At 33.3% G+C, this 288,358-nt stretch overlaps 1 protein-coding gene across 4 annotated transcripts; it reads right to left on the bottom strand.

Moving 5' to 3' along the window:
* Positions 1 to 55,478: 55,478 nt before the first annotated feature.
* Positions 55,479 to 245,761, bottom strand: CDH19 (cadherin 19). 4 transcript variants are annotated; one of them, XM_074383278.1, is made up of 12 exons: positions 245,679 to 245,761; positions 122,741 to 123,042; positions 119,195 to 119,489; positions 106,513 to 106,632; positions 103,199 to 103,363; positions 98,898 to 99,082; positions 97,244 to 97,497; positions 88,710 to 88,831; positions 85,026 to 85,147; positions 68,226 to 68,343; positions 65,639 to 65,890; positions 55,479 to 61,983 (listed from the first exon to the last, which is right to left on the bottom strand). In XM_074383278.1, exons 2-12 carry the CDS (start codon positions 122,933 to 122,935, stop codon positions 61,493 to 61,495), a joined length of 2,319 nt encoding a protein of 772 aa, XP_074239379.1. In that variant the 5' UTR covers positions 122,936 to 123,042; positions 245,679 to 245,761; the 3' UTR covers positions 55,479 to 61,492. The 4 variants fall into 4 exon arrangements, with proteins under 4 accessions (XP_074239379.1, XP_010335036.3, XP_074239380.1 ...); XM_010336734.3 differs by lacking the exon at positions 245,679 to 245,761 and adding an exon at positions 151,422 to 151,655; XM_074383279.1 differs by lacking the exon at positions 245,679 to 245,761 and adding an exon at positions 151,422 to 151,655 and having other exon boundaries at positions 65,639 to 65,842.
* Positions 245,762 to 288,358: the final 42,597 nt, after the last annotated feature.

Raw genomic sequence — 288,358 nt, 5'->3', positions numbered from 1 at the left:
TGAGTTTGCATAAAGAAATATAGGCTCTGTGCTCGATAAACTTGACTTGATGCGTCCTTATGATGCATCAGTGCTCTCATTCAATGCTCACTTCAACCATGGGTCCCAGATTCAATCTATGAAACTACTGTTTGACATATTTGTGGTATGATTTGCTGTTTTGCTGTTGAATTAGTGAATGTGCACTCAAGCCACTAGTTTTTCATTGAGCATTTCGTGCACATTCACTAATTCCACACCAATTGCTTGATTTGAAAGTCTGATTCTGCCTTTTAATAACCGTGAATTTGACTAAGTTACTTAAACTTTCTACTACATTTATGACAGGGATACTTGAATAACAAGTATCCTGTCATACATACATTGAGTAACAATTGCTCTTGATTTAGTGAATGTACACAAAATGCTCAATGAAAAGTTAGTGGCTTGAATGGAGTTTATTCGTCTCTACAGGCAGGGCAGATATTTTCGGTGTGTGTGCAACTCTTCTCTCTGTGTTGATTGAGAGACTCAGGACTGTGTGCTCCCACAGCTCGTGCTGACGTTGGCAGAGAGCCAGTTGTCATGTCCAGGGGAGGAGCATCCCAAAAGGAACGGGATATGTGAATGTAATACACTGCTGACTAAAAAGACCTCCTTCAGAAATGAGGCACTTCTGCTCACCTTCCATTGCTGCTCGAATGATCATATCTGAGTGCAAGGCCATTTGAAGAAAGCGGTCTAACCGTGTGCCCATGATGAAGGGCTGTGTGAAAAATTTCTGCTGGACAGCTAATAGTCACTGCCATCTCTATTCATTTTCTTCATTTGTACTATGATAAATGTCCTTATTTGGTATTGAAGGTATTATTAGGAGTTCTTAGGGAAATATACCATTCCAACAAACATTTTTATTCCATTAATTATTTGATAAAATGTAGGATAAAAAGAATGAATGCAGATATTATGCACTTGTGTATTTATTCTGTTCTTCTCACCAAATGACAATTCAGGGAGGACAGAGATTTTGCCTTGTAAGCTCAGCAAGGACTCCTGTGGCTGAAATGGTCTATGAATGTGTCGACACTTTGGTTACGGCATGAAGGAATGTGGCTAGGTAAAATTATCAGTAAGATTTTGCTGCCTAAAAAGAAGAAAACCATATTAATTAACTGCGCTGTGATGATGCCACCAATGATTTGGCACTTATTTCTGACACTAAACTTAAATAAAAATACATGCAAACAGCAGTATCTGCAAATTAAAAGCAGCTTAATAAAGACTGGTTCAGATGAAGTGATAATTCACTACCGTGTCATATGAGGACTTGTAGCTCATTAGCTTATGGGATAAAAGAGACTCATGAGAATATGATAGCTGTTCCAGCTGTTTGGAATATTTAAAAAGACATATGCTGCTCTTTCTGGCCCTCCAAAGAAAGTCTAGGTCACTTGGTTAAAAGTTTTTAGTTCAATTTAAATAAATAAATCCTGTAAGTGATGGCAGCAGTGGTCCATCTGGAGCAGCTGCTGCAAAGATGCCGGCAGTAGCAGGGGAGATGTGGCTGCAGGGGAGATGTGGCTACAGGGGAGATGTGGCTAAGGGTGAGAGCCCCACCCTCCCAGGTGCAGCTGCAGCCGCCCCAGCCCAGCTGTAGCTTTGGATCCAGGCATTCCTGTGCTCTCAGTAACCAGGAAGAACCTCTGCCCTTGCAGGCTCAGAAATGCCTCTTCCTTCTGCCTGGTCTCTCTCAACTCTCAGCTCCTACACCGATTTTGGAGCAAAGTTGAGGCTGAGTCCAGGTGCTGTTGCGACCTGACCAGGTGTGGTGTGGTTGGGGCAGTGCTGACACATCATCCCCCTGCCACCTTGGTCCCTTCCAGACTTTGGGTGCTGACGAGCATGGGAGAGAGGCTGAGGGGGTGTTTAGGGCAGCTTGGCACTGGTCCGCAGGCACCCCTCGGCATGAATAGCGGGTGTGTCATGGATGGCAGGTTCATAGCAGCAGGAGAGAGACAGGCTCCTGGGTAGAAAGGGGCCAGTACCCAGTGAAGCCACCTCATCTTCAGGCCTGGGATGGCCTGAAGCCTGGGGGCTGGGCTGCCAGTTTTGCAGACCAGAGCGAGAACTTATGGTGCATTTTCCAGCCCAGCCCATGGCCACCATGGACCTTTCAGCATGCACTTTCTCCCCACTGAAGCCCATAAAATCCCTGGATTCAGCCAGATTGGAGCATGCATCATGATGACCTTTCTGCAGAGAGGAGCTACCCATTGCAGGCCTCCTCCGAGCTGTTCTGTCCCTCAGCAAAGCACCTCTTCATCTTGCTCACCTTCCACTTGTCCATGTACCTCATTCTTCCGGGGCACAGTAAAGAACTTGAGACTCGCCTAATGTCAGGTCTGAAAGAGTTGTAACACAAACAGGGATCAAACATGCCCTTTGCAAATCACATTGCAGGTGCCAAGGACGAGAGAAGGAGGGAAGACTTGTGGCCCTTTGGGGAACCCAGACCTAGGAGCTCCTTGAGGCAGGCCTGTGGCACCTTCTTTGGGGCTCCGTGGTTCCTGGTGCCTCCAAGCTGCTGGGCACCATTGTATTCTGTAGCACCTGCAGTGGAAACCACTTACGGTACACCTGACCCAGCCACAGCCTCACAGGGAGTTGGAGCCTGTGCTGGTGCCTGGTGTTGCCCACCCTGGTGTAGCCAGCATACCTGGCTGTACATAGTGGCTGGACTCTGTACTTGTTTGCTCACACTCCCTCACTGCGCTGCACCTGGCTTGCCCTTGGCAGGCATGAGATCCAGGCCAGTAGAGTGAGCCGAGCACAAACTGCCAGGCTGAGTGGGTGGAATGAGCCCAGAGCGCCTGAGCAAAACTTGGGCAAAAGTGCAACTGGCCACAGAGGTTTCTGGCTAACAAAATGACACCCCAAATATCCTATGACATAAGTAGTTACAGTTCAAAATCTAGTAGGTTAATCAGAAAGATAGGAAATCCTCAGTCACTTGGAAGTTGTCAAAGAATAAACTCTGAGTATTTCGTATAGGCATAGTCCATGTATTCTATTTGTGATAGGATAATGATATTTATAGCTCATGTGGAAATCATAAAATTCTAGATCAAAGCCAACATAAGGATTTAAATAGCATTGTCCCTAAAGGAAACTTAAGGACTGTATCAAGCTAACGTTTAGCTTTCTACATAATGTTTTAAAGATAAATTTCATTTTAAACCAGGCGTCCCCAAACTTTTTACACAGGGGGCCAGTTCACTGTCCCTCAGACCGTTGGAGGGCCGCCACATACTGTGCTCCTCTCACTGACCACCAATGAAAGAGGTGCCCCTTCCTGAAGTGCAGTGGGGGGCCGGATAAATGGCCTCAGGGAGCTGCATGCGGCCCGTGGGCTGTAGTTTGGGGAAGCCTGTTTTAAACATTTTGAAAATATCTCTATTATTATTTTAATAAGAAGAGTACATTGCTATTCAAAAGAACAAAGGATATCTCTATATATGTGTAGGTGTAACTAGGTGCATACATATATGTATATACATGTATACCTATAAGTAGGTTCATATGTCTATACATACATATGTCTATGTGTTTATGTGTATATGCATATGTGTGTACGTACACATGCGCACATCTGTACATACATATATGTGTGTGTGTCTGTGTGCATGTGTACATACACGATTGTGTATACATACATATTATATATATATATATATATATATATATACACACCCACACATACATACATACATACATACACATATACATTTTATTTTCTGAAACAGGGCAACCCTGTTTCAGAAAAGGTCTAAGGTAAGAACAAATCTATCTATGAAATTATGAAGAAAGAAAAATAAATTAGTGTTAGTTTTGTTGTTGCACGTGAAACAGCAAAAGTTACAGCCACAGTGTGCAATAAGTGTTTAGTTAAGTTGGAAAAGGCATTAAATTTGTTGGTGAAAGACATGAACAGATATGTATTCTAATAGAAGGCAATTGGGCACTATCTGAAGCTTCAAGCATCCACTGGTGGTGGTCTTGGAATATAATCCCCAAAGATAAGAAGGACTGTACAATTGGCCCCTTTAGAACTTTTCTTTCTAAAAACACATTATTTTTCAAAGAAAAATATATAAATTTTGTGATTTTATCTAGTTTGCAGCTGCATAATTTATGTGATGTTCTTAAGTAGCTCACAGAGTTAATAATTGAATTTCTTAAAAATTACATTATAGAAAATATTTTTTTTAAAAAGTATTTCAACATTAGTTTGAATCCAAGGTGTTCTCACTTGAATTTGGTGACACTCAACAATGACTGGCTTGTTGAAGGTAAAAGTGAAACAAACAAACAAAAATTATATTGAAATTGCTCTACTATCCAGTCTTTATGGATACATTTAATATCACAGCTTAATTGGCAAGCCATCTTTATTTATTTTAACCTTGAATTGAAATTCATTCTCCTTGTAACATTGTAGACAATACTAAGACAATCAAAATCAGCAAAGATGTAGCACTATATTCCATCTATGATTGCCAGAGTTTCCAGTCTCCAATGACACTGGGAATAATGCCCTTTTCAGGTACAGCCTTCCCTCTGTATCCAAGGGACCCTGTGAATACTGAAATCCACACATGCTCAAGCCTTTTATATAAAATGATATGGTATTTGCATATAACTGATGCACATCCTCATGTATAATTTAAATCACCTCTAGATTACTTCTAAAACCAAATACAATGTAAGTGCTTTGTAAAAAGTTGTTTTACTATATTTTTTCTTGTACTATTTTTTTAATTGTTGCATTGTTAATTTTCTTTTATTTTTTAAAAAATTTAAAACTGTAGCTGGTTGAATCCATGAAGAGCCAGCGGATAAGAAAAGTCAACTTTGTATCAAATTATCTCTACATTTAAAGACAAGAATCTCTTAACAACATAAATAAAATTCAAATAAAAATAAAATATGTACATAATGGAGCAACTATGAAAAGTATTTCTCTTGATTTTTCAACAAATTGTCTATGACTCAGCTGTGGAGAGCAAGTCTACACAGACTTTTAGAGAAAATAAAAACAGTTATTTAAATATCTGCAAAGTATTTGGGAAAACAATAAACATACATAAAATAATCTCATTACTATTTTACCTGGTATAAAAATTAATTTTAGTTATAATTTGTGTGTTGATTGTTTAATTGATTGAGACATTGGTGAGCCAGCATTCATCTCTACCATCAGTATTTGTCTAGAATTCAACTACATAACTCATAATGCATTATGTCATTATGTTTTCCTTCCTCTTACTTCCCTGTATTTATGCAGCAACAATAAATACCGTGGTCTCTAAATAATTTAAAAAGTGAATTACAAAGACACTATGTGTTTGTAAAATAATTCTAACACCGTGGGTTGTCCAAGTTTCTGATCTGCCTCTTTTTGGAGGCTGGGTTAAGAGGACAATGCATTGCAACCAAAGCCTTCTGTGTCTATCTTTACAATCTTATTGCCTGTTTAGTTGATTTTGTGTGTGTGTGTGGTTGTATTTGGCAAAAAATTACTTCAAATTGTAGTTTGTGTAATTCTTCCCCAGCTTTTTTAGAAGTTTTCTTTAACATTCCATTAAATTTCAGTGTTCATAATAATATTTTAAATAGTTTTCTGGCTGTTTATCATAATATACTGGGAAGTTAGGAGAGCTGGTAACAGAAACATAGAATATTATAATATTGACCTTTGTCTTGGTTGAGATCTTCAGGAGAAGATCTAGAGATGGTCTCTTCAGGAAGTTTATTGAGATACACATTTGTGATGATGACCTGTGGAGAAATGAAAGAAAGAAATAGGACTGAGAAGATAAATCAGCACAAATGCAGAAGTTGCAACAAACATTTCAAATAATCCCACAAGAACCTGTAAAAGTGGCGTACCCTTTTAAAATTTTTCTATAAAGAAGCAAAGTATATCAGCCTTTATATTTTCTGTATTGACTAATATTGAATGCAAGCTATTCCAAGAAGGGACATGACCTTGGACAAGGCTGATAGAAATTTTTATAGAATGACTTGGCTAAGTGCCCTGAGATGTCGTTGCTTCTGGCACCTAAAGGAAAAATGCCTTAGTCTTGAAGGAGGAATTTGGACAGTACACCATGTCATCTACGCGGTCATAAAGCTAAAATTGCTACCCACTGAAGATATTTTTGGATGTAATAATATTTGTTCCTGTCATAACCACTTATATTGTCTCTTGAATGATGTGTCCAAATTCTTATTAAGTTTTGATATAGAAAGCTGCAAACTAGAGCTAAGCATATACATGTTGAGTTAGAAAACTATGTGAACAACATATAAATTCATGTCTTAATAATTTATATCTAGCCAATTACTATCTGAGATAATAACAGCTATGCCTGAATTATTGTAGCAAACATATATGTGTGCCTATGTGTATATGTGTGTGTGTATATATATATATATAATATAATATAATATAATATAATATATGCTATATTTAGATTGTGTAAGCTTGTATGCAAAAGTATGGTTCTATTTGTTTGGTAGCCTACCAAAAACACATTTATTATTGACACAATATAGATCTTTAAAAACTAATGTTTAAATAGGAACCAGGCTGGGTGCAGTGGCTCATGTCTATAGTCCCAGCACTTTGGGAAACCGAGGTGGGTGGATCACTTGAGGTCAGGAGACTGGCCAACATGATGAAATCCTGTTTCTACTAAAAATGCAAAAACAAACAAAAAAATAGCTGGGCATGGTGGCATGTGCCTGTAATCCCAGCCACTCAGTTGGCAGAGGCAGGAGAATCATGTAAACCCAGGAGATGGAGGTTTCAGTGAGCCAAGATCATGCCACTGCACTCCAACCTGGGCAACAGTGTGTGTGTGTGTATATATATATATATATATATATATACACACACTATATATATACATGTACTATATATGTATATACACATACTAGATATATATGTGTGTGTATATGTATGTATACACACTATGTATGTACATATATATGCATATATATACACACACACACACACACACACACACACACACACACACATATATACATATGTTGTTTAGGTCATTAGTAGCTGTCTTCTGTAAGCCACCGCTGAAGGATAGGGGATATTATTGTGAAACTAGGCTGTTTCTCCATGAGAAAATGCCTATTCCTAGATGATGTTAACTTTTCTTTTTTGATATCCTGTAACCTAAATACTGCAATATAAAGTTTTCTATTATTAATCCATTTTTTGCTAGATTATATGGGATAATAAAGAAAACAAAAATATTCAGTTAATATGTATACAAATATATTCATAGAGAATAAGAAAGAAATACTAAAACAGTCCTTGTTTTTTCAAATGTTCCATGGTCCTATCTGGTATGTATAACCATATTCTTTCACTTCTGATCCCATTTTCCCTTTGTCCTCAGTGGTACTTTCATTTGTGGTACTTCTTTGCTAGGCTTTTTGACTCAAAACTTTTTTCCCGAAGGGTCTGGCCCATTAGTAAGTCCAACCTCAAGTGGTTTGGGGATTTTCATTGACTGTAATCATGTAATCATGGTACCATTGCCATGATTCCCCATAATGTTAGCTATGGAGAGGATGCGTGGACTCAGCAACATGGACTTCCACTCCTGAAAACTAACCTGGCAAACTCATGCAAACTGCCTAATTTGCAGGCAAGAGAGAACAATGAGTTCTTAATATGATACAACTTTCCAGACTAATCAGCCAGCTACTTGGTGGCAAGTTGTTTACATTTGACCACCTCTAGTATGGAAGGGACAATGTTTAGTTTTGAAGAGAATAGACACTCAATCTGGATATATATCTGTCTTCCATGTATGCAATACTTCTGCCATCCATGACTTATTGTTTGCTGTTTGTGGACTTACAGAATTTCTTATCCACCTTTTTAGTCCTCCAAACAATATTCTCACTGATCAAGGAGCTCACTTCACAGTAAATGAGGTGCATCAATGGACCCATGGAAATAAAATCCATTGGTCCTACTGCCACACAAGGTAGCATGGTAGTACTAGGAGATACCCTAAGGGACCAGTTGTATTCCAGATATACTTTCTCCAATTCCATTATGGAGTAACAGCCACATTTTCTCTTGACAATCAGGATCGAACACCCATCAAGTACAATAACTCTTCTCTTTGTGTAGTGTAGATGAATTGAGGAGGCCAGAGTAGCTTGATTGCAGGCATTACTTTCAGTTCAATAAAATCATGATGTTTCTTGGTGGGTGCATTCCTCTCTTTGGAAGCCAGCCCTCTAGTTCAGAAGAGACTAAGGTCATAGGGATTGAAAGCAAATGTTTTCTAATGGATCAGGTGTAATATGAGTGTAGCCACTCCCGTTTCCACTTCTTTATTTGTGTACCTACAAATCCTGGCTGTGGGAGAAACAGGCCATATTGTTGCACTGCTTTAGATCATGTACAGTATTCTAGAGGATGTTGTCATAGCCCCACAAGGCACTACCTTGTATTCTGCCATTCTATCAAGGCAGTTGGACCAATTCATTTTATTTCCGTAGGCACACTGATACACCTTATTTCGTGTGAAGTGAGTTATTTGATCAGCAAGAATGTTGTTTGGAGGACTATAAAGGTGGATAAGAAATTCTGTAAGTCCACAAATAGTAAACAATAAGTCATGGATAGCAGAAGTAGTGCATATATGGAAGATAAATATACAGGCAGACTGAGTGTCTATTCCATTAAAAGCTAAGCATTACCCCTCCCATACCAGAGGTGGTCAGATGTAATCAACTTGCTATCAAGTACCTGGTTGATCAGTCTGGGGAGTTCTTTCAAATCAGGAACTCATCATTGTTCTCTACTGTCTGCAGATTGGGTAATTAGCATGAGTGGTAGCCTGGTTAGCCTTCAGGAGTGGAAGTCTATGTTGCTGAGCCCATGCATAATATGCACATCTAACACAATGGAAATTTTTTATGGGCTTAACAGAAAATGGCATAAATGTTTGAGGAGAGGCTAAGTAGAATTTATTCACTGATCATTCTATCCATTGAATTATTAAGTCTTCACCTGCTGAAGTCACCTTATATGGGCATATAAATGGAACACAGGTATCTTCAAAGTTTCTGAACATTCAGGTGGGCAATCCACATTCCTCTTACCTAGACCTCCTTATCATCAATTTTCCTCTCCTGCTGTGACCGTTCGGGTAACCTTTGGCCACAGTCCATGAATTAAAATAGACTCATACTTGTCTTTTCTTTCAGGCACAATGAGCAACGATGTTGTATTAGTAGAATTGCTAAGAGAGATAATTTTTCTTTACCATTATCCATGGATATCCAAGAAAAGGCTATAATTCTGCAACTGATCACTGTTTATGGTGCCTAAGTATCATCCAGAGATATCTGTAAACCAGACTCAAGTTTTCTTTTTCTTAATCAGCAACCATGAGACATGGGTGTAGGCTAGGAAATATAGGTAATGTACCTCATGAAGAAGCCATGGAAAATTAGAATACTTCTTATGCAAGTTATTTTTGCCTTCAGGGCATGTGTGAGCTCAATCTTATATATTACATTTGATGAGACAAAACTTCTGTCATCAAATTATGGCTTGATAAGTCCAACAATAATTTATGACAGGCTTGGTATTATTTTGGCTTGGTAAGTCCAACAATAGTTCATGACAGGCAACTCAGGTTGCAGGCAATTTAGTAACCCTTGGTTAAATGTCCAATCTTTTCCAAGGCTCAGGAGGAGGCAAAAAGCTGTTTTCAAAAGGAAATCATTATGCACAATGAATGGCAGAGTTTTGCTCCAAAATCCTGCAGTTCTGTGATTAATTCATAGGGATCTGCCATAGGCTCCAAACAGTATCTTTATTTGCACACACTGAGAAGAGGTCATACTAGGATACAGCAAGATGGTAGCTTGATGCCTGGAAGCCAGGAAGAGCACTCTCACCAGAAATCAACTCTGTTGGCTTCTTGATCTTAGATTTTGAGTCTTCAGAAATGGTAGAAGTAAATTTTGGTTTTTGAGCCACACAGTCTATGGTTTTATTATGATAGCCAAAGCTGACTAATGAGCTAGTATATGCAAATTAGGAACAAGTTGTCCCCAAATTCCAATTCAAAGAGACCCCTAGGCTTCATGCTTTCTGCATAAAATCATCCACGTATTGGGCCAGTGTTGATGCTGCTTGAAAGACAAAGGTGATCAAAAGCTTTATGGGTACAATTACGACTAGAGCTGAAGAGTTACAGTATTGCTGGCCAAACCAGCTGAGAGTAAACTGCGTCTGGTGGCCTTAGTAACTGTTATAGTGAAATATAAATCCCCTGACAGATTAGATAGCTGTGTACCAGGTACCAGGATATGTGTTCATTTCTCAAGCACTGTTACCCCATCTAGAATTAGTTGCAATTGTAGTCACTGGCTGATTAAGTTTGCAACAAATACTGTCATCCTGAACATCATCTGTTTCTGCACAGGCCACATAGGAAGTAGAATGGGGCTATAACGGAATCACCAATCCTGTTATGCTTTAGCCCTTAACGATGGCAATAACCTCTGCAATCCCTCTAGAAGTGCTGTACTGCATTTGTTTTAAGATTTCTGTAATTAGAAGAGACTCTAGTGGTTTGTTTCCATTTTGTCTTTTATATAAAAAATAGCTCCAACTCTGCAGGTTAGAGAACCAATGTGAGAATTCTTCTAGTTGCAAGAGTATTATTATTCCAATGATAAATTATGGAATTAGATGAATAACTACAGGATGAGCCTAGGAACACACTGATACCACTGTGAGATGGACTCAAGTTAAAACTCCATTGGTTAGACAGAGACCCTAATCTGGTTGGTGGATCACAGTGACATTTTAGGTCTCCAGAAATTAATTTCACTTCAAAACCAGTGTCAAAAAAAATCTCTAAGAAGTCTAATTATTTTCATAGCCACTGAAGTATAATATAGTCACAAGACCCTTTGAGGAAGGCTCAGAGAAAAATGTATTTAAAAAACTTTTGCAGTGTAGCACGGTTCTTCCTCAAGAGGATACAACCTCCCATTCATTCAAGATGTTTAGATATGTAAATTGGCTCAAGCCTGGGTGTTAATTGAGGGATTGTGGTTTTGTTTTGATGATTTAAGGCTTACTTATTTTTATTAGACCTAGAATTGTTCTGCTTATACAGTTCAATAAATAATTTAGTAGACCACCCATCTATTTTCCAAGAACATCATGACCAACTAGCCAATGCAAGTTATCTGAAAGACTATTCTGATTACTTCTCTGGCTGGATTTCATGACTGATAATCAGAAAACACCTGTGACTGGTGATTAAGTGCCATCACTTGACTTTGTCATTTCAGGATTCCATTATACCCATTGAATTTTGTGTTCTTAGCTTGCTAGTAGCAGTTCCTACTGTAATTTCTGACCTACAGAGGAGTGGGCACAGAGCTTTTCATTGATGCTGGAGTTCCTTCTTTAACTTTATTTCTCAGAATAATTGGTGCATCATTTGGACACTCTTGGCTTTGATGCACAATAAATCTGTCATCAAAAAGGCCACCAGAATGGCTAAATAGTAAGAAGGAGAGCTGTATTGATCATATCAGTTTGCCAACTGGGAAAAGGCAGCCTCTGGGTGTGGATCAAATGTGCTCTCTCTTTGAAAAAGGAAAGGATGGATTGAGTTTTTGCCTCAACAGGGTTTGTCTTACAAAATAGAGACATACATACATACATATTTAGCAAGTTTTGAGGGAAAACTATATATATTTATGAGGAAAGTCAAGTGCAGGTATGATGGGCGAACATCCCATTTCCCTTCGGGGTGAGGGTTTCAGCATTAAAATGAGATAGAATATGGCTCTGTACATTGAAAGGTGAACTACAGGACACAAAGACAGTTTGTGCACAGACTCTGTAATCTGCTGAAACTACCTTTATGTCTGTGGTGACTTAGCAGAAAAACAAATGTTTGTAAGGTCAGTCCTCTGTCCAAACAAGAGTTGTAGTGGTTTGGACTACAGATCAGTTAGGAGGGGTCTGATAATTTTCCTGGTAGACCCTCTTGTTAGTGTATTAAAAGTCTGGTTTTTCTTGTAGCCATAGGAATTTAGGAAGATGCCGTGACAGCCGAGCCCTGAACCCTTGACATGTAGGTAACATTTATTTCCTTCACCTTAGGGTCCATCTTAGTTAATAAAGAGGAATTATTTCAGTCTGTTAGATCACACCATACTCATTAGGACCTATTCCTGCACATGTCCCAGATTTCTGTCTTAACTGAAAAAGAAACATGTAATTATTCTGCTGTATGGTGTACTCCCTGGTGTACTGCACTTGATACTTCATCCTTTAGGACATATTGAGTCTAGTTCAAGTCTAGAAGCAAAGAGAAGGGATGAGGTTGAATCTCAAAAAGAATCTGCAGTTTTGTAAGTAAATTCCCCAGGTGAGGGCATTAGAGATAAAAGAAGGCTAACCTTTTCAGGCAGGGGTGGGAGGGGGGCATCAACTGGCAAGAAAGTGGCAGCCAAATTTCAGGGTTTGATGTCACCAGCTTCATGGGGGTCTGTCCCTATGCCCCATTCTGATTTTATAATTACATATCTTCCCAGTCAATGCCCTCAGTGTAAGAGAAGACACACTGAGGTTGGAAAATAAATTGCCTTGTAACTCAGCCAGGGGAAGGATGGTTTGGTTTTCAGAAATCTCAGCCCTGTGGCTAGAGGAGATTAGGGTTTCTTTCATGGCAAATATGAAAACATTCAGGTTATTAGTGTGGAACGTTAGCTGTGAATTTGAAGCCCTGAGCTCATCTTTTCTTTTCTCCACTTCTCCAGCAAGTTAGGCGCAACCAGTTGATTCCATTTTACTCCTTACTTTGACTAAAATGTTCTAAGGTGGCAAATATATACAAACCAGTAGCTCTCTTTCTGTAGGTGTTAATTAGAAGTGACCATTGACAATATTCTGCTTATTTTTATTACCAAATTATGTTACAGACAACCACTGCCCCCAATTTCACCAAAAATAAAGGCATAAGTGTCCTTACATACAGTCAGGTTGCAGAACCAATTCCAGAAAGTCAGAACTTTGTTATTCCCTGATAACATAGCAGTGCCTCCCCTGCAGACTTCTTAAGTGGGGGTTGTTTTCCTTTTCTTTCCCAGATGCTTTATACTTCAGTGCCTGGAGGTGAGCTACATTATGTTCTTTCTCATTATATGGTCTCTTTCAGACTATTCTCCTTTTTCCTTTAGAATGACGAGTCTGTCGACTACAGCACTCCCTACCACTCTCAGCTGCAGCCACCTCCACCTGTCCTCATCCCCTCTGGTCATCATTATTTCATCCCTGGTGATTGTAGCTTCTGGTATATTGTCTTTTTCACATTGCTCTGGTTGGAATCTTTCGTGATGTCAATATTCACATGAATTACCCTTTCAATAAATTGTTCTCTTTTGCTCCACTGAATTTGTTTTTGACCTTACCTCAACCGAGACCTTACTGGACTTTATTAATCTTAAATTCATATATCCTGCTCACTCACCATTGACTCCTGTTTTCTTTCTTTCTTTTTTAGATTTGCTAATTCCCTCTCATGCTACAAATCCAACCATCTTTATACTGCTGGTACCTGGTCCGATGACCCTATTATCTATTTATTACTCCTCATATCTCACTTTACTTTCTTCTTAACTAGTTTAAATTCCACAGTCAGTTATTATAATCACTTTCTTCATACAACCTAAATTCCTTTTCTTTTCTTTTACTTTTCTGTATGCCTCAAACCTGAATCTTACATTTCTGTACCCTGACATACATGCTGGTGGAAAGCACACTGTGATACAGAATGATACCACTTTAAGTCATAAGGAATTGTTTTGTTTATTTTGTTTATTTTTGTCAGTGACTGTTGGCTGTCTGGAATGCATACATCTCTGGTACCCAATCTGGGATTCTAGGATATATAGGAAATAGAAAATTTACAAAAGACAACACAGTTTCTGAAGAACCAAGATCCCTATTCACTCCACTTATTCTTTGATTTTTTAATGGTTATTTGTGATAGCATTTTTAATTATTTCTAGAATATTTATTTTCACTCAAAAAAGAGGAACAAAGAAATTTGTTTATGCCATTTAGAAGTGGAACGAAAAATAATGACAATTTTGTTAATTCTCTTAAACCATCATCATCTTCTGGATTTTAATTAGTAAAATCAAACAAGCAAAAAATCCGTCGGGGAAAAAAAAACAAACAATAAAAACAAACAAAAGACAATATACTTTTTTTTTATATATAAACAAAGTTGTATTAATGAAACCATATCCATAAATAGAAGAATAGCATATTTACATGAATGATCCTTAAATAATAATTGAAACATGCAAGAGAATAAAACTTTTTCTATACAATAGCTTTGACAATTTAAATATAAAAAGAAAAAATTTAAAATTATATGCAAATTATGCTTGTTATAACTGTAGATTTTGTTTTAATTAAATGGCTATTTTCACAAGCAATCTCATGAATCAAAACAAGCACAAATTTTAACCTTTTAAAATTAATGTGGCTACAGTTTTTATTTATTTATTTATTTGTTTGTTTTAAGATGGGCTTTCACCATATTGGTCAGGCTGGTCTTGAACTCCTGACCTCAGGTGATCTGCCCACCCTGGCCTCCAAAGTGCTTGGATTAGAGGCGTGAGCCACTGCACCCGGCCATATAGTTTTTATTTTTATGAAGAGTATATAAAATTTTTTAATTATTGATAAAACAGGAACTTTTAAGTAAGCCCATCCAAAGCAAAGAAACGATTTTACTTTATTGATAGAGGTGATGAAATAGAAGGAGGAAGAAAAAAGTTTATTCTGAAAAAAATGTTTTGCATCTGTGAAAATATGTTGAGAATGTTTCAAAGAGATGCTCCATAAAAACTCCAGTAATCTTCTTACAATAATGTAGTCGGAAGTGAAGGAAGTATGAATAAGAGGATGCATACTTTTGCAATGCCATATTAGATATAAATGTACAACATTGTGTGTTTGGCAAAATTTGCTTTAAAAATATAACTTCTCGATGAAAATCTAACCATAAATCATTTTTTTGTGTAAAAACAATGAGTTTGGCTGAATACTGAACAAAAATTGTGTGGCTCAGACAGTGTTGTAAAACTAATTTGCTTTATAAATTTGGTATCCTGACAAGCTTTTAAAAAACATGTAAAAATAATATGAAATAATGATTGATACTGGGTTACTTTAACCAATAAACATTTTGAATGGGTGACTATATGAATGAATGATAAATGAATGAGGAAATATCATATAAGTTATATAAATGTATACTCTTTCATAATGTGCTTCCTGACAAAATTACTCGTTTTCCATTATTCATTTTTTTATAGAACTCTCATAATTGCTTGGAAATATATTGACTACCCACTAAAATTCGTCTGGTTAGTCGATTTTTTTTTCCTTTTATTTGAGATGGAGATTTGCTCTTGTTACCTAGGCTGCAGTGCAATGGCGTGATCTCAACTCACCACAACCTCCACCTCTCAGGTTCAGGTGATTCTTCTGCCTCAGCCTCTTGAGTAGCTGGGATTACAGGCATGTGCCACCACACCTGGCTACTTTTGTATTTTTAGTAGAGATGGGGTTCCTCCGTGTTGCTTAGGCTGGTCTTGAACTCCAGGCCTCAGATGATTTGCCTGCCTCAGCCTCCCAAAGTGCCGAGATAACAGGCATGAACCACTGCACCTGGTCCATCAATTTTTATACTTTCTGTTGTTTTTTAGAATCTAGAAAGTTTGCAATTCTAGAAATAAGATATCTATTTCAAAATGTTAAAATATGAAATATTTACATGTATTATGAATTTATGAAAATGTAAAGTACTGTAAAAGTGAGTGAATAATTCTTAGTACTTAAAATATTTAAATAATATATTAATACATTTCTGATGAAAATAATTTTTTTGAAAATGATTATTTTAAAAATTAAACATTAAAAATCTTGACAAAATCTTAGCTAACTTAATATTCAACTAGTAAAGTAAAAGCACAACTACCAAAATAAGAAGAGGCAAAGGAAATTAACAGTCAGAACAAGAACATTTTAAAATAGAGAGACAGCTTAAAATACATCTCTCTCTGTTTGAAAAGCATGACAAAATACATGTTTTGTAGAAAAAAATATATTATAAACTGTAATCTTAAAGATAGAAAGTGTGAATAAACGTGTTTTTTTAAAAATTAGAAGACAATTTAAAAGACCATTCCAGTAAAAAGCCCAAAACACATTTTTTTTCAGAAGGGAATTTTATGAAAACTTTAAAGATGAAAAAACTCAATGCCACTTAAATTATTTTGTGGAATAAATTTAAAAAATTTCCAAATTATTTTTATGCAAACCTACTAAAGTATGATAAATACAGTGATTGATCAAATTTATAGGTCAATGTCAGTAAAGAATATCAGTGAAAATAAAACAATCCCATAGCATATTAAAAATAATGAAATATACTCAGTGGCAAGCTATTTTCTCAAATAAATTGTTATTAAAAATTATTTAATACATTTTATTACATTTATAGAACTGGAAAGAAACATCATAATTTCTAGATACAAAAATACTTTAATGTACTTCCATGATTGTGGAATCAATAAAAATATAATAGACTTTGTTTTACATATATAAACACACGCACTTGTAGAAAACAGTATGATGCTTCTTCAAATAATTGCTATCTAATTACCATGTGATTCAGCATTCAAAATTCTGGATGTATATTCAATGGAGACGAAATCAGTATTTTTGAAGGGATGTATCTGCACACCCATGTTCACTTCAACATTATTTATAAAAGCCAGGCTATGAAATCAGCCTAACTGTTCATCAATAGGTAGTAAGATAACGAAAATGTTGTATACATGAAAAATGGAGTACTATAAAGCCTTAAAAAGGAAATATAATTTGCAACAATGCAGATAAATCTATAAGATACTATGTTAAGTGAAATAAACTGGGCACAAAAAAAAAACAATATGGCATTTATATGTAGAATCTAAAAAAAAAAAGAAAGAAAGAATAAAAAAAAACTGTTAAACTTATGGAAGTAAAGAGTAGAATGGTGGTTACAAAAGAGGGTAGGTGGGATGTATAGTGGCATGTGGAATGGGACAGTTGATCAGAGTACAAAGTTTCAATTATAGAGGAAAAATAAATTTTTGAGATTTATTGAGCAGCACAATTACCACAATTAATAATAATATATTGTATATTTCCAAATTGCTGTAAGAAATTTCTATTTATGACCTTTGTCCATTTTTAATGGGATTTTTATTTGTTGATGTTGTTTTAATTGTTTAGTTGTTTGAGTTCCTTGTGTGTTCTGGATATTACTCTCCTGTTGGGTAAGTAGTTTGCAAATGTTTTCTCCAATTCAGCAGGTTGTTTCTTCACTCTGTTTCTTGCTTCTTTTGCTGTGCAGAAGCTTTTTAGTTAATGTAGTCTCATTTGTCTATTTTTGGGTTTGTTGCCTATACTTTTGAAGTTCTGACCATAAAATTCTTGCCTAGAATAATGTCCTGAAGAGTTTTTCCTGTATCTATCATCTTTCAGTGGTTTTACAATTATGTGTCTTATGTTTAGGTCAATTTGTGTATATGATGAGAAATAAGGGTCCAGTCACTGTTCTGCATAGGATTATTCAGTGTTCTCAGCAACATTTATTGAAGTGAGTTTCCTTTTCCCAATGTATGTTCTTAATGGCTTTGTCAAAAATTATTTGGCTGTAAATATTTGGATTTATTTCTTGGTTCTCTATCCTGTTCCATTGGTCTGTGTGTCTGCTTTTATACCAATATCATGTTATTTTGTTGCTATAGACTTACAATATATTTGGATGTTATATAATGTGATGCCTCCAGTTTTGTTCTTTTTGTTCAGGATACTTGTCCTATTCTGTCTCTTTTTCATTGCCATACAAATTTTAGGATTATTTTCTGCAAAAAAATACAATAATATTATGATAGAAACGGTGCTAAATTTGTGGATTGCTTTGAGCAGTATGGTCGTTTTAAGGATATTATTTTTTCCAGATCATAAACAGGAATGTCTTTTCATTTGCTGTGTCTTCAATTATTTTTCATCAGTGTTCGTTGTTTTCCTTGTAGAGATATTTCACCTCCTTAACCTTATTCCTAGGTAATTTTTCTTTTCTGGTAAATATTGTAAATGGTACTACTTTCTTGATTTCTTTTTTGGTTATTTAATTATTGATATATAGAAATGCTATTAGTTTTTTATGTTGAATTTGTTTTGTTTTTTTCTCTTGCCGGGATACTTTCGCTATCACTCTTAGTAGTATGTTGAAGAGAAGTGATAAAAGTGAACCACCTTCTCTTATTCTAGCTCTTAGAGGAGAAGCTTTCAACTTTTCTCCATTCAGTATGATGTTGGCTGTTGATGTGTCATATGGACTTTTAAATTTTGAGGTATGTTCCTTCTATGCTTAGTTTGTTAAGAGTTTTTATAAAAAAGCAATGTTGAATTTTATCATTCTTTTCTGTGTGTATTGAGATGATTTTATGTTTACCTCCTTCCTTCTGTTAATGTGATGTATCGTATTTAGAAAAGAAGACATACAAATTGCCAAACAAGTATAGAAAGTAATGCTCAACATCACTAATTATCAGAAAAATACAAATTAAGACTACAATGAGATACTGTCTTCTATCAGTTAGAATGGCTACTTTTAAAAAGACAAAAATAACAGGTGTTTTCAAGGATGTGGAGAAAACTGAACTTTTATGTACTGTTGGTGGGAATGTAAATCAGTACAGCCACTATAGAAAACAGTATGGAGATTTTTCAAAAATCTTAAACATAAAATTACCACATGATCAAGCAGTCTCATGACTGGTTATTCATTTAAAGAAAAATAGATCAACATATCAAAGAATATATGCACCCTCATGTTTATTGCAGCACTATTCATGATAATTGTGGCACTATTCATGATAACAAAGATATTAGATCAACCTAAGTATCCATCAACAGCTGAATGGATAAAGAAAATATGGTGTTAATACACAGCAGGATACTATTTGGCCATAAAGAATGAAATCAAGTCATTTGCCACAACATGGATGGAAGTGGAGGTCATTATGTTGAGTGTTATAAGTCAGTATCTAAAAGACAAATATTTCATGTTCTCATTCACTTGTGGAAGCTAAAAAATTTGATCATGTGATGGTAGAGAGTCTAATCGTACATACCAGAGACTGGGAGGATGTAGGGGTAGATTGTGGAGTAGGAGGTAAAGAAGTAGATCTAAGAGATAAGCTCTAATCTTTGATAGAAGAGTAGGTTGACTACAGTTAGAAATGATGTATTGCACTTTCGAAATAGGTAGAAAAAAGAACTTGAAATGTACTCAACACATAGAAGTGATAAATACTTGAGGGATAAATACTCTAAATGCCCTGACTAGATTGTTACACATTCTATGCATGCAACATAATTTCTATGTGCCCCACGAATATGAACAAATGTAAATTATCAAAAAATGCTAAAAGAGTGCAATTTAAATGTTCTCACTACGAAATAAATATGTGAGGTAGTGGATATACTGTTAGCTTGATGCAATCATTTCACAATTTGTGTATGTCTATATATATGTATATATATATATATTTGATATATATGCATATATCAAAACATCACATTATACTTCATAAATATATACGATTGTAATTTGTCAATTGAAATTAAATTTTTTAAAATAGAATTTTCTTTAAACATGGAAAAGGATCAATTAAATTTTGCTTCTCATAATAATAGAAATGCAAATATATATAAAATGAAATAACATCAGAAATATATCCATTGCTTTGGCAAAATTTCTAAAGTTTGAAGATTCGTTGATAGACTAGAAAGAAACCATCACTCTCATACATTATAGGTGAGAATGCAGGGTGATACAATGTCTACTGTGGTAAATTTGAAAGATCTGGAGAAATTAAGTATTTTCTATTGACATCAATTCATCTTCTGTTAAATGAAGAACTAATAACATATAGGCAAAAACACAGAAGAACAGTTGCATAAAATCACCTACCATAATAACAACTAATGACTGAAAAACCTAAATACCTTCCAATAAAGACTAATAACATACATTATGGAGAATTACTATTCTTGAATGCTTTACTGCTGTAAAAGCAATGAAGAGTATGTGTCTCAAAATGACAAGTGGTAACTGGTGTTCTCAAGGACTCAAGTGGTGTTATCAAGGATAGTTAAATTGTAAATAGTAAGATGAGGAGGTGCTCCTGACATGTTATATTTTGTGTAAGGAGATATATACACATACACCACAATGAAAAAAAAAAGAAAATATAAATTAAAAGTAAAAAATGTGACATAAATCTAATAAAAACCTTTGTGGAATAAAAATTTCCAAGGAAAGCAAATGCAAAGACAACATTATATATAATCCATAGTTTGGTTTTGAACTCCTTTAAACATTTTAACTGAAATTTTAAAAAATCATTAAATAACAACATTCTATCAAGTATGTATATAACTATACCAGGAAAACGATTATTTTAAAATACCTTAGTATTAAATATCTTAACAATACATTGAAATAAAATATTCTCAAAAAATAAAAAAAAGTATTGACATTTTTTAAAAGATGTAATTTCTTATTTTGTGAAAATAAGAAAAAATGGTCTTAAATATTCTTTAAAATATTCTAAGTACAAACTCATGCTTTTATTTATGTTTTAAAATGGCTTCTTTTCTACCTCAGTTCACTGAAAAAGATCTAGAAGTAATTGAAAAAGAAAAATAAAAAACAGACACCTGACCCCAGTGCAACTGTGATTAAGCACATCACATTCTGTGGTCAGGGAAAGAAAAAAAAAAAAAAAAGAAAAAGAAAAATAAGAAAAAGAAAAAGAAAAGTCTTGTGATAAACTTATAAAAAGCAAGACTAACCTGTCTAACACCAAGCCCAAAAATGAACAAAATTATGTGTGTGTTTTTTTTCTTTTTTTTTTTGGTTGTCATTGTTGTTAGTTGCAGGCTTCCTAAGAGTACATAACAGCATCCTGGACTTTGCAATATTGATATCTCCAAATATGCAATACCATTTACAGTTATAATAAACAAATGAGAAAAGTATTTTCTATCAATAATAAAACTTGGTAATTCTGTGTGTTTATTTTTTCATCCAGTACTTCTTACCTTTTTTTTTTTTTGTTTTCTTGAAAACCCAATTAGACACCCTTACAAAATATTTTAGGTGAACATTCTTTTGATCTTAATGCATTTGCCTAAGAGCCATCATTTCACAGATGGAAGTTTCAGCAAAGTGCCAAGAATAGAATTTCATAGGAAACTACTCCATGGGATAGAGTTTCTTTGCTGCCAGGGTGCCTCTAGCAGTGCTTTTCCTTTCAGTTACTCTGTTTCTTTATTTGATGTTTCTGTTTTTAATGAAGTTTGGTCCGTCATTTATACAGCTGTCATTGTCTTTTGTTAGGGGCATAACAGTAGGAGTCTGTGACACTGTGGAGTTACAAATAAGCAGTAATCTCATTTATGTGTTTCGATGTCTGATTATCTTGAAGACTCTTATATTTTCTGGGATTTAGACACCAATCAATTGTCACAAGGCCAGGAAATATTTGTTTGTTCTAATAAATGGCCATTATCAAAAGCACAGTGGAGTGTAGAATGTTACCTTCCTTTGACTTATTACTGTCTTTCTGTACTCAAACAATCTTCTGCTTTATTTTTACTGTATGTTTACGACTCTTAGAAGAGATCAATCATGAAAAATAGTGTGTCTAATGGAAACAGCAAAATAGAAAACAAGTCAGGAATCAATACAACACACTTTTGAGACCTTTGACCCAAATGAAATTAAATTTGAAATAAGTAAGCCATCTATACAAATTTAAAACATTTGGAATTTTAACATATTTGTGATTAATTTCTGGGTCAAAAGAGAAATTAGCAAATATTTTGAAATATGTAATAATTAATATTCAACATTTCAAAAATACCAGAATGATGCTAAAGCTGATTTTGGAGGAAAATATATAGGTTCAGATGCTTAATTACAATGCTAAAAATGTATCCTTCACTAGATAGACATATTTATTGAGACAATTTATCAGTTGTCTCTAATCTGGGTTTTAGATTTGATGCAATTCTAAACACAATCTCAGTAGTCTAATTTACTGAAATTGTGAAAGTGCTTCTAAAATTATAAGGGAATGCAATATCTAAGAAATTTATTACCAAGAGAAGCAAAATAATTCAAACTAGTAATTTTAAACTGACTAGATGAAAGAAACAATAGTAAAATGACAGAGATCTCAGAAATTGTTACACATTGATATGGCTATTTGAATCTTTTTTAAACAAAATGTTCATAGCACATTTAATTTTTAAAATTATTTGTTAATTTATATATTGACAAATTATAGTTGTATATTTTTATGAAATACATTTATGGTGTGATTTTTTTTTGTGTGATGAGTACATTAGAAGCTTACTGTCTTAGCAAATTGAAATGTTATTTGTATCTTGACAGTGACCAAACAATCCAGTACTAATAGGACTATCTTTTTAAACAAAGGAAGCTGAAACAACTGGGCATTAATTAATCTCAACTCTTATGTCACACTATAAAAATAATTCAAATTAGATCATAGATCCATGCATACAAGCTAAAATTGTGATATTTTTTAAAGAAAATATAGGGGAATATTTTTATGACATGTGGTAAATACAGGTTTCTTATGTTAGACATGAAGAGCAACACAATACAAGACCAAAACAGACAATCTAACAAACATAATATAGATCTCTTCAAAATTGAAAACTTTTATTCATCAGACAGTATAATTAAGAAAATAATTAGTGAAGCCATTTACTGGATGATCACAATTTTTAGAACATATATACATATAGAATGTATGTATGTGTGTGTGTGTTTTTGAGATGGAGTCTCACTCTTTTGTCCAGGCTGGAATGTAGTGGCACGATCTTGGCTCACTGCAACCTCCACCTCCTAGGTCCAAGCAATTCTCCTACCTCAGCCTCCCCAGTAGCTGAGACTACAGGCACCCACCACCATGCTCACATAAGTTCTGTATTTTTAGTGGAGACAAGGTTTCACCATGTTGGTAAGGCTGGTCTAACAATATAGTTTTTTAAACCTACAACTCGATAATTAAAACAAAAAAATAGATGGTATAGGACAAGACAGACATTTCATAAAGGTACAAATCACTAATATGCATATTCACATATTCAACCTCATTTGTCATCAGGGAAATTCAAATTAATTCCACAAAAATATATCACTACACAGAAACATACCCACTAGAATGGCTTACATAATTAGAGAACAACTAATGATGGAAAAGATAGAAGAAATCAAGTACCCATCTTTTGTTGAAGAGGAATATCAAATGCTAAAACCACCTTAGAAGGAAAATCTAAAATTTTTTAGGGATAAAGTAGGTATACATCTGCCTTATAACCTAGCAATTTCATAATTTTATTTCAAAGTATATGTCCCCTTGTATGTATGTGTGTATGTATTTCATATGTACTTATGTATATATATATATATATATATATATATATATATATATATAAGGATAACAGGTAAAAGATGGAAACAGTTCATTTTGCTCATCAAAAAGTATATTTAACTGTGATATTGTCAAGAAATTTAATACAATTAAAAGATAAATGGGAATAAAATACTAATGTACATTTCAATGGATGACTCAATATGCTGAGTGAATGAACCATTGTATGTCAAATGTGATTTTATGATTCCATATTTATGAAGTTCTAGATGTGGGAAAACTAATTTATGGTGGGAAATCCAGAGAAAAATATAGTTGCTTCTGGTGTTTGAAGGTTTTTAACAGAGAAGAGATCTGAGAAAACTTCCTCAAGCGATGATAGTGTTCTGTGTCTTGAAAGGAATTTCAGTTGCATGGATGTATTTATTGGTTTGAACTGATCTATTGGCACGCTTAGCTTAATGCTTTTCATTGTCTTCTATTTTGCTCTTTTAATTTAAACTTTTTAAAGTGGAATCTAAGGTCATTATCTTAGGCCTTTGCTTTGTTTCAATTAAGCACATAACCTAAATCATTTCCTCTAAGCACTATCAATTTATTTTTAAATGTTGTACTTTCTTTACCATACACTTGAAAATATTTTCTAAACTATTTATTAATACAGTTTATATCTGATTTATTTTTAAATGTTGTACTTTCTTTACCATATACTTGAAAATATTTTCTAAACTATTTATTAATACAGTTTGGATATGTGTTCCTGTTCAAATCTCATATTAAAATATAATCCCCAGTGTTGGAGGGTGAACCTGGTAGGAGTCATTGGGTCATGGGGGTGGGATTCCTGTGAATGGTTTCACATCATCCCCCAGGTACTGTCCTAATGACAGTGAATGAGTTCTCATGAGATCTGATTTAAAAGTGTATAGCACATCCCCACTCACTCTCTTGCTTCTCCTTTTACCATGTGATTTGCCTGCTCCGGCTTTGCCTTCTGCCATGATTGTAAGCTTCCTGAGGCCTTTCCAGAGATGATGACAGTATGACCCTGTATAGCCTGCAGAACCCTGAAGTAGTTAAAATTCTTTTCTCTATACACTACCCAGTCTCAGGTATTTATTAATAGCAATGTAAGAACAGACTAATCCAAGTGTTTTTTACTTATGGGCTATGTAAAATTATCTTGTAGAATTTCCATTTATTTTGCTTTTGTTGTTTTTTTCCTGTTATCTTATTCTTAATAATTTCTCATTTAATTTCATTGTGGCCCAAGGGCATAATCTGCATAATATCAAGTTTTAAAAAATTTGTAAGGAATTAAAGACAGGAATCATTGGCCAACGATGGAGTAGCATAAGAATAATATTGGAAAATGGAATACATGCACTTGTGAGGAACTTGCATGCTGCAGTTTTTTAGTGTTATATTTAAAAATATCAATTATGCCAAGTTGGTTAGTACTGTTGTTTATGGATTTTATGTTTCTATACATAATTGGTCTTGTTCTATCAAGGGAGGGATATTAAAATCATAACTAAGACTATAAAATCATCTCTTTTTTCCATTTTAACCTGTTACATTTTGCTTCATGTATTTTAAGTTTCTTTAATTAGGTATGTGTGCAATTAGATTTGTTTTCTATTTATAGATATTTTGGCACTTTTACCATTATGCAATACACCTTGTTACATATGGTATTAATCTTTATGGTGAAGTTTCTTTCCCTGGTATTTTAATGGGGACTCTAGTCTTTTTAAGCTTATAGTTTCATGATGTCCTAGTAATCCTCCAAGTCCTACTATAAGCTAGGTCCAAATAGCAACTTTTGTTTCCTGGGTCAGCTTTAGAATAATTGATTTTAGTCTAGTAGTTCTCTTATGCCAAATTTTATTTTCTGTAAAGAAAACTGTGGACAAAAATTTTCACATTTGAAATTAGAAAAACCCTTCAAAGAAATCATTGTGATCCACCTTGCCAAAAAGACCCAAATATTTCCTTCTATGAAAGATACAATATGTAATAATAAAAAATAATTTACTGATAATAAATATTAGTTTATTGCTTTCAAAAGACATTTTGTTAACTTTCAGGTAAAATAAGCTACATGAAGTTACCCAAAGTATGTTAGTCTTAATTTATAGATTTACTGTGGAGGAGATAATTATCTATTTTAAGGTGATTTGTTTACTACTTGACACATTTCTGAGGCACAGAGTTGGGACTGATGGAGAAAAACAATTAGCTACAATTTTATGAACAAATCTCACAAATGAAAAAGTACTCAGGTAGCAATTTTATTTAAAATATTACTTTATATTACTGGGCTGAAAAAAACATCTCAATGTATAACAGTCTACTTTTCAATTGTAATGATACAAAGTGCTGACAACAAACATGAAGTAGGACACCAACTATTTTCTTTTCCAAGGACCAAAATGCCTTATTCATTCCTCTATAACATATCTTTCTACATGCATTAGGCAAATATTTAACGGAAGCCAAATCATAGGCTGTAGTAAAGTTTTATGCCAACATACTATACTCCTCAAGCAGTATCTAAATCATTTTGCCTTAACAGAAACATTTGTGCAAACAAGTTTTTCCAAATCTGGTGTTTTGGAAATACAGGAAAAACTTCCTTATCCAATGTGAAAAGGTGGGTGGGGGGTATTAGAATTGGGATAATAAATGTTTTAATATGTTTTCTTATAATCTAAAATATTTTGCTCCTTTTGTTGAAATTGAGCAACGTCACTATTTTTAAAATAATATTATTAACACATCAGCCAAAATTTCTCTTTCTCTTTTTAAATAGAGCAATAAGTCTGTTACAAGAAAACTATTCACAAAATAATTCTAGATTTGTATCAATTCCTGTAAAATCACACCAACAAAACTTTTAACATTATCTCTTTTAGAACATTTGAGCTGCTGTAACAAAGTGTCATAAACTTGGTAGCTTATAAATAATATACATTTATTTCTTATATTTCTGGAGGCTGAAAAGTCCAGGATCAAGGTGCTAGCAGATTGGGTGTCTGGCGAGAACCTGTTTCCTTTGGGATATTCTAGCTGTGCCCTACTTGATAGAAGAGGATGAGGCAGCTCCCTGCGGCCTCTTTGTTTTTTTGTTTTTGTTTTTTTGTTTGTTTGTTTTACTTTTTTGAGTGAGGTCTGGCTCTGTCATCCAGGCTAGGATCCAATGGCCTGATCTCAGCTCAGGGCAACCTCTGCCTCACAGGCCCAAGCTATCCTCCCACTTCAACCTCCTGCGTAGCTGGGACGACAAGCCCATGCCACCACGCCCAGCTAATTTCTGTTTTTTTTTTTTGTTTGTTTTTTGTTTTTTTTTGTAAAGACAGAGTTTTGTCATGTTGCCTTGAATGGTCTGGAACTCCTCAGCTCAAATGATGTGCTCCTGGGCCTCCCAAAGTGCTGAGATTACAGGTGTAAGCCACCACACCGGCTGAAGCCTCTTTTATAAAAATGGGCATAAACTCACGAGTATTCTGCCTCTTAACATCCTCCTAATAGCATCACCTTGAGAGTTATGATTTTAACATATCAATTTGTGGGATGTACAAACATTCAGACCCTAGCACTCTCCCACATCTAGTTTTACACAAATGTTTTAAAATAACTTACATTTAATGAGTTATTACTAAGCATGCAGATAGTTCTGCACAGGAAAAAAGGAAACTCTTCTCATTTCCATTGATTCAATTCATATTTAATTTACTTATGCAGTGATTAAAACTACAGCTAGCTTAAAGTTTTGGACCAAAAATACAATGATTACTGCATATATACACTGCAAAGCAGGATACTTGAACACTGAGCCATGAATACCATCTACGAATATAATTTCTATGCAAAAAAATAGAGTCATTTATCTATTAAGTCAGAGAAGGAGCTTCTATTAAACACAAGTTTTCTTCCTTTATATACAAAATGTGAAGTTCAGGAAAGGCTTTGGAAATGAGAAGAAGGACAAGACTTGAAGCTCAATATGTAAACATAATTCAGGAAAAAGAAACATGTATACATGAGAATTATATTTGTCACTAACTATGTTTTCTCTCTCACATTTGTTATTTGGATAAGCAGTTTTCTCTTAGATTTATTTCTAATTATCACATAATTGGTGGATCTAATCATTTGTGAATATCTCAGACTTCATCACTATTGGATAATTCATTGGATACATTTGGGCAAATAAGCAACTACACATAACCTCACACAATTTGAATTTTACCCATTCTTAACAAGATATCTGTAAAATAAGGCAACATAGTAAAATTGTACACACACACACACACTTTCCATAAGACCTTTCTCTTTAGTCTTTGGGCTCCTGGCAAGAATAACTCTTATAGGAGCAGCAAATTCAATAAACTACATGAAATGAAGTTAATGCAGTACATAAACCAATAGCTGTGGTGTTTCACTTACTGAGGTTTACAAAAAGTGTGCAAATGAACAGGATAACTGTTGTAAGGTTGTGTCTAAATAATTGTTGATTACTCATTTCTCATTTTCTCTCAAATTATAGATGTACACATTTACACAGAAGCAACGCTTTTGTTAGTTTGTTTGGGGTTTTGTTGTAAAAGTGTTTAATAAAAATTTTGCCTCCAAAAGAATCTCTCATTCTTCTTCCTGGTTTTACAAATCTGGGTCTCAGCATTCATTCTGGTGGAAAGCGGAGAATAAGAATCTAAGGTCCTGATATTTAGTAGGTGTTTTTTACAGATATCACCTTATACTGCATAATGTTTGCATTAGAAACAGGTCACCACAAGGCCGGGCGCAGTGGCTCACGCCTGTAATCCCAGCACTTTGGGAGGCCGAGGCGGGTGGATCACGAGGTCAAGAGATCTAGACCATCCTGGTCAACATGGTGAAACCCCGTCTCTACTAAAAATACAAACATTAGCTGGGCATGGTGGCGCGTGCCTGTAATCCCAGCTACTCAGGAGGCTGAGGCAGGAGAATTGACTGAACCCAGGAGGCGGAGGTCGCGGTGAGCCGAGATCGCGCCATTGCACTCCAGCCTGGGTAACAAGAGCGAAACTCCGTCTCAAACAAACAAACAAACAAAAAAACAAAAAAGAAACAGGTCACCACTTTTGTGCAAACGTAGCCCTATAAGCAAAGGAATGTGTAATCTGCTGACTTCAGTGGTCCCTTTTTTGTTCTGCAGGTTACATTTTTGCAGGGCACAGACTGCACACGTGTGCACTGTGTCCTAGTATATTTCTACTTCGTCCCTTGTGTGCAGTGTGTCACCGTTTCTCTTCTCTGTCCCTGGCAGCCTTCACTCCAGAGGTTTTCCATTTTTCTCTGGTGGAGAAAAACCAGACGTCAGACATATCATAGGATTTTGAAAATAAATTTCATAGCAATATCTATTTATCACTTGTATCTTTGTGGTGTAAAAGACTAAAAGAGGAAGCTGTGAAAGAGTAATCAATGTGGATAGGAAAGCAGAATATGCTTAGTAAGAATATGGTGATATTATAAACACAACAAAGACAATATAACACTTTTTAAAGAGGATTTTCAAAACTATTTTCTCTACCAGTCATATTTTATTAGTCATTATGTATCAAGAAAATAATGTAAATTTTAGCTCAACGTGAACGTGATATCAAAGCACAACGAAAGGTAGAACAAAACAAAGCTCAAAATACTTATGCTGTAAAAAATCACCTGGAACTCTCAGTAGTATCAATTTTCTATTCCTTTTATGTGAGCGGTAAAAAGAAGCACTGGCCTGGGTGCTCTGGACTCATACTAACAAACCAAACTATAATTGCTTGAAAGTTTTCACGTTCACTTAAACTGACTCGCCTTGTTTTAAACTTACACTAAAATTTGTTTTCTAGACAATCTTTATTTTGGAGGAGGCATAGAAATTAGATCTTTAAGAAACAAAGTATGCTCTTTCAGTAATGTCACCATTTGAGGGAATGTAAATCAATGTAAATTTTATCATTTGGAAGCATTTGCCCTAATGAATAAGATTAAACTTTGCTTATAAATAATCAACTCCATGACTAAAAATGTTAGAAAATTTTACCAATACATAGACGTCTTTAGTTTTCCATTTGCTTACTGTGTGGGAAGCAATCAAGTAGGTGTATTGAGGAGCTATTATTAATCATTGCCTAGTCATTTTCTTGCAATTAGCACTGGAATTTTGTTGCTCTGGAGGAGGGAAGCTAATATAGTAAAAAACAGAAGAATGTAAATATTGAACTAAAATATCAGGGAAATCAGGACTAAAATTCTGGGTAAAAGGAATTAACCAAGCGTACCACAAAGCTCTATTTCACTTTCTTTTATCATGAGCTAATAAACTGAAATATCTGCTCTATGATCTGCAGAAATTGACCTTCAGTGTGATCCACATATACACAGTTTAATTTATTCTATTTAAAGAAGCAAAAGGGACTGACATATTGAACTAAAATGCAAACTATTTCATACAAAAATTATTTTATTAATTTAGAATGGGATTTTAAAAGTGTAATACTTTGCACCATCTCCTGGAAGAAAACTATCATGAATTCTAAATTATAGACCAGAAAGAACATTGCTTAATGAAGAAATAAATGTAACAAAAAGTGAGGTCATCAAGGAATATTTTCATGTCTTTCTACACTCAGCCTCAATTCTGTGCTTTAAAAAATCATGAAGAAACTTATCTCTCTTATCACTTCTCAATGATTTCTGTACTCTAAAAAAAAATCAAACAATTTTAAACTACCACTATTTCTAATAGGTTGTATCTGAAGGAAATATTGTGTTAGCTTAAATCCTGAGGTTTGTTATTTTTTCATCCCTAAGCATAAATTTGAATATTTCTGTTTCTCCAAATGATATCTTCTATAGATGGAAAAATCCGTTTTTCACATGATGATTTCTATTAGTAATATGTTAGAGAAATAAAAGAGTTCTAACTGAAAGATGTATCATGTTGTCACTATTGATATTCCTCAGTACTGGATAAGAAGATTTTTTTATAAAAAGGCTTAAACCACAAGCAAATGAACTACAAGTAAACGCAAAATATGCTCATCTTTTTGGGGAATAAATTATTATTATTTTTTTTTTTGCCTTTTTTCACTGAGCGCGAAGAAGTTATAGCATTTGATAAAGCAAGGATAGAAGAAAGAATGGAAAGAAAAATAAAGAGGAAATTTCATACATCAACTCAAAAGTATATTCTCTTCTTAGATTATAAAATGAAACAAGATTGAGCTTTTAAAGATTTAAAAAAATCTCTGAATACCTACAAATTCTTAATTCTTCTGTAGAAAAAATGAAACACCTGGAATAATACAGTCAAGCATGAATGGACCATGAAGGCCTGGAATAATGTTTGAAGAGATGAAAACATTATCAAAGCCCAGAATTTCAAATTATGCTCTTTAAAATTTTGAAAGTCATATACTTTTAACACGACTAACTTGTGTTAAAATTCAAAACTTTTTATTAATAAATAATGAAAATAAAACTTCATCCCTGAGTGTAAAATTAAATGAATAACATGTTACCAAATATATAATATTAATTATTTCATATTTAACACCTTGATGGTATCGATCTCTAACCCAAGAAGTAGGTATGTCTCTCCAAATAATTATGTTATTTTTTATTTTTTTCCTGCACTAGTATTTTTCAGTCTATGGCTGTTTCACATCTTTTGTGAGAATTTTCTCATACTGTTTTATATTTTTTATACTAACATAAATGTTATTGTTTTTAATTTCCATGTGTTCATTACTGTATATAGCATATATTAATTGTTTTGTAAATTAAACTCAAATTTTGTAGCTTTACCAAACTTACTTATTGTTTCCCTTTTAAAAATACATTTCACAGGACTTACTATATGAACTATTATATCATTTGCAAGTAAAGACAGTTATTATGACAGATATTCCATTTTATCTTTAATTTATAATGTTCTTGCAATAAGGAAACTTTGAAGATTTTCAGAGGACAAGTAGTCTAGAGTAATTGAAAATATATTGAGCCAATAGTATCAAATAAGATGTATGTTAAAACAAATTAACCAAATTAATATGAATGATTAACTTCCTCTAATCATGGCTCTAAAATGAACTGAAGCATGTGCCTTAGGCCAATAACAATGCATAATGCTTTCACTGGCTATAATGCTCAAGGGAAGTGACAATAAGATCTTACTCTAAAAAAATGCCTAAAATAATTTTTGTCTTCTTCTTTCAATTGGAATAAGGCTGTTAGCATTTTTTTTTTTGCCTTACACATGTAGAATTATACCTGTATTACATGTTTAATTTTTTGCAGAACATTATGGAAAGATTTAACTGCAGTTCTATCATAGAGGGCCAGAGTGGGGATCTAACATAGATGTCTTAGGAATTATTGGAAAAAGAGTACTGCATAATTTGCAAAGGTGAAAATTAGCCATAGATGAGAGAGGAATATGGGAATTTAGATAACAAGGGCTTCTAAATGTGCAAGGAGCCTTCACATGCAAAAGAATGCACCCCCATCCCACATGGTTGAATGTGTCCTTTAGAAAATTATGTGAGTATTTTAATTTTTATTCCTTCACTTTCAAAGTTTTAAAGTGATGGCACTCTGACAATTACTACTCTTCTACTGAAAATTAGTAAATCCAGACTTCACATGTTGGTCCGTGTGACAAGTATTTGGCTCTATTCTTCACCATTAAAAGAGAAAGAATCATTAATAGTATTGTCTCTTGCATTTATAAGTATTTGGCACAGTTAAAACTTTTCAAGCCTTTCAGCATCCTGGCAAATACATTTGAGACAAAGAACAATAATTGCAAGTTGGCAGTGTTTACACCTTGAATTATTTACTATTTTTTATTAGAAATACTTGAATAACATTGCCAAAACTTATCACATTCAGTAGAAGGGGATTTGTGCTTGCTTATACAATATTTTCAAAGCAAAATTTAGTTTTATGTAAAATAGATAGTAAACATATTTCTCTAAAAAGTTATTCTTCAGTTGTTTTATTAAAAACAAGTTTTTTTTTTTTGTTGTTTTTTTTTTTTTTTTTTTTTTTAACTTTTAAGTTCAAGAATACATGTGCAGGTCTGTTACATAGGTTAACTTGTGTCATGGGGTTTTGTTGTAAAGATTATTTCAGCATTCAGGTATTAAGCCGAATCTATCCTCCCACTCTCCACTCTTGAATAGGCCCCAGTATATGTTGTTTCCCTTTATGCATCTATGTGTTCTCATTTTGTAGCTCCCACTTATAAATGAGAACGTGTGGTATCTGGTTTTCTGTTCACATTAAAATTGCCAAAATGCCCAACGCAATTTGTAAGTCCAATAGTATTTTTATTAAACTACCATTGACATTCTGCACAGAACTAGAAAAAAATCTGTTTTAAAAATCATGTGGAACCAAAAAGAGTCAGAATAGCCAAGGCAATTCTAAGCAAAAAGAAAAGAACTGGGGGAATCATGCCGCCTGACTTTAAACTATGCTACAAGTCTACAGTAAACAAAACAGCAGTACTGGGTCAAACAAGTTCTTAAGAAAGTTTTATATTAAATAACTTTGTAGCTAAAAGAAATACTTTTAGGATATGAAAATAAAATATATGTTCCCCATATGTTTCTAATTTCTCCTTCCACTATTTATTTGCATGTCTCCCATTCTTAATATTATTTTCACTGGAAAAGTAATGATTGTTGGTTTAATGTTGGCTTACTTACTTTGTTAAGTGTTATAGGTGATTAAAAATGATTGCATCCCTTCAAGCTCTTGGTCCCCATTAATATTTAGTTTAAATTAACTAAGTCTAATCATGTTTATGAAACAAAATTTCTTGTTAAATAAATTTGAAATTTATAGTCTTTTATATGCAACAATCATATGATGGACACAAATACAGTAATGGTATAGGTGAATTTAAACATAATTTATTTTCCAAACTACATAAAACAACTAATACTCAGAAAAACACTACTGTGTTCCAGGATCTGTCTGAATTGCCTTATAAACATTAAGTCACTGAAAGATAGTAAGTTTTATTATTAGCATCATTCCACCTCTGAGAAAACAGAAACACAGAGAAGCTCAGAGTTACTCAAAATCACACAGATGGAAATCACTGAGTTGTTTTCACACTCAGATTCCACCATGTGCTTTCAATTTCCATTATAAAAAGATACATCTTACTGAAGGTTAAGAAACATATTTGTTAATTTTGTTTATGACTTACATTTTGTATAATCAAAATTGATATTCTCAAGCATACAGAATTTGAATTTCAGAAATTTGTAATGATTGATTTTATGTTTTAACGGGCATTTTCACATGTTACTGCTCATATAAACAACTATTAATTGGAGTAAATCATTTCAATATCTATACTTTCTTAAGGTATGAAGAATCCGCTAAACTGGTTAAATAATTTATAAAATGTTTATTGATTCTCATTACATGCCTGTGATTTGATACACTTGAACATCGAAGTGAAAATCCAATTTAAATATGAATGGCTAACAGATATTTAAAGGGTACCTCTTTCAGAGGGTTTCCAAAATCAATCCACTTTCAAATCTTTTCAGTCATTTGTACAATAATATTACTAAATTATAAAAGGAATATTTAAAAATCAGTGTGATAACTTCATGCAATTAATAGATTAAAATGGATAACCTTGTGGCAGTATGATTGCACTGATTTATCCAATATTTATCCAACAGTCATTTCAAAATTCACCCATGTGATCGGTAATGATGACACATGGTGTGGGATATTTAAGTCATCCATAAAGAGTCTGCTGTTTCTTTTTAACAACTGTCTCACATAAAAATCAACTCTAGAATCAAGCTGTTGAGAAAGGCTTCTTTCTTTGTTATGGAATATCACTGAAATCTAACTCATGGGTAAGGATAGCATTTCTGTTTCTCTGGTGGTACCATACTACATATACTTCTTACTATCTTTCACATTGCCGTTATACTAGATTCATTTGTGAATTGCGAATTTTATTTATTAACATTTGACTCCTCCTATTACTGCTGCCTAACAATTTTCTCTTAATTGTTTTTGGTCACATCTTTCTCTCTGAAAAAATCCAGTCTTCATTATGGATATGTAAATATTTCTACAGATAATTCATCTTCTCCACTGTAACCACTCACTATTTTGATCATACCTTAAAATACGACACTATGGGCTGGGTGTGATGGCTCGTACCTGTAATTCCAGCATTTTGGGAGGCCAAGGTAGGCAGATCACCTGAAGTCAAGAGTTCAAGACCAGCCTGGCCAACATGGCAAAATCCCGTCACTACTAAAAATACAAAAATTAGCTGAGTGTGTTGGTGCGTGCCTGTAATCCCAACTACTGGAGAGGCTGAGGTAGGAAAATCACTTGAACCTGGGAGGCTGAGGTTGCAGTGATCTGAGATTGTGCCATTGCACTCCAGCATGGGTGACAAAGTGAAACTCAGTCTAAAACAAAAACAAAAAAAGTCACTGTAAATATTTATTTTCCATGTAAGAAAAGGAAAGTTAGATATCATATTTTCTGAACACCACCATATAGTTTTCTTTTAATCAGCAACATCATCATGCTTCCCTTAGAGTTCTCAAAGTAACTGATCTTTAGATCTCCTCCCATAAAATATAGCATGTTTTATATATTTTAATTGAAATAATAGTTCTAAAACCTAAATATAATTATGAAAACTTTTTGTCATACCTCATGGCAACTCTGGATGAAACTATCCAAAATTCATGCCCCACCTCAAGAAACTAAGAAATATTTTTAAAATTATGGAGACTATAATGAATAGCATATTAGTTGGAATTCTCTCCCCCAAAAATAAAACCAGTATTAAGTGTGTGTGGGAGTGTGTGTGTGCATGCCTGCATGTTTTTCTGTATGTGAAGAGAGCAAGAGAGAAAAAGAGAGTCTTTTTACTTATTATTTTAGGAACTGGCTCACAAGATTGGGCATTAGCAAGTTCAAAATTTGTAGTACCAGCCAGCCAGCTGGAAATTCAGGTAAGATTTAATGTAGTTTTAAGGCCAAATTCCTACTTCTTTCAGGAAACTTCAATCTTTGCTCTTAAGGACTTCAATAGATGAAATGAGTCTCACTCATATTATGACAGGTAATCTGTTTTATTAAAAGTCTACTGATTTAAAAATTACATGTAGAAAATATTTTCATAAAAACATCATCTAAACAAGTGTTCGAATAAATAACTGGATGCCATAGACTAGCCAAATTGGTGCATACTATTAACATGAAAAAAATTGAAAATATGAGATAAGAGTTGAAAAAACAATTGTACCTTTATGCTGTGCAGATTTCAGTAAGTGTGCATTGCTTGTGATTAATATATGCAGTATTTTGATAAGAAAAAAATAATGGAGTTAACAGTGTGCTATCATCTCATATAAATAACACTGATGATACTGCAATATATAAAACTTGAGAATAACATCAACATACACACTTTATGTATGTTCATACCTTTTCATACAGGTATGTTTATTTTTATTTCAGATAAAATCCCTGAAATATGCTTCTGGGGCAAGATAATGAATATGTTATTTGTAATTTATTTTTAAAAAAAAGCTGCCTATAAAAATTAACAAGAAGTAGCAGGATAGTAATGGTAATACCTGGCTTAAAGCAAAGCGATACAAAGCAAAATGTTGTGGGTAGAGGAATGACTATAGGAAAACTAATTACATATTTTGATGTCAAAATGAAACACTCTTGAGATAAACCAGTCAAGTCACTTTTCCATTATCCAGTTGAACATACTGTTATATCCTCCATATGTGTGGAATGAGTATGATTCACGTCAACCTCAAGTGACTTCAGACTATCCAGAACTCAGTTGATAGGAGGTAAAGTGTTAAACTTTTGTGTGGAAGAAAAATGTCCTAAAGAAATAAACAAAACAAAACAAAATGAAACTAGGTTGTGGCAAGCAGGAGGTAGCTCTTGAAACCACATACAAATTCTTCACAGTTACAGATTTGGTTGAGTTGTGATCTGCTGGGGTCACTTGCTTAGGGTAATTAACTTCACCAAATGTTTCAATTTAGGAAAAATAAATGCAGGGAAAGAACTTAATAGAACTGACAACCTTTGGAATAAGGTGTTCCAGCACTGGCTAACAGAATTATATGACAATACACAAATTTCAGATATATATGCAAATTTTAATTTACTAGTAGCTATATTCTTTTTTTTTTTTTCTTTTGAGATGGTGTCTCACTCTGTCACCAGGCTGAAGTGCAGTGAAATAATCTCGGCTCACTACAACCACCATCTTCTGGTTTCAAGCAATTCTCCTGCCTCAGCCTCCTGAGTAGCTGGGACTACAGGTGTGCACCACCACACCCAGCTAATTTTTCTATTTTTAGCAGAGATGCGATTTCACCATGTTGGCCATGATGGTCTTGATCTCTTGACCTCATGATCCACCTGCCTTGGCCTCCCAAAGTGCTGGGATTACAGGTGTGAGCCATTGTGCCCAGTCACTATATTCTTTAAAATAGAAGTAAAATTAAATATAAGTACTGTATTTTACTTAATATGTGCCATATGTTATTTCAACATGCATCAATATAAAATTATTGGTATGATACCATATATTGTTTTATTTTCACATAAAATCTTTGAAATCCTGGGTGTATTTTACAGTTATATAACTTTTCAGTCTAGACTTGCCTTATTTCAAGTGTTCAATAGTCCCATCTTTCTAGCAGATATCACATTAGTCAGTCCAGAGATAGTCCTTCCCACCATGTTTGAGCTATTAAATTCAACTGGTTAGGACCAGGAAGAGTTCCGTAATCTACCATTAATGAATAGGTGAATAGAATCTTTTGTGGCTTAAATTTGAGTAACTGTTAGAAAATAGACAAACCTGTTTCATTTCTTTCTTTCTTTCCTTTTTTTTCTTTTTTTTTTTTTTTTTTGAGACGGAATTTCACTCCTGTTACCCAGGCTGAGTGCAATGGCACAATCTTGGCTCACCTCAATCTCCACCTCCTGAGATCAAGGGATTCTCCTGCCTCAGCCTCCTGAGTAGCTGGGATTACAGGCGTGCGCCAGCATGCCCAGCTAATTTTTGTATTTTTAGTAGAGACAGGGTTTCACCATGTTGACCAGGATGGTCTCGATCTCCTGCCCTCGTGATCCACCTGCCTCAGCCTCCCAAAGTGTTGGGATTACAGGCGTGAGCCACCGTGCCCGACCTTCATTTCTTGAGTAAAGCAGTTGTTGGAGAAATTGAGGCATCCAACGTAGAACATTAGTGTAATGCTATGAATAACTTTATGGTTGCTTTTGTAAATTGTGCATAATTTTCAAACTTAGGCAGCCGAGTTATCCTTTGTTCATTCACATTTACAGAGTGACCACATTGAACACAACATTGGTCAAAGTACAAAATTGCGAGTGTTATAGAAACAGACTCCACAACTTAGAGTGCATCCAGAGAAGGAAAAAATAAGTTAATGATAGAATATATAATTAAAATTTTGACATGTATGGAAATGTTTTTTAAAGATATACAGAATATAATGGTAAAAAATTATGCTCTGAATACAAGAGTTTTAAAAGTCTTCTCTTTGAAGATATTTAAATCAAGACTTGAAGAATATATTCTACAAATAATAATAGGAAACGATTTCACAGATTAGAAATATTTGCAACACAATATATCAAGATAGATGTCAGTACGTGCAAATAAATAAAAGTAACTATTGAGTCTGAAACACTGCGAGTGAGAGAAAAGAGAATGAATGAATTTGGAAGCATGATGACCAGTAGCTAGCTCAAGAATGCAGTACAAATCATCACAAGTTTTCATATTAACTTGTTCAGTGGCCATACGTTGTATATCACTTTTTGCTTTGATTTATTATTAATAAAATAGACATAATAAATACATCCACCTTCCATAGTATTTCTAATGTTTCAGTGAAATACCAAATAAACAGTGCTTGGTTTGTTTCTTTTACATAGTAACTACTTAATGAATGTTAACTTTTTTTTTTTTTTTTTAATTGCTGGCACTGTTCCCAGGAGTTTGATTTTATTTGAATGCAGAGTAAGACATAAAGTAATTTAAGTAGTGGCATGACATATTGCAATGAGCACTTTAGAACAATGACCGTGGCAGCTGAACAAATGTGAGGGAGACAAATCTAGTATTAGAAGTATTTAGAGACCAGTTAAGAGTCATTCCAATAGCCTATGTAAGAAAGAATATCGGCTTGTAACTGGATAATAATAGTAGACATCGAGACAGCTGAATAAATTTGAGGTCTGCTTAAGAAGTAGACTCGACAGAACTTGATAATGGATTGAATGTGGGTGACAACAAACAGAGAAAATGATATATTTCAACCAACAATCTTGCCCATCATCTCTTAGCACTTCCTGATATCTTGGGGACAGGAAGCATTGCCAACAAGTTTCTGGTTAAGTTTTGCCAGTGAAAAGTTTGAAAGACAGAGAAATAAAGCCAATTTGGAAGGCGGGAGAGAAGAAAAATGCATAAATTTTCCTGAATAGCCTCAGGTTTTGGCAGATATTAAGTTGTGCAGTTCTTTGGGATTTCCCTGAAAATTTTCCTGTTTGGTGACATGGGCAATTGAGATTAGTGTCAGAAGTTTTCTTGTATTTTTGCAAATTAATAATTTTTTAAAAAACAATGAATTTGAGAGCTAGCAATATATATTTTTTGAGCATGACATCTCCAGCATTCTAAAGGATTTTTTTTTTTGGTGTATTATTTCCTATATTAAATACCTACCTTCAGGAAAGAGTGGTTTCTATTTTATTTGCTGACTGCTCAATGTCAGAAATGGGCTGAACGTCCCCTCCATTCTCATTGTTTTCATTTTAACTCTACCAAAGGAGGAAGTTCTGTGAGTTCTGGAAGGTGAAAGACTGAAAACAAAGCTGATTATTCTAGTAATGGTAAGCTGACCATGGGCATTGAAGGAAGCAATATTCTGCACCTTTGAGGCTTTATTATTTCTTTCCACAACTTTCCTGTCAAGTGCTGTAGACAGCTGTGATCATAGACATTTTCCTGCAAATCTGATAAATTTCTGATCCCTGATAACCAAATGGAAACTATGTAGTAAACTCTTCTAGAATTTAAAAAGTTGAATCTTCTAATAATTTTTATATTCTTAACTTCCTAAATTAAATTTCATCTCATTTGACTTACCAAGAGTGATAAAAATCAAACTTCAATGTATATGTCACTGTAACCTGTCACTTATGTTTAGCAAATATTAGAAAATAGAGTAAGGAAATAATGCACCTGGATTTTAAGAACAATAAAAACCTTTTTAGTATTTCTTATAATATTTTTGTAGCTACAGCTAAGAAATACAGATTCAATGATAGTGTTCTTAGAAAGTGTATTACATGTTAATGGAAGTACCTAAATGGAAATTGCCAGTTGATAAGGTGTGATACTAATGATCTTTGATATAAGACTAATGTAAAATTTTATGTTTTCAAATTGTCCATGATTTCAATTAAACTGTGGAAAATATGTCATCGTATTATCAAATGTAATAAATCTGAGAAATTGAAAGAATACATTGTATGCAGTGAAAAATTCTCTTCATCTTGTGATTTTTTGGGTCAGTTTATTAGTTAATATTTTTTGACACTTGTTAAATCAAAATCTTTAGTTTATAAGAAGTCATAGAGAAACTTTCACCTGCTTGGCACATTCTCCTAAATTTGACATAGGCTCTTTACACCAATAATGTTGGTGTAAATTCATGCACCATGAATGCATGATAACATTCAGGCTGCTGCAGCTCATTTAATTCTTATTATCTTGAAATAGAAGGCGTCTATGACCCCAAAAGAGCAATGGTCTCTCTTAGTACAGTTTTAACCATTCCTCTTTTTGGATAAGTGAATTTAGTAAGGATAATTTATACCTATCTTAAGAGCCTAATTTATGATTTCATTGATCACTTATTAAGCACACAGCTCTGCATTATGCTCTTTGATTATTAAAGAGATAACTTTTTGGCATGATCAATTAGGATCAACTCAGAAGTAACAGATATTAATAAAAAATCTAAGACGACTAGTGATAAAAAAGATAAATAACCACTGTGTCTTCATATGTGCTGCAAAGTGTCACTGTGGGACTCTGCAAATGAAGTGACTTGCATTTAATCCTGTTTCTAAATGTTCCTCTTGATGCATCTACTAGTTTCAGAAAAAGTGCATGTGGATAAAGACAGTGCTTTAAAATTATTTCAGGGTATTATTTCTTAGTTTAATTTTAAAGTCAAATAGACTGACTCACACTGGACTATGTTTCAAAATAATATTGCCCATAAAGACACTATAGTTATATCCTGACAAATTCATGTTTTAGAAAATTTTCCATAATTCTTTACTAAAGCATTAAACCCACTACACTGTTAAATTATATAAGAAAAATGATCTATAGACTTTTGCTTTAAAGAAATGACAGGGATGGCCACTACTTAAAGAGGATCTATCTGTATCTTATGAGTAGTACTGTATATGATAATCACTCTGTTCCAAGTGTCCATTCATAGAAATGGCTGCACTGGGAGAAATTATGGATGAAATGTGGAGTTATGTGCTAAAAATCTAGGTTATTTCAAAGTCATGTAGTGTTCTTTTAACCAAGCCAAGTTAAAGCAGAGCAGATTGACAAACCAGTAGTAAAAAAGTGTCTTCTTTAAGAAGTGAAAATACCAGAGAACCAAGGATAAAAATGTCATTGTTGATCAATTGATCAGTTTATTGATTGTTCATTGAGCTATGAGAATATACTTAATCAGAGGGCCAAATAGGACTTAGGTAGATAAAAGGAACATAATATACTTACTAGTTATAATAAAAGTTTACATATTAAGCATCTTATCATTTGTAATATACTTTCAGGTATATTTTCTAATTTAATCTTCAAAAACATCTCAGGTATATTAAGGAGATGCTTTTAATGAATTCCTAAAAAGATATTAAAATATGAATAAGCAGATTATGAAAACCTAATTGGTTTTTCTCCATTCTAACCTCCTCTTTCAGATAGATCTTCCTGTAATTGATTTTGCACATGAAAAATCTGAAGTAGGGTATTTAAATTACCTGCCTGTAACTTATAGAGTCAGTACCAGAATCCATCCTCCAAAGCATAATCAAGGCAAATTCTATATCATATTAACTCTAAGGACATTTAAAATAAATCATTATTAAAAGGACTAGAACACCAAACTACATATGTAGGTATATTGTATTTCCAAACAATATCACGGGTTAGAGAACTATGGCTATGGGACAGCTGTCTGATTTTATGAATAAGGATTTACTGGACTGTAGCCATGCCTATTAATTTACATATCACCTATGGTTCTGTTATACTATAAAACAGAGTTTTGTAGTTTCCATAGAGACTGCATACAGAGCAAGCCTTAAATATGTACCACCTGACCCTTTTAAAAAGAGGCTTGCTGACCACTGTCCTAGAATTCACAAGGGCCACAGGCAACTTCAAATTACTACATGACAGTGATGGGAAGCCTATAAAAGTCAGGCCAAAAATGAGTACATTATTCTAAGAATTATACATGTTTTGTGGTGGTGTCTCTTCATTATTAATAGTGTAATTATTTTAAATTTATATATAACCATACTTATAATGGTCATGTGTCTCAGAGAAAACATATCACTTAGGATCATGGCCATAGTAATCTAAATTTTAGAGTGTATACTATGAAAAATTTGGGAGTCTTATCTGAGCCACTCATTAATTCTAAAAAAAAATAAGAAAAGAAAAAATTATAATGAAAAAATAACAAAAAGTTAAGAATTCTGTTGTTTTCTTAGTTAATTCCATAGAATCTAGGTTGTACTAGTACATTGATGTATAAATATAAATATATATGTGTGTATATGTGTGTATGTGTGTGTGTGTGTGTGTATGTGTGTGTGTATACATATATATATTAGTCTGTTTCACACTGTTGATAAAAACATACCCAAGACTGGGTAATTTACAAGAGAAAGAAGTTTAATGGACTCACAGTTCTACATGGCTGGGGAGGCCTCACAATCATGGTGGAAGGTGAAAGACACGTCTCACATGGTAGAAGGTGGCAGACAAAAGAATAGAGCATGCACAGAAAAACTCCCCTTCATAAAACCACCAGAGCTCATGAGACTTATTCACTGTCACAAGAACAGCATAGGAAAGACTCACTCCCATGAATCAATTATGATGTCGCACTGGGTCCTTCCCACAACAATTGGAAGTTACAATTCAAGTGAAGATTTGGGTAGGGACACAGTGAAACCATACTAATATAATGTTAAATGTTTTTGGTGCAAGTTAAAATATATCACATAGTTTAGCATTTTAAAAACTAATTGATCTTACAAAATTCTTTATTGCATTATTATTCTGTGATATTACTCTCTTGCTAGTCAACAAATTAGTCTGTCACAATTTTATAAACACTAGCAGAAGACACAAGAATCCAAGGTCAGAAACAACAGATTTTGTTACTCACAATGACACACAAAAACTCAAAATAAAGGGACGGAGGAAGATCTACCAGTTAAATGGAGAGCAAACAAACAAACAGGAGTTGTAACTTTTGTCTTCTACAAAATAGACTTTAATAGTAATAAAGACCAAAAGAAACAAAGAAGGACATATAATGGTAAAAGGATCATACAACAACAGAAGTTAATGATCATAAATATATACGTACCCAATATAGGAGCACCCAGATATGTAAGACAAGTTCTTATTGACTTACAGAAGAGATTTGGACTCCCGCACAATAATAGCAGGAGATCTTGACATCGCATTGTTAATATTTGACTGATCAATCAGATAGAAAATTAATAGGGACATCTATGATTTGAATTTAGACCTGGAATAAGTAAGATCAGGGAATATTTATAGATTTCTCCACCCCAGGTCTACAGAACATACATTTTTTTTCAGTATCATATTACACCTATTCTGAAAGTGACTACATAATTGGAAGTAAATTACTCTTCAGTATTTTCACAGCATCTCACAGGCTTAAATGAAATATCGGTTGGCTGTTTGTTTGTTATTTCCTTCCCTTATTCCTTCCTGTCTCCATTGTTAAGTACAATTATTGGCATAAAAGAGGTTTTTAATACCTTTTTAAGATTGCATTCCAGCCTGGGCAATAGAGCAAGAATCCTGTTCCCTCTCCCCCCTTTTCTTCCTCCTTCTTTCTTTCAAAAAAAAAAAAAAAAAAAAAAGGAAAAAAGAAAAAAAAAAGTAGGTGAATGGATTCACAAAGTGTGACAATTAGAGAAATGAGCATTAAATCCATGAAAGGATGGAGGCACCTTAAATGTGCATTGTTAAGTTAAAAAAGCTAGATTACTCTATTATTCTGCTCTCATGCTGCCCAAGACTGGGTAATCTATAAAGAAAAAGAGGTTTAGTGGACTCACAGTTCCACATAGCTGGGGAGGCCTCACAATCATGGCAGAAGGCAAAGGAGGAGAAAAGCCATGTCTTACATGGTAGCAGGCAAGAGAACTTGTGCAGGGGAACTCCCATTTATACAACTATCAGATCTCGTGACACATACTCACTACTATGAAAACATTATGGGGAAAACCACCCCATATTCAACTAGCTCCACCTGGCCCTGCCCTTGATACATGATTTGGGTGGGGACACAGTCAAACGTTATCAACTACAAAAGCTACGTATTGTCTGATTCAAATTATATGACATTCTAGAAAAGACAAAAGTATAGAGAAAGTAAAATGATCAATGCCTTTCAAGTTTGATGGAGGGGAAAGAAGGTTTAATAGGTAAAGTACAGGGAATGTTTCAGAAAAATAAAGCTACTGAATATGATACTGTAATAGAGAAAACCAGACACTAGACATTTGTCAAATATCTTTGACTTTTATATGACAATATGAAATTTAATATAGGTAAATTAAAATATTTATTTTTATAATAAAATATGACAAAACAATGCAACTTCTTAGAAATGAATGAAAAATATCACGAGGGGGAAATTTGCTGACCTAAGTAATTTTGCAAATGCATGGTTTCTATAAAAATAAAGATGAAAGAAAACCATAAGCCCTGCTGTCTAGGTGATAAGATTTCGTCTAACAAGGGTACTGGTTAATAATCCTGATATGATAGATGGTAGAATATTAGAAATCAGGTTTCTCATTGTTGTAGTGAAGCTTAAAGATAAGCAAGTGTAGAAAGCTAGAATCATCTGTGAGCTAGTGAACTGGAGTTAGAAACATCAATATTAATTCTGTATACTTAATGTAGATACACACCTCATACACAATCATGAGGGTATGCCATTGGGACACAGGAATTTCAATGGCCAAAGCTGGAACAATTTGAGCAAGGAATAAACTACTTTGGATTATAAACCCAAAATATAAAGTAAATATTAATGAGTTCATACTAATGTAAATAAATCATTGAATAAGTAAGCAAATAAGGAAAACAGGTGAACATACCTTGCAAAATAAATCTAAAAAATGTGTGAGTACTTTGCTCTCAATGAGAGGAAGCACAATTCCCCACAACTTTATTGGGGACTGTACATAGTTACTTCCTTCCAAAGACTATCATAGGGAAAAAAAAAGGGAGGGGGGAAAGAGTAATTTGACAGTGGAGCAATATAGCAACCACTGTCTTAGCCAGGTAATCAAGGTCGACATTAGCAGTGATAAACCATAATGAGAGTATGCGCTTTTCATGTCATATCATGAAAATGGCACTTTACCTCTGTGTTCTTCCTCTCAAAGATCTATTAAATCTTTAGAAAATCATTAGTCAAATCTCAATATTTCTACAAAATACCTAATCAGGACTATTCGAAACTGTCAAAGTCATCAGAAACGATAAAACCCCGAGAAACTGTCACAGCCAAGTGGATCTCAATAAGACTTAAACACTGAAAGTAACAGGCTATCCTAGAAGAATAAAGACATTAGATACAGATGAACTGAACCAAAAAAAGAACAAAAAACCAGGTAAGATCTAAAGAAGTCTGAATAAAGTATGGACTTTATTTAATATTAATTTATCAATAGTGGTTCATTAATTGTAATAAATACTATATTAATGTAAAATATTAAAATTAGGGAAACTAAGTGTACCATATGTGGGTATGGGAATTATGTATTATTAAAATGTTTTCTGAAATCTAAAATTGCTTTTAAAAACAAAGCATAATAAAATTTTCTTGGGAGGTAAACATTTGTGGTTGGTGTTGTTTCACGTGAAATACCATACAACCTTCACTGCAAAGTGAATGGTACCCCTAGAGTGGTATAGCATAGTGATCTCTCTGTATCATGTAACCAAGCTTCCGGCCATTCGTTTTTCCATTTGCTTGGCTGTCATCTTGTAGTTCCGTAAATGAGATTCACTACCTGTAGATTTGGCCTATATTTGAGGTAATTCTCATGTGCCTGCAAGCTGAACAAAGTTCTAACATCCATAGAAATTCCACCATAGATTAGGTAAATGTGCATGAGGCGCAGTACCGTATCTACAAAGATTAAGTCAGTGATCAACTCCTAAGCTCCTCATAATGCTTTTTCTCACCACACAGTTCTGTTGGTTCCCCCACTGGGAATGAGTCACCATTGAAAGGATCGTTCCTCCATTTTCCTAACCCACTTTACATTTACCTCTGAAAGCATTCCAATTGTGAAAAATATTTTGGTGCACACCCATCTTTTGAATATATTTTTTGGCAATGAAAAATTGGATGAATATATGCAACTTGAATATGAGGACTGGCCTAATGTGAATTAGAAAGAGGCTGGGATGAGAATCTGTCAGAGTGAAGTCTTCATTTTATGGTGTGATTTCTTCCCATATGGTATACACATACACACATACAGAAATTTCCTCTAATTACTTCATAGAGTTATGCTGAGAAAATGGGAAATATGGTTAAAATATCTGTCTGTGCATTTGTGCATTTATGTATTTGTGTGTTTATCTCACAACTTCCTGTATTAGAGCCAAATCGTCCTAAAATATGAAACCATATAGGAATTACATTGATATTACATTTTAAAGCTATTTCATGGTATTAAAAAGGAATTTTGAACCTTGAATAACAAAAGATTTTCTAAAATTTGCATTTTCATCATATTACTTTTGGTAGTTGAGGGACACTGTGGGGACATATTGTCTTACAAAGTGTTTTAATAGTCATTTAACTATATAGGACTTAACTTTTGAAAGTATTAACCTAACCAACTATACACGGTTGTATTCCAGAGATAACTACCTATTATTTGAGTAACCAATATCTCTTGACGCTTTTATTATTAATGCAAAACAGCACAGATATTTTATCTAAAATTTCATTATTATTCTGACCTTCTCCAGTCTGGAGCAATGTCTTAAGGCAAAGGCTAATTGTAAAAGCCACATAGCAGAACATTTCTCCTTGAATTAAGGAACTGCCTGGAAGAAAAGAAGCATATGGAATTGCTTTATAAAGGTGATGATAATGTTGTGATTCCTATGTCTCTCAGTGGGACTGTTGCCATGTTTAACATACTTAATATGTTTAAGCATTTCACCTTTCAGAAAAGCAATTGGAAGTCATAACGGAATATTCTGATTTACTTAATGCTATGTAGAGTATAAAAATAAGTAGAAGTGATTAAGGAAGGGAAAATTGGGACTGCAATCTGCCTCAGAGATGAGTGTACATGCCATAGAAAGCAGCATTTGGCTTTTAGAATATTGCAGCATGTGGCAAAACAAGAGCCAGCATGGAGTGAATAGCTCTGCCCCCGAAATGCTCTTTGAGTTCAAACCCCAAGTTTCCACAGGCTTCATGCAACCAATTTTGTCAGGAAAGAGAGCACATAATAAGTAGCACATGATTTACAAGGGCAGCCACTCTTCTGCAATATTCTGAAATATTCACTAAATAGGCTAACATGATTCACTCATAAAAGCCTATGACTCTCATGGCTAGTTATCACTATACATTTTAATGAAACTATCAATTCTTTTTTTACTAATATTGCAAACAACATGAAAAATGAAAGCCATAGAAAAACTAGCATTTAAATTAATGATATAAAATTCTGTGTGGAATGATGCGACTTCTCTATACCTATAGATTCACATTCTCCTCATCTGAGCTGGTAGTAGTAATGCTTGCCTCGGCACAAACTATGGGAGGGCCCCTATGCGTCACCTAAGCAAAAGTAGGTAGAATGCGCCCCCTGCTGGGGGAGATCATGGTGGTGGTTTTTCTTTTTTCTTTTTCTTTTCTTTCTTTCTTTTTTTTTTTTTTAGACGGGGTTTCACCATGCGGGTCAGGCTGGTCTTGAACTCCCGCCCGCCTTGGCCTCCAAAGTGCTTGGATTACAGGCATGAGCCACCACGATTTTTCTACTCTGCCTTTGCCAGACCAGGGTTAAGCTGCATTTCAGCAGTAGAAACAAGACGTTTTAATTACTTAGCATCACATTAATGATACAATGCTAATAACTGTCACCATGTTGCAATGTTTTCTCCAAAAATATTACCGAGAAAGTATTTTACATTACTTGCTTTCCACCAGAGACTAGAAAGCAGCCACTTAGCCATATGTGTCCTTTGAAGATGTCTCTAGCTATGCAACTTCTGATGTGTTTTTTTCTTGTTTTTGCCTTTTGCATGTTTATTATTTCAGAAATTTGCATTGGGCCCTAAATTGAATCAGAAGACATTTTAAAATATGGAATTTCAATTGAAAAACACCAGTTAAGTTGACTGGCATTGTTAAAAGTTAGTCACCTTAAAGTCAATGCCATATTTGAAAACGTATGTTTGAAGGTCCAAAATAAATTGTTTATAATTTAGATGTGCGAAAATAAACAAATAATTAGAGCCTCATTTTCTTCTCTTAGTTTAGCTATTTTTCTTAAATATCACCTCGGCAGTTTTCCAGTAACTCAATCTCTATTGTAGCGATAAGAGATCACATTTTATTTATACTTCCCCTTTTCTGTACTGTCTCCTGATTTCGGCCGGTATCTGAAGGTGAATCAGTTTCACTTCAGCTCCCACTGACATTGAGCGTGTTCTAATATTGCAGCAGGAGTCTACTTGGGCACTGGCCAGCACACTGCATACTCACTGAGGCCATTTGTGTTAGTGTTCTCCAGAGAAGTAGAACCAATTGTGTGTGAGTGTGTGTGTGTGTGTGTGTGTGTGTGTGTGTGTGTGATGGGAATTGAGTTATGTAATTTTGGAAGCCAAGGAGTTCCAAGATCTATCTACCATCTACAAATTGAAACACCAGGAAAGCCAGTGGTGTGATTCAGTCTGAGTTTGAAGGCTTGATCCTGGGGCCAGGAGAGAAAGCACTGGAGTAAGTCCTGGTGTCGAAAGGCCCAGAGCCAGAACCTCCCATGTCTGAGGGTGATCCTCCCATCTACACCTCTGAAAGTGGTGGGATTACAGGCATTAGCCACCACACCTGGCCGCTTACCCAGTTTTATACAAGAATCTTAAGTCCACCATCTTCCAAAGGGCTCAAGAATTCTATTTTGGTAAGCCAATTCTTTATTTGCATTTTTATTACTGTAGCCAAAATTTCTTTCAACTTTTATTTTGTATCAATTGACTACTTCTCTGATCAACTAAGGTGATTGTCATATATGGAGAATTATCCAAAAAATACATTTTTATATTCCAAAGAATAGAAATACACACACACACACACACACACACACACACACACACACACACATTCTTGTTTTATCCATTATTTTGAAAATGTTAGTGACTATGTATGTGTAAATATGCATGTGTGCTATGTGCTTTTATGTGTATATATACATGTTTATATATAAAGAACATTTCTGTTATATGTATGTATACATAAAAGCATTTACATGTCTACATATACATATATGTATATATCTTTTATGTGTGTATATAGATATACACACACATATAGATATACACATAAAACCCAGAACACGAATATATATGTATGTATATGTGTGTGTGTCTGTATTATATATACATAAATACACGCAAAAAAGTCTTTACAAAATTCATGGAAAAAGCATGTTATAGAACTACGGATGAATTTAAAGATTTTTGCACCAAAATGAACTCACAATAGCTTGTGGAAACAGGTCTAAGGATCTAGTTTGAGGCACTAGGAAGGATAGAAATCAGTTTGAGAAGAGCACCTATCAGAGCAACATGAATGCTGCTAAAATTAAAGCAAGAACAAACATCAGCATTATGGCGAAGCTTGGGTGGAAGAATGATGAAATCTCTGATGCTTTATGATATGGTTTGGCTGTGTTCTCACCCATATCTCCTCTTGAATTCCCATGTGTTGTGGGAGGGACTAGTTGGGAGGTAATTGAATTATGGGGGCCGGTCCTTTTCATGCTGTTCTTGTGATAGTAAGTCTCACAAGATGTGATGGTTATCTTAAGGGGAAGTTTTCATGCACAAACTCTCTTTTGTCTGTTGCCATGTGAGATATGCCTTTCAGTTTCCGTCATGATTGTGAGGCCTCCCCAGCCACGTGGAACTGTAAGTCTAATAAACGTCTTTCTTTTGTAAATTGCCCAGTCTCAGCTGTGCCTTTATCAGCAGCATGAAAATGAACTAATCCACTTTATAAAAAGTATATGGGGATAATGCCCCAAAGAAATCAGCAGTTTGTAAATGGATAAACCATTTCAAGAAGGGATCAGGTAATGTTGGAGATGAAGCCCGCACAGGAAGACCATCCACACTGATTTGGGAGGAAATCATTAATCTTGTTCATGCTCTAGTTGAAGAGGACAGACGACTAACATTAACAATTACCAACACCATAGACATCTCAATTAGTTCAACTTACACAACTTGACTAAAAAATTAAAAGTGAACATTAAAAATTAAGAGACTCTGTGGGTACCAAATGTTGCACCCAAATCAGCTGCAGACTGAAAGAGCAGAGCTTCAAAGGAAATTTAAAACAAGTGGCATCCAGATTCCGAAGCATTTCTTCAAAGAGTTGTAACAAGAGAATGAAACATGGCTTTACCAGTATGATCCTTAACACAAAGCACAATTAAAGCAGAAGCTATGAAGAGGTGGAAGTGGTCCAGTCAAAGCAAAAGCAGCCTGGTCAAAAGCAAAGGTCATGGCAATAGGTGTTTGGGGATGCTCAAGGCATTTTGCTGTTGACATTCCGCAGGTTCAAACAACAGTAACATCTCCTTGTTATGAGAGTGTTTTGAGAAATTTAGCCACAGATTTTGCATAAAACACTTGGGGAAGTTTCACCCTAATCCCTCCACTATGACAATGATCTTGCCAATTCCTCTCACTGAACAAGGGCAATTCTGCAAGTATTTTGATGGGAAATCCTTAAGCATCCACCATACGACCCCAGTTTACCTCCTTCTAGTTTATTTCCTTTCCGTATCTTTAAAAAAGATCCTTAAAAGGCACTGATTTTTCTCCAGTTAATAATATGAAAAATATTACATTGACATACATTGCCAGGACTCTCACTTCTTTAGGAAGGGACTAAATGATATTACTGCTTAAAAATGTCTTGAACTTGATGTAGATTATACTAAGAAATAAGGCTTATATTTTTATTTGTATATCTTAATTCCACTTTCCATAAATATTTTGAAGTCTCTTTGTTTATGTGTGTATATATTTATATATAAAATACATATATGTATTATATATAATGTATATTGTATATAATGTATATTATAGATATTAATCATATATGTTATATATAATAAACATTGTATATTTTATGTAATATACACTGTCTAATATATAATTTATATATATAGTATATATTATATAAACATACATAAATACATGCATTTGCATACACATAAATATATTTATATAAATATATTTTATGTAATATATGTTATACATACACTCATATGAGAGAGAGAGAGAGAGAAAGAGAGAGAGAGAGAGAGAGAGAATCTACTAGATTACAGGTGTTTCTGCAGAAATGTAAGTAAAAAATGAATTTAAAAATGTCCATGTAGTCAAATCTCTCATAGTCTAAAGGTGAGATACATAAGAAAACAGTAAATTTAGAATAAGAGAGTACATAATAAATCTGATAACTTGGATATGCACAAAGCCTACTGAACATGGGTGGATGTTCCATTCACTTTCAATGTGTGAATTGTAAATATCTGCCCAAAGTATTTAATATTTATTCCCATTATCAAGAACAAGTACAAGACGGTCAGGTTAAGGAATGAATAGTGTTCTTTCATAAGAGAACATCTTGAAACTATGTAATCATAATATATTTCTGCAATTGCAATATATTTGGTAGTATCAGTGTGCAAGGTGATTTGTGGAAATCTTGTTAGCAACAAGACTAAATAGCCAACCTAAAGCCATATCATGGAAGGCAAATGAATAAAGCACATTACCATGAGTATGCCACATTCGTTTTCATGCAATACAGTAACATTTAAAATTTTTACATTTAAGAAGATAAGAAAAAATTTTCAGACACCAAGATTTTTTGATCCTATTATCCTATACTTGGAATCATTAAGAGTAATAATATTTCCTAATCTATGCATTACTTTTGCAATTTTTACCATTATAAAAATATTTTCTTGGCCACCAGTTGAATAGTACTGAGCTAACGAATATTATTTTCATGTGGTCTTAACCAGACTACAGTGTGGTTTGCATTTTACTTTATGTTTACTTTTCTAGATATTTACTATTCAGACAAGTAACTGGGCAAACCGTTTCTTTGTAGTTTAGTTTTTTAATATCATAAGAACCATTCTTATATTTTCCAAGCATTAACAGCATGGTCATGTAAACAAACCAAAGCCTCGGAAAAATTAAAGAATGAAGGTTATATATAAAATAAATATTATTTTTAATACCACAGAGTAGCTTGAAACAACAGCAAGAACAAATCTTGCTTCCTTTGCCCAAAATAAATGCATACATTTTTTACTTACCTTAAAAAGGGGACATAAGTTCATTTATTATAGTGTGTAAATATTGAAATTACATTAAAAGTTCAAGTGTTGGCCTTATAGAGAACATTATATTACTCATAATAAAATAATGTAAATCTTATATTCATCCATCGAGTCTTTAAAATCCATTGACTCTGTCTAGGACTTTCAGCCAGTGTTATTGTAAATTTATAAATATTAAAAACAGAAATTTAATAGGTTTTAAATACTACACCAGACAAATTATTTGAATAATTATGTGTTTCAAACACTGAAAATGAAAATAACATGTAGGATGCTAACAAAACATCTTCATCTATTAGGAACCAGAAAATTGTCCAAGTGTGCATTATATTGGGAGCATATTATGTAAAATTGAAGACTGTATTAGGAATATTTTAAAATATGTATTTCCATCTTTGCTACTGATATATTTGCTTTCTTCTGTGGTTTGAATATTTGTGTCCTCACAAAATTCATCTGTTGAAACCTAACCACTAATGTGATGGTATTAAGAGGTGAGGGTCTTTCGGAAGTGATTAGATCAAAAAGGTGAAGTTCTCATCAATGGGATTAGTTCCCTTATAAAACAGGCCCAAGAGAGCTGCTTTGCTCCTTACACCATGTAAGAACACAGCTAGAAAGGATCATCCATGAGCCAGGAAGTGGAACCTCATCAAACATTGAATCTGCCAATGCCTTGATCTTGAAATCCCTAACCTCCAGACTGTGAGAAATAAATGTCTGTTGTTTAAAAGCTACCCAGTTTATGGAATTTTGTTATAGCAGCCTAACAGACTAACACCTTCCTCTACCCAGTTTAGAAATCTGTACTGCTTATACTTACAGAATATACATATTTATTTGTATTTATTTATATAAATATATATAACATACATAACAATATTTAGATATATAAATAAATATATACACAATGTTTTTCTGTACCTTTGGATGTTCTGAGTGTTTTATTTATATAGTTGATTGGCAATAATAATAATATATAATAATAATAAAATACAATATTTGGCATATAACCTAATAATAGAAACTCAGACTTAGTAGTAATGACATAAAAACGGACAGATGGATTTTTTTTAAAAGAATGCTATTCACCTCCTTAACCCATCTATGTGAATATATAATATTTATACAGTATTAACCTCTAAAATAATGGGAAAAAATGATCAGCAACCATATATATACCAAATCAAAGCAACCTTTTTTACTAACTGAATGAGGTGGTGTAAATGGACAGCCGTTATGCTATAATGGACAAAAGCCTGGAATCTAGAACTTGTTTGCCTGGATTTAAGCTTTATAAATAAAAAAATATATATATAAATAAGGTTTATTCAAATATATACATATATTTCTTATACAATTGCATATACAGTGTATTACAGTATTTCAAAAGTAATAAGACCAGCTTACTTTTGATGGAACTCTGGTTTATTTGGGCTTCAATAGGACTGCTTTAGCAAGACATACTGAAAAACATATTTTTTTCATTGATTCTGAGAACGAGTCATGATTTCTTGCTTGTCTATGTGCAAATATTTTCTAAAAACTACGAATTTAAGAAAGCCAGCATTTAAGTCTGTTAGGTTGCAACCATACTCACTCTTTTAAAAGTGAGTGATTGATATGCTTTTCAGCATGTTAATTTTGAGCCATGACAGTTGTTATGGTTTGGCTCTGTCCCCACTCAAAATCTCATCTTGAATTGTAATGCCCAGAATCTCCATGTGTCAAGGACAGGACAGCCAGTATGCTGTAAATGGACAGCCAGTATGTTGTAGTGGACAAAAGCCTGGAATCTAGCCCTTGTTTGCCTGGATTTAAGCTTCAACTCTGCCACTATTCAGTGTATGACCTCAGGCACAATGCAAAGACTCTCTGTGTGTTGGTTTCCTTATTAGTATCTTGGAGGTAATAACCATGCCTACCTCATTAAATGAAATAATACCTTAAAAACACTTAGAATAAGGCCAGGAGTTATAACTGCTTAAAGACACGAAGAGAAGGAGAGATTTAGAACAGACATGTTTGGCATATTCATTAAAAACTGAAAGAAATAAGTCCAGTGTTATAAACGTTTCATTCTTTTGATTTGTAGTGCAACTCCAAGAAGACCAGTTAGTAGCAGCTGTACCTTTGCAAGGTGTGACTGGGAACTGAGCTCAGCACCCGTCTCACCTCAGCACCGACCTCTTGCCTTGGCCCCATTGTCTGACTCCACCTCCAGGTGCTTCTCATCATTACTTTTTCAGTCAGGACACAGGTAATTAATTTAAGATTCTATTCCAGGTTTATTACATAGCATTCAAATTAGAGACTCAGTAGATGCTGCTAGTATAATAGATGCTCTTAGCATAAAAGGTTTGCTGCTTGCTATTTACGTAATATCTGAGGTGACAACACAAGTATGAGGAAAACTTAGAATTTTCCCGGTTCACACATTTTTCTGGTATGTCCTTTTGTACAAATTTCCTTTTCTGGTCTTTATGCAAAAAAGTAAATAAGTAACAAGCATGGGTATAGTTAATACGTTATAAAAAGAGGGAGATTTTTGCTGTTAAAAACTGCATTAATGGGACAAATTAACAGTGTTTGATAATGAATAAATATATTATGAATAAATATACTGTATGATATATCTAATTTTATTTTACAATTAGTAAAACTTAAAATATTTTAAAATTATTGGTGAAATTCTGTCTATATAAATTGAATATGTCAAGTGTCAATATATATGTTTTACATAGTGTTGAAAATAAATAATCAATTCTACAAAGAAAGCTTCCAGAGTAACATAGAGGTCATCTGGGATAAGAAAAATGTTTCTGAAAATTGAGGTGTCAGTTTTAGCTGGAAAATTGCCTAGAATTTTCCTGAGACCTAAGATCGGCTCAGATATGCGAAGGCTAGTTGATAAAATTGTACCCATCAGAGAACATATGGCAATGTGACCTTAGTTTTTATTTTCCAAAAGCACGAGAACAGGGGAAAGCAGATAGGCATGTCAAGGGTGAAGCTTTTCATCTTGTATTGTCAGAAGCGACAATCTGCTGGTAATTTAATTTTTATTTCTTAGTATAAAATCACAACTATTGACAACAGATCTTAGGTATTAACAATATGTTTGAAAAACTATCTGTTAGTGCTATTAGTATGTTTCTTTTTTTCTTCTATGTAATTCTAAAATAATATAGGATTTTTTTCACTTATAAAATGAACAAAACCAACTCCTTTTTTTAACAGGTTTTCTCTTGAAATATCTATATCTAGGGAACATTGCCACAAAATAAGTTGGTTACTTAACTTTCCAGCAATTTTCTCCCAAATAAATATCATAGAATGAATTTTCATCAGAGCACCTCATACATAATATATAAGTTGAACAATTAATTTCTTCCTTTGATAATAGAAAATTACCCTGGGAGGGTCAGGGTGAGGAGGCAGTTAAGTAAGACAAAGATAATTATTGCCCTCAATTAATTCACTTTCTTCTCCATATTAATTCTGGTACTTGAGTAAAAGAGGCCTCATGTGTGTTCTGCACATATACCCAGAACTTAAAGTACAATCATAATAATAAAAATGAGGCTCTGAAAAAAAGAGATAGGTCTATAAACCTTACTAAAGGAAAAATTAATAACATAATGATTCTTGTTTTTACAATAATGACAACTGGTAAAAATGTTAAGTGTTTGCTATATATTTGGTAAAATTCTACATTCCTTAATATTATTTAAGTTGCTTTCTACAAGAATCGTATGACTTATGTAGTGTTAATATTCCCATTGCACAGATGAAAATATCAAGGGAAAAGATTCTAAATAACTTATTCAGGGTTACATAGCAAATAATGTCGGCAACAAAAAATTAATTAAAATGAACTGCATAGGCTACTTGCTTACTTTCACTAGCATACCAACTAGGTAATATTACGGAAATGTTTAACTTTACCACATGTGAATACTATACATCAACTTTTCTCCGTTTTACAGACAAAACATTGTACTGATTTCTACCTCCATATAATCATAAAAATATTGTAGTTTTAATGCCCAGCCTTATTCGTAGCTGAGATAAATCACTTAGCACCGTGGAAATCAATAGGAAATAGATTTTAAATATTAAAATGAATAAATACAAAGGAACTGCATGAAATAAAGCTGTGTAAATTATTTTAATATGCTTTCAGCTGTTGTAAGGACACTATAAATTATATTTACTTTTTCTATTTTGCTTATGGTTTATATTTTCAAAAGTGAATTTCAAATTATTTAAACTACATGAAATGCCAAATTGATTTACTGTGTTTCCGGCCTATTAGTATGTAATTTGGTGGGAATCATCAGGAAAATGGATTATTTTATTCAGTTGGAGACATATTTGCATTGGTTTTACTGATGCCCACCTTGGCCAAATATCAGACAGTTTCCACAGCTTCTTGTCACTTTAAAATATCTTTTAAAATCTATTCTATTTATGAAAGACCTTTCTCACATCTAGTATATGATCTATCTGATACATCTCCTCACCTTTCCCAGAGGAGCAGACCTCTGCTGCTTCTGATCCTCTGAGGTCTGGGCAGAAAGGTAGATGAAAGAAGGGCAGAATAAATATTCTGGTGCTATCATAACCTCACAGTCGGTGACCACGGTGACCATGGGCATCTGAAAGCTGGTCCTCTATCATGGAGCACATGCATGAACGATTCAGAGACACAGCTCAAAGACGTGAGATCTCTGTTGTTCCCTCACCTGTGTGATGTATTATTTGGATGACGATCTTAAGCTCCCTTTCACCTCCATCTGTGCACAATTTCTACAGCTGTAGTCCCTTAAACTACTGAAAACTCGTTCAGCTTCACCCTGTCAAACAAAGACTGGGAAAGGCACTTCCCAGTTACTACCCTCTCCTCTTTCTGGTATTTCAGATGGATTGGCCAGCCAGTTTCAGAACTCTCTAGGAATAAAAGGGCAGCAAATGTTTCTAATAGGTCTCAAGGAACTACTTGCGATTGAGATGCTAGTCTTTCTTCTTTCAGGAAATCACAATTTCCATAGGTAGACAGATTTGAATATGTAAAAAGTCACATATTCCTTTCCTCCATTTATCTGTCTACTTAGTCTCCCTGTCTTTCTTTTGCTATCAAATATCAAAGAATATACAAAGTCTAAAAGCCACCTTGCAGGTTTTGAGTAGCCCTGAGAGCCCTATTATGCATCTGTTACCAAGTTCTACTTTAAAATATGAAGTAGGATTCTTATGCATGATGCATAATTTCATATTTCTTACATTTTGTGAAAATTTATTCATATGAGACTTTCTATGGCCATCATTAAATAAGCTGTTTTTGTTGAACAGTGCAACTTCATCAACTGTTTTTTCCTCCAGGTGTATCAATGAGTTCAAGCAAGATAAATGCCAAAGTTATGTAATTTTTAGAAAGATTTTGAAAAATCTTTACTGTATTTCAGTAACTACTCAGCACTAACCCATTTTGAAAAACACATTAATACCATATTAATCACCTATAAAAATAATCAATGGAAACCAAAAGAAATTCTACAAATGACTAAGTAAAATAGATTGGATTCATTACTACATTCATTCCAGAAATATTTATTGGTCACTTTCTATGTGGCATAAACATTTTGGAAAATGAGAAAGGAACAAAACTGAACAATTTCTTGCCCACTCAAGGTTATATTTGAATAATGAATAAAGACAACAATAATACTAGGTACCTGAGTAATTTAATACAAAGCAAGACGAAGCCAGAGTCACTGGAAGCAGCAGTGGTCTTTCTGAGGAAGTTGCAGCTGATCACAGACCTGAATGAAATGAGGTAATGGAAAATAGAAGTGTCTGAAGGAAGACTGCTTTAGTAACTGAGGTGGAGAGAGGAAAGGGGAGAAACTGCAGAAGTAAGCAGGGATGGGAAAGTTCATGACTTATGGGGAAGGTGAGGAACTTAATTTTTCTTGTTATTAAGCTGCAAAGCTGTGGAGATCACCCAGACTTGGGAAAGAAACAGACCATGCATTCTAACAGAATAACATCAGGTGTTGTTATAATAGTCCACTGTTGTTTATTGAGCAGTTACATTTTGTCAGGCACTGTTGGTGCTTCTGGTTCTACGTTATCTTATTATTAATTCTTCATAACAACTATGTGAAATAGGTTGATTGAACCTCATTTTACAGATTACAAAGTGAGGTCTGGAAAGATTAAGCAGTTTAGCAAATATTATATGTTCATTTAATTGAAAGCAACCAATTTAAACACAGTCTGTTAGGCTGAAGCACAAGCACTGGTCTTAATTTTCTTATTTTTATCTTTAACAATTTAAAGCTTACATACAAAGCTGTGAGTCAACTGAGGGGGATAATTAAGTACTGTGGGTATTAATGGGAAGCTGTGCTATTTTCATAAATATTTTGCATTAATTTAGACTTTATTAAAATTTACAAAAGTAAATTCTTAATGTAATGCTGTTAGCTTAAGAGCTGTGTTCTTGCAACACTCATGTGACTAGAAAAAATGTAAAATAGTTCTTGAAAATATTACAAGGTATAATTTCTAGAAAGTTGGAACTTCTCTACTAAAATCAGATAGCATCTTTTGATGTTGTGAAAAGGAACATATTTTAGACTTCCAAACAGATGTGCAATCGTGTCTGTGCTTTTCCTGTGTATCTTACCATTGACAATCTTAACACCACCTCAACCAGGATCTAGATTAATATATCTTTTTCCTGCCACTGGACACAAATGTTAAAACTACTTGTATGGGTATTCCATTAATATGCATTTTAATGAGTTATTCATCCAAATTTATTCCTTGTTTATAAGGCTTTTATTCATACAAAACTTCTGTGATCCGCAGAAAGTCTTATTTCCTTTTACTAGTCTATTTTCCATGGATTGCTCCATCTGTTGTGTATCATACTTTCTAGTTTTCTACCAGGATTACTTAACATTCTTTTTTACGTTTTCAATTTTCATGTCAATATGATAGAAACATAAATGTTCTTTGAATTTGTACATTTCTATTTGACTTGCAAATTTTTGCTCTTTTAAATTTTCTCTTGTTTGGTGTTTTTACTCTTTCCAAAGTAAATAATGATATCAATTCATAAGGGTTAACGACATCTTATGTCTTCTCATCTACTTTTAAAATCTTCCTAAATTATTTTACTTGAAATCTGATTTTCTCATGCTTTTGCAAAGTGATCATATTTGTGTCACCAACCTAATGATGCCTGTTTCAGATTGATGAAAAATTTTCTTTATCATGTGATATAGATGTTTAAATTTCAAAGTACCAAGAAAAAATATTACAACCATGTAACTACTCCATCCATGGTTCAAAATTACGCAAATTATTTGATTTAAACACATATGGCCAATTGGGTTCAGCTCAGTTTCACATGCTATTAATAAAATATGATCATATGAATCAATTTTAACTTTATATTCACTGTTCTCTTCTTGTTCAAACTATAAATTTTGAAGTCCACCTTGATTTGGATATAATAACAAAGATCATTCTTAAAAGGTCAATTAAAATTAAAGTGTTTTATTATCTCGTTATCTAATGTTACCATAAAGCTGTATGCCCAACAGCTTAGCATTGATTTCCTTCTTAAGGCTGCAATAAACACAACTATTGCACCTGATTTTGTATTCAGAAATATAAAAATGACACTGAAACATCAATCATTTTCTAAGCTCTTAACAGAAAAGGAAATACTGAGAATTGAGTGATGTTTTATTCTATTACTGGTAACAGTCAATTCAGTTGATCATAATAGAGTTAACAGTAATTGAAGTATGAATCCAGTATTCCTTTAACTTGTCTAAATCATTTTTAGTAGGTATAAAAAGTCACTTCAATTTTGCCACACTTTCCACCAATTTCATGAATTTTGCATTTAATTATGAGTAAATATTGACTTGTATTGTGCTATTGTATTTTGACATAAGAATGTGTTTTGAGTTGCATATGAAGATAATCTATGACAAATGTCTAAATATATTTTCCCTTTTTATACAAAGTTGTAACATAAAAAAATACAAATTTATACTATACAACTCTAATTAATTAATATATACCAAGTATCTGATCAAATCTGAAATCAGTTTGCAAGAGTGCTCTTGGCAAAGGTTTTAAAATATCAAACTAGAACGAACCATGGAATTTTAGCCAGAAACCTGCTTTTCATATAAGTTAAATGTTTTTAAACATGTAATCACCCACATTACCCTAGGTGTTGAAGTTTATCTCCATATAGTATCAGGAACTTAGCCACATAAACATTTTATTCTTATACTGTGAAGGAATAAAAATGGGTAAATAAAACAACACTAAGATAACTCAATTCAGTGCCTTTCTCACATTTACCATTTAAAAATTTCGAATATTTGCATTAGATTACATTGAAAAATAATAGAGGAATATTTTAGTTATATGCTAGAGCTGGCTTGTACTGATGCCTGTGAGTTGATTGTTTACATCTCTTTCCACATCTCTGTTCAACCACAGCATGTAGTTAGCTTAAAATAACCATTGGGTATTTATTCCAGGGAAATCACAAAACTCTGTAGACTAGGGCTTTCCTGGCCAACAAGCCGGGACACAAAACTCTTTACTAAGACTACCATTTGGTTCGAATACACATTAGCACTTTAAAAAATTTTGATGTTAAAAAGCCCTAATTATTTGACTGCACTGCAGAACCAAACATGCATGCTAATCTGTTAAAGCGAGGTCCCAACTCGTTAAGGTAATCGTAGCTTTCATCCTGATCAGAGACTGCTGATTCTAAGGAGCTCAGGGATCCAGCTAATGACCCTGTTCCCTCAAAAGCGTAGGTCTGGAGGGAATCAAAAGGAGGAGCACACGGATCCGTATTAGCTTCTTCGAGCTTTTCCAGAATGAACTGCCTGAATACGGCACTGTCGGGGCCCACTTGCAAAGACTGCCGGTATAGGCTCCTGATCTCGGCGCAGGTGCTTTTCCCCGGCTTGCGTTCCCGCATGACGGTACCACTCCTCAGCTCTGCTATATCGAAGGCCTCTGTATCTTCTTCTCCACCCCCTTCATCATCATATCGGAATATATTCTCTCTGAAATCTTCACTTTTCTCAGGAAATAGAATCTGTTTCCTTCGTGGTTTTAAGCCCAAAGTCAAAAAAATAAAACCTGAAGAAGAAAGCATATCAGAATATCAATAAGCAGTAAAGAATATTATAAACTTTCCAGTCTTTGCTCTCATTTCAAGCTCAAGATGAGTGCTTAAACTTTATGATTATAAGGCAAAAGGATACATTTGTTATTGAAAATTTGCCAGAGGGACTTGAAAAATGACGAAAGTATCACGATTTTTCTGGCTGATGACTTAGAGACAAAGAAAACCGTAAAACTATAGTGAACTATCTTAAATGATGAACAATTTGACATTCAAAATCTGTTTTTTCTCACATATTAAAATAGAATAAAGTAGAATGATAAAATTTTGCAACCTGAATGCATTTGTCAACTTTAGTGGCCAATACTTCATATTAATAGTAGCTCAGAGCAACATAGCAGTTTGATATTCCTTACTGAAGCAAAATTCCATGGCATAATTACTTTCTAAGTTAATATGTATTAACTATAAAGTATATATCAGGCATTGTTCTAAAAGTTTTATATTTATTGGTTGATTTTATTCTTCCGAAAGCCATTATGCTATTATTTCCGATTATAGATGAGAAAACTGAAGCACACAGATGTTAAATGACATCTCTAGAAAGCCACAGCTAGTTAAGAGATACAATGAGATACTGCTCAGCCACCAACAGTGAAGTCCTGTCATTGACAGAAACATGGATGAATCTGCCAGACATCGTATTAAGTAAAATAAGCTAGGCACAGAAAGACAAGCACTGTATGATCTCACTTATATGTGGAATCTAAAAAAGTTGATTTCATACAAGTAGAGGATACAGTGGTAGGTACCAAGGCTTGGAAAGGGGCCAGGCGAGTGGAGATGCAAAGAGGTTATTCAGTTGGTACAAAGTACAGTGGGAGAGGAGGAATAAGTTCTAGTGTTCTATTACACTGTAGGGTGACTATAGCTAATAATAATTTATTTCAAAATAGGTAGAAGAGATAAATTTGAATGTTATCACCACAAAGTAAAGCTAAATGTTTTAAGTAATTAATATGTGAATTATGCAGATGAGCATTATACAATATGTACAGATATTGAAACGACACACTGTACCCCGTGAATATGTCTAACTTGTATCAATTATAAAGACGATACAAAAATAGGCAGAATTAAAAAGTTGGCTTAGAGCCTGTGCTCTATGATATCACATAAATTTCAGAAATTCCAAACTATCATGTGTTTGAAATCATAACATGTGTGTCTAGAATTAATATTTATTACATAAGATAATTTTAACATCATGTAGAAACAGAAAAATCTCAGAACACTTTGTTTTAATTTTAAATAAAATCTGTGTGTGTGGGTGTGTGTGTGGGTGTGTATATGCGTGTGTGTCTTTGTATGTGGGTTTCAAAGATTAACCAAGACCCAATCTAGGATCTTATGTAGCTGTTCAGAGCTTTATATGTAGAATTTGAAACAAACATGAAGTCATGTTATGAATAGTATCACAATGAGAAATATGTTAGCCATAAAATATTTATAGAAAACTTGCATTTAAAATATCCAAAACAGTGTTCCTTAAGTAAATAAGGTCACCATGTTTACATTCAGGTATTGTGCTTCAGAATTTGCATGATATATATGGTTGAAATACAAAGGAGTCTAATACTTTTCTATCTGAATTGGAGATAAATATTTACAAAATTGCAAAAGAAATCGTTATTATAATAGTTGACCCATAACTCCTACCTGCTGAATTTTACCCACGTTTTTAACTGGGAAGCTGCCCCTTGTTTGTTTGTAGGTTTTCTGGGCTTGGTTTAAGTCTGTAACTATAGATAGGTCAGTATCTGTAATTCCCCCAAATTATGTTTTTACTACTGTCTTTGCTTCTGGTATCTAGCTATGAAGCTATGAATTCAGTTTTATAATCAAAGATCATTCAAAGTAATTTTAAAAACTGAAGCTAGGTCCAAAACAAACATAATGGTAGGTGATAGGTGAGGAATGGATGGGGTTTGAAGCCTTGAGAAAGACAAGTTGAGTGAAGTTAAGGCAGGTCCTGAAACATATCCCATGCTAGTTTGAGTGGTCAGTTTGGCATTTCAGAAACAGTGGCTGATAACATTTGCTCTCACTTATTCAATGTAATTTCATTGGATTTTGGTTTGAAGTTTTCAGGGAGGCAAGAGCAGAGTTTAGATTCTATATTTTGGTGTTAAAAAAAAGGAAAAGTTTATACTAGATAAATATTTATAGTCCTGAAAGCCCAATTAAGACCTTTTGGAGTTCAGCTGCCTCATCTTTGAAATAAACATAAATTATCTGCTTATAAAAACAATTATAGCAGTGGAATAAAACAAGCAAACAAAAATTAATAGAGCTCTTTTAATGGGATTTCTTTCTGTTTAGTTCTTTGACTTAAAAAGGCATTCTCTTTTACCTTCTTCATGTCTAACATTTACTGTTCTTTCTATTCACAAAAAGATTTTAGAATTATTTTTAGTTTCAATTGACAAATAAAAACATATACTTTGACATACAATGTGGTATTTGATATATGTAAACAATGTGGAATGATTAAATCAATTTAATATATTCATCACCTTACATACTGATAAATAAAATTGTTGAAGAGATATTCACACTTCCATGTCCTTTACAGCATTATTTACAATAGCCAAGATATGGAATGGATGGAACCTAAGTTTCCATCAGTGAATGAGTGGATAAGGGAAATGTAGTATATAGACACAATGAATACTATTTAGTCTTAAGCAAGAAAGAAGTTCTGTCATTTGCAACAACATAGATAAAACTAGATAACATCATACTAAGTGAAAGAAGCCAGGCACAGAAAGCAAACACTGCAAGACCTCACGTTGTGAAATCTAAAGCAACAACAACAACAACAACAACAAAACTGCGTATAAGTAGACAGTAGAATGGTACCAGCAGGATAGAGGGTAAGAGAATGAAGAGACGTTGGTCAAAGGACACAAAATTTCAGTTAGACACTAGAAATAAATTCAAGAGATCTATTTTACAGCATGGTAACTATAGTTAATAATAATGTATTTTATGTTTGAAAATTGCTAAGATAGTAAATTTTACTGTGTTTTATTATTATTATTTTTTTTAATGCACCTTGGGCCCTAGTGAGTTTCAGTACAATGTTGGATAACAGTGTGTTGCAGTCATGGAATCTTAGCACATAATTTGCTAGCTTCATGACCCTTCATAAAGCACATAGCTTCTTGAGATTCTATTTCTTAATCTATAAAATATAGGTGATCATAATTACTACTTTAAGGTTATTGTGAGGATCAAATCGCAGTGTATGTAAAACACTGAAGAGTGTCTCCTGGATTACAATAAGACTCCAGAGAAGCTCTCCATGATTTTTACTAATTTTTATTATTTTATATTGTTACATTGTATGTGTCAAGAACATGCATAAACAGATGTGTACACACACACACACTCACATCCTCATACAATTCAAAGGTCACTGATTTGCAGCTTACCTATATTTATCCGCTTATTCACTCCAGTTGGTTTAGGAATCGTACTACATTCAGAGAACCAATAAACATACACACAAACCCACATTCTAACGCTGTAATAGAATTTACTATTTTATATATTTATCAGGTTATTTTAAATAAATGAACATATGTTCAGTTCAGCACTACCTACCAAATATTATCATAATGCAAATGAGAACAGCAATTATGACTTCTGTCTTGAATCCCACGGAAAGCATAAGTTCCTGGTACTGGCAGGTCTGTGTGCTCCCAGTGTCATCACAGTCACAGACTTGGACAGTAAGGGTGTTTGTACTTGTGAGTGACGGGGTTCCGTTGTCGGCAATTAAGATGGAGATGTAGAAGACAGGCTCTCCTTGTAGGTTAAAACCAGTTCTATTAGTCAAAATGACAGCTGTGTTATCTAAAACAAAAATCCATGTGCGTAATTTTTTCAACTACATGAGGGAAATTTGTATGTAATTGTCACATATACTCAAGACAATAGTATAGAGATACAATCCAGTAAGTTCAAAGAAAAGGAAGGGAAATTTCTAATGAGAAGACAACTAAAATATCCACACTAAATCATTAGTGTTTTGACATTACCTAAACCCTAACGATGTAATCAGATGAATCATCTAAATTATGTAGTAAAATTACTATTTAATGTTATTAAATATTTAATTAATATTACTTAATTATTTAATTATTTAAAGTATTTATTTATTATTGAATTACTTAATTCAATTCTAAAGTGTCTTTGATTAATATATGAAACCTATGTATAACATAGAAAACAGCTTTGTAATCAGATATCGCAATTTATAGGGACTACCAATATTAAATGTGTGCTGATAGGGCTGACTTCATTTGTGTTAATTACACATGACACAGTTTATTTTCTAATACTTGGGATCCATTATTTTTACAAATGCAGTAAATATACAAGATTTTCAAAGTTATCTATCAAAGCACATGATCTGAAATAATGCATTTTCTAATTAAACACAATAATTTCACTTGGTAGACAATATCCTGTTAGAATATTTCATATCATTTTGATGTTATTAATCTATTTTGTATTTAAAATTCTGAAATCATTACACTTAGTCAGACTGATTCATTTACCTAGAGAGTCTATTCAAAAAATTCATGAAAACAAACAATAAACGCTTCAACACATGTACAATTACTCTTCTGTGAATCCCAAAATATCATAAATGACTTTTTTCATTGTAATTTTGTGTGCCTCAGAATTGTATTTTCTCTTTACTTTTTTTTTTTTTTTGCCGTGCCTCAAAATATTTTCTGTCATCATCAGACAAACTTTGGAAGACAATGGCAATAAAAGAAAAATAAATAAAAGCCTTTTGAAATGCATGCTTAAGCAGGAAATTTCCCAAATCATTTTTTTAAAGACATTTTACTATCAAGCTCTGAAAATCTATAAAGCCCATGTGATTTTATTTGCTAGGCAGATCTAGGAGGTGAGAGACAGTTGACGCTTTTTAAATATGTATTTTATTAAATTACTTGTGAGTACAAACATTAAACCAAATCAATTTTGTATGCTTCAATATATTTATTTTGCCTCAGTAATTTATTTTATATTAATATAAATGAATCTTAGCTGGAGTTTTAAAATATACTATATATGTTTTTCATATGTATGTATGTTTACATATATGTATGTATGTATATAAACATACATACATATATATTTTTTAAAACTCCAGTTTAGATTGTTAATATTAATGTATGTATTTAAAAATATAATTTATTTTTTTTTCAAAAAATGCATATATATATTTACAAAAATACACGTACCCCCTGAATCTAAGCATTCTTATATGGCTAAATTTTGTGGAAAGCAATTTGGAAATTTCTCAAAGAGCTTGAAACAGATATTTGTGACTTTTGTCTGAAATATTTTTGAGTTTCCTCCCCAGGGGAATTTGACAAGGGGAAAACAGACAGAAATGTGTTGCATTTACTGTCACATGAAAGATCTCTTCTGGAACAAAGCTTAACCTCAGTTGTAAGGAGAACTGCAGGTATTTGGTTACTGATACTTGAGTAATAAATCCAACTGTGTTTCATAACTTTGAGGTATAAATAAATTAAAATAGAAGTCCTTATTATGACAAAAATGTTTCTTACTGAAGCTAACGAAAAAAAAGCAGAGTGGCTTCATATAAAGTTAATCCATCTCTACAAAAAGAAAATAAATTCTACTCTTACACAATATTCTTTGGAACATTTTATCCTTAGATTGATAAAAATTATTTAGTTTTGAAGGAATAAGAACTGTCTTAATCCAATTTCATATATTCTTAGCTCCTAATTAATGACCCTAAATATTTTGAATCAATCACGCTAACATGACTGCAGCTAAGATAAATATCATTTTCTTTCTCAGTCATAGATTGAGGTCTCAGTTAGACGAGAACAGGAAAGGAGCCGTGGTGTCAGAACTGCAATTATATTTGCAGGGTCATTCTGACTTTACAAGAGCTTACAGCCATTGAAAATTTTAAAAGCTCCTTCTACTTTGAAGAAATGCAGTGAGAAATGGAGCCAATATTTTAGAACTTAATATTGGATTTCGTTTTCCATTTTCATTGTTACTCTTTTGCTTGATTTCCAAACATTATTATGTTGCAAGAACAGTATAAAAATCAATGTAGTGAATTCCTCTGAAGTCAAATATGAGTCAAAAAACTATATCAAAACTCATTATGAGCAAATGACATTACCTTGATTATCTATGATTGTAAAACTTGAATTGTTGGTGTCTTCTACAGATAGATGATAGTAAAAATGGTGCTCTTCTATGGATTCATCTCTATCCACTGCACTGATAGTCTGAATTACCTAAAAAAAAAGAAAAAAAAAAGAAAGAATAGATTTTTGTTGTTGTGTGGATTCAGGAAGAAGATAACCACCTTTATTATTACTAGCTTTTATTTACATTGCTTTATCTCAATCAATAGGGACACTGCAGAAAATGACTGTCAAATATTGGAGAACATTAAAATATTCTCTCAGGCTAAAAGTATGTTCACTTGCCTCTTAGGGTGTTATAATACTGCATAATAAACAAATTCCTGTTGATGGATCAGCTGATTTCCAAAAAGTACATTTGTTAGAAGTTGCCAAAGCACCGCTTCTGTATTATTCATACCCTCCCTGCCTACATTTCTCTCTTTCTTCCTCCTTTACTTTTTCTTTAACTGAATGTCAGACATTGTGATTTGCTAAAGTTGTGTATTTCCTGTTTTTACTGAGAGCAAAACTGTGGTAGAGTTATCAGCTTACTAAACTCTTTGCTAAAGTAATGAGATTTTTAATTGATTTGAGGAAATAACACATTTAAAATGTAGGGGCAGAATATATAATTTCCTTTGACCCATAAAGATTATAGGAAAGTGTTTCACATCAAATAAGTTCATCTCTATATCTCAGATAATAAAACAGTGAAGTAATGCAGATATGAACAAATCCATTCTCAATTAATTTTCTTCTTTCAAGACATGAATGTGTCAGTCAAATAGTTTATTATTGTTGAAAAAGATATGCTGTCAAGATCACATAGTGAGATTGTGATTAATTCTGGAAATTAAAGTAAATTGATTATAGAAGTTATTGTTTTGAATTTTCTAGAATTAAAATGCTTTTAACAATATGTCAAACAAAAATAGACTCAGATGCAAGATGACAAACCCAGATTTATGTTATACTTCAAAAAAATAGATTATGTCTTCAGGAGCATAAAGAACGTCAGGAAATTAATATGATATGTATATTACTGTTTTAGATTGATTTATTTTTAACTCATAACACATTACTAATATAATACTTATTTAGTGTTAAGTAATCTAACAAAACATATTTTATTCAATCCATGCTTATAATTATACATGTGGATATTGACTTGTATTAAGGTAAAGCCTTTATTTTAGAATATCATAGAATTTTGTAAAGGCTGGGTAAAGGGCAGGGGCTTGGAATCCTAATATTTCGAATCCTGGCTTCACCACTTAAACGCTTTTAACCTTGAAAAAAAAATATTAATACTTAACCTGCAGGGTTCATTTTCAGGATCATAGGCCTCTGGGGTTCTCAAAGAGTTTGTCACGTGACAAACTATTATGTGTTTCTATGTCTATTATGTATTCCTCATGAAAATATTCTCTTGTTGAATTTTTGCATACCATGGTGTCCTGAATATTGTTAGTAATATGTGTATGAATATCTTTATATGTGTATTTACTGAAGTAAGATTGATAGCAAAGTATAGAATTTCTGTTTATCTTGCTGGCATATGTGGTTACTGTTCAGATAAGAAATATTTTATTTTACCGTCTGATGTTCTATATCAAATATGAGCATCTGACTAAATGTTGCAAATGTCTCCTTTTGGGGAATGAAGGCTTAAGAAGACTAGAGATACACTGTATGTATTTCAAAAGACTTTTAATGAATCAAAATACCTTATACATAAGTACAGGAAACTGAATGAGCAGGACTTCAACAGTCTGCCCCTTTTTAATGAACATGTCTCCACTTATATACTCTGTAAGTTGAGCTTCCAATAAGATATATTTTACTGGCTTTCATAATTGTTTTATAAAAATAGGAAGCCACTGACATAGTATCAGTCATATATCAAATATTATGAATTTTATTGAGTTTATCTTAAACAGATACACTTAAAAATAAATGCATATCTCTAATAAAGGGACTACATTAATGTACTCATAAATCTTGATGGAGGATATTCATTTTTCCTTTAAATATAACAATGAAAAGGTTTTAGTATTAATTTTAAATTAAAAATCTAAGAAAAACATTTATTTGTTGCACTGGTTGCTGTTTACTTACATGTCTTTATCTGGGGCCTATCGCTGGCCTTACAAATTTATGAAAGGGATAAAGATAAATTAAAAGGTAAAAATATATACCAAAAACAGCCATGGCTTTAGAGATTGGGAAAAGAGGAAATAAAAATAATTCCAAATTACGACAAATTCTGAAAGCTCAGATTTGTAATTATCTTTTTTCTCTCTAGGTAGAATTTTGGCCAATTTATTTCTGACATGATACATTCAGTTCTCTCTATACAGTGCATTGAAAGGTATAATAGAAATATATTGTGTAAGTGCCAAGAATCGAAAACTAACTACAATTTAATAAAAACTTACCTATGGACCAGGTTCTGTTCTATGCATTACCTTAGATAATCTTCACAATGGTTCCTTAAAATAAATTCTATTATTGTTTCCATGTTATAAATGTTTATATTAAGTTTCATATATGCTAAATGTCTTAGGTAAGTAAATTGGCTGGGCCAGAATTAGAATGTAAGCTGTTGTCACAGGCAATGTGCAATACGAGTAGTAAGTGTAATCTTCTAGGACATATTGTTCATGCTCTAGACCCGTTCTTGTCCTAGCAGATTCACATACAAAACGGTATTGTAAAAAGTATGGAATTTCAAAAGCAAGTAAAAACGTATCTCATGAAAGATAATGACAGGGAAGTAAGTAATATAATTTTATAAAGACCAAAATAATGGTTAAAAATAGAAGAAAATAATATGTTTTAATATGGGAGAAAGGGAAGATTTTCTAGGGTAAGAGTACAGCCAATGAGCTAATACTTGAATAAAAATATGAATTGGTGAAAAAAGTGTGATCCTAAGCAAAGAATGCCATGAAAAATTCATTAAGGCAAAGAGAGCATACATTAGGTAGAAATATATGAAATTACTATTTTGTAAGTCAAAGATAGCCGACTACTGGAAGTTTCATAAATTTCAATTTAGTTGTTTTATGAGACTATAATCATGATTTGACTTGAAAGATAATCAGGAAAATAAAGATAATCATTTGCCTGCTATTAATCATTATGCACTATATCTTTTTAAGAAAAAGAAATTGAGCATGGGCCAGCTTACTAAAATATCATTCCAGATTAATTATCCTGAGTCAAAAATAAGCCCAACGCTCACATTGACAATCGTCAAACCAAAAATATGGTCCTTATCAAACATGCAATTGACGGACATGTAGTTTAAGATGCAACTCCTATACTCAATGATTTGCAGCAAGCAATACATTTGTGTCTGTTTTCTCACCTTCATGGCAGGTCACAATGAAACCCGCTTCCAGAATTAGTCAGTGAATAAATTGTTGAATAAGAATATAAACTATAAATTGCATCATGAACTTTAAATCAATATATAAATACCAAGTATTAATTTATATACATTATCAACTCCTTGAAATGCACTTAATAAATAATGCTTCTCAAAATAAAAATGTTAAACAAAAAGTTACAGTTGCAATAAATGAATACTTGGAAAGATTTTCCTAAATATCTTATCTGAGTTGCTTATTTAGTTATTCTAGGTAGGTATATGTGATATCATGTTAAAGATGCAAATTGTCTCCCATTGCCAGTAAATTATTATCCAAAAATATGTGTAAGATCATCACTTTTTATACTACTCTAGTGAATAAATGATTTTAAATTACATGTTTTGACAAAATAAATCCACAAAACTAAAAAATATTGTTGAACATCTGCTCAGAGACAAAATGCAAAATAATACACTAATATAATTAGAACAAACAAGAAAATCTAGAGTGTAGTATGCTTGTTTTCTTTCTTTGTTTAGCAAAATATTAGAAGAAAAATTTTGAAAAGCTTATTATAGCATAATATTTTAGACCTGAATAGAACTGGGATACTCTAAGTTTTCTAAAAGGACTTTTCACAAAGTTGCATTATATATATTAAAATGCCATAGATATCATAATTGTATTGCCATTAAATTGTAGAAATCTAGTCAGTAGAAAAATACACATTTCTAGATTTTTATCTCAATGCGTATTTTCTAAGTTTCCTTTTTTAAGATAATATTTCAAATATACTTTATAAAATTTACATAAAATCAGCATGTATGTGAAAAAATATTAAATATTAAATTATAATAATTTATAATAAATAAAAAATATTAAAATATCTCATTTGTATCTTAAATGTGTCCATTTAAGATGTATTTCATTAGTACTTACAGCACACCAAGCAATCCTATACCCTGGGGGTACAATGATGGATAAAGTCAGTCTCTGTCACCAGTGTTCACATTCTAGTGGTATAGAAGACCAAGCAGAATTGCAAACTTAAAAAGTACTAAGGGAGTACAGAATACCTAAATTACATAATAAAAGTTATAAACACCTAAAGTACTTAATATTTAAACACTGTGGAGGAAGGTTAGAGAACCTGGTATTTATGCTGAAATTAGAAGGTCATACTGCAAAAGTGAGCAGGGGATACACTGCGGGTATGTTAAAGAGTTTTCAACTTCATATTGAGGGACATTCCCAGGTTCTAGGTTGGGAATGACATGATCATTACTTTTATTGGGATCTCATGGTTCCAGGGAAAGAACGTGCATTTTAGAATGCTCCTTCTGAGGACATCCTGGATGTAGGCCTGAAAATAGAGAATCTAGTCCACAAGCTATTGTCATGATCCTAATGAGCTACTGCTCGGTCATCAAAATCTCTTTATGTGATACACAAAACAAAAAAAACAGAAAACAAAACTCTCACAAACTCCATTATGGAATGTACTGTTTTAATGAGAAACAATACATAAATTACTGAACAGTGTTTATAAATTGAGGATGGTGCAGTATGCTTCAAATAGAGATGCAGCTCCTGAGTCCCAAAATTTGCCTGAGGATATGCTGAGCTTCACATGATGTGACAAAAGTCAGGTTTTCTTCACCATTTTCAAGAGAGCGATATATGCCGCTCACTATTTTCCATTCAGTAAAATCTGACTCTCCTGAAAACTGCATGAATGCAGACTAACCTAATACATATAATTGATTTATTAAACTGATATATTGTGCATATGTGCTGTGAGATTGGATGAAGCAAAGTTTGATTTTACAGGAACATCCCTCTGCAGACCTGCTTAGGTGAGGTTCACTGTAGAAGAGAAGACAGGTCCCTATTAGGGTAGGAAGAACGATGGTAGAGAGAAATTGATACATTAAAGACATATGGAGGATATAGGAACAACAGAAACTAATAATTGATTGGATATGGAGAATAAAAACTAGAATTAATTTAAAGTGATGTCCACATGTTTGTTTTCTTGCAAAACTTGATATTATAATAATTTTCTTAGGGATATCGAAAAAAGGGAAGGCTTAGGAGCAACTTTGGCGTAACCATGGGACACCTGAGTTGTTTTCTCAGGTTAGTCGGACACATAGCTTAAAATAGAAAAATCAGGCAGAAATACAGTTATTTGGATATGAACTGTAGCTGAGAGGAGGAAGTGGATGAAAGAAGAAATAAAGGGGTTCAGGAAAACTTTTGAACAAAAAAGTTAAAGAAAGAGAACAGAACCATAAATCATAAAATGCAATCACTGAAATTTATGCAAAATAAAATTTTTACATGAAGACAAGGTAAATGTCTTTAATTAGACAAAATATTGGTATGAGCAAATCTGAAAATTATTGATATTATACTTTACCTCCAAAAAAGACATTTAATATCAATCATGATAATGGCACTCATTGATTTGAAAAATGATAACTATTTGCACCAAATAGCAAAGGCAAATTACCCTGATGTCAGCTCATTTATTATATTAATATTTTGCAAATTGATGAAAGTTCTCTCCTTCTTCTCTTCCCCACCTCAGCCACTTACACATTAAGAATAAAATCCAGAACTCTGTTTACCCACATAGGTCTTTGAGTTAACGTTTGATTTCCTCCAGAGTAGGGTGTGACTAATCTGGAATTTTTGTTTTCTATGATTAATTTATTATCTATCCAAAGAAGACAGATATAAAACATGTTTTTAGCTGTCATTTTCTCTAGCAGTTTGAGCCTGTGGAGAATCATCTTCATAGAAATAAAAATTTGTATAAAATATTAAATATTCTGTTAATGGATTTAATTATATGTGAAAATGATATTTTGAATACATTTTATCAAATAAACATTATTAAAATTAACTTTATCTGGGTGCTTTTTATGTTTTTAAAAGAGGCTACAGGAAAATTTAAAATTGTATCATTTATGTGGAAGCATTGCACTACATAATCTTATATTTTCAAATAATTGTTCTTCTTTTAAGTAACTTTATTTTATGTGTACTTTATATGTTGTATGAAATTCAGCTTCAGAACTCGAAGAAATAATAGTGTTTAAGAGAAGGCATTGATTTATAATTACTGTTTTCAATATATTAACCCATCAGTTTCAATATTACATAAAGTTTTGATTATTGATTGAGGACTGTAATATTTTATCATTATTATATGTATTATGTGTGCCTTTTGACTTGTTATATTTATTACCCAGAATTTAGGTTTAATTTTATCTAAGGGGTTCATGGTATCAAATAAAAAGTTTGTATATATAATTTTTATGTGTATCATTTGGTTTCTTTGACTTGATATGTAAAATATTTATGGATTTCAAAGCATTTTATTTTATTAACTTTCTAAAATATTATTTTTAGAAAAGTTTAAATAACATGAAAATTAATTTAACTTTGAAGCTCAATTTTACAAGACTCTTTACCTAAAATATTTCTTAGAAGCTTCTCTGACATATTCTCAGTAATATTAATTATAATTGTTTTAATCTTCTTTTCTATTTTTCTTACATTATTTTATTTTCTTTAATTCGTTTAATGACTTTAAAACACCCTTGTATTTTGAAATGATTATAGATCCAAAAGAAAATGTAAAACTTGTACAGAGTCTGTCAGATACTTCTTTCAGCTAAACCAACATTTACATTTTATGTATCTGTAGTACATTATTAATATCACATGCATATGATGACGAAGCAAAACAAAAAATCAACCTCTATAATACATTTAAATTGGAATTATTAATGTTTGTTTTTTACTTTGTTTATAATCTGACTCCCCTAAACATTTGGTGAATGACATTATTAACCTGCTCCACCCTCATTGACAATGTTGTTTCTCTGCAGTATCAAGTGTACATAGACACCTTATAGCTCATTCAAATCTCTTTAGAAGAGAATGAACCCCATGTTAAGAACTTATTTGACATGATCCTTAATTGTCATTGTTAATATCAACAAAACTACTTGTAACATAATCCTCTTTACCTACTTTCTTTTGTTTTTTATCTTTGCCTTAGCAGATAGAGATTGTAGAACAGAAGTTGTATTATTATTTTTGAAATGAGGAGATTGGTATTCAGCATGGTTAGGGTATTATCATCTAATTGCAGAAGTGTGGATGAGTTACAGAGATCTTTGCTGTTGCACTACATAATCTTTTTGTTATTTTTTGCTTATTGTGTTTGATGTTTCTTTCTCAATAAGGGGAAATATATTCGTATTAATCCTCATGATTCCTATACATGTGATTTTTTAGACAATAATCAAGAATACCAATCAGCCCATACAATGCCAGGAACTCAACACTAGAAAACAAATGTTTATTGCAATCCTCTCTAAAGAACAACTTTGCCTTTCAAAAACATGAGACAAAACAAAACCTAACAAAGAAATGAAAAACAAGGGACATGTACAGAATAGATAAGAGGAACAAAGATTATTTTGCTATCCTACTCATTTTTCTCAAAGGGTAAAAGAGACAAATTCACAACGATGCACTCAGCTATCATTGGAAAGCTGTGTGCTATGTACTGCCTAAGAGTAAATGAGAAATGTGGTGCATGATTCCAATCAAAAGAGAAATAGAGCAGCCTGAGTTATTGAACACTTGTCTTTTTTAAACTCCGGCCACACTGGGACCAAAAATGATAATTAGATGGAAAAAATAGCTTATTTTTTTAGTTTTCTGACACTGGAGCACAGCTAAGCAATCTTCAAAATATCCAAATAAATCCACCATGAACAAGTTTCCAATTATTCTTGGAGATAAGCAATTTGTTTTCAAAAGAGTAAAGAAAATATTGTATTTGGTACAACATAGTTTTAAGATCTACATGTCTTCATTGAACACATCTGGAAAATTTTATATTGTTTTAAAATTCTATATTTTGCCAACTCTACCTATTTATATATTTGCATTACAAAAAAAATGAACCAGCAAATTTCACGGACAACCTCATAATCACATCACAAACTTTAAGAAGCTTTATAATTCAAATAATCTGATAACCTTGAAATTAAAATAAAGGTAATATGAGAAAACATTGCTCTTGCAGATTATTTATTGATTGTCATGTAATCTTACTGCCTTAAATTGTGTTATTTCAAGATATTAATCTGGTTGTTTTATTAATCTAGGAGGTATTTTGAAAGACCGATTTTTTTTTTTAATTCGGTTTAGGGTGCTTTATTAGATAAATGATGTCTCAAAACACCCATTACTTTGGTTATTATTTTTAATAAAAATGATCTTTTACTCAAAATATATGCTTTCATTGTATATACATTTTTACATACTAGCTCGAATTGCTATACACATAAGTAATTCATCAAACCAGTCTATGAATCCATTTACTAAAACTGTTCACTCCCTATGAATGTTAGTAATAAATATAATGTGGTTTCTGAATTTGATAAAATTTTAAATGTTGATTTCTATGAATGCATATTATAGATAATAATTTGGGAAAGCTTCCATAGTACTCTTACCTTGGTGAAAATATTCAGATTGATAAATACATCACCTGTAATGGATACAGAGTGCTTGAAAATTTCTTCATTGGCAAAGTTACCCTTGGGGTTTGCATTAAATCATTTACTACATCAACATTGAGGAACTAACTTTTATAAAGATTATTTCTTATCAACCAGCAAATACTCTTGCATATTGAGGACAGAATGACTTGTTCAGGATTTTGCAAATAATTATCTTTTCACTTATCTCTTGTCTTCGTGTATGTTTGTTTGTTTTTGAGACATGTTCTTACTCTGCCACTCGGGCTAGAGTGCAATGATGCAATCATAGCTCATTGCAGCTTTGAACTCCTGGGCTCAAGTGATCTTTCTGCCTCAACCTCCTTGGTAGCTGTGACTACAGGCATCACTGCATTCAACTAATTAAAAAAAACAAAACAAAAAAACAAACAAACAAAAAAAAACAAACAAACAAAAAAAACTTTTGTGGAGATGGGATTTCACTGTGTGGCCCAGGCTGTTCTTGAACTCCTGGGCTTGAGCCATCCTCTTGCCTCGGCCTCCCAAATTGCTGGTATAACAGGTGTGAGCCATCATGCCCTGCTTGCCTTTATTTTTAATTAAAATGTATTAGTCTGCAAAAAAGTTGCAGGGTTCATGTAGTTATTTGTAATAGAAAAGATTGTTAATGTTTTCCACAGCTTTCAAAGATTTTTTAATATTATTTGTTTCTTTATCTTTTGTCTTTTAAGTATATGTTTTATTATATATATTTTTTCTCCTTTTTGGTATTGTTACTTTTTAATGTTTCATACTAATTCTAACACATGTAAGCTTAAAAAGTTCTGTACAGTTCCTAGAATTTACGTACTTATTAGACATACAAAATATTTTGGCCTTAAAAAATAAATTACCTAATAACTTTCCATAGGGATATCTGGAAACTAGTGCTGAATTATGTGTAAGATTGTTGTAATTTGAGAGAAAAAAAGTATTTACCTATAAATATTTGCGATAGTTACAATTAAAATAAACCCTCTGGAAAATCCTGTATGATACCTTTTCCTAACAAATTTACTTATAAATATTTATACTTATTAAAAATATTTGAAAAAAATGAAAAATCACAAAAAAGACAAAATGAAATTTTCTTTAGTGCAGCCTTTCTCATTATTAAAAACAGAAGAGAAAGTGTAGGATTTTCTTGGACAGGTTTTCCGACTTTATTTACTGACAATTCCATCTGTATTTTCTACAATTTCTCACTGACAAATCACAGAAAATGACTGATTCCAAACCTAGAACAGGAAATGTGAAAGCTCTGCCTCCGTATCAGCCTGGTTCCAACAGAGGCAAAATCACATGATCATTTGAAAGGAGGGATTCTGATAGAATTGTAAGCTACTAAATCAGAGCTACCGTAAAGATGTAAGGAGAACTCTAAAGGGTATCCTGAGGCTCTAAGAAAATATTGGAGGACAGATATTATTTCCTCTCACAAACGTGCGAGGAAAGCCTTCTCCCAGGGACCAGCTTCAGCCCTCCCTGGAGGAGGTGCAGCTGCAGCATTCCCTATGGCAAAGACGTTCACAGATTGCCTGGGTTCGCGTTCTAGCCCACACTGCGCAGGAAAGCAGAAACCACCCTCCAGGATACCAATGGGCTAGAGGATAAAATCGCAGGATGTGGCGCACACTGCGTTGCCAGGCCTGGAACACACTGCGTTTACACTGGGGGGTCTCAAGGCAGTTGTCGTGAGCCCAGGCTGGAGTGGTTGGATTGCCAAGTGCCTGTACATTTGGTACTTTAGGGTCTGTATGTGTGTCTGGCAAAAGCACTGCGCAAATCCCCAAACATCCCGACAGCTGACCGTGCAGCATGACAAAAGGAAAAGCAAAGATTCCGCACACTGGGACCGGGAAGAGACGTCTTCCTCCCGCAGTGTTTATCCACCGCCCTCTACTGACAAGACTCAACCTTGCACTCACTGGAAAGGAGAAAAGATAGAGGGGTGCGGGGGCGGGGAGGAATGGAGAGGGGGGCGAGCAGGTGGGCAATCCCTGTGCACAGCGCAGGACCTTGCTAAGCAGGTACCGAGGCATGAATGTGCACCAAGAAGCAATAAATTGATCAGTGGCACAGCCCAGAACATATCGCTGTACCAGAAACCATGTACGCAATCAAAGACTAATATGTTGTCTAAAGTATATGGAAACCGACATGAATGTGCCAGGATCTATTTTTCTAAGCATTCTATGTCCTTTTTGCAATTCATTTCGTGATGTAGATAGCTTGCTTTTTTCTTTTTCTTTTTTAAATTGTGCATGTGTGCATGTGTGTGTGTGTGCACTCATGCATGGGCACATGTAAATATTTTTCAAGACAATTATTGTGCTTCTGCTTTGGAACATTGAAGAAGCCTGGTCCTTTTTAAAGAGTAGGGTGGACAAAGAATACAAAGTTTCACTTAGACAAGAAAAGCAAGTTTGAAAGATCTATTGTATATACGGTAGTTAATACAGTTAACTGTGGTTAATAACAACATATTGTATTCTTCAAAATTGCTCCAAATGGATTTTAAGTGTTCTCTTTACAAAAAAAAAAAAAAAAAAAAAAAAAAAAACAAGTATGTGGGTAATGCATATGTTAATTTACTTGGTTTAGCCATTTCACAATGTATGTGTGTGTTTGTGCATATTTGTAAACATCATCATGCACCATAAATATGTACTATTTGTATTTGTTAATTTAAAAATATTGAAAAAATAAACAAAGAATACCCTAGGGAGGTGGAAAGAGTGAACTTCATTTTGGGCTTCTTACTAGAAACAAACCCACACCAAGTCTATCATCCTTATCATCCTAAGCACAAACTGTCCTTACAGTTTTTGGTATTAAGAAGCTTTTTATTTCTTACCACCATTCTCTTAATTGTGTGGCCTTCATGTTTTATTCTGCCCCAATTTTATTTTAAGCAATTCGTTTCCAGAAATTTCAGACTGAGATTGTACCAAAAGAAGGTGCCACGTTTCTCTTTACTATCATTTCCCCATTCCACGGTGGAGAGGTGTCAAAGTGGTTTTGTAGTTTGTTTGTACCACCAAGTTGCCTGCTTGATTTTCTCTTGGTTTAATCCAGAATTTACATTATTTAATTTATCCGACACATATATTTCACAATTTGTGTTCTAATGGTGTAGACATTTCCTCATTTTGGTGATTAACTATTCCTTATGTTTAAAAATTTCCTCTATTTACTTCTAAATAGAATGTTCTTAGGAGTTTCCTTATCTCACCACCATTTAATATTCTTGTTAAGATGATGAACCTAATAAAATAAATTTTGCTACCTTTTGTAATAATTTCTAAAAACTACTTATATAGATATATCAAATTTAAATAATTATGGTTCACATTTAACCATTTCAGTTACATGAGTTATGCTTTATTACCTTTGAAAGCAGACATTTTCTTAGAGATTGCTTCATTGATTTTAGTGTTCATATATTAATATTTCACTTTTAGGAATGAGTAAGAGATTGATAGCACTTTAAAAACTTTTTAGTGGCACTTTGGGAGGCATATATTACTGTTAGGTGTTTGGTTTTAATTGTCTTAACAGAAACCTACCCAATGAATTTCAAATCAGAAATCCCAACCCAAGTCAGTCTAACTCTGTGATCAACATTGTAGGAAACATGACATTCCTGTGCTTGTGATAGCTGTAATTCCTGAATTTTTAAAACAAGGCATTTCAATGTATAAGAAAGTATCTACCATAATGTTATATACATTGACAGCACCCAAACCATGTGTCCACTGATTTCAATTTGTAAACTGTAATGTATGTAGCAGGGTGAGAGGAAATTGTTGGCTTCTCCTTGGAACTTCAGTGGAGGAACTTTATCATTCTTAACTGGAGGAACTTTATCAAAGTTAAGTGGAGGAACTTTACCATTCTTTCAGATGCTTACAGGACTGAGACAGACTTCCAGATAGTGACATCTGCAACTCTCCGAAAGAATTATTTCACAATGTGTGACATTCTTCCTTAAGGGAAATTATAAAACAGGGCTCACCAATGTGCCTTATTATGAGTTTGAGCAGTGCATATCCCAGGAAGGGGTTTGGGACCAGTCAAATTGACCTTCCTTTTATTTTTGCCTTTAAAATCGTAAATAGCATTCTTTCTGAATAAACAGAAAAACCTGTTTTTCATATTTTTAATTGTGTGTATAATCTAAAGAGAGGTAGTTTTTATGATTAGCATGGAATATGTGGTTGAAATCACTATCATTCTCCAGGCGTCCCCAAACGTTTTACACAGGGGGCCAGTTCACTGTCCCTCAGACCGTTGGAGGGCTGCCACATACTGTGCTCCTCTCACTGACCACCAGTGAAAGAGGTGTCCCTTCCTGAAGTGCGGAGGGGGAGCTGGATAAATGGCCTCAGGGGGCCGCATGCGGCCCGCGGGCCATAGTTTGGGGACGCCTGTTGGAGACAAACATAAATTTTAATTCTGGCTGAGATATTTATACACTACATAATGCTGAGAAAGTTACCTAAGTTACCTAAAGTTTTGAAGCATAGTATACATATATGTATTTTATTCCACACATTTTTCCATAAAGCTTTACATTTATACTTTAAGCAGGGCACAAGAAAACACTATGCCATTACATCCAATAGACATTTCTCTTCCTCAGTAGAGTTTAAGACTGAGAATACTTTTACAGCACATTGCAGTACACATCAGCATTTGAGTTTCCTTTTGATCAGTTCTACCTATCTATAGACACTGATACTTCATTTTGCAGTTGTTATAGAAGTCCTTCAAAGAACAAACAACTATTAGCTTATTATTTATTTATTTATGAGACGGAATCTTGCACTGTCACCCAGGCTGGCATGCAGTGGCACTATCTCGGCTCACTGCAATGTCCGCCTCCTGGGTTCAAGAAATTCTCCTGCCTCAGCATCTGGATTAGCTGGGACTACAGGCATACGCCACCATGCCCAGCTAATTTTTTTTTGTATTTTTAGTAGAGATGAGGTTTCACCATGCTGACGAGGATGGTCTCCATCTCCTGACCTCGTGATCTAACCACCTTGGCCTCCCAAAGTGCTGGGTTACCGGCGTGAGCCACTGCGCCCAGCCAATTATTAACTTAGTTTACATTTAAAAAATTCTATCTTCAATGGTTATATGGGTCTGTAGACACTTCTATAAATCTAGGATACGTTATGATAACTTAGTGACATGGTGGTTTTGAATGCCTGGAATATTGTCAAGATATTTGTCTTAAACATTTTCATGATATTTCATCATCCAAGAAATTATTTTATCACTGCTCATAAGTTTTTTTGAAATATATATTTAAAAGACATGTAACTTAAAAGTTTGTGTGACGAAAGTTTGTGTGAAGAATGACAATAATGAAATAAATCTTCACTATTCATCTATTTTGGTATAAATAAAAAATGCTACTTACTCTTTTGAACTATATCCATACGAATAGTGTTGTCACATTTTTTACTTTTTTATATTTATAAAAAATGTAAAATTTATTTTCCAGGTTGCATGTGAAATATATTTTTTCTGAAAGTATACGAATTGAGTACTTTTTATATTATAATCACTATTATGTGCATACATATGTAACTATGGAATCAAGTCACTAAGAATCCCTGCTATCATAAATCTAGTAATTTATTGAGGAAAATGAAAAAATATTAAACAGAACTTTGTTTGGGTAAAACAGTTACCACATGGGACATTTACAGAAATAGGTGCATAGAAGATGAAATAAATTATGCCTATTTTTTAAAAAAGTTTTAAAATAGGCTATCTAATCAATGGATAATCTAACTACATTTATATTGTATTTATATGTACACTTCATATGTACATGAAATGAATGAAATAATTTAATTTACTATACTAGTTGTATTCAAAATATAATTATATGCTAATCATACTCAAAATATAAAATATAATAATAAATATAAACCATAATTTTACTTATAATTCTAGAAATGTTTCATCCAATATGTAAATTTAATATATATTCGTTAGAAAATTATAAGATACATCATTTCAAAAATTATTTGTATTTTAAGAAAGTTGATGTGCCACATTTAAAGTATCATTTATTAGATTTACATGTTATTGTTTAAATTTGCTTGTTATATTTGTCAATATGTCTAAGTAACCAGATGTGTTTGAAATGCTTGGGAACATCAGATATGTCCAATTTCTAAGTACATAATAGACTTATGGTATCAAATTTGAAGAAAAATATCTAAGCCTAATTTCTGCAGGAGCCATGGGGCCCAGTTTATGTGCATTCTGCTTTTGTGATCTCTTCTACCCTATACTCTATGTCCATACAATTCTAAAATAGTTCAATTTTGGTTCTAGGGAAAGTGCAACACAGTAGAGAAATTTTTATATCCACCTTTTACTTTCCCCAAATCCTTGGGTTCTAACCCTTTAGAAATGAGTGCTTTAATTTTTTAAAGTCATTTGTATGTTTATAACAATTCTATTACAGTTTTCAAAACATTTTAGGAAAAATTTATAGGCAAGATTTGATCATTATTTCCAGTGAAAACATTTATAAAAATACACATAGCTTAATGAAATTCACAATCATTTCAAGAACTATTGACGATTTTCACTATGCTGCAGTTTAATAATCAGCAACAGTTAAGATATACCTATTTCTTAAGATATGCCTATTTGCTAGCATAGCAGGAAATTGAAGATCAAATATAACTTTCGCTACTACCATTTATTTATAGAAAAATGTAATTTCTGCTTTTGTAAAATCCAAATGTTCCCTGAGTAGCTTTGTTGATAAATTCAAGGCTACTTAGAATAATTGAGTTGATAGTGTCTGTATACTTATTTAATACTATGAACACTAGACTGTAAAATTTTTTACATTAGTTGCCATTTTTTAAAGAAAACCAATGGTATTTAATAATCTTTTATGTACTCTAAGAAACCTGATAATTATGTTAGTTTATTAAGTACTGGAACTGAGAAGTACATAAATAACATTCTAATTTAAATATCAAATTTTACAAATAAAAAAGTGAGCAGCAGATAAGAAAGTGTGTGAAATAAATTGTGAAGTAATGATAATGTATTTCAAAATAAGTATGTTCTCATGAATTACATATGAATTCTCATGAAATACATATGTAATTCTCATAGAATTACATATCTAGTAATTCGTATAAAACTGAGTTTTATATGTGTTGCTATGTCTGATGTAGTGATTAAAGACTACATAAAAACATTGTAGCATATTTTCCCTCCATATATTTATCTTTCTATCTCATTTTACCTGTACCTAATGAGGAGTAAGAAAAAAAAAAGAAACTTAAATGTGATTATTTAAACTACACAATCAAAAGTTTTTTCTTTATTCTATTGGCAAAGTATAAATGAACTACTGAATAATAAATATACTATAAAGGCAAACTACTGAATCACTATTGTTAGCAGATTTTTTAAAACATTTGAAGAATTGTAAAGTAGACAACTTGAATTGCATGTTTTTAAAAATTAAAACAAAATATCATATGGAGCTCACAACATAAAAGCATGTAATTAATATAAATAGACTAAAGTTACTTTTGTTGATGTTTCAAAATAAGATGAATGCATGACAAAAATTATTATATATTATGAAGTTTAATATATATAATTCTTGCTTATTGAATATAATATAGAATTACAATAAGTATATAAATTATAAATATTAAATATGTTAATATATAATGTATGAAATATTGTAAAATATATGAAGTAATTACATATTTTGAAACAATGATATATTGTTTAGATTTTGTAATTTATAATGTGTTCTTACCTCACCAGAGCCTGCATTTTCACAAACATAAGTCTCATAGTATTGAGAGAACTCAGGAGCATGATCATTGATATTGAGAACTTGCACATACACAGGGATCGAAGAGATCTGTTCTATATTGTCTGCAATTTGAATATATACAATTTAACAATTTATTATATATTTTTATAACATAATATATTTTTATATATTATATATTTAAAATTATATACAATTTTTAAATTTAAAATATTTTAATACTGTTTTTAGAAGCTAAGTCATTAAAATTACACTAGAGGCTATGTGGTGTATTTTTATTTTACTTGAAAAAAGCTATCTGAGGACAGAATATCTATGATTCACATATTTATCAACAATACAGCCTAGAAAAAAAAATTCTGTGCTCAGTATATCCAAACCAAGCAATATTTATTGGGTGCATTTTACCTGCCATAGGCTGTAATAGGGGATGAGAAAAAGTAGTAAAAAGATATGTGTACAGACAGCTTGCAAGAGTCCAGGAACTAAAGTTTTGTATTAATTCATTCGATCTTGATCAACACATGGATTATTATCCTCCCCAATTTTACTGATGAAAACATTGATAAACCGAGTACAGTTAAATTACTTGCCTAAGATTATAGCTGCAGTGCTGTAACAAAAATAGCAATCAGTTCTGTGAACCACTGAAATTTAGAATGTAGCTTTTAAAAACAAAGAATTAAAAAGTCTATATTTTAAAGTTACATAGTTATAATAAGATATATGTGAAGTTTTTATATAAACATTGAGTTGTGAAGATTTTCTAAGTGAGCCAGGAAATCCAAAAAACCTAATGAAAGAATATTGTGGTTAAAACGTTTAAATCTTTCAAATTGATATAAAAAAGACATTTCAGAAAAAAATACGTAAACTAGAAATTCACAGGAGAGAAAATTCGATTTATATTAAAGCAGACTTTCTCACTGCCACTACTGTTAATATTTTAGACTGGATGATTCTTAGTTATGGAGGATTCTCCTGTGGATTGTAGGATGCTTAGTGGCATCCCTGACCTCTCTTCCCTAATTGTCTGCAGCATCCCTCCCACCCCAGTGTGTCAATCCAAACTGTGTTTAGACATTGTCAATGTGCCTGGTCGATGTTAGGAGCAGAAGTGTTGGGCCAAATGGCCTGCAGTTGACACATTGTGCTATCATGATGTTCACACAGCCTCTCACCACAGGTAAGAAGACTGGCGGGTTAGTCCATGCCATTTGTGTCATATGTGATAAAACAGTACCCAGTGATGGCAGAATGCTGAAAAATAACAGCATAAACCAACTCTAGTAATGGATGATGAAATATAAACTACTCATATCTGTGACCCAATCTGTTAAAATGAAGCTAAAGTCTAAGCTATAAGTATACGAGAAAATGATCCAATTAAATACATTCCAGAGTTATTTGCATGGCATCCAAATTATTATAAACAACTCAAATGTACAACAGAAAAGAGTTGGGGAAAATAAATTGCAACTGAACTATGACATTATGTGGATTTATTAAAAATGTGTGAATCTAGCCAGGCATGGTGACTTGCACCTCTAAATTCCAGCACTTTGGAAGGCCAAGGCAGGAGGATCACTTGAGCTGAGGAGTTCAAGAGCAGCCTGATCAACAGAGTGAGACCTCGTCTTTACTAAAAATCCAAAAAATTAGCTGTGTGTGGTAGTGTACATGGTAGTCTCAGTTACTTGGGAGGCTGAGGTGGGAGAATTGCTTGAGCAGGGGGCTGTGGCCATGGTAGCGGTCAACTCCTTAACCTCAGGTGATCCACCCACCTCGGCCTCCCAAAGGGGTATGGGGCATTGATTCTTTACTTTGTCTATGTGTTTTTATTTAAAATACATGTGCTCTTTGTAATGGTAATTTGAAAGAGCAATGCAAATTAAAAATTACAGAGCTGATTCTCCTTGTTGAAAACAAGGGAAATTTTTTTTTCCTTTCTTCCTTTTTTCAGAGCCTTTATAAACACACACACACACACACACATACACAGAAAAAACATTGTAGTTGTAAGTTCTTTGTCTCTTTGAAGTGTATGGTAATCTTTTAAAAGTTCAATAAGCTTGCTGCAAGCTTTGGCATCCAGGATTGCATTTCTCAAGTAATGGTGACCATCTCTTTGAAATGTAATCTTCAAGGTATACAGCACCCCTATATCCTAGATTTGTGAAAGGATAGGAAACTAATTCTAGCAACCAACTTGTTCTAAGTTGTAGAACTCCCTCTTGTCATCAAGACAGGAAAAGTCAAGTTGTCCTTTGGATAAAATCAATTAGCAAAAGAAGGTGGTCACTTGAACTATCCAGCGAATATAGAGTGAATTCTATGTGACAAATGGTGTTAGTCTTCATACTTGAACATCTAGACAACATTTAACTTGAGACATGTATATAATGGATTGTATCTATTTGACTACATAAAAAGGTGAAATTTCTTTTCATCTTGGGCATCTCTTCCATTTCCTATGATGAACATTACATTGTGTTTTATTGATTTCCAGTAATAAAATTTTTCTCTCTGTTCTACCTTTGCAGAGAGGTTTTCTGGGCTGGGATGAGATTTTCCTTGTAATTATATTTTCCCAACAATAATAGTTCCAATTAAGATAGAAATTGAAATTTTCAATTAATGAAAAATTGAATTTGTAAGATTTATTACACACACACACACAAACACACACACACACACACACACACACATCCACGCCTTTTGGGAAATACGGAAACCATTAGTATTTATCATTTTGAGACTCTTCTCTATTGTGTGACATTTAGATTGAAAATAGATTAATGAAAATAAAAAGATATTTCTATTGATTTCAAAAAGAAATTAATCAGAAAACTAAAGTTTGTATTGTTATGGTTTTTACACATACATCATCATAGAATATTTTTGCTTAAATAAGTTATATAATGTAATTCACTTGTAAATAAACTGAAGGAAAATTATTGAGAAATTCATTTAAAGTTTTTATCTTTGTGTTACTAAACTTTGCTTGAAATTAAATTCAAATTAAAAATTAAAACTTTGGTATTACCGTACTCTCTCTCTCTCTCTCTCTCTCTCTCTCTATATATATATATATATATATATATATATATATATAACCTCACAGCTGCACTTTAAAAGAGTTGGTAGTTTTATTCATTTATCTGGCATGCTGATAAATAGCATTGTGCTTAATTTAGGAAGCTTTCCAGAAAAGAGACTATGCACAATGAACTTCATTTGCTGGACAAAAAAATGTTAAAATGGAACATCTCTTTCCTATAATCGGTATAATTGTTATGGTGAAAGCTTTTCAAGGTAGTTAACAAATGGAGCTAGGTGCTTTTTAAAACAGTTTTATGTAATGTCCTGTTTTCCACTGGTCAGGTTGTTTATTTACGTTGCTATTGAAGCTTAAAAGGTCAAACCTAATTGTTTTTGGTTCAGTATTGATTGCATGGTAGTAAAAAAAATGACACTTACATGTTTTTCCCATATAGATATAAAATGGGATTAATGATGTAGAATTGTTTTAAATATTAGAAAAAGAAAAAAAATGAAAATTTGTTATCCAGTGTTACAAAAGCTAAGTATAATATGATTAAAAAAGAAATTGTGTAATTGTTTAAGAAGTATGGCAAACTGTATTGGATCCAAATGAGTACTTACATTTTTCTGTGGCTGTAATACTTAGGTTGTACCAGGCACTGATTTCCCGATCCAGTGGGCTAGTTGTAGTGATTGTGCCATTGTCATCAATACTGAACATTTTGCTTCTAGCAATAGAATACCTGAACCCAAAGAAAAGTATTCCTTAATGTTTTTATTATATCTATATAACAGTGTGACATAGTACTCTTTAAGCAGTAAGATGTCTTAATAAGACATACATGCTCTACACAGTCAATACATAATATTGACAATTTTTAAAATAGTATATTCCTGTATTTAAGATTCAACTCAGTAGGGAAAGAAAAAAATGTAAAATGACTTTAGGTTTAAATTGATGAATGCTAAATCTAAATAACATCACTCATTCTCATGTCAAAAAAGAATGTTAATAGATTAACGACTTGCTTTACAAATGGCAAAAGCCATTTGTGAAATGAAGAGAAATACAAATAAGTGGGGGTAAAAATTAATGATCGTGAATCTTTTTTTTTCTATGAAGCAAACTAAAATAGATCTTCAGCCTAGACTAGTACTGATCTCTTTCCTACGCCACAGGTGCTGCTTGCTAATCTGTTCATTTTACCAGAATTACTTGACTTGTTATATAACAACTGTTTTGGTTTAAAGAAAACAATTTGATAAAGAGTAAATGCTATATAATAGACTAACATATTTTATATTTTATAACATTATATATGTTCTATATAATATATATGTTTCATTATATATTATGTATTATACATATATTTATATTTAATATATGATACATATGTTTTATTATATATTATACACGTGTGTATATGTATGTGATGTATCACATCATGTGTATTTATTATATATTACCTTTATTTTTACATATAAAATATATATTTGTGATATATATACATGTAAAACAAAAGTAAAATATAAGAGTTCTAATGTGCTTGTAGATTGATTACGCATGGAAGAAAGCCAGGTTACAATGTACCTCCATAAAAAAAAATACTGAAAAATGATCTCCAACTCCACAATGAAAGAAGCGTTTGAAATACTCTGCATGTCTCATCTACATGGAAATAATTAATAATAAAAATCAAAGAGGAGTAATAACTAGGGTTCGGTAATGGTTTCTCATTGAATGTATGTTCCTGAAGATTTTGATGAGATATCGATGAAGTTTACCATAATGACGTGGCAAAGATGAAAATATTTTAATTTTGAATTCAAAAGTTTCCAAAAATAATGTACTACTTTGTAACTTGGTATTCAGTAAGGATTTAGTAGAAATTGCAAAGAACTAAGTTTTAGAGGAGTTCAGTTTTAACTGTACTCCATTTTAAATATTTATAAGTATTTTCTCCCAAATATCCACAGTGGTTGCATTTTGCACATAATATACTTGTTGGCAAAATTATACAGTGTTTTAACAGTTGCTATTTTGAATTAAACATCTAATCCTATTTCTGTAAAATGTTATTGTACATAAAGCCCATTTAAAATTTGATAGGAAGTTGTAGTCTTTAATAGTTTAATAAGCATCTGTTAGAATTTAGTAAGAAGAACCACAATAACAATAAATTGGTTCAGGTCCCATTAATAAATTAAAACATAAATAAACATATATGTGGTTCTCTAGAAAGAGTGACTAGAGTAGAAAGCTATATAAGCAGTAATATTTAATATATATTATATTTCTTAACCATTTTAAAACCACAAATTCTCATTATGTAAGTTTTTTCCCTACTCCACCTTCACTGGACAAAATTTCTTTGACTTTGAGGTAAGTTTTACTTAAATTTTACATCTATGTAAAATACATATGTATTTTGTCCTTGCACTCCATTTTTAAAACTTGGGAGACAAACATCAGAAAATTCATAAATAGGTAAACGCTAACTTACTTAGATATGTACCATCATCACTTCAGCAAAATTCAAAATTTGGAATTTTTCTACTAATCCAATTAAAAACATACTTTGAAATAATTTGGGACTTACATAAATGTTGCAAAAATAGCACACAGCATTTCTACGTGCTCTTCACTCAGCTTTTCCTAATGTTAAAATCTTATATAAAATCTTAATCTTCTTAATAAATTAATTGCTATAATGTAATTAACCAAACTGCAAGCTATAGTTAAATTTTACTGCTTTTTTTCATTCATATTCTTTTACTCTTAAAATCCAATCTAGAATCCAATATTGTCTTTCATTTTCCTGTGTCCTTAGTCTCCTCCACAATTCCTCAATGTTCTTGTCTCTCAAGACCTTGATGCTATTGAAGAATACTGGTCAATTATTTTATAGTGGGTCTCTCAATTTGGATATGTCTGATGCTTTCTCATGACTAGATGAAGGTTACATATTTTTGGCAGGAATATCACAGACGTGATATACTTTCTTAGGCTATCATATCAGGGATTCATGATGTTAATCATATCTCATTAATGGTGATATTAACCTTGAACACTTGATTAGGTGATGATGGCCCCATTTCTCTAGGTTAAAGTTGGGGTAGTAATGTTAACAATTGCTATGTCTTTGGTGGCTAAAGATGATTTATTATTCATTTACTTCTTCTATACTTAATCACAATAGCTATTTAAGAAAAAACATCCCTTTATTTATTTATATCAGTATTAATTCGCATTTTTTCTAATGTGTAAAGAAACCCCAAACTCATTCTATAAACCAAATATTGTTACATATTAGTTCCTTACATATTTACTACAACTTTGGACTTTTGGAGTAATTTCAGTATGTTTCCTGGGCTCTTATAATACACCTTCATCCTTCCATTCATTTTTGAATACTTTAGTTCTGGAAGCACAAGAGATTCCAGGATAATCTTGTGTTTTCCTTAAAACAGCTCTGGATTCCAGTTATCAGATGAATTGCAGTATTTTTGATTTAAGAATAATATCAGAAAGCAAGACCTAGGTGCTAAGCATTCCCATAACTTCTTCTTGTGTTTCATTGTTTATTAAGTCCTTTGAGCTGACATCAACAGGAAATACATGTATGTATGCTCATGCATACAAACACATCTATATTTATTTCCGTATCATTCCTTCTATCGATACGTATATTAAGAAGGCATTAGTGCATAAGATTTTAATCCAGTGCCACACCTCCATGTAACTTTTCTCATTTTCTTATTTGTAACCATTTCCTTTGACAATAATGAATTTTACTCTCATTATCTACAGTATATATACGTGTGTGTTCAATCCCAGAATGCATGTAGAGCAGGACTGCAATCACTAAACAGGACCTATGTAAAAAATGCATTCAGTATGTAGAGTCTATTTCTCCTGAATAGCCATTTTATTGTCTCTAGAAAAATGTAGAATTAAAAAACTCTTTTCCAAAATGACTTAGGTTATATTTTCCTAATTTCCCTCCTTTTGATTATGGTATTTGTTCATAATATAACAAAGTATATTTGCAACAGTTTGTCTTCCATTTTATAAATATTTCCAAAGTTTTGTTTAATTATTTTCCAGAGTTTACAGTAATTAATATTTTACTCTATGTCATAGAAAATCCTGTGAACTTGGACCAGTGAATAGTCATGTGTTTACCATCACGTAATGCCACAGAACGGTTTTATCACTCTGCTTTTCTTTTACAGATCTTTTTAGTTTAGGTACCACAGGCTTTACTTATTTCTGTTCATTAGATTTTGAAATCCATTCACCTATTGAAGGATATTTGAGTCAATTCCAGTTTTTGCAGATCATGTATAAAGCTGCCATAAAGGCCTACATACAGGTTGTCATGTCAAAGTAAGTGAATACGTTTTCTATGCCTGCTACAACAAAACACCACAAGCTGGGTGGCTGAAAACAACACATTAATATTTTTAGATTTATCAAAATGGAAATGTCAACAAGGCCATGCTTCCCTTGAAATCTGTAGGGGTTAATCCTTCCTTCCTGGTTCCAGCTTCCAGTGATTTCTGGCAGTCCTTGCTATTCCTCTGTTGGAGATGCATTGCTCTGATCTCTGCTTTGGTTTTCACCTGGTGGTCTTCTCCCAGAGTCTGCCTTCTTATTAGAACATCAGTCATTTTGGATTAAGGACATATCTGCTCAGGTGTGACCCTATCTTAACTATTTACCTCCACAATAACTCTGCTTTTCAGCAAGGCCACGTGCAGGGGTACCAGATGTTAGGACTCAACATGTCTCTTTGAGACACAATTCAACCCCAAACACAAAGTTTTCTTCTTTCCTGGGTAAATGCTTGGCAGTAGGATTGCTGGGTGTTATGGTTAGTTTATATTTAATTTATAATAATCTTGTATCTTTCTACCTTGATAAACTCACTTATTACTGGGCATTTTTGTGAATTTCATGGAGTTATCTTGGTAGATAATCAAGTCATCTGCAAATAAAGAAAACTACATTATTTCTCTTCAGCTTGTATATTTTTATTTCTTTTTCTTGCTTATTGTATGGCCAGAACTTCTAATATTACAGATTTGAACTGGTGAAAGAATACATTCCTACGTTGTTTCCAGTCTTAGGGAAAATGCACATAATATTCCATAATTAAGTATATATTAGCTGCACTTTTTTTGCAGATACTCTGTATCTGTTTAAGAATCTTCCCATCTATTCATATTGTGCTGATAGTTTTTATGATGAATTAATTTTGAATATTGTCAAGTTTTTTGTCCGTTGAGAAGATATATGGCTGTTTAAATAAATCTGTCAATATGGTCATTTATAGAAAATATTTTAATATATAGATATATGCTTGCATTCCTGGGTGCACTCCAGTTGATATGGATATACTGTCCTTTTCACAAATAGCTGGAGTTACTATTATTTGTAAAGAATTTTCTTATTTGTTTATGAGGAATATTGACATGTAGTTTTGTTTGTAACATATGGTAGAGTTTATCAGTGGCATCAATTTTTACTGGAACTGCTCTTTGTTTTTGTAAAGGTTTTCAACGGACTTTTTGGTGATATATATATGCTTGTGTGTATGCATGTGCTTGTGTACATATTTATGTGGTTGTACATATATGGTTGTTTGTAAATACATGTATATGTTGTACATGCTAAGGTTATTTATCTTTCAATATAAATTTTGGTGGATTCTCTCAAGAACTTCATCTGAATGTATAGATATAGAATTGTTCAAAGTAGTTCCTATAATCTTTTTTAGTGTCTGTGGGATCAATATGTATCCTCCCTCTTTCAACTCTGCTAATAGTAATTTTTGTCTTATCTCTCTCCTTCTGTTTGCCCCTTGGTCTTTCTCAATAGAGATTAATACACTTTTGCAAAATTTTGAAAGAATCTGCTCTTGATTTCATTGTATTTATCCATTGCTTTCAATTTCACTGCTTGTGATCTAATTGTTTTTATTTCTATTTTTTTTTTTCTGCTTGCTTTGGGTTTTATTTGTTCTTTTTTTTTTCTAATGGAAAATAATCCATCATATTTCTCATATTTACAAATTATTTCAAAATTTGACTTTAGGCTTAATTTAAAAGGAAACTTCAATAATGTCCAAAAAGTAAATCATACCCAATGAAAGTAAAAGAGTAATCCCTATATCTGAAGTCCAGAAAAATAAGGCAATTGTCTTAGTCACCCAAAATACTATTAAAAATTACCATAGACTAGTAGCTTATAAACAACTGATATTTATTTGTTACATTTCTGGAGGCTGAAAGCATGAGATTATGATGCCAGCATGATTGGCTTCTGACAAGGGCCCTCTTTCAGTTGCAGACTGCTGACTTCTGTGTCCTCACAGGCAAAAAGAGGCTGAGAGAGCTATCTGGGTTCCCCTGGGTAAGGGTACTAATCCCATTCATTAAGGTTCCGCCCTTGTAACTTCATTCCTATAGAATCCACTTTCTTCTACCCATCTTCTAATACCATTTCATTGGGATTTAGGATATTAAATATGGGGCTCACCTTCTAATACCATTTCATTGGCATTTAGATTTCAAATTTGAATTTTGAAGGATATAAACATTTAGTCCCTGAGATAATATCTGAAATAATACACAGTCTTAGAGATAAAATAGAAATTTTAAGACTAATTTCTTATGAAGGTCTTAATGATTTTATGATAGTAATTTTATTACAGTTGGTTTTGCACTCCTTTAATTTTTACCATGCTAGGCTCCTTAAAACAATTCTATCAGCTCACTTTCAAGTCTAAATATTACATTATTTCATCATTTCTGTGCCCCATTTTTTAAAATTGACATATGGTTTGTTACTAGAATTCATATCAAGGTAGATCTTACTCCTCAAGCTTTTCTGACTTCAGTTATAGCAAGAATATTTTGTTAAACCAGTTTATTTTATCCCATCCAAGATTTGATGAAACTGAGTTTGGAAATCTCCGTGCTTTACAGCAACAGCAGGTGATTCTTAGTAGGAAAAACTAATATGAGTTTAATGAATTGGGGTTAATTTACAATGTTTAATATGTGTTACTGTTTCTCCCAAAACAATGAAACATCCCTAAGGCTAAAATACAATGTCCTAATATTTCTTTTTGTTTTTATAGCTCTTACCATGCAGTGAGTATTAAGGAAGAGATATTATCAAATTAAAACTCAAATTGAAATCATTTTGCATTTTATGTTCAAATATTTTGGAGATTTTTTGCTTACAAAGAAAAACAGAGATAAACAAAGGAAATAAAAAAGAAATCTCCAGAAATGTGCTGAAGTGGATAGTTCGTCTGCATCTGATATTGCTTTTATGATCAATTTTGAATGTTTGTTAAATCAAACTATATCATATGGAAAAATCATCAGCAATATCAACAACAAAAACTGCTGTATCCTTTGTGATCACAAAATGTATGAAAAGCAATATTATTTAAAAGCACTTTTATATGAAATAACATCTGTCAGATCATTAAAACGTATTCCTTTGATGGATACAAGTTATTTTAAAAAATAATTTCTGGTATAAAAGTGGAAATTATTAACTAAAATACTTCTAAGTTCAAGTAAGTAGACACCAATGGTTATACTAAAAATCATGACAACTCTTAATATTTGGTTGCACCTTACATTTTTCTTCATATATGTGGTATTTTCACATTGTAGTAAGCATGCAATTCTTCACTGCATATTATTGTGCTTTAAAACATATGCAGTGGTATTATCTATACTTCACAAGTATCATAAACCATAATTTATTTACTTAACATTCCTAAAATTAATATTGTCCAGTACTTTATTATTATAAATGATAACATATTGAACATCTTAATCATCAAAGCATTTTTCAAAATTCCATATTGTTTAATGTTCCGAGAACAATTAATAGTTATATAGATATATTTTTAAAGTAAATAATTGATACACACTTATGCAATCACTAAAATCTCTATGACTAAGAACTGTATAAGCCTCTCAGAAGTCAACGTTTTATAAACAAGAACTATAATGGAAGAACGGTAACATTTCTTCGTATCAAAAAATAAATTGAATTTTTCATTTGCTACAGCAAGGCCTTCACAAAGCCAAGCAGTAGCCACCATTTTAATTAGTACATTAAAGTTTATGGAAAATAGGTGAGTAAGAAAAGATGTTAGCAAAAATGTTACGTAACAACTTTTTTTTTTTTTTTAATATCCAAGGAGACTATACCTCAAACACTAAAGCAAAAAAATAAAAATAAAAATAAAATAAATAAAATAAAATAATATAAAATAAATTATAACATAGAAACCGAAAATAACAGACTATTTTACTAGATGACAAATACTTGTTTAATTGTAATACAAGATTAGATTTCTAACCCTTTGAACTCCTTTAAGTGGTATCCTGTAAAACAGGTCTCCAACCCCCAAGCCATGAACTGCTACCTATCCATGGCCTGTTGGCAACCTGAGGACACAGCGTGAGATGAGGACAGGCCAGCCAGCTTTGCTGTCTGAGATCCACCTCCTCTCAGATCCACAGCAGCACTGGATTCTCATAGGAGCGCAAAACCTGTTGTGAACTGTGGATGTGAGGGATGCAGGTTGAGAGCTCCTTACGGGAATCCAATGCCAGATGATCTGAGGCAGAACCGTTTCATTCTTAAACCATTCCCCTCCACCCCATCAACCGTGGAAAAAATTGTCTCCCACTGAACTGGTTCCTGGTGGCAGAAAGGTTGTGAAGGACGACTATAAAAGCTTTCTCAATTTTTGAATATCATGTCAAGAAAATAGTATTTGAATAAGCCACATTTTGATCAGCTGTGTTTCAGCTCTGATTGAGGATTTAAAAAACAATTCTTTTTCTCTTACCTCCTTTCCTCTTTTCAGTGCAATACATGGCACTGAATTTTAATTGGTAGTTGCCTCTTTCTTGCATATGTTTGAAATCACCAATTTTACTGCATCTTAACCAACATTGATGTTCTCTATTTTAATTTTAAATTGTTACAAATTAATTATGGTGTACAGAAATATAGATACAGATATAACATTGTTTAAATTTACATGCAATTTTATTTTTAATCTAATTAATGTTTCTTATTTGTTAATGCAAAAGTGACCTTACAGACATACCTGATAGGAGATTTCTTATTATCTGGGTCTGTGGCAGATACCATGCCTACAAATAATCCTTGTGGGTTTTCTTCAAGAACTTCAAATATATAATATGGAAGGTGGAAAAGGGGAGGCTCATCAACATCTTCCACCTGGATCCTAATAAAAGTGGTGGAAGCTTCAGTGTGGTATTCCATGAGCTGCTCATCTACTTGATGGTTTTTAACTTTTGCTCTAATACCATAGTGGTTCTGGTGCTCAAAATCCACTTTCTGAGAAGAAATACAGCGTACACAGAAGAAATGGCTTTAGTAACCCAAGATATTACTTAGAAAAAAGGAAAGGATAATATCCAGAATCTACAAAGAACTTAAACAAATTTACAAGAAAAAAAACAAACAACCCCATCAAAAAGTGGGCAAAAGATATGAATAGACACTTCTAAAAAGGAAACATTTATGCAGTCAACAAACATGAAAAGAAGCTCATCATCATTGCTCATTAGAGAAATGAAAATCAAAACCACAATGAGAAACCATCTCATGCCAGTTAGAATGGTGATCATTAAAAATTCTGTAGACAACAGATACTGGAGAGGATGTGGAGAAATAAGAATGCTTTTACACTGTTGGTGGGAGTGTAAATTAGTTCAACCATTGTGGAAGACAGTGTGGTGATTCCCAAGGATCTAGAACTAGAAATACCATTTGACCCAACAATCCCATTACTAGGTATATACTCAAAGGATTATACATCATTCTATTATAAAGACACCTACACGTGTATGTTTATTGTGGCACTGTTCACAGTAGCAAAGACTTGGAACCAACCCAAATGCCCATCAATAATATATTGGATAAAGAAAATGTGGTACATCTACACCATGGAATACTATGCAGACATAAAAAAGGATGAGTTAATGTCCTTTGCTGGGACGTGGATGAAGCTGGAAATCATCATTTTCAACAAACTAACACAAGAACAGGAAACGAAAGACCCCATCTCCTCATTCATAAGTGGGAGTTGAACAATGAGAACACATGAACACTGGGAGGGGAACATCACACACTGGGGCCTGTCAGGGAGTTGGGGGCTAGGGAAGGAATAGCATAAGGAGAAATACCTAATGTAGATGACAGGTTGATGGATGCAGCAAGCCACCATGGCATGTGTATAACTATGTAACAAACCTGTATGTTCTGCACATGTACCCCAGAACTTCAAGTATAATAGAAAAAAGAAAAAAGATTTTACCTGTAAAATTCAGTGTCAGGGGAACTTTCAGCTAGGTTTTACTTTTTATATACATGGATCTCTTTGATATAATTGTTAATTAGACATTACAAATCTGTATGTATATTGTCACTTATTTTCATTTAGGAATACAATTATACTTTTGAGGACATAAACATCTAATGAAACTGAGAATGAATTTCCAAGTATTTAAGATATTTTTCAAAGAGTTTTCTTTTATTTGAATTAAAAATGTCCTGCATGTAATTCTAGAAGCCCTGTAATAATTACCTCATCTCTAAAGTCCTTTCCTCCAAAAAACATAAATTACAGGATCTCATTTCAATTATTTAATAAGATAAAACTAACCAGCTACACAAAATATGACTTGCTTTAATTTTACACTATTCTGTAAGACAAATAATTTTAACATGTCTACCTTTTTTAATATAACTATTCCTTCTTGAGTTTCATTATTAGTAATGATGTCAAATGTCTGTGAATCATCCTCTTCAATGCTGTACTCCATTTCTGCATTCTCTCCTATGTCATTATCATATGCCATGATTCTTCCTATGGAAGTCCCAGTAGGTGCAGATTCAGAGACACTCAGGCGGTATAAACCTTTAAAACAAAATTTGAAATATTTTTGATAAATATTTACCATAGGAAACTTTCAATTACAGCATTCTTTATATATGATCTGTAAGGAATCCCACACCTACCTTTTCCAGTTACTTGTTCTTAATCTTTTTTCCTTCCTTCCTTCCTTCCTTCCTTCCTCTCTCTCTGCTCCCATATATAATCGCTCCTATTTTTTGAAATATAAACATTTTCTAATATCCTATTTGATCATCTATCATCATCTCTCAAATATATCTTAGGAAAGCCTATCACCAATATTATTTCCATTTACATGCATATCTCCTCAATATTCATGTTTTAGTTTTTGTTGTAAGCTTCAACCATCATAAATTAAATTTGATGGAAATAATTTGCATTTTTTTCTTTAACATCTCTGATACCTGAGGTTATTGATAAATATACATGCAGAGTAAATGTGGGAGAGTCTAAATGCAAATAGTTTCATTCCAAGAACAATAGTTTGATTTTGAGAGTCTGAGCCTGCATTTTATTAGCATTAGAGGAAATGCAAAGAAAGATAGATTGAAAAGAGCTGGGTCAAATGGGATTTCTGTTTTTAGGGGCAGATAGAAACACTAAGGTTTCAAGAGGTAATGGGATAGGGCTGGACCGTGGCAGACTACTCAGACTTTTAAGACTCTTTGGGTGCTACTAAACCTAAGGACTGACTTCTCTGATTAATATGATCAAACTTGCATTTTAACAAGATTACAATCCTGTGTTGAAAATAAACTAAAGAAGAACGATGGCGTAAGCAGAGAGTCTAGATGGGAGCCTGTTGCACTAATAGAGATAAAATAAGACGGTGGTGTGAGCCAAGGTGGTAGGGATGGATTTGGTGAGAAGTGTTCACATCTTGGATATTTTCTAAGACTCAGACAACAACACCTGCAAGGAACTGAATTTTCACTCTGAGAGAAAGAAAAGTAGAAGTAGCTTCAAACTTTTAAGCAAGGAAGGAAGAGGGGGTGTGTATATGTGTGTGTTGTGTGTGTGCATTTGCTCATAGAATATTGAAAGTCAGAAACTATCATGATTGTGGAAGTTATCAATTCAGGCTGGGTTAAAATCATAGGTGAACTTGGTATGGCCACCATAATCTGAGTGGGATCATTAATTCTTCACAACAGTGCTGTTTGAATAGAATAAGCAAGGTTTTGGCTTGAACAATATGAAACCTGGATGTGTGAGTATCTGAGGTTGGAAAATCTGTAGAAAGAGGGAGTTCAGAGGAAGGGGCAGCTGAAATCAGGAGCTCGGTTAAATGTATGTTAGATTTTAAATGTGAAGATGCTGATTAGACAGATTTACTCTTGTGAAGCTCACCGGAGAAGTTCAGTCTGGAGATATATATTTAGAGGTTGTCAGCACAGAGGTGGTATGTAAAGCCATGTGTCTGGATAAGATCATACAGGAATGACTATAGAAAGGAAGAAAGACAACATCAAAGCCTCGGCTCACCAATATTCCAAAATATAAAGTATGTAGAGAAGAAGAAAAACGGGGACTAGTAAGATAAAAGAAAACGCTATTGAGAATGGAATATTAAGGTTTTCAAGGAGAGGTTGATCGATTACGTCAAATTCTTCCAAGAAATAAAGTGTCATCGAACTGAGAGCTGACATTGCAATTAATTCCGTTTAGGTTATTGAGAAATGATCAGATTAGTTTGGTCAAGTAATGTGGATGCAACTCATATGGAGTAAGTTTTGAGACTTTTGAGGTCGTTAATTAAAAACAGTAAGTTTTAAGAACATTTATAAGAAATTTTTCTCTAAAGGGAAAGGAAAAATACAAAGCATCTTTATTTAGCTGAGTATGGAAGTGAAGTCAAGAAAGTGTTTTTGTATTGTTTTGTTTAGGATGTGAGAAAAAACAGTAATAAACATGTCTGGATGCTGTTAGGTACGAACCAGCAGAGGACGCTGTTAACACAAGGGAGTGGGATGTTTGAGAGATGCCTTTGATTGGGAGGGTAGGGAGTATTGCCCATAACAGAGGGCATAGGTATTGAGTATTCAAATTGAGAGGAAGGTAATGGGATTCCCACAAGGGAAAACCGGATGTACAAGAGTAAGGAGGCCAGCATCAGGTCCACTCACACTCGTATTTGAATGAAAGTATTAATTGTAATATCATCATCTCATATGCAGATTCGGTTAACAGATAATTTTTAAACATATTTTAAATTTTCTAATTTATTCAAAATATTTTAATATTAACGTCTTGAAAAATCAGAGAGAAACCGAGAAATGTAGTAGAAGCTTCAGGACATTTTATTGCAACAAGTTTCTTTGGGAATCTTCCTGGCTTCCATAGCCTTCTACTTGTCTTTTGTCATCATCTGCATAAAATTTGGACCACAATTTTATAATAAATCCAGCCACTCTTTCTCAGATATTAGATGCCAATTATTTTATAAAGTTCTATGTATTTCGTATTTAACTTGACATTATCCCCTTGCCTTTAGAGGCCATATTAATGCTGTGGACACAGTCCTATGCATCATATATTATACTACATGAAGAGAAATGAAATTACCAACTCTGGCCCCTTTGCCTACAGTCTATCCACAGAGTAACTGTTTTCTCAACCCATATAATAGTGATAATTTTTAATATGACAATAATTGAAATTGTGAGGTAGAGCAGATATTAAAAATTGAGGTTTGTAATATTTATGGAAAAATAAAAAGATCTGATAACCTTGCTTATGTTGGCTAAACTGAGTAGCGTCTGTATTACGTAGGTGTGTGCATTTGTCTGTGTGCACACACACATGTTAACAGATATTATCATGTCTGTAAATCCAATGAATGGTAAATTCAGGGTTTAAAAGCAAACTTGTAGGATGCCAACTTCCTGTGCTTATTCATGGACTCTTCTACCAGAAAGTTGTCAGTGAAAGCAACGTTTCACTTGGGCCATTAAAAATGACATGGGATGGGGCCAGCTACAGAAAGGATGAGGAAAAAAATAATCAAAAGATAGTTTTGTTTCTGTCTATAAACAGACAATATGTAAGAAATCATGCTATAGTATAATTTTTTATTGGCTTCTTGCTTTGTTCCATGCTAATTAAATTTTCTTCCTAGCATGATAATTACTCATGCTTTCTGGAAGTGCGTATAAATGTATTTCTGTAGCTAAAACAGAATACCCTGAAAAATAAATTTCCTAGAAAAGAAATTTCTTCAATGATTCTGTAAGAAATTTTTTATGAAGCATACCATGTGCTTATATTTAGCTTGTAGTAATTACTTAAATTTTTAGAGCACATGTGGCCTATTCTGGCTATAAAGTAAAAATAAATACAGATAGTCATTTTAAATGATTACCTACAGTTTGCAGAAGAAGTACCCCACAAAGATATCTGTGTCTAAATTCTGCTGAACCCATAAATATATTACCTGAAGTGGCAAAAGAGAATTAAGGTCACAGATAGAATTCAGGTTGCTAGTTAGCTGACCTTGACATGGGAACATTTTTCTGCTTATCCAACTGGGTTCAGTCTGATTACATGAGTGCTGAGAAGTGGAAGAAGCAAATGTGTGGGTTAGAGAGTTGTCAGTCTGCAAAGTATGTGGCACTTCTAGCTGCTTCTGGGATGTGTGGGCTAAATCAAGAGCCATAAATAAAAACAAACTCACACACACTCAAACAAAAGAACCATGAAGAGATCTTTAGGAATTAAGGATGTTTCCCAGCTTACAGTCATCAAGAAAACAGAGACCTCAATTATACAAACACATAAACTGAATTTCCTTAAATAAACTAGGAGATAAATATTCCCCTAAAGACTATAGCAAGAAACACCTCCCTGAATCCTTTGATCATAACCCAGTGAGACCTCATAATATATTTGTTTTAAGCCATGAATTTTGTGGCAATTTATTACAGCAGCAATGGAAAACTAACACATTGTTATTTCATTTGTATTTGACTTTTAACATGAATTAAAATAATTATACTGGAACAATCAACAAATTTAGTTTATACAATTCTAGTGCTTTCAGAATGTAAACTCTAAGATCCACTTATATTTAACACACTCAAATTTATATTGTAATGAAGATTTAGAATGTTTTTTACTTACTTTCTTTAAATATAGGCTTATTGTCATTAACATCTGAAAGTTTAATTAATACACTTGCTGTGCCAGACAATGCTCCTGGCTGTCCAATCATATCCTTGGCTTGAATGATTACCCAATACTCGTCTTGCAGTTCTCTATCCATTTTAGAAGATATTCTTATGACTCCTTTAAAAATGTAATAAAATTTCAATTATTTCATTATTAATCATGACAAATTTCTAGTTAACCTCCTAACCATTGCACTATACATTATTTTGCCATATGTTGAACCACTAAAATATGCCAGCGACTGCCCTGGTGAGAAATAGTAATAATAAATTAAACATCAACACTGCCTAGAGTCTACAGTGACCATCACAATACTAAACGCTGGTAGGCCTTAATAAAATACATGTTAAAGTATTCCACAGGTAGAAAAGAAGAATGTCTTGTTTTTTACTTTAACTTATTTTCTTCTATCTTCTCTAACATAATATAAGCTTGTTACAATTACCTTTCTTCCTGAAACTCTGAAGTTAGTGTATTATTGATAAATGTGTAAATTACAACCAAATTTATGAAATAAATAATGTGTCCTTATTACTTTAAAGTCTACTTAGAATTATGAGATCTGAGGAAGACCTGGTTGTTGACCCACAGTTATTTTATATATATACATATATATATATATATATATATATATATATATATATATAGAGAGAGAGAGAGAGAGAGAGAGAGAGAGAGAGAGACATATAAAAATGTAATATATTCAAATTCAAGTTAATTAATGATAAATATTCCAATAAATGCTTAACTTCTATAAAATTATTTGGTATAAACTAATTAACAACCACTGAAAAGAACCTAAGACAGTCTTAAGACAGGTTTATAGGAGAGGGCTTAACATTTCTAAAGATTTGGGGAACACACACAAAAATAGATAATTGCCAATACCCAAATATATCAAGGACAAAATATTCGTTAAAAAATATGATTTCATGGCCATAAAGATGGAAACAGTAGATGCTCAGGACTACTACAGAGGCGAAGTGGGGAGAGAGAGTTGAAAAACTAGACAGGATCACTAGTACCCCAAACCTCAGCACCACACAATTTACCCATGCAACAAACTTGCACCTGTCCTCCCTGAGCCTAAAATAAAACTAAATAAAAAATGCAATGAACTAGTGAAAAAAAATAGCCGTATGTTACGAGTATAAAATGCACACCTGATTTCAAGACTGAGAACAAAAAAAAATGTGAAGTGTCTCCATAGTTTTCTATTGACTATTTGTTGCAATGGTAATATTTTTGATATATTGGATTAAATTTAATGCAATATAATTTTTTAAAAAATTGTTATATGTATTTTTTAAAAGATAAATTGGGCCATAACATGAGGGGATTTTAGTTGTGAACTAAAGTGTTTCACAAATTCAATCAATTATTTGAATCCCAATGGAAATCATTGAGTATGTTGTGCTAGTGCCACTAGCATCTCCCTGTATGTGACTTAAGGGAGAGGTAAATAGGAGTCTTTCTTCCCCATTTACTGCACCTGCTTCACTTTCATCTTTTCCTCTCAGCCTTTAGACTATGTAAAGGATAGGTATTTCTGGATCTTGTGCACTTCAAAACTTATTCCTTCAGTGATTTTATCCATGCTTGTCCATACCGACTCTTCTATAGCAATGCAAGTCATAGTTTTAGCCAACCTACTCAGTATATTTTAAAAAATCAGTGTTCACGGTAAGGGCTGGGGGTGGAAAGAAAGCATGGTCAGAAAGGTCAGGTATGACTCAGAATGTGTCTAGACCCTGTACACCTCCCTTTCTTCTTTCTTCCGTGTGTTCTAAACAGTGGAGTCTAGTTAGTATAATCAACTTTTTCCCACCCCAGGAATTTCCCTAATTCTTCCCATGCCCTGGATCATCTTCCACTCTCTCCTCCTTGTCTGCAGGCTCAGCTAATCATTCTGGTTTCAGGGTACTTTGTCTTCAACATAAAATATAGTCAGCCTCACTTTTTTTCTCCTGCTGAAACTTTTTGGTTTTACTTCATAATTACCTGCAGTGGAACGTATGTGTTCATTACCATTCATGTTTAATATCTATCCATAAGTTCCAAAAAAAGAAGAGTCCATGGTTATGTTTTGTTTTTGTTACTATTACGTATTATTTTAAATTTTGCAACGTTGTACCTTTATAAATCTAGTAAGTTGTATAACACTTGGTACATATTTAGCTTTTCTAGACCAAAATGTATGAGGGAATTAAAGCCTAATGTTTTGAGGTATCCATTGTGCATCTGGAAGAATAAAGACTATATGCCATTCCTGAAATAATTAAGAACATAGTCACTCAAGTAATAATTTTTAGAATCTGATTCTGTCAAGAAACCTTAATTGAAAAAGGCTGAGACATTCAGTAATTGCTAAATCAATGAATAAGAAATGTTTAAAGAGCCAACACAATACTTTACTTCTTTAAAGGTTTTAATGTAAGCTGGAAATAATATTATTCTGGTATTAAAAACCATAGAATTTTAGTTCTTTGGTGCTTATCACATTATTGGGTCATTAGTTATATGCATTTTTTCTTTTTATCACCAGAGACTCCTAAAGGAAAAAACATTATGTGGGTATAATTTTGTTTTAAACACAAAAATTAATACTTGTTTAATAAATTAGGGTCATATGATTGTTTAAAATAAAAGAGAAAAAATCTGTTTTCTGTTTATTTTATATTCAATTAATACAAATTCGTAAAGCAACGCTACAAAAAGAATTAAATATTGTATTCATGTAAATTAGAAAGATGTAAAATACAGAATTATTTTTAGGTGAATGTCTCATATCAATCTGTACACTTAGCCTTATACTCAGAGTTAATCTCAGTTTTTCTGTAGGGGTATGCGGCTGTATCTCATTGTGGTTTTAATATGCATTCCCTGATGACTAATGTGGCAAGCTTTTTTAATATGCTTACTAGCTTTTTGTATATTGTTCTTTGTCAGTTGCTTGTAAATGCCTTTTTCCTATATTTTTAAATTGGGTTGCTTGTCTCTTTTTCTAATTCATTTAAAAGAATCCTTACATATGATTTATACTCCTTACGCAAGTAATTTGTGGGACGGACATGGAAAATCCAATCTCCTAATCTTAGAAATAGCAGCTAAAAGACTAAAAGTAATTAAATGCTTAGGAATTGTAATTATTTTACCTACTGATGTATCAAGTCTATTGTAAACATGTTTCTAAGCAGATAATTTTGCGAACAATTAATTGCCTTCTTTAGAATCATGTTAAATTTCCCTGTTTGCTTCACAAATACCTGTTGTTGGCTCAACAGAAAAATATGGCTGGCCTTGTAGTAAGCTGTAGAGGAGGCGAGCATTATTACCACTTGAAGGATCATCAGCATCACTTGCTGTCACCTGGATGACTAATGTACCTATAAAGAACATAATACAGGAAATTAAGGCTGTGGTCTTATTCAGGAATAATTCAGTTCTGTGAAGCAGTCTTTCTTTACTAAGTAAGATGATGTTATAAAATGAAAGCTCAATTTACCTCTTTGTTTTTAATTGTAAAAGTAATACTTTTTTTACAGGCTAAAGAATATAACTTTTAATAGAAAATATTCCTAATTTCCATATGCAATATGGAATTATTAACATGTAGATTGTTGGCATAATAAATGTAGCTATTAATTCATTGTAATGTGTAATTTATAAATTCATAAACTTTTCCAAGGTGTATTATTAGTGGAGGAATTAAAAGGAGTTTGGAAATTATTTTCACCAAAATATATAGTATAGCCTGTACCGTAAACAAATTGGAGAAGGTTGATAAATATTTACAAAGATTATTGAAATGAGCTTCAAAGAATATCCACTTGAGGATAAGGATGGGCATAATTATATAGCTTCTTTAATTCTCTTCTCTAATATACCCACTTGCTTTGATAAATTTTTTTAAAAGCAAAGTAATATTCCCCTCCCTGTGTCCATGTGTTCTCACACTGGGGACTGTTGGGTATGGAGGGATAGAGGAGTAGTAGCAGGGGGTGGGAGGATTGGGAAATGATAGCATTAGGAGAAATATCTAATGTAGATGATGGGGTGATGAATGCAGCAAATCACCATAGCACATGTGTACATATGTAACAAACCTGCACATTCTGCCCATGTACTCCAGAAGTTAAAGTATAATGAATTAATTTTTTTAAAAAGTTTAACTGGCAAAAAAAAAAAAAAAAAACTCACATTGTGTTTTGTATCCTAAATACATACAATTATTTTTTTTTGCTAGTTATATTTAATAAAGCTTGATGGGAGAAAACAAAACAAAGCAAAGTAAAATCTTGCAGAACTGGATAACATATGCATTCTCTTTAAAATTCAGTAACAAGAAACAAAATAGTATGGAATATTTATTTATACATTTAAAATTACTGCTCAGATTTTTAAAATATTTATTTAAAACTATTGAGCTTTCAAAGTATCTTCTGTAAACATGGAATTGAATGTTATGGATCTTGGAAATATGTATTGGTTGAAACACTATGCTACATATCAACAAGAATGGCAACACGAATGACACAAAATCAAATAGCTGATACACAGTAATAGGGATCCATTCTGTACTTCACTTACATGAAACTCTTACTGTGGCCCTAAATAGTTTGTATTCTTTGCTGTTTTGTCTTAGCATTTTTACAATGCTATTTAACATTTGTTTTAATATCATACAGCATATTTTATTGAAGTAGAATTTCCTTTTATTCATATAACTTTAGTAATACTTTTATCTGATTCAAAATCAAGAACAATAAAATGGATGAGAAGAAAATCATTTGCCTCCTTTTTACAAAACTTACTTAATTCCTTCAACTACTCACCATGTAAGACACTTAACTAGTTTCAGATTTTTTTTTTTTTTTTCTTAAATGGAATCTAGCTCTGTTGCCCAGGCTGGAGTGCAGCGACACCATCTCAGCTCACTGCAACCTCCACCTCCCTGGTTCAAGCAACTACCGCACCTCAGCCTCCAGAGTAGCTGGGATTACAGGCACATGCCACCATGCCCAGCTAATTTTTTCGTATTTTTATTATAGACGGGGTTTCATCATGTTGGCCAGACTGGTCTGGAACTCCTGACCTCAGGCAATCTGCCCACCTCAGCCTCCCAAAGAGCTGGGATTACCGGCATGAACCACCATGCCTGGCCAATTTCAGATGTTTTAAAGTAAATGTATTGAGTAATTTTGAAAAGTTATTTCAACAAAATAGTTCATAGGGACCAACACTTTCATTGATCTATGTTGGGCAAGATTTGTTCTTTTAACTACCCTTCTATGCACTGATCCACTTACTTATCCCACATTTCCTCATTGTAATTCTCTATCATTTCTTTCCATAAGGGTTTCCCATCCCTGGTTTCTAGAACTATATTTTCTATCTTTGGCTTTAGACATCGTAATGAAAATCATAGCATTTTTAGAGTTGACTAAAATAAATTTTAGTAATATAAGTCTTTAGAGTCCCTAAGGTAGTACTATACAAATGAGAACCAAGATATCCAGAAAATGCAATGACTCACAGAAGATGACCTTACACTTTGATAATAGAAATATGTCATAGAGTAAGATTCTTTTCTCTATTCCTGTTTTGTTAGTGAACTTTTTCTATTAAAATTAATTTTACTGTATATTTTTAAGGTACACAACATGTCATGTACGTAGGTAGTAACATGGTTACTATAGTGAAGCAAATTATATCTATCATCTCACAAAGTAACAAGGCTATAGAATTGGTGTAATTCACCAATGTTTTAGAAATGTTTACTTTTCAGTAAGAACTGTCAATGGCTATTAAGTGATTCACTCCTTATATTTGTGTTTGAGAAGATGTTTATATGTATATATAGGCATATATGTAGCGATCTACAGGTATATGTGTATATATATCTACAGGTATATATGTGTATCTATGTATATACATGTATCAAATCAAGATGGCAAAAATACCCAGCAGTATTTCCAAATATTCAGTGATTGTAGTTTTTCCTTATTTTTTACTCATACCTTGAAATATTGGCTGTCAAATTTAGATGAATCTTAGCAATGTTTAACTTTTACAGGATCCTAATTATCTTTATTTTGATTTATTTAGTTTTTTCCTACTTTCTTTTTCCTGTTTCAGTTATTATTACATCATGATTTATAAAATACAGTTCAAGAAATTTTAAGTCCTCTTGGCTAGTTTCTATTTTTTTTTTTTTTTAAGAGAGAAGTAAGCCTGTATGTTTTCCTAATCAGTAACTTATATTCTCCAGAAGTCCTTAAGAAATAGTCAAGTAACATGAAGCCATTGTAATAATAATTAAATGTAAAATCAGACAAAATTGTAAAAATATTTGACAAATTTTATGAAGGCTTGTTATTTGTAAGTGAATCAATTTGCACATTCACCCGTGGTTGTATAGTCCACACAAAATTGAAAACACTGCTATGAAAACACGAAAGTTCCTTTCAATGGAAATGATCAATTGTCTCATAGTGCCCCTTTCCTACTTAAATATAGGTTATCCAACACTTGATGGTTTCGACAACGAATGCTTAATTCCTACATAATTTTTATAAGAACTTATTTAATTATTTCGATATTTGTAATATCAGAACTGTATCATGTTTGGGTCATAATCAATGCCACTACAATGTTCTTTTCAAGTACTGGAAGCTTTCTAGGCTTATGTAATTACTTCTGTTCATGTCCTGATTCTTGTTTCCTCTCAGAATCACTCCGAAGAGGTTTATGAGAAATGTGGCTACTATCCCCAGTCATCCCATTTCCCAGAAACAGTGCAGTCATCATGATGAATTGCTGTTGTGTTCTAAAATATTATGGCTACTATCATACACAAGAACCACTGTTTATACAGGCCATGTCTGTATCCTCATGAAACGGTTTTAAAATTTTATTTTCCATGGAAAATATATTTTAATTTTTATATAAAGAAGAAAAATAAAAAATACATTAGACCTATAAAGTACATCTATAAATCAACTTCCATTTGCAACAAAAACTTTTTTAAAATTATGAATAAAAGGAAACTTTCTGAATCTGATGATGAATGCTTTTAAGCCTTGACAATTATATTTAATTGTGATGTGTTCAAACTTTTCCTCTGAAATAATTTAAAAAAAATGTTTTTCTGTCACTATTTTTTTCAGCACTGTACTAAACTACCTAGACAATGAAATAAGGTAATACTATGCATTTATAATGCATTTATAGACAAGTAGACAGATAAATACTGGAAAGGAATAAATAAATAATTTTATTTAAAGTCAATAATATTTTTACTGGAAAATCAAATGAAATATGCATATTGTTACAGAAACATTAAATTCATACATTTAACAACTCAACAGGAACACAAATGCTATATAAAAGTGCATTTTTATACCAGAATATATATACATATATATACATACATATATATATATATATATATATATATATATATATATATATGTATATTCGTGAAACCTATTTTAGTTAAATGTATAATACATATGAAAAGAAATAAAAATATTCAGGAATGCCTAACAAAACTTATAACTTCTGCAAAGCAATTAAACTAATGAGACAAGTAAATAGATGAAAATACTGAATTTAGGAATTAGGTGACTACTTAAAAATAAAAAGATACACGGTTTAAAAGCTATCCCAATCAAAATCCTAGTAGATTGTATAAATGGTTAGCTTGGAAAGACAGTCACACAATCAATAAAATATGTACCACAAAACAAGGCCCAAGCATGGCCAAGGCATTTTTTTTGTTTGTTTGTTTGTGTGGTTGGTTGGTTTTTGCTTTTGTTTTTTTGAGGTGGAGTCTCGTTCTGTCAGTCAGACTGGAATGCAATGGCATGATCTCTGCTCACTGCAACCTCTACAAGGCAATTTTATTGAAGAAGAATACCTACAAAAGTTGCACCAATAAGGAGCAAAGGCCTAGGATAAAACTACAGCAGTTAAGAAAATAATATTTGCTCTGGAGCAATAACTAGCTAGTAGAGCCAACTAGCGAATCATAGATAAGATTATGCAAATACAGGAAACCTCTTCATGAGAAGGTGACAGAACTGATAATTAGGGAAACTTTTCAGTAAATCTCAGGGTCAGTTGGATGTCTTCATTTATCTGTCCATCTATCTAACACATATTTAGTGATCCACAACTCAGCACCTGCTCTACGCCATTCACAAATATCAGTTTAAAGCAGATTGTAGATCCAAATGTGAAAGGTGAATAATAAGAAAAATAAGAATATAAGTATTAGAATAATAAAACTTTCAGCAAAAAGGAAAATAAAGGGGAAAAAGCAAAAATTTCTTAATCAGGGCATATATATGGATATAGTATTTATGGAAAACATATATTACTCCTGGTTAGTTTTATGTTTATCTCAATGCCCAAATCTCTTTTTTGGTTTGTTAAACGTATTTTTTGTTACTCTTCCCGGGATTGGTTACTCTTACTCTTCTGAAGTGGCATTGAATAGGGTAGCATAATTAGGGGTGTATTGTCTGATAAAAACATGAAGCATGGTACAGGTCATATGTATCTAACCTCTTTAGCCTCTCTTCATTCATCTGATGAGCATTTTATTCTGATAGCATTAATACTTGCAATGTGCCTCTTCCTACATTAGTGAATCAAAAATAAATTCTCTGTATTATACTATAAATACTTATTTCTGAAAGAAGACAAATAATGTATGTGCACATTAACAAAATCTTTTATAGAGAAGATTTTAATGTTACATATAGCACCAGAAGAATACATATTTACATCATTTAATGAGTTTCTTAGTTTAACTATTTTATCATACAGTGCCTTGGGTTATCGCTTGTCCTCCTTCAGATTTAGCTATGTCTTAAGAGAAGTCGATTTATTGCTCATTTGTCTGATACACTGTTTCTCACACTCCATGGAAGAAGCTATGAGTACAAAGCAAATGTTTGACAAATTTACTCTGACTTATTTTAATGCATGTAATAATAGTCATTTTGAAAACAGAAAATCCAGGGCAAATGATTCTAGAACTTGATGACAGAAAAATAGAAGTAAAACAGTACTATCTTGGGTAAAACTGGAGATCTGATCACTCACTCTACCTTAAGACAACGGTGACAATGTAAAGTGACCACCAGAATAACATACAAAATGAAAATAATCCAGCATGAATATGTGTACATTGAATTCTTGCACCCTTAAATCATCTTATTCCCCATAATACACCTTCCTGAAATCAGAATTGGGTAACAACCAGTTGATGGCAACTCTGAAAAGTTTAAATCAAAAGATCCTTGAAATCAAATTTGCGAGGAATGCTAACAGAGAATGAGAAAATGCTTTTTGTGGGAAAGAAGGGTCCAAAGTTCAGCAGGCATCCCTGAGTAGGGTCACTGTGGCTGGATCAGAGATGGCAGTGGTATTTGGAAATGCAAAGAATCAAAATGACTGTACTCTTGCATCCTAAAGAGCCTTTTAAGTCAGTTTGTATCCACCCTAAGTGAACAAAAGTGTACTTAGAAAAACATATTCTCTTAGAATCATATTGTAATTAGAGTAACTTATCAGTTCACTTATTCTAATAATAGACATACAAATATGATAATTAATATAATAATCCTGGGCTCCATTATTGTGTAGATAGTTGACATTGTTTGCCTGTATTACTCTGGAGAGACTTTTCATAATTGCAAATTTAAAATATCAGTTCTGCCTTTCTTGCTAGTTTCTGAATCTTGGCAACTTTTCGTTGCAAATGGTCTTTATAAAAATAAGGTGAACAAAATATTTGACTTTGCTTGTTTTATCAGTCACATTCTTTGCAGAAATTTATTGTAACATAGGTCAGCTGTCCTTAACCTTTTTGGCACCAGGGACAAGTTTCGTAGAAGACAATTTTTCCATGGTCAGAGTGGGGAGTGGACTTGAGGATGGTTTAGGGATGATTAAAGTGAATTACATTTATTGTGCCCTTTATCTCTACTATTACTACATTGTAATATATAATAAAATAACTACAAAATTCACCATAATGAGGAATCAGTGGGAGCCCTGAGCTTGGTTTCCTGCAACTAGATAGTCCTACCTGGGGATGATGGGAAACTGACAGATCATCAAACATTAGATTTTTGTAAGGAAAAGGAAGCCTAGATTCCTCACAAGTGCAGTTCACAACAGGGTTCACATTCCTATGAGAATCTAATGCCATTGCTATCTGACAGGAGGTGGAGCTCAGGTGCTAATGCAAGCCATGAAGAGTGGCTATAAATACAAAGGAGGCTTAGCCCTTTTGCCTATTCTGATAGAAGATAAAATATTTATGTATGTGAAATGAAGTATTCTTGTAATGTTTAAAGGTGCAAACTTGTATAAAACTGCATAGAAATTTTGAAAACTGAGAGCATTAATGACAGCATCAGTAATAATTTCTCCAAACATCAGCTCTATTCTGACATCACTGAGTAAAACCTGATGTAAAGATAGAATAACTCTGTCTCTGTTGAGTTATGTGAATTTTGTTATTAACCAGGAGTTTTGCAACGGTCTAAACGATCCTCATGCAGATGTTTAACATGGCTAACAAAACTTTATTAAATGGTGTCCTCTGCTATGTCACATAGAATGCTTTATCCACTGGTGATTACGGGAGGCATCTAAACATAAAAACATAAAAAGTGATAAATTTTAATGTGCGGACTAATTTAGATATTATGTAGGCAATAGAGAAGTTAGATACATGTGGCAAGGGCATTTCATAATTAAAGTCTACCTTTATCATGGAATGCTAAAGTGCAAGTGTCACAGTGTAGTATAGTGTGTGAATGCCAAGATTTCAGCTGTAGATTTCAGAATGACATTTACTTTAATATATTATATTTTATTGGTTTTGAATTCAATAGTAAGAAGATTAACTTTTTTTCATAGAATGGAGATATAAATTTAATGGAAAAGCTATTTCAGTTTTAGTACAAGTATACTTTGATTAATCTGAAACAAATTTATTGAGATGTTGAATTATATCATTGTCAACTTTAAAGCAATGCAGATTAAATAATATTATATTGACCAACACTCTACATCTGTAATTTCTACAACAATAAAACAGATATAAGACGAATGAGGTGATCAAATGATCAAATGCATGATGTAATGGTTTTATAGGTGTATCTGCTCACTCTTTCTCATTGGGAACTTATTTTATTAGTAAGAGGATAATTATTTTTCTACAAGTACTGACTGATCCATTCTTACTGCATTTACACTTGAGCTGCAATTACTCTACAACCTAAAATGTCAAAGTGAAACTGAGGAAACAGATAATGTTTTCCCACTTGTCATCTTAACTGTGCAAAGCATTCTTCAATTTTCTTGTTTTTCTGTCCATAGTCACCTAAAAACTAGGTCATTTTTATTATTTTGTCATTTATTTTTGACACCTCTACTTTTTATAATCTAATAAAGTGAAACAATTTAGACTGTGTTTAAGAAATCAAACAATAATATATTTAGAGGAATAAGAAGAGAAATTCATCCCAGTCTCAATCATTTTCAGCTCATGTGCCCAAAGTCATGAAATTTATAGAATTTAATTTTCAAATGTAATAAATTTTAAAAATCAATAATTTTAATTTTCCTGAGAATTAAATTAAATTTGTATAGATTTTACATACATGGATTAAAGTTAAATTAATATTTCTATAAAAGCTCTGCTTTATGACATATTGTACCATATTGATGACGATTACATTTTATATATACTTTCCCAAAAAATGCATATTATTGTTTAATAATTGCAGAGATTATTGTAACCTACTATATTTGAATTTAAAATCTGAATTGCTGTAATAAAATTCCTTAACTAGTAAGGTAAACAGAGTTTTACTCATCAGTTTTGCCCATTCATTTTCAAAAGCATCCGGTTTTGAAAATTTAATAAAATGATCAATAAGGGTAAGGAATGTTGGACACTGGCTAATATTAAAAATGACGCACTCAGTGACTGCAGCTATGAAAAATTTGGTGAAGGATATTTATTTGGAAAAACGCCAAAGAGAGTGGATAGAGTCTTTTTACTAGACAATATATTCACCTTGCTTTTACTAGGTAGGAAATACGTGAAACTAAATTTTAAAGAAACCAGGTTTAAATTATTTTCCTTTTACATTTGCACATACACAAACATATAAATAAAGTCCATTAACACTAATGATCATTCTTAATGTGTACAACATCAATATTTATTTCTTATGGTTGTTTTCCACATAACGTGACTTGTTAAAACATGTTTCACTTTTAGCAGGATTTTGTTCTGACTTGCATAAGATAAGTTACCTGACTCTGCTTTGGCTTAATTGCTTATAAGTAGCATACTACATGTATTTTAAATGCCCCTTCTTTTTTTAACATTATAAGGTTTTAGGTAAAACTATCAACTGCTATTAAAATGAAAGATCATATACGTGATAGCCTGGGTATTCAGATACAATTTCAGAATGATCTCCCTGAATTTCACATCTCCTGATATCTTCTATCTATATCCTAAACTAGTCCAATCACTTACTTAGCATTTTTGTCCATCATGCACTCATTCATTTATTTATTCAATCATTCCAAACCTGTCACTCTGTGACTCCTGGTCTAATAAATCTTATATTTCTGTATGGAAGAAAAATAATAACTTTGCAAATCCAAAGTGACAATTGGGAAAACATAATGTTTTATCTCAATTCTACTTGAATGTTCTAGTTTGAAAGTAATTGCATTTCAAATATAAATTCAGTCAGTAAAAGCCCATCATTACTTATAAATAAATTTGTGTTTAATAAGCAACAAGTTGTTAATAATTTTCTTGATTTTATCTCATGACATAATAAAATGTGGATTCCTTTCAGTAATTTAAACCAAATTCTGAGTTCAAGTGCAGATTCAGGCAGTTCACTTTAATACAAAAAAAATATATGTAAGAAAAAGAAACAGTAAAATGTTTGTAATAGTTGTTCCTTAAAGAATGAAGTAGCTGGCTAGGAAATTTGGAAGTAAGGTCAATATTCAAAAACTCAAATGTCTGTGGATATGAAAGATGATGAAGAATTAAAGGTATATTTAGGTAATATAATCCACAGTATGCATTAATTTAATAATGAGATTGAGGAAAAAAGAGAAATAACAGAAAATTTTATTACTTGATTTATTTACATCACTGTCAACAAAAATGCTGGAATGCTTCAGAAGGAAACCATTGCTAGAAGGTTAACAAAGCAATAGAAATATTCATCAATTTCCATATTATACAACATTTCAAATAGCAACTCACCATCACTCAATTGGCTTCTCCCTCTCATGGAAAGGCATATAAAGTGCTCATTGGTTTTTGAATGATTTCATATAAAGTTTAACTGGCACTAACACAGTAGGTATTGAATATGCAAATTGAAAAGATAATTTGTACATATATCTCACATTCCAATGCACAAAGTATTTGTGATAACCAGATATTGCATACACCAAACCGTGTTTTGCAATTTCTCCAAACACCTACAGTGGAACTGCACTGATACCATGATACCAATAATTCTCTCGTGGGCTCACTACTCAGCTCTGTAAAATGGCTGTTTTGTACCTCTTCTTCTCTAAAATTTTACCCATATGCTGTCAATTACTGCCTTTGTATTATGCTTCTGATAAAATAGAAATATTTTACTTATGACTCCTGGTCTATTAGTCACTGATAAAATAGAAACATTTATTAACTGATTTGTTATGAACAAATATGTTAATCTATAATCTGTCCCTTCTATAAGTACAATGGATTCCATGATCCTTTCTTTCTTTCTTTTTTAAGCATAGTTTTATAAAAGTTATATCCCTTTTATTTTGCTTGAAAAATATTCTCTGGGGTCATTTCCTGTAGCATGTAACTGTATCATTCAATTTTCTTTCTTAAAAAGCAATTGAATAGTTGTGAACAAGCAAAACATTCTCTCGACCTTCGTCTTTTTCTGCCTAGTGTCTCACATCTCATTTTCTCCCTATAGCGTAACACCTTTTAGACTTGGCTTAATTATCGTTACTTCTTCTTATTCTTCCTTTTATGCCATACCATAGTCTTCAGCAAACTGCACGAATTTAAATAACACAAACTAAACCACCGTACTTATAAAAAAAAAACAGGGATCTTCAACCTAGCAAATCAAAAGTCACCACTCTGTCTTAATCTTAGCCTCACAGCAGCATTCCACACGGTTGAGGGAATCTCTTCTTGTGGAACATATTTCCTCATATCCTTCTCTTCTTCCTACAACACTTGCCAATCCCACTCATTCTAATTTGCCAGCCGACTGCTTTTTGCATAACAGTCAAGTCAGCCTGGATGCTTTTCTCCAGCTGCATTCTCTGCCAAAAGGATCCTATTCATTGTTGTGCCTGACATATGTGCTATATATCGATGGCTCCCATATTGATTCATGCAGTCATAAGCACTCTGCTATGCAACTTTTTTCCTAGAATGTGGCGTGGATGGGCTCTGTGTATTGTTCACCTCAAATATCACTTCCTAAAATGTCCTGTTTCCTCCAGACCGTTAATAATCACCATACCTCACCCATGCATAACACTTTTATAATATACATTATCATATGTTATCTCCTTTAATTAAAAATCACTTTTTCCTTTTGTATATGCTTCATATTAGCAGATAACTCCTTTATCTCCTTTACAATTCTATCTATAGTTTCAAAGGAAGATTCTTTGCAAGTGTTAAGATCATAATATATGCTGTTTAAAGAATAAGAAGGAGGCAGAGGAAGAAAAGGAAGAAGCAGAGAGAGGAAGGAGGACGAGAGGGAATAAGGAGCGAGAGGAGAGGGCAGCAGGGGAAAGGAGGAGAGGGAGGAGGAGGAGAGCGAGGGAGGAGGGAGACGAACTGTTTCTTCACCTAGCTACCAAAATAGAGTAATTTAAAGTGCTATTGACATCTAACAATAATGTGTCTTGATATACATTACACAGGCAAATATGTTTCTGCTGTGTTTAAAGACCTAAGATGTTCTAAACAATGTAGACCTACATCTTTAAATTCCTACCTAGAATGTTAAAAAATAAACAATCACGAAATAATATGATAGAATATGTGTTTGTAGAATCAATTTCTAGTGAATGAATTAATGAGGTAAAGTAGTTATAAGCATATTACCATAATGTAAAATGACTGTTATCAAATCACATTTATTTGTCACTGTTAAATAAATTTTTGATTTAAACTTTATGGTATATGCTGCTATGAAAATGTTTTGAGTGAATGACTGAGAGAAAATTTGCATAATCACAATTTCCCCTTTACTGGAAAGACATTTCTTATTTCCAGGACACTCAATTCTTATACCTTATGGAAACCATTCTCTCCTAAATGTATTATATTTAAAATATTAGCAACAACAACATTGGGTTTTGAAAAGGATCTTCAAATAAATACAGCCACACACAGGTGTTCAACCACTTGGTTGTGTCTTAGTGGTTTTGTTTTATGGTTTTCATGTATACAGTAGTGTCTAATAAATTCACTTTTTATATATCAATAGGCATATCTTGTGGGATTATCTTATTTGCTTTTATGAGATACAAAAATACATTTTGTTTTAAAAAAATTCTTGTAATTAAGAACCTAGTAAATGAACAGGACAAATAATATTAAGAATTGCTTAAATAAACATGTCTAAACTTATTTTATTGCTGTGAAGACTGTGATGGCATTTTAATAACATAAATAATTTTTATGTAGTACCATTTTTTTTTCAAAATTTTGATGCACAGTCTAATTTCTGGAAGGAAGTTCTAGTATAGAACTTTAAATCATCTACTTCCAAAACATATCCTTGAAACTTTAAACCTGCTTTCATTGTTAATATATCTTTGATGTAAATTAATATGCAATACCTTCTGGAGACATCTCTGGTACACTGGCCTCATAAGGTTCATCTAGGAATTTTGGTTCATTGTCATTGATATCCGAAACTTTGATGACAAACTCAGACTCAGGTTCCACAGCCCTTCCAGTAGTGATGTCTTTTACCTGGGCTCTTAAGTTGTAGAGGGATCGTTCCTCTCTATCAAGCTTCTGTATGGCATATATGTCACCTGTTCTTTCGTCAATGACAAAAGTACTTCCAGCTCCAGCTCCCAAAAGCTTGTACTGGAAAGAATTGTTTCCATTGTCTAAATCAGATCTGAGCTGCAAATGGAAAGAGGGATCATTTAATTTCCAAACATCTGAATTAGACAAATCAAATTTAAGAATTTTCTTCTTATGTATATTAATTATTCCCCAAGTTAATGATTTTATATTATTTCCATATTATATTAAATGAGGTAAAATATTAACATTAAGACTAAAATCTATCACAAAGAAGAGGGAAGAGTAAATATTTAGTGTAAAAAACTATACAATTATTATTATTTTAAACAAAAACAATAATAATTAAGTAAAACTTCTTTTTTCAGTTATGCACAACGTAGTTCATTCGATTTTGTCTTACAATTAAATTCTTAATCACTAAAACCACACTCTCAAATACTTATACTAGATTGGGACCTAGAGACGGATAGAAAGATAATTTAATGACATTTAAACAACAGTGTTTTGTCTCTTGACTGGAAATACATAAAAACAAGAAAATATCAGGATGAAAATTAGGGTTTATAAAGATAAAAATTAGGGTTCATTAGTATTTACTACATGTCATAAAATATATATATTGCTTTAATTAGTTTTCTCAAGTAATTCTCACATTAATATAATGAAATGCATATTATCGATATGATCAGTCTTCCTACAGAGAAGAAAAGTGAGATTTTGTTTTACAAACATTTTTGTAGTCATATGGTCTTTGTGTAGATTTAGAATTTATGCATGAGGTTATCAAATTTTCTATGAGGCTGTCAAATTTTAGATTCTCCCCTGACAACAACTCAGTAACATGGTCTTTAGCCCTTGGGTTTTAGCCAGAAAGTATAAAACTTCTTTTCAATATATTATATGTAATTCTCAAATATACACTTTCAGCCTGTGCTCAGATTTTCATATTTTCAAAAGCAACATAAATTTGTTCATCATTCATACTGTTGAGGTATTATTTAGAATTTTGAATTTATCTGTAACAGAAAAAAAGTCTAATTTTGATACAATTGATCACATAGCTGTTCATATCTAAATTATTTTTACCTAAGAGCAGTATGTCATGATTCTCTAATCATTGTGAATCCACATTTTCTTGATTCACCATTTATGAAAATACTCTCATTCAAAGTATGAGTTCTTCTGAAAATTTACAAAGATCACTGTGAAATACAGTTGTAAACAAATTCGTATTTTTTTCTGATGGCTCAAGTTATAATTTATTATTCTGGATAAATTAATACACTTTCTATGTGGTTGTGGAGAAAATCTAAAGGTAATAGTAACTAATTTAGCATTTTAATAATGTGCTGAATATAAATGCTATGTAATGGAACAAATTGAGAAAAATAACATCCAAATTATCTTTCTGCTAATGCTTCTTTTAATTTGATAATTCTTAACTTTTCATAAAAATTATTTATTCAATGATGTAAGAAATTGAGAAAAATAAATATACAGGCAAATCAATATATCAAGTGAGCAATGTATGGTTCATGTTTTTTAAATAATATTTCATTGTTGTTTGATTAATATAATTAAGATAAATTAAATTTAGCAATAAATAAATATATTGTGAGTATATGTACAGTGTAATTTTCAAAGACAAGTGAGCTTGACATTTTTAAGACCCAGATTTAAGGGAAGACAGAAATAAAAATGAAAAAAAATTACTTGAACCATTGCCTCTTAATGTGACAAAATGCATACGTTAAACCTATTTCAATCAAATGTCCTCTGATACGATACAATTTTCTATACTTCTTTTCAAAAAATATTTTCCTAATTAGGCTGATGCTATCAATTTGCTAAACCAATATCACTTCAAATGTTCACTTAATTGTACTCCCCAATCTTAATCGTTTTTCAGACAAATGGATCAAAGAGAGAGTTATCTTGAAAACATCAGCTAAATTGTATCTTTACTAAATCTTTTTACAAGCACCTAAACTCATTATTATTCTTTTTCAAATCAGTGATCTGCTTGTTTCTTAAGCCCAATGAGTTCATGCAGCAGGAAAACATTTGTCAGAGTAGTTTTGCAAGTATTTTTGTAGAATGAAAAAATAGGAAAAACCAATCACTGTCTGAAAAGAGGTAAGCGAAGATTCATGTGGGGATAGAAACAATCTAGAAAATGTTACAGCCCCACAGGTTACCTTTGTTTCAATCACACTGATGCATTTCCCTACAACACGTTATTTACTAAAAGCCAACAGCTGATTGTAGCCTGTCACCCTTGCAGTGATGGAGGAGCATATGGTACTCTGTGCAGTCCACTGTAAAGGTAGTAGAGACTCAGTTACCGAATCCGCACTTAGCTGTGGACCTTGTTAGTGACATCTGTGCATACTATTTACTCACAGTCAGAGTAGAAAATAAAAAAGGATGAGAAATATTATTTGTAACAAGTGTGTGTGTGTGTGTGTGTATTCACAATACACTTTCCTACACATTTTGAAATACTTGCCTAAAATCCTACTCTAAGCCTTTAGTTGAATGTACTCATATATATTTGGCTGATAACATAGGTGAACTTCTATGGAATCCAGGTACCATGCTAACACTGTAGCTCTCCTGAAAGGGCTAGAAAATGAGAGTTAATAAATTTTGAGTGCTTCACCCTTTGGGCCCAATTAAATTTTAGTGCCAGTTAATTAGCGGTTTAACTTATTTCAGTTCATTCATCTAGAGAAAAAGCCTTACGGAAAAGGACATGATATTGTAATTACCTTTGTTTAAAGAAAACCAAATAATAAAATACAAACAAAAAACATAAATACGATGTATTTTGTCTCATTAAGGAATTATTCTTAAAATATATTCATTTAAGAAAGTGAACATAATTATTTCTTTTACTTTAACTTTATTAATCAGTTGAAGTCTGTAGGCTCCTGAAGCTACTTAACTGCAAAAGAATATGGTATTAATCTGCTTCATTAAAAATGAATGAGGGGTAAATCAACAGCTACTTAGTGTAACAGAAAATTGGGCTAAATACTGTTGGTAAATGATACTTGTCTTAGTGTAGCTGCTTTGAACCATTACCAAAAATAACACCATCAAGTTTACAGATGTTGAAAATGAGGGATTCTGAAGTGAAATTTAAAAACCAGAGCTATCCCTCTTCTAGATTTTAGTGGATGTTTTAGGTGTTTGCAAATCTGAAACAATTATTGATGCTAATGTATGAAGTTTTTTAATGGTTTCACTGCCAAAATGTGGAACTCATCAAATCCCCAAATTTCTCCAACATGTTTATTTACATTGTTGTGCTATTTACTGTAACATTTTAAACAAGTAAGTACCCGGCCAATGTGATGACTAGTCGTATTCATTTCCTCTGGTACAAAAAATTGGTTCCACACCCAGCCACGCTTCACTCTCCCATGAGCTCCCACTGGTTGCTCGACTTTCTTTGCTTGGGAGTTTTCTGTTGCTTTAAGACAAGGCCATAGGAGAGGAATTCCCAACATAAAAGGCAGCAGTAAACAGCAATTCATTATAATGACTCTTTTGATTCCTTACTCTTCAGAGGACACAGGATGTCACAAACAAAAATCTTGTATTCTTTTATAATCTTTTTTGATTCTGTGTATCTTCTGTATGCCTAAAACGTCAGAAACAAAACAAGATTTGACATTTTCAAATAACATTTTTTCACATGAATACTAGACAGGTTGCAACTTTTGAATCTGACAAAAATGGAATAAAAATATACATTTAATTTATCTCCCAATTAAGCTGGCTAATTATATTTTATAGCTCAGCAATAATTTGATTAGAATAATTATAAATTTCCACTCAGGCACTGCAAGTTTTAAACTGCAGCCATAAATCTGCCTGAAGGTTGAAAGATTGCTCTGGGAGTCTCCTTGATTGACAGCTGACATTGAGATAGACTTCCTTTTAACTTGACTTGCTTACTTTCTCCATTCTTTCTCAGTAAAACTCAAACTATCTTATTAAAGCAATAGTCAATCGGGAAGGAAAACGTCACATTTTTTCTTTTTTTATTTGATGGAGATAATATCCCTTATCTAATTTCCCAAATTATGATATTTTATGTAGTAATTAAATAGACAAATGGCAATTCAGCTTAAAACTGGGGATTCAATAATCAGTTATACTGATGCTATAAAACACTCTGAATAGAAAGCTTGTGCAAGGTACTTACTCTTTTTTAATTTCAAAGATATGGGGAAGAAGTGTTTATCAGCTTAATGAAACAATAATCTTAAAGCAATAAATATAAAATTATAGTGCTTGGGTAAGAATGGCTGAATGTTTGCAATATGTAAGAACAATTTGAAATGTATCTTTTAGTATTTAAATATTAAAACAAAAATCTCTGCTTATTGAGTTTTACATTTAAAACTTTCTATTGACTTAAGACTGTCTCTTCATGATTGTTAATTCTAATCCTTATAATTAACTGAATAGTTTTGCATTTTCAACACTGGCATTCAGTCAAATTCGATTTATTTATTTATTTATTTTTTTGGCTGTCATGAAGAAAAAATTTTGTGAGATTCACAATGGTGTTTAATATCATATAATCAACAGAAAAGCCAGAGTCTATGCTAAGATTTTTTCTGCATGATTGTGTTTTGAATCTTCTGCATGTATTTTTTAGTAACTCCTTAGAGATTGTTTAGGTCTTTGGCTTGTATTAAGAAGAGTTATTAAAAAAAAAAAAAAACCTAATTAAGAAACAACACAGAGATTCTGTGGTCCCTGTGTACTCGATTTAAACAGATGTATTCTTTATCAATTTACTTAATGAAGGTCATTGAGAAATTCAGCTGAGGTGTAAAAAGTGAAATTTATCTTTATGTTAAGTGTTTGAAATTCGGATAACTCTGCTCTTTAGATATTGCTAAAATATATTTTTTGATAGCTGATGAATAACAATATTTGGAACTGGTACAATTGTATCCAGGAGAAAGATTTTTTTTTTGTAAGTTTGACAGATTATCACCAACATTGATATAAAGTGCACCTGCCATGTTTCAGTGAATATAATTCTTGTTAACTTTATATTATGATATTTTGATACATATAAAGATTTATCAAATAGTGTAATGAATACCTAGATGTCATTACCCTGCTTCATTATTTACCGACACATGGTCAATATTGTATCATCTCTACACATGCTTACTTTTTAATACTAAAACAAATTTCAAATGTCATATTACTTTAACCATTCAAGAAACACATACATACACACACACAAGCATAAATGCTTTGTATGTGTGTATACAAACTTTTAAAATAAGATTTAAATATGTCCACACAATGCAGTTTTTTGATACATTTCTCAATTCTCATTTGGTCTACAGGTTATCTGTCTCTATTTTTAATTTTCCTTTCCATTCATATGCTGAAGTATCAAGGTTATTCGTTCTATAGAGTTTCACATAGTCTGAATCTTGCTAATTGCTTCACTGTGGTGTGATTTAGTATATTTCTTTATCCTCCATATTTTTATAAATTTGTAGGAGCTTGATTAGATGTAATATAAAATATTCCTCAAAATATTCATAGTGGATTCCTATTGCCTGACATCTTTAGTAGACTAGGACACTAAAATATATGTTCAAAAAACCAGAGGAAAGGTTGAACATGTTAAGTAGAAGAATTGAAAATATAATAAAAATTAAACTTTTAGAGAGCAATACTACAAAGTCTGTGATAAAATATACCTCATATGATTAATGGCATATTATTCATCACTGAGGAAAAAAAAAACAGTTAAATTGAAGACAGAAATATAAATCATCTGAAAAAAACATAAATGAGAAAAAAGTTAAAAAATTTAAAATGAACAAACTATCATTGAGTTGTGACACAATTTCAAACATCCACATTTATGTATAATTGCAGTTCCTAGAACCAATGAAATTTAGAAACTCATACATCCAAAATGTTTAACAAAACTTAAGCACAGATATTTTAAAAATTATATCAAGGCACATCATGATTAAATTGCTCAAAGCCATTAATAAAGAAAAAATCTGAAAGGCAGTCAGAGAAAAGCCATGTTATATATAGAATAACAAAGATAAAGTTGATAGCAGATGTCTCATCTCAAGCAATGCATGCCAAATGACAGTGCAGCAACATTTTTAAAGTATTGAAAATGAAATCAATGCCAACTGAGAATTTCTCAACAAAAGACAACGATTTTTGTAAAGAGATCAGCTGAACTGAAAGAGAAGAAACCGAGCTGTCAGGTATCGGAGTAGCTAATTCAAAGAACAAGCAAAAAATTAAAGAGGTAAGCCTTTAGTCACTTACTGCAATGGTATAAGGAAGAGGCTAAAACCAAAGAAATTGTTGCATCTCCTTTTTTCATTTCCTCCATGGAACAGCACTCTCACTGAATCAGAGGATCAGTACAGACATGTGGATTATGTCATTATAGAGGTAATGGTACAAAATCTATGTCATTTTTATGGACTCTGGGGTCAGGGGAAATGCCAGGGGAATGCTAAGAGTAAAAAAGTACTAAGTACATTGTCAAAGTGGGAAAGTGTCTTCAAGATTCACCCAGTTTGCTCAATAAGGAGACTGCATCAGAGATGCTTGAGAAAGAGCTGTGCCCAAGGCCACAGATGGGGGAATAGAAACACTAGGGCTGGGAATGTCAATACAAGAAGAGCACGACCTAACAGAAAGGACTCTGAGCTTGACTGCAGCTCCCTTCAGAGAATGCAATCCAGTGGTTGTGCATCAAATCTGGTGTGACAGGGGAGTGAGTCTGTACCGCCAAAGTGACTCAAAGTGAGTCTGTACTGCCAGGTCAAGTCTTTATAGTTGCCTATAGCCAGATCGGAAAAATCACAGTTTTTACCCCAAAGTCTCAGTCTCATTCCTAATCTTCAATAAAGGAAAGTGGGATGAAGACCCTTTCTGCTGTACAGCATCGGCACGCAAGGGGAACTGTAATACAATAAACGAATAAAGAACTCCTTCTAGAAGAAATAAAATAACAGTAGAAGGAAATCTGGATCTATGCAAATATAGAATCACCAGAAATGGAAGCTATATCAGTAAATAGAGAGACCCTTTGTAATTATAATATCATTAAAGGATAAATGGCTGTTAAAACAAAAACAATAACAAAGTATTGTGGGGCATATATCGTATACAGAAGTGAAATGTATGAAATTAATAGCACAAAGGTCAGAAATACACTATTTTGAAACTCCACAAACCATGTATAAAGTGGTATAACTTAGATTATAATAAGGATAGATATTCATACAAAAAACCTAAAGCAACTACTAAAATAAAGTAACAGAGTTAACTACAGGCTACAAAATAGATAAAACTGAAGCCGAAAGAATAAATAAAAGAAAAAAGTGATCAAAAGACAGGTACAAAAAACATACAAGTAGTAAAGTGGAACACTTAATATTAATCATAATAATCAGTAAATATTAATGGGAGGAAAAACGAAGTAAGAGATAAAGATTATTAGATTAGATTTTTTAAAAGACTCAACTACGTGACTTTAAAAATAACTTCAAATATAAAATCACAGTAGGTAAGAATTTAAAGAATGAAAAACATATCTTACTAACTCTAGTCAAAAGAAAGTTAAAATGGCTATAATAATATTCAATAAGATAGATTTTGGAGCTAAGAATGTTAGCAGTGATAATATCATTTTATAATTATAAATTTCATAATGATAAGTGAGAAACAACATCGTTTCATAATATAAAACAATATTATTTTATAATAAATTATGTCAATTCATTAACAGGACACAACTCTTCTAAATTTTTATACACTTAATAATAATGCCCCAAAATAGATGAAATAAAACCTTATTGTATTACAAGAAGAAACAAATGGATTCTTTTCTATTCAACATTATACTGAAAATTCTAGCCAATGAAATAAGAAATGAGAAGCATCTAGACTAAAAAGATAAAATAAAAGCATGTTTATTTATACAGGGCATAATTACACATCTAGAAAATCTTATTAAATTTATAAAAATACTGGTAAAATCAATAGGTAATTTTAACAGGGTTGGATGATACAAGGTCAATATTAAAATCAATTATATTTCTATTTACTAGCAATGCATAATCAAAGTTCAAAGTTTATGCAACTATATATTTATGGTAATATAAAATATTCAAATATTGGGAGATAAATTTGACAAAAATGTGCAATACCTCTATATTGAACACTATAAAATACTACTAAAAGGATTCAAGAAAATTATTATGATATTGGATCAGAAAACTCAAGTGGTTAAAATGTCAATTATCTCCAAAGTGTTATATAAACATAATTGAAATAAAATACAATTAAATAAAATTAAAACACAAAATTAAATTCCCAATAGGCATTTTTATAAAGCTTACCTGCCAATTCTATAATTCTATATGCAGAAGCATGGGACTTAGAATAACTCAAAGAACATTTTAAAAGAAGAGGAAATTTGGCAGACCCTGGCATCTGACTTTAAGATATAATGCCTACAGTAATCATTACTGTAAAGTATTGGATCAACAGATAATTTAGTAGAAGAAACCAGAAAGTGCACAAATACACCTACCTATATGAGATTAATTGATTTTTGAAAAAGTTCAAAAAGCAAATCAATGAAGAAATAACAGTCTTTGTACTAAAACACCTGAGTATTCACTTGAGAAAAGGGTACTTTTATCCATACTTTATCATGCACAAAGCCACAAAAAATGAATACAAATTTAGATGAAATACTTGTAATTTCTTTGGAAAAATTTTTACAACAATTTCAAAACTACATTTGTTAAAAATTGATAAACTGGACCATATAAAATTGAGATAATCGTTGTATCAGATCCCATTGCTACGGGAAAGAATCCCACAAACCGTGTCTTAAAAATGATGTACATTTATTGTCTTACTGTTCTATAGGTCAGAGGTTTCAAATGAATTTCACTGGACTGAAACCAGGGTGTCAGAAAGGTCATGCAGCCACCCAAGTCTCTAGAGGAGAATCTTTCTTTACATTTTCCAACTTCTCAAACTGTATTCCATTCTTTGGCTCATGTCCCTCTTCTACACCAGCAGCATAGCGTCTTCAAATTTCTCTCTGTCTTCACATAGGCTTCTCTTTGTTGAGTCAAACTTACCTCTTCTCCCTTTTGTAATGACATTTAAAATTCCCTTTAATGCTCCCTTGGATAATCCAGAATAACCTTCCTATCTAAAGATCCTTAACTGAATCTCATGTTTATTTATGGAGATAATAGTCTTCGGTTTTAGGAACTAAGACTTTGTTATCTCTGAGAGCCATTATGTGGTCTGCCTCAGATGGGAAGTAAATAAGCAGACAAGCCACAGACTAAGCCAATATTTGTTAATTATATGTATCTTGTATTCAGAATTTACAAGGACTTTCAAAACTGGGAAACAAAAATTCATCACAAAATTTTTTAAATAAAACATTTGAACAGACATATCAGGAAGAGTCAACATATTGAGAAAGTGTGATATGTCTATGCAACATTTTGATACTCAATAGTGAGAAGAAATGAACTACTGACACGCTAACATCTCAAAATAATACTGAGTAAAATAAGCCTGCCAACAAATTCATGTTTTATGTTTCCTTTTGCATCTAATTTTAGAAAATTTAAATCAATCACAGTGACTGAAATCAGACTAAGAGCTGAGGAAAAATGGGGATGGGAGGAAGAGTAGGAAGGAACAATAATGAAGGGACATGAGGAAACTCTTGAGGATAGTGATGGTAGTGCTCATTATCTGTATTGTGATGACAGTCTCCGAAGTAAACTAGGTCAAATAATTTAATTCAGTTTCAGTGTATGCAGATTATTGTGCCAATTATACTTGATTAATTTTGTTAAAAATCTTGACTTGTCAAAATCCAGAAAAACAAATTAGACGACTAACTGGGGAACAACAGATAATATATGCTTCTGATGTGTTATGATATGACCTTTATAAAGAACATTGCCTATAAAATATTTCACCGGAAAAGGTTGAAAGCCAATTTTCAAATTACAGAAAATTAACCTGTAATAAAAGAACTAAGTGTGGCCAAAGGAAACAAACAATCCCAAATTGTGCCTTTCTACAGATTTGCTACCCACAGTGTAATCTGTGGAATAGGAGCACATTACTACAAATGCCAAATCTTGAGCTTCTTCACAGGTACAGACTTTCAGACTGCATTTTATCACACTACCCAGAAGGTCTGAATACGCAACAAATTTTAAAAATCATTGATCTACCAGAAAATTGATCTAGTTTATTTGACATGTCACTAGTTTGACAGAAAAAAAAAAAAGCAGTTAATATAGGAAAGATATTGGTCTAGATTAAGAAAGATTTAAGATATACAAGAACTCGTGTAAAACGAGGACATTGTTTGGGTCATGGCTTTACAAAACTGTGTTTATATTTGCGTTTATATTTGCATTTTTATGGATTTATTAAATTTGAATCTCTATAAATTATAATACATACTAATTTAGAGATGAGCAATAGATGATCATGAGAATGTATTGCCAATTTTGTTTTTCATTGAGTGTTTCTTTGTCGTTACATAAAAACATGCCCTAATTTTGGTCATGTATACTTGAAGCATATTGGTATTAGAGACAGGATGTCTTGAGAAAAAGCATATTCTTTAAAATATCTCAGAAAAAAATGGGAGGATAGGCAAAACTATTGTGGCAAGATGATAATAATTATGGAATTCAGGTCATGATTCTTTGATACTTATTCTTTTATTATTTACTTACATTTAAAATATACCTATTAAAACAACAAAATTATAAAGCAATGTTGTACTTTTGAATAAATATGTTAAATAAATACAAGTAATTACTTTAATACCAGCTACTGATGGCAATGCACAGAAAGCAGAACTATACAACACCCATGAAATTTAAAATTTGGACACAATTTTGGAGAATAATTTGACCAAAAGCAATAAATTTTACAATATGTACATAAAGTAGCAGTTATATTTTACTGTTTTATACCTAGAGAAATATTCAAATTTGTACACTGGGAGGCAAATATCAATTGAATTAATTGAAAAAAGAATGTTTAAATTAGGATAGCATATGATACTAATTATATAAATGTTTCACAATTACAAGGCAATGTCCTGTAATACTCTTGGCATAAAGCAATTCTATACGATAGTAAGTCTAGGAAGAGAAAACTGACAAAATTTATTATAGTAATTACCGTGATTGAAATAAGTGAAATTTGTCTAAAAGTTGAAGCCTAGAAATTTCTGCAACAGTTTTCTCTCTCAAAAACAGTTTAAAGTAAATATGACAAACAATAACACTCATGACATCTGGGTGATTTTTCCACAAAGTGCTATTTCTCTATTAAATATATGATTAAAATATTTTACAATTAAATTTAAGTTTAAAAATCATTGTTTATAATTCTAAAGTAAAAAGCCTTTTAATTTGAACCCCCTTAGATAAAACATACAAGAAAAATGAATGAAATGGTAGTAGTAGTTATACCTCAGTAATGAATATTGTGGCTTCGTTGATACTCTTCTGTATTCCAAACTTTCTATAACGGTCATACATTTCAGGGGAAGTGAAAAACATTTCAAATAGTGTTCCACTTCTGATTGAAGACTGGTGGCAGCTGTCAGCAATGTTAGACTGAGAAACACTCTGGGCTGAGTGCAGACAAATAAGAAAAAACACTCTCCTCTGAAATGGGCCCGGGATAAACCAGCAGTGGCATTCTGCCCTGCATTTGCAATCTTGTTTATATTTTCCAATTAGAAGAATATGCTAAAAAAAAAACTACATAACATTTCAATTTGAAAAAAATGCTAATACTATATCTTATGTTTGTGTGTTTATATTTGTTCTCTTAGTGCTTATACCTGGGAATATTAATCCATATTTATTTTTAAAGTTGTAAAATATATTTCAAAATACATAATCCATAAAAATAAAATTGCATTTATATTAGCACAATATTAGATACTAAGCTAATTACACTAATCTTTAAATAATATTATTATAAGTAGTATCAACATATTATGTCCAAGTAAAGTTAAAAGCATATTTGTGATGATTAATATTAGGTGTCTACTTGATTGAAGAATGCCTAGGTAGCTAGTAAAGTATTATCTCTGGGTGTGTCTGTGAGGGTGTTGCCAGAGGAGATTAACACTTGAGTCAGTGAACTGAGAGAAAAAGTGTCACCCTTGATGTGGTTGGGCATCATCCAATCAGCTGCCAGCAGAGCTAGAACAAAACAGGTGGGAGAAGCTGGCTTGCCGAGTCTCTGGCTTTCATATTCCTCCCATGCTGGACGCTTCTTACGCGTGGACATCAGATTTTAGGTTCTTCAGCCTTTGGACTCAAAGTGGTTTGCCAGGGGGTTCACTGAAGGCTACACTATTGGCCTCCTTACTTTTGAGACTTTTGGACTTGGACTGAGCCACTACTGGCTTCCTACCTCCTCAGCTTGCAGAGGGCATATCATGGGACTTCACCTTGTATCCAAGTGAGTTAACTCCTAATAAACTCCCTTTGATATATGCATAATATCTTATTAGTCCTGAACCTCTGAAGAACTCTAATACAATATTTTATCTAATGTGTTAATTACATAACACATGCTGGGACTCAGATTCAGAAATTTTAAGTGGCCCCAGTGTCTGTGGTTCCCTTACTTATGTTAATGAGTTTTCACTGTTTAGTTCCCACTTATAAGTGAGGATATATGATATTTGGTTGTCTGTTCCTGTGTGAGTTTGCTAAGCATAATGGCCTCCAGCTACATTCATGTTCTCACAAATCATGTAGACCAGTGAAACAGAACAGAGATCCCAGAAATAAGGCCGCACACCTACAACCATCTAATCTTTGAAAATGTTGACAAAAACAAGCAATGCCAGTAAACAAATGTATTCATAATTAGTGCCATATACCTGATCTTAAAGACATCCAGTGTATAATAAACACTGTGCTTTACTGAATGGAAGAAAAAATGCATAAATATCTAACATTGTAACATCTATAGCTGATGGTTCACTTTGTTTACATTGAATGAAGATCTGGGCCATTCTTCAAATGATAAAATAAAATATTTTCTATTATCTCTTCTTAGAATACATTTTTCCCCTTATTCTAAAGACTCTGAAGTCAAGTAAAAAAAAAAAAAATCAGAATGATGGATTTGGTGGCTGTGTGGGAGAAGATATAAAGTGAAGCTGGGAAATGTGGATAGGATAAATATAGAAACTTAATCCTGTTTGTGATATCTAAAATAATCAAGGGAAACTTGGCAGCCTCATAGAATGAGACTATACATAAAATACTCTGAAGTGGCTTTCTCAGAACCACAAGTAGGAAATATAAAGAAATGTGAGTGGACGTAGCTTGTATACATAAGTAAAAAGAAAGCAATATTTTGGGTCCAAAAATTGTAATAACCTATGTGCCAACTCTTTCTCTAAATATTCATTACATAGCACTAAAATGTGAAAGTTCATTCTCTGTTTTATTTATGAACTCTCATTAAGCATATAACTTACATATTTACTGTCACCAAACAAAAAAAAAAATAAATAAAGGCCTCTGGGATAGCTACAGCAATGTAGAGTCGGAATGCCTATATTGGAGCCTCTGATGCCCTCTTTAACATTACATTGCCTTCCCCATTCACTATTGATGTGATGCCCTAAGATATACAGCAACAAGTACCGTTCCATTTCTGGGCTGAATATTGTGAACTCTATTCATAAGCAGTGGTAGAAGATTCCAATTAAATAAGTGTTGGTTAAATAAGTGTTGGTGAAATTTCATTTTCTTAGAAGAAGTGTTTCACTTTTTCTTCCCCTCCACAAACTATCAAAACATGATTTGCCCCTGTTTGTCCAGGGTAAATCTTTGTATGTTTTTATATTGAAGATTTGCCTAAAACACCTTTATCAGTATAGCTCTTAATTATATCTTTACCATCTTTGCAGTCTGATTTTTAAAAATGTATTCCACTTTTTTATGGATCTTTGGTGCTCTCAGTGTTATAATAAAATAAACATCAGACATGTAAACATTGAAACATATACTCTTTCTTTAAAAAATGTACTGACAGGAATAGAGTGAAATGAAAAGAATCTGAAATTTATAGGGTTTAAGTGAGCAAAGTAGGAATAAAAACATGATTTTCTTTTTTTTAACTTTTATTTTGTGCTTGGAGGTACATTTGCAGGTTTGCTGTATAGATAAACTCATGTCACAGGAGTTTGTTGTACAGATTATTTTATTACTCAGGTACTAAGACTAGTACACAATAGTTGTTTTGTTCTGCTCCTATCCCTCCTTCCACCCTCTGCCTTCAGGTAGGCCCCAGTGTCTGTGGTTCCCTTACTTATGTTAATGAGTTTTCACTGTTTAATTCCCACTTATAAGTGAGGATATATGATATTTGGTTGTCTGTTCCTTTGTGAGTTTGCTAAGCATAATGGCCTCCAGCTACATTCATGTTCTCACAAATCACGTAGACCAGTGAAACAGAACAGAGATCCCAGAAATAAGGCTGCACACCTACAACCATCTAATCTTTGAAAATGTTGACAAAAACAAGCAATGGAGAAAAGACTCTCTATTCAATAAATAGTGTTGGGTAACTGGCTAGCCACATTCAAAAGATTGAAACTGGACCCTTTCCTTACACCACATAAAAAATTAATTCAAAGTGGATTAAAGACTTAAACATAAAACCCAAAAGCATAAAAACCCTGGAAGACAACCTAGGTAATACCATTGTGGATATAGCAACAGGCAGATTTCATGACAAAGACACCAAAAGCAGTCGCAACAAAAGCAAAAATTGACAAGTGGAATCTAATTAAGCCTAAGAATTCCTGCACAACAAAATAAACTATTAACAGACTAAATAGAAAAATTACAGAATAAGAGAAAGTATTTGCCAACTATGCATCTGCCAAAATCTGATATCCGGCATCCATCAGGAACTTACAAAAATTTACAAAGGAAAATCAACCCCATTAAAAAGCAGGGAAAACATATGAATAGACACTTTTCTAAAGAAGACATATATGTGGCCAATAAGCATATAACAAAAAGCTCAATCTCACTGATCATTAGAGAAAATGCAAATCAAGACTACAATGAGATACCTTTTTACACCACTCAGAATGGCTATTATTAAAAAGTCAAAAATAACAGATGCTGATAAGGTTGTGGAGAAAGGGAATACATACACTGTTGGTGGGAGTATAAATTAGTTTATTTGCATTTATTTGATTACCTTAGTTCAGTACATTAGTTCACTTACATCATCATTGTGGAAAAGTATGGCAATTTCTCAAAAAGCTAAAAACAGAACTACCATTCAACCCAGCAATCCCACTGCTGGATATATACTCAGAAGAATATAAATAATTCTATCATAAAGACACATGAAGTTTCATCCGTGCACACATGAATGTACATAACATAAAGGTACGCAAATGCTCATTGCAGCACTATTCACAGTAGCAAAGACATGGAAGCAACCTAAATGCCCATAAGTAACAGACTGGATAAAGAAAATATAGTACACATATACCATACAATACTATGCTGTCTGATTTTAACTTAATCATCACATGAACACGGGATATTTCTTATTATTTTCCTGTGTGTTTACATTCAAATCTGTACAATATTTTCATCTTCTTCTAAAATCTATTTTTAATGTTCTTATCACAAGATATAACACAGAAAAATAAAACACGGTTTTACTTTTAATATCTAAACAGATATTCTACCATCCCTTGGATTATTTCAGGAGCTAAATCCACATATATCTGTCTTTATTTTTAGTTTTCATGTACAATTAAAAAGCACTCTAAACACTCTCAATAAATCTATTCATTGGAAGAAGATACATAAAATTGGTCTCACAGTTGAAAAAAGAACCAATGGTTGAATGCAAACATTAAAAAATTTATATCAACATATGGCCACTCAGCAGCCATTTGGTGCCATAAAATTATTTTGTCAAGTGAAATAAGGAAACGAAATACATAAAATTTCTTTAATTGAAGAAAAATATTGTAGACAAGTGTCTGGAAGACTGTGCCCCAAAATGCAGGTAGAAATCATCTTTGAATTAAGAAGTTGCAAATAAATTAAAATTTTCCATATATGTATTTGTATGCTTTATTTTTAAAATTAATGTATATATGATTATATAATACAATATAAATTGATTTTATGTGTCTAAATGCTATTTTGCACCAGAGTAAAGATCAAAAGAGTCACTCTCTACTGACTCTCGGTTTAGTTTCCCAAACAGGTTGAGATGAAATATTCTCATCTCATGTGGAACAAAGGCAGCTGAAGAACTACCTCAACACTAATACCTGCCAGTTCCGTCACCTTGGATGCAAGTCCCATCACCTTGGATGAATAGCTGGACCTCTTATTGCCTCAGTTGTCTCATGTGAAAACTGAGGATAAATACTGTCTCTATATCAAGGTTTTGTGTTCTTGATGAAATGAGTTGCTGCATCCAATATACTGTCTGGCACATGTTCAGTGTTAAGTGTTTTTAGTGAGGTACATAAAAAGTAGCTATTGACAGGTGAATGAAAAGTATCTAATAATTTCTGTATTTCTCAAGGTCAAAATATTCAGCTATTTTTATTTCTGCCAAAAAGGTACACAAATAAAAAAGCTTTACAAATGACTATTCCAAAAGTATTTTGGTATATATTTTCCCTGATGTATATGTTCCACATGTATTTTCAAATGATTGGAATGTCATTATTTTTTTTCTGAGCATGGTTAAGTGACTATGACAGATACACATTGTCATGCTTGAAGCAATACATGATATTGTATGGACATATATAAGCTGAAAATGATCCCAGTGTGACTCAGAACAATTATGTTTTCAAATAAGACTAATTATGACTTAAGGGATGAAAAATATTATAATCTATGCACTTAGGCAGTTTGAAACTGAATCTAATTAGAAATTGTCTTTTCTATGACCTCTTCTTGGTTACATAAAGCTAATTATTCCATCTGTGAAAACTTGTAAGAATATAATGTATTCTGGAAAGCTCATGGAAAGCTGAAATACTGAGCTCAACTAAGCCCAGCTTCTCATAGAGAAAAACAGATGGCAATTAATATAATGTCTCTATTTTTAGAAAACTATTGAGTAGGCCTGGCCAAAATAATATATCATAGACTTGGAAATTGTGGTTATCAGAAAGTTCCAGAGCTTTTCAATAACAAACAAAAACAGAAAAAGTTAAAGGTTTTGAAAATGCTACTAAAATGATTAAGAGGTTCTCTTCATCAATTTAAAAAAAAAAAAAAAAACACACCTCACCTCTCCTATTGGGAAGTAAACACATGAAGCAAGAGAATACTATAAATCCTCCATGTGAAGCTCTTGGGGCCTGGAGTGGTAATATTACTACAGTGGAAATAGAGATTCTTTATAAAAATGAAAAAAGAGGAAGCTACCAAGTGTCTCTAAACAGTCCTCTTTCATGCCAAAGCACCTGCTATCACATATAGAGCAGTAATATGGGGAGTTAGTGGCAGATTTTTAACTACACCATGAAGTCTGTTTTTTAAAATGATAATAACATTGTCTCAATACTAATTTCAAAAAGGTACTCCATGCTTTTATAAATTTACTAAAATATTGTCTGTGTAGTTAAACACAGAAGCAAGAAAATTAATATTAGAAAAAATGTTAAGTAAAGAAAACATAAATCCTCTCATTGAGCTGTTCTGGTTGGAATATCTCTTGGAATCCATATTACCTATTGTCTCAATTCCCACTTCTTTGTCTATCCTTTTATTTAATCTATTTTTATTTTATATCAACATTTTAATTGTATTAGTTACAATATGATTTTAGTATTTAAATAAATTATTTGGATTTTGTAACTGGTGCTTAGAAGCACCTGCACTATCAGGACATTGAAATAGTTGTTCTGTTTTGCCATCAAGCACCCTGGATCCATGACCTTCTATTGCCCTCTTGAAGGTGATATTTCATCCCAGCACTCTGACAAATCTTGCTTCTCAGCAAAGGACAATATAAGTAAGAGAATCAATAATAACATGAAGACAGAATTGAAAAAACTTAATCACCAATTGGATGACCAAAAAAAAAAAAAAATGCCTGTGTTAGGAATGTCAAATGAAAGTTGAGAAACGCAGAGGTTAAGATAACCTGCAAAAATCACAAGTGACAATGCAAAGTGGAGCTGGTTACTCCAGACTCAGAAGGAAGTTTGATTCCCATCATGATATTCTTCCTTCCACTCCATCACTCGAAGAAAAGCATGGGTTCAGTTTTTTAAGATTTCATAAACTGTCCCTAACTTCTGAATGACTAATCGGATGAAACGGCTATGACTGGTATTTCAAATAAAGGAGTTAAAAGAAGAACTAAAATTTTTTGGTCACTGTGGAAGGCAAATAATTTTTTACCAATATCTCTCTTGCAATCAGACAATATTACACGTCTGGTTTTACTAACAAGATATGAGTAAAAGTGTCTTACACCATTTTCAAACTGAAACACTGAAAGGCCTGTGAATAATTGTCTCATCTTTATTGCTTCCTACTTTGGCAATCAGTATTTGCAGGACTGTGGAGCCTTTTCAAAGCCTTGGACACTGAGTGACTGTGAAACTTTGTCACCCTTGCCCCACTAACTCCCACTCAAAGTTTCTGGTAGGAGGTTGCTGAGAAATGGAAAGTTAACTGGCTACTGTAATCGCCTAGCTCCCAGACTAACAAAATCAACAATTTCCCTAATGCCATAATAGTACTTACCTATTGTCTTAGTAATTTGTCTCGTAATTCCATGATGTAGTAAATATTATATTCATTTCAAAAGAGAAGAAAGATCAAGGTGAGCTTATACAACAGTTCCTCAAAAAATGTAATTTTGTTCAATGTCATTTCATTGTAATGTTGGTGAGAAAAAAGTTGATTCTCTGCCAAGTCACTATCTGTGTTGAGTCTGCACATTTGAATTCCCCATATCTGCATGGGATTACTCTGGATACTCCAGTTATTTCCCACATCCCAAAGCTGTACACATCGGGTTGGTTGTTAGTCTACAAGGTCCTAGTATGAGTGAGTGTGGCTATGTGAGGGTGACCCTGCAATGGGATGGTGCCCTGTCCAGGGCTGCTTCCCACCAATCTCCCTGAGTTGCTGGGATAGACTCCAGCCACACATGGCCCTGAACTGGAAAACCAGGTTGGAAAATGAATGAACACAAATTATTGTAAAATGAAGTTTTGTAAAATCATACGAATGCAGGACAATAAACTATGCTGAGTAGAAAAGAGCTCAGCAAGCCAGCTATATTTGTTAATGCTTGTGTTTGAACTGCATGGTAGCCAGATGTGATCCTGACAATCTTTGTTTTGCAAACATGAATTCCTTGGTTTTACCCATCACCACTACAACTGCCAGTCACTCACTGATTCACTGATTTACAATTGGGTAAATAATTATTTTCTTGTTTTTACTAATCTTTCTTATATATACAACTCATGTTCATTTCAGTGTTTAATATTAGAAAAATTTTGGTCTTTATTTAGAAGTTTAGTGAAGTTTTCTTACCAGAATTATATCTTAGGGACTAAACTCCTGTTTATCTCACTTAGCCCCTGATAAAATTGGTTTTTATTATATAGTCTTTCACTGAAAGTTGCAGTTTTCAAGAACCTGTTGACAGTGTTGAGGATTTACTGTGTAAACTAATTAAAGAGTCCTCAAGGCCACATAGGGATAATAGCTGCAGGAAAGACTTGTTGGGATCATGGAAGAGTGAAAAATGCCAAATTTTAAAGAATATATGACATTGAATATATCTGGGAAAAATGTCACGTGCCCAGAGAAAAGCACATTTACATATTAATTTCAAAGAAATTATTTCAGACAGAAGTCCAAGTTAAACTATTTCCAAGTTAAGATACTAAGGTTAATTAAATAGACTATGGATCCTCACTGCCTATAGAAACCGGCTACCTTCAACTTGTGTCTAGGTCAAGACTTAGCTTTTCTAGTTCAGTTCAGCTCTGATTTTCTGCGGTTTTTTCTCTTTACCATTTTAAACCAAATACTATTAAATTTTCATCTTGAGTTTTATTTTTCCTTGTCATTTCCTCACTTGTGTGATGCATTCAGATTTGAGTGTATTTTGGGGGCATTTAAAATCAAAATATTTTATATGCATGACCACAGCGTATGAAATTTTAAGATCAGTTTTGGGTATGACATTAAAGAAATCCAAACTTGAAACAAGTTTATTTTATATTCAAATTTATGATGAAAATATTTTAAAATTAAGATAAGCTAGATGTAAAAATAATACATTTCTGGAAAATAGCTAATTTAATATTTTTTCCTGAAGTTTATATTTTTTTCTTCCTGGGGTAATTAGTTCAGTTAATTCTTCTAGAGTTCACATATATGTATATGAAAAATGGCCATTAGTTTTGTGTTCCCATGAGGTGTCAAGTAAAAAATAATTTCTTGTTAGCTGTTTTTAGCTCAGGAAAACGATTTTAGGTTTATACATCCTAAGTTATATTATGTGAAATTTTTAGATTTGGCAAGAGACAAGAGTACAAATCTATCATAAACACTTGTAAAAACTAAGTGAGTTTAGACAGAGTTTTAATTTGTTAGAAGGTTAAAATTCTTACCATATATGATCACTGTCACATCCAAATATACCACATTTTGTGTATTCTTTTACTTTTTGATGGAAACTTAGTTTTCTTCCATATATTGGAATATATGAAATCTATGGCTATTGTGAATGATGTTGCAATATATATTGGAGTACAGATATATTTTCAATATATTAATTTTATTTCCCTTTAATAAATACCCAGTAGTGAGGTTGCTGAATCATACACTAGTTCTATGTTTAGACTTTGGAGAAACCTTCATACTATTTTCCATAATGGCTGTACTAATTTGCCTTCCCACCAACAATAAATGAATTCCATTTTCTCCAAATTCACAACAGTATTTGTGTGTGTGTGTGTGTGTGTGTGTGTGTGTGTGTGTGTCTTTTTGATAATAAACATTCTAACTGGGGTGAAATGATATCTCATTGTGATTTTGATTTGCATTTCTCTAATGATTAGATATGTTGAACATTTTTCATATAGTTATTGGCCTTAACCACTAAATTCTGGTTATAAATTTTTTTATAATACCAGCCAAATAAATAAATATTGTATTTTTGAAGTAACATATAATGTTTCTGGAGTGTTAAATACTGAAAGTCATTTTATTTACAATCTCACATCTGTGAATCTATCTTAAAGAAATAAATTGATATCTAAAATGTTCTGATGCAAAAAAATGTTTATCAATGTGTTATTTATTGTGTCTAAACTTAAAACCTAATTGCTGAGGTTAGCTGAGTACTTTTTGACATATAAATTCTCTTAAGTGTTTAAAGATATTAGAGAGGGTTGTGGCAAAGATATTTGAAGACTTGCATACCAGAAAACCTTAGTAGTCAAAAAACCTCTGGGCATCACGGAAGTAGAATTCTATATCATGTTGTGTGTGTATATATATATATACACACACACATATATGTATATATATACACATATGTGTGTGTGTGTATATATATATATATATATATATATATATATACTAGTGTTAACAAATGAACACATAAATATATATATTTTCTAATTTGTCACCGAAAGACACCAAAACATAAAGAATAATTCTGCTTACTTCTACAACTAATGTACACCATAAGTTCCCAAATTTGGTCTTTAATATCAGTCTTCAGTTAGGAGAAAAAAAGGATAATTTGGTGAATAGCTGAGGATAGGTTTTAGGAGTCAATCTCAGGAAACAGAAATAATGAGTTGAAAGATTCCTGGAGGCTGAGAATGAAGTTCTACCATTCAAAGTCATTCAAAGAACTTGCTGAGAGAGAAAAAACAGAGATGTGAGATGACAGCAAAGAGAGGTTTGGAGTTAATGATGATTTTTTTTTTAAGTTAGATAATGTGTTGAATGAAAATGGACTAAATGTCCCACATAAAAGACACAGAGTGACACGTTGGATAAAGAAGACCCAACTGTATGGCTGAATTAAAAATATGGCACCCATAGGCTCAAAGAAAAGGAATGGAGAAAGATCTATCAAGCAAACAGAAAACAAAACAGAGGAGGAGCTACTATTCTTTCTTCAGACAAAAGAGATAACTATCAAAAAGGTCAAAGAAAGACATAACATGATGATAAATGGTTCAATTCAACAAGAAGACTTAGCTATACTAAATATATATGTACCCAACACTGGAGCACCAAGATTTATAAACCAAGGTATTAAAGACTTACGAAGAAGCTTAGATAAACACACAATCATAGTTGGAAGACTTTAACACCCCAATGGCAGTAATAGACACACGAATGATGTAGAAAACTAATAAAGATATTCAAACCTAAACTTGACACTTTACAAAATGGAACTAACAGACATCTACATAGAACTCCATCAAGCAGCAGTAGAATAGACATTCTTCTCATGTGCACACGGCACATGCTCTAAAATCAATGATACAATTGGCCATAAAACAATTCTCAGCATATTCAAAAAGCCCAAAGTAATATGAATCACAATCTTGAAACAATAAAAATCAACACTAAGAAAACCACTCAAAACCATACAGTTAGATGGAAATTAAACAAAATGCTCCTGAATAACCTCCAAGTAAACAATAAAATTAAGGCAGAAAGAAAGAAGTTCTTTGAAATTAATAAAAATATAGAGACAACACACTAGAATCTCTGGAACACTGCTAAAGCAGTTATAGTGTAAATACTAGTGTAAATTTACTAGTGTAAATACTAGTTTATTAGTATTAAAAGCCCCATCAAAAAGTTAGAAAGATCTTAAGTTAACAACTTTACATCACACCTAGAGGAAATACACAAATAGGAGCAAACCAACCCCAGAGCTAGCATTAAAAAAACTAAACAAACAAACAAAACAAACAAAAATTGTTGCACTGAAAGAAATGAAGACATGAAAAACACACAGAACATCAACAAAACCAAAGTTGTTCTTTGAAAGAATGAATACGATTAGTAGACCACTAGAAGACTAATAAAAAAAGGTTAGCTCTAAATAAAAACAACTGGAAATGTCAAAGGGGACATTACCATTGGCCCCAGAGAAATACAAAACAAAAACAAAAACAAAAACAAAAACAAAAAACAAAGCAAAACAAACAAACAAAAAAAACCCACAGAGACTCCATGCACACATAATAGTAAACCTAGAAGAAACATGAATTTCTGGAAAGACATCACCACTCAAGTTATATCTTTATATAATTTGAAACGGAAGAAAATGAAACGCTGGACAAATCGATAGTGAGTTCCAAAGTTGAATCAGTAATTTTAAAAACCTACCCAACAGAAAAATCCCTGGACTAGATTAATTCACAGCCAAATTATACCAGATGTATAAAGAAGAGCTGGTCTCAATTTTACTGAAACTATTTCAATAATTTGAAGAGGATGGTCTCCTTCCTAATTTGTTTTTTAAGGTCAGCAATCTGTCAGAGACTTAACAACAAAAGAAAACCTCAGTCCAATATCCTGGTGAACATAGATACAAAAGTCCCAAACAAACTTATAACCGAATCCAGCAACGTATCAAATTTAATCCATCATAATAAAATGAGCTCTTTTTCTGGAATTTAATGTTGGTTTAACATATGTAAATAAATAAATGTGATTCATCACATAAGAAAAACTAGATATAAAAATCACATGATCATGTCCATAGACACCAAAAGCTTTTGATAAAATTTAATATCCCTTCTTATTAAAAACCCTGAAAAAGTAGGCATAAAAGCGACATACCTAAAAATAATAAAAGCCATCTATGACAAATTCACAGTAAACATCATACCGAATGGGCAAAAGCTGGAAACATTCCCCTTGAGAACTGGAACAAGACAAGGATACTGACTCTCACCACTCCTATTCAACATGGTTTGGAAGTCCTAATCAGAGAAATAAGGTAAAATAAAGAATTACAGTGGCTCACGCCTGTAATCCCAGCACTTTGGGAGGCCAAGGCGGGTGGATCACGAGGTCAAGAGATCGAGACCATCCTGGTCAACATGGTGAAACCCCGTCTCTACTAAAAATAAAAGCAGCTGGGCATGGTGGGGCGTGCCTGTAATCCCAGCTACTCAGTAGGCTGAGGCAGAATTTCCTGAACCCAGGAGGCGAAGGGTGCGGTGAGCGGAGATCACGCCATTGCACTCCAGCCTGGGTAACAAGAGTGAAACTCCATATCAAAAAAAAAAAAAAAAAAAAGAAAAAAAGAAAAAAAAAAGAATTAAAAGGCAAACGTACAGGAAGGAATAATGTCAAAATATCTCTTTTCACTGATAATATGATTTTATATCTAAAAAAGCGCCATAGTCTCTGCCCAGAGGCTGCTCAGCTAGCCATTCTCAGCAAACTGATACAAGAATAGGAAAACAAACACTGCATATTCTCACTAATAAGTGAGTGTTGAACAATGAGAATGCACAGACACAGGAAGGGGAACATCACACACTGGGGACTGGGGGGTAAGGGACTAGAGGAGGAATGGCAGGGGGTGGGGGAATTGGGGAGAGATAGCATTAGGAGAAATATCTAATGTAGATGATGGGGAGATGAATGCAGCAAACCACCACCATGGCACATGTATACCTATGTAACAAACCTGCATGATCTGCACATGTACCCCAGAACTTTAAGTAAAATAAATAACTTTAAAAAAGAAAGAAAGAAAGAAGGAAAGAAAGAAAGAAAGAAAGAAAGAAAATAACCAAAGCACAGACAAAAAAAAATTTCAGCAAAGTTTTCGGATATAAAATCAAGGTACAAAAATCAGTAACATTTCTATATACCGATAACATCCAAGCTGAGAGCCAAATCAAAACTGCAATCCCATTTAAATAGCTGCAAGTACAATAAAATACCTAGGAATACAGCTAATCATGGAAGTAAAAGATTTCTACAATGAGAATTACAAAACATACTGAAAATCAAAGAGAACACAAGCAAATGAAAAAACATTCCATTCTCATGGATAGGGTTAATCAATATTATTAAAATAGCCATAAGCCTCAAGCAATTTACATTTTGTAATGTTATTTCTATCAAACTACCATTGAAATTTTTCACAAAATTAGAAAAAAAATTATACTAATATTTATATGGAGTCACAAAAGTGCCCAAATAGCCAAAGCAATCTTAAATACAAAAAAAACAAAAACAAACAAACACAAACCAAAGCTGGATAAATCAGACCTCACTACCTGACTTAAAAGTGAACTACAAGGCTACAGTAACTAAAACAGTATGGTAATGATATAAAAACAGACCCACAGACCAGTAGAACAAGTTAGAGAATGCAGAGACTGCACATCCACAACCATCTGATCTTTGACAAAGCCATCCATAATAAGCAATATGGAAAGAACTCCTTTTGAACAAATGGTGCTTGGATAACTGGCTAGCCATATGCAGAATATTGAAACTGGATTCTTTCCTTCCACTGTATAAAAAATGAACTCAAGATTGATTAAATATGTAAATGTAAATCTTATAATTATAAACACCCTAGGAGAAAACCTAGGAAATACTATTCTGGACATAGGCCCTGGCAAAGGTTTCATATCAGACTCCACATGAACACCAGAATAAAAAAAACACTGAGAAGATTGCAACAAAAATTAAAATTGATAAGTCGTACCTAGTTAAACAAAAGAGCTTCTGCACAGCAAAAGAAACTATCAACAAAACAAACAGACAACATACAAAATGGGAGAAAATATTCACAAACTATGCACCTGACAAACATCTAATATCCAGAATCTATAATTAACTTAAATTATCAAGCAAAAAGCAAATAACTCCATTTTAAAATGGGCAAAGGATATGAACAGACACCTCTCAAATGAAGACATGCACATGGGCAACAAGCCTATTAAAAAATTCCAAATATCACTTATCATTAGAGAAATGCAAATCAAGGCCACAATGAGATACCATTTCATACCAATCAGAATGGCTATTATTAAGTCAGAAAATAATAGATGCTGGCATATTTGCAGAGAAAAGGAAATTCTTATATACTGCTGATGTGAATGTAAATTAGTTCAGTCACTATAAAAAGCAGTTTGGAGATATGGTAAAGATCTTTGAACTACCATTCAACTCGGCAATCTTAGTAGTGGGTAGACACTTGAAGGAATATATAATTCTACCATAAAGACATATGCACAAATATATTCGTCACAGCACTATTCACAATAGCAAAGACATAGAATCAACCTAGATGCTCATCAACAATGGACTGGATAGCAAAAATATGACACATTTACACAATGGATTACTATGTAGCCATAAAAAAGAGTGAGATCATGTTCTTTGACCCAAGGACATTAATGTAAGCACACTAATGCAAGAACAGATAACCAAATACTGCATGTTCCGACTTACAAGTGGAAAACTAAGCATTAAGTACACATGGCCACTGGGGTAGTAGCCACTGGGGCCACTTCAGGGTGGGGTGAGAGGAGGATGAAAATCAAACAATTATCCGTCAGGTAATATAATCACTACCTGGGTTATGATATAATTTGTACCCCAAATTGCATCAACACGGAATTTACACATGTAACAAGCCAGCACATGTACTCCCTGAAATTGAAAATTAAAAAAAAAATTAGTTTAATTTAAAATAAAATATTGAATACTAAAATGGAAAGTACATTTCAAAGATATGTTATAAAATGTAAATGAGAATATATTATTATTTTGGTATAAAATACTCTGGATTTCTATCTGAGATAAGAATTATTTTAGTTTCAAATTGCATAATATAAAATTCAATGTTTGTTTAGTCTCTCTTCCATAAAGCATATAATGTAAAAAAATTGGCATCGCTTGTTTCATATTTATATTTTTTATATTTTCTGCATATTAAATTAAAATAAATTTATATTTTTAAAATTTTATGTTGTTGAGCTTATTCAGACTATTTAATGATTAATAAAAAGTATTATGAAGATAAAATGTGGAGCCAGATGGACTAGCTTAGCAAAATAATGCTATTATTGTATATTTGGGGAATATTATTTTATTATTGTCTGCAATTAGCTGTGTATGAAGAATGACTGAGTAATATTTAGCCAAGCAAAGAAAGGTAAATACTACATTTTGTCATCTTATGTAGAATCTAAAACAATGGAACTCATAGAGGCATTAAGTAGAATAGTAGTTAAGTGGGGTGGGGCAGAAGAACTGAAGGTCAAATCTCAGACAGGAAGAATATGTTTTACATTCTGGAGGGGGTTCTACTAGACAGTGTGGTGACTATAGTTAATAGTAGAGCATTGTACATTTCAATATTACAAAGAGTGGAAAATTCAAATGTTCTCACCAAAAAAAAAAAAAAAGTTAAATATTTGAGGTGATGGATATATTAACTAGCCTGATTTAATTATTTCATATTGTTTTCATGATTTCTAACATCAGTTTATATCTCATAAATTTATTCAATTATAAATTGTCAATTTGCAATAAAAATGAATATGGGAAACATCCTATAAATACTTTAATAAATTGTTTTAACATGAATGTAATGAATATAGGATCAATAAATTTCTATTCTTTAATTGATACAATGAGAAATTTAAGTATATCACCTTAAATATTAATAAAAATGTGTATAGCATAAAACAAACCAAAAATGCCTTTTTTTTTAAACATAGAAGACAGTAAAGTATACCTCCAAGGTTTATATGTAACAGATTAAAAAGATGTATCAATTTAAGGAAGGAAAACAGTCATGAATGTTATTAAACTGTTGTGAATATAGTTAATTCATGTTACAAGTTGGATTTAAAAATAAAGACAGGATATCTTAAGTTTTAAATTCTTTGAAATTGGTGCCAGGTAGACTAAACATACTTTTTTTTTTTTTTTAGTGCTGAAATGTAACAGCATTTAGTACAATCTGGATGCATGACTGGGATTATTGACTAAATGGATGTGATTTTATTCCTAAAATTTTAAATTATGTGGACTCTGAACCTGCTCCAAATTGTCAATAGGTATACAGATTAGCAAATGTTGTTGAAAGGGATCATGTTTTTATATGTAATAATTCCTTACTTTTTTAAAAAATCTGGCAACCCTAATGTTCTAATGTTTTGTTGCATAATGTTTGAGAGTCAATTAATTAATATCTTGCTGAGATTTTAGTATTTAACTCACCCTCTCAAGAGTGCATTGCTTTTTCCTTTTTTCCACAAAAAAAACCTCAATTATATAATTATAATCTCATAGAAAACGTATTTGTGAGTTAAGAATTGTGTTTTAAACACTGATTTAAAAGGCACACATTCTTTTATATGTGTGTGTATATACATATATACATACATGTACAGAAAATGGCAACATTACTCTATATTTTAAAAAATAGTTTAAATTAAATTTCATATAAGCGGTTTCATTAAATCCATATTGCATACAATGACATGAAAATTTTATAAATAATTTATGTGGTCTTAAAATTATCAACGGGTTACACACATACATTCAAAATCATTTGTTAGTAGAGAAATATGTAGCCAGGTATGCACATGCTTTTGAGCACATAAATATGCTTATTTATTAATAACCAAAATATTTGGAGTCAAATTTTCAGATGCCTATAGAGCTAGGTAATTCTATAGGCATTCAATAAAAGAGAGAAAATAATAATAAAGAAACCAATGTCTTACATAGCCCCACCCAAACAAAAGACTTATTTAGAAGGAGACGATTTACAATATCATTTGAAAAGTGATATTGTAGCCCATTTATTTGTCACCAAATGCTATAGGGAAAGAGATATTTTGCTTTACCCGTTCTAGAGCAATTTCAAGCACTGTCCAAGAAGTATTTTCTTAGTGACAAATGACACTACTATTTTGAAAATTTAAAGAGATGTTTATATATCCTTTGCTCTTTACCTTTATGTGTCTTCTAGTTACATTTTATGTTTATCTTTATGTTTAGTAGTATTATCTCTTTAGCAAAGAAAGTAATATATTCTCCACCAGAGCTTTTTAGGAATAAAATAGATGGCAAACTCTCTGAAACAATTTAACTATAACACAACTTAAAGGCAGAAAAATAGTGACTTTTTTTTCTGTGATATATGTATAGTTTGCTCATTTCCACAGGAATGACATTCCTAAATTTTGCCCACAGAAAAAATTGCCTAGGTTATTTTAAGCCAATACTGATGTGCCAAATTTATCCCTACTTTATTACACTATCTTACACATTTGCAAATTTCATTTATCATGTAACATTTTAGAATTAAAGAACAGATAAATGGTGGATCTACTGCTCTGGTATGTTGAAAAGCCACTGTTCTAAAATAGCATTTTAAATTTCACTTGATGTGCCAAAGCAGGATTTCTGAAAATGTTTTGCCTTAATCTTAAGACATACTTTAATGATTCTGAATATAATTATTGAGTAATTCATGTGACAAAATTTGACAAAAATATGTGCTTTATTAATTCTAGAGCATGTTTTAAAGCCAGACAAGCATTTTCTTAATGAATCATATCAGAATATTCAAGAGGGTAGGCATCATTTGAAAAGGAAATTGATTTGTTATACATTTTGACGGGTAGAGCATTTAGCTGTGTTATCTCAATTGAAAGGTGGTGAGAGTGGGTAAAAATAACTCTTTAAGGGTACAGTTTATTTTGTTTTGATTTGATTTGATTTTAAGGTAGCAAACCTCTTTCTAGTCACTTTTGCAAAGGCACTCATTTTGTAAATCAGGAGCCGTCTTCACCATTGATAGAAAGGATTCCTGTGGGATTATTGTTAGGTTCCATATTTAGCTGTGTTTCAATTTCAATTTGTTTCCCCAAAGCAAAGATACAGGTGATAGAAGATTATGGATGTTCAAAGAAATAATCATGACAACAAATTCTTCTCATTCACAAACATGGTTCTTAAACACTTGGTTAATAGCAATGAATTCTACTTGTTAGTAGCAATAAATTCAAATGTAAAGAAGATATATAGAAAGATCAATATCTCCTTTTAAACAGTGTCACACATTTATTCCTGTAACATTACTATTAACTAACATGTTGAATATTGTTACATAAAGTTTTAAATATAACTTATATTTAAGAGTACATGCAAAGATCATGGGAGGCAAAAAATGATCAGTTTATATTTAGTTATCAATGATCATTTATTAGATTATATGTAGTTCTAGCATGAGAAATTCCTGAAAGATGGATCTGACTTCTTAAGAATGCATAAGAGGCATCTGGGCACACCATTTTAAAACATCTTCAATATATGATAATTTAATCAAAATGAATTCTAAGTTTCTTGAGGAAATGTACCTTACAAACATTCCAAAGTGAAAAACAAAACAAAATGAAAAAATAAGTAGAATACATATGCTTTTAGATATATGCAGATGTGTATGTGCATAAAATTATAAATATTTCACTGGAGCATAAAGAATTTAATAATACATGAGACTATAAAATTCAGACATTTATAGGTTGATCTGAGCATTTCATTCACTCTTATAAAGGCTTGGAAAAGTGAAAAACACAGGTAAAGAAAAGGCGATCTCGTGGTTTCTAAATTACACAAATTGATTACTTTAAAAATTTAATAGTTATACACAATTATGAAATGTTTATTCCTTTTAGAAATAAATTTGTCAGTTATTTGATTTGGCCAATATAAATATTCATATTACATTGAAATTTAAATACTTTCAAATTAAAAATTATAGTAAGTATGCATACTTCTGATAGTTACAATAATGAGAATTGGAAAAAAAATATATGAATGCAAATAATTCTAATTAATATTGTAACTATATCTAAAACATAAATATGTTACCAAATTTTCAAATACTTTAAATAATGACTGTTTTTACAGATACATTGATTCAACAAGTGAATTCATAGAGATAAAATATAAATTGGCATAATCTAAAGAAAACCTTTGACATTCTATTTACAATTTTTTTGTTGGTAAATATATCACATGTTTTTATATTTCATATATTTGTTAAATTCCTTCAGTAAACTTATTTTGAAATATTTTATTATAATTAGTAATTCAATTAAAATTGCATGTAACAAATTTTAATAGAAACAATATTGAATATGTTTTACAGTATGCATTTTCTTCATTTTTACTTTTATTATTTCTAAATTTCTGAAATACTACCTTACATGTTTCATAAATTAGCTTTTGTGTTATATGCAATTGTTAATACATAGGCAAATTAATATGTGTGTACAATTTTAGACATATATGTGTTTATATTCATACTACTGCTAATATTTTAATTTTATTGAAATGATTATAAAATTCTTTAACTTTTTACTATTTATTATTTATATAAATATTTTTTTCTCATATACTTAAGGATGACAACTCTATTGTTCATATTAGCCAATATATGTGATAAATACATGATGAATGAAAAGAAAAAACCTGGACGAAGAAAAACGTGCAAAGAAAGAAACACATGCAAAGAAAGGTTGATTCATTCCCTCCCAGAAACTTGAGAAGTTTTAAATATTCTAACATAGAAGTAACTTCCTCCCCCGCCCCCACAATCTGTGTTACAAACTGTTCTCACAAATATTTGTTTTGAGGAAGTTCCTTACATATCATGGTTTTAACAGTTTTTAGAATAGCTTCCTTATTTCCTATATAAATATTTTCCTTAATATTTTTAGCATATTTGCCTAGCAACAGTTTGTCAAATACTTTTTGACCTATGGACTCATTACAAGATGATGCATGTAATTTATAATATGCCTGATTAACATACTCTTACCTGTGTAACTTCAGCTTCTTAGGAGTTCTGTGAAAACTGAACAGCAAACTTCATGTTAGACACATGAGGAATAGTAGGAAAAACTTTCATTTTTGCTTCACAGTCTTCTCAGCAAACTCTCGATGTGTCCCATTGCCCAGAGTTTCAGACGCTGGTGCTTTTAGTACCATAACACTATCAGTATGTCACTGCTTACTGAATGCTATTTTGGGTTCTCTGAGTAGAGTCATGAACACTGAGCCTTTTGTGCAAAATATCATAAGGGCACTCTGATGGTCATTCATAGTCTGAAATTAAAATGCAGACAGCTAAGCAAGTAGTATGAGCTGATTATCTTTTTTTTTTCCTTTTCCCTAACAACAAGCAAAAACAAAATAAAGTACTTATTGGCCTGAGTTGATAAAAAGAGAATTCAACTTATGTACAAGAATTTTGCAAGTAGAGAGGACATGCCCTCTGTTTGGGGATTAGCTGATGAAACAAATGATCAATTTAAAGCAGACACAAAACTTACTAAAAAGAGAAATGATTTTCCACTGTGTGTCTATGCCTACTGGCTGTTTCTTGATTTGGTCATTTCTCCTCAGAAATCAAGTAAAATACATAATGAGAGAGCAATGTCTAAATTTTAATAAGTAACCTTCTTTTCCTTGGTTTATTTATTACCTAAAATATATTATTTTGTTCATGTTTATAATTAGATTTGATATAAAAGTTGTTTATTATAAGATACATATTTATTCTCTATGCTGTTTACTCAAGCTGTTATTTAGTTAAAAATCATTTTTGAACTAAATTAAGGACACACTGAAAAATATAAAAAGTTTCTTGTATTATGCCAATATTACAAGACAGTCTATGTGGGGCAGGATTATTCTATCATTCTGTTAATTCTGATAGACATTTTGGTCATTGTCGTCTCAGTTTCTTTACTTTCTCTTATTTTTGAGGAATGAAATGATGAAAGCTATGTGAGCAGTAGTCGGGATACACAGGCACACACACACATATACACACATGTGCATGTGCACATTCATGCACATACATGTACACACACATACCCGTGCATCTTCATGCAAACACACACACGCACAAATGCACATCCTATGTGGCTGTGAATGCTAGAAGGAATCAATAATTTATTAACAAATCTTGAAGAGATAAACCTGGGAAAATAGATCTGTGGATAGCAGGAACCCGATAATGTGGAAAAAGTTTTTTTTTTTTTTTTTTCAGGTAGAGAAAAACATTTCTAGGTGTTTACAGATGTTACTCAATAAGAAAAAAAAAAGAAATTTTTCAAAAAACCTCTGAGGCATGCTTATATATTTTCCCCTTCATATTTTTTTACAGTATCAATAAATGTGGCGATACCTGTTTAAAATATTTATTTAAATAATTCACCGTTCTCTCTATGACATAGTCTAGGGTTTAGGTAAGAATCTAACATTTTATGAGACGTCAATTTTTATCTTGGTGTTTATAAAATATCCAGCTGCACTAAGGATTGCAAACACAGTTTATGGCCTGAGCGTACCAGTAAACATGATGTCCCAAGGGCTAATCTTAGAGTCTAAGGGAGCAAGGGTGGGTCAGCATTTGCCACCCTGATTATTACAGTACCATTAAAGAGCAATGAGAACTATCCACTGAGACAGGATTAAATTTTCTGAAGAAGATACAGTATGAAACTACATGTTTTATGTAGAGTATCATTAACAGGAAACTTATTTCATTAAATAGATGATCAATATCAAACATATACAAGCACTAGTGAATGTAAATTACTTAAGAAATACGTCCCCTTCCTAGAAGAGGATATAGCATGAACAGCTGATAGCCTAAATCCAGCAATCTCTACTGCTATGCCACAGCCAAGAATGCAGACTTGATGGTACTGACGGGGCTGGTTATCAGATAAGCTTTGGGATTACTTCTAAAGTATTTTCTTTATAACAGGAGAAACACATCTGAGTATTTTTTTTTATGTTTGGGAGAGAAATTACATAGTAAAGGGAACATGATTGTATAAGAACAGAGAGGCTCAAAATTAAATACACCACTATTCATATGTGAGTCAAAGTTATTCTCAGAGTTATCTGAGGTCCCCACAGCAGTAAAGCTGTGGCAGGATGGACAATTCCTGAAACACAGGTGGTGTTTCATAGCTGTACAGTGACATTCTGGTCTGTTTTCATATGCAGCCTGGGGGAATTCCACAGTTATCACTTGCCAGCAGGCTAAGGAACAGAGCTTGAAATTGCAGGAGCCAGGATTTCCTTGACTTACTCTAAATAAAAATTTGAATTCAAATATTATAATTCAGAGCCACCAATTTTTTAAATCACATAATTAAGAAATGTATATCTAATGATTAACTGCAGACAAGACTGGCTAATGAAGTTTGGATCTCACTAACTGAACAAGCAGAAATAGAAAGCCAAACATGCAAGCTCTCATCTGTCCTTTGAAAAATAGACTTTTAATCAGAAAGTTTATCTACTTTATATCATAGACTCTAAATGTGCCTTCAATAAGATATTTAGACTTAGTCCAACCAGGTGTGGTCAGGATAGCATAATCTAAAGACTTCTCACATGGTCTTGAAGCATACTAGTTCTTAAAAATGTATTTAAGTTGTTTTGGTAAAAGCTTATAAAATGTTAATACAGAAACATTTAAAACAGGTATTTACTGTGTGCTATCACTATATCATAGCACATAAATATTTAATAGAGAAGAAATTTTAGGCGGAACACATTACATGCAAATAAATAAATAAGTGTGAAGAAAATATGAGTCCGTATTTTAAAAATACTGGATATGAGATATGATATCTAGGACTGACACAGATGACAGGTACTATAAAGATAAACAATGTTTTTTATTTGTCCTAATGCTATCCTTGCATATGGTGCTTAAAACCTAGATGATAGGCTGATGCATGCAGCAAACCACCACAGCACATATACCTGTGTAACGAACCTGAACGTTTTGCACATGTATCCCAGAACTTAAAGTATAATAATAATAAAAACATTAGTAATGTTATCTTTCCACTATATAGAAACTTAAAATGGCAAAACAAGAAGAAACCATTAATTTAAAAGCCAAGTGTCTGAAAATAAACACCACACACATATCAGTAAAAATTATGTCTGACATCTAAAAATTCACCCAAATAAGAAAATCAGAAGAAATTAGTAGTGAAATTGAACAATAATCTTCAATAAACATACAAATGTATCTTCAACACAAATCATGGTAATTTTAATTAAAAATAATAACTAGTAATTTTATTTCAAGTGTCTTTTAAAAATTACAAAGATTGACAGTATTTTTTATTGCCAAGGGAGTAAATAGACTATTCTGTCATAGAGGTAATGAAAAAGTGCTATGGAAGGCAATTTGACAGCAACTATTTCACTAAACTACCCTACAGAAACAAAATCTATTATAAACGCATATGTAAAAACACATTTATTATACAGCATTTCATTAACATAGATGGCTTTGTCACAATTAAAATACCTTAGGAAATATATGCATTTATGTTTTGTCCATACTGTAGCATCCTAGGACACAAATAAAAAGACTCAGGTCATTCTGTAGGCACTAACATGGAGAGTGACCTTAATAACAACTACATAGTGGTATTTTTAAAATATATATATTTTATTGCATTTTAGGCTTTGGACTACATGTGAAGAACATGCAAGATTGTTGCATAGGTACATACATGGCAATGTGGTTTGCTGCCTTCCTCTCATCACCTGTATCTGGTATTTCTCCCCATGTTATCCCTCCTCAAATTCCCATCCCCTGTTGTCCCTCCCCTAGTTTCCCTCTACAGACACCAGTGTGTGATGTTCGCCTCACTGTGTCCATGTGTTCTCATTGTTGAATACCTGTCTATGAGTGAGAATATGTGGTATTTGATTTTCTGTTCTTGTGTCAGTTTGTTGAGAATGATGGTTTCCAGGTTCATCCATGTCCCTACAAAGGACACAAACTCATCGTTTTTGATGGCTGCATAGTATTTCATGGTGTATATATGCCACATTTCCCCTGTCCAGTTTATCATCGATGGGCATTTGGGTTTGTTCCAAGTCTTTGCTATTGTAAACAGTGCTGCAATAAACAATTGTGTGCATGTGTCCTTATAATAGAATGATTTATAATCCTTTGGATATATACCCAGTAATGGAATTGCAGGGTCAAATGGAATTTCTATATCTAGATCCTTGAGGAATCGCCACACTGTCTTCCACAATAGTTGAACTAATTTACACTCCCACCAACAGTGTAAAAGTGTTCCTATTTCTCCACATCCTCTCCAGCATCTGTTGTCTCCAGATTCTTTGATGATCACCATTCTAACTCGTGTGAGATGCTCTCTCAGTGTAATTTTGATTTGCATTTCTCTAATGACTAGTGATGAGCATTTTTTCATGTTTGTTGGCCTCATATATGTCTTCTTTTGAAAAGTGTCTGTTTGTAGGCTTTTCCCACTTTTGAATGGGCTTGTTTGTTTTTTTTCTTGTAAATTTGTTTTAGTTCTTTGTAGATTCTGGATATTAGACCTTTGTCAGATGGGTAGATTGCAAAACTTTTTTCCCATTCTGTTGGTTGCTGATTCTCTCTAACGATTGTTTCTTTTGCTGTGCAGAAGCTCTGGAGTTTAATTAGATCCCATTTGTCTATTTTGGCTTTTGTTGTCAATGCTTTTGGTGTTTTAGTCATGAAGTCCTTGCCTATGCCTATGTCCTGAATGGTTTTGCCTAGGTTTTCTTCTAGGATTATTATGGTGTTAGGTCTTATGTTTAAGTCTTTAATCCATCTGGAGTTAATTTTAGTGTAAGGTACTTTCTGCTTTCTGCACATGACTAGCCAGTTTTCCCAACACCATTTATTAAACAGGAAATCCTTTCCCCATTGCTTGTTTTTGTGAGGTTTGTCAAAGATCATATGGTTGTAGATGTGTGGCATTGCCTCTGAGGCCTCTGTTCTGTTCCATTGGTCTATATCTCTGTTTTGGTATCTGTACCATGCTGTTTTGATTACCGTAGCCTTGAAGTATAGTTTGAAGTCAGGTAGTGTGATGCCTTCAGCTTTGTTCTTTCTGCCTAGAATTGACTTGGCCATGTGGGCTCTCTTTTGGTTCCATGTGAAGTTTAAGGTGGTTTTTTTCTAGTTCTGTGAAGAAGGTCATTGGTAGCTTGATGGGGATAGCATTGAATCTATAAATTACTTTGGGCAGTATGGCCATTTTCACAATATTGATTCTTCCTAACCATCAGCATGGAATATTTCTCCATCTGTTTGTGTCCTCTCTTATTTTGTTGAGCAGTGGTTTGTAGTTCTCCTTGAAGAGGTCCTGTACATTCTTTGTTAGTTGTATTCCTAGATATTTTATTCTCATTGTAGCAATTGCAAATGGCAGTTCATTCTTGATTTGGCTCTCTTTAAGTCTGTTATTGGTGTATAGGAATGTTTGTGATTTTTGCACATTGATTTTGCATCCTGAGCCTTTGCTGAAGTTGCTTATCAGTTTAAGGAGATTTTGGGCTGTGACGATGGCATCTTCTAAATATATAATCATGTCGTCTGCAAAGAGAGACAACTTGACTTCCTCCTTTTCTAATTGGATATACTTAATTTTTTTTTTCTTGCCTGATTGCTCTGCCCTTTCTCGCCACTCCTATGCAATATAGTATTGGAAGTTCTACATAGTGGTATTCGAGAAAATAATTCTAATGCTCAGTGACTTACATGGTGGTTATTTTTAATGATAAAATATTCTGGTATTTCATGCTTTAGAAGACTTCTGTAAGTTAGCTGGCCCTATAAGTATAAACTTTTGACCTGTTCCAGGATCTGGGTAACCCATAGCAAACAACAATAATAAAAAAGGGAGAAAAACAAATCAATTTTAAAATACATTTTAAAAATTATAATGTCACTTATTTCTAATTATTTTATTCCCTGTGATAATAAACCAATAATTAAAAAAAAATAATTTAGTGTATTAAGATTCATTGGTGTTTCACTAATAACAAGAAGGCAAGTAAATAAGCCTTTCTGTCACTGTATTTTTCCTTTCATTGTCTTGTCAACTTCCTTTATATTTTCCAATTTTTCTGTCTTGCCATTAACACTTTTTTTTTGAGGACCTGGTCACTATTCTTTTCATCATCAGACATTAGCTCTCAGCAGCTATGATTGGGATTTGTAAAAGCTATGCTTAGCCATAGCTGATGGAATTAGAGTTTGACATTTGTCTCAAATTGTGTCACTCACTTGTCTTTCTCTTAAATTATGAGTTGAATGTGTTAAAACTCAAGTGATAGATTTATATAATATTATATAAAGTTTAGCATATTCTATCCCATTTAAACAGTTACCAATACTCAGGAAGGTGTTCGTTTATTTTTATTATTTTATAAATGTGGAAAGTGAAATTCAATGAAGTTATTTAACTTTCTCCAGGGCCCTAAATCTGGACACTGAGTTTATCTGTATCCAGATCACATATATTTTCAGCAATATCCTACCAACTCTTTACGGAAAGTTGTCAGAGCCAGCTGGCTTGTTTACTGCTTATTTAAACATCCTGTTTAAAAACATGTCAGCAGTTATTTTGAGTACAAAATGTAAGTATTTTTTCAATGAATGGAAATTTAAAAACTGATTGTTGTGGTTTTTCTTAAAATTGAAATAATACTTAAGGGAGAAGAACAAATGTAACATACAGATATAGATATAGATATAGATATCACACATAGGCATGTACAAATTACCTATCAAATTGCCTTAAAACTTAAATGAATATATTGTCTTAATTATCGGTTATATATAATTCAAATCCCCTAAAATTAATTTGACTAAAATCCATTATCTAATTGCCATTTGATAAAAAACATTTAACTACCAATCAAATATATTATTTAAAATTACTTATATTTTCATTTTATTTTTAGTATTATTATAATTATTTTTCTTGACTCTATAAATTTACCATTTAAAAGAAGAAAATGTCCTAATGCAGCATAGCACTGTAGCAATTTCAGTCTTGCAGCCAATTTATTAACTCACAAATATAATTAAAATGAATTACTTTTTTTCCCCAAGGTGGTGGACTAGAGGCTTTTAGCATGTCTCAGTCGCTTGGAAAAAGCAAGATAATGCATAAAGATGAATTATTTAGCTTTAATTTAAGAAGTATTCACCAATGGGAATCCACTGGTACCATGAAGGACACCCCAGATTCCCTGGAGGAGGATGTAGGTAAACAGCCCACATGACATTGCCTGGCTCATAAAAAGATCCTGGAGCAAGGGTACCCTCTCCACTCCATACCTAGGCATATTTCCAGGCATTTGAAGCAACCACTTGTCTGGACGAACAGCCTGAGCCACCCCACCCTTCCTGTGCAGAGATTGTGGTTCAATGGGGCCTTCTTTACTTGACATCCGGACAGATCTCAGGGCTGTCAGAGCATCCACTCACCCAGATAAGTAGCCTGAGCTATTCTATCCTTCTTGTGGAGACACTGTGGTGAAGTGGGGCCCTCTTCACTCCACACCCAGGCAGATCTCCAGGTGTTCAGAGCACCTGTTTGCCCAGATTGATAGCCTGACCTTTACTGCACAAAGATCATGGTACAGTTGTACCCTTTCCACTTTATGCTAAAGTATATTTGGAGGCAGCCAGAGCACCCTTTCCTCTGGATTTCCAGCCTGAGCTGCCCCACCCATGCTGTACAGAGATTGTGGTACAGTAAGACCCTCTGTACTTTATGTCCAGGCATATATCACACTGGGAGCACCCAATTTCCTAGATTAGGAGTTTGCCTAATCTAGGTGTTTTCCTAACCAAGGAGTCTTCCTAGCTCCACATCTAGGCACACCTTGGGTGCTTGGTGGCAACCCACTGGATTCTCTCTTAGTGAATGCACCCCTTGAAAATATAATTAAAGTTATCTAAGTAGATTGGACTAAGCAAAATAAAAAATTTCAGAGCTTGAAGACCAGTGTTTTAAACTAATCCAGCCAGACAAAAATAAAGAAAAAATAATTTACAAAAATGAACAAAGCCTTTTTGAGAAATATGGGACTACGCAAAGTGATCAAAGCAACAAATTATTGGCATCTTAAGAAAAGAAGAAGAAGAAAGTAAACCACCTGGAAAATATATTTGAGAGAATAATTCAAGAAAATTTCCCTAATCTTTTTAGAGAGGTAGGCATCCAGATATAAGAAATCCAAGGAACACTTGCGAGTTACTATACGAAATGAGGATCACCAAGGCATATACTTACTAGATTGTCCAAGGTCAATGCTAAAGAAAAAGTAATAAGGCAGCAAGAGAAAAAGTCAGATTACATAAAAAGAGACTCCATCAAGTTTACAGCAGATTTCTCAGTGGAAATCTTGCAAGTCACAGAGATTGTGGGCCTGCCATCAGCATTCTAAAAAAAAAAAAAAAAAAAAAAAAAAGAGAGAGAGAGAAAGAAAGAAAGGAAATTCCAACCAAGAATTTCACATCCCACCACACTAAGCTTTATAAGCGAAGGAGAAATAAATTCTTTTTCAAACAATCCAGCACTAAGAGAATTTGCTACCACTAGACCAGTCTTACAAGAGGTCCTCAATGGAGTTTTAAAAATGGATATGAAAGAACAATACCTGCTATCACAAATAAACATTTAAGTGCATAGATCATAGACCCTGTAAAGCAGCAACCTAATTGAAACTACAAAGTAATGAGCTAAAAACTTCTTTATAGAATCAAAATCTATCTCACATATCAATATCGACCTTGTATATAAATGAGCTAAATGCTACAATTAAAATGAACAGAATTTCAAGGTGGATAAAAAGATAAGATCCTTACATCTGCTGGCTGTCCTCAAGAGATCAATCTCACTGGTAATGGCATCCATAGGCTAAACCTAAAAAGTTGAAGAAAGGTCTGTCATGCAAACAAAAAACAAAAAAAGTGTAGGGATCACTATTATTTATTAGATAAAATAAATTTTAAACCAATAGCAGTAATAAAAGGGCAAAGAAAGACATAACATAAGATATAGAATTCAATTCAAAAAGAAGATTTAACTATTTATATATATATATATATATATAATGTATAAATGATATATGTTAAATTTATGTTAAATTATGTTAGCTATATGTTAAATAATATATATGTATAAATAATATATGTTAACTCTTCTTTTTGAATATATACATATGTATATATAAAATACACTTATATTTGTTTATGTAACCAACAATGGAGCACCCAGAGTCATAAAGTAATTATTTCTAGACCTATAAAAAGAGTTAGACAACCACACAGTAATAGTTTGGGGACTTCGACATCCTACTGACGTCAATAGACAGATCATCAAGTCAAAAAGGTAACAAATAAATTCTAGACTTAAAATTTGACACTAGACTAATTTGTCCTAACAGACATCTACAGAACACTCCAGCAATCAATCAGTCTATACATTCTTCTAATCCACACATTAAACATATTCCTAGATTAGCCACATACGTAGCCATCAAACAAATCTCTGTTAATTCAAAACAATTGAAATCACTCCAATCATACTCTCAGACCAAAGTGCAATGAAAATAGAAATAAATACTAAGAATATCTCCCAAAACCACACAATTACATGGAAATTAAACAACTTGTTCCCAAATGACTTTGGAGGAAACTGTAAATTTAATGCAAAAATCAAACAACTTTCTGAAATAAATGAAAACAGACACAACATAAAAAAAATCCTTAGGAAGCAGCAAAAAACAAGCAGAAAATTTATAGTGTTACATGTCTACCTCAAAAATTTAGAAAAATCTCAAGTTAGAGATCTAACATCACACTTGAAAGTTCTAACTAGAAAAACAAGAAAAACACTAATATCAAAGATATTAAAACAAAGATAGTAGAACAAAGAGATAATTAAAATTGTAGTGGAACAGAATGAAATTGAGACACAAAATTCCATACCAAAAAAAAAAAAAAAAAAAAAAAAAAAAAAAAAAAAAAAACAGTGCAACCAAAAGATGGTTTTTAGATGAAATAAGCAAGATTAACAGACCGTTAGCTAGATTAATGAAGAAAAAGAGAAAAGATCCAAGTACACAAGATTTGAAATGACAGAGGTCGCATCACAACTGATCACACAGAAATACAAATGATCCATAGATACTATTATTTACACCTCTATGCTTACAAGCTAGAAAAATCAAGAAGAAGTGGACATATTTTGGAAACAGTCTTCCAAGATTAAATCAGGAAGAGTAAAAAACCTGACTAGGCAAATATCAAATTATGAAATGGAAGCAGTAATAAGAAACTACTGTCCAAGAAAAGACTGAATTCACAACCAATGTACCAGATGTACAATCTACCAGATGTACAAAGAAGAATGGGTGTTAATTCCACTGAAACTATTTCCAAAAATTGAGTAGTAGGGACCCCTACCTAATTCTATAAAACCAGCATAACTATAATACTAAAAGTCAGCAAAGACCCCCTACCAAAAAACAAAACTACAAGTTAGTATCTCTAATGAACCTAGACCCCAAAATCCTCTACAAAATACCAGTTAAACCAAATTAGATAATACATCAAAAATTTAGTTCAGTAGATTCAAGTAAGCTTCATTCCTGGCATGCAAGTTTGGGTCTACACATGCAAATCAGTAAATGTGATTCACCACATAAACAGAATTTGTGTGTGTGTGTGTGTGTGTGTGTGTGTGTGTGTGTGTGTGTGTGAGATTAAATGGATGTGAAATAAAGTATTTGATAAAATTTGATAAAATCCAACATCCCTTCAGACATTGATAAAATCTAGCATGATAAAAACCCTCAACACACTAGACATCAAGTGAACATGCATTCAACACAAAATAATGTAAGCCATCTGTGACAAACGCACAGCCAACATCATACTGAGTGGACAAAGCCAGAAGCATTGCCCTTGAAAACTTGAACGAGACAAGGATACCCATTCTCACTGCTCCTACTCTATGTAGCACTGGAAGTACTTGCAAGAGCTATCAGGCCAGAGAAAGAATTAAAATGCACACAAATAGGCAAAGAAGAAGTAAAATTATCTGTCTTCTCTAACAATAAAATTTTATGCCTAGAAAGCCCTGAAGATTCTACCAAAAAGCTCCTGGAACTGAAAATGACTTAAGTAAAGTTTAAAGATACAAAATCAATTTATGAAAATCAGTAGTATTTTTATACACCAATAATATTCAAGCTGAGAGTCAAATTACAAATGCAATTCCATTTACAGTAGCCACAAAATAATTAAATACCCTGGAATACATCTAACCGAGGTTGCAAAGGAACTTTACAAGGGCACTTATAAAAAACTGCTAAAAGAAATTAGAGATTACATAAACAAAATAAAACAAAATGCACTGCTCATGGATTTGAAGAATCAATATCATTAAAATGACCAAACAACCTACAGATTGAATGCTATTTCAATACGCTTTCAATATTATTTTTCAGATAATTAGAAAAAAAACTTCTGTAAGATTAATATGAAACCCAAAAGAACCTGAATAGCTAATAAAAAAAGCCAGAGGCATCATATCACCTAACTTTACACCATACTATAAAGCTGTGGTAACCAAAACATCATGGCACTGGTATGAAAACAGACAAATTGACTAACAGAGCAGAATAGAGAACCCAGAAATAAAGCCACACACCTACAGACATCTGATCTAATACAACGTTAACAAAAATGAGCAATGGGAAAAGCACTTCTTATTCAATAAATGGTGTTGGTATAGCTGCCTAGCCATATGCAGAAGAATGAAACTAGGTCTTTATCTTTCACCATAAAGAAAAATCAACTTTAGATAGATTAAGGATTTACATGTAAGATCTCAAACATGTAGGAATTCTAGAAGAAAACCTATGAAACACCATTCTTGGCATCAGCCTTAGAAAAGTATTTATGACTAATTCCTCAAAAAAAATTGTAAAAACAATTGATAAGTTAAACCAAAAAGCCTCTGCACAGCAAGAGAAATTATCCACAAACACACAACCTACAGAATGGGAGAAAATATTCACAAACTATTCATCTGACAAAGGGCTAATATCCAGAATCTATAAAGAATTTAAACAATTGAACAAGCAAAAAACAAAGAACCCATGAAAAAGATGAAAAAGACACAGACACTTCTCAAAGTGGCCAGTAAAAGTGGCCAGTAAACATATGAAAAAGTCTCCACTTCACCAATCATAAGAAAAATGTGAACCAAAACCACAATGAGGTACCATCTCACACCAGTCAGAATTACTTTTATTAAGAAGTCAAAAAATAACTGCCACTGGTAAGGCTGTGGAATAAAGGGAATGCCTGTACACTCTTGGTAGGAAGGAAAATTAGTTCAGCCTCTGTGGAAAGCAGTTTGGAGATTGCACAAGGAACTTAGAACTGAATATATATCCCAAAAGAAACAAATCATTTTACCAAAAAAGACATATTCCCTTACATATTCATTGCAGCACTAACAATCACAAATCCATGGAATCAACCTAGGTGACCATCAGCGGTGGACTAGGTAAAAGACATTGTGGTGCATATTCATCATGAAAATCTACGCAGTCACAAAGAATTAAAATGTCCTTTGTAGCAACGTAGATGCAGCTGGGGGTCATTGTCCTAAGCAAATTAATCTAGGAACAGAAATTCAAATATCACATGTTCTCACTTATAAGTGTGAGCTAAATATTGGGTACTCATGAACATAAAGATGGGAACAATAGGCAATGGAGACCACTAAAGTGGAAAGGGAGGAAGAAGGGCAACCGTTGAAAAGCTGTTAGGTACTACACTCACTATCTGGGTGATGGGATCATTCATATCCTAAACCTCAGCATCATGCATTATACTCATGTAACAAGCATGCAAATGTACTCTCTGAATCTAAAATAAAAGGTTCCATTATAAAACATAAATAATAAAAATTAATCAGAAATAAAACCAGAACTATTATGTAGACAATTAATGGGTGGTGCATTGGCATAAATATTGATGAGGATTATCCAGGTGATTGTATGTCATCACAAATTTATAAAGATTTTTTTTATTGTGCACACACATTCACCAAAACCAATGTTCTAGCATGCATTCAGAATATATTTGTATTTTTAATTTGTATATCAGAAAAATAAACCATAACTTGTATCTATTCTAATTCTGGTATAATATAGAATATAATATAATATAAAATATTAATATATTCCCTCAGTACCTATATATGTTAAGAAGAACTTTCTGTTTATTTTTTTAAAAAATCTGTCTTGATTGTTTTTATTTCTGTGGATGACAAAGTAATTAATATGTCATCTGATGATCACTTAGATTGTCTTACTTTTTCATATCTTCCATTTATACTATGATAATCATTGCATGATTAAAGTTTTTATTTAAAAAATACGTAAACATATCAGAATGAAACAAAATCCATATCAGAAAGTGAATTGCTTTATCTGAATTGACACAAAGTTAGGAAAAATTGTTTGCTTTCTTTATAAACTTTCACATTTTTATTACTTTCAAAAAATTGTATAAATAAACACAATATATGTTGATAAAATGGCATACATAATTAATATAGAGAGCTACAAATTTGCATAAAGATACACATAATTCTAGCACTCATTTAATGAAACATAAATCTGTTGCCAACTCAAAATAATTTTTATTCCCTCCTTTCAATCACAAGCAGTCCTTTACCCCTTGTGTTGAATGACTATTCTAACAACATTAATTGTACAGATTTTAATTTTTACAGTAATGGAATGAAACATTTTGGTCTCTTGTGTTTGGCTTCACATTGTCATTTTAATCTCTGTATATCAAAATGTTTCTTTTTAATGTTTGCTGTTTTTTATTTTTCCAGTGTAGATCCATTTCAAGTAATGCCTCTATAAATATCTTTATAAATACATATTTTAAAAATCATAACAGCTTTATTGAACTGTATTTTATGTATTATACAATATACCCATTTGAAAAGTATAAGAGTGTGTTTTAGTAATTTGAAGAGTTCTGTAATTATCACCAGAAAATGTAGAACATTCTCATTGCCCCAGAAAAAAAAAATTGTCAATAGCAGTCACTCTCCATTTCTTCCAATACCCTCAATCCTATGCAACAAGTTATTTACTTTCTATTTCTATAGATATGTCCATCGTGGACATTTTATTAATATGTTTTATTTTGTAATTGGCTTCTTATTTATAACAATGTTTGTAAACTTAATTCGTGTTACATCATGTATCAATACTTTATTTCTTTTATAGCACTGAATATATTTCCTTGTGTGGATTCACTACATTTTATTTATCCATTAGTCAGTTGATGGACATTTGGGTTTCTTCACATTTTAACCATTATGTGCAATGCTACTATGAAGACGTGTGCACATAAATTATATAAACATAAAATTTCATTTCTATTAAATACATACCAAGAAGTACGGTTGATGGGTAATTTGATAAATTTGTGTTTAAACTTTAAAGGACTCACTAGAATATTTTCAAAATTTAGTGGCTGTATCATTTTTTATTCTCACCAGCAATGCTTGAGTGTTCCAATTTCTCCATAACCTTTGTAAAATATTATTATCCATCTTTTTCTAATAGCCATCCTACTGGATATGTGGTGGCATCTTATTGTAGTTTCAATGTGCTTTACTCTAAGAATTTATGATGTTGAGCATCTTGTCATATTCTTAGTGGCAATTTGTTTGTCTTCCAGATACATGTCTATTCAGATATTTAATTGCTGTATTTAATAGATAATTTTTATTTTCCTTATCAAGAATTCTTTATGTATTTTAGATTTAAGTCACTAATGAGATAAATAACTTGAAAATATTTTACCTTACTTTTAATTTTCACTTTTTTCATAATGTCATTTGCTGGTAAAACTTACTAACTTTGATGATATCCAATGTTTCTATTTGTTTCATTTTTTTATTTTTTTGCTCTTGTGTTTTTATTATCATACCAAGAAAGGTTTTGTCTAACTCCAGGTGGAAAATATTTACTCTAATATAATGCTTTTATAGCTTTTATGCTTTTAGCTTATATATTTAGGTCTAAGATCCATCTGAATTAAGTTTTCTGGAACTTTTGAGATTGAGGCCCAACTTAATTCTTTAGCAAAATACAATCCAGTTGTTCACTGCCGTTTATTGAAAAAAAAATTCTTACCCCATTTAATTGTTTTTATTGTCTTTTAGAAAATTAATTGAATATGAATTTGAGGAATTATTTATTGATCCTCAATTCTATCCCTTATTTAGATTGTCATTATTTTAGTACTACACTGTCTCCATTTTTGTAACTTTGTGTAAAGTGTGAATGCCAGAAATGTAATGCCTCCAAATTTCTTCTTTTTTTTAAAGATTTTTTGGGACTATTAAATTTTCTTTTGAATTTAAAATCATCTTCTCAATTTAGCAAAGAAGCCGTCTGGTATTTTGCTATTTCTGTAAATCAATGTGCTGACTATTGTCCTCTCAAAAATAGTATGTCTTCCAAATCATGAACATAAAATATCTTTAGATTTATTTAGGTGTGCTTTAATTTTTTAACAACATAACTATTGTTTTTAGAGTATAAATTTGATATTTTAAAATGTTAAGAATTTTATTTTTATGGCATTCTATATAAAATGTTTTCTTAATTTTACTTTCTATTTCTTGTTAGGATATGCATATAGTTGATTTTTTAATATAGATTTTGTACCCTGAAAGCCTAGAAGAAATTGAAGGTTATATGATATACATTAGTATGGTAATAATAATATAATTAATTTTACTCATTATTATTATTTTCATGTGGATTCAAATTATTGTATGAGATCAATTGCTTTCAGGCTAAAAATTTTCTTTAGACTTCCTTACACAATGTAACAAATTCTCTGAACTTTTGTCAATTAGCTGTTAGTTTTTGTCAATTTTGTCTCAATTATTGGAGAATGTCAGTATTTCCAGTTTTTAAATAGTATTTCTGGATATAAGATTCTTGCTTGATTATTTTGTCACTATGGTTTTTTGTTTTTGTTTTTCTCTCTGGAGTTTGAATATCTCACTGCTTTTCATCTCTCTGATTTTTGGTTAAAAAAATCATATGTTAATCTTATTGGAGTTCCTTTGTGATTGGTGAGTCATAGCTGTCTTGCTGCTTTCAAGATTTTGACTTTCTTAACTTTCATTGTTTTTACTGTAGTGTGCTGTGGGTGAACGTCACTAGCGGAATTCTTAGAGATTCTTGTTGGTACATGCTGATGTTGTTTATTTTTTCCACATGGGGATTTTTCAGTCTTTATTGCTTCAAATATTTTTCGGCCTTATTACTATCACCTCTCCTTTTGATACTCCAATTTACATATGTTGTTTTGCATAGTGGGGACACCACATTTCTCAGAGGGTCTGTTCATTTCTTTTTATTTCTTTTTCTCTGTTTTTGAGATTGCATAATCTTGATTCTTCTCTTTTTAAGTTTATGGATTCTTACTTACTTCTTACAGCCCACATCTACTCTTGAGGAACGCTAATAATTATTTTATTCAATTTTTGTACATTTTAAGTCCAGAATTTCCAATTGGTTCTTTTTTTTAAAACAAACATTTGCCCTCTCTTTAATGATATTCACTATTTGATTAGACATTGTCGTTGTACCTTCCTTTACTTTTTAAGATTCATTGTCATTATTTCTTTGAATATATTCTTCTTTTTTATTATCATACTTTAAGTTCTGGGGTACACGTGCAGATCATGCAGAATAGTTACATAGATATACCCATGCCATGGTGGTTTGCTGTATCCATTGCTCCGTCATCTACATTAGGTATTTCTTCTACTGCTGTTCCTCCCCAATGTCCCTACCAGCTGTGGTCCCTCCCCTAACTCTCCCATACCCCACCAGGTCCCTGTGTGTGATGTTCCACTCCCTGTGTCCATGTGTTCTCATTGTTCAACACCCACTTAGGAGTGAGAACATGCAGTGTTTGAATATATTCTTAATGGCTGTCTTAAAATCCTCGTGTGTCTGCTAATTCCACCACGCAGTCCCTCTCACAGGCAGTTTCTGCCGCCTGTTTTGCCTGCCTTCTCTTCCCAGGTACTTTTCACGCTTTCCTATTTTTATGCCTGTTTCTTGGTTTTTTGTTTAAAAACTGGATCATCTAGATAATATTTTGCAGCAATTCTTCACACCAATCTTCTACTCTCTAGTTCTTTGATTGTTTACTTAGTTATTAAGTTGGACTATTTTAATGAAATGTATTTTCCTACAACATGATGAGTCGGATGTCATTCACAGCACAGCTTCTTTTGACTGTTTATTTCCTTGGAGTCTATTAACCTGTCTGTCTTTTTAAATAATACGCCTAGCTTTTAGGCTCTGCTAATTGTCTGCTGACTGTGCTATTGCTTTCCACTAATCTCTTGGAAATAAAATGTTCTATAGTTTTATTTTATTCAATTCCAGTAGCTGTACAGGATTATTTGGGATGGCCAGTCTTCATGGTGTTTTTAACCCTAGGAGGAAATTTCTTAGCTGTGACTTTTCCTGCTTATTACCAATCAGCTAGCTAATCTCCTGTTTATCTTGTTGTTTTCATGGAGCTGCCAGCCTTAATTTAATTGCTTACCAACAAAACCTACTTTGTTTCGAAATCGAACCTATGTTTCAACCTTCCCACATTCTATTTCAAAAATAAATTAGTCACTATGATAAGAGATTCAGAACTCTCTGCTTGGATTCCAATATATACTTTGATGAATATAATCATTCCATTTTCTTGGTATGTATGTAAAAATGGATTTTTTAAAATAAGGTAAGTGTATTTTTAACCTTGGAAAAAACTGCCAAACAATTTTAGGAGTAGTTCTAGAAATATATTCCAATTTTCAGTGTATCATAGTTTCAATTGTTTTACATTCTCACCAAAAGTTAGCTTCCTCTATAATTTTATTTTAGTCTTTTATGTGTATGGATACTAGTATCTTTTTGTCATTCTGATTTAGATTTTTTGACATAACTAATGTCAATGAGCAACCTTTCATATGTTTTTTGGTCATTGGTATATCATACAAATTTGCTTAAATAAGACTTAAGCACATTTTTAATTGAATTTTTGCTTTTTATTTTGTAGATCTCTAAGTATTCTAGATATTGCCACTATTGTTGAATAAATGTATTTCAAGAATCTTCTTACAGCCTTTTTGTCTTACTTTTTCAAACTTTTGTAATGGTTTCTAAAGACATTGAAAAATTTAACGTAGTTAGTCCAATGCATATGTATGTATTGTTTGTTTACTTACTGATTTTTATGGTTACTGTTTTCTGTTCCTCATTCAAAATCTCTTCCTACCAAGAGTTAACAGATGGGAATGTGCATGTGCATATGTATATATCCGTGTATGCATATACATGATTGCTAGAAGCTATCTTTATATTTTATTTAAATTTAAATCCCTTGGAATTTATTTTTTACTACAATGTAATAGGCGTAAGAGGTTAACATTAATTTTTTTCTTTCATATAAATAGCTAATTGGCCTAGAAACTTTCATTGAAAATATCATAATTCTTCCCAAAACTGCAAAGTTACTTTCCTTGTAAATCAGATGATTGGACTGTTTATGGACTCTACATTCCATTTGTCTTCTAACTCCAATATCTGACTCACATAGATCTATTTTTGTCTGTTTTCATAATCCTATTAATTCTTCTTAAATTTATAAGTAACTATTGGTTATTAACTGCACATTTATATTAGGAAATTTTATATTAAGAAAATGTAGGTGATTGGGATACTATCATCTTTCTTAAGTTTCATCTATTTTTTTTTTTTTTTTAACTGCCAGCTGGTTAGAGAAATGACTCATCATTAAGGATCAAGCTGTTGATTGTCCACTTAGGCACTTCCCATTGCTCATTTCTGAATGCTAGTATTTGATTCATTATAGCAGCAAAACTATGAAAAAACATGCTCTAGGTTTGAAGCTTCTCATCCTGAAAAGCTTCTGAAGTTGGAAAAAAGCCAAAGAAATTGACAGTATTTTGAGCCCTTCAAGTCTTCTAGTGAGATCTGATGGTTTTATAAGGGGCTTTAACCACTTTTGCTGGTCATTTCTCCTTCGTGCTATCATGTAAAGAAAGACATGTTTGCTTCCTCTTCTGCTATGATCGTTAAGTTTCCTGAGGTCTTCCCAGCCCTGTGGAACTACAAGTCAATTAATCCTCTTTCCTTTATAAATTAACCAGTCTTGGGTATGTTCATGAAGCAGCATGAGAATGGACTGATAAATAAATTGTTACCAGTAGACTGGGGTGCTGCTATAAAGTAGCTGAAAATGTGAATGTGACTCTAGAACTGTAAAACAGGCAGAGGTTGGATCAGTTTGGAGGGCTCAAAAGACAGGAAAAAAACTTGTAATATCCATATGCAGGATTTTGTGTAAACTTCAATTTTCCACCTTTTTAGGTAAATACAAAGAAGTTTAATTGATCGATTGTATGGTAAGATAATGCTAAGTTTTGCAAGAAACAACCAGACTTCCAAAGTGGCTGTACTACTTTGCATTTCTGTCAGCAGTGATAAAGAGTTTTGATTTCTCTGCATTCTTGCCAGCATTTGGTGTGGTCAGTGTTTTGGATTTTGGTCATTTAATAGGTGCATAGTGGAATCTCATTGTTGTTGTAATTCCCTAATGATATATGATTTTAAACATTTTTTCATATACTTATTTGCTATCTGTATATCTTATTTGGTGAGGTGTCTATTCAAGTCTTTGGCCTATTTTTTAATAAAGGCTGTTAATTTTCCTGTGATGTAATTTTTAAAAATCCCACCCATGCTTTAACAGCACTTTTGATAGCTTACTTTTAATGTGAATTTCTGTAACATTCAGCTTAGTATTTACAGAAAACATAATGCCATGTACTTGTTAGTTATATTTTGTAACAAAATATATTATTTGTTATATTTTGTAAAGTTAACATTTTTATAACAAAAATTGGTATGGTTAGTTTTGTAAACAAACATAACTGGCCCCTTGGTGACATGTGCTTGCATGGTTGAGAGCAAAAGTGTGCAATTTCAGACTGGTCTGAATATCAGGAAGCATGTTTTACAGATGAAATGAAAAGCTTTAGTTACTCCATTTTGTAGCACGTATGAAATGCCTGTACTATGGTAAAAGTTTTACATGTATTATCTCACTTAATCCTTGCAAGTTTCTGCCCCGTGTTTGTCAGTCCTCTTTGATAATTCAGCAAACATCAGAGACAATAGTAAAGCAGGTTCTTGAACCCCCAGAAGATTTTTGATAACAAATTCAATATTTTTCTCACAAAACACATGTTTTTTTTTTTTAATGGAAGAAAATTTACACTTTATAAAGTAGAATTTATTTTAAAAATTTAATGAACAATTTTATAATAATAGTATTATTTACTCATCATTTAATGATGGAACATCAAAGAGTCCATTATGACTGGAGTGTGGACAGGTGAATACTAGGAAATAGATATGTGTGTGAGCGTGAGTGTGTAAGTGTGAGAGAGTATGTGTGTATACACATAAGCAGATTGTTTAAGGCCTTGCTGGAAATTTTGGTTATTTGACTTTAAGAAAGATTCAGATGGAAAGCAATTCAGGAGTTTTAAGTAAGTGAAGTTGTGATTTAACTTACATTTAAAAGTGCCAACCTAGTTCCTGGGTAGATCAGAATGTCAGGAGCCATGATGAAAGAAAGGGTCGACATTATAAGAGCTGCTGAAAAAAAATAAGCTATCAGCATTCATCTTCTTGATTATTTCAAACCTATAAAGCAGGTATTAATTGTTCAGGCTAGTTTGAGTGCAAGGAAAAACCATTCATTGTGGTTATGCTCAAGCACAGTTTCATGGAAATAAGAAGAATCATTGCATGGTTATAGCAGATTTAGAGATGTCAATGTAGGAGTTCAGAGTTTTGACTCTAGGACTAGAGAAGTGACTTCACTACTCTCTCTGTATCTTCTCTATTTCTACTTAATACAGATTTTTATGATCACATTGTTTTGTGTGTGGTTTTATTTTCTTCAGTATTGTTGCTTACTTATAATTTGTCTGTCTTAAGGCAGATGGCTGTAGCTATATATTCTTAGTCACAGATTTTTAACTTACAATAAAAATTGCCTTATTTTCTTGCTATTTTACTCTTAAAACTTAAAAGAACACGAAATGTTCTATGAACATTAGTAATGAATCTGATGTTTATCAACAGTAATAATCATAATTGATTAATATTAAGCAGTAATTTTGTTTGTTTGTTTGTTTTGAGACAGAGTATTGCTCTGTCACCCAGGCTGGAGTGCAGTGGCATGATCTTGGCTCACTGCAAACTTTGCCTCCCGGGTTCAAGTGATTCTCCTGCCTCAGCCTCCCAAGTAGCTGGGACTACAGGAGTGTGCCAGCATGCCCAGCTATTTTTTGTATTTTTAATAGAGACGGGGTTTCACTGTGTTAGCCAGAATGGTCTCAATCTCCTGACCTAGTGATCTGCCTGCCTCGGCCTCCCAAAGTCCTGGGATTACAGGCAAGAGCCACTGTGCCTGACTTAAGCAGTAATTTTATGGCGACTATTATTTAATATTCAATATAAGCAATAATCTTATAGTCACTTATATTTTGGATTCACACTTCTTGTCTAATTTTATGTGGCAAATGCAGCAAATACTGTTGTGTGCAAGAAATTGTAATTCTCTTAGAGCATTTCTTTCAGAAGCAGTAGGATAGAGAATGTGTGAGCTTTTTAGGAAGCATAACATTGCCAAGAATCATGATATTTATTGGTTGCCTTTCTTTTTCATCCTCAAATAAGTCATGAGGAAACAAATGCAGATATTGCCATGCAGTTAGTACATTTTGCAGCCAGACTTCAAGTTTTCATAATTTACACTCTATCACACTGTCTTATATTCAGGAATTCGAGAGAAACTTACAACCACCTACCACATTGATTTATTCACAGAATGTTTATTGAGTTCTGCTCTGTGTGATGCAGTGTACTAGAGAGTATGTAAAAAAAAAAAAATCCCAGTGTGATGATTATCTACAGCAATCACAACATCTATTAACTAATAGATCCCACCTATTCTAAACTCTGATAAGTGCTATGATATAAAAGAGCACAAGAGAGTGCGACTTAAGCTACTGATATTTTGCAGTTGTAAATACGTAGTCAGAAAAGCATTTCAAAAAAGGCTGGTGCTTATATTGAGCTTGATGATGAAGCAGTCCTACTTGCCCCAGGAAAAGGAGGTATGTGTGCAATACCATGACAAATAATGACATCTTAATAGAATGCCCAATAAGCTGGCATTTTTAGATTTTACTGTAGGTGTTGAGAAGTATCTGGAGTTAATCACGAAAACATAAACAAAACAGGAACAAGAATGTGTTTGGATCTGTCAGAGTTTTTAGGGAGTGTATAATTTGACAAGATTTAAATTTCAAGAAATTTATTTTGGAAACATTGAAAGGTTTGAGGTTTAAGAGCAAAGGCAAGTTATTCAAATATGAACCTAGTATATTAATATCCAAGCCAAAAGGACAAAAAATAAAGGTATGAACCAAGACATTGTTAAAGGAGTTTAAAGTAGCTTGTCAACATATTGATTATTTAAGCTATCCAAGATTTACTGACTAACCATAGGTAAATGAGAAGGAGAAGTAGAATGTTTTGTTCACAGGCTTCTGGTTGCACAGTTGTGAGAAGAGTTACACCATTTTCCACGAAATGAAATGAAATAGGACAATTGAGGGAGTACATTTTGGATGTAAAGAGAGAAGAGAATAAAATAGAAGAAATGGGGAAAAGGTATAGTATTTAAGAGAAGAGATGCCATTAAATCAACCAATATGAGAATAATTGATAGCGTAACAACTTTGAATCTTCTAACCTGGAAAAATGGTATAAAGTTTCAAGTATTTTGACTTCTTCAATTTCTCGCAGCAATGTTGGGTGGTTTGGTCTTGAATATATTTTGCTAACTTCTTCTGTAATTTCTATATTGCTCTAACATTGCATTTTGGAATGTTGCTGAATTCAGTTTTTAATCATAGTGAATGATGATTCACTAAGCAATGTCTTAGGATTTCCTATGCAAGTGATTATCTGAGTACAGAATTTTTCTTTTTCTTTTCAAATCATTGAATACTTCTTTTTTGAGACTACTGCACTGTATAGAATCTTCAGCACAATGTGGAAAATGAGGGTAACAGTGAACATTCTTGTCATGTCACTAAGGGGAAAGCACTCAGCTTTTCGTGATCAGTTTAAAACTTTCCCTATAATTCCTAGTGTGCTAAGAGTTCTTATCATGAATCGATACTGGAATTTGTCAGATGCTTTTCCTGTACCTACTGAAATTATCGTGTTTGCTCTCCTTTATTCTATTAATCTGATGAACTACCTTGATATATTATAATGTAATACTAACTTTGCAGACCTAGGACAAATCTCAATATTTCATTAGGGACTAAAGCTATATGTATTGGGAGATTTAATTTGGTAATATTTTGTTAAGTAAATTTGTTTGTTAATGCCATGTAGTTTTCTTGTACCATTTTTCCATGTGAGGATGTCAGAGTATTCCTGATCTCATAGCACGAGTTGACAATTGATTATATCTTCTCTAGTTTCATCAAGAGTTTGTCAATGCTTGGTGCAATTTAACCCTAAATGTTTGCTAAACATCACTGATGTGATGAGATTGCTGTGAATTTATTTTTGAGGGGGTAGATTTTGAATTAAGAAATATGTTAGTAGAGATTAGGCAATTCATATTTTTTGTTCTTTTGGCATTAGACTGAATAATGTATGCATTTTGAGGAATCTGGTTCATTTGATGACTTTATACACACACGCTTTTTCATAATATCCACTTATTATCCATTTACTGTCTCCAGAATCGATAGTGCCATTTCCTTTCCTTCTTTGATGTTAACATGACTTATTTATTATCTGCCTTAATACCACTCTCTCACAGTAGAGGTTCATCTATTTTAACAATTTTAAGAAAAACACATTTGTTTGCATTCATTTACTCTGTTGTTTGTAAAAAAATTCATTAAATTTCATTGTTATCATTATTATTTATTATTCTCAGATGACTTTGGATTTGGATTTCCATTTTGGGGGAGAAAGCTTCTTAAAGGGGTCACTTATATTATTAATTTTCAACCATTGCTTTTTTCAATATGAACATTTAAAGATATACAATTTTATTCTCTAAACACAACTTTAGCTTCAGCCAATAAATATGAATATATTGTTCATTATTATTCATATAAAATATTTTCTAATATGTTGCACATTAATAACTTTTGAAATCATTGCACACACCTTCACATGTGTTATACACATAGTTTATGTATAAATAATAATAAAACTAAACTCACACATACACACATATAATAGTCTTATTTTTTTAATATATTCTATAATTTAAAATTGTTACCTGCAGGATATTTTGCCTAATCACTTAATCCTGCTAATACTACAAGCCTGGCACTTAAACTTGCTGATATTTGTATAAGTACTAAATGACATAAGCTGAAATATATAACATAGTGTTTATTTACCTCAGATACTCTGATTAGTTCCTTTCATGATATATTTTAACTAATTTCAATAACAGCCTTATTAGGTAGATATATTTTTTCCATGTTAAGGTTGACAAGTTATAGTTAAAGAGGTTAAGTATCTTCTTCAAGGCTGTGAACATAGTACATGTATGCAGAATTCATAAATAAATGACTAGATGACTCAGAATTCAAGTTTGATCACCATGTCTACAATCTTAATCTACTACCTTTGGAGGTTTTATAGGGGGGGCCATTAAGGAGTTATGTGAAGGAGAAAGTAAGAGTGAATAAAATAGGTTATAGGTTTCCCTACAAATAACTGTCTTAACAAATGATCAGATAGAAGAAAAATCTGAATACAGATATTAAAAATATATGTATGTTGTGGAATAATAATAACAATGATTCAGTCCTGTAGTCAGATCTGAAACTAACTTGTGGCTTTAAACAGGATATGCCTTAAGGTAGCTATAGATAGAGCTAAAATGCTCTATACAATTTCTCAGGTTGTGCACAGAGTATTTTGAGGACACTGTCACATTAAAATTATATGTATAGAGCCCCCTCGGGATTCTATGATAGTTGTGTACAATACTGTTCTGTCAAATTCCAATCCCAGCCCTTATCATAAGCATCAAAAAAGTAAGCTACGTTTTTTTTTGTTGTTGTTCTTTCTATTGTTGTTGTTGTTGTTTTAACGCTTTCGTCCACAAAACACATCATGTACCATTAAAGATTAGGTTATGTGTACCAAACCAAAATCAGAAAAGAATAAAAGCTTAGATGAAGACACAATAATTAATACAATTATAGCTGTAAAAGAGTTCTAAATTGGCTGAAAGCTAAACACTCCTTTTTAAGGCTAGAGATCTTAAAGGAGCCAAAGTTTCCGTTTTTAAAAAGTGGCTAAGCATAGGCAGTATATCTGTGTTCATAATTAATAACATTTTTATTTTCTCCTATCAAAAACAATCACTTTGTTAAAAGAATGCAATAGCATTGACTGAGTGTTCACCACTGCTCACGTCTTAAGCACACTTCACCAGGCTACTCTCCTCCCCACAGGTGGCTGATTTCTGTTCTCACACTGCTGATGAAGACATATCAGAGACTGGGCAATTTTTACAGAAAAAGAGGTTTAATGGCCTCACAGTTCCATGTGGCTGACGAGGTCTCATAATCATGGTGGAAGGCAAAAGACATATATTACATGGCAGCAGGCAAGAGAGAGTAAGAACTAAATGAAAGGGGAAACCCCTTATGAAACCATCAGATCTCATAAGATCTCAGAGATTTATTCACCACAGTGAGAACATTATGGAGGAAACTGCCACCTTCATTCAATTATCTCCCACTCTGTCTCTCCCACAACATGTGAGAATTATGGGAGCTACAATTAAAGATGAGATTTGGGTAAGGACACAGCCAAATCATATTAAAAGCAATGTTCTAAAATCTTAAGGCATAAAACAGAGTGGAGGAGGGACAGAAAATGCTGATTTTTCCTAATTAATCATAAAAGGAATATATGTAATGTCCTGGTAAATTCAAAATCCTGATTAAAAAAAGAAATAGGCTTCAGTTTCACAATTTCTTCTAATCAACAATGAGAAAGCAAATCATACCCCTCAGTATCACTGACCAAAACATGATACAGCATCATCAATTTTGATGAATATATTGGCTGTATTGGAGGCTGTTGGAGAGTAGAAAAATCTATATCACTAGAAGGGCTTTTGTGTGCAAGTTGACGTTCCAAATTTAGCAATAAAAAGACTAAAAAGAACTATCATTTTACGTATTATGACTATTCTTTCTATTTATATTAAAAAATGTTGCAAGATGCTGGAAAAGGGGTCACTGTTCTTGTTCCTTGGAATGCATTCTTAACTAAAGTGCAAGGCTTCCAGGACTTTTATTTTGCACAAAGTTTTGGGGGAAAATCATGAAAATAATTCTGCTTCTCTGCTTCTGTATATTTTATGAACATTCTACCACCATACTATCAAAGAATGAGAGTGCTTTCATAACTAAGAAGGAAATAAAAGACATCATGACAAGTACACACACACAAAAATATTCTAAGTACATTTTAAATTGAAATGTAACAAGCGATCACATGCTAATATAAGACTTTTCAGTATGACAGTAGCAAATATTAATATTTATAATGTTTTTCTCTGCCTAAAGCATGCTTTCTCTGTACTGAACTGTTCTTCTAACAATTCATATGTTAAACTTTATATTTTTTCTGTGATTGATTGAGGAAATATGGAAGAACTGGATGTTTATTTTACCTCAAGTTGTATCTCTAACTTCTTGCATTACTCAGTATTAACACAATTTGGCAATACTAACATAGAAAACAAACAAACAAAAAACGAATTAAATGTTATTTTTTAAAACACAAAGGAAACTGTTACAGATATGGTCACACTTCAATACTTTATTTTCTCAGTGAAGGTGGATCTGTCTGTTAAATGAGTAGCCACACAGATTATTATCCACTTGAATACCAAGCAAAACTTTGATCCAGGGCACCAGATTATCTTTAGGATGCTGCAAAGAATCAAACTAACTCCTGTCATTAATTCTGACTTGCTTACAAGTTTTACAAAATTTACAGTTTACTAGAATATGGCTGGGACACTCAGGGAACAGGAATAAATTTCATTTTCACTCCTGTATTTGAGACACTCAGGGGAAACAATAGCGAAAATGAATTTCAGCAGTCAGTTGGTCAACTACATAATTTAATGCCAAAAGCAAAATAAAAAGAAATTACAGGTTCTATTTTGTACAGGCAGCATTTATTTTTTTCTTATTTTCATTATATTAAAGCCATGGATTTTGTTCCCACTCTAGGGAGAAAATATACGTATGGGTCAAAACCCCATGTTTTGCACCAGTATTAAGTAAACATTTACGTATAGGTACTGATTTCCATATTGGTAGCCATATCCTCGATGCTAACTGGCTCATCAATGAATATCTTGTTAACAAAAACCGTTTGTTTTCTGAAAATTGTAAGTAATTTCTATGTACACACATTACCCTTAGCTGCAACTCCACCTAAACACATTGTATTTCCATTTCCACTTCCTTCTCCATGAGCATGTGCCCTGTGCAGTCCCACAGGGGTCCGTTCTTAGAAGGACCCCACACTTAATATAATACTTTGCTGTAGGCATCCTTAAATTTTTAATAATCTTTGGATTTTCATTTTCCACTGGGTTGCACAAATTATGTAGCTTGTCCTCAGGGTATTAGATTATTTTTACAAACCACAATTCTGATACTTTCACTATGTGTCCAAATCTGTCAAATAAACTCCTAAATGACATCTTTTCTATGTTTCCTTATCTGATTCTCATCTTGAAGAGCAATTTCACTGATCCCAATTTCCCAGCACTGATTCTGCATTGAATTTTTGCACATAAATTTCTATGTGGCATTGGAATATCTATTAGTAATTGTACACAATATGAGGTTGTGGTAAATGTAAGAGGCTTTATTTCTTGCTCATCCCAAAGCTCCCCTAAGCAGCTCTCCTCTAAGCTTTGACTTGAAAATCAAGGATACCTCCCTCTTGCATCTTTACCTTCTGGAAAGGACTTGTTTTGACAGAAGAGAAGGAGAAAGTAGATGCGATGCAGAGTATTTTTTAACATACAGCCCTGGAAGTGGCTTATATCATTTAACTTCCAATGTATTAGTCCATGTTTGCTCATTTGACCCCAGAATAATTGAGGCAAAGGCTAAAAATGTAGACTCTCTGTATGCCTAAGAAGTGGAAATGATGTCGTTAATTCTTAGCACTGCTGCTGCTAAACCTGGAGAGATAATCTAATTCAGTTTTTCTCTTCTGCAGTACCTCAGCCATATCTTTGGATTGTAGGACTTGAGCCAGTATTTGTTGAATGTGTGATTCAGTGTACCAAGAGTGCTAACTTCCCTGAAGAGTCTTGAGAATTTCATTATTTCTGTTTACTTAGCCAAAATCATAGTCTCCAATACAGGAATAGGACTTCAAAACAATCATTTTTATTACTTCCACCTCAAAAAGTTTTATGAAAGAAATAGAAAAAAAGATGTTGAAAGAAAACAGAGGAGACACTGTATCAGAATTATCTTTTACATTTTCTGAGAAATTATGGAATCTATATTTTATGAGACTATTGTCTCACATAAGAATATTCAAGTCATTTTTCAAGTCTAAGAAAATGTCAGAATAGTAGACAAAAGTAGGTTGAGCACTTAGCTTATGACTCTTAAGTATAATATATAGAGGAAGTAAAATAGATAAAGTAGTAATTTATGCGACCTAACATATTAGAAAAAGTAAGCAAACTATGAACATGAACATGTTCTGAACATAGATATAAAGATATGAAAAAATCCATAGGATCCTAGTATGATAATATACTAAGAGCACTGGAGGTACCAGCAGCTGCTATAGCCATGATATACTTAGTTTATATGAGATATGTAAGGCATTTCAAATACTCAGTGTTTTAAAGTCATCCATCCATTGGTGGCACTTTTTTTTTTGATAGGCCAAATAATTAAACAGATTTAGAACTTAAAACAATGAAACTTCATAGACTAAATTTCATTTGAAATGAAAGTTTAAATCTGGTCAGGGAGTAATCTTTTTTATGACAGAATGTCAGCAAAAACAAGTATGTAATAAGGACTGAGATAGAAAATTTCAAAACACTATCATTATAACTGACACAGGTATGGGTGATTAATTGATAAAATGTTCAGAGGAACATCCATTAGAATAGAGAATATTTATACTTCTGCTTGACCTGCCTTCTATCCACAAAACACAAGTGTAATTCAAGCTAACTTGCTTCTTTTATTGGAAACAGGTTTCCGTATCCCATATTTCTTGGAGGCATTGTTCATCCCTTTTCATTCTTTTTTCTCTAATCTTGTCTTCATGCTTTATTTCAGTAAGTTGATCTTTAATCTCTGACATCCTTTCTTTGGCTTGATCGATTCAACTATTGATACTTGTGTGTGCTTCACAAAGTTCTCATGCTGTGTTTTTCAGCTCCATCAGGTCATTTGTGTTTCTCTCTAAACTGGTTATTTTACTTAGCAATTCCTCTAACTTTTTTCAAGATTCTTAGCTTCCTTACATTTGGTTAAAGCATGCAAAACAAAAAAACAGAAAATTTCAGGCCAATATCCCTGATGAACATCAATGCGAAAATCCTGAATAAAATACTGGCAAACCAAATCCAACAGCACATCAAAAACTTATTCACCATGATTAAGTCAGCTTCATCCCTGGGATGCAAGCCTGATTCAACATACATAAATCAATGAACATAATCTATTACATTAACAGAACCAATGATGAAATCACACTTTATCTCAACAGACGTAGAAAAGGCCTTTGATAAAATTCAACACCCTTCATGCTAAAATCTCTCAATAAGCTAGATATTGATGGAATGTAGCTCAAAATAATAAGAGCTACTTATGACAGACTCACAGCCAATATCATACTGAATGGACAAAAGCTGGAATCATTCCCTCTGAAAACCAGCACAAGACAAGGATGTTCTCTGTCCCCACTCTTATTCAACATAGTATTGGAAGTTCTGGCCATGGCAATAAGGCAAGAGAAAGAAAAAAAGAGTATTCGAATAAGAAGAAAGAAAGGCAAATTGTCTTTTTTGAAGATCACATAATTGTATATTTAGAAAATTGCATCTTTTCAGCCCAAAATCTATGCAAGCTGATAAATAAGCAACTTCAGCAAAGTCTCAGGATAAAAAATAAATATGCAAAAATCACAAGCATTTCACATCAATAATAGACAGAGAGAGAAATCATGAGTGAACTCTTATTCACAATTGCTACAAAGAGAAGAAAATACCTAGGAATACAACTTATGAGGGATGTGAAGGACCTCTTCAAGGAGAAATACATACCACTGCTCAAAGAAATAAGAGAGGTCATAAACAAGTGAAAAAACCTTCCATGATCATGGATTGAAAAAATCAGTATCATGAAAATCGCCACACTTCCCAAGGTAATTTATATACTCAATACTATACCAATCAAGCTACCATTGACTTTCTTTACAAAATTAGAAAAAAAATCTATTTTAAATTACATATGGAACCAAAAAAGAGCCCATATAGCCAAGGCAATCCTAAGCAAAAAGAATGAAGTTGAAGGCATCATACTACCCAACTTAAAACTGTACTTCAAATCTACACTAAACAAAAGAGCATGGTACTGGTACCAAAACAGATATATAGACCAATGGAACAGAACAGAGGGTTCATAAATAACATCACACATCTACAACCATCTGATCTTTGAAAAATCTGACAAAAACAAGCAATGGGGAAAGGATTCCCTATTTAATAAATGCTGTTGGGTAAACTGGCTAGCCATATGGAGAAAACTGAAACTGGACCCCTTCTTTACATGTTATACAAAAATTAACTCAAGATGGAGTAAAGACCTAAAAGAGAAGAAAACAAAACAAAAAAAAAAAAAAAAAAAAAAAAAAAACTAGAAGAAAACTTAAGTGATACCATTCAGGACATAGGCATGGGTAAAAACTTCATGACTAAAACACCAAAAGCAATGGCAACAAAAGCCAAAATTGATAAATGGAATCTAATTAAACTAAAAAGCATCTGCACAGAAAAAAAAAAAAAAAAAACTATCATCAGAGTGAGGAGGTAACCTACAGAATGGGAGAAAACTTTTACAATCTATCCCCCTGACAAAAGGCTAATATCCAAAATCTGCCAAGAAACAAATTTACAAGAAAAAAACAACCCCATCAAAAAGTGATCAAAATATATGAACAGACACTTCTCAAAAGAAGACAATTGTGCAGCCAAAAACCATATGAAAATAAAAGCTTATCATAACTGGTCATTAGAGAACTGCAAATCAAAACCACAATGAAATACTTTTACACTGTTGGTGGGAGTGTAGATTAGTTCAACTATTGTGGAAGACAGTGAGGTAATTCCTTAAGGATTTAGAATCAGAAACACCATTTGACCCAGCAGTATACCAATTACTGGGTGTACACCCAAAGGATAATAAATTATTCTACTATGAAGACACATATCCACCTATGTTTGTTGCAGCACTGTTCACAATAGCAAAGACTTAGAACCAAACCAAATGCCTAATAATGAGACTGGATAAAGAAAATGTGGCACATATGCACTATGGAATACTATGGAGCCATAAAAGTCGATATCCTTTGCAGGGACATGGATAAAGCTGGAAACCATCATTCTCAGAAAACTAACACAGGAACAGAAAACCAAACACAACGTGTTCTCACTCATATTTGGGAGTTGAAGAATTAGGGAAGGAATAGCATTAGGAGAGATGTCTCATGTAGACAATGGGTTGATGAGTGCAGCAAACCACCATGGCACGTGTATATCTATGCAATTAACCTGCACATTCTGCACACGTATCCCAGAACTTGAAGTTTAAATAAAATTAAGGTCAGTTAACTTGGGAGAGTGTTGCCACCTATTTCCATCAGTCCACACTATTGTGAGAGCTGATCTAGTGGTTCCAGTGCCAGAATTTTTTTCTAGAATTATCTAAAAGGGAAATGCCTATTAAGAACATCTGTTAGAAGATGATTTTTAAAAATCTGAGCATCTAATTTATTTAGCTAATCAAAGTAAATTTGACTATGTTATTGAACAATGGAGGTGGTTACTATCCTGTACTTTCATGTCACATTTCCTTGTTAATTTCACAATTTTCCCAAATCAAATATTCTTCTATTTTTTTAAAGACTATATGAAGAAATGTGGTCCTGACATATTTTTAAAATGAAAGGAAATTATATTCCTGGTAAATGTAGTTATGTGAAAGCATATGCTTTATTACAAGTAAGCCATTTTCTTATCAGAATACACACCTGTGTTATTCTAACATTCAAACAACATACTAGCAAACGTGGAATGTTTTCGATTTTGATATGTTGCAAGTAATACTACAAAAGTAAGCTTGTATGTATGTAACTTCATATTTTTCCATAATAACTTCGGAATAATTTTCTAAAAGTGGGATTGGAATATGTTTAATGATTAGATAGTGTCAATTTTTCTATGTATTCATTTTGCTCTAGCAGTACATGCGAGTCCTTCTTTCCCATAGCCTCTCAAAGTTAAGTCATTTTCCTTTCAGTTTTTGTACATTTAAATATATGTAGATATATGTATATATCTCTATATATGTATATATCTATATATCTATATATCTATATATGTATATATATGTGTATATATATTTAAATATGTATATATATATGTGTGTATATATACATATACACACATGTATACATATATATATATATATATATATATATATATCAGGTATATACTTACAACAACTATATGTTAAATCACTCAATGTCACTTACTGAAAAATTAAGAAGGACATCTACTGTATAGCAGGGTCTGGAATATGGTTGCTGAGTTGAAGACAAACATATCTACCTTGCTATTGAAGCTCCTTTTTTTCCCCCCATATTTGTCATTTACCACAGTTCTGACTTAGTCGGTCTGAGTCATATCAGCTGGAGGACAGGCCAGTTCCAGCTCTTAGCACTGGATGGAGATCTCTTTCGAACAGGATCACCTCCTCAATCAGGAATCTTCATGTTGCATAGTTATGTGGATGTTCCCTTTCAATACACAGGGTATTATGGTAGATTGATCTCCCAATATTAAAGGAATGGCCATGGTACACTCAATCCAGCTGTGCCAAACCTCAGCACACCCTCTGCTCTCCTTTTCTCAGAAGTTCTTATTCCCTTCTCATTATCTTCAAGACACCATGTGAATTAACTTTTCTCATTTTCAAAATTGTCAACACCCTGAAAGATACGTTGCTTTTCCGCAAAAATTGTTCTTCCTTGTGATTCCTCAGGAAAACTCTAATTGCTGTCCAGCCTGCTATTGCTCAGACTTTATGCCCTGCCCCAAAATTCAGACTTCCTGAGAGATCAGTTAGAACATCGGATCTAATATGTCAATATACCTGGTAGCCTGTAAGCCAATATCTGATAATAAAAGGGTCAGTATTCCTCACTTAATGCCCAAATCTACTCTATAATGGATAATAATATACACTTGTCAAAGACAGCCTTTCCTTTTTAAAGTTCTGTCTTATAGACTTCTGCGAACTTCTCAAAGTACAAAAATATCTTTACTTATTCATTTCTATTTACCACTGCAACCAATTCCCACAAGTGATCGTAGGAAGAAATAATTATGTTCACTATCAACCTCTATTCTCAATACAGGCTCAACACAGGCTGGGGGATAAATGAAATATTATCTTGTTTTTCCAGTTACTTTTGCTGCATAATAAATCACTCCAATTCAGCAGTAGACAACAACCTCTTCATAGATTATGTGAGTCAGGAATTCAGAATGGGTTCAGTAGGGAAGGCTGTAGGTAGCTGGAAGGTCATGGATTGGACTCTTTCAAATCCTAACTTGCCTACTTATTGACAGCTGATGCTGGCCACATCTTCACAGCCCAACTCCTAAGGGTTGACTGTCACACTTAGACATTGCTTCTCCCTGCTGTTTCTGTGAAATTATCTCCTTTGGAGACGCTCACACAATGGCAAATATTTTTCATGCATATGCATATCAAACAGCACAGAACAAACAAGGCAGAAGCTATACAACGTTTTATGAACTAGCATTAATAGACACATAATGTCACTTCTGTCTGGTCAAAAACTCACTCAGATTCAAGGGTGTTGGACCTAGACATACAACTTTTGAGTGAATCACTAAGTATCACACTGTAGGAAGAGCATGTCAGATGAGAGAAATTATTGCTGCCATGTGCAATATTTTGAGGATTTAACATAATAAAACAATGCTAATTATAAATCATTTATCAAGGATATAGACATAGTATATGCATGTCTGAATACTAAATGCTTTAAAATTAATATATTATTAAATAGTTATACCATCTCTTGTCATACATATTTTTTCCCATTTTTCCTATGTGGATTTGAAATTTTGAGAGGTTAATGAATTGACCAAGATAATTCTACTGGTACATTGAAGAAGTAAGCAACAGATTTCAAACCTCATCTGTCTTACCCTAAAAATTTATAACTATCCTATGGTTCTTGACATTCGTATTTTCCTCTAAAGTATCATTGGCTTACCTATCATGAGATAACTGTTCCTGGTTCCGTAACTACTGTCTATAGCCCTCATGCACTGAGGTGAGATCATTTAGGAAGTATTTTGAATGCCCAAGAAAATTAGTGTCAGTCATAAAAAATTTAAGAATAGTGGAAAGCTGTAATGAATAAGCCTTTGCCCAAGAGACCCATTTGCTCATAATAACTAATTTGCCTTTGCTCACAAAATTTCACACAGTTTCCATGCACACCTGCATCAAGCACCGCAATAAGCCATGCTGAAGGAGATGCCAACAGGTTATATTTGGAACATACAGCTGAAAATTCCTCTTCTGAAACCTGGAGAATTTTCACTTTAAGTCAAACTTCTATGATATCCTCTATTGTGAGGGATTTGATCTTGCTAAATCCTCTAATTTTAGCATTCTTGTAACTTCAACTAAAACTGACTCCAAATCTCTAATGAAATGTTGAACTCAAACAGTTTCATACAGTTCACATTGCTAGTTGAGTTTGTTAAGGTAATATTTGTCTTTTCCAATTGCATTGAAGGTGATCTTTTACTTTCTTAGCTGATACATTTTTATTTATGTGTTTCAGGTGTTGAATATATTTAGGCAATATGGAGGCAAAGTTGCATTATTCTATACATTACATGCATAATTCTAAATTAAGAATTCATTTAAATAGAAAAATTAGAGCCTGCTAATACTTTTTATTTACTGCAACATTTTAGGAAATTTATCAAGCTGAACTGCCCATTCCCTTCAGTTGCAAATATTGCAGAGATGCTAGAACTCCTATACAAAAAGAAGATTAAATGTGACATTCTGAGTTAAGCAGGGTTAGACAACTTAATAATGCTTTAATAATTCATCTTAAAACATTATTTGACTAGTAAATATTACCTTTTATTTTGAAAGATGTGTATATTTTGAGCTGGTTTACAGAATTGTAAAAGATTCCACTCTCTAGGCACCTTGAGATTGCCATTAGGCATAGCACAAAATTTAGAATACTGACCTTGTATGTGACTTATAACTTACTTGGTAAATTATTATTATTATTGTTATTATTATTATATTTTTGTTGTAATTATTATAGTCAATTCTCCTCACCTATTTTTCAATAAAGAGAGATTTCTGATGTAATGCAATTATGCTTTATATAACTTCTGTGGCATTATCTCTTTCTCTGTTTTATTGTAACATGTAACTAGATCTTACATATCTTACATTCTTTGGAGTCAGGAAGCCAATATGTTAGTTTACACAGTGTACTGTGTGTAGAAAACACTCTGTGAATATGTGTACCTTGGTGACAAACCTAGACAGCATTGAAGGGAGCCCTACCTTTTGGTATTTAGAGTTTTACATAATCTTATCTCATTGATTGTAGGTTGGAGATAGTAATGTAACTCTAGTTAATTAAATAGAAAACAGGTGATGGAATACCACTTTAACTAATGTGTTTCAGAACACTGTCATTTCCTTTTTGCTAGCACTCATTCTCTGGCTTGAACCCCCTCTTTCTTTGGCTCCTTGTGTGGTTGTTCTGGTAAGTATACTGGAGAGTCTATGTGGTCAGATTTGAGTTATGCCTCTGGCAACCTACTGGTGAAGAATTAAAGCCCTTAGTCCAGCAGTCCATGCATTCTCCCTACAACCATGAGAGCCATTCTAGAAGGGAATTTCCCCCTAATCAAGCCTTCAGAGAAGACCATAGCCCCAGCTGCTATGGTTTGAATATTTGTGTCCCCTCCAAACTTCATGTTGCAAATTAACCTCCAATGCAATAGTATTAAAAGGTGGGGTCTTTAGAAAATGATTAAGCCATAAAGGTGGCTTATGATTGAACATTTATAAATAGATGGGTACCTTTATGAAAGGGCTTGAGAGGGTGAGATTGCTGCTTACATCCCTTCATCCTTGTGAGTACACAGCGTTTATCCATCCAGGAGGATGTAGCAACAGAGCACCATCTTGGAGGCAGAAAGCAGCCCTCACCAGACATGGAAGCTTCCAGTGCCTTGCTCTTGAACTTTCAGCCTCCTCAGCTGTGATAAATACATATCTGCAGTTTATAAACTGCCTGTTCTCAGGTATTTTATTATAGCACCCAAATGGACTAAGACACCAGCCAATAACTCAACTGTAGCTTTGTGAAAGACTCTAAAGCAGAGCATCCAGCTCAATCATGCCTGGATTCCAGATGCACAGAAGCTGGGAGAAGATAGATATGTGTGATTTTAAGTCATTATTTCAGGGTAAGATCGGTAGCAAATGATAAATATAACTATAACTATCAAGAAAACATTGTGTGTCCTGCTTTACCATGAAATCAAGTCTTACTCACAGATGTGTTTTGATCACACTGCTTCTGAGAAATGTATGATCAACATGTGAAAAGGGCAATTCTTAATTCATTTCAAATGTATCCCTATTCTATCTATTATTCAGACCTTTAATAAACTTTAGAAATATCAGCAACCCTATGTTTTATTCCTATATTAATTCTAATATATTATAAATATTTATTAAAACTATAATTTTCAACATAAAGTATGTCTCTTCCAATAAGTACATTGTCTTTTTGGTATGGGTATTGGGATTCAGAGTCACAAAGAAATCAGTGTTAAAGGCCAGCCATAAAAAGCAGTTGAGAATATTCCTGAGGCAAGACTGTGCTTTAAAAGTAATCATTAATTTGAGATTTTTTGAGTACTTCTCAAGTTAATGCTAAAAAAAAAAAAATACACGTAGTGGGATTAAATTTTAGGAACTATAGGAAAAAGTTGGTAAGTGCAACCAAGGTTATTTTAGTATAAATATTTAAGTTTAGTTTTAGAAGTTAAAATTCAGAACTTTGACATGATATGAACCTTGGAGGAGACTTTGTGAGATAACTTAACAAAGAAACTTTCTGTCCTCAGGATGCTGATTAATAAATGACAAACCGATGCCTCTTGTAACAAATATTTCATGGAAAATACTTCTTTGGAAATTCTATGAAAGTTTGGTAACATGTTAAAGTGCTTCAGGGAATATAATTTTGACCTCCCATCATCTTTGCCTTTTAAAAATTACGTTTAGGACATTTTCTCTTAAAACAAACAAACAAACAAACAAACAAAAACATTTATCACTGTAATATTTGTGAAGGGAAAGGGTCAAGAATAGTTTTCCCATTGTCTATAGCCATAAAACCTCCAAAATATATCTATGCCTTTTTTGCTCGCTAAGATCATGGAACCAGCTTTTTGTCTATTTAAACTTAAAATCAGTAGGTCAAAGCATAGCTGAAGAAATGACTAATGGGGAATTAGCCAATCTCTGAAATATGGTATGACAGAGTAGAAAAGCTTTGGAATATGTTATAACCACATCTCAACTCTGGGTCTTCTGAAAGTAATATATGTGATTAAAGGCAACTCATTGTATTTGTTATCCATAAAATGGATAGAATTGCCATGAATATTTGACTCTATAATATAAATAAAATTGTTGCAGGCACCTTACTCATGTTGACAAATTGTTGCTTTTTCCTTGGCCAAAAGCAAATGTTTCGCCTGCCAGTACTATGAAAAATAGGATGATACTGCAAATTGACTTAAGCCAATTTGTTTTAAAACTTTATGAAGTTATGTTTTATACATTTTCTTCCATGAGAAGAGGAGGGAAGAGATACATGAATAAGACTACATGTGCTCCAGATTCTATGCCTCCAATAACAGGACCGAGGAGAAAGTCCTCAAAGGCCTCAAGCTCTAGATGACAGCCCCTCCTTCAGCCTCCACAATACCATTGGCCCTGCGCAGTATCACTGGCATCCCAGGATGCCTGCCTTCCCTGGAAAGACCTGGGCCCTCCCATTTCCCTCCCACAGCACTGACAACCTTAGCACCACTGTCTGCCTAGGGGTCATCAGTGTAGTATCAGACATGCGATTCAACCCTGCTTATATCACAAGAACCCTAAGACTCCCAGATCATCCCTATTACCTGACTTTTGTTACCACAGAGCTCTGCTTTTTAAGCATCTTTCCTGGACTCAGAGTTATTCATAAGCAAAATTCCCCAAACCTCCATTTATTTTTAAATATATATTTAAAATTTTTCCTTGTCTCCTAACACCTTGTACCCAAATCATCATTTGTGAGTATGTTCTCTGGTTTCTTGTTCAAATCAAACTTAGCTCTCCCTAAGCATACTGCTTCACGAGCAGCCTTTCAAGTTTGTTTCTTCTTCTTTCACCACTAGAAGTGAGAGACTCAAAGTAAAATGGCTTGTTCCTTGCTCCTCACTGCCAGTTTAGCCCCAAGATCATACCATGTAGGACTCCTTGATACAGTCATCTACAGGATCTGGGTCACTCTCCTCTACATTTTTAAGATTTTAGCTTTTTACTTACTCGCCACTACTGTCTCCAGCAAGACTTTCTGGGTCTCTAGAAACTCTCAAAAAGAGAGTCTTCTATTGTTTTTTTGAAAGAGAGTCTTGCTCTGTCACCCAGGTTAGAGTGCAGTGGCACGACCTCAGCTCATTGCAATCTCCTCCTACCAGGTTTAAGTGATTCTTCTGCCTCAGCCAAGCAAGTAGCTGAGATTAAAGGCATGCGCCACATGCCTGGCTGATTTGTATTTTTAGTAGATACAAGTTTTTGCCATATTGGTTATGCTGGTCTCAAATTTCTGAGCTCAAGTGATTTGCCCACCTCAGCCTCCCAAACTCCTGGGATTATAACTGTGAGCCACCAAGCCGGGCCTTAACTCAATCTTTGTACATTGAAATCCTTTCCTCTGGCCCAGGGGCTGTGGCTCACACCTGCAATCCCAGCACTTTGGGAGGTTGAGGTGGGTGGATCATGAGATCAAGAGATAGAGACCATCCTGGGCAACATGGTGAAACCCTGTCTCTACTAAAATACAAAAATTGCACTCCAGCCTGGCTCCTGGTGACAGAGCAAGACCCCGTCTCAAAAATAAATAAATAAATAAAAATAAAGAAAAAATTTCTTTCCTCCAGTAGTCTTCTGCACTTTGTCAGCTGTTTATTATGTGCTAGAATTTACCATTACCAACAACTATTATCATTGTTAGAATCTTGTTTTCAAATACAATCTTTTACCTGTTATGGTCACTCTTTAGCTGGGAGCAGCCTGGAGAAATTATGAACCTGGAAATCTATGGTGGTAGATCCAGAGACCAGAGGGATGCTCCCTGGGCCATCAGCTATGCTCCCCACAGCAGGAGGTCTGTCATACAGGGGAATTCTCATGGCCACCACAGTAACCATACCCCAAAAAGTTTCCAAAAGGCCTATTTTTGTGTGTTTTTTTGGTCTTCTCAAAAATATATGGTGACTTAAATTGAATGTTCAACATCAAGTATTACAGTTGGTCAATTTTTGTAAAATTAAGTGGTTTATTTTACCACCATTCCACTTGTTATTTAAACATCATGGGACAAGCAATGGATCATCAGAATGCATTGTTATTATTGTCCGTCTTACGCACATATGGTCTCCTGAATGCTTCACCAGGAGAGCAGTTTCTCTACTGTTATTTACAAAGCTGGTAGTATCTCAATATACTAAATTTAACTTCACCACTCAAATGTTTGATCCGTCTTAGCAAATGTTGCTTTCACTATATACAACAATAAATCTAGTTTCTAGGAAGCAACTTACTTCTTCTAAAGATTGGCTTATGTCCAAGTACCTACTTTTTTTTTTTTTTTCATTTTAAACATCTTCTAGAAAATCCCAAGAACACTTTTGTATAAAGGGAATCTGTAGCAAAAGTATTTCTAACTTAAACCAGTGAATAGTAGTTGCTTTTTTCACCTATAAAATTGATAGTTACCTTGCAAGCTATATTTTTTGCTCTGTACTCTCTTGGTAGGTATCTCTTACAACAAGATAACAATTGCCTTACTGATTGCTTCTCACTGGGAAACACTCTTACATGAAAAATGCCCTATTTACGTAGTTTCTGTGTCTAAAACAACATTGTCACTGGGGGAAAAGTATGCAAAATGTATTACTTTGGCATTTTTGTAAAGTTATACTGGCCTACAGGGGAACAGGGATTCTTGTTTGCATTAAGATCTAAAATTCACTATGCTTGGCTTCTTTTGATAAAAAAAGTTTTGCCTTCACTCTTTTTTTTTTTTAATATTGAGACAAAAAACTGAATCCCATTTTAACAATTTTGTTTACATGTAATGATGATTGAGAAGGCATGTTTTGAATATAAATTATTGCTAGCCTCGAGTAATGCCTAAACTAATGAACATGAAAAACAGTGCTATGTATTTTATTTTCCTATGTTAAGTGAGGTACCGTCAATGGTAGTATCAAACTAGACTAAATCAGGCTGTGGTTAAATGTTAAAGTGTGTGTGTGTGTGTGTGTGTGTGTGTGTGACACAGAGCCTTGGTGGCTTAAAAACCAATGATTATTTCTTCCCCATCTACAGGTGATAAAGAAGAATTAGGACTCTGTTTTGTGTCACACACTCCAGGACTAAAGTCAACAGGGCAGATGCTGTAACAAATTCATGCCTGTTGTAAAGTCCCAGAGAAAGAAAAGCTGATGGGTTGTCCACTGTTTCTTTAAATTTCCAGCTAGGCTTGAAAAAATGTCACTTCTGCTCACATGTTATGGCCTTTCAGTGGAGCAGGGCAGTGAAATAATATTAGGTTCCAAGGAGGAGAGCCAGCAATATTAGGAGGACAGTCCCAGTGATGACCACAGGCTGACTGTCTTTTAAGGATTCAACTATTCTCCTTACTACCAGCAGACTCACTCACTACTCTAGGGGACAACACAAAAATTCTCCCCCAGTCAATGACTGCATTCCAGCTCACATTCCAGGAACTCTGATTGATATCTGCTTTGTTTATTCTGTATCTAGATGTGGCTACTCTTAATCTAGAGAGCTGTATATTAGAATGACAAGTTTTCCCAAAACGGAAATATGCAATAATAGAATAGGCATAGAACGCACAATATACTCTTTGATTTGGAAAGAATATTAGTTAGGCTAGAAGAGTTAGTGATAGGAAGAAGTTCTGAACTCTCACACCCAGTCATAGCAAGCATCCTTTCCCTGGAAACAGAAAATGCTCCTGGGTTAGGCATTGATTCTGCTCCCTAGCAGGGAATCTCACTCAATTTTTCCTCATAGCTGTTGGCATTACATTCTGGCAGTTTCTTTTTTTTTTTTTTTTTTTTTTTTTTTTTTTTAATCAATTATTTGAAAGGAAAATGCTCCAAGGGGCTAAGCATTTTTTTTCAGCCCATTTCCAGCCTTCAGTTACCTGGATACCAAAGGGACATTTTATGACTTAAATAGTCAAAGTGTATTTTGATACAGGGGGGTGGATACCTTGGCAGTGCTAATGTCTCAGAAATCTTATTGGCCTCTGTGTCTTTGCTTTCCTACCACCACGCCAACCTTGAATGGCTGTATGTGGTGGGCAGAATTTTAAAATATTTTTTCACATAATGATTTGAATTGAATACATGTGAATTTAATTGAATGCATATGTGGTTACATTGGGCAATATCAAACATGCAGTCAGGAGTTAAGTTCATCAAGTACTAGAAATAAGTGAAATGTCTTAAGATTACTTAGGTTTTACCAAATTTTCACAAATCAAGAAAGTGAAATTGTGGATGTGGCTCTTGTTTTTATTAATATTGTCATAATATTTGGTTCAGGTTATATAGGGAGATAAGTCTTGTATAGGATTTTCTGAAATTAGCTGTTTGATTTTAACCCAGAGATTTGCAGTTTGGAATTTCAGCATTTTATTTTCAGCCTTATTGCTACATTTATAGTTTAAACAGGTAATAATAAATTGGTTTTTGACTAAATGTTTTACACAAGAAAATATACATGTAAATTATCTAATTGTAAATTAAGCTGGAGACTGAATGATTATAATATCAGTTGCATATGCTATATACCAGAAATAGTGAAATATTGATCACACAAATGTCTATTTAAATAAGTTATTATTATGTTCAATCACACTATTTTTCCCTAGATTTTATCAGGTGGTGAGTTTAAGTTTGGCAGGTAATATTATTTGACTCACTAAAACCTTATCGCTAATTCTTTCCAATGAATATATAGGAAGCATAAACTTCTTTAAAAGACTGAGACCACAATTTGGAAAAGAATTTTGAAGAGAATTTTTAAAAAGTATTGAGAAGATGTGGAAAAGTAAAACTTAATTATAGTAATGTTATAATGGTTAGTTAAAATGAGTGGAGAAATGTTTGACTCCCTTAAAAATTAAGCAAAGAATTGCATAGAATTAGGATTATTTCCATATTATTTGATTACAGAATTTGTTTGTGAAACCATATGGCACTGGCATTTTTTTGGAAGTTTTTAAACTAAAAATTAAATTTCTCTAATAGATATAGAACAATTCCAGTTATTTATCAGTTGATTTTGATAGTTTGTGTTCCTCAAAGTGTTTAATTTATTGGCATACAGATTCTCATAGCTCCTCAGTGTTAAAAGGCCAAGATAATATTTCCTTCAAAGGCTAAGATAAATTTGTAAACTAATGGATCATAAATGCATGTATAAAATATAAACTGCATACAAACAGTAGTTATTCCTTATATCATATATCTGATAAATTGGAAACTAATAATTATTTCTTTGGAGCCAGGGTTATCAGCCTTGACACAGTTGTCATTTGGAGTTGGACAGTCCCCTGTTAAAGGCAGTTGTCTTGTGTGCATTGTTTCCTGCTTTGCAGCATCTCTGGCCAATATCCACACATGGCAGTAGCACCCTCTCTTCCCCAGATGAAAGAAACAAAACCATTCCAAGCATTGCAAATGTACTCTGACGGGCACTGTCATGCCTGGTGAAGAGCTACTGCTCTGAGATAAAGAATGATATGTCCCATCTCCCTCCTAATGTCATGTGTGCGTGTATAATTAGATAAGAGGTCTATTATTCTTCCCTTTAATCCAACTTATTCAATAAACAAAATTTTCAATATAAAAGCAAACTGATAATCCAAATACTTTATTTACAAAGAGATTTGCATTCTAAATTGGTGTGGCTTTGAACAGAAAAATTTTATGAAAGAAATTGTATTTGTATATTATACTAAGGATGAGACAATTACATTTTGACAAATAATGAGTTAAATATTTGAACAATTTGCACTGTTCTCTTTGTTTTTAAAATGAACTTTCAAAACGCCTACATATGTAACATATTACTACATAATTTTCAAGGAGGAAGTGGAATCTTTAATGAAAGATAGACTATTATGGAGAAGCATAATCAAGAAAGAAAACATAAGATATTAAAAATCATACAGAGAAGCAAACTCTAAATTTATGCAAGTAAATTGAAGAATATAGTTTTTATAAAAGCATTTTATTGAGTTACAATTAACACAGACACATTAGAGTGATGAATATGGAATTGTGATTTATGTAAACAAACATATAAAATACATGACTGTAGATACTTCATTTTATAAATACTTTCAGATATTTAGAAATGTATGGTTTTGGACTATCTCATTGTTTGATGCTCCAATTTAATTTAGATACATTATTTACATTGAAATTTTAAATGTTGATGTCATGTGTAATACAAAGAAGAAAGTGACATTAGTCAATAGTTGTGTATTTATTTATATATTTCAAAAGAATGAATTAACCTAAAAAGAATATGACACGTTATCCATTGGATAACATTTTCATTTTCTTTCTCAAGCAAATTATAATGCCATGCTGTTCAATGTATTCATAATGTATATTGTTATAATTTGGAAAAAGACAAGATTTATGTACTTTTACAGCCAATATAATTATATGTTAAACTGTTATCAGGGATTTATCAACATGAAATAATAGGATCTGGATTTACTATAACATCCGAAATAACTAAAATTAAAGGACAAAATCTATGAAACAATGATGTTCAGATATGGAACACCAGGCCACACAAGACAATGATCCTTGAGAGAGAGGAAGGCATGAGGTAAGCTCTATGATTACCCCAATATCCTAACTGAGGGTCCCAAAAATCTTGAGCTGAGGACTGATAAGAATATATGTGAGTCATACAACCTGTTGCTAGAAGAACAATTACCCCAAAGGAGCACAGAACTCAAAGAAATATATCGTGTTTATGGGACTTTGGATAGAGGACCCAGACGGGTATTGCCTCACTGTTGGTATTTAGCCCTTGACTAAAAGCTGCTTTGGTCCAATCTAAAAAACTTAGAAGCAAGCATTGATTTCCTCTAATCACATACTCCAGAGTCTGATCCTCCATACCTGATCACAGACTTAAAACTAGGAGCTAGAGTATAAGTGACCTTACCTCACCAAGAGTCTTCTGAGATAAATTGTGTTTCCACCTGTATTACTTGCTATTTGCTTTTAAACCCTAGATGCCGTTTCAATTGTTTTTTTATCTTCTGCTTTTGAGACAGGTCTCACTTTGTCACCAAGGCTGGAGTACGGTGGTAAGATCGTGACGCCCTATAGCCTAAATTCCCCAGGTTCAAACAATCTGCTACTTCCATCTACTGAGTAGCTGCAACTACAATCACGCACCACCATTCTGGCGAATTTTTTATTTTAAAAGAGATGGATCTTGCTATGCTGTCTAGGCTGGTCTCCAACTCCTGCCTTTAAGTGGTCTTCCTACCTCGGCCTCCTACAATGCTGGGATTACAGGCATGAGTCAGCAGCCCAGCCTCAATTATGTTTTTCAAACTGCCTGGCCCTGGTTGGGTTACATGGTTTAAAGTCCTGACAGTTTTCTTTGCTTCTGCATCATCCTTTGCTTCTGAAAGGGACATCAGCATAAGTGTCTCTGTTAATTTATTCCTGGTCATGAGCAATGGTAGGCTTTATTGTGTTGAGCATCAAAAGCGGAGCTGAACATGGGATGAAACAACCTGAATACAAAACTAAAACTGTACCATCACAAAGTAGCAGCCTAAGAATTGCTCACTTTCAGTACCTATGCCCAGTAAAAGCTTCATCTCCTCCAAAATGGTTATCCATATTGACACTTCATGAATACCAGCAAAAGCACGCTGAGTCCATTTAACCATCTGCTTTATCGCATTAAGGAATACATCAGGGCAAGTAATGATGAGCAAAGATTGACAACAGCAAGAGGAATATTAGTGACCACTTCCTCCACACAGACACCAACATGACATAGCCGAGTCACAGGTGAGTACAGTTGGAAGCAATATTATGCATACTAAAAGAGATCTTCCATGGCATCTTCATTTGTTTGGATCTAGTAAAGTTTATGTTCCTGAAAATTTGGGTTTGGGATTTTGTATTACAAAATCTTAATGGCTGTTTTTAGAAAATTCTTAATGGCTGATTTTAGGTGAGGAGGCCAAGACTGAAATTCCTAATATGAGAAACAGGGTAATCCCGAGGTTGCATACTTCAGTCCTCAGCAGGAGATATGAGCATTAATTTTACTAATTAATCACTAGGGGAAAGGAGAGCACACTTAGGACCTCCAGCAAGAATTATGTTCAATCATGTATTTAGGACATCTTAATGTGATTATGCCATTACAAACTTTCTTTGTTGAGCTTAGACCAACTCTATACTTTAGCTAACAAGGGCCATCACTGAATTCCTGAGTTGCAATAGATTAGAGGTTTGCAATGTATGTGCTGTTTAGACTCTAACCTATAGAGAATTATAGAAATCCTATGAAAGCAGTATGACTCCTTCACTGTTGATATTAAAAGCCCAAGTGACATGTCACTTCCTCCTTCTACCAAAGTGTATGAATTTATTCTAATATACTGAGAAAACTTTATTAGCCAATGTCCTTTGTTTTTCTCTTTTGTTAATTGTCAAAATTTAATAGCAACATATTTTACGGAGTTATCTAAGTACAAAGTAATTGTAATAAGTTATAGGAAATAAGAATATATTCATAATGATATGCTCACAGTTTTGCTCTGCATACTTCCCCTATTATAGCAGCTTAGTTGTGATGGTTTGTTTTCAGTAGTGTAAAATAGATGAATTCAATGTGACCTTCCCTACACCATGTGTTCAGCAAATATGATACGCTCTGGGGAATTAATGACTGATCATCACCATTACTCTAGCAAACCTATCAATGTTGTAATTTGTACAAACCATAAACTGGGTGTGGGAAGGATACTGAAATTAAATTGACATTGAATGAAAGTTAAAATTGCAGCCCCCCTCACATATGCAGATGTGGCTTCCTTCATTTTAATAAGGCATTACAAAGGAGTTTCCTGATTGATAGGTATTAGATATTGATGGACCTTCTAAAGTTGCCAAAAACTTATTAAAATGATTTTTCTAACTTTTTATAATTTACATTTATTGAGGCACATGTGAAACTTTACATGTTGATGAAAACTCAATTGACAATCTGTCAACTCACTTCAGGGTATTTGTTTTCAAGCTTTGTTGGGAATAAGTGCTGCGTGTTTACTTTCTAATACCAGTAATCCTAGTAGTTTGGAGGCAGCAGATATTGATGATATATTCACATATAAATATTTACTACATTTAAAAGATCTTTTTGGTTACTATTATTTGATTTTGTATTTCTATTTAATTGTCTTCAAAATACAATGGAAAGATTGCCTTTCTTAGTGAAAACAGGCCATAATTGCTTTGGTCTAATGTAACACTGGCTGTGATAGAATAGCTTGCAACTACATTCCTTCAATAACCATGATGGAAGCTACATAAAATAATCAAGTAAACACAAATGCCATGGAAGGCATCTAAGCCTTGAAAGATCAAGATTTTGGAGAGACAGAAAGAAGGGCTTACTGTCTAGCATTCTGCATGCCTTTTCTCCCTCTGTGTATTGTCTAGTAGTTGGGCATAGGAGAGATTCTAAGAAGCCAGTTAGTCCCTGATAGCCAAGAGGCAGAGAAACCAGCAGAGATTTCAGAGATTTCATAAGCTGTAAAAGCAAACACTACTGCTTGAAAGTCCAAGAACATGGAGAAGAGAGAGGTCCAGAAATTTTATCTTGATACAAGGATTTGTATTAGTCCATTTCCACAACGTTATAAAGAACTGACCAAGCCTGAGTAATTTATAAAGGAAAGAGGTTTAATTGGCTCATCGTTCAGCATGACTGGGGAGGTCTCAGGAAACTTACACGACAGAAGGCGAAGGGGAAGCAAAGCACCTTCTTCACAAAGCAGCAGGAAGAAGAGGAGCTGAGCAAAGGCAGAAGAGCCTGTTATAAAACTATCATATCTCATGAGAACTTACTATCACGAGAACAGCATGTGGGAAACCACCCCCATGATTCAATTAGCACCACCTGGTCTCTCCCTTGACATGTGGGGATTATGGGGATTACAATTCAAGTTGAGATTTGGGTGGGAACACAAAGCCTAACCATATCAGTATTGCTGCATTTCAGATTCTGAAATTGTATAGGAAGAGAGGCAATCAGGCCGAAAAGCGGCTGAAAATCAAAGGAAAATTGTTCACCTTAAAATGTTGGAAAAATTAAAATTTAAATCAATAATCTTCTAAGGAAGATGAACCTTGCTTATTATCACAGATCCTCTGTTTATTCTTCAAAAGGTCTACATTGGTGTGAATGTGAATCAAAGGTGGACCTAGACAAACACTACATGTAAGACTGGAATAATTTCAGTCTCTAAATAGATTGAGAAGATTTGTCACTACTCCAAATGCACATCAGACAAATCTACCCTGAAGGAAAATAACTACATCCAGAGACTTTATGAATTTTTCATATATAAAGTCTGGCATTCAAAAGAATACTCAATTTTTAAAAAACAAAGTTTTACAAAACATCAGTACAAACAAACCCAGAGCAAATCTATTTATTTATATGATTATAAATGGACTTGAGAAGTTATACAATGGACTGAATGAAGTTTACTTAATAAACTGGATACAAAATAGAGAATTTCACCAGAAAATTCAAACTCATATAAAAAGGAATTAGTTAGAAATTATACAATGAATAAATATAATAATTGAAATTGAGAAGTTAGGTGGAAAATAACGGATTTGACACAGCTGAAGAAAAAAACAAATGAAAGAGAAAGTAAGTCCGAAAAAAATAATCTCAAGCATGGGCAACAAATAGGATGGAAAATACAAAAAAGCAAGTTAAGGGATATGCAGGTCAGCATGGAAAAGTTTTTCGTGAATTTAATTGGATTCCCAGACAGGGAGGAGAAAAGAATAGGTAATTCATCATCATCTTTGGCATGGATGCCTCTGTCATAAGGAATGCACATTGATTTTCTAGCAGTCTTGCTCACACTGACACTTTGAGATTTCTGTGTTTGTTTGTTTATAGGTCTATTATTGGCTACCAATAGTCTTCTTTCTGTGGCCTTTCATTTTGGTTTACACCTTCCCAGTTCTATGGGTCTTTTTTCTTGAGTTTTCTATTAAATTAGTGTCTTATTTCTCTGTTTTTTTTTTTTTTTTTTTATGTGTGTGTGTGTGTGTGTGTGTATACATATGCATGTGTGAATGTGTGTGCGTTAATATAAGCATTTGATATTTTGTCTGAATTTTAAGCAAATTAATTTTGGGCTTACTCAACTTTCTAGATTCAACTCAGGTTTTTACAAGTTGTGGCTTATTTTTTGCATGCACTTCAATTATTTTGAGAGATTTAAAAATCTATATATATAGTCTCAAATGATTAATTTACGTGTCACAATATGAGGGGCATAGAAATTCCCTTTGACTAGAAGTTTAGAACATGAACCAAAACACTTACTGAATATACATAATGGAAATATTTGTTTGGCTCTAGTAATTATGATAATGTACATTTTGTCAAAACATTTAGTGTTAGTTGTTTAACTCATTAAAACCAGACTGATTTAGATGAATATAATTATAAATCTTTCTAAAATATGTTTAAAATTATTTAATCTGAATATCAGGTTCACAAAATAGGTCTTATAATTCTGTAGTCCCTTCAACTTCAGTTTTACCTGGAATGTTCTAATGTATGCCTCTAATTTCCTGTCTTGTTTTTTCAATAATATTTTTATGATATCTAAATTTAGCAAGAAGCATTTAGCCTGAAGTAATTATATCTCCAATATCTTATAACATAAAAATATATAATTTTTCCAACTTTTAAGCTAGTCTTAAATAAATGAATCTGAAAATCTTATATGGTAAACTTAAATTCTTACTAAAGCATAACAAATTATATAATAAAATTTTAGAAAATAGAACTTTAATGGAAGACTAGGCAAGTTAGTTACTATGGAATGTTAATAATTCAGACATCACCACACGAATAGCAAACTATTTTTGTAAAATTAAATCTGTTTTAATGTTAATAGATCAGTGGAACAACTGTGATTACCATATACACTACTGTTGTTAGCTTTAAAAATATGAATTGGCCAAACTTATGCAACTGCAAAGGAAACCGTAAATTTTTCTGAAATTTAAATTTGCAGTTAATTTGCAAAAACTTTATACTTTTTATTTAAATTCTCAGCCACAAAATTATAAGTATGCTTGATGTTCATAAAATAAACATTTTAATTTATATTTGCAGAGATACATTTTAAATATGCAAATAATACTTTCTCTAAGATGTATCTTACATCCATTGACATCTCTCTATCACTGGAGTTGCCTCTCAGAAACACATTCATAAGGAAAGCAGACAGATAAAATAAAATTCTTCAAGGTATTTTAAAACATAACCATAAAACACAAGAGATATAATTTCATTACCCTCAGATTTCTACAGGTGAATCATTCTTAATTGGCAAAATAGTAATTGATTTCAATTCTGCCACAGCTAACAGGAATAGCAAAAAATAAAAGTAAAGATAAATTCATCATTAGAACTAACTCTAGTTCCACCAGTTTTCTACAGTACTTTCTTCAAGTTGGATTTTAAAGTACAACTAGCTAATGTTACCCAGACCCTGAAACCAGTTATCTTATGTTGCCTTACTCATAGCTTTCCTGTGTTTTGCATCTGATTTTATGTGCTCTATAGAATTATCACTTATGTACATGTAAATAAAAATATTTGTCATTCTAAAACAATAATGCCATGTGAAGTGGTACATACTTACAAAAAGTAATTTATTTCATTACTTGAATTTTAAATAATATAAACTTCTCCAGAGTCTATATGGTTTAGAACATTCTAAATAAAACTGAAGTAAAAAAAGAACTTTGCAATTATAAGACATATTTTATGGACCTGATAGCCAGAAAAAATAATTTAAAACATATTTAACCAAGATTTATAATTATATTCATCTAAATCAGTCTGGTTTTAATGAGTTGAACAACTAACACTATAAGTGACAGGAAACAGAAATAAAAGACGCGTTCCAACTAGAGTAAAATGCTATGCTAGAATCAGTACAGGCAAAAAATGTATTATTTTGAATGTAAAGAATAACATAATTTAATAGTAAATGTTGTTTTATTTAACCTAAAGAATTAATATTAAAGAAATATTCCATGGCATTGTTTTTGAAGAACATGGTTCTATTAGCTTGCCTGTTATACCTCGCAACTCTGCTGCTACTTTCTAATCCAAGCCACTCTCATTTCACATCATTCACAATTCTCATTTCACAATTATTAATGGCCTCCAAACATATCTCCCTGCTTTCTCTTTTCATTCTTGCACTGCCATGATCTTTCTTACAAGCTTTATTGTCTTCCTATTTTGTACTAAAGCAAAAATAGCATTTGCTCTACTGTCCTATACCTTTCTGGCCATGTTCACTTTATTGAATGCCACTCTCTAGTGAGTTCACTATATTCTTTTCCTGCCCTTTATGAGTTTCTTTAAAATGTCCCACTTTTTTCCGAGTTAGAGTAATTCTACATCAATTTACACTAGCCTGGAATGTTTGTTTCTTACATCTAGACTTTCTTGTCCCTTACCACCTTCAAGCACACATACACTTTTTTAAAAATTCTATTTATTTATTTATTTGAGACAGAGTCTTACTCTGTTGCCCAGGCTGGAGTGTAGTTCTGCAATCTTGTCTCACTGAGACCTCTGCCTCCTTGATTCAAGTGATTCTCCTAGCTCAGTCTCCCAAGCAGCTCTGATTACAGGTGTGCACCACCATGCCTGGCTAATTTTTGTATTTTTAGTAGAGATGGAGTTTCGTCATGTTGGCCGGGCTGGTCTCCAACTCCTGACCTCAGGTGATCCACCCACCTACACCTCCCGAAGTGCTGGGATTACAGGAGTGAGCCACCACGCCTAGGCACACATATTATTAATGTCTACTTCTTGTATACCCTTGAGGTTTTAACTAACATGTTTTCTTTTATAAGAAGCCTCTGCAGAACTCTCCTGTTCAAAAGTGTGTATCTTTCTCCTGCTCTGATTTGCAGAGCCATGTTCAACTTTTGAAATTGCTCTTATAACAAACAGAGATATGTTTGTCGAAGAACTTTTATTTTCTCTCTGGCTTCTGAATCTGGTGAGAGAACGCTATTCAAGGCTAAAATTCTGTGAGTACTTAATCACAATAAGATTAAATGTCCATTTTTAATTTAATTGCTAATTTAGTATTTGATACTAAAAGGGGAAACACTTCAATAAAATGTTGATTAAAAAAAATTCAAAGAAAGCTGTATATTTCTCTTGACACCCTGTGAAATTGTTCATAATCATTAGTATATGCAACATAATAGCATACATCAGGCTGAGATTTATATAAGATCTTTCAAATGAAGAAAAAAAGTGTGCGTTTAAAAATTTTGAGATCTTTCCAATATATCGTCACTAATTTCTCTCTCTCTCTCTCACACACACACACACACACACAAAAAAAAAACCACACACACATACAAACACACACACATTAGCTTCATCTTTAAAAATATTGTTTCTTCCTTGAAACTTTTAAATTGATATTTTCACATTTTTTGGCAGTGAGCATGTTTTTAAACTTTTAGAAAGGCTGAATTCTATTTAGTTGTAACTCCACAGAGTACTAAAGCAAATTTAGTTGTATATAAAGAGTAAAATAAAAATCAAGATTTAGAAAAGATCAGTTTACCTGTAGGTCAGCAAACACATTGATATTCAGAAGCCACCATTGTCCCTGGATCTTGTATGCTCCCAGCTCCCTACTTGTCTAGGAATCATTTAGATGCAGGCCACAGCAGATCTTTAAAGTGTATTTCACAGATAAATAGTTAAGAGTACTAAATTCTGTAACAGAACTGGTGTGAAATGTTGTGAAGCTTAGTTTTTCTATTTATTTCTATTAATTTACATTTATTTCTGAGGATTCCATTATCTCAGCGTTGAGTATGTTTGTGAATTACTGTTTTTTTTTTCCAATTAGAATTTTCTAAATCTACAGTTATAATATTCACAATCAAGTTAACACCATAAAGAAAGTTTTGGTTGGCCAAGCACAGTGGCTCATGCCTATAATCCCAGCACTTTGGGAGGCCAAGGCAGGTGGATCACTTGAAGCTAGGAATTTGAGAACAGCCTAGGCAACAGGGTGAAAACCTGTCTCTACTAAAAAAATACAAAGATTGGCCAGGAGTGGTGGCCTTGTGCCTGTAGTCCTCAGCTACTGGAGTGGCTGAGGTGGGAGGACTGCTTGAGTCCCAGAAGCAGAGATTGCAATGAGCTGACCACGACTCCAGCCTGGGTGACAAAGTGAGACCATGTTTCAAAAAATATATAAAAAAGTAAAAACAAAGAAAGGCATTAGCAAGTAGCTAATAAGAAAATTAACTTCTTTAAAGCATCATTCCTGGGTATGAATAAAGATTGCCTGCGCTGTGTGGTCCTGTCCTGCCCTCTGTCCAGCACACTCTACAATCATTATTTTGCCTTCTGAAACAAGACTATCTTCTGTTGAAAGAAGTTAATTCTGATAATACAGTTTTGAAATGGCAATGACAAGATTAAAGCTTAGATAACTGAAAAAGAACACAGCAATAATCTAATCTTCACTCCCCACCCACATACTCAGAGTTACCACCTTCTGCTTCTTGATCTTTCTTCCTGTTTCTTTAACATTAAAAAGATTAGTATTTTATATTTCCCCTCCTGTATTGTCTGTCTCACTGTATCTCAGTGCATTTCTGTCCATACGGCTTTGCTACTGAATCCCCATTTCCTTTATTCTTTTTACCACTCATGCATCAGCAAATGCCTTGTATCCCCACTCACCTGCAAACTCCAAGCAATTTACATCTAATTCTATGCCAACTTTTTATAAACATTCAAGTAAATTTGAAGAACACATTTGCAACTACGCTGATTGATCTCAAATTAAATTCATCACCATAGTTCCAAGGATACCATTCTTGGTACTCATTAATCGTACCTTAATTCCACCTATATTCCCACCCATTCTTCTGTCTCCTCAAATATACCAGCCCTTCTCCATCTCCACTCACAGCTGAGGAGTTTGCTTTCTATCTTACTGAGCATCCAGGACTCCGCCCTTGCTTGCTTTTCTCCTCCCTTTCTGGTCACTTGTTTTCATTTTTATTTGCCAGCTCTCTTTTTTATCCTGACCATCATTAAGGAGCCTCAGGTATCAGCCATTAAGATATTATCATATCAATCTACTTGCTTGTTGATCTCTTCTGGAGTTGTATCTCTAAGTACCATATGCATGCTGGTGATTCCATTTATGTCTCCAGACGAAACCTTTTCTTGGAATCTAAACATTATAAACAACCAGCTACTGAATGCCTCTAGGTGGATATCCAGCTACTGGACATCTCTATGTGGATATTCAAAAGTCATCTCAAATATAAAATTTGCATTATTAAGCTCTTGATCACATCTCCCAAACTTCTTTCCCATCTCAATTAGTGAAAACTCCTTTCTTCCAATTGTTTAGGCCAAAAGATTCAAGCCATCCCTATTTACTCTCAGTTTCTTCAATACCTAATTTATTATGTCAGTAAGTCTGTTTTCATTCCTTTGAATACATATCTAGAAGCTATTTTGCTTAATGCTGTGAGCCAGTATATAAACTGCAGAAAATTCCTATCCATGTATATCAGTAGACAGACCTGGTACATGTCATGATAATGATGATCATTATCAGAAGAATCATCAGATCTGTATGGAAACTCTACAGCTACTATGACTGGAGTATATATGTACTACTGTATTTTAAATATACATACAAGAAAATCATCCTAACTTTTCTGAATATCAAAAAATGCTGCCTTTGTTAATTCATTTAAAATACATGTATTATGCTCACATACTGTCAAGCAAAATTCTTGATGTTTGAAATTATCAGTAAAAAAATGAAAATAACTGTTTTAGTGAGACAACTTTTTGTGAGAATACACAGAAAATTGTAAAAATCAACATAATAAATATATTAGTTATATGAAATGTTAGAGGGTTATGAAAGCAATGAAAATGGAAAAAAGATAAGAATGAGAAGTGGTGAAGGAAGATTTCAAATTTAAATAAAGTGACCTGTAGATGATATGATGGAATACTTTGTAGTGGGGAACACATGACACCATTTACAAATCAAATTTGCTGAATCTTAGATATTTGATATTGATTTGAAAAAGCAGGATGCAGAATGATAGCATTTACAAAAGATTCAATATTTGTATATAGCAAAAATCATATTTCTCATGTATAAAATATGTGCTATAAAACTATTTGAGCGTTTTTTTAAATGTGCTTGGTAAAATTAGTAAAGGAACTTCCCATTGAAAATTCATTATATACTTTCTTAATTTGGTTGATAAATTAATGGATGCTAATTGTGTTGTCTTTTTAAACAAATTTTAAGAATATGCATTTTGTTGCATGTATCAAATATTCTATTTTTAAAAGTTAAAATATTTTTCATAATAATGTGCATAGTTTTATATTAGCCCTTTGCAAACTATATTGTTATACACATTCATGAGTATGAAAACAGAAAAAAAAATCTAGAAATATATAACTTTAAATTGTCAAGTGCCTTTTCACTTTCTGAGCAAATTGCAGGTTACCTGGAGTTGACAAATGTTTCTGTCAAGATGTATATATTTTTAGTAATAAAATTAAGAGGTTTTATATGTCAAAAGAAACAATATTAATTTAGAAAAAGTTGTATAACTTCATAACTAACAGCAAAATTGTCAATGCTTCAGCAGGCACTGAGCACATTCCTCTTCTGCCAAAGGAGAAAGCAGGTGCTTCTGCTTTGGATTGGAATGATTGAGCTGCCCCAGGTGGTGTCTGTGAGAATGTTTCTGGAGATTAGCTTGTGGATAGGTGGACTGAGTGGGGAAGATCTGCCTTCAATGTGGGTGGGCACTATCCAATCAGCTGGAGGCCTGAGTGGAGCCAAAAGGCAGAGGAAGAGATAATTCTTGCTTTCTCTCTTTCAAAACTGGGATACCCTTCTTTTCCAGCCTTCAGATGTCAGAATTCCAGTTTCTTGGGTCATTGGATTCATGGACTCCAGGACTCACACCATTTCTCCCATTTCATTCCCAGACTTTCGAGTTTTAGGTCTGAGAGTTGCACCATCAGTTTCCTTGGTTCTGAGGCCTGCAGACTTGGACTGAGCTGTGCTACCTGCCCCTCATTTCTTCAGCTTGCACACAGCCTAACCTGGGACTTCTCAGCCTCCATAACCAAGTGAGCAAATTATTCCTAATTTATGCCCTGTTGTTACGTTATTGGATTATATATTAATATATACTTATATCATTATTTTAGAGTATGTTCATTTTATGTAGGCAGGACCTTCAGGAGATATTCCCAGAGCTGTTATCCCAGGAGATATTCCCACATTATCATCACAGGCAATGACAGCTCTAGGCCTGTTATTGCCCCAAAAGACCATCCAGTGGGACAAGATGTGGAGTTGCAAGAGAGTGATGTTGATTATCTAACTCTGTGTAGGTCTAGATTAATGTGCTAATTTGTGTGTTTTTGTCCTAGTTTTTGACCAAAAAAAGTTCAAAAAGTACAAAATTCAATAAATTTTAAATAGAATATAAATTTAAAAATGGTGTTGTATAGCTATACAATGTTTGTGTTTTAAGCTAAAAAGACTCAAGTTAAACAAAATTAAAAGGTTTACAAAGTAAAAAAATTACAGTAAGCTAAGTTTATTAAGAAAGAAATCTTTATTATTATTTATTATAAATAAATGAATAAAGCAATATGCAGAATCATATGTATGTTATTTTATTTATTTATTCATTTGTTATTATATTTAATTTTAATTAGAGACAGGGTCTCACTATGTTGCCCAGGCTGGTCTCAAACTCCTGAGCTTGAGCAATCTGCCTGCCTTGGTCTCCCAAAGTGCTGGAATTACAGGTGTGAGCCACTGCGCCCAGTCAATATTATCTTTTATGTAAGAAAGGGAGAATATAAATATACATTTACATATTTTAAAGTGCATTGATAGAAGCAAAAACTAATGAAAATAGTTACTTGTAGGGTACTACAAGGAAAATAAACTATGCTTTTCTGAATTTATATTGTTTTATACTTCAACATTGTAGTCATGTAAATAATTTTTGTTTTATAAGCGTGCTAAACACTTTGTGCAAACCAATTACCACAATTAACATAAAAGATAACAAATCAACTTAATGGCATATTAAGAATTACTCCAAGTGGCTTTAAAAACAATTATTTGGCTGCACATTTCTGGTGGGATGAGTATACTTCAAGGAAAAAAAAAAACAAAAATAAATTTTAAACATTATTTAGAAAAAAAAAAGAACGCTCTTTAAAATAAATTTAGTGTAGCCTCAGTTTATAGTGCTTATACAGTTTACAGTAGTGTACGGTAACGTCCTAGGCCTTTACATTCACCTACCGCTGACTGCCTGTTTCACCCAGAGCAACTTCCAGTCCTGTAAACACCATTCATGGTAAGTATACGATACAGGTCTTTTTGATCTTTTATGCAACTGTATTTTTACTGTACATTTTAAATGTTTAAGTATGTTTGGTTACACAAATACTATTATTTATCATTGCCTACAGAATTCAGTACAGTCACATGCTATAGAGGTTGCATCCTGGAAGCAACAGGCTCCACCATGTAACGTAATTTTGTAGTAAGCTACACCATCTAGGTTTGTGTAAGTACACTCACTCTTCAATAGTCACATGACAAAATCACCTAAAGACACAGTTATCAAATGTATCCCCATCATTCAGTGATGCCTGACTGTACATATATGTCCTTCAGAAGTATTTAATACAAATCCTGTGTAAACTGAGTTAAGATGATCATTTATTTCATTCAGAACATTCTCAAAAATTTTTAACATTTCATAGAAATATGTTAACAAGAGAAACACCACAGGTGTTAAAACAACATGCTTGATTCTGTACATATCTGTAACTGATAAATACACTAAATTTAAGTTCAGGTGAAATGATTCTATGTCTTTGTAAAGAATTCTATGATTGTATGGTCATATTTGAATATTTACATATTTAAATTTATATGTATTATATACATATATATTAAGTTCACAGTGTCAAGCAAAATTCTTGATGTTTGAAATTATCAGTAAATAAAATAAAAATATATTATTTTTAACAAAATAAAACTAAATAAAAATTATATATATATACTAATATATATAAAGGAAGAGAGAGAGAGAATCACTTGGTCACACAGGCTGGAGTTCAGTGGTGCTATCTTGGCTAATTAACCTCAGCCTCCTGGGCTCAATCCTCCTGCATCAGTCCTCCAAGTAGCTGGGACTAGAGGTGTGTGCCACCACACCCAGCATTTTTTTTTTTTTTTTTTTTTTTTTTTTTTTGGTATTTTTTGTAGAGATAGATTTCACTATATTCCCCAGGCTGGTCTCTAACTCGCTCCAATGATCCACCTGCCTTGACCTCCCAAGGTGAAGATTACAGATGTAAGCCACCATACCTGGCCTGAAATTTTTATTTTTTTATAAAAAAAACTTTTATTTCTTCGTTTTATGATTACTTTTAGGTCACTTTATTGATTCACTTTAATTTTTTCACGTTTTGATAAATTATTTCATTGATGGATTTTTTTCAAGATAGAAATGGTGTTCCAAGATTTTTGTTTCAGGAGTTCAATATCACAAAGAGAAGAATTTCTCTTTTCCTCTGTTGCTTATGGATCAAAGTTTAGTTGTTAACCAACATCATCAAGGCTCATCATCCAACCAGATTGTGAAAGATCTCCTTAGAAATGCATCATCTCAGGACACTTCCTCAGGCCTACCCAAGCAAAACCTACATTTTAACATCTGCAACACATTCACATTTACAAAAGTGTTTGAAGAACATTATCCTAATCCATCAATTTCCTCCCTTTCCCTCTGCTAATAGTTTAGTCGTTTACATTTCATTAAAGTATCTGCAAGAGGTTTAAGTGTTTTCTGTTTATACTCCCCTTCTATTCAAATATACAAAGAATTATCTCTCTAAAAGGAAAAAAAAATCAAATCTGTCCTATGCCTTGGCTTCTCTGTTATCTTAGGAAAACATTCACCTCCTTCCCCATAGATGAGCCTTCCATTTAAAAAGAAGTCTGTGTGATCTAGTATCAAACCACCTCAGCGAAACCCTCCTGGAAAAATCTGAATGACTGTGAATTTGACACTGGGACATTTCTGTTTATTTATGTGCCATGATCTGTCTTGTTTCCCAGTGTGCAAGCACTATTCACATCAAAAATTGCTTTCCATGTATGATCCAATTCGTTTTATTTTCCTAGTTGTTTTCTTCCAATTTGCACTATACTAGGTATCTTAAGAAAAACTTTCTTTAATCATTATTGCTGGCATTTTATTTAAGTGGTTGATGTGTTTGTAAATTATATTCTTTTTGCTGAGACACTAAATATACCAGTGGACAGTAGTCAAGTCATATAAGCCAAGGAAATTTTTTGACTCAGTCTCTGCATCCATTAGTCAGGAAGCCAAAGGACCTCCCTGGTGATTGGCCCAGAGGAATCAGGGCTTGGTTAGTGCCTGACGGCTTTCTTAACTTTTTCCCCTGCTTCCTACCTAGGGAAAAACCAGAGAACGCCAAATATGTTCTCAGAATAGTAACTGAGGATGCTCCACTTCTTGTTAGCCCACCCCAGCTTCCCCGTAAGTTCCGATCCTCTTCCACACAGCTGCCATGACCGTCATCTCCCTTTTTTCGCTATAAAATCTTCCGATTCCTCTTTTTGCCTTTTAGATTTTTTCACAGGCAGAGGATAGTGGCTGTCTCCTTTGCTAGAGCAAAACCTAAATGAATCAGCTTTGTTTGATTTTTCTGTTGTTTTCTCATTTGGGTCATCTTTGTTCATTTCCACATTACTAAGTTAATGATTTGAAAAAAAAAAATCTTTATCTTGGATGAAATTTATACAATCTGGTAGAAATAACAATTAAAGAAATATGAGGAGATTAGACTATTATCTGGGTTTTTCTCTCAAAACTCAGAGTTCCCACTCCAGATTTACAGCATCTGTTTTTAAGTATGAGGTACACTTTTGGTTTAGGTGCCCAGAAGCACAGACACATTGACATAATATGTTCAGAACATTTTTAAATTAAGAAAAGTATCTATTCTCTCTACCAGTATTTTTTTGGTCAGTCTTTTAAAATACTTTGCCTTGGTTTATGTAGCTAGATTGAGGAACAGCAATTAACAGAAGTATTTCTAACCTGGGATGAGTCATTTCTAGCAAATTAATTTCAAAATAGTATGATATTGCATTGCATTTTTATGCAAGCCACTTTTATAGAAAGTTGTTTCCCAGTGCATTCAACAGAGTTAAATAATACAATTATGAAATATAGTAAGAGAAGTCAAAGGAAAAGATATGGTTTCAGATGAGATTTGGAATGGCAGCTCCAATAATGCAGAAAGATAGAGAAAACCTGTTCCATATGTCAATCACTGCTGCAGAGAGGACTGGGAGGATTGATTGTGTGTGATGTAACACAGAGAAGATAAGCGGATTCCATGTGTTTTGGATGCATCGATTTTTATTATGCAAATTCAAGCAATGAACCTAAGGTTGAGAATAAACAGCTTGTTAGATTTGAAAGTATAGTTTGATTTGGATTTAGATTCCAGCGATATTTGTAGGGAACCTGCTAAGCACTAGACAGCATACCAGAGTTTGCAACATGTTATTGTGAGTTGCTAGAAAACTCCTACTCTATAATTATTAAAAAAAAAAAAAAAAAGCTATGGGTGAATGCAAACCCAAGATGCTGGAATGCACAATGCTAAATACAGTTGTATTTACATAAAGATGAATTATATTTTTCAGTTTAAAAATTAGTATTTTCTGATTATAAGTGTAATATATACACATACATGTATTGAACATTTACTTGACAATTTATATTTTCTGATTATATATATATATGCACTTTATATATAATATGTATATGTATTAAACATTTACCTGATAGAACAAAGTATAACTAATATTATGCTTATAGCCCATAATCTCACTACTCATAGATAACTACTCCTAATATTTTTATTAATTTTCAGATTTTGTCTATGCATTTCCATACCTAATTTATATATGCATACATATCAATAAATGTATATGCACAAATTTATAAATAAGAATATACTATGCATAATATTTAATATTTTTTAAATTATAGTTTTATCTCTTTGAGATAAAATACAGTTCAAAATCTCTCATTTAAAATGACAGACATGAGTTGAAGCGATTTGTTTGAAATCACTCTGCAATTCACTGGAGTAAAGATTGTTGCTAAGGTTTGATTAACAAAACAAAAGGGCTAACCTGTTTCTGTTGTCCCATTCCCACATGCTGAGTCCCACCTGTCTGGTTCCACCTGGGTCTCTTTGTCCTGATTACCTTGTTTTAATCAATGAATATTGACTACTGCTCTGCAGTGTGGCTTTGCACAATGGTGATCTCGAATGCCCTTTATAAAAGCAAACTTGAGCTACATATGCTTATTCAGGGGGAGCCAAGATTGTCCAGAGTCCTCAATATTCAGTGACTTTCAAAAGTTAGTCTTCTTTTTTCTGTCTTTTGGAATTAAAGTGAATACACACAGCTCTCTTGGCTGTGCAGAAGCCTTGATATCCCATGGAAGCCCTACCTTTTCTAAGGAAGTAACCTGTGACTTCAATCTTATACATGAATTTTCTTTATTTCAAGCTTTCCTTATAGCAGATGCCTAGCTTGGCATGGCTTCTTTGGGAAGCATTCCAAATCCCTCTATATTATTTTCAGAATATACATCTTAGCGTCTCCACTTAGGGAGAAAGGTGACTCTCTTTTTTACCCAATATTAATATTTCTCCATTATCTCAGCTTACATCAAATTCTACAACCTCCACAAAGACTTCTGAACTGTCTCAAGATTTTATATAAATCCTGTGAACTTCTGGAAAGGGTTTTCATCTCTTACACAAGGACACTATACTGATTAACTTACAATAAATCTTTATTCAAACTGTCTCTCTAATTAACTAATAACACTTAGAAGCCAGATTATATATTTTATGTTTGTTTATCCAAGCATCCTGTGAACTTTCTCCTACACAAATGTACTAAGTAGGATTTTCTTTGCTGGTGACTGGTACTCCACTAGGATAAGATTAAGTAATTCTTTGTTCATAAAGGAAGAATTGCAGTTAGCCTTATTTTGAGAAAGAGATAACTGTCATTTGATCTCTGTTTCCGTGGTCACTGGCTCTATTTTCTTTTGTTGCAAATAGGCTCATGTGTTTTGGTGTGCATGAGAAGATGAGTGAATATTCCCATAAATAATATTCATGTGTACCTTATAATATTCTTGCAAGAAAGCTTTTTTCTTTTTTTTTTAAGATAACTCAATCTAGAAATTTGTGAAGAAATAATTCAACTCTATCATGCCCATTCCTGGATTTATTTCTATGGTGATGGTGAGAATGGGTATTATTATTAGCTTACCTATATTATTTGTCTATTTGTATAGTCATAAAGTTTAAGGTATGATTCACATCTTCCCAGAAAATCATGTATTTGTTTGGAGCCAAAATGGTTGCCAAAAGGCAGTGCTAAATGATTTCCTGATTATATAAAAATGCCTTATTCAAGTTGACTATAAATCTATTATTGGTAAATGTTAATAGGTTATTGTAGCTTTCTATAATGATAAAATCTATGATAACAAAAGCTTCTAAGATGAGAAAAAAAGCCTTTACCTAATGGTGGTAATTTCCTCCATCATTATGCTCCAGTAGAAAAGATTTCTATATGAGTGTTGGTTTAGAGAAAATCTTCATATTCTAAAAATCCTCCCTTCCTCAGTAAAGAAAACAAAAGACTGAAACAATACATTAAAGGGCAATGAGAAACATGGGTTTTAAAAGTACTATGTAAAACAACAACAACAAAAACAAAAACATGGTAATTGCGATGTGAGATTTTTACTTCTTAGTTCAGCAAGGTCCAGGTACTTGTCTCATGACCAGGAAGAATTAGGCACTTGGACATCAAAGAGTGAGTGGAGTAGAATTTATTGAGTAAAAGGAAAGCTCTCAGCAAAAAGAGAGGGTAGGGAAGGTGGATCTCCTACCTGAAGACAGGAGAGTTTCCCAATATGGGAGAGCCCAGGGCTTTTTCTGGGCTCAGAATAGGGAATGTGTGCTGATTGGCTTGTGAGTGTGCAAAAAAGGTCAAAGCAAAGACACCACTCAGAAGTGAACACAACTGTGTAGAAAACCAATTAGGAAATGGTAGGTTTACGTAAAATAGGTGAAGGGTGGGGATCAATCAGAGGAAAGTGCGTCGAACTGGTGGGTTCTCTATCTGGTGCAAGAATTTTACACAGGACAGTTTCTGGCTTGAAGTTCAGGTTTCATTGGGTACCTGCCCCTATCTGCCTAGGCGTTTGTCTGCTTCCTGACTCTATCAATTGTTAAGTGCAGTTTACTTAGGGAACATTTGAAATGCAGAAATTAATTATCACTATCTACTGATTATTTCGTAAAAAGGTTTTCTCTATGACATTTAACTGCATCACATCTGAACAAATAACTGCATGATCTCTGTCCACTTTATAAAATTAAAATTTCGAGGAAACACACAAATTATTAACTTATTTTAAATTTATGATTTACGCATGTTATTTGATAGCAACAAATCCTGTGAGAAGTGTAAGACAGTCGTTAACATTCTCCTTTTCCTTTTTCAAGTGATTTGTTTATGTGTGTGTTTGTATGAGAGAGACACGATCTCACTCTGTGGCCCAGGCTGGAGTGCAGGCTGAATCTCAGCTCACTGCAGCCTCTGCCCCATAGGATTAAGCAAGGCTACCCCTCCCACCTCAGCCTCCAACTGGAGTGGCTGGAACCACAGTTGTGTACCACCGTGTCTGGCTAATTTATTGCATTTTTGGTAGAGACGGGTTTTTTTTATGTTGCCAGGGCAGGTCTTAAACTCCTGGCCTCAAGTGATCTGTCATCCTCAGCCTCCCAAAATGCTGGGATTCCAGGCATGAGCCACTGAGCCTGGCTGTAATTTCAAGTAATGTGTCCAAAGAGCTATTTTAGGTTATTTTTATAGTTAACCTAGAATCCAAAACTTACTGTTTGGTCTAACACTGTGTAAGGACTTGTAAATAATCATATATGCCAGGCTGGGCATAGTGGCTACTGTCTGTAATACCAGCACTTTGGAAGGCTGAGGCAGGAGGATCTCTTGAGGCCAGAAGTTCTAGACAGACCTAGGGAATGAAGAGAGACACCATCTCTATAAAAAAACAAACAAAGAAACCAATGCAAATTATATATGTAACATTATAACCAGAAAATTCAAACATCTTTAAAAAGTAATAGTGTAAATTAAATCAACTCTTTGAGATTGCTAATCTTATGCATTGAAATAAAACAATGCATTCCAATAAAACTTATTAGAATATCTACTGTCTTCTGGGTGTCTTCTCAAATATACCTTATAGGATATTTACAAAATAGGAAATATTAATCCTGTTTTATATAGTGGAAAAGGTTCAAAAGGTCAAATAAGCCACACATGATCTTAAAACTGACACAGAAAAAGTTTGAGGACTCCTTTGCTGCTGCCCCTGCTGGGCTCCTGTCACTACATCTGCTGCCTGTATATGGGTCAGCATTCTCCAATAAGTGCTGAACAAACTCCAAAACATGTTGTTGGACACTATGGGATGCACTGAATAAGTCAATTGACATTTACATATACATTATCAATGAGTAGAACTCGGGATGCCAACTATGAATATTGGGTTTACTGGAAGTTTTTTGTGTGTTTATTTAGAGCTTATTTCTTGAATATTTGTCATTCTCAAGGAAATCCTAAATAGAAGAAATTACTGCAGAACAAAAATAAAATCACCTTATAAAATTATTTATAATTTTAGGAAAATCTAAGACACAGTTGAATCTTCTGACAGTTTGGAAAACAAATTATAAAAGTTAAAAAAAACTTAGTCCTGGGAGAAAATATTTTCAAAAGACATATAAATGAGTGTTTATTTAAAATATGCAAAGAACTGTTCAAGTTCAACTATAGAAACAAAAAATGGACCAAAGACCTTAACAGATATCTCACCAAAAAAGATATATAGATGCAAATAAGCATATGAAAAGATATGATTAATCATATATCCTCAGGTGAATGCAAATTAAAACATCTATGTGATTCCACCATACACCTGTTAGAATTGCCCAAATGCAGAACACTGACAACACCACATGCTGGCAAGCACTTGGGGAAGCTGGAACTCCCATTTGCTGCTGATGGGAATGCAGAATGGCACAGACACTTTGGAAGATAGTTTGGTGGTGTCTTACAAACCTAAACATAGTGATACCAGTCAGCAATTGCATTTATTGGTGTTTACTGAAAGGAGTTGAAAATTATGTCCATACAAAATCCTGCACATGGATGTTTACAGCAGCTTTTTTCATAATTATGAAAACATGGATGCATCCAAGATATCATTCAAAGGCGAATAGATACGTAAACTGTGGTACATCTAGAAAACTGAATATTCAGCACTTGAAAGAAATGAGCAATCAGGTCATGAAAAGGGGTAGAGAAATCTTGAATGTACATTAGTAAGTAAAAGAAGACAATTTTGAAAGGCTATACTTGATGATTCCAACTATAAAGGATTCTGGAAAAAGCAAAACTATGAAGACAGTAGAAAGAGCCTCAGTTGCCAGGGGTTAGGAAAGAGGGATAAATGAATAGACAGAGTGGAGAGGATCTTCACTGCAGTTAAACAATTCTGTTTCGTATTGCAGTGGTGGGTATTACACATTTGTCCCAACCCATAGAACATACAATACCAAGAGTAAAACCTAGTGTCAGCTATGGACTCTGGGTGATTATGATGTGTCAATATCAATTGTAACAAATGCATGCAAAGGTTCATCAATTGTAACAAATGTACTATGATGGGATATTAATAATGTGTGTGTGTGTGTGTGTGTGTGTGTGTGTGTGTGTGTGTGTGTGTAGGTTTGGGGCTATTACGGGAATTCTCTTTACTTCCCACTCATTTTTTTTTTTTTGTGAACCTAAAACTACTTTAAAAACAAAATAATAATATACTTATAAAACAAAACAAAACAAAACCCATCCAACCAAATAAAAAAACCCACAACTGTGATTATCCTAAGTACAAAGAAGTATGCAGTGGGACTTAGGTATTTTATGGACAGTGATTCTTGCAAAAACCTTAAGTGTGTCTTACTGACCTTAAGTTCTATCATTCTCAGCATTGTGATTCAAGCAGTGAATAACAAAAACTATAAAATAATTTTAGATCTTTACTTGTTCAGATTTTATTATATGCTGCTTGGATAGCAGAGTTGGTAAACAAAATAAATAGTTAATTTCTGTTTTCTACAATTTCCTACCTTTCCTGAGTAGAACAAAAAGCATTTATTTCCTTAGTAAAGGACACTATTTCTTTCCTGTGACTGAACCTTTACAAAATAAGATAAATATGCCTGCTGCAACTATACTACTTAAAAATAGAACCAGGAAAACATAATCACTTACAATTTTATGGAATATAAATGTCATTACAAATAGAAAAAGAGTTGCCCAGAACTCTGTGATCCTGTCGGAAATCAGTTAATGAAAATGAGATCTAAATGCACAGACAGGTAAATCCTCTATTAGTTGATAGACTTTATCACCAGTTTGTGTTCTTATCAATAGCAACAGACATCTGACTATATTCACTTTGATTTACTCTGAGCGTATTTTTCAGATTTAAACCTATCTTAACAAGACAAATGGAGTGACAGATGCAATAAATTAGATTTGCAGTATATAAGCAAATATATTTTTTAGCTCCGTAGTTACAGAAAAAATAAATAAAAGAGAAAAAACAAAACCTCACACCTATTCTTCATCCTTACTAAAGAGAGATGCCAAATATCCAGTTGGGGAGAAAGCAATTTTGAAGCAGTAGCAGTCATTACAAAGAAGGTGACTCTGTGAATGCGGAGGTTACAAGTTTTTTTCTTTCCTCCTTTTTCTTTCTTTCTGCCCTCCCCCGTCCAAACACAGCTTAGAGAACAGTAGCAGATGTCCCCATTCCAGGGAAGTGCCAAGCAGCCATCTCTCTTCTGCTGTGACGGCTTCCACAGAAGGGAAGCTGTTTGCCCTGCTTCATTCAACATGTTTGTGAATATTTGATTTTCACTGAAGACAAAAAAAGGGCAAGAGCTTTGGAATTCAATAGAAGGTCAGGGTGGCAATCTTTTTGCCTGTTCCAGCTTCTTTTTATACTCTGACATCTGGCGCCCATTACCAGAACAAATTAGAGCAATTCCAGGCAGCAACAGAGGAAGAGGACTTCCTGTTCTCAGACAGAACCGTTATCAATGTGAGCACAGAAACTCAGGCTCAGAACAATGTGGCCATAGAAATAGATTTGTGGCACTTGCTTTGCGGACGTGAAGTGTAGTCCACAGCAAGTGTAATTAAGAATATGCATTTCATCGCAGAGCAACAATACTATTGATGAGATTCTACTTAATTTTCATCGTATTATATGAAACTGAACTGTGTGGAATTCCACTTTCAAAATCCAAACATAACTATGCACTCAGGTTTTTAGTGTTCTGTTTATCAAAGCATGAAAACCAGTCACAAGAAGTATCATAAAACCCAACAACTTATATTTTTAGAATGCTAGAGTCTATGTAGGTCGTTCAGAAAATTCATCATTTAATAAGTGTGTCTCCTATTTAGTTGTTCCAGTTTTCTTGATCACACATATTGGGTATCTTACCAAAATACCCGTTGAAAATATCTCTAAAAATCTCACCAAAAGTAAGTAAACCCCCTTCGTGTTTGCTCTACTTCTTTGGAAGTTGTATTTAGCATCCTTAAAAAAATTATATTTATTCAAATAAAAACAAACTTCTAGGGAGTTGCACACAGGAAAGGAGCAAAACATATTGTTAAACAGAATACAGAAGTTAAACTTCCGAATAACTTTCTCGGTGGCTATGGCAGTTTTTCATCTACAATTTTATGATATAGCGTATGCAAATCACAGATCTGAGCCACTAAATGGTAACTTAGGATGGAATGCATATCTGATTAAGTGCTTCTGTGGCCTTAAAAATACATATTTAGGCTGGGTGTGGTGGCTCACACCTGTAAGCTCAGCTATTTGGAAGGCTGAGGTGGGTGGATTGCTTGAACTCAGGAGTTTGAGACCACACTTGGCAACATGGCAAAACCGCTTTTCTACAAAATAAATAAAAATAAAAAACTAGCTGGTTATGGTGGCATGCACCTGTAATACCAGCTACTTGGGAGGCTGAGATGGGAGGATCATTTGAGCTAAGGAGGTCAAGGTTGCAGTGAGTCGAGATTGCACCATTGCACTCCAGCCTGGGTGACAGAGTTAGACTGTCTCAGAAAAATAAAATTCAACTAAAATTAAAAAATTTAGAGTGAAATATGATAGTCATTGAATATGTGCTGTTAATCATATGCATTAAACCAGAAAAATCGTTTTGCTCTAATCAGTGGACAGATTAGACATACAAAATACAGTCTCAGAACTTTACATTTACTCTTGATTATTTACATACATATAAATATTCCTCATTTGTAGTCACAATTCCCACTTTTCTCTTCCCCCCTTCCTCAGTATAATTATATGTTGATTGGTGTTATTTATATAAAGTCCTGACATCAAATTTTTATCATATATTTTTGTGATATATATTTGTATGTATGTACACATATGCATATACTTGTATTCCATATAATATAATGGAGATTCACTAAATATTAAATGACAAGTTACTCCCCTACTTAAACACTGATCTGCTATGCTTATGTGGTGCAAATTTTGGATTTCTTCGAGCACTGTTACATGTTGGTTTTAAATTTACATGTTGTATCTAAATACTAATTATGATACCTACGCTTCGGTGAAAAATATCACAACAGTAGAGGCAGAAAAAAATGTGTGAGACTTGAATACTTCGCCTAATTTGTTCTTTAAAAATAATTATGTATTTAATAACATGGCAAATTTTTTGGCTTTTAAGGCAACAAATTTTAAAAGAGAGATTTCTGCACTGTAGAAGTATGATAAATAGTAGAGCTAGTGCTTTTGTTGAGAAGCTCATGGGCAATTGTTATGAACAGTAGCTCCTAAACTCCCAGGCACCAAAAACATAGATAAGCTAGCTTTCTGTATAATTTATTTTGAAATTCTTAAAATTTTATATAAATGAAATAATCTTAGAAGTGCTTTTTGGTGGGGTAGGGACAAGAAATTACTGTCTTCTTTCACTCAGAAAATTTATTTGAGATGCATATCTGTGGTTGTGTATATCAGTAGCTAATATGTCATTGAACAGCTTTCCTTAACAACTTTTTTTAAATTGTACTTTAGGTTCTGGGGTACTTGTGCAGATCATGCAGGATTGTTGCATAGGTACTTACATGGCAAGGTGGTTTGCTGCCTCCATCCCTCCGTCACCTATGTCTGGCATTTCTCCACATTTTATACCTCCCCAACCTCCCCACCCCCTGCTGTCCCTCCCATAGCCCCTCCAACAGACCCCAGTGCCTGATGCTCCCCTCCCTTTGTCTATATGTTCTCATTGTTCAACAACCACCTGTAAATGACAACATGCAGTGTTTGATTTTCTGTTCTTGTGTCAGTTTGCTGAGAATGATGGTTTCTGGATTCATCTATGTTCCTATAAAGGACACGAACTCGTCATTTTTATGGTTGCATAGCATTTCATGGTGCATATGTACCTCATTTTCCTTGTCCAGGAAAATGTCCACTGATGGGCATTTGGGTTGGTTTCAGGTCTTTGCTGTTGTAAGCAGTGCCACAATGAACATATGTGTGCATGTGACTTTATAGAATAATGATGTATAATCCTTTGGGTATAAACCCAGTAATGGGTTTGCTGGGTCAAATGGAATGTCTATTTCTTTTTTCTTTTTCTTTCTTTTTTATTGTGTGTATTATCTTTTATTTTATTTTTATTTTTTATTTTTTATTTTTTATTGCATTTTAGGTTTTGGGGTACATGTGAAGAACATGCAAGATTGTTGCTTAGGTACACACATGGCAGTGTGGTTTGCTGCCTTCTTTCCCCTCACCTGTATCTGTCATTTCTCCCCATGCTATCTCTTCCCACCTCCCCACTCCCCCATCCCTCCCCCATTTGCCCCCAACGGACCCCAGTGTGTAGGGCTTCCCTCCCTGTGTCCATGTGTTCTCATTGTTCAACACCCACCTATGAGTGAGACCATGCGGTGTTTGATTTTCTGCTCTTGTGTCAGTTTGCTGAGAATGATGGTTTCCAGGTTCATCCATGTCCCTACAAAGGACACGAACTCATCGTTTTTGATGGCTGCGTAATATTCCATGGTGTATATGTATCACATTTTCCCTATGCAGTCTATCATCGATGGGCATTTGGGTTGGTTCCAGGTTTTTGCTATTGTAAACAGTGCTGCAATGAACATTCGTGTGCATGTGTCCTTATAGTAGAATGATTTATAATCCTTTGGATATATACCCAGTAATGGGATCGCTGGGTCAAATGGGATTTCTATTTTTAGGTCATTGAGGAATCACCACACTGTCTTCCACAATGGTTGAATTAATTTACACTCCCACCAACAGTGTAAAAGTGTTCCTATTTCTCCACATCCTCTCCAGCATCTGTTGTCTCCAGATTTTTTAATGATCACCATTCTCACTGGTATGAGATGGTATCTCAATGTGGAATGTCTATTTCTATTGAGGAATCGACACAGTGGAGAAGGCAAGTATCTTTTAATAGGTAAATGGTTAAAGCTTTGTTTCCTTCTTTCCTTCTTTGTAACAAAGCTTTAACCATTTGCCTAATAACAGATATTGGTGTTATTTCCCATTTTGGCTATGTTTAATAAAATATCTGTGGATATTTGCTTATTGCTTTTTGCATAGATATGTGCTTTTCACTTCTTTTGATCAAAAACTTAGGAGAGGAATGGCCAGATCACATGGTAAGTATATGTTTAATGTTTTAAGAAAGTATAAAACAATTTTCCAAAAAGATTTTGCCATTTTACATAACTACCAGCAGTGTGTGAGCCTTAATTTACTTTATCTCCTCCTGAACATTAGGTATGGTCTAACTTTTTAATTTTAGATATTCAAATAGGTGTGTAATGGCATGTCATTGTGGTATTTTTTGTCTATTAATATGATACATTGCATTGATTAAATTTCAAATGTTGAATCAGTCTTGCATTCCAGAGGTAAAACACATTTGGTCACTATTCACTGTTCTTGCAATATATTACTGGATTCAATATGCTAAAATTGTGTTAAGATATATAAGAGTCACTATATCAGAAAGAGGTTTAAACTGTTTCAAGACTCATACTTTCATTTATTTCTTAGTTTATGTTTTGTTATCACCGTATACCTATTTATTTGTCATCTTTGTCATTACCACTATGTGATTAATAGGACGTCATAATTTTCATTTGAATGGTTGCATGGAAATTTATGATTACCTAGTTTTTTCATTATTAAAGTTAAAATTGGAATGTTGACATTCAACATACTTTCCTTCTTTCAACAATTTTTGTGCTATCAATTACCCTATAGAAATGCTATTTTTATAAATATTGATGAATATTCTAAGACAAAATATCAATTTATGACGTTGCATGAGAGACAACCTCAAAAATATTGAGCATTATTCTTTTTTCTACAAATGCTTAGCAAAATGAAACAAGTGAATAAAGTTTCATTTTGATAATATATTCCCATTTCTTGAGATATTTTTTGAGTCAAAATTATTTTAAATGCTTATTTTCTATTTCTAAATTTTTTTCTAAGCTAAATGATTTTTTTATCGATCTTTATTTTTCCTTGTAAGTTGTTAGCTAATTTAAAAAATGTATACATTTATTATAAACATTTCCTCTGTTTTGTCATTTTTGTTGCTATAGCAAATTTAGAGGAAAGTATATTATTTATATGGATACAGATAACTTCTCTACTGCTTTGTGTTTCTTGTATTTACATTAATTTTAGAAAATGATGCTTATTTCAGGTTATTAATAGTTTTATGCTTGGCGATTTTATCATCTTACAGTGATATAATTCCTAGTTTTTTAGTCTACTCAATTCTTCAGCTATTTATTTGTTAATGTTCTAAAGAATATGTACTAAATCTATTAGTCATCTCATTTTTAACCAAACATATCAACCCTTTGAATTGGAATAGAACTTTTTTTAAATAGCAATTTTATCACTTTTTATCATAGTGAATTTTTCTATGTAAAAGTGTTTTTCAGGGCAACTTTGTCCCAACCAACCATCTGTCTTTGCCTTTGCTAGTAACAGATGGTTTTAATTATTGTTTCATTACAATTAGCACTTTGTGATGTTGATAAATATCTATCAGTGTAAATACAGAGAAAAATAACTAGGTTGTTAAAGGAAAGCTATTCATAAAAAGCAAAAAAAAAATAGAGTCTATTGTTATGTAATCATCCACATAGCTTGAGAATTGGTCTTATTTGATTTATTAAGCTCCATTTTTTCAATTACGCCTGAATCAAATTGTTCCTATTTATCTTCATCATGTAAGACTAAATGTGAAAACAGTATGACACTAGACAGCATGGCAGGTATTTTTAGAACAACTCTTTTGACTCTTAATCTTTTATTTCTTCTACTTTCTCTGTTGTACCAGGCACTAGATATTTCTGTTACCTTCACATACATGACTTGTAACAGTTAAAAGTAGCACAAAAATAGGCATATATTAAGATAATGAATAAATAAAATTGTTGAACTGGTTTGAAACAGACATCATTATCCATTTCAAGCTGATGGTCTGATATGTTTGGGCTGTGTGCCCACCCAAATCTCATCTTGAATTGTAGCTCCCATGATTCCTGGGAGGGGCCAGGTGAAAGGTAATGGAATCATAAGGGCAGGTCTTTCCTGTGTTGTTTTCATGATGGTGAGCAAGTCTTGCAAGATCTGATGGCTTTATAAAGAGGAATTCCCCTGCACATGCTCTCTCTTGCCTGCCTCCATGTAAGATGCCCTTTGTTCTTCCTTCATCTTCTGCCATATTTGTGAAGCCTCCCCAGCCATGTGGCACTGTAAGTCCATTAAACCTCTTCCCTTTATAATTTAGCCAGTCTTAGGTATGTGTTTATTAGCAACATGAGAACAGACTAATACAATGTCTCCCCTTAAAAACATAAAATGGAAATAACTATATGTTGTATGTATATGCTAACATGTCAAATGAAATGATTTACTCTAGTTAGCTACAGATATATGCCTGACCTATATCTCTGTATGTCTAAAATAGACACAAGCACACAACTTGTTATAACAGTATAGCTATTTTACAAATCAATATGCTACCACATGGAATCAAAACACACTCAGATATCGACAATATTAAGTCTTACTGAGCAAAATAAGAATAGTGATTATTTCATAGCATAAATACAAGACTTATTTTGTCATTCACCTCTAAATTACCCTGTAAACAAATATCTTTACTTCTTGTTAAAAGAGAGAACTAGGGAAAGAGTCAGCAAAGAATTTCACTTACGGGAGCACAGTCACCTTAGAGGGTCCACATAACCGCTTGTACGTACAAGACTCCACCCACTCAGAAGAAATCAGAGAAGGAAGAATGACAGATGAGAAAGTATTCTTCAAACCCCACATGAAGCATTTTATATATCAGTAAAAAAGTCCCCAAAATAATTAAAGAAAACATTTCCACTTAAAATGGCTTAAAATTGCAGAGATTTTAAATTTAACAAAAGAATTGTAATATTTTTGTATTGTAAACTGTATATCATTATTAAAAGAAACTAAAAAAAGTTTAAAGACTTGGAAAGACACCCATATTTATGAATGAATGATTTAATATTTTTAAGATGGCAATATTCCCCATATTGATGTAGAGATTTAACATAATTTTTATGGAAATTCAAACTGGCTAGTCTGCAGAACTAGAAACAGATCCAAAGCTTCACAGGAAATGCAGGAGACTAGGAATAGCCAAAACAACTGGAATAAGAACAAAGTTTTAGGATTCATATTTCTCATTTTCAAATTTACTACAAATCTACAGTGATAAAGACTGTGAGAAAGAAAGAAAAAAAGAGAAAGAAAGAAAGAGAGAGAAAGAAAGAAGGAAAGAAAGGGAGGAAGGAAGGAGGAAAGAGAGAGGGAAGGAGGGAGGGAGGGGGAGTAAGGATTGGGGAGAGGGGAAGGGGAGGGGAAAAGGAGGAGAGGGGTGGGGAGGGGGAGGGGAGAGGGAAGAAGGGGGAGGGAGGGAGGACTGGGGAGGGAGGGAAGGGAGGGAGAGAAGGAGGGAAGAAGGAAGGAAGGAGGGAAGGATGGAGGAAGGAAAGAAGGAAGGAAGGAAGGAAGTTGAGAATTCAGAAATAACCTCTTATCTTTATGGCAAATACTTTGGGGTTAGTCTGCAAAATAGTTCGACTAGGAGAATGGTCTTTTGGACAAAAGGAGATGAGACAATTGGAAATTCACATTCAAAGGAATAAAATGGCACCCCCCACCTGACGCCATATTCAAAAATTCCTTTAAAATGGATACAAGCTAAAACTATAAAGGTTACAGATAAAACACAAGAGTAAATATGTGTAATTTGGAATTAAGTAACTGTTTCTTAATTATGACAACAAAAGCACAAACAAAAAAGAAAAAATTGATTAACTAGACTGAATCAAAATGTAAACTGTTTGTGTTTCAAAGGATACTGTCAAGAAAGTGAAAAGACAATCCACAGAATGGTGAACATATTTGCAAGTCATGCGTCTGAAAAGGGACTTATATCCTGATGACATAAAAACTCTGATACCTCAATAATAAAAACAAATACCTGGGCTCAAAGTGGTACAGAATTTAAATAGACATTGCTTCAAACAAGATTCGCAAATGGATGGCAAATACTTTAAAGGATGCTCAATATTAATTGCTATTAAGGAGGTGCAAATCGAAACTACAGTGGAAAACTACTTCACACCCGCTGTGGCTTTGGTAATCTAAAAGACACGCAAAACCAAGTGCTGGCAAGAAATTTAAAGTGGTATGACTGCTTTAGAAAATATTTCATCAAGACTGGGCAACAGGCCCAATGCAGTAACTCATGCCTGTAATCCCAGCACTTTGAAGGCCATGGCAGGCTGACTGCCTGAGCTCCGGAGTTGGAGACCACCCTGAGAAACATAGAAAAAACCTGGTCTCTACTAAAAATATGCAAATTAGCTGGGGGTGGTGGTGCACACCTGTAATCCCAACTACTCAGGAGACTGAGGCATGAGAATCACTTGAACCTGGGATGGGAGGTTGCAGTCAGCCAAGATCACACCACTGCACTCCAGCCTGGGTGACAGATAACAAACATGTCCAAAAAACAAACAAACAAAAAAGAATACTGGGAAATAAAGTGGGACAACACCTTTACAAAATAATCTAAAATGTTTGCCAGATGTGACAATCCCAGCTACACAGGAGGCTGAGGCAGGAGAGTGGCTTTAGCCCAGGAGGTCCGGTCTGCAGTGAGTTGTGTTTTTACCACAGTAGTCCAGCCTTGGTGACACAGCATGACCCTATCTCGAAGAAAAAAAAAGGAGGAAAAAAGAAAGAGGAAGGAAGGACGGAAGGGAGGGAGGGAGGGAAAGAAACAGGAAAGAAAGGGAGGGAGAAAGGGAAAGAGAAAGTGAAAGACTAAAGAAAGAAAGATAAAGAAAAAGAGAAAGAAAGAGAAATGGAAAGAAGAAAGGAAGGAAGGAAGGAGAAAAGAAACCAATTCATCACTTTCTCAAAGTGTTAAACATAGGGCTTTCATAAAATTCAGTAATGGTACATCCAGGTATACTCAAGAGAAATGAGGATACGTGTCCACAACAAAACCGTTTCAAGAATGATAATATCAGCACATTTCACAATAGCCAAACTGTGAAACAACCCAAATGTCTATTACGTGATTAATAGATAAATACATTGTGGCATGCCCATATAATGGAATATTATTCAGCAATAAAGATGAATAAAATACAACATGAATAAATTTTCAAAACATGCTAAGTGAGAGAAGCAAGTTACAAAAGACTTATCTGGTCCATTTATGTAAAATGCTTAAAATAGGCAGACTTACAGAGATTAGTGGTTTCCTAGACTGAACCTGAGTTTCTAGAGGAGTGGGGTGTACTGTCATTTGGAATAGCATTTCTTATTGTAAAACAAAATTGTTCTAAAATTAAATGTTGGTGATGTCTACACTCCCTTGTGAATTTCCTAAAAAGGTTTGCATTGCACACTTTAGATAAGTGAATTGTGTGGTATTTCGAGTCTAACTCAGTATTTCTTTCTGTTTTTAACCAAATTTCTTGTTTAAAAAATTAAATTGAGTAATTTAGTTAATAGTTAAACAGAAAAAAAAAAGATGTGGAAGACAAAAACACAGTGTTTTTAAAAATTTTCAAATCGATGTCTGTTACGTATTTCTGTATGTTTTAAAAGCAGGAAGTCCAGAAACAAAGTTTAAGTTAGTTTGACTCACAATATAACATAATCCACAAAGATGATATTTTACTGCATTGCAATATATAAAAAAGAAAGAATAAAAGTATATGTAACCATTAGCTGAACAGTTTACTGGCACGAACTAGAACTTTTTTTTTTTTTTTTGAGATGGAGTTTTTTTGCTCTTGTTACCCAGGCTGGAGTGCAATGGCGCGATCTCGGCTCACCGCAACCTCCGCCTCCTGGGCTCAGGCAATTCTCCTGCCTCAGCCTCCTAAGCAGCTGGGATTACAGGCACGCGCCACCACGCCCAGCTAGTTTTTTGTATTTTTAGTAGGGACGGGGTTTCACCATGTTGACCATGATGGTCTCGATCTCTCGACCTCGTGATCCACCCGCCTCGGCCTCCCAAAGTGCTGGGATTACAGGCTTGAGCCACCGCGCCCGGCACGAACTAGAACTTTTAAGCAGTGAAACAGGAAGGTATTATAAGTAAACTAGAGATGAACTGAAATACATAAGAGAGGGTGTATAGGTTATGTACAAATAGTATTTCGTTTACACCAGTGACTTGAGTGTATTCAAATTTTGTTACCTACAGCAGATCTTGGAACCAACGACCTCTGGATATGAAGGGCATACTATACTGTTTTATTGATCTGATAACCAATTGCTAATAAGTGACCAAGGGGTGAGTAGCATAGACAGTGTGGGTATCCTGGAAAAGAGCTGATTCACTTCCTGGGTGGGTTGGAGTGGAATTGCAAGATTTCAAGTTGAAAGCATGAAACTTGCAGGTGAAACTTATGATTGTTCATTTCTGGAAATTTTTATTTAATATTTTCAAAACAAGGTTGACTATGGGTAATGGAAGCTGCAGAAAGTGAACCTAAGAATGAGGGGAGACAAACTGTGTATTTTTTTAGTGGAAAAATAATTGATTTTTAGAAAATGCAAAAATTAGCTGGGCTTGGTGCCAGGTGCTTGTAATCCCAGCTACGTGGGAGGGTGAGGCAGAATTGTGTGAACCCAGGAGGTAGAGGTTGCAGTGAGCTAAGATTGCAACATTTCCCTCCAGCCTGGGGAACAAGAGTAAAACTCTGCCTCAAAAAAAAAAAGTTGATTTTTAGAAAATTTTTGTCAGATTAGAAATTATATACATTAAGTCCTATTTTTATTTCTGGAAAGTCTCATGGTCATTATATACAAGAATGACTCTTCTTTTTCTTCAACCAGAGGAGTTTGTCTAATCCTTGGATAATTGTTTTCTCCCCTAAATATCTCTCTTTTTTCAGTTTGGTAGAATGTATTGGACAATCATTAGCATCTAACTCTTTTAGCATTTCCACAATTCGAGCGGGATCATTATAATTCTAATCAAATATAACAAAGCAGTTGGATTTGTAAGAAAATTAAATTAATTAAAATTGTATCAATTATAATAAAGCCTCTATTTACTTTTTCAAATTGCCTATGAAAGAAAAAGGTGAACTCTTGGTCAAGCTCTTCAAATATTTTTGTGCAAATAAAATTTTGTTTAAAGTAAAGAATCATAGCAAATATTAATTGCCAGTGTGCATGTACTAAGTTGAGGGGGGAAAAAAAGACTTGTTTATAAGCCCTGGTGTCTCACAGAATACTAGATTACTTGAGCAGCTGAAATTGATTTTAATGTCTGCAATTCACCTTATGTTTGTAACAATTCGCATGTCAATATGGTCAGTAATACATATTTTCTTTCTTTTACATTTAAATCTCCTGGTTTTTCCAACATATAACCCAGAAAATATTTTTTTAATAAATGGATTAATAAGATAGCTTAATTCCTCATTTATTTGAGGTCCTGAAATTGTATCTTGAACAATTTACCGACTGGCTGATTTGATAGATGAAGAGGTGTGAAATATTGGAAGAGGATTAAGTATAAGAAATCCACCGGGGTTTTGCAGATAGAACAAAGTATTTTGCAATTGGCTATCATTTGCTGCAAGTAGCATTAGAAAATCTGCTGAAAGACATTCAACTTATTGATTGTTGTACCTCCTAAATATATATAATACATCTTCATATAAACTAAAAAGAAATATTATTGTGGGTTATAACAAAGGACAGAATTTGAGAGTTAACTTGAAGATGATAAAAGACAATGTCTTTTGAGGAAGCATATTTTGAGGTACAACAAAGTGAAGAACAATATATTATGATGTCAAGTCTGTATTTATTTTAAAATCCCACACTAAATATTCTGACATTTCTGCTGTAAAATAAATACCTTAAAAAATAATTACAAAACTTCATAGACTGAAACTCTGAGACTGAAAAACACTGTGGCAATAATGAGGTAAGAGGCAAGACTGACTCTGGACCAGATTGAAGACTGACTGAAACAAGGAAAAAGTGAAAGTACCTTTTCATTAGACATGCCCTCCAGTATCATGTTAGTTGTCATTGCCATGGCAATGACCTAGCAGTTACCATGCTTTTTCTGGAAATTTCTGAATAACTCATCCCTTAATTTGCATGTAATTAAAAGTGGGTGTAAATGTGACTGCAGAACTGCATCTCAGGTGCTACTCTCAGCACACTGCTTGTGGAGTAGCCCTGCTCTGCAGGAGCATTCACAGAACTGTAACACTGCCACCTCAATAAAGATATACTTTCTTCCACCATTGGCTCGGTCTTGAATTATTTACCGAGTGAAGCCAAGCACCTCCCTAAGCTAAGCCCCCATGTTGGAGATCACCTGCTCAGCACCAATAGGATCTTGTAGCTCCGCAAATGATTCCAATGTCAGTTCCCTGCTCATGTACACAATGAGAGCCACAGTGCATTCCTCCCACAGCATATCCTGTATAAACCATTTCTATTTTATTGTGGAGCTCTGTTGGGCAACACCTTCCTCAGTGAGTGCTTCTCTAAGAGTACCCAAGTCATTAGGTATGTTAGGTTTCTAGACTATTTTATATCTTTCAGTCATAGGAGCAGTTTTAATTAATGCCCAATATTAGTCCAATATTTGTGTATAAAATAGCATGTGTCATACTATTGTGCTTTGAAATTTCTGGTCCAAAATCCCAAATATTGTTGCTGAGTGGTGATACTCAAAGGCCTTTTTCATAAATTCCAGTCTATGGAATTGCAAATTGCAGATACCTCCCAAATCATATTTGAATGTGGATCAAAATGGCCACAAATCGTCAACTGAGCCACTGTTTGCAATTCAGACATAACCTGCTATTTTTGGGACCCCAAAGCCTAAGGAAAAATAGTTTTGAGTGGAAAATTTGAAGCACTAAACATCTATGAAAATGTTCAACCAAAACACTGCCAACAACAAGGGAAATAATTGGTACATGGGGAAGTGAGTTGGACTTCCCCATGAAGATGAGTCCTAGAGCAGGTATTAAAACTAAACAAAGCAATCAAGTGGGCAATAAGGCAAGACTTTTCTTAGAGCCCTGGGACAAGGCTAATGGAAGAGAGGCTTGAAGATGGGGGCTGTGATTAAAAGCAGACGCTGAAGGCAGCAAACATCAGAGCAACAAGTCATGGGTGCATCATTTTGAAGAGGAATTTCCCATGCAGGTATTACTTTTCATAAAATAGAGTAAAAAAAAAATGCCCCTGCTCCCTATGCAATTTCTGGAAGTTCTGCAATTTGTTGAATGTAGTAATTCTGTTGCCCTTATGCTGACTTATCCTGTTTGAGGAGGCATATTGGTTTCCCAATATGCTTCCTAGCTATTCTGACATAATTTTCACATTTACCAAGCACAAATGAGCTAATTGATTTCCTACAAATTTCACACTGGTAATCAAATAAATGCAAAGCATAGAATTAAGAAATGATTTTCAAGTCCTTTCTAATTAAATCTACATTGGATCAATCTATAATCCCTTTTAATTTTTCACCCCCTCCCATACCTTTTAAATACCAGTGCAAAACTTTGCCACTCTCTTCAATCCTCCTTATGACTCCTGCCCCACTAATTTCAAGGCAAGGTCTAGGCTTCTTTGTATTTAACTAATAGAATAGCAATGGTAATAAGAGTAAGAAACAAAAATTAGTAATTTAAGACCATTGATGTACTTTCTTTCAGGTATTTATGAGACCACAGGAACTTAAACTCAAGGGTGGTAGCTTATTTTATATTATATTCTGAGTCTGACATGATCTTACTAATGAGTTTTCTCATAATTTTTATTAAACAAATACATGAACTAATGGAACTGAGAAGCCCTGTATATCAGACTTGGTGAATAGATGATAAAGGGAAAAGGCTGAAAGAGACACACCATGGAGTTTGAGATTCAGGCTAAAAGGGTAAGTTATCTGATGGGATTAGCAAGTTTTTAAACTATCTACTATGCTTTATTCAAACTACATAGTTTACAGATTTTAAGTTGGGAAGAATAATGCCATTTCTAAGAGATTTGAAAAGTATCATTTGTCTTTGACATACTATGTTTGGTTTTAAATAACTACTTAGAAATTATGCTACTCTATATCTAATTACTTTAAATAATTTCTCTGAAGTATTCATTATACGTATGATAATGGCTGCGATTCAGTATTTTTGTCATGGATTATACTCTGAAATGAGAGTCTGTCCTATGCAAAGAAAACATCCTTGACATATGCATTAATTTATTTTAAACTGGTGAAATGTATATTTCCTTCATCACAATCATTTCAAAATGCTGTTGTTAACATTATAGAGATATTTTCTCTTACTGGAGATCTACCATCTCTTTCATGTTCACAAAAAAATACTATTTAGAAAACAATTTAAACAATGCAATATACAGATCACTGACAGATATTAGGGTGCACTGATGCTACTTGTACTTCTGTTTTACAATAATTTGTGTTTATGTAATTCTGTTACATAATTGTTCACATGTAATATTTCAAAAATGCTATAGTCCATTAGCCAATTATTCCCATGAAGATGGTTAGATCAAATTCATGATTATGTCAAACAGGATGTTTTTGTACTTTTTGTCTGTTTTGTTTCTTGCTTGCTTTCGATTTCATTAGGATTTTGCTTCTTGGATGTCTCACTAAACTTGTCTTAGAGATCTGAGAGACAAAATGTAAGTTGAGAATAGAAATGAAGGTGACAAATTGTGTTATTTGCAGCTATCTCAAGTCCATTATCTTCCAACTGTAGTCCTTTTCTTCCCCACTCTGTAAATCCACTACTTTTAAATTACTACCGGGTAACTTGCTCTATCATTGCCTCCACTTATGGATGAAAGTTGAACCTCTTGAGCAAGATGTTGAATCAATATTAGTGTTATAGTACTCAAAATAAAAGCCACACTAAAGTATAAATTTATGTCTAGTGAAAGCAAGGGCAGGTTTTGAAAAGAAAAACCAGAAGTACTTATCATAGCTCTCTATATTTTCCTTAAATATTAATACAAATTTAAGGACTTTAAAAAAATTATGGAACCAAGACATGTTTTATAAACAATTTGCAAGCAAAATTGAAATTATGAATTTTCAATTATTTTACTATTTATATTTACTGTCCTCAAATGAATAAAAATACTAAGCAAAATTAATAATATCTCTAAAATATTTGGTAACTAACATATTAAAAATCTGTGCCTATATATGTTTATTTCTACCAACTCTGATTTATCCCTCATCTCTGTCTGCTTTTAATACATATTGTTCATGCTTGTTGGTCCAGTAACAAGCAGATTTTTAATTTGTGGACATTTCACTTTTCCAGTGTCAGCCTATGAAGGAATAAATGCTAAATAACCATGCCCTACTTTTTAAGTCCCACATAGTAAACATATTAACATATGACTCAGTTGCTTTCTTCCTTATTGATATCATTGTCACTAACATTTCTTGGTTCCTCATGTCTTTACCTCTCTGGTTTGCAGAGCATAAAGCTTAAGAAAGTATCTGAGATCCCAATTAACAAGCAGGCAATTAAAGGCCAAGCTTTCCCACCTATGTTTTAGGATGGCTTAACAGGCGTCCCCAAACTGCGGCCCCACTGAGGCCATGTATCCGGCCCCCCGGCGCACTTCAGGAAGGGGCACCTCTTTCATTGGTGGTCAGTGAGAGGAGCACAGTATGTGGCGGCCCTCCAATGGTCTGAGGGACAGTGAACTGGCCCCCTATGTAAAAAGTTTGGGGACGCCTGGAGGACATTCATTACCCTAAGCTGTCCACATATTTTCAGAAATAAACCCAGGCTTATCTAAAGGGATGACTTAAAATTATTTCTATATGTACAATCTCCTCAATACTTCCACAAAAGGGTATTTTATGTAACTGATAAATTTTGTATGTGGCATTTTCCAAGTTTACTGTAATTGTGTTCCCCAACATGTTAAGTAATAAAACTTTTAGATTTAATTAAAATCATTTTGATTACATTCATCAGATATTTCTTGAGTATAAAACTTGTGGTCAGTGCTAAGTCAAGTATGATATAGGATTAAAAACATATGAAACTTAAAGGTAAAAAATTCTTATAATTTGGACATAGGCAGAGGCATAAGATATTGAAAAAACATAATATATGATAAAGCACTAATAATTGAAAGTTAACATAGACACTATTGCTTCAGGAAACATGTTTTTGCATATTTTGAAAGAATAGAATGAATGTATATTTCAAAAAGTAAGATTTTATTTGAGATTTTACAGTATTTTTTAGAAATTACGTTTAAAATTTTACTTAACTTGGCAACACCTAACTCTATAATTGAAGAAAAACAAGTTATAAAAGGAAAAATTGTCGACTAGTCACCATGTTTCTCCAGGCTCTTAGACTGATTTCTTCCTCTTTTTACTAACATTATCTATAATCATGTCTCTATTTTGTGTCAATCTATATTCATCATCATATTCATATATATATAATGTCTATATCTATATTTCCCTCTACATGTGTGTCTAAACTTTTTATCTATATGTATTTATTGATATCTATATTTGTGTCTATATGCTTTCATACATGATTATTGTTTCCCTAAATAACATACAATGTCAATGGTGGATGTATATAGCCAGTACCTAAAAAATGTACCTAGCAGATGGTAAGCATGCAAAAAAAAAGAATATATTAATCATAGATTTGTATTCAGTCATATGTCACTCATTTCAGCAATGCACATTCATTTTACAGCTCTACTCCCTTCTGAACTAGAATATTTAAGTGAGTTTATCACATAAGGGGATAAGTTTATGCTATATGAAGTCTAAAAATAAGGTTGCCATTTCCAGCTAATTGCCATAGTAAATGGGAAAGACTTGTTTATTTTTTTTACAAATGCCAATAATTTTGCACAAAATAGTTTCCTAATTGATGTTCTACCTAACATAAAAAAGGAGGAAGGGAAGTAAACCTAGTTATAAATAATAGTTAAAAATAGGTACCTATCATTTTTTGAAGGAGATTTTTGGTTTCGTTTTTTGGTGTAAGCTCTGTAGCTCAGTTTAAAAGTTTAAAAAATATTTGGTATGACATAACTGGAAACTAAAACCCATTTTAGATCTTCTGGAATGCAGTTAAAAGCAAAGGTGTGGTGTATTTATCTTCCCCATGGCTCACAATCAATACTAGCCACATATGACTATGTATGGTCCACTTTTGTCTTCATGGTGCCTCATTTTGTATAACTAAAGAAAGCTCGGTTAAAGCCAATTTTAAAGTACATTAAATGTTGTTAGAAAAAAATAATAATCTCCCTGGGAGATTCAGGGCTGTGAAAAATGACTTCTTAAAGGAAAACTATTCTTCTACGTAGTCTTGAAAGATCATCTAGCCTTTTCTAGAGATTTCAAAGATTACTGGCATTTAGCAGACGATGGTAGTCTTATCTGAAATTAAAGCTAAGACACACTTTGGTGCCTTCCCCAGTTTGGAAACATAAAGGTCTATGATGTCATAGAAATTTAATAGAATCTAATACACTATGCCACTCTAGGTAAAAAAAGATAACCAAGTGCTATTTTAGTGTTTTATATGATTGGGTGTGTATATATTTCTCTAAGATTGATATTATTCTATTAGCATGTATGTGTATTGACTTGATTCATAATTTACTTCTAGCTGGAAAGAAGGAGGATAAGCTGGATCAAAGCCTGCTGGAGAATGGACTTACAAATATTTGATTATCATCACCCAAAACATCTTCATGAGTAAACATTTCCATCACCTTGTTATCCAATAATTAAATAGGTTATTTAATAATTATTATCCAAATAGGTTATTTAATAATTGTTATCCAATAATTAAATAGCTTTTGAATTCATGGCTGATGAATGTGCTTGAGATTGTCGTTATTACTGCAGGAATATCCACATATTGTTAACAGGAGTCACTTTCATACCCCCAAATACCCTGGTAACCAATTGTATATTCACCCTGCAGTAAGTTCACCTAACAACTGATTGGTATGAGTTTGGCGATGAGTCTGCAGTGGGAGCAGAGAGGCAGTGGAAACCATTGGAAAAAAATTAGGTGTAGAAGTGAGACAACCAAATGTAAAGGGGACCCCAGAGACACTCCAGCTGGCCTGTGCACTGGGAGAAAGGGGTGGAGCCATGGACGTTAGCGTCTTTTGCAGGGGTTGGGGCCTGGCCTCTCCCGCACTGGGGTGGTACCCTGGGCCAGTCTGTGAGGCGGGAAACCTACTAGCAAGACTCTGGCTCTGCTGAGGGTCCCTGTTTTCCCTTTTATTTCCTTGTCACTCAGTAAACCCTGCCTTTCTCACCTTCCAACGTGTCTGCAAGCCTCATCTTTCATGGTCGTTTGACAAGAACCCAGCTTTTAGCTGAGCTAAGGAGAAAGTCCTACAACAGAATTTAGAACTCAAAATGGTATGTTTAGACGTAGTTTTCTTAAACAGTCACAAGAAATGAACAATAAATAACATGAACTGCTTGTCTGTCTCTAACATTCAAGTATTTGTTTTGTGTTTATGTGTGCTGATTTTCTGATCTTTATATTGTTTTTGCTTTTCTATAGTGATTTTTTTCTTCTTTTGTTGTATATTTTCTTTTTTAATCATGTTTAATTATAAAATATAATTTTTAAAAACCCCAGCAAATTATCAACCCACAGTGTTCACTGAGATAGTCAACGTATTTATAGAAGCTGTGATACCTGTAAAATTCAAGGAAACACTGGGTTGTGAAGATGCAGGGTGGAAATGCAGTTTCCATAATCATTTTGAATTGAAAATGCTATAAGAGTTTACACTAAATATTTGAAATATACTCTGAAATTTCTTTTGCTGAAACTTAAAATGTGCTTAGTTGTTACGAATGAGTATTCCCAGATAAAGATAAGTATGCGGACAAATATTATGAAACAACAAACAAAAAAAAACTAGTCAGCTGCTTTAAGGAGATAAAATTTCGTTTACATCGAAAATTTTACTTTAATTCTAACTTTTTATGATATGAGATACCATGGTAATAACACATTGGGAATGGTTTTAGTGAAAGGAGAATATTTTTTTCTCAGTATAGAACAAGATGACTTTTATACATTTTTCTCTTTTTCTAAAATTCTGCCTCATTTCCAGGTTATATGCTTGGTTGCTGATGACACACTGATAAACATGCTGGTGATGCAGCCAGTTCATTGTAGGGCTTGTAGTCCATATTGGGAAACATGAATATTGAAAACTGTTTGTGACTAGTTTGAATTTAACTAAGTATGTATATATGTTAAAGTTCTACAAAGAAGAGAAATTGTACCAGGGCATATTTAAGGAAATTACCTTCTTTTAGGGAATTATGGGTGGCTTCCCTGAGAAAGTAATGTTTATTTTAAGCATAGACTTGAGGATATTTTGACAAAATGTAGGCAAAGATAGATGTGTGGTTGGGCTGTGTATTTAACCCTCTGAGCCAGCAATAATGCTGGACTCTCTCTTATCCTGCCACCAAGCACAATTTGGTTTTTGAAACAGAGAAGTGAAAACAGTGAAGTGGTTGAGTTTTTTTTAGAACATTCTCAGATTTACTTTTTCTTATATTAGGTTGAAAGGAGACTTTAATAGAGTTCATAATTTTGGCTATTGCCTAGTAAATGTGTATGACTACTTAAAAATAAATCATATTTATTTAACTGCAGAAAAATAAAATTAATATACAATTTAGGGAAAACAGTGCTGATCATTTAGGAAACATTGGAAACATTAATGTAAATTATTAATACTTTGGAAGAGCTTTGTTTATCTAGGCTCAGTTTCAATCTTGTATTTTTCTGACAGCTGGGGTTTCTTCACAGCTTCTTAACATCTCACTTATTTTTCAACAGCTTTTTCGATGTATACCTCATATGTCATACAATTGTCCATTCAAATTATCCAATCTCACATTTTTAGCATATTTTCATAGTTGTGTAAACATCATCACAATCTAATTTTAGAACATGTTTCCCTTACCGAAAATAAATGACACACCAATTACCATTCATTCCATGTGAAATTGCACACCCATTTCAGCCTTTGACAACCACTTAAACATTCACTATCTTTATGGATTTGCTTATGTGGTGCATTACATATAAATGGAATCAAGCAATATGTGATCTTTTGTTATGGGTTTATTTCATTTAATATTTTCAAGATCTATCTGTGTTGTAACATATACTTTATTCTGTTTTCCTCCCTAAATAATATTTCATTGTGTAGATGTACCACATTTTATGTATTCATTCATCACTTGATAGGGATTTGGGTTCTCTCACTTTTTTAGATATTATGAAAAATTATGCTATTAACATTCATATAAAAGTTTTTGTATGCTCAAATATTACCATTACTCTTGGGTATATATTTCAAAATGGAATTACTGTATCATGTGGTAAATCTATGTTTAACATTTTAAAACCAATGAGTTATTTTTGAGAACAGTTGTAGGATTTTATATATCCTCCAGTAACGTATGACTATTCCAACTTCTCCACAGCCTCACCAACACATGCTACTGATGTTATTGCTGGTTTTTTAAATTTTATCATCCTGGTAAGTGTGAAGTCATCTTTCATAGCGTTTTTTTTTTTTTTTTTTTTTTTTTTTGATTCCCGTAAAACTCATGAATAATAATATTGAGCATCTGTTTATGTGAATATTGACCATTTGTTTACCTTCTTTGGATTAATATCTGTTTAAATTCTTCATCATTTTTCAAATGGGTTATTTGTCTTGCTGTTATTGGGCTATGAGAAGTTTGTATTTTGCAGACACTAGATACTTGTCAGACAGATCATTTGCAATTTTTTTCTCATTCTCTGTGTTGTCTTTGTACTTTCCTGATGGTATTTTTGGCAGCACACAAGTTTTTAATATTTAGGTAACTGAGTTTATCTTTTCTTCCTTTGATTTTTGTGCTCTTGGTGTTGTAAATAAAAACTTATTTCTTAATCCAATTTCAAGAAATGATCAACAGGAAAATTCTATTTTTTCTTCTACATTTTCTTCTTTTATATCTACTATTTTTCTGATAATGTACCCTTTAGTATTAAATGTCACCTTTATCTTGCCAAAGCATTTTGGTAAAAAGATAAGTTAATGTTGCCACTTGTCTAATTTACTTACCTCTCTCCAAAAGTACATTCAGAAAATACTCAAATGCTATCAAACACTTATATGTTATAAAATATCCTTTTTATTATAAAGTTTAAAAGTGCTACCAATCAAGCATGACCTATATAATGACTACCAAATACATTAATATTAGATGGACATGTTTTTATTCCCACTCAGCTTTTTATCTTTACCTGCTAAATTTTAAATAGGAGTAATTAATTTCAAACCCCCAACTAAACTAAACAGGACAGCCTTGAGGATCAAATAATAAATGATTTCAAGTAACCAAACCATATCAACAAGATTATTTTACTGCATCTTGATGTTTCATGTATCATTATAATGAAGAGTAGTCACTTTTATGTGTGTAAAGCTGTCAGGCAAAATTACAAAAAAAGTTAGTTTTAAAAAGCAAATTGGTTACTATCAGCAATTCACGAATTGGGCAGAGTCTCATCTAAACTTTTTGAAAAGGTACTCCACTAGGTATGGCAGAACAGTTGATTTTGTATAGAATAGACTTAGCGGAAACGAAGAAACAGCATAGTGCAAAAAGCAGTTTTTATATTTCAGTTAGATTACTTCAGTTTGCTTCTTTGGCAGTGGTAAAAACAGAGGGAATTTCCTTAGGAGGAAGGTTAAAACTGCCCTTTTGGAAATAATGGTTATGATCTCTTATTCTTGTTTCTTGGAAGGTTAGATAAACAACTTAGTTTCAGTTAGGTACATGGCACTTTAGCACGAATGGCTGCATTTAGGTTTGATCTGTAGAGGCCTGGGGTAGAAGCTCAGCTCAAAATAGTAGCCTCCTGTAAATTTTACTTAACAACTACTTTGACAAGCAATCCTACATTCTTCAGGACTCTCCGCTAGTTGTTTGTTGTTGCTGTTGTTTAAAACCAGAATGTCTTTTCCAATACCACATAGCCTTTTGTTTTTGAATACTCAAAAATACATTTGTAAATTTTCACACTGATAAGATTTTGCAAATAAGAGACTTGCATGATATTTCAACTATATACATTGATGTGATATATAATTTAGGTTTCCATGTATTACTAAAAACTTCTTGCACAAATATATAGATAACTTTTTTTCCCTCACAGAATGTGTTTTCATGTGATACTTCAGGAGAGGAATAAAGGTCCTGATTTTCTGAATTCATATAGGAAGAGACACAGATAGACAAGAATAAAAGGCAATGTAATCTTCCCTCTAGGTTAGCACAGTATAGTGAAAGCAATAAACATGTCAACAAACACTTATGATGATGGGATAATTGAAGTAGGAGATAGTCACAGAGCATCACTCAAACACAAAATGAAAGGCACCTCAGTATTACTTTGAAGGTCAGCTACAGCTTCAGATTGGAAGTTACATTTGAGTAGTTTGGGGTAGCCACCATGAAACATAACTGCAAAATATATGCTCTCAATCAAAGACAAAACCAATCAGTGTTATAAGAAACACACTAAACCAGAATGTCAGAAATAGTGTTTGTAAATTGTTCGTTTTGCTGCAGAAGGAATTTACTTTACTGTGAAAGTCATATGGGAAACAGGAAATATGTATTTGCTACAAATAACTTCTCAGAGAAAAAGGCAAAATTTTTCCTGTATTTCATATTAATAAATTGTCAACTTATACACCTTTCTTTTCCATATATGCATCAGGAGCTAAAAGGGATAAAGAATTCTGATGAGTATTCTGGTGCTGTTATTACATACAAAAAAGCAACCAAGAGCAAGTCAGCAAAGTGGCAATGTCTAGACTCAGGAGGCATGTACAACCTACATGATAGCATATGAGAAGGCATAAAGTTGGGGTTCACAGCAGGGGTGAGGAGGTTGAGAATTGAAGACAATTTAAAAGAGATGTCAGGACTCATGTATAAATGGAAGATCCTAGAACAGCCACTAAGTGACATAGCAGATTACAGCTTTTGTTATCTTAGTCATTAATGATAAGGCATAGCCTTTAAATATAGTTATTTAAGGAAAACCCTTGTTCTCTTTGGGTCACGATCTTTTTAGGTTATTCTTAGATGAATAGGATTTTAGAGGTTAACATTACATTGTATACAGAAAATAAAAATTAATGGGACTCACGACCAAGAGAATGCAATAAGCAAAACTTTTAGTATGAAATAGAATAATTATTCCTGTGAAATATTTTCTTTTTTTCTATGACAGACTCAAAAAAGAAAATAGGGCACATATATACCATGGAATACTATGCAGTCATAAAAAATGATGAGTTCACGTCCTTTGCAAGGACATGGATAAAGCTAGAAACTATCATTCTCAGCAAACTAACACAGGAACAGAAAACCAAACACTACATGTTCTCACTTGTAAGTGGGAGCTGACAATAGCACACATGGACACAGGGAGGGCAACATCACACACTGGGGCCTATTGGGAGGTGGAGGCCTAGGGAGGGATCACATTAGGAGAAATATCTAATGTAGATGATGGGTTGATGGGGTGCAGCAAACCACCATGGAATGTGTATACCTATGTAACAAACCTGCATATTCTGCACATGTATCCTAGAACTTAAAGTATAATAATACTAATAAAATAGTGGTGGTGAGAACACTGACAGTCACAATGGTGATATGTTAGTGGTGGTGATATTAATAAAGGTAATGATGTTGATGGTCAAAATAAAAAATAAATCTGTATCCATCCAGATCTGTAACCACTCCTGACAGGGCCTAGACAAACCAACTCTTTATAACCATTCCTAGCCTAATTTCATTACCAACAGTTAATTAAATTTGTTCTTTCATTAAGCATGTATTTTTTTATATGGCATCTACCACATACTAACAATTATGTTAGATACTAAAGCTATAAAATGGTCAAGGAGAACAAAAATTGCCTAACATTTAGTTGCATACACTCCAGTTGATCAGAAAAAAAATTTTAAAACTGTGCTCAAAGAGAATTATTTTCTAGGATATGTTCTCTGATCTTTTTGTCTTCCTTTCTAAAGAAAAGCTGCATTTTTCTCTTATGTCTTGAGTATTTAACATTTTTTCATAATAGCTTAATTTGCAAGAAATATATTGAGAAATACAGGGCCAAATTTTTTCAGATGAAGCAAAATTTATTGGATTATAAATAAAGCCATAAATGTTAAGTTATTATAATAAAATATATAATTGATAATACTATATGTAGACATACCTATTTTTAATTAGAAACACACATGCAAACCACATTGAAAAAAATTAAAATGATTTTAAGGCTTTGAACATTTTTATTTCATCAATTAAACAATTTTGGCTTAAAATTTAATTCAAATTTTCTAATTTATTTTTAATACAAGGGGCTCATCCTACTTTTACATACATTTATATAAAAGACTTTTTTACATATTATGTCAATAAATATACAGCCCATTAAAAGTCAACAGTTGTATACGTTATTTATATGTTATATAAAGTTTGGTATATATTTATCAAAATTTATATTATTCAAATTTAAACAGAAATTTTAATAAAATTGACATGAATTATGAAATTATGGCTGTTATTTGACATTTAGTATTTGAAAGATAATGAAATACTATTCATAAGAAGAAATCAAATGTGTAATAAATCTCTTTCTGTGTATATATATGTGTGTGTGTCTGTGTGTTCATGTATGTGTTTGTGTCTACAGTTTTTATAGTATTTAAGATTGAAAGAAAAAGTATAGAAATCTTTCTCTTTTTTTATAATTTTAAAGATAGATTTGCAAAGTTCCTAAGAAAAATGCCAACAGCCAAAGTCTCCAAACTAATGACATGCTTCATCTACTTAATTATTATCAAAATGTGCCCTTAAATGTACTTTTGAAGACATTCAAATTATATATATATCAGTAAATAACTTTCTCAAAGAAAATTACTTTGGGATTATTTGAAAACAATGTTTCTCCAACAAAGTCCTTCCTCCTCTCCTACTAAAGGCGATTAGATCAAAGCAAGTCTTTGTTGTTCAAGAATTCAAATGCTTTAGCTACTTAGTCAATGTGATCATAATTCTCATGTCATGGAGTCAGTTAGTCACTAAGAAATTATACCAGTACATTTTCCAAATTATAAATATTGGATAAAAATATAGATAAAGGAAGACATCTATAATGAGCCCTGCTTATCTAACTCTTTTCAAACCATGAGAAAAAATCAAATCTTTCCTTACATACCTACAAGAATACCAGTCTTCACCCATTTACCCAAACTTTTAACTCACCAACTCTCCAACACTGGGTGAGTTAGGATATGTGTCAGTAAATGTCCTAGGACATTGCTTTCCAGAAGGAATTTCAGGATGGCAGCTGTGCATTTCTAGCACATATCATACACTGTAGTGTCTGGAAGTAAGGTAGAAGGCTTTTGATGGAAGCCAACTACAAGAAGATCCAGATTTTTGCAATTAACATACAAAACCTTAGAGCAAAGTCTTTGTATCTGATTGTGGAACAGATGAGGCATCTCAACAAAGTGATGAAACAAAAGAATACCCATTCTAGAACTGAAATTTGCAATGTCTGAAATGTAAAATTTCCTAAATAACATTAAGATCAGACAAGAAAAGTGGGTAAAAATACAGTTGGTGAATTTGAAGAACAATGAACATGATTTGATGTAAAGGAAAGATAAAAATAAAATACTGAAGATAAAAATGAGATAAACTTCAGTGAATATTGAGACAATATCAATGAAGTTTCTGAAAAAAGAAAATGTGTCAAAAATATTTGAATGATTGATGATAGAAAACATCTCAAATTTGGTGGAAATCATAAACTTTCTAACCAAATTTCAAGCAAGATAAATACAAAACTGCTTTTAGATTAGTCAATTTACTAATGATCAAAAATAAGAAAAAGTATTAAAATCAGCAAGAGAAAAAAATATAGAGAATGTCCCTTCAGAATCACAGGAGACCAGAAGACAATATAACAGTATCTTTAAACCTCTGAAAACAGAACAAATACTCTCTCAATCCATAGGTAATAATTTTCAAAAGGTAAGGCAAAATATTATTTTAAGATAAAATTTGAGAAACCTTTTTTAACCAACATACCTATACTTCCAGAAATACTAAAGTAAGTCCTTCAGCAACACAGAACGGACACCACATGGACACTCAGATTTGTAGGGAAGAAGGAGCAGGAGAAATGGCAAACGTGATTACACATACATTTTCCTCTCTTAATTTATTTAAATAATATACAATTATTGAAAATTATTATAACTCTATATTGCAATGATCACACACACACACACACACACACACACACACACACACCACGAATGGTGGTGGGAAAGCAGCAACCATTCTGTTTCAACTTTTCTTTTACATGAAGTAGTATAATAGTAACTAAGTAGACTGTGATGTGTTAACAATGCACAATGTAATCTCTAGAGCAATATTGAAAAAATGCAAATAGCTATAGCTAAAATGTCAATAGGTAATTAAAATGGAATGCTAAAATTCATCCAAGGGGCACATTTCTAGAAACAATTTGCTTCTACAAGGACTTCCAATCTATTGAGCCTCTCAGCTACTCACTGACCATCTCCCTCATATCTCCACATTCCTCATTATTCATCTAGGATTTTGAGGCTTCTAAATAATTGTTATTTTACACCCACCTTCACCATCCTTGTCCCTCTCTCTCTGTCAGTTTCCTTCAGTGCTAATTCCACTTACTCGATGTCTGTTTCTGAGCAGTTCGAGGATGAATGCCAACCATTCTAACTTATATCAGTCTAAATTTACCACTGCAGAGCAGCAGGGTAAACAAGCCTACTAATTATCTCTGGTCAAAACATTCTCCCAATTTCAGAAAGGACTGTTGAAACGAGTATTCTCTTTACATCACCATCACAACTTCTTCATTGCATACATATAAGGAAAAGCCTTGATTTCTTTCATTGATGAATTTTAAAAAAGCAACCAAAGGGCATGGTTCATCTTGACACCATTAAATCTCTCACTCTAACCGTACCCTGAAGCCTTGGTTTTCCACTTGCTGGAATAGAATAATGACCCTGCCTATTTACAGCCAGCTCTCCAGTTTTGCAATGGCTCTCAAAACAATTCTCATTTTTCTAAAATATTATTTGAGGAATAAGCCAAAATTGTTTCCTTTATCATTTGTCAGAATGTTTTGATATTGACTTCCATGTTTCCACATTCACTCGGCAATTTTCTTTCTTCATTCTGTTTGATGTCAGCAACATTTGAGGGAGATAGACTGACCCAATTTTTTAGATGTGTATGTGTTTGGTTTTTTTTTTTACCTTCCTCTCTGGCCAGTCTTGCCTAGAATCCTTGCTAGATTCTCTTATACAGCAAATTTACCTCTGTATATAAATATCAGATGTAAAGAATTGTTAGTATATTTCTCCAATGGTTAATATATTTCTATAATTTTTAATAACTTAAATCGGTTAAATGAAGCAGCAGCTAGTCTTCTGAACTTCCAACAAAAATTAGACACAAATAGAAATAGTACTATTCCATATGGGATCCCATTGAGACAGAGTCCTGTTCTGTCACCTAGGTTTACTGCAACCTCCCCCTCCTGGATTCAAGAGATCCTCCTACCTCAGCCTTCCAAGTACCTTGGATTACAGGTGTACACCACCACACCCAGCTAATTTTTTTTTTTTTTTTTTTTTTTTTTTTAGTGAAGATGGGATTTCACCATGTTGGCCAGGCTGGTCTTGAACTCCTGACTTCAATTGATCCACCCACTTCAGCCTTCCAAAGTGCTGGGGATTGTAAGCATGAGCCACTGCACCTGGCTTCAGTCCTTTTAAAATATCACATTTTAAATTCAACAAATATTTAGACATACGAAGGAACAGAATCACTAACGCGGTAGTATTTCTGGTCTCTCTTTTATCTTATGTTGAGCAGAAAAGTCTCAGGGCCTGCAGAGATTTCATTCAGGACAGAATGTTTCCTCCACTAAGTAATGTTGAAAGTAAAGTTTGAGACAAATAAATGTGTGTGATTATTATAGTCTACAAGCTATGCTTGTTCAATGTGAACAACCGAATTCATTGGCTTTGAGGGCTGATCTTGCAGTCTGTTCAGGATGTGAAATATTAGCAGGCAGTAAGGGCCTTTTCTGATTTAAATCAGAGAAAAACTGTCTCCTCCAATGAATCTTCCTATTTTAGCTACATTAACGGTGACTAAAGTTGATGCTTTAGATGGCGTGAAGGTTGCATTTGCTTTACTCTTTGGGGTAGGAAGCGTTCTAGTCTGAAAGGAAAGCAAAAGTTGGAGAAAACTGAGAGCCATGTTCTGAGAGCACTTAAACTTATTATCATGTATTTCTTGAAAAGTGGGACTCTAACAGGGATTGTGAATTAGATGAGTAGTAGAGAGGTGTCCAGAAAGCTTCCATTGACTCTGTGAGCAAATTTACTGTATCAATACTGAAAATGAAATGGAAATAGAAAGCCATTATGTCTCTGCTATATACTTTAAAAAGTTCCACAGCTAATTAGAAAAAGTTAGCTATGTATTGCTACATTTAAAAATAACTCCAGGTATTTTTTAAAATTCCATTCACTATTTTCTTCTCAGCCTAAGGTGACATTGTCAATTGATGATTCAAATCTTTATGAGGAAGGTATTTTTCCCAATATCATTTTATTCTAAGACTTTATTTTTAAAATATGACAATGAAAATAACTTCTTTGAAAATCTTCCCTCTAGCCTCCAAAAAGATTAACCATATGAGGTATACAAAGTCTTGTACAACACATTATTACTTCACTACAATTGTTCCTATTTTTCCAGAATGAGGTACATTAGCAAGGACGTTAAAAACCAGATGAGAAAGAAACAGAACTTCAGAAGACAGAGAACAGTGCATGCACTCATATTTCTTGTGAATGAAGCTATGTTTGTATCAGTGATCATGAATTTCAGAATGTACTGTTCTGAATTTTGCAAGCTGGACAATGACATATTGTAAAACAAGATCAAGCTTTGTGGTGGAATTTTGAACTCCTAGGAATCAACAAAATGAGAAAGTTCATGTTGCCACCTGCCAGTCAGAAGTGAAGTGGAAATGGAAAGAACCATGTCAAAGGTACCGAACAAACCACAACTACTGACTCCATGGGCAGCTTGGTCCCTAGGCTCCGATATTTGCCTTTTTGAACAGCTGTTCATATAGAACTTGAGTGTTCTACAATCAAATTTTTCTCAAAGAAACACAAAGTTATCGCAGATTTTGTATATATTGTTCAGAAATCACAGTAAAAATTTAAAAGCAAGAGCACTCTCTGAAATACCACTAAGACGGAGTGATTTCTTACACGTTACCATTCCAAAAACAGTTAGTTCAAGTCTCTTGGCTACCTGATACATGACAGGCCTGGGCTTTGCTATGAAAACTGCAAGGACAAATGAAACTAGCTCTTGCTCTCAGGCTGCCTACTTTCTAAATGAAAGAAACTCAGGTCAATTCACATTTTAATATGGTTTTGTAGAAGGCACAAACGGTATATGCACTGGGCTGTTTACAAGGAACATAGAAGAGATAATCAACCATGTATAACTGGTAGGTAGCACTGAAAGTCACCTCTGGTATATTTCTTCACACAAGCAGTTTTAATAAAAGTGCTTATTTTAGGTATAATAATAAACTTAAGCATTGTGGTCGGGCACAGTGGTTCACATCTATAATCCCAGCACTTTGGGAAGCCGAGGAGGGAGAATTGCTTGTGTTTGGGAGTTTTAGACCAGCCTTGGCAACATCAAAAGACCCCATCTCTACATAAATAAATAAATAAATAAATAAATAAATAAATAAATAAATAAAAATGATGTAGGCATAGTGGCACATGCTTGTAGCCCCAGCTACTTTAGAGACTGAGTCAGGAGGATTGCTTGAGCCTAGAGATTTGAGGCTTCAGTAAGCCATGATCATGCCACTGCACTTAGCTTGGTCAACAGAGTGAGACCCTGTCCCCAAATAAGTAAATAAACAAACAAATAAAATAAAACGTAAACATTGCTTTGCTATTGGCAAGGTAAATAGGGGAGGCTGAGGCCCTACTCTAGGGTGGGATCGTGCCAGTTGGTGGACTGGAAGGCTCACAGTGCTTGTTCACATATCTCATTCCCAGACCTCTGTGGCAGATCCTAAGCCATTTTCTCTGGATGGGTAGAGAGTTGGTTAAACCCTTTCAGCCAGTTTACCAAAGCAAAGATGCCAGACAAATACACACTATGCCAGTTTACTTTAATTAATTTATCTTGCCCTAGCATTTTATTTATGTATTTATTTTAGGATAGTGGTTCATAGGAGAAACCTAATAACATAAAGACACTTGTGACTCAGGAGAGAGAACCCCACAGGTTTTCGGAAACATTGCCTGAGCAATGCAGGAGTATCTCCTGAGCAGCCTGTGCTGTAGTGTCTGCAGCCAGGAGGAGAAATAGGAAAATGTAAGGGAGAGTAGGATGCTGTGTCAAATGCTTCTAAGACAGCCAATGCAAGGCCGTGATAGTGGAGAGGAAGGTGGCATTGAAACACTCCCAGAACATGTACTGTATTATTCTACTGCATTTTTAAATGCACTCATCAGCTATGCCCATTGTCTTTTCTTTCCTACTAGATTTGAGTCCCTGGAAGGAGGTCCCTGCCCTATCTGTTTTTTCACAGCAAAAGTAGGCAATGGAGGAATTAGAGAAGGCAAATGAAGGGCAAAGGCTCCCATGCCTTGATGACGACAAAAGCTTGGTCACAGTTTGACTGATGTCTTGACACTGCAGGTAAGTGTATCAAATGCATATGCAGCACACGGATTATAGTTACACACACATAGCTCACAGGTTATCTTTGACTGATCCAACTAAAATGCAGAACTCATAGAACACACCTCAAATCTTGATTCATACCTTCACAAAATTGGGGAGAATCTGCAAGACAAAAAAGTTTATTTTGGATTACAGTATATATTGTGGATATGCTCAGTTGGTATTAACAATTATAAACAGAATGGTTGAAAATGATAGGGCGATACTGGCAAATCAATGAAATGCATGAGGTTGAAATCTAATAGATTTCAAGGATGTATCTAATAGATTTCAAGGATGCATTGTGTTACTCTCCATATGACTTCGACTTATTTAATCAAAGCATCACTCACTTCATCTAACAACTGGAGATGGTAATTTCACTTAACAGAAACTCTCCCGCAAGTTGAGATTTGATAAATCTTGACCATTATGTTTTTTCAGTGAGTTGCATATGAAAGTATTTCACTGTGTGCTTTTATATAAATATTTATTTTTGTTTGTAATTGACAAATGATAATACTACATATTTACAATGGACTGTGTAATGTTTCAATACATATATACACTGTACAGTGATCAAATCAGGGTAATTATCATATCCATACATACTTATTGCAGATTGTATAATGTTTCATTACACGTATACATTGTGAAAAGATCAAATTGGGGTAATTATCATCTCCATCATCTCAAAGACTTGTATTTTTTTTTTTTTTTTTTTTTTTTTTTGAGATGCAGTTTCACTCTGCTGTCCAGACTGGAGTGCAGTGTCTCAATCTCAGCTCACTGCAACCTCTGCCTCCCAGGTTCAAGTGATTCTTGTGCCTCAACCCCCTGAGTACCTGGGACTACAGTCCTGAGCATCACCATGCCTGGTTAATCTTTGTATTTTTAGAAGAGACAGGATTTTACCATGTTGTCCAGGCTGGTCTCAAACTCCTGACCTCAAGTGATCCACCCCTCTTGGCACCGCAAAGTACTGGGATTATAGTCATAAGCCACTGAGCCTGGCCACTTGTCATTTTTTTTCGTGAGGAGAACATTCAAAAGCCTCTCTTCTAGTTATTCAGAAATATGCAATATACGTTATTATTAACTATGTGCTTTTAAGAATATAAACATAAGTTTACCTCCAGAGCTTATAAAACAGTTTTGAAAAGTAAGGAATATTAATGAGAAAATTTATCTGGGAGACGTCAACAATACATATTGTCTATGTATGTATGTGTGTATCTTTGCGTGTATATGTTTTGCTCCAAGTATATTAGAAATAGAAAGAATTTTTAGTATATGTAGCCATAAGAAAAAAACTACCACTGTGAAATGCAGGAAATGCAATAAAGAAAATGAAAATTAAATCTATCTTTGAAAAATGTGCAGCAACTTTTACAGATTCCTGAGATACTGTGGTGCCTAAGAGACACAGATACTCCAATTTTTCTGTTCAGATTTGGATAACTTGAAAATAACACCAAAGCATATTCAGCATAAGTTACAGAAGGGACCCAGATATTCCCTGGTACAGGAGTCAAGACTGTATTGAAGGGAATTTAATTGAGGCTAGCTTAGAGTTCACCTCAATCAAAATATTCGAAGCCAGTGATGATTTGTGGCCCTAACTTAAGAGCAGGATTCAAATACTGAAAGAATGAGAATACTTTAGCATAAAGGAAATTGGCTAGTGGGACAGTATGTGACAGTGATTCTTGACTTGAACAATCTTTAGACACACCACTTGCTGAGCTTGTGATGAAACACCTTCTGCGTTTTTATCATATTCAATTTTATTTTCCTGTATCAAGTGTTTATCACACCTATTTTCTTGAAGGATTTGGATACCATTTCAAAGAAAACAACTAATGAGCATGGAGTTGATGTTGATGTTTTTACAAATGTACCAGTATTTCAAAATACATTGTAATAAATATTGTATTCAAAATATGTCCAGATTATATATTTTAACATTTGCTACATGCAAGAAATCAAAGTGTAGCTAATGCATATAAAAATAAAATTTCATGTTCATTTTTAGAAACTGATATTGATTTTAATATTTTTAGTCCTACAAAAAATATTTATGAGACTCTTCTCTCAATCCAATCACCAGTTGGTGTTATTTTCGAGCAAAAGCTTATATTAGGAAAATCCGTGGCATCCATGTTGCCTTTTTTATAGAATCTTTCTTCTGTTTGTGTATTTCTAGTCCACTTTTCCAGTTTCTGTAAAGTTTCAAATTACTTTGATTAAACTGGGCAGTATAATTCAGTAAAATTTCAATTCCATTTCCTCTCATCAACATTTAAATGAGGGAGACAAGAGAGACATCACTGTTAATCTGATAGTTTATAATTTGAGATATCATCTATTATTTTTGGTTGGGATTTGTACCTTTCTCCAGAACATATATCGAATGTCAAATCAATGTCATTTCAATCCATAGAATTATTTTAAAACATTATACATGTATTCACTACATGGAATCTCAAGAACCATTAGTTTAACTTCCTCTGTTTTCAACTTTTAAAAAATGAGGTTGATGGAGGTTATACTATTTGCCCAATAGTTAGTTGGCATAAGAATTAGAAAAACAGCCAGGCATAGGGGCTCACTCCTGTAATCCCAGCAGTCTGGTAGTCCAAGGAGGCTGGATCCCTTGAGGTCACAAGTTTGAGACCAGCCTGGCCAACACGGTGAAACCCTGTCTCTACCAAAAATACAAAAACTGGATGTGGTGGTACAGCCTGCAATCCCAGCTACTTGAGAGGCTGAGGCAGGAGAATTGCTTGAACCTGGGAGGCAGAGGTTGCGGTGAGCAGATATTTCACCACTGCACTCCAGCCTGGGTAAGAAAATTAGACACAGTAGAGAGAGAGAGAGAGAGAGAGAGAGAGAGAGAGAGAGAGAGAGAGAGAGAGAGAGATTTTAAAAAGATCTATATACCATACATTGAGTTAATTTATTCACCAACAGGTAACTATAAATAACCTACGAAAAATTATTCTAGTTTCTCATTTTATTCTATGCAATTTGCATTTTCACGATATTGCCACATTTCTGCATTTGCTTACTTACAACTCCAGTTGCATTTTCATGTTGCCTGTTTCTCCCTATATTTAAAACTCTGGCACTGACTTAGAGAACAGGCAGGACAATAGAAAAGGATGGGCAGAAAGCAGAGGCTGTAACTCAGAGACTGTAACTGTGTAGCTCAGGGAGTTCATGAGGAAATTCTCCCACCCACACTGTAATGAACGTGTTTTCACATCATTCCTCAATCATCGGTTTTGTTACATCATTCTTCTCAAACTGGCATAGAGTTTTTAACATTTTTCTATTTGGACTTTTTTTCCAATCCATATATTTATATTTTGCACTGATAGAAAATGATAACTATAGAACATGCCTGTAAGCAATGTAATGATAGGTTCATGCTCATCTTCCTGACAGTCTATTGACTGACTACATTTTTTCCAGCTTGTGATGAACACTTCTTTTATTTTGAAATGTTGCTTGGAAAATTATTCATATCTCAAGGCTATGACCTCAGAGTACAAAGGCCAATTTGTTTCAAAATGCCATTTTTGTGATCCAAACCCTTTATGTTTCCAAATCAGCAACTAGGGAACATTAGGCTCATTCAGGTCCAGTTCGCAAAAGTCAGTCTTCTGAAAGGCTGCTTTGTGATCTCCTTTTATGAATTGTATGCCTGGTAATATTACTTTCTGCAAACTCATATGTCATATGTGTGTTGTTCAGTTTTTTCCTACTAAATTTTTACCAATATAAAAAGTGATTTTCTTGCCTATTCAGATAGTAATTATTAACTTTTATTAAGTTAAAAGAGTCAATATTCATTATAGAAATAAATATCACAAAAGCCAGAATGAGCACACTTTTTACATCCATAATATGTGAAATATGAATTCCTGCTTGAGTAGTATTCTTAGACACTTACCATTCAAAAATGACAGAACTCAAGTTCATTTTATTGTGAAATATAAAATTAAACAGGATGTTTGGCACTTCAGTTTCTAGAATAGAAAATTCTCCAGTAGTCTTAGATGAATACCAATAATTTGGTGACTGATTTTATAATACTATTTACCCAGTGCAATAGGAGAATAAGGTCCCCGAATTAAAGGCTCAAATTTAACAGAAAGTGTTTATTTTCTGTATTTTAGAAAATGAACTAAGAAGCATAAGTTAATTTTGAAAAAATATTGATGAATATTGGTCAATATGTAGCTACAAAGGAGTAGTATGCCAAGGAAGAGATATGCTTATTTAAGAGAAAAAATTCATAGCACTAAAAATGGTGCTTGTGTTTACCATAAACTCCTTACTTCTTCTTCAAATTAAATGTCAAGTCATTTCAATCTATAGACTTATTTTGAAACTTTATAAATGTTTTCACTACATAGGATCATCCTAACATGGAATGCTGAACTGGAGCAACATTTCACTTTGATTAAACTATTTAGTCAAGGAAAGGCAAGAGATATAAGCATTTGTTTCCTTGCTATTTGTGTTTATTTTTTACATCATATACATTTCTTTCTCCTGCAGAGTCTAATCTCTCTACTATAACTAGGGACCAACATTGGGCTATTAGTTAGAAAGTAGGTGCTTGGCCAGAAAGTCAGTCAAATCTCCTGAAATAAACTTGGTGCCCAATAATATGTCACGCATCATACTGTACTATCACAGAATCCATCTGTCCAGTGAAAAACCATGAGCACTATATTACAATCAGTATAATGAAAAATGCACTCTAATTGTAGTTGTATAGACCTAAGTTTGAGTCTCAATTCACCTTCTCACAAGTTATATGTCTGATATTTAAGAAACGTGCTTTCTGGACATCTTATAATTAAAATAAGGCTATCACAATCTACCTCAAAGGGTTATTGTAAGGATCCTAAATAATATTGACTAGAAAAGTAACAAAAAAATTCTTTCATTTCATGAAAAGGATGGTTTAGAATATGTCATGTAATTCTTTATTAATTTAAGATTATTTATTTTTAATCTATTACAGATTTAATGTTATTTGTTCTTTGTATCCATACAATCATTATTTATTTTCAAAGTGACCTAATTAACATCTAGAAAATTAAAAAGTCAGTTACCGATATCTTTTACATATTGGCTTACCTAGTTATACATTTATTTTGGTTTCAAAGAAAATCATCTTTCTGTTAGTGAGCTAAGAGATGTAGTAATATCTTAACAAACCAATGATAAATACAGCTGTGTTTAAGTGATATTTAAAATCAAACACTACTACTAAACATATGTTAAAGATTATTACAAATTAAAGCTTTTATGAGGACTTCCTATTTGTACGTTACCTGTATAAAGAAAAGCCACTTTTCTTGTATGTATGTAATGTGGAATGAAATAAATGTTTTGAAAGTTTAAAAATACTAAATCCTCTTAGCCTTTAAAGTATCTGAATGTCTGAATTTCCCTGTTTTATACTGATACAGAAGCTTCCATTAATGTTCATAAAATCTAAAAAAACAAAACAAGACTTTTTTCTATTCTCTGTAAATGTCATTATTCATAAATGTCAAGATAAACTTGCTTTGAGTGTTATGCAATTTAACATGTCAAATATCATTGACATCACAAAATCATAGCATGAATAGCATTTGGAGATGTCTAACCAAACTTTCTCATATGTAAAACTCTCAGACACAGTAAAGATAAAGCTGTTTACTTCTCTGGCAATAGAGTATGTTATGAAAAGTGATATAACAGCTTTAGCAAAATAATACATTGGATTTAAAATGTCACATCCTTTTGTTTCCAGCTTCTCTACTGAATATAGGCATTGGAAAATTACATTCAGCAGAAGACATCATATATTCTTTGTGACTTAAATATATTTGTTTAGCCATATTTTTATGAAGCATGTATCGTGTAGCAGACACATTGTCTTTATAGAGAAAGTTTATAAAGCATATTTTAAATACAAAGAGTGTTGTATTAGTTCACTTTTATGCTGCTATGAATAAATACCTGAGACTAGGACATTTAAAAAAGAAAAAGAGGTTTAATAGACTCAACTCACAGTTCCACATGGCTGTGGAGGACTCACAATAATGGCAAAAGGCAATGGATGAGCAAAGGCACTGTTAAATGGCAGCAGGCAAGAGAGTGTGTGTGGGAAAACTTCCCTTTATATGACCATCAGATCTCATGAGACTTATTCACTACCATGAGAAAAGCATGGGAAAACCCATTCCCATGATTCCATTACCTTTCACTGGGTCTCTCTCATGACATATGGGGATTATGGAAGCTAAAATGCAAGATGAGATTTGGGTGGGGACACAGCCAAACCATTTCAAGTGCTATGGACTAAACTGAGTATCTCCCAAAATTCATATGTTGAAACTGTAACTCCCACTGTGATGGTATTTGGCTATAAGCCTTTAGGAAGTAATCAGATTTAGAGGGTGGAACCATAAAGATGGGATTGGCATCCTTTTAAGAAGAGGAAGAAACCAAAGCCCCCTTTTTCTCCAAGTGAGGACACAGGCAGAAGGCAATCATTACCAGGCCAGGCAGAAAGCTGCCACCAAGACCCAAATCTGCTTCTTGTTACCCTGTCTTAAATCTCCAGCCTCCAGCATTGTGAGATATACATTTCTATTGTTGAGTCAAACAATCTGTGGTATTTTGTTATGGCAGCCCTAACAAACTAATATACTGTTGAATTTTCATTCATAGTTAAGTATTTTAGCTAGGATTAACTGATTCATTTATTTAAAATATTTATTTATTTGACTTATAAATGCTGTTTATTACTAAAACAAAAGTCAGATTTTATTTGTAAGTAGGTTCACATCAGTTTAATTAATGCTATTTGGTTGGCAACATTTACCGAAGGCTAATTATTTTAAAGCATTGTCATTGATTTCAGAAATGGCAAGATTAATTAAGCACAACCCCTCTCCTCAAGTCACGTTTGATCTACTGAAGAATACTGACAAATATTCCATAAGTTTGTCCAATACAGAATCTAGGAAATAGGGCAGAGAACCGTAGCTTGAGCCCAAGTATTTTTTTTTTTCTTCTTCTTTTGAGATGGAGTCTCAGTCTGTCACTCAGGCTGGAATGCAGTGGCATGTTCTTGATCCACTGCAACCTCTGCCTCCTGGGTTCAAGCCATTTTCCTGCCTTAGCCTCCTGAGAAGCTGGAATTACAGGCATGTGCCACCATGCCCAGCTATTTTTTGTTGTTGTTGTTGTATTTTTAGTAGAGACGGGGTTTCACCATGTTAGTCAAGCTGGTCTCCAACTTCTGACCTCAAATGATCTGCCTACCTTGGCCTCCCAAAGTGCTGGAATTAAAGGGTGAGCCAGCATGCCAAGCAAACCCAAGTCTTATTTATAGATCACCTTGAGAAATATCTGGTAAACTGGTAGGCAGGCTACATTACCTGCCTCCTCCCAAACCACGAAATTATAGCAGAAACTTATCCTAACAAAGAGGGAGAGAGAGATACTCTCCAAAAAAGTTCTTTGTCAGAAGAATCAGTATACTCCGTAAGGCGAATTTCATGTGCTTCGTATGTATTTATTGCAGAAACTGGATATCTGCTGAAGTAGCATGATATTCGCTGCTTTGTCTGGTGAAGTGAGTCTTTATAACAAGGAATATACTCTGACTCTCAATGCTAGAGAGTTGTTTTTGAGGATGTCGTAAAAGTAATCTGCTTTCTTCCACCCACCAAATTAACCATCTATTTTTTGTTAACATTACTCCCAGATTCTTCCCTTGCCCACTGGATATTGAAAACATAGCTTCCAATCCCAGATGATCTCTGCTACCTATAAGGTCAAGCCTTGTGTTAATTGTACTACTCATTCTGTTTTCTAGCAGTGTGTGTGTGTGTGTGTGTGTGTGTGTGTGTGTGTGTGTGTTTGTGTGTATGTGTGTGTAGGGTGGTGACTTCATAACATTTTCAAGATAAATGCTTTAAAGACATCTTTGAGTAGCAGTTTTCAGACTCTATAAAATCTAAAACTGCCCTCAACAAAGAAATTAATTGGAGTTACTTACGTCAAAGATCTTACTTCCATATATCATGTCATCATAAGAATACTAGCATGGCATTTTCCTTACTTGTATGCATGCCAAATGTTAGTCATGAGGCCACACAGAGAATGCATCAGAAGCTGAGTATCCAGACTCAGAAAACCAGAGGTGAGATTCATGTTCTTTTGAGTTACTGAGTATTGCAACTTTTACTAAGACCCTCCTCTTTAAGTCATAGTCTGGGTTTCATTTTTGTTTGAAAAAGAAACCCTTAAAGAAAATACCCTTCATCTGATCGTGTTGTCGTAGGTGAAGTATCACCTTTGGGAAATGCTTCCATTGGCCCTCACAGGAATTAGGATAGGTCATTTGATCTGTGCCTCCTAAAATCAGCATTAATTTTAAGGATACAAAGGAACTAAGACACCAAATAAATTGTTAGGACGAAAGAATCAGCAGTAATCATGCCCAAGGTGCTACATTTGGTCATGTAAGCTAAAATCCATCAAGGATAGAAGGAATATAATTACAACAAAGAGTTTGGAGTGAAGAATATGTCAGCTTGAGGTTTATATTTCAGATGCCAGGGAGAGTCAGTGTGAGAACTTTAACATACTGAGAGATACATGGAACTTGGAAGAGGTAAGTGAACTGTAATGAGAGAACCAGGAGTCTCTGTAAAAAAGTCATAATTGCACTACTATATGCACTAAAGGATAGAATATTTGACCAACCAAATAATAATGTATGAAGGGAGAAATAGAAAAAAATGTACAAGATAATAATGAGTTACAAAAGTAATACATAGGCAGAAGGTTGAGGGTGTGGGAGTTCAGAGGAGAGAATGATGTTAAGTCAATTATGGGAATTGAGCATTTGAAAAAGAAGGAAGGGATCCACCAACTCACCTATTACAGAATAAAGTCCGTTAATACGTGAAAAGGGGCTAGGGGAAATAGCAATTAAAATACCCTATAACTGCAACATTGCCGAACAATCCAAAACGTGCTGTCTTTCAGGTCAGAAAGATTTAAATGTAAAGAGTGGAGTATACTTTCTAATTCTGAGACCACGTTATTTAACCTACTTAAACCTGAGTTTCTCCCACTATAAAAATGGGAATACTATTCTAACATTTTTGAGGCTAACGGGAAAGAATTTACAAATGTAAGGAATTTGATAAGTATGAATAGCTTTAAGCTATCACCCGGACTGTTATCAAATGTCTCATAAATAAATATATGAGATTCCATAGGAAATTGAACTGAAACGATATACTCCTTTCACTCCAACCTTCAACCTCAGGTGTCAATAACCACAGGAACTTGTATCCAGAATTGCTCAAACTCTACTACTCATTTTCATTTCCCTTCTCGAGCTTGAAGCGTGAACATAGCAGCTTTCACTTCAGAGTTATTTAAATCAACCATTTTAAAATTTCTAAATTTAATCTTGATTAATATATCAAGAAAAAATTTCTTCCTCTCATCTCCCCTTTTCTTTCCCTCCCTCTCCCCAGCTCTTTCTTTCCCTCCCTTCCAGCCTCCTTCCCTCCCTCCCTCCTTTCTTTTCTTTTCTTTTTTCTTTCTTTCTTTTCTTCTTTCTTCTTTCTTTCTTTTTTTTATTGCATTTTAGGTTTGGGGGTACATGTGAAGAACATGCAAGATTGTTGCATAGGTTCACACATGGCAGTGTGGTTTGCTGCCTTCCTTCGCCTCACCTGTATCTGTCATTTCTCCCCATGTTATCTCTTCCCACCTCCCCACTTCCCCGTCCCTCCCCCATTTCCCCCCAACGGACCCCAGCGTGTAGTGCTCCCCTCCCTGTGTCCATGTGTTCTCATTGTTCAACACCCGCCTATGAGTGAGACCATGCGGCGTTTGATTTTCTGCTCTTCTGTCAGTTTGCTGAGAATGATGCTTTCAAGGTTCATCCATGTCCCTACAAAGGACGCAAACTCATCGTTTTTGATGGCTGCGTAATATTTCATGATGTATATGTACCACATTTTCCCTATCCAGTCTATCATCGATGGGCATTTGGGTTGGTTCCAGGTCTTTGCTATTGTAAACAGTGCTGCAATGAACATTCGTGTGCATGTGTCCTTATAGTAGAATGACTTATAATCCTTTGGATATATACCCAGTAACAGGATTGCTGGGTCAAATGGGATTTCTATTTTTAGGTCATTGAAGAATCGCCACACTGTCTTCCACAATGGTTGAATTAATTTACACTCCCACCAACAGTGTAAAAGTGTTCCTATTGGTCCACATCCTCTCCAGCATCTGTTGTCTCCAGATTTTTTAATGATCGCCATTCTAACTGGTGTGAGATGGTGTCTCAATGTGGTTTTGATTTGCATTTCTCTAATGACCAGTGATGATGAGCATTTTTTCATATGCTTGTTGGCCTCCTGTATGTCTTCTTTTGTAAAGTGTCTGTTCATATCCTTCACCCATTTTTGAATGGGGTTGTTGTTTTTTTCTTGTAGATCTGTTTTAGTTCTTTGTAAATTCTGGATATCAGCCCCTTGTCAGATGGGTAGACTGCAAAAATTTTTTTCCCATTCTGTTGGTTGCCAATTCACTCTATTGACTGTTTCTGGTACCAAAACAGAGATATAGACGAATGGGACAGAACAGAGGCCTCGGAGGAAATACAACATACCTGCAACCATCCCATCTTCTACAAACCTGACAAAAACAAGCAATGGGGAAAGGACTCCCTGTTTAATAAATGGTGTTGGGAAAACTGGCTAGCCATGTGCAGAAAGCAGAAACAGGACCCCTTCCTGACACCTTACACCAAAATTAACTCCAGATGGATTAAAGACTTAAACATCAGACCTAATACCATAAAAACCCTAGAAGAAAATCTAGGCAAAACCATTCAGGACATAGGAGTAGGTAAGGACTTCATGGCCAAAATGCCAAAAGCAATGGCAACAAAAACCAAAATAGACAAATGGGACCTAATCAAACTCCACAGCTTCTTTCTTTCTTTCTTTCTTTTTCTCTTTCTTTCTTTTTCTTTCTTTTGCTTCTGCCTTTCTTTTTCTTTTCTTCTTTCCTTCTTTCACAGACAGGACATTTTAGTGATTTCTTCTTTGCTAAAACTCCAAATGACTCTAGAGTGACTTACTAAGCATCCAAGAGGCTTAGGGAATGACTTTTCAGTGATTCTTTCTTCATCACATGCTCATCTTCCTCTCACTTATTCCACTTTTTTCTCTCTCTTTCTCTTCCTACTGTTCCTTATTTTCCTCACCTTCTTTCTACTCTCTTTTCCCCTTCTTCCCTTTAGGAACTCAAGAAATCAACTAGAGAGCATTTCTAAACCTCATCTTTTAATAGGAGGATGATTATTCATGTGTCATTTGTGTCAGTGATTCCAATACAGAAGAAGGGCTGCTTGCAGGAGAGTAACGAGTTACTCAAAATAAAACTACAGGAATAGTCTTGGGATGAGTGGGAGACTTTCAAAACCTCTCCTGTTCATATAACAGAATGAAGCCTGGAGCATCCCCAAAGGAACGCCACAAACACACTTCTATTCACTTTCAACCCCACTAGAAATGAAAGCCTTTAATAAATTCTTCCCACTTAGCCCTTCTCTGTATTCTTCAGTTATTAGGTCAGTATGTTAAACAAGAAAAAATCATAGTGAATCAAAAGATAATCTTCTCACAACTGGTTTTTGTTTAAACTTTAATATTTATCTTTGAGACTTTAAATCCTTAAGAGCTTAATTTCAGAACTTAATTGGTGCTATCTATAATGTCATGGCATAAAGTCAGTATCTCAACATTTTATAAAACTCTTAGAATGAGACAGAAGGACTGTGAGTCCTCAGGATGCAACATTATAATTTCTCAACTAGCACTATTACTGGACATGTGACTTAGTTAAGCTAAACATTCGTGATCCATTTCAAGTATTTCATAATTTGAAAGAAATGAAAATAGTATGTTTAAAATTTTAAAATAAAGCTTGAAAATATCTTAAGGTGAAAAATAGTATGTTTAAAATTTTAAAATAAAGCTTGAAAATATCTTAAGGTGACACTAAATTTTTTTAAAGAAAGAGCTTTTATAAAGATTTAGAAGAGGGCAGGGCACGGTGGCTCAGGCCTGTAATCCTAGCACTTTGGGAGGCCGAGGTGGGTGAATCACTTGACTTTAGGTGTTCTAGACCAGCCTGAACAACATGGTGAGACTCCATCTCTACTAAAAATTCAAAAATTAGTCAGGCATGGTGGTGGGCATTTGTAATCCCAGCTGCTCGGGAGGCTGAGGCAGGAGAATCATTTGAACCTGGGAGGCGGAGATTGCAGTGAGCCGAGATCACGCCATTGCACTCCAGCCTGGGCAACAAGAGCAAAACTCTGTCTTAAAAAAAAAAAAAAAAAAAAAAAAAAAAAAGATTTAGAAAAGATTTTTAAAAAGGAAATTTCAAATGGATTGCTGTCTCAAAGTGAGAATTAAGATAAATGAGGTGTTTCTCTGGATTAAAAGAGGAAGAAAGGTTCATGCTGATCTCGGTTTTACCACCTCTTATTCCATCATGGCAGCCTCTAGGGCTTCTCTCTGGGGCTTTGTCCAATTGTTAACACAGAAAACAAGGTAATGAAGATCTCTATGAATTTAATTCATTATTTTTTTCAAATTTCAGCACTTTAACTTCGGGTCATTAGGTTTTTTAGCTGTTCATAAGAATTGTAAGTATCTTATTTATTATTTCTCTTTCATACATATGCATTTCACTACACTCTTTATGTATGATATCCCTTCTGCAGTCTAGTTCTCATTAATGTAACTGCCTGAATGAGAGCAATTTCCTAACTTGCATATCCAAATTTTTAAGTTACATTTTTGTATTATACAATCCAACAATTTTATTGTGGACAAAAATTCTTTCTTGTTTGCTTGTCTTTGTTTTTTTCTTTTGAAAGAAAACACACTTAACTTTTACCTACCAAAAGATTTCATGCAACTTAAAGGTAAAGACCAAATTTTGTTATCTCTGATTTCTGAGCTAGAGATTTTAGTATTTCTGATGCAACTTCTTAGGATCAAGGAAAACACAATAACAGCAAGAACAACAAATAAGCTGGCTTTGACTCTACCTTTAAATGGAGGTACATTCAGAGAAATGATGGCCCATTATCAAAAATGTTTGAAGCAAATTCCTTTATTATATTTAAGTATGGAAAAAATGCTAAGAAACTGAATACCTTATACACATTTAAAATGACAAGCAAAGTTTGAAATCTTTCTCCATCTTCATTGCCACATCAGCAAAGAGTCTAAGATGAGGCAAAGGATGCATGAGCCTAAGGTGCAAATCTTAAGCAGACACTGGCAATCTCAATCATAAAGATAAGTAATACTAATTTCAATGCACTATTGAAAAAGCAAAGTTCATTTGATGAGATGCATGATAAACAAAGTATTGAAATTTCAAGTGAAGACCCAAACTTGAGTTTGAACAACTCACTTTCCTCCTATCACCCCAGCCAAAGCCCTGTTTGTTGCCACCAATTCTTTTTCACATATACTGTTAACAAGAGCTCCAAATTTCTACTGTCAATACACACTAAGCTACAAATAGAGCAAGCACAGCTCTTATAAACACACACACGCAGACACACGCATACACAACTTTTCCCTCCAATCCTGTTCAAGTAGTAAAGTGTCTAACTGCTCTTTCCTTAGCCATTAGGTACCATACCTTGTCTTCTTGGGTTTCTTTAATTTTCCAAGCCCCCTTTTAATTAATTTATGCACAACAAAGCCAAGCCTAGGAAATGTCCCAGTGAATGAGACTTTAATTCTTAGGGAAATTGTGCCCATCATCTATAAGAAAGAAATGCAATATAGATTAATATAATGTCAATGTCAAATGAGCTTACATTCATAAACACAAGTTTGGTTTTTAAGTATTTCACATATGGTTCTTGTAGGCTTCTCCCCTTTGAATGACAGGATTGTATTGTTATTATCAATATTATAGATAAGAAAACTGAGGTACAGAAAGGTAAAGTAATTTGTTCAAGTCAACATATCTAAAAAGTATCTGTACTTAGGGGATGTGTTGAATAACCCAATGTTAATGCACATTTTTCTCCTTTGAAATTTCATATTGGAAGAAAAGGGATTTAACTCATAATTGCAGAATTATCATTCACATAAGTGCTTCTTGCATATTGTAAGAAATCCAATATTGGAATAGGACAGAAGTATGCACTGCTGTATAATAACAATTATTCTGATTGTTTGAAATCAAACACAAAATATAAAATAGGTTTGTGTCTATGTTTCCATCCAGTTTTGACAACAGTGATGGTATGTGCTGTCAAAACAAAACAAAAAAAAGATCTGGGACTATCCAAAAATAATTTTCCTATCTTTTGGGTTGATTTATGTGTCAAAATGATAAACCAATTGTACAAGGAGAATCAGCATTTAGGGTGGTGTCTACTTTGCCTGTCACAGCCATCTGGATTGCCAAAGTGTAAGCTGATAAAAATGCCTGAAGACTCCTTATCAGCCAGCAATAGTCCTGATTTTACAGAAGGAAAAAGTAGGTGCAAGGCAAGATGTTCAGGAAGTAATGTGATGATGATCATCCTGAAAACAGTGGAAGCAACAGCTTTTTGAATCCACAACTTTTTGAATGCGTATCCATTTTACGACAACTCTTATAATTGAAAGAAAATCAGAATGTTGAAAATTATTAAGTATCCATTTCTTAAAATATTCTTCCATACTTCATGCCAAAGTATTCACTTAAGAACTTAAGATGCAGCCATTAAGGAAAAGGGTCATATCCATCTGGAATGCACAAGAATGTCTCAAATTATTTTCTAAAATAGCCCAAAGCAGCTCAAGTAGTTTCAGATTGCTTCAGGCATTCTTAAATTCCTAACTGACAAGTATTACAGAATTTGACTGTAATCATCTTTCTCATTCAAGAAAAAGTTAATAATTGCAAAAATAGAAACTAGCTTCTCACATTTGCACATTTTAAAATGGAGAACAAAGGATACAATGCCCTCCAGATCATACATGTCTTTGAACAAAATTGTTAAATAGTGCTGACTGGAGAAAAATAAGCAAATGGATTTCATCAGACAGTTCTAAGTCTAGAAGGCATAACCTTCTTTAATGATGGCACCTGGGAAAACAATTGTAGCAGTTATTATATTTGAGTGAAAATTATCATACTATTGTGCAGATATTTTAAAAAAGTGATCTATTTTCTTCTCCCTCAAAATCAAGAAAAGGTAATTTAATGAATTTAATGAGTTTGAATCATTAAACAATACTAGAACTCATATCAACGTCTAGTAGATACCATTGTAGCAAGATATTGTTGAAATTAATTTGGCGTATTTTTTATGCTTACTGACAGCCAATAACCTTAGTGGGTGCATATATGATTTGTGCACATAAAGTGAATGACAACAAAAGTATTTTGTATGTCATACTCACTTAAGGTGGACAGAATGGTAGAGAGCCTCACATAACTTCCAATACAAGAAATGTTAGTAAATGGTCCCCAAAGACAGTCATTCACTTTTAGCATGGACTATTGGTAGCAGAGGAAAGGCTCACAAGCTGACTTCTCTAGTGGTGCAGAAAATCCATCCTTTGATTTTTTTTTTTCTTTCATTACTTTTTGGCAAAATCTGCCATCTTCTAAGGTCTTCTCATTGTTCTTTATCTGTCGTACGAGACACCTCTGAATAATTATAGTACCATTTCCAAATAGCAGGCCATCAAAATCTAGAATCCTCTGCCCCCATGTTCCTATGGCTTCTAATTCCACCATTTCAATATCTCCAATTTTTTCAACTGTTGCATTTATAACACACAAATTAGACACCTAAACTTCACCTCAAATCCCACATTGCTTTCTTACATGATTTACAAGTTTGTGAAACACAGGAAATGATCATAGAAATTCAAATTTATGTTGCATACAAAAATAGAGTTTATTTCAAACCTAGCACAGTGGAACTAAGCTCCTGACAGTCAGGATATCCCTATCTCAATTACTGGAATCTCTATTTTTGCTGATATTTTCTTTTCTCTTCTCTCCTCTGCCTCTTCCTCTCTCCACATTCAATACTGTGGGCAATCTAATTTTTAGAATTTGACCACCTCTCACCTCCCCTGCTGCTATATCATGAGTCCAAGTGAAAAATCTTATTTTGCCTGAATTTTATTTTGTCATAGCCTCTGAACCAGGCTCCTGGAACTTTCCTTGTCATTCACTGTTCTTATCACAGCCAGTATTCTTACCACAGCATGCAGCAATCTTATTAAACCATATGGCGCTCATTTCACTGCTTTGCTGGAAATCCTTTGTGTTTCCTCCTGTCTCACAGAGGAAAGGACAGTCATGTTGGCAAACTTTAGGACCCATCATGACCTGCTCCCTTTTCCTGCAGTGTTAGCTCGCTCTCTGAGGTCAGATGCTGGTAGTTTAAGACTCTGCCCCTTCCTCCTCTCTCGCTTTGATCTAACACCACCCGTCTCCTTGTTATATTGGAAAAGGACAGGTGCATTATCATTTTAGGGCAGGCGTTCTCATGTTTGACACTGCTGGTCCTTTGAGCTGGGTTAATTTTTGCTGTAGGGGACTGTCTTGTGCACTTCTCACCTCTATGCATTAGATGCCAGTAGCAACCCCTGTCCCAATTCATGACAACCAAAAATATATCCAGGCACTGATAAGTGTCCTGTGGGGATCAAAATAGTTTATCTGAGAATCGCTGCCCTAGGGTCTTTGCATTGGATGGGTTCATCTTCCTGGAACATAATTTAGCATTATATGTAGCCTCACTCTTCCATACTTTAGACAAATATGTTTTCAATGCAGCTATTCCTGGTCTAAGTAACAACAATTTAATACAAAATTTCAGTTTATATTCTTTTTTGTTTTGTTGTTGTTGTTTATCCATAACTAATATACTTTTTATGTTACTAATTGTTTGTTTCATCTCACTGGAAATTAAGATCCGTGTTTTGTCACTTTTGATCTGCAGTGCTTCTCCAGTCTTTAAAACATTGGCACATAGAAAAAAAAAATCCCAATTTGTATTTGTTGAATGAATGAATTCCTGAACAAATGAATGATCAAGACATAGAGTTACCTTTTGCATATTCTAGGAATTTCACTGCTGCAAATGGAAAAGAATGAAACATAGAATGCCAATCAAAGCAGTGTGTTTCATTCATAAGAAAATCCTTTAATTTTGCTATGGCACGTCAACCATTCATAAGGTGGGAAATACGGCGAATAAGTAAATGGAAAGATACTTTCTGGCATCTTCCTTTGCTAATCTCATCATGAACACAATTATGGATTTCTATTGCTAAAAATTATTAATAGATCAGTAATGTGTGCAAGATAATTTTTGGAATAAATATAAACTATTCGAACTATCACTTAATTTACACTGACAGATTCTCGCCTATATCAGATGCCTAAAAAATCAAAAGTATTTATGTGTTTTCTGTACGATTCCTTTTATATAAATCGAAGGAAATGTAAAAGGTGTGCACGTGTTTTAGAGTCTACATCAAATAGAAATGCTGGGACTGTGTGCACAATCATTTGGTATTTATTTGAAGAATTTAAAATCTGACTCCAAGGGTAAGCATTTATAGATGTATTTTAAGATCACTGCACGAAGAATTTGGATTTTAATGTGATACAATGAGATGTGTCTGAAACCTTTTTCAAATGGCAAACATCAAATGGAGGGGAAGAAAGATGGGAAGCATAATTTTAAGGAAACAGTTTAAACCCCTAATGCTGGAAATTAACTCATGTGCTGAACAGCTGCTGAAGTGAGGAAAGAAGCCCTTGGATGAAACTCCTGCAGCGTCAGATCTCTACGAGAGACAGGAACACAAAAAGTTCGCCAGCAGGAGCAAGACCAGGGACTTCTTTCTTGAGCAAGATCCTGGAAGTCCCCTTGACCATTAATTATCAGAAAGAAGGGATGAAGGATGACCAAGGCACCAAGAGGCACCCACATAGACCAAACAGAAAAGGAACGACAGAGGAAGGGCGCACATCAGAAAATATTACACCAAAGCAAAAGACAGTTCTAGTCGTATCTATTTTTTTTTTTTAGCATTTGAAGAAAATAATGAAAATATAGCCTAGTAAAAGGCCATGACCAGGATTTCTATAAGAATAATGATGCAACAATAAGTAATATAAATACATCATTTTGGTGCAGAAAAGAAAAAAATTAATGGGCATTAGAAAGATTTTTGAAGAAATGAATTGATCCTACAACCAGTCTGACATTTTGAGACACTGTATTTGCTTTTTTGCTCTTTCCTCTCCAAAGGCATTAATCACCAAAGATCAGGCACTGTTTAGAGGAACTTGAAAGGCACAACTTCACCTGTAACATCATTTTATGTGCATCTTTCACATGTTATATTTTCTGGTAGGTTTTCACAGTACCAAACCCAGTGGAACAACCTGAGTTTGGTATATGTGATTCTTTATTTCCCTCATTCTATATATCAGTGTCTGATTATATAGTGCAATCTTTTCAATATACGGGATCATGTCATACATATAATGCTGTCTACTTTTTCCTCAATACATTATAGAACCAGTTGTTTTTGAACTCAATACATTTAGTTCTCTTTCATTTTGATACAGTCTGCTTACTATGCCATTATGCAGAGATATTACAAATTATTTATTAGAGTTAATAAAATACTCCGTTTAGACAAATCTAAATTGTTCTTTTGTATGAAACCCCTGTAATAAATTTCTTTTTATTTTATTAATATATGTTAGTGCATTATCTAATTGTTATTTCGCATATATGTTTAAATAGTTTGTTTTTATTGTCAGATTCCTCTTCAAAATAAGTTGTATAATTTTCCAGTTAACAACTTATGAGAGTACTTGTTTTTTTCCTTTAGGCTCTTTCAATATTTTTAAATGTTCTAAATGTTATACTGAAACAAAGCTGGGTTGTTTTTTTATTTTTGTTTTTGCATTTATGACATTAAGGATATAAAGCATATTTTATGAATCTATTTTACTATTGCTTTTTTTCTCTTATTTCACATACTTTGACTTTTAAAAGTTTTATTAATTTCTAAAACCCTGTGTACGTTATTTTTATGTCACACAAAAGCTATAAAATTAGTAACATCAAGACATTAAAATAATGATTAATCCTTTATTTGTCAGCTGATTTGAATTCTGCATTCAACACATTATTTTACTCTTTGAAAGTGTAATATTCATTTCATCAAACTTATTTTTTTGCAAAGAAATGAACTCTAAGTTATGTGTTTGCTTACTGTCATTTTAGAATAGATAATCATTATAAGCCATTAATTAATAAGACTTTTTTTTTTTTTTTTTCTGACCAGGTCTTGCTCTGTTGCCCAGGCTGGAGTACACTAGCATGTTTATAGCTCACTTCAGATTTGATCTCTTGGGGTCAAGCAGTCCTCCCATTTAAGCCTCCTGAGTAACTTCTGGGAACATAGGTGCATGCCACACCGCACACCTGGCTGATTTTTTTTCTCTTTCTTTCTTTTTTTTTTTCTTTCTTTTTTTTTTTTTTTTTTGGTGGAGATGAGGTCTTACTATGTTGCCCAAGCTGGCCTCAAACTCCTGGACACAAGCTATTCTCTCTTTGCCCTTCTAAAGTACTGGGATTACTAGCATGGACCACTGCACCTCGCCCAACTCTGTCATTTCTTCACATTAAAAAAATTTCACCATAGAGTTATACTGCATGGATCTGCTTCTAGATTCTATTCCTTTCTATAAGTCAGTACTAGCTTAATTCTAGCAAGGCAAGTCAGCCTTCATCATCTATTTTCACGATTCATTTCACAATTACCTTCATTTATTCTTACAAATTTGAATATATATATATATATATATATATATATATATATATATATATAATTGTTTTGTATTTGGTCACATTGCTCAATTCTTATTTTTAGTCATCTTTCAGTTTATTGTCTTTGAAAGTACTATTTTTATAATGATATCAAAAACAACTTTAAATTTCCTATAAAAACACAATTTTGAGAAAACTTACATACACGGGAATCTTAAGATAAATGTAGATCATGCCACAGTGTGTTGGTGGCTAGCATGTCAATTTCTACTCTCTGTTATATGATCATCGTTTTAAAAGGCTTACCTGCAAATAAAGCTTAGTAGGTATACCATTAAATTACACTCCAGTTAGAGTTGCCAGATTTACCAAATAAAAATAAAGGTTGATTCTCAGATAAATTTGAAGTTCAGATAATCAGCAGTTCTTTTCTTAAAGTGTGTTTCAAATATTAAATTCAAATTCAAATTTAACTGGAGTCTCATATTTTAACTGGCAAGAATAACACTAATACAATGTCAAGTGTCACTCAGTTTGAAGAACTATCCTTAAATTTAAATTTATAAGTTTATCAGTCCTAATGTTTGTATGTATTTAAAAATTAGGTTAATAATTTAATTGGTCACTTAAAAATAATTAAAAGAGAATAGCTGGATTGTTTGCAACTCAAAGGACAAACGCTCAAGGGAATGGGTACCACATTTTACAAGACATGATTATTATACACTGCACATCTGTGTCAAAACATCTCATGTACTCCATAAATATATATACGTTCTATGTACTCACAAAAACTAAAATTAAAAATTAAAGGCCAGGTGCAATGGCTCACACCTGTAATCCCAGCACTTTATAAGGCCGAGGTGGGTGGATCACAAAGTCAGTAGTTCAAAACTAGTCTGACCAATACGGTGAAACCCCGTCTCTATTAAAAATATGAAAATTAGCCAGGTATAGTGGCATACGCCTATATTCCTAGCTACTCGGGAGGCTGAGACAGGAGAACTGTTTGAACCTGGGAGGCAGAGGTTGCAGTGAGCCAAAATCATGCCACTGCACTGTAGCTTAGGCACGACAGTGTGTTTCAAAAAGAAACATAAATAAATGAAACAAAAAAAAAATTAAAAAAATAATGTTTACTTAAGTGATTGAATTTACAAAAAATAAATTTTTCTTTAAAACATAAAATTGGTAATTGCAATTATTTTTATTACAGTAAAGTTGAAAACCTTATGTGCCACAAGATTCTTAAAGTTAGTAAAAATCCAATTATAGGGAATCTCTGATTTGTGGCATGCCACTCAACTTCAAATACAGGGTAAAGAAAAGTAACAATGTTCCCCTGCTGCTGAAAGTTTGCTCTGAAAAGCCTGGAGGTTCGATACTACAGTAGAATTTTAGAAGCGCCCAGAACAAGACGTTCCCACCTTCAGAGAACAGCTGTTGTGCTGAGCATTTTATGAGGATCCAAAGAGTTGATGTACTCCAACAATGCCACCTTCAGGCCAGACCACACTTAGGAAATCCCAAAATGTAACAATTTATTTTTGAAAAAGTCACTTTATGAAAATGAAAAGGAAATGAGGGGAAAGGAATTTTTGAAGAAAAAGAAACCACATTTTCAGATTTTTTTCCATTTAGGGAAGCATGCTTGATCTTGAAATTGTTAATTTTAATTGCTTGGATTAAATGTATTATATTACACATAAAAAGCACAAAAAATAATGTGCATTCTTCTTCCTTCTTTTATAATCCCTCTTTACCTTGCACACTTTTATATACTACCATTTCACCGTTTTTTATTTATTTCTTCTTCCATTTTTTCCTAATATTCAACACATTATGTTTTCTTCTATTTCTGCGCTTTTCTGTGCTCTTTGTTAAACTAAATCCTTAAAAAGTGTGGAATGGTAACCATTTTTCCTAAGCGTTAATGGGCTTTCTCAAACTATGGCAGCAAAGGAAGAATGTAGATGTTCCATGAAACAGCTGAAAGAAAGTGAAGTCAACATTAATATCTCTCATTTAAGCAACATGGAGTCTAGCAGCTGCGAAGGGTTGCAGACTAATATGTCTTTTCCCATAAGTTCCTCACGCAAAAAGAACAGAAATAAATTGAATTGAATCTATTTGACTAAGCACTATCTTGCGACTTTATGATCTGTTGTAGTTTTCAACTGACCTATCTGCTTACCAGTGCTTAACTCTGTTTGATCTTTGGGAGGTAAGAAACCTGGCGATAACCATTAGATTGTTAACCTTTGGATCAAAGCCACTCTGGACTATAATGGGCATATAGTAGATATGTAATGGACATGCATGTGTCCAAAGGTTTTGTATGTAATATACTTATCAGTATTCTATATTCTATCGCTATATTTATAGGAGATGTCGATATTCTCAATTTTACCACATCATCATCTAATTTCACCCCATAAAAGCACGTTAATAACATGTCCATACAACTTAATGAGGATTTTGTTTTCTTACTAGGATAGTTGACTTATCCTTTAGCCTCCTACTTTGGGGGATAGAATTAGAATCTCATGAAAGAACTCAATATTATACTTGCTGCTTAGTTAAAATGGACTACAATGCACTGATGTCATTAAAAGTGATTAGTTTAATTGATTGAATTATAAAAATAATATTAAACACCATTCTTTTTTTTTTTTTTTGAGACGGAGTTTCACTCTTGTTACCCAGGCTGGAGTGCAATGGCGCGATCTCGGCTCACCGCAACCTCCGCCTCCTGGGCTCAGGCAATTCTCCTGCCTCAGCCTCCTGAGTAGCTGGGATTACAGGCACGTGCCACCATGCCCAGCTAATTTTTTGCACTTTTAGTAGAGACGGGGTTTCACCATGTTGACCAGGATGGTCTCGATCTCTCGACCTCGTGATCCACCCGCCTCGGCCTCCCAAAGTGCTGGGATTACAGGCTTGAGCCACCGCGCCCGGCAAACACCATTCTTAATGCAATGTTTATATGAAAAACATTTCACAGATGTGTTCAAATATTATTGCTTGTGATGTAACCATATGTTCTTCTTTATGTTGAAAGGTTTACCAAACAACTAGTATTTCTTATAAGCATAGTAGGATTCCCAGAATCTCATTTAGCCAAAAGACTTTTTTAAGTGCTTTACAGAATCTCTCTACTGCGTTGCTTTGAACTGACTTATATACGAGCACCGAGTAGGCTAAAATCACTGGTATTGGGGAAAATACACACACATGGCTAAATGGATAGATACAGAAATATACATGTTTTAAAAATACTTCTGAAGTTATATCAAAATCTTTACTATTACTAAAATAATTTAATATAAAACTCTCAAATAATTTTTCCACATATATTGTTGCCTACTTTTTCCAAGAAACATAGAGGTAAAAGAAAGAAATGTTCAGAATTTGCTTTACAACACATTAATTTATGAATATACATGTTCCTTGGACAATTATTTTTTTCAAAGCTCACAGGTTTTCATTTGTAGTGCTTGTTCTGCTTTCTACTTCTCTATATATTTTTATTTTAATGTCAATTTCCTCTTGGATTAAGAGTTATTTATTCAGTAGGTTTCTTTGTTTTAATCTGTTGTATAAATCAATATACACATTCTTATTCAATTTTACATTTTAGTATTTCATTCTGAACAATATTAAAATGAATATTTTTTAATGCTCGTTGATTCTTTCAATGGAATATGTAATTTTTGGCCAAAATAATTTAATAATACCTATTAAAGAGCTAATACATATTATATTATACCTACTACTCAACAGTGAGTAACCAAAGTTTATTTTCTATTTATCTCTTAAGCAGCATTGAGACCAGGCATAATTATATGTCCATATGTTGAAATCCAGTGATTAAAGCATAACAGTCTTACTCTACAAATTATTTTCCTAGAATGTAAGATTCTGATTCAACTAAACCCCCTGCCTAATTAAGATTTATTTTAAAGACTTGCCTCACTCTAAAAATAATATGTTATAAACAGTATCCAATCCCTGTTAATCCCTTGGTCTGTAAGACCTACCTTAAAATCACCTACCATAGGCTCCATGAAATAACCTTTCCATAATTTCCACGTTTGGAGATAAACTATGAAGGTAGTTTTCTTCCACAGTGGGTAAGTCTAACAAACTTACCTTTTCTCATTAACATGTTTTTTAAAAATTTTTATTTTTGATTGTCCTTTAGATATCAACAGTCCACAGTAGAACCATGTCTTTATCTCATATATTGGTGTTTTATTTAGTGTTCTTACTCATAAATTCTCTTCTGTCTATTATGTTAATCATACTATGCATGCTGTTTTTGCAATACCTTGTGTACGTATGGATGGTTACATAGAGAGACATACCTATAATTTCTCACCTTGTATTTGCATTCTTTCTATCATAAAACGATATCTGGTTTTCACTTTCAAACTATAAAAATAAAAATTTTGTACCTGAATTTTTTATTTATATGGATCAATTCTTGATATTATTTTACCATAATATTTTCATCTTTCTGTTTTTAGTTAGAATGTAATTTTGGATAGAAAAAAGGAAATTTTAAATACTATATGATGGCTTATTTGGATTCATTTTTTCTTATTGTTGTTCTTAATGATTGTTATTTTGCTGTGTGTTTGTTTGGTTGCTTATTTAGTAACATGCTTGGACAAAACCTATAAAATGTATACTAAACTCAGCATATGATTTTGTGTGCCTCAATTTAATTTTTTAAAATTCCTATTATTTTAATCATGATTCTCTGCATACCACCGCTGTGTCTGCATAGCTTTGTGGTCAGAAGCTGTGCTCAGACATCTGAGCTGGTAATTCTTCCATTCTTGTGGCTGATGCATTTCGGTTTGGGGGAGCTTATTCAAAGACTAAATGGTGTTCAGTTGCCTTAGTTTTGCTTTCTGCTGTCTCCTCTCACTTTCCCTGCATGTGTGCATAGTTTCACAATCAGTCTGGGCTGTGTCACCAGACAATGTGTTCTCCAGGCATGTGGAGTTTTCAATGGGACAGGTGTATGCAGTGAGTTCATCCCAACCTCAAGTGGGCTGACTCATTCCCCATTACCTCCCGTTAAATGTTTGTCAGCAAGGCTACTACAAACTCAAATTCTTTGACAGACTGTTTCTTTTCTTTCTTCCTTCCTTCCTTTCTTTCTTTTATTTCTTTCTTTCTTTTTCGTTCTTTCTTTCTTTTCCTTTCTTTTCTTTCCTTCCTTCCTTTCTTTCTCTTTTTCTTTCTTTCTCTTTCTTTCTTTCTTTCTTTCTTTCTTTCTTTCTTTCTTTCTTTCTTTCTTTCTTTCTTTTTCTTTCTTTCTTTCTATTTATTTTTGCCATTGATTACTTGTAATGTCAATGCCTAGTATAGGCAAGGGGGTTCCATACTATATTCTAAGTAAAGTGACACCCATCTGTTGGCAAATCGCTCATTTTTCGTGGCTTGCCCTAACCTTGGAGAACTACTGTGCTGACCAGGATTTAAATGGGAAAAGTGGGGTATAAGAGCAGTACTATGCAGAAACCCCACAGATTCTTCATTTTTCTTCCAGTTTCATAATCGGAATGCTATAATTGCTTATAGTTCATGATTTCTTGTGTTCACGCCTTATATTATTTCTTCATATGATGATGGTCAGAACAAATTACTTGCTTCTAGATAATAGAATATGGCCAAGTTGAAGACACTGTGTAGATGTAATGAAGGTCCCAAATCAGTCATATTTGAGTTAATCAAAAAGAAGATTATCCTGAATGTGTCTGTCCTAATTAGGTGAACATTTTCAAAAGAGGGACTGGACTAACCCTGAGGTCAAACAGTCTTCACAGAGGCTTAAGGAAGTAAGCAGCCATGTTGAAAAAGCTAAAATAGCAAATAACTATGTGTAGCCTTTAGGAATTGAGAACATTATCTAGGATCTGAGTGAAGATTCCAGCTTACATTCAAGAAAAAAAAAAAAGACACTGTCAGAAAAAAAAACAGAAATAAAATAGTTTTTCCAACAACTTGAATAAACTTGGAATTGGATTATTCTCCAAATAAGCCTTCATGTGAGAATGTGGCCTGGCCAACACCTTGCTGCAGGCTTGTCCAGCATCAGGCACTGGAGCCTGCTAAGCTGGGCCTGGATTGCTGAACCACAGAAATGGCAAGAGAATAAGGGCATTCTGTCTGTAGCTAATAAGCAGAACAATTTGTTTCACAATTATAAGCCAGTTACTCACATTTAATTGCTTTTCCTGAATAAATGCTTTTAAGTTTTTGTATGCTCTTGGTCAATTTTAAGAACATTGATGTAGATGTTTTCAGAAAGAGGATTTGCTGAACGATTTACTCTACTTTATCGGAATTCCCACCTGTAACTTATTTTTAGTTCTTCAGACTCACAATATTTGAGATGGGCCCACGCTATCCTAACAGGTGAAATACAGCCAAGTTTTCCTGTCTTCATTTCTTGTTTATCTGAAGTTGTTGATTTTCAGATGGAAACAATATGAAGTGTAATTTTTAAACAATGGAATCAAACAGTAAAATTAGATGTTCATAGCATAGGTAATACTTGTAATTAAAATACATTGAGATGGCGTCAAGTTCAAGTATTTTTCCTCAAATTTCCTGTGGATTACATGCCCGCTGAATAAAATAAGAGATGAAAATTGAATCAGTTTTGAATAATGTTATCTCGCCTGGCAGTCTCCTGAGTTCAAAAGTCCCCCTTTTCCCAACATATGAAAGTTAAATGTTTTCCTGAACTATCTCATTTGCTACTGTTTTTCAGAAAGTGTTTTTCCTCGGGCTTCATTCCCCACAGCTAAGTAATTCCATTTTATCTCAAATCACATATGAGTTGCTGAGAAACATGTCAGGGATCTTTCATTCTTGCTAATGTAACCAATCGTGTACAATTTGGTGGTACATTTTTATGCCGGGATGTTTGAAGTTTTGTACTTGTTACCCATCTCAGAATTTCTACTACTTATACTTTGAATAGCTTCTTATTTCCCAAAATCTATAAAACTCATTTCTTTCATAATCTTCTCAAAGCCATTAATGGAATTTTAAAAAGCTTTTATTCTTTTAAATATCCAAGTTGATTTTGACATTTAAAAACAAGCAATAAATGTACATTTTTTAGAAGTAGTTGCTGGATAACTAAGTATTGCTTGGTTTTCAGATTAAAAATTATAGATGCCAGAGCCTTGTCCAACAGAGTAAAATAATAGAGTCTCTGTATAGAGGCCACTGGCAATGTAAATATTAACAAACATTTTAAATTCAGAATATTTTAAAGACAGTGGGAAGAATTTCTTCTTCAATTAGCAAATTATGTCTCTCTACATATTTGAAGAATCATCATATAACATTACTCACTTAGAAAGTTTATGAAATAGAATTTTTCCTTCTTAAAATTTTAGATGATGAGAACTTATGGGTCTGTAGATGTCAACCCAAATGACAGAGAGTAAGACTCTATTAAAAATGATACTTATTTAAGAATGGACACTGTAATGGGAATAGATGTGCCATAGTAAACCCTGAGTCTATTCAGAGAGATAAAGGAAGGCAAAGGTTTTTAAAGGAAAAATAACGAGGGTTCCATAAGTTTTGAGACAGTGATCCTTGGCTGCAAGGATCCATAATAAGGGTGGCATCTGTGCAAGCTGCACGAATAGTTGATGAGAAAATGTCCCCATAAAAATGTGTGTGTGTGTGGGGGGGGGGGGGGTTTGATGACCGTTCCTCTTTTTGATCAAGATCCTTCTCTGCACTCATCACTAATCAGTCATCTTGCAGTTAGGTTTTGATGTGTTGCTGTTAACCAGGTTGCTGGGCTGGGTTCACCTTGGAGACACTGATTGGTCACTAGGAGTCGGTGTCAAAATTATTTTAGCCACATTTGAGCAACGAGGGAGTGATCTCACCTTAGAGGGAGTGGCTCTCAGATTAAGTCTACCTGGAATCCATTGTGAATTCAATATTTTCTGTTCCACAGGCATTGGCTATCATCTGAAAGCTTGGAGACAGCGTTATTCAGTTAGAAGTTATGCTTCTGCAAAAGTGTAACGAGTAACAGGTACAAAGTTTAAAAGCAAAAATGCAAAGGAAAATGCTAATTTTCCTTTGTATAACAGTTTTGAGCCATAAACTTAAGCTTAAAGGCAACCAAGTGAATAAATTAAATGACTGCAGAGAATTAGGTAAGAACCATTAAAACCATGTAGCCTGCTTTCTCGTTCTGTGTATATGGGCCTCAACTTTAGAGGAATTTATCCAGTTAGACAGAATGTAGTACTAGCAATAGCACAGGCATTTTGTTATTTAAACTGATAGATACTAAAGGAGCTCTTAGGTCAATTTCCACTAAGTTAAAGGCAGAAGCTACTGACTGAAATTTCAAATACATCATTGTTCTGTCAAAGAAAAAGGTAGGAAAAGGAGATAAGAAATCAAGAGGGATGAGAGTCTCCTTATAATAGGAAGTCTTATTTTGTTATCTTGAGAACAGCTACCTGACTTCATATCCTGACTTGCAGTTGGACTGTCTCTGGTTACGGCATCAGGCAATTTGGGGAGCTTTCTCTGTGAGCCATCCATCAGGCATGGAACTCATCCCTTAAAATTCATCTACTTTCAAGATATCAGGCTTTAGAAACAGACATTTTGTTGTTAGTTGAAGAGTTGTAGACAAATGTTGGTTGACCTGGGGAGGAATTCATACCGTAGTCCAGATGACAGGCAGATAGTGAGAACTTGAGAACAATGTAGAGGCCTCCAACCTAAGAACAGGTGTGTAATGGTTTTTGCTCTTTATAATCATCACTTTTCTACCTACAGAAATCCTGATTTTTACCAAATATAATCAGAGTAAGACTAATTCACTTGTAAAATAGGCTTGTTTTTATCAGATATTGCTAACCAGAATAGTGATTTGACCACATAATAATCTCAGATTTAAAACCTTTTGAGGATAAGGAGCCAAACCAAGGCAGACTATAGATGTTACTCATAGTATTAAGGTAGCTGGGACTGCCAGGAAGAGGCGATTTTTGTTCATTCACTATAAGACTGGAAACATTAACGTCAGGCATTTTATGCCCATTCTGAAATGTGACATTCCAGTCAAAACCTTGATAGCATAACCACCATTTTCTATTGTATCCTGTTAAAGAGAGCAAATTCTTATTGAGCTTACACAAATAACATTGCCATAAGAATACGCATGAATGCTTCCAAAATTTTGAGGGATCAAATAGGGAGGAAAAAAATGTTTCCACTTTGGTTTGCAAAAATATTATTTAACAAATTGCAATAAATTACAGATAGCTTAAGAGGAAAAAAAGTCTTAAATTTGAAAAGCAAAACATTTAAGAGCCAATAATGATTCAAATATAAGCCATGAAAATATTATCTTCATCCATTACTTAATCTTGTGTAATTATTTTTTGTTGATCTGAATAAAAATTTAGTCCATTGATCTTAAAGTTGTTAGAGACCTGTAAGTAGGAGCACTTGTTAGAGTCTTTTTCATGAATATGATTATAGATGGCCTTAGATAAGAATTCAATAACTGTGGACAAGCAAAACTTAGAATAACCACTGTTATAATTAAATGAAAATTCACCATAAACAGAAATTGACAAGAAAATTTGTTTATTTTGTGGCATTCAGGATAAAAACCAGAATTATAACAGATGATGTATTAGATTTATAAGATTTTTACATAATTTTAGAACATTAATATCAGTAACATATCCATATATGTAACCAAAAGACAATCTGGTAGAATTTATCATTTAACAATGTCTCACAATTTACAAAATAAGCCTAATTATTTAACATTTCTACAAAATGAATAATACATCCTTTGAAGCTCTCTAGAGCCCTATCTGGAAAATCTTCTGGTTAATTTTATGTCAAAATGACTCAATATAAAACTTGGCTCAGGTAAAGCCTCTCAACAATGTCAAAAGTTTCAAAACACATGATCATAGCAGGATCACAGGTCACTGTGAAATATTGGCTATTCATTTAACTAGAGTGATAATCAAAGCCTTCAAAAGCAATACAGAAAATAATATGAATTTAAAAGTAAATAAATAACACATTAACCCTTTCAAAGTTTAGTTTTCTTAGGTAATCAAAAGCCTATTAAAAATAATACAGGAAATTATCTTGATAAAACATTAAAATATAAAATCTTTGTTGCTTAGGCCAGTTGCCAAAAAATAAAAACAAAAAACAACAACAAAAGATAAAAAGAACTCAAAAATAACAAACCAAAATTTCTTTAGTATTATTGCTTCTCCTTACAGGAAGCACATTTAGATATCTTGAAAGTTGAACATGATGAAAATGTACTTGAATTTAACCAGACAGGGGAAGAATGTGTATCCAAGGTTATGAGTGTACACCATATTATTGAGGAACATTAAAAAAAAAAAGTTCATACCCTGAGCAGGGGACTACATGGCTCTTAGTAACAGCAAAAAAGAATCCTAGTCACATGGAACAATTCAAACATCAAGAAAAGCCAACAGTACAGAATCAGGTATACTGGAAGAAAATGTTACTTCTCTAGGCATTCAAGTGAATATTTCAGTGTCAGTTTTAAGAGCAGAGTTAGAACAAGAGAAAAAACAAATGATACAGGAGGTGGTAAAAAGGTTAAAAAAAAAAGAGTTATTGCCTCAGCCAAACAAAAAAAGAAACCTATACCTTTTTAAGGGGAGTAAGAAGGAAAACTGAAGGCAATAATGCATGTCCTATAAATCATATCCTGTGAAATATACAACAGTTGAACTTGAGATATGAATTAGAAAAGCTTCAATGCAAACGCTGCATTGAGAAATAAAATTACCATTCTAAATGAAAACACTCCATCTCCAATTGAAACTAGAGAAATTATATGAAAACTCTAAAGCAGAAAAAGCTGCAGAGCATTAAAAATCAAACATTTTGCAAATTTTTACTAAGAACATATCAATATTTTACAAAAATCTTGTTCTAATATAGAGGACCCACAATCTTAGTTTTATAACTGTGCATGTATATATACTGCATATACTATTACTGTGGGTATATATGCTGTGTATATTGCAACTGTGTATATATATTGTATGTACTATAACTGTGAGTTTGCACACACAGTTACACAACTAAGTTGTGATAATATACACACACGTATGTATATTATCACATTCAATCTTCAGAAAGACATGAATAGTTCTCTTGTAATCATAGCCAACTTTACAGCACACAAAATTCTTTATAAATTTATCCTTCACAAATCTTTTATGAGTTATGGAGACATCCAATGGCATGCTTAGACATTCTGTCTTGTGCTATAGTTTCTTCGTCTTAAATAACCAGTAATTTTACTCTAGGAAAAGTAATTACTATGAGATTCTTTCTCATGTAAAATTATTCTCTTTTTAACTTTTATTAGAAAAATAAATTTTCATACCTATAAGTTTCTTTGTATCTGTATCACTGGTTCCTTTCTTTCTAGCTTTTATTTTCTTCCTAAATTTATTTGAAAACAGCCTTTAAATGGCTTCTAAATTAGACAAAATTGTATTGTTTATCAATAGGGAAGGTCACAGTATTCAAAATAGCATCTTGGAAGCAGAAACCTGGCCTTCACCACACAGTGAACCTTCCAGTGTCTTGATCGTAGACTTCTCAGCCTCTAGAACTATGAGAAATAAAAGACAAGTAATGACAAAACTGCAATTATGTTTGCACAACCTAATGGTTTTAGTTATCCTGTGAAAACAAAAAATACTTCTTTAGTTGGAGTTTTACAGTTTTCAAGAGTCGATGCTGAGCCGTCTATTCTTTCTTTCTGTTCTTTCCCTTCAGGTGATTGGTTTTTTTTTTTTTTTTTTTTTTTTTTTTTTTTTTTTTTGAGACCGAGTCTCACTGTGTCACTCAGGCTGGAGTGTAGTGGCATAATCTTGGCTCACTGCAACCTCCATCTCCTGGTTCAAGCGATACTCATGCCTCAGCCTCCTAAGTAGCTGGGATTACAGGTGTTAGCCACCCTGCTTATCTGTGTTTCATTTTCAATCATTATCTCCAGACCAATGACTCTAAAACTCGCATTCCCAACTCAACATCCCTTCTGTGGTCTAGCCTTTATAACTGGCTTCCCTTTAATATATTTGCTTGGCTATGGCAGCACAGGTTTCTCATGGCTAAGTTTGAAGTTTTCATTTTTTTGTCCTGACTTTTTTTTTTTTTTTTTTTTTTTTTAATGGCTTCCACTCTTGTCACCCAGGCTGGAGTGCAATGGTGTGATCTTGCCTCACCACAACCTTTGCCTCCCAGGTTTAAGTGATTTCCCTTCTCAGCCTCCCGAGTAGCTGAGATCACAGGCATGTGCCAACATGACTGGCTAGTTTTGTATTCTTAGTAGAGATGGGGTTTCTCTGTGTTGGTCAGGCTGGTCTCAAACTCCTGACCTCAGGTGATCTGCTCACCTTGGCCTCCCAAAGTGCTGGGATTACAGGCGTGAGCCACTGCGCCCAGTCAAGGCTTATATTTAACTTGCTTAAACCTGTATATTAGCTACCAGTGTCATTTCTTTTAAATTCTTTATCCTAAATTTCATTTCATGACTGTATTCTCATCACACTTTCTTCAATAGTCCTTTAAAACTAATTTACTTTTCTACGACTATTTTCGCCCTACTGGTTTAAATAATCATAATTATATAAATATCTGTCAAAATGGTTTTTCTACTGCTACAATAAAGCTTAAAGTAATTTTTAGCACAATAGCCATTTATTTATTTTGCAAATGAAAGTAATATTTTGCCAGTTTTCTACTTAAAATGTTCTTAATGGTTTTCCACTGTCTTTGGGTAAAATGCAGACTCTGATCCTATTTTGATCAGACTCCTTCCTACCACTCTGTGGTCAACAATTCAGCCATTCCAGTAAATATACCACTCACATTTGCTTTCTTAGTCACTCAGACTCTCCTAGCATTCTCTCACCTCAGAGCTTTTACATATGCCATTCTGTCTGCCTTGAAGATTGAACCTATTCTCTGTCTACGTCTAATTGTTTTCCTTCAGGTTTCAGATCAAAGGTCACATACTCAAAGACTACACTGATACCCCAATCCAAGTGAAGACTTCCCTATAATTTTTTTTCAAGCTGATCTGCATTATTTTTCTTTGAAATTTCTATATAAAAGTGTAATGTTAATTTACTTAATATCTGTTTATTCTTCTTAATGAGATTGTAAATTTCATAAGGGGAGCCAATGTTTTGTTTGTTTCATTCACCAGTGTATCCTTGGAATTCTAGAAACAATGTCTAGCAAATAGAAAGTAGTAAGTAATTTTATTAAGTCATCAGATGCTTCAAAATAAAAAAATCGGACTACTTAAAATTAATACTGAACAGTGCAGATTACTTATAGTCATCAAAAAATGTTTATGAAGACCTAGAAAAATTCAACCTAAGAGATTAAAATGTCTGTTGAAAGTTGGAGAAAAAAATAATGAAGAAAATCATCCCTCATTTCTTTGCTGTGAGTGACCTCTATATAAAATGAAAGAGGGAACCATCTAAGTATTTTCATCACCTCCTAATCAGTGTTTCTTGTAATACTCTAGTCATTAATAAAGAGGTGTGGGAGGTATGTGTGTGGAATGTATGCAACAGTAAGAGAGTAAGCGAAAATTAGCATTAGAAATTGATATAGATACAGATATAGGAAAAATAGCATAGCATTAAGTCACTAAAAGAACTCACGTATACTGATTAACACCTACGTTTCCTTGAGTAACACAGGGAGGCTTTTATAAATTTCCTTTCCAGGCCTATGAAGTTTCTGCCATCCTTTGCCCACAAGCATTACTATGTAACTGAGCACGCACTGGCAATAGGTTCATTTGCTCCAGCAATTGCGAGACCTTCTCCATGGTTCTGATTCTGCCACAACTGACACGTGCATAATTCCACCAGAAGCCAGTGGCAGTTTTGCATGATTAAAGATGGCAGAATCAGGCCTATACATACATTTCCATGCAAATGTGCTTGAGAAAATAGCATACAATACATTATGTAAACATATTTAGAATGAATAAACACACTCAGCTAAATTTTCAAACATCTGTTCAAGCTCATGGCAGTACCCACGATTTGCATACCTAACTGTTCTAAGCATGCCCTAATTTTGCCTTCCATATTATTAGATTATAGTAACCTTTAAACTCCAAAATACATAACTTTTATGGTACAGAGGATGCTAATTAGCATTTATAAAATCCAACTGCACTGCTTTTTAGCTTTTGACTTCCTTCTCTGTTTTCTGCTAGAGAGAAGAGCACACAGCAGGGTCTGTGATGGGGGAAGCTTTTATGCATATTTCCACTGGATTCACGTGTTATCAGGAAAAGAATTGAGACTTGAATTATTTGCATAACTGTGCTTCCAGCCATATCCAAATGCAGAAATTCTAACCACAAGATGCATATTATACCCACTTACTGGCATAAACCTGCCATTGCTTATAGTTTATGTATCCTAGAGTTCAAAAAATAGCGCAGTACCAGTTTTTTCGTTTTGTTTTCTATTTTTATTTAGCATGACCTTCCACAGTCTCTATCAGTTTCTGCCAAAAGTCACACAAATACATAACATATGGTCTAAGTAAAAATACTATGCTTAATGTGGGAGCAAAGTTTCACAAGAGCCATAGCTTTCCATGCAAACAGATTAATGAACCTGGCCCCTCTATAAAAAAATTCTGGGGGAGACATTGTAAAGATTTATTCATTTTCTTGAATGAGATCTATTTTAAGAAGGTATTACTTGTCTAAGAGTTATAAAGACTAGTTAAAAAACAAAGAATGACATTTACATACTCCCTTTTCTTGTATGTGTGCTTAAAACTGAATTTCTGATTTGTGAACCTTGCCTATGTTGGTATTTCTTCCAAAATCCAGTTGGAGCTTTAAAAAAATAATCAATGAAATAAACCTTATAACCAATTGAAGAAAATAGTTATTCAAGTTTTTTTCTGGTAAAGTCAAATGCATTTATTCACTTATTCATTCATTAAATATATGTTAACTTAATACTCCACTTGTTCCTAAGGATGCTTTGCTTAAGTAAGTACACACAGCCTTAGTTTCACAAAACTTGTAATCTGAGAGGGGATACAAACAAAATGCAATTAAAATATGTGTGATAATTCTACAATAGGGTACCCTCAAAAATTAGAATTTGTTACCAACATAGGCGTTTATTAATTAAAGATGACTAAACGTTCATTTTTTTTGTCTTTCATTGTGAGGTGGAATCCAGTATCTGCCCCTTGAATAATTGGTGTTTTTAATTGATCTGATAACATGGAAGTAATGCTATGCTAACATGGGGTCCCAGGATAATATATATATATATATATATATATATATATATATATATATATATGGACATCATACTGAAGAGACCAAAATGAGCGCAGTCTGTAATAATGTACATTTTCTCTGTAAATGTGCCAGATGTGTGTGCAAAGCCTTCTAGGTGCCTGCAAACCATTTTATGAACAGAACGAATGCCACGCACAGATCTCAGTCATTGACCAATAGATTCATAACATGTAATGAAATGACTGTTTTTTTTAGGTCTCTCTTTTGAAATAGTCTGTGCAAATAATCTAAAATGATTTAGCTGCAATTGTGGTGCCACCGTAACTAAAATTAAAATATACAGCATTGGCTTCAGGACTAGATGGCAAACAGAAGCTTTTAAAGCTGGGCTCTTGTAGTAAAAAAATAAAATGTAAAATGTAAAATAGCTTATGGAATAAAGATATAAAGAAAGAAAATATTTTTGTATACCTGTACAATGTGTTGGTGTTTTAAGCTAAGTTTTATTACAAGAGTCAAAAGTTAGAAAAATTAAAAAATGTATAAAGTAAAAATATTACAGTAAGATAAGGTGACTTTATTCTCAAATAAATAGTTTTTAAAAGTACATTTAATGTTGCCTAAGGGTACAGATTGTATAAGTCTATGGTACAGTGCACTGTAATGTCCCGGGCCTTCAGATTCACTGAACACTCGCTCGCTGACTCATGCAGAGTATCTTCTGTCCTGCAAGCTCCATTCGTGGTAAGCACCCCCATTCATGTGCTCTATTTTTTCTTCATATCGTATTTTTTACTGTACCTTTTCAATGTTTAGGTATGTTTAGATACACAAATACTTACCATTGTTTTACAATTGCCAGCAGTAATCAGTACAGTCAAGTGCCACACAGGATTGTAGCCTCAGAGTGATAGACTACATCATATAGCCTATGTGTGTGGTAGGGTGCTCCTTCTGAGTTTGTGTCAGTACAGCATATAACGTTCAGACAACAATGAAATTGACTAACGATGCATGTCTCAGAATGTATCTCAGCTTTAAATCATAGGTGACTGGGGTTATTTTAGGCACACATGAGAAGGTATGATTAAAGAAAACTGACTAAAATAAAATAATATCCAGTTTCAAGCAGAATTTGGAAGAAATATTAAGGATCCAGGAATTACAGGGATCAAATTAAAACTTTTCTGATCCCCAGTTTCCTCTTTAACAAATGTCTTTTTAAAAATGCTTTAAGTACTGGGGTACATGTACAGAATGTACAGGTTTGTTACATAACCATACACGTGCCGTGGTGGCTTGCTGCATCCATCACCCCATCATCTACATTAGGAATTTATCCTGATACTATCCATCCCTGAGTCCCTCACCCGTCTGCTATCCCTCCCCTAGACCCCCAACCCCAACAGGCCCCAGTGCGTGATGTTCCCCTACCTGTGTCCATGTTTTCTCACTGTCTTCTTTAGCAAATCTTTCAAGTAAGAAATGGCTTTGGCGGGGGCTAGGAGAGGGATAGCTTGGGGTGGGAGGACTGGGGAGGGATAACATTAGGAGAAATACCCAATGTAGATGATGGGGGATGGATACAGCAAACCACTGTGGTATGTTTATACCTATGTAACAAACCTGCACGAACTGCACGAACCCCAGAATTTAAAGTATTAAAAAAATGGCTTTAAGACAGAGATCAAGTCCAGAGCATTCCCAATAAAGCATTTACTAAAATTTAAGATCTCAACAATGTAACTTGAAGAAACCATATTGTGACTTCAGAGAAGATTTAAGGGCAGATCTAGGAGGGCTTCTAAGAATATTAAGTACATGCTTATTAGACCCATTTTAAGTAGACAAAAAAGCTTTTAAGAATCTGAGATGAGATATTACCACAGTAAAATGTTTCTCAGCACAATATATAAAAAAGTCTAAGGCCAGGTGTGGTGGCTCACGCTTGTAATCCCAGCACTTTGGTAGGCTGAGGTGGGTGGATCATGAGATCAGGAGTGCAAGACTAGTCTGGCCAAGATGGTGAAACGCCTTCTCTACTGAAAATACAAAAATTAGCCTGGTGCAGTGGCAGGCACCTGTAATCCCAGCTACTTGGGAGGCTGAGGCAGGAGAATCTCTTGAATCCGGTGGCAGAGTTTGCAGTGAGCCAAGATAGTGTGACTGTACACCAGCCTGGGTGATAGAGTGAGACTTTGTCTCTAAAACAAAAAAAAAACAAAAAACAGAGTCAAAATAGGAGTGTGACTTTAATGTAATGAATTAAATAGTTCAGTTCACAGAAATATCAAAAAATTTTAAAGTAAATTACACCAATTTGAATGAAAAAGACTGAGACTGTCCAATGAAAACAATGACTTTGTATTCTCAAAATTGTATAAATAGAATGCAGGCAGAGAAAACTACTCAGGTTTAAATCCAAATCAGACAGTGAAACCAAGATCCTGGGAAAAAGAGGCATAAACCACAGAGAGTATTTTCCAGGCAGTGGGACTGGTACCTGTTCAAGAACCTGGAAACAGGTGCCTGGTAAATTTCAAAATTTCTATGAACTATTAATGACTATATGTCTTCTCCTTTTTCCTTTCTGAATGGAAATGTCTATTATACTTTTCCTATGCTTGCCTCATTGTTATTTACTGTATGTATGGGGGTTGGAGAAGGTATTATATATCTCTACTCTTTGGAAGTCTCATTTCAGGAGAAAATGTATTTAAGGACGTGAACTTAAGATAACATACAGAAGAAATCTTGTGTATACATGAAAGCATTATCGATATTACTATTCTAAAATTTTTACCAATGCTGTATTGAATTAGTGACTTAGAAAAGAGTATGTATGTTGCATTTTCAGAGCTTAACAAGTTAAAAGCTTCCAAATTAACACTTCATTTTTATTTATTATAACAGTCTAAGTTGAAGAACACCTAAAAACTGAACATCAAGAGGCTTATCTGCACCTAGAACTGAGTTAGATGGCATGATCCTGAGCTTTGAAATGAAGATGTAATGGAATGAGACTCTGGGGGCCTTGGAGCAACTGAGTTTATTTTACATTTGGAAGGAAGATAAATAATTTATAGCCAGTGGGCAGACTCCAGCATATTAAAATGGCCAAAATATTTTTGCTACTTCTC

Source organism: Saimiri boliviensis, chromosome 13, assembly GCF_048565385.1.
Source record: "Saimiri boliviensis isolate mSaiBol1 chromosome 13, mSaiBol1.pri, whole genome shotgun sequence".
NCBI lineage: Eukaryota > Metazoa > Chordata > Mammalia > Primates > Cebidae > Saimiri > Saimiri boliviensis.
This window is presented reverse-complemented; position numbering and strand designations above follow the sequence as displayed.

What these genes read in the sequence shown, in the direction of transcription:
- CDH19 (XM_074383278.1), bottom strand. Translation starts at nt 122,935, where the DNA reads ATGAATTGCTGTTTACTGCTGCCTTTTATGTTGGGAATTCCTCTCCTA. An exon ending in TTCTGTTGAGCCAACAACAG is followed by an intron (nt 103,364 to 106,512) that starts GTATTTGTGAAG and finishes ACATTTTTAAAG; the next exon opens with GAGTCATAAGAATATCTTCT. An exon ending in TTGCATTATGATAATATTTG is followed by an intron (nt 61,984 to 65,638) that starts GTAGGTAGTGCT and finishes TTTCTTCTTCAG; the next exon opens with GTTTTATTTTTTTGACTTTG.